Below are 221722 nucleotides of genomic sequence, written 5' to 3'. Positions count from 1 at the left end.
GTAAAATTCGATCTTTATCTTTCAACACTTTTCAATGATCACTTAGTTCATAAATCATACAAATCCTGAGTAACTCACTTTCAAGCGCGTTCGTGAACGACGGAAAAAACGGAATGTTCTTGTTGGTAAAATAGGTAGCGACTTTTCTCCCGAGTAATTTCACAAAATAAATATGGATCAAAATATATTAAAATTGCTTTTGGAAGAAAGGTAACAATTAATAGTTAAACTATTAATAGTTAAAACAAAACTACTAATACTTTTAGTAGTTATAAAAAATTAATAACTAAAACGAAAAAACTTCTATTAATGAAAATATAAATTAGTAATTTATGCTTTTTTTTTTCGCAACCTGTTCTCGCAAGTAGTGAAAACCACTTTTCGTAGTATTATAACGACATCTAATTTCTAAAAATAGAACTACAAAATCACATGTAACAAATACTTTCTATGCATTTAAAAAGATTTAAAAACTAATTTTACAAAAATAATCATTTTAGGTTATGGCTAACACGACTCTTAAATTTCGTGAAAATTTTCGAGACTCTTAGTACGCTATTTAATCCGTGAAATTGTTGGGCGTGAATTGTAAGTCCACCTTAACAAAAAAACTTTTGTTTAACTAAAACAAGATTAGAAAAAAACCATAACAGTGCTTGTTAAAAAAAAAAACTTAAACTTTTGAGTTGGCAGGCGACAGAATCGTGCCAAACAAAACAATCTGCAATACAATTCAACCCAATTCAACAAACAAGAAAAGCGTTGATGATCTTTTTATTCGAACATAGTTCAAAATGCGTGTTTATAAGTGGAAACAGTTCAAAATGCTTGTTTGAAGAAATGGACACAGCTTTGATTGCGTGTTTAAAAAAAATAAACACAACTCGAAACGCGTGTTTAAGAAAATAGGCACAGCTAATAGTGTTTAAGAAAATGGACACAGCAAAAAATGTTCCTTTTTAATGTTTAACTCAAATTTAATAACTAAAGGAATAACTGCGTGATTACTTTTCCTTAGTTATTTAAACACTAAAACCATAATTATAATCATTAAGGGATAAAGTCTCGGACTTAAATGATTGGGATGGCGGGCATATTACAGTTTTCTCTTTTCAGGCGATCTCTTCAGATTCAGAACACTAAACGATATAATGGATTTTAAAAATCTAAATTCTTAAAAAAATATTTTAATACCAATATTATCAATTTATTGGATCCATAACAACCCTGTAAAACAATTGTTGGCAAATTAAGTTCTTTTTTAAAAAAAATAAAGAATTATCTAGATGATTTACGAAAAAGGATATCACATTATGAATTTATTTGTTCATTTTCTTTAGAAAAATAACAATTCTCATACTAGAAAATCGAGGTTTCAGCTGAGTTGAGCATAAAAAGCTCATCGACAAGAAATATTTTTCTATGAGTTTTTTTTTTTTTTTTTTGCATATTTTTTTAATTATTTTATTAATATTGTAGTGCGAAAGGTTTGTATTTGCATCATTCCGTTTTCTTGGAAAAAGCTCTTTGCTTTGTATTTCTGTTTACCTAATCATGACAACTATGATAAAAATACTAAAACAAGATTTACTATTCGCTTTTTTTCAACCTTAGTGACAATATTTTTAAGAAAAGATTTTTTATCCTTTCAGGATTAAAGGTTTGAAGTTGTAATATTTTTGCTTCATTTGGACAAAGGTTTTTAGTGTAAACATTTTTGTGACAATAAAACGAAAATTCCGACACAAGGTTTCAGTGGGGTTACATGCTTTCCGGGATTTGATGTTATAATGTGAGTTTTGATGATGGTGCAGTAGATGATGATTTTGCGCTGCATCATCAGGGCTCACATCGTGTATGATTATCTTCAGCGCGTGAAATGGCCAGCTTGATCACCGGACTTGAATCTTATCGAGCATTTTTGGGATACTTTAGAAAGCTTAGCTGCTTTCAGTCCTCCTCCTCAGATCCTTGCCATGCTGGCAATTGCTTTGCAAGAGCAATGGCTCGCACTTCCAACGGAGATCGCATAATTGAAAGCATCACACATAGCTGTATGTGATATACAAGGCCCAACATCAGGGGGGAAGGTGGGCGCACGATGCGCCCACTTAAAGCTTGGGGGGGGGGATTTTCATACTAAATAAAACGAATAGTTTGGGGGGATTTAGAATTTGCCCAAGAGCTTGGGGGTGGGGGATGAGGGCCACTGGTGATATAATACTACGAAAGGTGATCATACTCCATACTGAAGGTCATTAACGGACTCATCACATTTATTCGTTACATATATATGCTAATTTTTGTAAAACCGTATTTTACAGTGGCGTAAATGACACTCTCACGGTGCGGGGGCGCAAGATCAAGAAATAATACACTATGATAGGGATGCATAATCTGCGGCCCGCTAGTTTTTAATATGCTTCCACGACAGCACCTGGACATAGGAAAAATTATTATTATTATTTTTTTTGGAAAATAAAAAAAATATCGGAATTATGTTTCGCATTTATGTTTTTGAAGCGTCATTTTAAATCCTTGTAGTTCTTCGAATGCTTTTTCGGTGGTAATCGATACGATTTTCCTAAGTTTCAAATAATCCAAATATTTTTAATTCGGCAAAATTTTGATGCGTGAATTTCGAATTACTCGCTTACTCTAGGAACTATTTCTCGAAGTTTAACTCGTAACTAAGTTCTGAGTAATACTCGTTTTTCTAAGAATCGCATTGTTGCTCTAAATATATTTTTTTCTATTATTTTTTTAATACTTATTGTACGCATTTCCACATGCTTATGTAGATCCCGATATTTTTATGCCATTCGTATCGCGCATTTAAACGTGCGTTTTATTTGTGCCTATTTCATTTCAAATCTGACATTTTTATTAAAAAATAATATTTTTTTTAACAGTTTGCTACACTTTATCACGGGGTTTCGAAAAATCTTAGTATTTTTAATAAGGTAATATAACGAATTGCGATTTTCGAATCAGCGATTTTAATCATCCCTTATAACATGCTTTATTTTTAATGATTTTATCGTCAAATTATCAGTTGTTCTTTCTTCTTTTCAAATGCTGTTATTACCACGCGTTTTCTTTTTTAAATTGATATTTTTAAAACAATATTATTATAATACAGGAAATTCGAACGATGATTTTTACTGTTTTCGGACTTGATTTCATAATTTTTTGTATGAGGTTAAAAAAGTGCTTAAAAACCGTTTGGAGATTCATCATTCATAAAATATCTTATAATTCTCTAAAAATAAAAGTCCTAAAGCCAAAAAATATACTTAACTGAATGTTTAATCTTATTTACAGCTATGAGGCGGTTTTTATTTATCAACCCTTATTATTAGACCCCTTACAATTTCTTCCATTAAAAAATTTAATTTGCATTTTTGTTGCTCAATAAAATATTTATCTACTGTTTTCTTACTGTTATTTTATACATTATTTTTGTGTACTATTTGCGCAAGTTTCATTAAAATCTATGAGTAACTTTTCGAGTAGTAGTCATTTTTGTAGTTTTTTTTTTTTAAATTTATGACAACCAGAAGAGGTCTGCATTTTGCAAATAGGTCAAAACAATAATAATATTTGGTTAGAAATTTATATCAATTTGGGGGAAGGGGCGGCAAGATGTTTATTTAGAGAAAGCACATTTTTGAATCTGAGTAGTAATTTAATCAATAGTAAATCCTGATAAACACATTTCAGTTTGGTACTAAAAACAAAAAAAATTCAAAATAAAAAACAATATTTTTAAAAACCACGTTTTTGTAGTAGAGAATAATAATTAAAATAAAATTTGAAAAACGAAAAACGTGGGGTGCATGAAATACATAACAGTAATGTTATATTAGTGTGTGTATGTGTGCTCTTGAGAATATGTGTATGTATATCTGTAATTGTATCTGAATGTAGATGTGGAATATGTTTGTGTATATGCATATGTAAGTAGCTGTGCATGTGTATAGAAAATGTGTATATATATGCTCATATGTTCTGTTATGTATTTCATTCACCCCACGTTTTTTGTTCTTCAAATTTTTTTTTAATTATTATTCTCCACTACAAAAACGTGGTCTTTAAAAATATTGTTTTTATTTTGAATTTTTTTATTTTAAATTATAATTTTTTTAATTTTTATTTTATATTTTTTAAAAATTATTACTTTTTAATTATTATTCTTCACTACAAAAAACGTGGTTTTTAAAAATATATATTTTTATTTAGATTATTTTTCTTAGTCAAGAGTAGTCAAGACTACTACAAGACCACTACTAAAATAATAGAACTTTCATTTTAAATTAGGGATACAAAAATCTTTATAGAAAAACAATACCTTTACGACTTTCATTAGTTTTATGCTGATGACAACCAAAACAATCTGGAAATGAATGAGGAAAAACTGGATCCTACCACGTGATTTTTCAGCCAATAAAAATACTCCGACAATAAAAATCTTTTCACCTGACATGTAATACTAATTTGAAATAATGGAATCGACAAAAGACAATCTCGAAAATGATTTTTTTTTAAATTTTAATTTTATTTTACTTTGTATATATTTTTTCTCTTCATTTTCATGCATTGTCATCCAATTCTGAACTATGCGCCAAATTTGAAGTTTGTGGCTAGTTGGGAAGTTAGTTTAAAATCGATTACAAAATTCCACCCGGACAGACATACACGAAGGCAAGTTTATATAAACGTGGTAAAAAAAAGCCTTTTTTTAAAAAAAAATGTTTAAATTCCCAATTTTTTAACATACTAAAAATATAAAAAGGTAAAGAAATGCCATTCATAAGGTTGTTTTATTTTAAATAATTATTAAACAGATTTATTTAACTTATGTGCACTAGGATTAGTTCCTGAAGATGTAAACAAAATTAGACATTTTAGGTGCATAACAGTTATTTATGAGTGGGAGAGAATGATGATTTAATTATATTCTAAATACCACATTAATATTTTTTTCTAATATTTTAAATTTTCAATAAGTCTTCATGTGCTACTTTTGAAATTTCTTTTTGCATCGTAATTTCTTTAAATCATTTAGATTGACACTAAATGTGAGAAAATCTGATAAAGTTATTCAGATATATATATATGTATATATATTTTTTTTTTGCTCACTAAACATTATTTAACAATTTCTAAAGTATATTGACTGACAGGATTTTCTGAAATAAATATTAATATCCAAAACAGAATGGGAGAAAACATCATACTATAAGTCAAAAGATATAGTTTTCCTTTTATTTAGCATTCTAATTTGTCATAGTGAACTCTTGTTTTTCACCAGTTTTAAATTTATGGAATTAGAAATAAGTACAGTGGAGCATTGTTTATACGACGCTGAAGGGACCACCGAAAAACGTCGTATAAACGATAACGTCGTATAATCGATTTTTACTTCTAAAACTGAAACTATCTCTGTTTTCAGTTAATTTTAATGTTTAACGTGTTGATTTACATAAATTTCTAAATTAGACAAAGCAAAACAAACAAATAACCAAAGAAGAAAAATTACAGTGAGCAATTTGAATGTATGTTACCTTTAATTATATTTTCTTGCTATTAGTCTCTACAATGCTTTGAATAGCGAGTTGAACTTACTGCTTTATGATGCAATTTTAGAATCTAATGGCTGAAGCGCTCTTGTGCAATTTGCAGGAAAAAAGAGAGCTTTTACATTTTTCAAAATAATTAATATCGTTGGGTGCGCTGGACATTGGTCGATGAATAGCAACATTTTTCGTTTTTGCCTCTTTATAACATTGTCTAGATTTTTCAGTCATCTAGTAAAAATTACGGTCATCATCCAAGCATTCTCGTTGGCACCCTTTTCTGTATCATTCATGTTGGCAAATTCCGCTCTTTTTTAAAATACACAAGAAAAAATAAAAAATTAAATAAGCGTGAACAAAATCTAAAAACCGACGTATAACCGATTCTGTGCGTCGTATAAACGATATATTTTTACATTAAAATGAATAGGAATGATTTGGGACCACACTAAAACGTCGTATAAGTGATCGTCGTATAAACGATGCTCCACTGTATATATAATAAAAAATTTACATTAATTTCAGTAATAAATCTGCCTCATCTTTTTATAAATACAGCATAAACTAAGGGTTTAGAAAACTATTTACATAGGTTTCACTAAAAAGTGAAGATTGTTCAGTCAAAATTTAAAATTTTCCTGTTTTATTACTAAGTTTAAGACTATGCTTCACTGAGGAAAGAAGACATAAATCTTGTAATGAACTGTTTAGTAATTTTTTTTAAAAGACTATATATCTTCGACTCAAATTATGTATTGCATAGGTTTAAAAAATTTCAAAATTACTTGGGGTAAACAAAATTTATCTGGAAGTAGTTTTATCGTATTGAGAAATTGCCAAACTGTCTAGTAACAACTCATTTATCTAATTAAATTAAAATCCTTTAGTTGGTAACATAAGTAAAGCAATTGGTCTAATATTTTAGTTTAATACACAGTGATACTTTTCTGAAACATTTTTTTTTAAGTTTAGGGTGCCTCTTTTTTTTTTAGAGGGAAAATTGCTAATTTATTAAACTGAGTCAAAATAAATTTGGAATTTTCCTCACTACATTGCTCAGTTGATAATTATGTCACATTGAGAACTTTAGTGTATCAGATTTAGCTTGGTTATTCATTTTATATAATGCAAATTATCATTGAAAAATAGTAATTTGCCTGACAAAACACTTAATATAATAGAAAATAAAGTGTTCCTATTTAAATGCGCCTTCAATAAAAATGAAACATTTTAAATACACAATACATGATTATTAAGAATACAAAAGTTTATTTAAAATAAATATACAAATTCTTCACTGAACCATATCTCTAGCAACTTGAAAGGCAGATATCAGAGCACTGAGTTGAATTTTTTCACTAGTACCAGCAGCTAAATTATCTCTAAAATTAAAGAAAAAAAGTTTCACTTTATAAAATAATTTTTTTTTGTTTCATTAATAAATTATTTTATCAAGCAAATCAAATAGTTTTAAAAGGTCAATAAAATATACTGTCATCATTAAGTAACGTTACTAGCATGCTTAAGAGATATTTTCCTTATTATGATCTATAATAACCTTTATAGTACATCAAATTCTTTTAATATTGTTCGCTAAACAAGGTGTTCAATAAAGACTGCTTGTAATATATTGCTGTTTTTAGAATCCAAGTAAAAAAGCTATGGCCAAGAGGAGACTTAAATTATTATTTAAATGTTTGATGATTTAACCCCCTTTGCTCATTTTGAGTACTTCAATAATGATTCATCAGAATTCAGAAATATTTCTGATTTATTCCCATTTAAATATTAATTTGCAATGCATGCATTGTATTTTTTACTTCAAAAAATTATGTTGCAGAAAAGAAAAAGATTTTTTGGTCAATACATAAATAAAAGGTTTTGTAATAAAATATTTTTATACAAAAACTATTCAGTTTTAGATTATGAATTTACAAAATCCATCAAAGCAATTTTCAATTCAGCTTTTTTACTAAATGTAATCACAAGTCACAATATAAAAAATTTATTTAACATAATTGATAAATTAAGACAAGATCAAGTTTTATAACAGTTTAATGATTATCCTAAAATACAAGTAAAGATATGAAAGCAATTTAGAGATGAATTTAAAAAAAAAGAGAAAAAAAAAACATTTATATTAATAACACAAACATTTATATTTATACAAAATAATAATACTTACTCAATATCTGCCATTTTTACTAGCAAATGAATTTTCACATTATCTGGTAATTCAACTGAAATATATAGAAAAAAAAGAGTAAGTCTAATAATAATAAAATAAATAAAGTGAAATCTCATTTAACAGATAATCCCCAAATTTGGATACATCATATTACAAATAATTCTTCATTGAAAAGCAACTTTCTAATATAAATAACCAATAAATGCTTTCTCCATATTAAGTCCCTCAGATAGACTCAATCACTAATTAACAGTTCACGAGTCTTTTTTGTACTCCTTAACGTCAAAAACTATAATTATTGCTACTTATTTACTGAAAGCCCCCCTTTTTTACACATATGTGAATAGTTCTTAATGGGAAATTTTATTGAAGCACTCATTGAGACAAAATTTCTAAAGGAAGAGAAGAATTACAAGAACAAATCCGAATTCTGGATAATACCTAATTATTGCATTTACTCAGAGTTCATAACTGGTTAATTTAAACTAATAATTATGTATAAGTTTGCTTTGATCTCTAATCACATTTATTAGTCTACCTGAAAAAATATTTTCAAATGAAAGAGATGCCAAGCATAAATTTTAGTTCTAATATTATTAAATAAAATATACAAGATTTTTTTATGCATAAATGTGATCGATAATTTCTTGAAAATTCTGTACCTTGGATTTCTGGAGCACAATCATCTCTGAGTTAAAAACATTTTATTATAGAAATTTTCAGTTCATAGAAAAGAATTCGATAATGAATATGACGTTATTAATTTGTAATGGTTAATAAGTAAATTCAGAAAGTTTTTTTAATAAAGATAATTGTGGCAAAATTTGCATAAAAATATGGACAGTAGAGATAATTACACATTTTTTTAATATTTTTTATATACAAACAGTAAAACATTTGACATAAATAAAAATTTCGTGAACAAAAACATTAATCCATTTCATAGAAAATGTATAAACGATAAAAATTTATGCAAGATAATTTGATTTCAAATGAAGGCAAAATGTCTAGAATAAAACTCATAACATACTTCACATTCCACTATTTTTATATTATTTCATCATTCAGGATTATATTAAAAAGAGCAAAGCAGTTTAAATAAAACAGAGTATGAATGCACTCATTGAGTCATTAAAAACAATCCTTTTGAAGAGGAAATGAGAAACAATTACTTTGGTAACCTAAGCAAAAAATGCAAATTATGTTATAGCCAAAAGACTTTGACAAAGCGCAGTCAGTTAAAAAACTATAATATGCATCCTTAATTTAAATATCCTAATGCTTTTTTTTTCTTTTTCAAAAGAAATAGAAATACATGATTATTCCATCAAAATTTAAAAATAATGAATCATTTTTGGTTCAAGGTTATCTGTAAGGATTCACTGAATTGAGTTCAAACTTGGCTAAAGAAACATTTAATGCTATTTTTTATGTATGAATAATAATGAACTTAACACACTTTATTTTTAAATAATTGCAAAATGTAAATTTTTTTTGTTTATAATAAAAAGCATTTTATGATTAAAATTAAGCCCTCCTTTAAGATGGTATGTTATGTAACTTTTTTATTATTATCATCATACCAATGACAACAAATGGGTTTCGAAAACAATTTTTGATACTTTCACGTTAACATTAGACTGTATTTTCACATATTATTAATAACTCATTTCAGAAGGCACAATGTTGCAAAGCATTTTTTTTTTAAAACAATTAAGTAAAATTAAAAAGAAGTAAAATTTAAAAAGAATCAGATAATTTAAAAATACTTACTCCTGTGCACATACAAGTGAACTTGAGTCAAAATGTCTTGTAAAGCTAATCCTTTTAAAGTTTTCATATTATTAATGTCTAAACATTCAGTTAAGAATAATGACAAAAAAAGAAAAGAAAAAAAAAGACATGTTAAAAAATGACAGAAAGTAAAGAATCAAGATTAGGCATATGCCACAAATAAAATAAACAAGAATAACTTTTTTTAAGGAGAATATTATTTTCATAATTAAATAGTTACAATTATTTAAAATGTACAGTTACAATTGCAATAGTTACAACTGTAATAGTTACAATTGTAATGCAACAGTTGTAATAGTTATATATAACCCAATAATAAAATGAAATAATGCAAAACAAATACTACTAAAAAGTAATTTTTAAAATAAAAGTTAGCAATAGTCATAATGAATAAGAGAAAAAAGAATTTAAAAGCAAAAAAAACTTAACTAAAAAATAAAAAAAAAACTTTTTTCAGAAGAAAAAAAAATCTAGTTTGGTATGTATATTACTTGTTCGTTTTATAATTTTATGTATGCATCAGGGGCAACCAAAAGTGACCGATGATTTGAAAATACAATTAAAGAAAAACAGGAGATAGAAATGTACAGTTTGTTACTTTCTGCTTAACTAGTTTCAAATTTAGTAACAAAATTTGCCAACAGATTGATTTGCTCGCTGAAAAAGTTATAAAACAATATTCTTTGTTACATATCAGATTATTGTAACTGTAATATTTGCACAAACCTATGCTGAAATTGTCCTAAGATAATCATTCAGTTGCTGCTGATTATTTTGAAGACAATTGAGGAATATATTTATAGAAATATAGTGTTAATGTTGTAAATAACTTACAATGAAACTAACACAAAATTAGAATAAAATAAATTAAATTGAAATAAAATTAACAATTGATAAGAAGGATACTATTAAAGGCAGATACGAAATCATCATTCAGTAACCAGTTGACAATTTTTGTGATATCCGATTTTAGGGGATGTCCAACGCAAGCATAAACATTTTCTTCATTTACAACATCAAATGCTAATGAAGCACACTGTAATAAACAAAAGATAGGAAACATACTTTAATTTTAAAATCAGGTATACAAAATTTGAGCAAAATTGGTTGAATGATTTCAGAGAAATTGAATCTTAAAAAAGTTGTATGTTTATAATTTAACTTATCGAAAACTATAACTGTGTGCAAAGATTTTCAATTCTCTCAAAAGGTTCTTAACATTTGTTGAGATACGCAACATTAAGGGGTCTAAACTTCGGATTGCGGTTCTGGCTATACTATTTGGGCAATATTTCCCAGATTGCAAATATCCCATATATTTTGGGGGTCAGAAATTGAATCCGTGTAAAAAAAAAAGTATGTTAATTCAGAGAAAGTATTTTTTTAAAATTTTGTAACTTAAGATAGTGTCGGCACTAATTAATTGACCATTTTGGGGTCACCTCATTAAGTTTGAGTCTCAGAACTTGTAAGATCTGATCATACGAGGCCTGTCTAAAAAGTATCCGACCTTTGGCCGGAAAAAATATTTCGAATACCTGACGGAGTTGGGACCCTAATCCCCTTCAAAGTAGGCCCCTTGTGCTTGCACACACTTAGCCCACCGATCCTTCCACTGCTGGAAACACCTCTGGAAGTCTTCTTTTGGAATGGTGTTCAGCTCCGTCGTCGCGTTCCGCATTATCTCTTCTCTACTCTCAAAACGGGATCCTTTCAGTGGCGTCTTCAATTTTGGAAACAACCAGAAGTCGCAAGGAGCCAGGTATGGAGAGTAGGGAGGTTGGCGAACGGTTGTAATTCCATGTTTGGCTAAGAAAGTGTGGATCAATTGGGATGAATGTGCAGAGGCGTGCTTTTTGTTCCGGCGACAACAACTTGGGTACGAATTTTGCAGCCACTCGGTTCATGTTCAAATCTTCACGCAAAATTGCATGTGCAGAATCTTTACTCACTCCAACCTCTTCTGCAATCTCCCGCACTGTCAAACGACGATCTGCCATCACCAAATTTCGCAACCTCTCAACATTAGCTGCACTCCGAGCTGTTTGGGGTCTGCCGCAACGCTACTCACTCTCCGCTGATGTGCGGCCATCTTTGAATCGGATGAACCACTCCTTAATTTGTGTTACACCCATCGCTTCTTCTCCAAACACCTGCTGAATCTTACGAATTGTTTGGCTTTGAGAATCACCAAGCTTTTGACAGAATTTGATGCAGTATCTTTGCTCAATTCGTTCAGTCATCTTGCGAGAAAACTAAATCCGACGAACACTACGAACAGCACCTTACTTGGCGACCACCAGCCAGCGAGTTGCACAAGTGAACACGGTGAAAAAATTCAGTTATGTGCATTAAGGTTCCTCCTTCCACTGTACACTAAGGCGCCGCCTTAGAGTCACTGCTTTGCGCAGGAAAAATTAAGGTCGGATACTTTTTAGACAGGCCTCGTATTAGATCAAATGTTTTTCAGAATGGTCAGTTTATTTATTATTAATTTTTTCTTTTTTTTTTTGCACTCTATACATAAATAATATATTAGAGTACACACTTTTAAAATTTAGAAAAATTAAGTCTTAACTCTTTGGTCTCACATTAGGAAAGAAAATTTGGTTGGCAAGATAAAGAACATTTTAATTACCAACTCAACAAATAATGTAATTTAATTACTTATTTAATAAATAATGTAATTTAATTACCTATTTAATAAATAATGTAATTTAAGTACCAATTAAGACTGATTTTTACTTTTAAATGTTAAATACTCAATTACTTGGTTTTTGCTTCTTTTATTAATGGAATTTTTGCTTTAAAATGTATTGTTTGCTGTTTTGGAACTGTGCATTCCTTTAACTTAACGAATTTTAACTGTTATAAATTTCTTAACGCTTTTGCGAAAAACCCTTACAAATGAAATTCGTTGGCTTAGTTAAAAAATGAAGATAAGTGCAGTTTGATTTTGACAAAGTTACTAAGTTGATTTTTACTAACCATCAAAGATAGCACTGAGATAATTAGGATAATTTTTTTTAAATATTAGCATACATTGTACGAAACATCTTAATAACAAATTCATGACAATACCCAAAGATCATGTTAGAGACAAAAATTAAAGCCACTCTCAATTGAGCAATATGATAGTATGATTTTAAATCTCAAAATACTTTAAATTCAGCTTATTTAAAAATGTGGACCAGCTGCTAACAGAGGCAGTTAGCATTTTACAAAATTTGAAAAGAAGTATTTTAAATTATCAATTTAAATCTAATCTTCAATTTAATAAGTGCACTTTTGTCTATTTGAGACTATTTTAACTGCTGTTCTTTCCAATGTAGGTATGCCAATTGAACTTTTTCAATTAAAATAATTACTTTTTTATTTTTTCTATTTAAGATGTTAAGTCTCTAGTTTCAATTGATTTTAAGAATCTGAGTTTGTGTTTGCAAAGGCATGAAAAAATAAGTTTTAATGTTTATGATTTTATTTATTTGTATGTCATTAAAAATATTACTTTTTATAGATATTTATTTTGGAATACCTGAGTTGATATTCTTATTAGTTTAACTGACAGTTTACTTTTTTAGCCTTGAAATCCTTAATTGTTATTTATTTTCTTTGTGTCTTTTTAAATTAACAGTCAGGGTTGATATGGATTTTATAATATTCGTGCAGAAATACTGTAATTTGAAATATAAAAAGCAATTTTCTGCAGCATTATGACTACACCAAGGGGAAAAAAGGTATTTTTTTAAATGCAGCCTCCTTTTCCAAAAGTAAGGCGCTGTTTTCCGTATAACCCGGGACACGAAAACGTCTTCCACCGGCTCGGTGTATGTATAGATACATATATACACAGATAATACAAACCTGTAGAACATTAAGAACTTTTCTCATATCACCTTGTGCCAAATCCATTAAAGCTTTCCTTCCATCCTCAGTTACATTTAATCTGAAAAAAAAAAAAAAAAGACAATTCATAATTAAAACATTTTTAAAACACATACCAACACAAGGTTTACCGACTAAAAATTCATACTTTTCTTGTTCCACTACATGATCGAGCCTTGGCAAAATTTGTTTGTTTGATAAAGGACCAAACCTGAAACGTGTACACCTTGATTGAATGGCTGGTGTGATCTTTGACAAGTAATTGCAAATCAAGCAGAACCTAGTATTTTCAGTGAATTTTTCTATCACTGAAAAAAAATAAGAATACACAATCAGATATACAGATAAGACTACTGTCATTTTTTTAAATTAAAAAAAAAATCAGATCTCTATAAACATTATTAAATGCACCCAGTCATTAAAAACAGAATGATCAATTCGTTTCAAGATTAAATTACTTGACTATTAAAAATATTCAAAAACATTGCATATTTTTGTTACAAAATTGCATATTTTATTATTTCAAACCCTTTTATACCTTGATGGTTTGGCAAAAGGGAAAATTTTATTTCCTTTCCTCTGATAACAGCATAGAAAAATGAAGGTCGAAATATAACTTTTTAAGTGAGTGATGGCAGCTTGGGCTTGCTTTTTAAATCTAAGACAAAAGAGTTTTGATTAAAATTTGTTTGGGATTGATAGGAAATTTTTGAAACATTTTCGGTGCTAAATTAGCATGATCTAATCTATCAGCTTTTTATTTAAAGAGATAATCTGCCAAAAATTACATCTTTAATTTTTAATTCAAGAATCTAATTTTTTTTATAACAATAAAATATTTTTTCCTTTCAAACTTTGGCTTTATGCATATAGAATAATGCAGTTAAAAAAATTATAATAATGCCTTTAATTTAAAAAGTTTCTAATGCCAAAAATATTGTTTTTGAAAATATTTCAGCTGTTTGAATGGAGGTTTTTTGTTTCCTTCAGGAAGTTCTACTATTAATAATCAAAAATACAGAAGAATTCATTCTCTATGGTTATTAAGAATGATTTGAGAGATTAAATAAAAACAGAAGAATACAGATAAAAATAAACAGAAAGCTCAGATGACAAAGCAAACTTTCATATTAATTGCTCAATAGATATTGAAAAGAAATTTTTATGACTTGTCAAACTTTCAAAATTAAAAATCATTATTTTTTTCTTTGTTTTATATCCATGATATTCTCACTTCTGTAAACTATTTAAGTGTCTGGTGCCTTGTTTTAACAACTAAATCGAGAGTTAATAAAGACTGTGAACATTAGCAAAAGAAAATGCTTATGTTTTCACCAGTGATACTAAAAGAGAAAGAAACCAACATAACACCTTGACATGATTATTAGTCAGGGCTTTTATTCAAAAATATTTGCATTAAAACTGTACAAATTTATAAATTCAACCTGCCCCAACTAATCAAATTAACATATCTTTTATGTATTTCAGTTCTATAATATTTTTATAGCGTACTTTTACTATATGAATATATTAAATGATTAATATTATCATTAACACATTTTGTGTAAAATAAAGTTACTTTCACATTTACTATTTTTCTAATATAATTATTTTCTTATTAGCTCTTTTCTAACTAAAATCAAGCTGGCAACACATTAAAGTATTTTAAAGTAAACCGTGGACAAAATTGATACAGAAAAGTTGCCTACAGCTTAGTTTAACTTAAGTGCCACTTTTATAGCAATATGACAAAAAATAAGCGACATTAAGGGATACGTTTTAGACAACTTTGTTAACTAAACTTATCTGTTTAAGTTTGCATCTATTTTGAGAATTAAGAACATTCTCTAAAAATAAGAATGTTTACTCACAGAAAATATATTTTTTTTTCATAAACCATTATGGTTGCAACCTGTACTTGGAAATATGATATTAGAATCAGGAATTACTTAGAAACCTGTATATCTAAACACATTGATAAATATTATATATAAATATTATATATACATATATAGGTAATGTAAGAAATAAATAGGAATTGNAATTTTAACAGTATATATATATATATATATATAAAATGACCCTTAGGAACTCACCTCTCCTTAAGGCATTTTGTGCATCATTTGTCATAGCATCTGCTTCATCAAGAACAATCAATTTAAAACCAGATCTACATTAATTAATACAGGTGTCAGCATAACAGATGTGGTAAGGCAAGCTCATAATTAAATAAAATACACTTTCAAATACAATTTGATACAACAAAAAATAATACAAAATTGCATTTTTAAAAATAATTAAGCAACAGTTTGCAATTATTAAGAGCTAAAATTTTAACATTCATGAACAGAACAACAAATAAACACTGAATGACAGTTATTAACATGTAAACATTACTAAATCTCTCTATTTGAAGCTAACAAAAAAGATCTGTATAAAAAAAAAAGATAAATAAATAGAAAAATAAATAAACAAATAAATAAAGTAATAATAGAGCTTCTAGCTAAAACACAATATTACACAAACAAAAGATTTTTCAAACATGCAATCTATTACATAAAACTATAATTAATAAGAAATTATATACATTATAGGTGAATTTTTTTAATACATTCAAATATCTACTAAAAACTTAAATTTTTTTTTTTACAAAGAGTGATAAGGATATCATCCTTATCACGCTAAGGTGATATTTAAATAAAATTACTCATTTAAAACTTTTTTATTTTATTATTTTTTAACATTATTTTCATGACTTAACTAGTAACAAACTTTTAAAATATGCAATTTTTTATAAATATAAATTTAAGAAAAGAGTAAAGTTTAAATTACACACATATCTATTAAAAATTAATTGTAGGAAGTGAAATGAAAATGGATTCCAATCTAGAAAAGAATGCTTAAATAAAAATTTTAACAATATCAAAGATTAAGAAAAATCAAAATAATTTTAAAAAAATAATAAACATTTTAACCATATAATGTAGTTTTCGTAAATACTTCTTATGAATGACATTTTTTTTTATAAGTTATTTGTTATGCAATTAAAAAAAATTACTTGAATATTGTTCTGGTACTAGCAAAACCAAGAATTTGTTCTCGCACAACACCAATGCCACGATCATCAGAAGCGTTTAACTAAAAGTATAAAACTTTAGGTCATTTAAATCTGCAGGTGATTTAAAAACAGCAATGCAAATTCATATATACATATAAATATGCAGAACAGTTCAAATATTTTAAAAAAATAGATAATTAACATATTTCAATAATTTATATTGATTCGACATAAAAGTTTTCAAAATGATTTAAAAACTCTTTACAGTAAAATGCAGTTTTATTTCAAATATAATTTTTGTTTCTCTTAATATATGGATGGTTAATTATGAAAAGTATAACATTTAGCGAGGAAAAGGATGGTTCTTGGTAACTATTTTGGATGTATTTTTTTATTAATATTCAGTTTACATGATCAATCTAACTTTTAAGTTTTAATGATTTTTTCTAGGATAATTCCTTTAATAGACAATAGCTTTTCTGTTTTGAGTATCATAAAAAGATAAGTCAAAATTTAAACTAATAAATAGGCAATAACACACAAAATATAAATCTTATTTATAGCTCCTTTTTTATTAGGACAAAATAATTTTATGAAGATCTTATAAACACTAATATTGGGAAAAACTTTAAATTCTTATTTCAATAATATATATTCTGATTGTTAGTATTTCATTCAATACAATAGTCAAAATATGGAGGTGTACACCAGAAGTTAAGTAAATAAAAGTTTATTCTAGTATAAGTTATTTTCTTTCAGTATAAATTTTTCTTCTGGTATCAGTCAAATTGTTGTTTGCACTCAATTAACTGTCCGTAACTCTATTTAAAATTAATTTTTAAATTACTAAAAAATAATTTAACTTATATAGATTTTAAATACTAAATAATGCTTAGGTTTCACTAAACAATGGTTTAAAACTAACCTCTAAGACCATGCTTGAAAATTCTGCAGGAGAATATATTTGCTTAGCACAGGCAAGTATTGTGGACGTTTTGCCAGTTCCAGGAGGGCCATAAAATAACAAATGAGGTAATCTATCTTCCTTGATGAATTTATTAACTAAAAAGAATTATAAAAGAACAATATTTAAAACAGTATTTGGAATTAATTTAAATATTGACAAACATATATTCTAATATTTGGCTCTGTCAAATCTTGATATGAGCTGAATAACTAATCATTTGGCGCACCTCTATATCTAATAAAGTAATAAGAATTAAATCTAACAATATAAAGATTTCAAAAAAATACTTTTTAACAATTTATTAAGCATTTCAAGATATATATTTTTTGTACATAGATTATTTTTTCAATTCATTAACTTTCGAGCTTTTAAGCAATCATTCTAAAAATCAAATATTTTTATTATAGGGGAGTGGCTCACCTTTTTACTTTCTTTTTTTAATTTTGATCAATTATTGTCAAAATTTTACCTGGTATTCTTGTAACATTTGAAAACATTTTTAATTAGGTTTTGATTTTGTATTTGTCTCAGAAAAAATTTAATTTTTTTTAGCTACATTGTTATTTGTCCCAAGGTCTATACTTCCTAGTGGGGTACCTTGGGGCAATTAAACAGATGTGAAGAGTTATGTAGAAATTTTCTAAAAATAGTATAACTAAATAAATTTTTGTCTCCTAATTTTGATGGTAAAGTTTTATTTTGTTAGTTATAAGTACTTGCATGCAAATCCAATTAAAAAATTTTATATTCAATAATAATCAATTGTTCAGAATCAAATACCAAACCTACAGAACGTTAGGCGCTTTGCTTTGGTTCTTTAAGTTTTAACAAAATGTCATTTGAATCTATGTATGATTTGTCTTCATTTCTGAGATAAATAAATGTTGAAGATTGATTAACTTTTCTAAAAAATAAAAACTCATATTCATCTCCATCAATGCAACCTACAAAAGCAACAACATATCTCTTACCAGCAAAATCTCTAATATATAATCTTGTTTCACCACTTTTCTGTAGATGAACTTTTTTCTTATCCTTAAATATTTCGTTGTCAATTGTACTAATCGTCTAAGCTGCAAACAACAGCATCACTGTTATCATTACACAGATCACTAATTACTGGTTTTCTTCCAGAAATATTTTTCACTTATTCTGAGAGCATGAAATCCTCATCTTCACTAGTACTGAACTGAAGCTGTTTAGTCACGTTTTTGCCTTTTCTATTTCTATAATGCTTAATCATTTCAGTTGTTAAGCTAATAATAACATTTGCATGTGATGTCATTGATGCTTTCAAAGGGATGATTTCCGTATCGTGATCTTTACATATTAAACTTGTTTCTTTAAAAACTCTCTTTATTAATTAACTAAAGTAAAATTTTTATACATTGTACCCAATATCCCCGTGGCAGAAACACGGCGACACAGCGACATTGTCGCAGAAAGCGACTGAGTTTTTGCAGAAAAATTTTTTTTATTTGGGAAATAAAAATTTTTGGTTTGCCACAAACAAAAGTTCTCAAAATAAATTCTGCAGAAACAGAAGCTGTTTTACCAACAAAAAAAAAAACATTTTCTTCAGAAACAAAAAATTTCTGCAGAAGCAATAATGGTTCTGCAAAATTTTTTTCTTACAGAATTGTTTTAAATATTTTTTTTTCTAGCGTACCGCGGAAGGAGAAAGCGCTCGTAATTCTCCGTTAATCTCCAACACAAACAGTTACTGGATAAAAAGGGGAGAATTTTTTTCCCCTTTATTAAGCTATTTTTGGAAATTTGCCAACTTCGGCCTCTATCGCTGGCGCAGTAATTTGCTTTGTGTTTTTTTATGAGAACAGAGCATTTTATATTTTTTGCACTTATGTGGAAAATTTCATGCGTAAAAAGATTCTTTTTTTAAAAAAATCATGTCTAGCGAAAAGGTTATTTGTTGCAATTGTGAAGCCACAATAGTTAAAACAAATTTGAAAACTGATTTATCAAGGCGGCATTCCGAAAAAGAAATAAGATGGAAGTCGACAACATCTAAAAATGCCTATATGCTTTGAATTAAATCGTCGAAAAAAAAAAAAAAACGCAATCTAACGATAAATGAAATAAAGCCTGAAAGATATCTCACTATCTACGATTTTTTAGCATGCGAATGAAAACCAGATTGGTGAAAAATATTTACTGGTCACTTTCAAACAGGTTTCCATACGCATGCGAAAAAAATCGCATCCAATGAATATGGCTCTAATACCGATGTTTCAGTACTGATAAAGACTATTTCGTTTCGAGATGTTGAATAGACTTGAGCATATTGAGTCGGAAACTGCTTCTGCATACTTCGTGTGGAATCAGTGCTATATATTTACACAATACAGTGCGAAATCACAAGCGCTGTGTATTTTTTTCGTTCTGAACTTAATCTGATCACGAAAAAAGTTTTATTTACCTCCTTTTTTTAAAAAAAAAATCTTTCAATAAGTCAGTACAATATTAATCGAATCTAATTAATTAGATAAAATTAATTAGATGTAGAAAAAATTGAAACAAACATTGCTTTAATTTTTTTGCTTTTAGAATTCGGTTATAGTCAATACTATTTTATTATTTTGATTACTCAACTTCAATATTAATTTTTTCACCTGATTTGTTTCTGTACCTGATATAACTACTATAGTGAAACATTAAATCATACTGTTTTAAACTGATACTTCAAATTCAGTTATCTTGTTTTATAAATTTAATCTTTTTGTCCATTCTTAGCTATTTCTATAAGTTCTATCTTATTACAGGTTCTGGGTAATCTTTATTTATGCTCTAGTAAGCATTTTTGTCTGCAGATCTATACATTTATAACTTTTCGTTATTATCGAAGATTATGCAAATTTATACTTAAACAATTTAAACTTATTAAGAAATGTAAACTTATATTATGAAATTAAAAAAAAAAATCTACACAGTTTTATTCTATGCATGTAGACTTATTTTATAAACACGAATTTCATCTATTATTATAAATTCATTACACATACATTTATAACGATAAAAATATCTTGCAGAAAGATATTGGTTCTAGTTAGGTTTGTCGCAGAAAGTCAGAAAAAATTCTGCCACAGGGCCCAATATGAAGTTATAAGAATGAGTAATATTTAGCATAGTTCTTAAATTAATCTGCGTATGCATGAACGAGTAGAATATATATGTTAAATAATTACTCTTGACCAAAAACTATCCTAACAGTCTAAAGAAAATAATGGATTAAAAATGCTTATGATGTTGTAAAAGACGGTACATTTTTGGTATGCCTGAATTTTTAGAAGAATAAAAGTATGAAATTTAAAAAAAAAAATTTTTATAAATAAATTAAACAACATATTAAATACTTGTTCTGATAATATCTTCATGTGCTATTAGGTCATCCAATTTTTCAGGTCGATACTTTTCAACCCTGCAGGAAAAAAAAATGTACAAAATTTCAGATTTGAAATGATATTAAGATTTAAAATATTTAAATACGCTAAGTATAAAATTATATTATACCATGGTAAATTATGTGTAACCAGCTTTTCGCTCATTTTAAAACAAAATAGCTATTTCCCGCTTATTTGTTTTGTTTCTAAAATTTTAGTTCTTTGTAGTTGAAGTTCTTTGAATGGGGGCTGGCTTTCTTTCTGATTGATGCATTTGAATAATATTTGTATTTTAATGATAAAAAATATTTTTATTGATTTTTCGGACAAAAGTTATTTTATTTAATATGAAAAAATTGTCGTTTTAATTTTTTTTGAATAATTTTATTTGAAATAATTTTGATAAAACTTTATAAATCTAGAAATGGAAGCTACCTCTAGCCTTTGGCTAATTTGGCGAACCGGCAGACGAACCGCCTAATAATTTACGCCAAATTCCACATGCCGCTTGTAAATAAAGAATTTTCTTTATGTTATTTAATTATTTTTACTGAAAAAATACAATTAATCTTTCTTTTTATACACTTATCTAGAAGAACAAATCTAATTAATAGTATTTTTCGATCTTAAAATACTTGAAAAATTTTAATAATCCCCCATGGCAGTATCCCTAAATGCAATGAAATTAAAGAATAACTATTTTTGGAAAATCATGATTGAATCTCATTTAAATTTTTAGGGTGATTTTGGGATTTTTTTTAATAAATCTTGCACGTAAAATTATTTGAGTTACGTTATTGAAATCATGAAATACCAAGTTTTATTGATTTTATAATTTTGATAAATGGAGCTATGCTCTAGCGATTTCTCGCCAAATGAAGTTTAGATCTGACGTCACTTTTACGTAGCATATACATCCAATGAGACTCCCACTCCTAAAGGAGAACGTCGCTCTTCTGTGACGTAGTTATCTATTTCCTCGTGTTCTGATTGGTAGAACATCGTGGAAGCTTCTAGAATTTTCTTATTTTCCTAAAAAGGCGGACATTTCACAAAAATCGTCCTCATTTACTGACTTTGGTCGCCTGTTGTAGCTGTGCTGCTAGTACTTTACTTCAGCTTTAAAAAATTATCTAATATACATTAAAATGGCTACTCCTGCTATTGGTATTGATTTAGGAACAACTTATTCTTGTGTTGGTGTTTTTCAACACGGAAAAGTCGAAATTATTGCAAATGACCAAGGTAATAGAACAACTCCAAGTTACGTCGCTTTTACCGAAACTGAAAGATTGATTGGAGATGCTGCCAAAAATCAAGTTGCTATGAATCCCAGTAACACAGTTTTTGATGCTAAAAGATTAATCGGGCGACGTTTTGATGATTCTGCTGTTCAATCTGATATGAAACATTGGCCTTTTGATGTCGTCAGCGATGGAGGCAAGCCCAAAATTCAAGTAGAATACAAGGGTGAGAATAAGACCTTTTTCCCTGAAGAAATCTCTTCTATGGTTCTAACTAAAATGAAGGAAATTGCTGAAGCATATCTAGGAAAGACTGTAATCAATGCTGTTGTTACCGTTCCTGCCTATTTCAATGATTCTCAGAGGCAAGCCACAAAGGATGCCGGTACTATTGCTGGACTTAATGTTCTTCGAATTATTAATGAACCTACTGCTGCTGCTATCGCTTATGGTCTAGACAAAAAAGGAACTGGTGAGCGAAATGTTCTTATCTTTGATTTGGGTGGTGGCACCTTTGATGTATCTATCCTTACTATTGAAGATGGTATCTTTGAAGTAAAGTCCACTGCTGGGGACACTCATTTGGGTGGTGAAGATTTTGATAATCGCATGGTCAATCACTTTGTCCAAGAATTTAAGAGAAAGCACAAAAAAGACTTAACCTCAAACAAAAGAGCTCTAAGAAGATTGCGAACTGCCTGTGAACGTGCAAAGAGAACCCTGTCTTCTAGTACTCAAGCAAGTATTGAAATTGATTCTCTCTTCGAAGGTGTTGACTTCTACTCCACCATCACAAGGGCCAGATTTGAAGAACTGAATGCTGACCTTTTCCGAAGCACCCTTGAGCCTGTTGAGAAAGCCCTTAGAGATGCAAAACTAGATAAAGCTCAAGTCCATGATATTGTATTGGTTGGAGGGTCCACACGTATTCCCAAGATCCAAAAGCTCCTTCAAGATTTCTTCAATGGTAAAGAATTGAACAAGAGTATTAATCCCGATGAGGCTGTTGCTTATGGAGCTGCTGTTCAAGCTGCTATTTTGAATGGTGACAAGTCTGAACAAGTTCAAGATTTGCTTCTGTTAGATGTAACTCCCCTTTCCCTTGGAATTGAAACTGCTGGAGGTGTCATGACTGTTCTGATTAAGCGAAACACAACAATCCCTACCCGACAGACCCAAACATTCACCACTTACTCTGATAATCAGCCCGGAGTACTTATTCAAGTATATGAAGGTGAACGTGCCATGACAAAGGACAATAACTTATTAGGAAAATTCGAACTCACTGGTATTCCTCCTGCTCCTCGTGGCGTGCCTCAAATTGAAGTAACTTTTGATATTGATGCTAATGGTATCTTGAATGTATCTGCTGTTGATAAAAGCACTGGTAAAGAAAACAAAATCACTATCACCAACGACAAAGGCAGATTATCTAAAGAAGAAATTGAAAGGATGGTTAAAGATGCTGAAAAATACAGAGATGATGACGACAAACAAAAGAGCAGAATTGCTGCTAAGAACTCTCTTGAAAGCTATGCATTCAACATTAAGTCAACAATAGAAGATGAAAAGCTTAAAGACAAAATCTCAGACGACGATAGGAAAAAGGTTTTGGATAAAGTTAATGATACTTTGAAATGGTTAGACAGCAATCAGCTTGCCGAAAAGGAAGAATTCGATGACAGACAAAAAGAACTTGAAAACATTTGCAATCCTATCATCACAAAACTGTACCAATCTGCTGGTGGTGCTCCTGGAGGCATGCCTGGTGGTTTCCCTGGTGCAGGCGCTGGAGCTGGAGCTGCACCTGGCGGAGGCAGTACTGGTGGACCAACAATTGAAGAGGTGGATTAAGATCATTCCGAACTATGCTTTGTGACTATTAATTTATAATGTAGTTTTGTGATAAACTGTTGAAACTGCTTCTAAGAATCAGTTGTGGACTTCATATGTTATGTTCATTCAGGTAAAATTACTTGGACTCATTTAATCATAAAGCATTGTTTTCATTTTCACCTTAACATCTAGTTATATGAATTTCTTTTTCTGTGTAAAAAGTTTTTGTATAATTTCTGTTGAATAAATTTTTTCAATTGCTTAATAATGTAGCATTTCTAGCTTATGACTTCATATTTATTAAAATTTTTCAAAGTTAACAGTAGTTTTAATTTTAGGTGTGCAAATTTAAACTTATAGGACTTAAATATGCTGGGATATTTTGCAGTTTTTTGAAATGTTTGCTTTGCAAATTTGATTTTGTGTATCTTTTTGCTGAAGGAATGGAAGGTTGGCCAGATTAGTACATAAATGGTGTTTTCCTTTTTCAGTTAGTGATTCTTGCTAAGTTTAAAATTTTTCTTGCTTATTAGAAAATGCATTGAGTACCACTTATCAATGGTAAATAATTACGACTTAAAATGTACTATCTTTAGTTCCATAGTCTTTTAGTTATTGAATTAAATTTTGTGATTTTATTTTTTGAAAATTGATTTAGATCAACTGCCTTTTTTATATATATATTTGTTTTAAAGGTTAAGAAATACTGTTTAAAATTATTGATACTTTTATTATTTTCTTTTCTTAGTTTTAAAATTTATTATAAATTTGCTGCATTAATTAATTTTAGTTAACGAAAGTACTTGGTGTGTGTTAAGTTCCAACATTTGAAATTGCAAATAAAATGTTAGTTAAAATTCAAATTTTTGAAAAATAATGGAATTAAAAATCTACATTATATTTTATTCGTGTAAAATGTATATTTCTGAAGCTTGAGGTTATATTAAAAAGAAATTACCCTAATATGTAAAAAATAGAAAGAAAAAGTGTGTTGAATTAAGATATTTTTTCCTGATAGTGTTATTCTTCCCTTTCAAAGTCTATTTGAAGCTGTAGAGTTATTTACAGGTAACTGGTATTTTTTCTCATAACATGTTTGCAGTATCTTTGACATTATCAGGTTTTCCATCAATCTGTTACATTTTTTTTGTCATATTAAAAACCAAAAGAAAAATCTAAATTTTAAATTAAAATTATGGTTTGCTAATTGAAACTGTTTTAATAGTTAATGAACTGGGTTCTGTCCAAGCCCAAATTTACTACAGCTAAGCAGTACATTCACAAATATAATTTTAGTAAAAGCGGTAATTTCTTAAAATACTTTTTCCTAAAAATTTTTTTTTTATCTCGTAAGAAACTGTAAATCCATATTTTTGTGTTTTTTTTAATATTTTTAATTTTCACAAGTTATGAATAAATTTTCATAATATGTATCTAACAGAAAAACCTAGACAGAGCCCTGAAGTATCCTTTAAATTCTCTATTTGATCTAGTCTTTAAATTTCAATCTTGTTAGAAAGCTTCTAAAATATTGATAATATTAATTTTGATTAAACATTTATAACGTTTTTTTAATCATTAAGTTCTTACAATGTACCTATTTGAATAAATAAAAAAATCACAAACCCTGCTTGTTAATGATAGATGATGATTAAAATGTGCTGACTCGTGTTTCTTCCGAAGACATCCGTGAATTAATTTATATTTGACAGTTTTCTCAGTCCAGCTAATTAAATATTTCATATTTCTTTTGCTAAATCTGTAAACATGGCAATTTAGTTGAAAATCAGAATTCTTTAATCAATGTGATATTTGCCCCTTTTTTAATTGACAGGGCTGATTGTGCTCTGGATTTCCGGAATTTTCGCTAACAGTGACCCGCAAGTTTCGAAAAATTTTAAATATATTAAGTAAACTAAGAAATATTGAGATTAAATCCCTTGTTTAAATTTCTTTCAATTTATACTTTTTTTGACTCAAAATTTTCCCGGAATTTTGACTGGCTTAGAATTACCCCTGAATTGACTACAATTAGATCTAATTAATATATTATGACATACGACTCTACTGGATTTCGCCAGCTTCTACTAGTTTAATAAAATTTCTGGATTTAGTCAATTTTTAAAAAATATCCTGAAATTGAGTAAGTTTCTAAAAATCCCTATTGAAATGTCATTTTTGAAAAGTTAAATTTTTTTTCTTTCTAAAATGTATATGTTCAGTTTTCTTTAATTCTGATTTGCCTTTTTTAATTAAATTCTTCAAACTATTTTTGAGTTTTATGCCTTTTACTATTCAAAATTATGAGTTAACGTAATATACATTTCAACTAACTTTTAATGTCAATTGTAACTGGAGAATATCGTAAATTTTCTTTTTTGACGACCATGAAATTCCCTGTGTGTAAAATAATAAGTGCATTGTGCAACAATCTTGAAATAATATAAAATCTGCTGGATTTTTTTCTTATCCATGTTGGCAGCCATGAACATGGAAACTTAAGATCTCTTATTTCAGCAGTACTATTTAAAGCACTAGATACCATATTTGATTCGTATTATTAGATCGAAAAATTTTCTTCCTTTCTTTAGATTTTGTAGTTATTTTTGTGGATAAAATTTTTTTTAGATTATTCAGCCAGCAATTACGTGTCTGAATATATTTTCTTTAAAAAATGCCATTTCTATCTTGTTGGCTATTTACTTGAAATAATTTCATAAAGGCAACCAAAAGATAAAATTATAGCTTGGACCTTGATATAATCAGAAGTTTCAAAAATTATCACACTATAAAAAGTACCAACTCTTGGAAACTTAGGTTTCTGTGGAGCACCACTTAGAAACCTGCTTTATACAAATACAACTTACTGTTTGCAAAAAGTGAGCCAATGTTTAAATTTGCAATATTTCTAAATCTATTTTCTGATGTAGTTGACTGTACTATACGAAAGTTCTACAAAGCTTCCTGGTTCTTACTTTTCCTTTAATAGTCCTTTTTATTTTAAAAGTATAGATATTTATGATATAGTAGCCTTATACATATTTGGAGTCTGGCCACTCAACTGGAATTTCTGCTCCTCGGAACTCTAGGTCAAGAAAACGGTAAGGCAGTGGTGACCTTGGCTCATCAGGAGTTGCATCATAGCTGATTTTAGTCGTACGTAAATTATATCTAATAAACTAGATTTGAAAATTTTGATCTGATTACTGTTGGATCATGAAGAAAAAATAATTAAGTTGAACAGCTAAGAGTTGAGGTTACAACTGTAAAAAAAGTCTAAATAATCTCAAATTTTGTATTTGTCTATTTTACTAGCTTTGCCTAAGAGCCAAAAATATATAAGGGCATGAAAATGTGGCAATTGGTTGATTAGATGTATAATTGCCTTACTAAAAATTCTAAATAAGTGGAAACATCCACAAATGTTTAACATAAATTTTTGAATGTTCAAAAAATTTTTAAAAGAAAAATCATAATTGGGACAATAATTTTAATTAAAAAAATTTTCACTGCATAAAAATCGCTTAAAAAGGCATTTAGTGTGTTACATTACCAAAAAGGAGAATTTTTATGCATGACTTCAAATTTTTAACAACAGGCTGCGTAGCATTTTTAAAAGGTGCTTATTTTCGGCCTTAAAGGTGCTTTTTACATTGGGTGTTTTTAAAAAGTGCTTAATTTTCCCTTTCTCAAAATGAGATTTTTCCTTTACTATGTTGAGTTTTTCTTCGAATTATGCAAAACGACATCATTGTTCTATTCAACGTTTTCATAATTAATTCAACCCCAATCTACTTCGGCGTATAGTCAGTCCGTAGCGTATCAAAACGTCATTTGTTTTACATGATTGTTTGACAATTGTCAAAAACAACGCCAAAAGGTTTTTGTTTTGACATGACTGTTGAAACAAGATAAAACCGTCGATTGTCAAAAACTTTCCAACTCTGCCTAATTATAATTTTTTAAAGTGCTTGAAAATATTTTTTGAGTGCTTAAAAAAGTCCTTAAAAGGTGCTTATTTCTTTGTTGAATAATTTGGCTACGCACCCTGATTAAGTTTTTAAATTTAATGACACTGGAAATTTTTTGCATGATAATAAAATTATTTTTTCTAACTGAACCTGTTTTTCACGTTATTTAAAGACGGATTTTATCATTAAGGTTTGAAATTTCTTTTAAAATCATTTCAACATTCCTATTAAATAGTATTATTTTTTTATTATTTTTATGCGTCTAAATGTATGAAGAAGTAATCTTGTTAATGTTCATGCAAAATTCACAGAGCTGATTGTAGGAAGACTGAATGTCGAGTGTTATTTTTAATGAACTTTTTTTTTTCTTTCGAGAGAGAAGTTTATGTGTAAGTAAGTTATTTAAAAATGTTTTGAGGTTTCAATTTCCCAATTGGTAGTATACGAATTTCTCAAATCATTTAGTCAATGAAATTTTTAGGTCAAATATTAAGTCATTTAGTTTTTAGTCTTTGGAAGATAAAATGTCTAGTGTTATTTTTAATGAACTTTTTTTTTTCTTTCGAGAGAGAAGTTTATGTGTAAGTAAGTTATTTAAAAATGTTTTGAGGTTTCAATTTCCCAATTGGTAGTATACGAATTTCTCAAATCATTTAGTCAATGAAATTTTTAGGTCAAATATTAAGTCATTTAGTTTTTAGTCTTTGGAAGATAAAATGTCTAGTGTTATTTTTAATGAACTTTTTTTTTTCTTTCGAGAGAGAAGTTTATGTGTAAGTAAGTTATTTAAAAATGTTTTGAGGTTTCAATTTCCCAATTGGTAGTATACGAATTTCTCAAATCATTTAGTCAATGAAATTTTTAGGTCAAATATTAAGTCATTTAGTTTTTAGTCTTTGGAAGATAAAATGTCTAGTGTTATTTTTAATGAACTTTTTTTTTTCTTTCGAGAGAGAAGTTTATGTGTAAGTAAGTTATTTAAAAATGTTTTGAGGTTTCAATTTCCCAATTGGTAGTATACGAATTTCTCAAATCATTTAGTCAATGAAATTTTTAGGTCAAATATTAAGTCATTTAGTTTTTAGTCTTTGGAAGATAAAATGTCTAGTGTTATTTTTAATGAACTTTTTTTTTTCTTTCGAGAGAGAAGTTTATGTGTAAGTAAGTTATTTAAAAATGTTTTGAGGTTTCAATTTCCCAATTGGTAGTATACGAATTTCTCAAATCATTTAGTCAATGAAATTTTTAGGTCAAATATTAAGTCATTTAGTTTTTAGTCTTTGGAAGATAAAATGTCTAGTGTTATTTTTAATGAACTTTTTTTTTTCTTTCGAGAGAGAAGTTTATGTGTAAGTAAGTTATTTAAAAATGTTTTGAGGTTTCAATTTCCCAATTGGTAGTATACGAATTTCTCAAATCATTTAGTCAATGAAATTTTTAGGTCAAATATTAAGTCATTTAGTTTTTAGTCTTTGGAAGATAAAATGTCTAGTGTTATTTTTAATGAACTTTTTTTTTTCTTTCGAGAGAGAAGTTTATGTGTAAGTAAGTTATTTAAAAATGTTTTGAGGTTTCAATTTCCCAATTGGTAGTATACGAATTTCTCAAATCATTTAGTCAATGAAATTTTTAGGTCAAATATTAAGTCATTTAGTTTTTAGTCTTTGGAAGATAAAATGTCTAGTGTTATTTTTAATGAACTTTTTTTTTTCTTTCGAGAGAGAAGTTTATGTGTAAGTAAGTTATTTAAAAATGTTTTGAGGTTTCAATTTCCCAATTGGTAGTATACGAATTTCTCAAATCATTTAGTCAATGAAATTTTTAGGTCAAATATTAAGTCATTTAGTTTTTAGTCTTTGGAAGATAAAATGTCTAGTGTTATTTTTAATGAACTTTTTTTTTTCTTTTCGAGAGAGAAATTTATGCGTAAATAAGTTATTTAAAAATATTTTGAGGTTTCAATTTCTCGAACTGGTAGTATACGAATTTCTCAAATCATTTAGTGAATAAATTTTGAGGTCAAATATTTACTCAAATGTTTAGTTTTCAGTCTTTTAAAGTGTGATAACGATTCCCAGCAGATTACCGAAGTCAAGCATCACTGGATACAGTCAGTGTGCGGGCGGGTGACCATTTGGATCAGTCTGCGTAGGGACCGAGGGTGTGCAGTAAACTGTTCTACCGTAAACTGCTCGGCTTCGCGTGCAGGTCGTTGGGCTACCGAATCGGGGGTGCCATCCCCTCTGCAGAGGATCAAAACTGTGATGGCATGTCTTCGAATCATCCTTAGGGATGACCCAGACCGTCGCCAATAGCCCATTGTGCAGCTCTAGTGAGACGTAAATGAACTATAACAACAACAATAAAATGTGAGAAAAGTTTCGGTTTTTAAATTTTTTTAATAAAATTAACGGAAAATGCTGTTCCCAAAGAAACATGTGCAATCATTGTAGTCTACACTTACTAAATTAGCCTAAATTATATTGATTTCAGAAATTAAAGATGGGAAATATCAACTTATGTCAAAGTTTATTAACTTGTAAAAAACGAAACGAAAGGAAAGTCACCATAGCCATGTTAGGGAGGAAGCATTTTTTAAATCATTTAATTGAAGTTTTATTTTTGGAAAATAGTTTTCGAGCCTATTTTTCAATTCCTACTATTAGTTCACTTTCTTTCTATATATATTTATATCAATCGTTAATAAAATACTTTTTATTCATCCACTCAAGATCAAATACATTTTTTTAAACTTGTAGTGGATGACGATGTTACTTTATTTTTTTTTCAAATATTTATTCATTAACTAAATTTTAATATTGTGATTCTCCCTGTGGCAGAATCTTTTCAATCTATCTGCGACAAAACTCTCTAGCACTAATATCTTTCTGCAAGATACTTTTAATAATAACAAAAGCGCTGTGTTTACAAGGAAAAAAAAAACTATAATTTTTTTCATTGAACATGTGATAGTTTTTTATTCTAATATTATGGGTGATATTCTCGCATTTTGTTGGGGGGGGGGGAAGCCCAACTTAATTTCTTTCTCACATTTTGAAAATAATCATCACAATGAAGAAAATAATTAAAAATCATGAAATCCGTAGTAGTAATTGCCGAAATAAAAGATCAACGACGAAATCACGTGAATCTGACTCATCAGATGCGTGTTTCATATCGAGATTAGGTTGTATGTACTAAATAATATCGTACAAAAAATATGGGTTTAAAAACTATGGAGAAATCAATAGCAAGAAAAATCTTTCAGCAAAAACTCTGCCACGAGGGTGATTCTATCATATGTATATTTATATTAATTGTAATTATTTATTAAAAAGTAACTAAAATAAAAATTTTCTTGGTTTGCAAGTAGGAATTTTTTTTTTCTTTTTATGTATTACTCGTTTATTATATGAGTAGATATATTTTTGAAGTTAAAATTTTTTGGTTAGGGTATATTTATTAGCTAAATTCAATGTTTTTTTTTGCAATTAAAGAAATAAAAAATACTAGATAACTTATTTATAACAAGTGGTTTAGATAAGCAGCAATTGATTTTTTTTTGGAGGGAGGGGATATATGAAATAAAGATTTCATATTAAATATCTCCCCCAAAAATCTGTATTTATCAAATTCATAAAACCACTTTGATGAGATACTTTTTTTTAACTCTTTTTTTTTTTAACTGAACTTCCAATGTAACTTCGTAATTTCAATTATAAAAATAGACAAAACACATTTATTATAATTGTTTTAGTTGGAGTTGAACGCTTAGTAACGCAGTTTTTAAAAATATTCTGCGAGTTCCTTAGGATGCTGCTAAAATAATGTGAGCTCCATTTAATTCCATTTTAATCACAATAATGTGTGTAATAAAATTGCTTCACGATCACTAATACTCTCATACAGAGCCGGATTATACCGTTTTTGGGCCCTCCCCTCCTTCCCCCACTCCTCCCCTCTTTTCAAAATATGTGCTAAAATTTTCGACATTTTGCGTAGTTTGGAATTCGACAGCATAATACAAGATTTCGTTGAATCCAAAAATCGCAAAAAAGTAATATATTAGATCATAAGATTCTGCAAAATAATTTATTACCGAAAAATATAATATTTTTATTTGTATCTTCATAATTTTATGCAAAATACACTTGTTGTTTTTAAAGCTAAATTATTTTTGTCAACAAATTTTTTTCTCCCAAGTTTTTCGTAGGCCCTAGGCACGTGCCTATTGTGCCTATAGGTTAATCCGGCCCTGCTCTCATACGGTAGGCCGAAAATGTATCGAAATTGGGGAAGGGCGAACACCCCTGATTTCGGTTTAATTAAAATTAATTCATTCCCCACCTTCTTAGTGCGTCCCAATTTAGACTGCGAAAAGATTGGAATGTAGTACTTCATAATTTTGAAATTTCACAATAAAACTGGTAGTTTTCTAGATGGATTACAAATTCGAGAAGGAAATGACGTTTTCTCCTTTACGATCTTCGAACACGCGCCTATAGAGTGATGAAACATTTCTGGAATAATCGTTATCATGACGACACGTAACTGAAGTGTCTAAGGGAAGGACTTTCATTTCTCGCCAAGTTTTGCTATTTGTTAGTTTTTCTTTTTACCTACACGGGAAAACAGTAAATGAAATTTGTTTTATTCTGTTTTGTGATACAAAATAGAAGAATCGGGATTTTTTTTTTCTTTTTTAGGACAACTAAGCAAGAATTCTCTATCTCATATTGTTAGTCATGTGATTCTTTATTGTCTATAACCCCGTTACCATGGGAACCCACCAAGAGGGTCACTTGCAACCCCTTGGAAATCCAATTACATACAATTTTTTTTAAGCAATCAAATATCATTTGTTTGTATGATATTCAATCCATTCGGATTTATAAACCTAGTACATAAGCTGCATTTTTAAAATCAATGCTATAATTAACTAATATTTTATTTGCTATTAGAAGATATGTATATTAAAAATATAAATAAAGAAAATTAAAAAAATCATAAGTCACGCGAACTCTTTTTTTCCTTTTCTTAATACATTATAATTTTTTTTTTATGTTTATAAATTTAAATGTTGACAAAAATTGTTTACTTAGTATTTTAAATGTAATAATTGAACGAAACTTGAAAAAATATTTTGATGTACACTAGTAAAAATATTTTTAGATGCACTAATATATCTTCAGATGCACTAATATATATTCTTTTTTAGATGCACTATCAGAAAAAAATATATCTTCACAAATTTTGTAATAACTTTCCTAGCTATACCCTGAGAAATTTTTTAATGCATATTTGTTATGTTATTATTAAATATTATATAATTAATTTTTGATGCATATTTATCTAAGAATAAATAAAGAAAATAACTATCCCAGAGTGCGAATTTCGCAGAAAATTTCACTCTCCTCTGTTTTTTGAGGAGTATGAGCCATATCCATTAGATTAACTGTTTTCTTAAAGTCAAATTTTTGTCGCTTATTATTCAGTTCCGGTTCTAATATGAAATTATTTCGTCAGTTGACTCACGAGTTCCCGTGTCTTCTGAGTTGGGTCCAAAATAACAAGGTTTAGTAATTCAAGAGTCGCATAAGATCTAAAATATGTAACGACTTCAGCACTTCTGATAAAATGAAATGTATACTCATTCTTAATCACTGTTTCACATAAGGAGTTTAAAAAGATTTATCTTTTTCAAATCAATCGAATTGTAGAAAAATTTAGTTTACCTATCCGAAACATGATTTTGAAAATAATATGTTTACAAATTATGAAGCAGTATCGTTTAATCATAGTTTCTTATACATTTGAATTATAAAAATTCAATGCAGTTAGTTCGAAGAACATTAATTAATTATTTTATGTTTTTCTAACGGAGGGTATGTTTCAAATAAAAAAAAATTGTGGCTAATGCTACTGATAATTATACTTGGGAATATTTATTAAATACACTTTTTATATTAATAGTAGAAATAAGTTGAAATAAAGACACACTTAGTAAAAACGATCATTTCCATTTTTGTTTTAAATAAATCTAAAAATGAATTAAGTATTTATAAGTTATCCAGACTAATATCTTGTCGCTTACATGGATAACTTCTATGACATAATTAGATATCTATCACAAAAACTAAAAAAAAATAGCAAAGCGATGTTACATATTGTAGGATAAACCAAAATTTGAAAACCCAGATTTTCAAATTTTGAAAAACTTTTTGTTATATTATTTGTTTTTTGTTTTTTATAAAAAGTTTGCTGAAGATAAAAGGATTAAGGTTAATCCTTTTATGTAAACAAAAATCTTATTTTATTTTTTCTATTCGATGAATTGTGATTTGCAGCAATTCAATATAGCTTTTAATGCTTATCTATTTTAGAAATTGAATAATTTCTCAGTAATTTTGTTGGCGTCTAAACAGATTGGTGTGAACTCGGTGCTGTCTTTCGAAAAAGAAGGATACAAATTATTTTTTCCCCATAATATTTCTTAAATTTTAAAGATGTTTGCCCTAAATTAATTTATTATTATTTTACTTTTTATTCTTATTGATTAGATAATACATCGCTTGAAGGACATAGCTGCTCAAATGCTCGTTAAAGAAAGTGTCTTTAAAAAAGTAAACATAGCTTAAAATGCTTATTTGAAAAAATGGACATAACTTAAAATGAGCGTTTAAGCAAAAGGACCGAAAATTTGATTCCTTTCTTTTTAACTGTTTTATGATAAATGTATTTTAAAAGACTTAAATATTGAATCCAAATAGATTTGTATGAATAAATCACTTGGTACCTACTTTTAATCTAAGTTTATAGCACTAGGATTCGGATGCCATGGGCAAATTCTTTGATAATATGCCCCTGAAAATTGGGGTGTACTTCATAAATACAGAAAAATCCAATATTAATTATTTAAAAAAACGAAAATTTTAATCAAAAATCTAAATTCATATTTGATATTAATTTTTATGTAATTTTAGGGGAAATTAATCTTAAAAATACAAAATTACTGTTTATAAAAAAAAAAAACATTTTTAATTTTCTTTTCTTAATTGCAAGGGAAATTTGAATTTAATTCATCAGAAACTTCATTTTTAAATTTAATTTAAAATCATGAGTTTTTACTTCATGAAATATTCTGCCTTAACCATATATTTATTCTTTAAAAACTCTAATCCTAATAAATATAGCAAGGCGTAAAGTTTTAACGTCCTTAGTCTATTTTAGTTTAATGTCCTTAGCCTTATTTGACTGGATGACTGGAGCAGTTGTCCTTTTCATCCTCCGCGTTCAATATAAGAAGTTCACCCACAACGTGTAATTTTATTTTTGATGTTCATTGAGTCGGAAAGAGTTATAAATTATATGAAAACGCACGAGGTTCCACCTTGATTGAAGAAACTTTAATCAAATACTTTCATAGTATGACTTTGAGTATTTAAATAAGAAAAATCATCTACCTGTATAAAGTCTGATCTTATTTTTGATGACTGTGAATGTGATTTTTTATTTTTTAAAAAAAATCTTAAGTTTTAAAGAGCATGAACCAGCAGTAAATAAATAAAATTTAAAAAAAAGTGAAAACGTCATCTGACAATGCGAAATAAATGTCACTATAAAATTCTGATTGTCTCTATTGATAAACAGGATTGCGTTATGACATTGAGACAGAAAAAAGCAATTGTAAATTTATGCGACTCTCGTTTGATTACCAGAAAAAAAACGAGAGAAACTTTTGTTTTGTAATTAGAATTATTTAAATTAAAGTTAAGATAAGATTAGGTTAATTCATAATCAAGCAAATGCAATATTCAGTTTAGTCGAGAAAAATTATAAAAACTGAATAGCTGAAATAACTTTTGAGCAAAAGATTAGATTTTCATGTAACATTCTTGCAAGATGCAATCTTTATGTTCTCGGGGACTTAAATCGCAGATTCGGGACTTCAGGGGGTCAAATCGGAGTCGAGAAACATGTACTAACAGGCATTTTATTAGGCAGTTCAAAGTTCCACAATTAGTTGTTTTACCGTTATGTAAAAAAGTTTATTTTGAAACCAAATAAATAAAAAAGTGGTCTTATCTAATATCGAAACATTTCTTATCGTTTTTATCAGCTAACATTATTTAAAGTTGGAATTATGTCTTTCGTTATCAAAAAGGGTATATTACAATACAATAATCTACTTTATTTATGTCCACCCTTATTTAGGCAGAGTTTCCCGTTGCCTTATCCCATGACTGCATTAAGATAAAAACTTCGAATAACGTCATCACTTTCTAGAATACCACTCCTCAACAGCTATGAGAATTACTCATAATATTTTGTAAAGAGAATTGTAGTTTTAGTTCACTTTCCTGTCACAGATAATTCTAGAATAAAATTTAAATATAAACCACAAATCTTAGATAAGTAATAATATACTTTCTTCTAACTGTTAGTAGCAATTTAGAGAGTGAATAAATAAATACGCTTTCAACTACTAGAATTGATTTAGAGTATATAATGGAATTTTTCAAAAAATTATTTTCTGAAAGGTATAAGAAATTGTGTTAAATTTATTTTCTAAAAATCAAAAATTATAAGGGGTTACAGCAATTAAAATACAGAGTTCTTTAACACACATACGAAATTTAAAACTTTAATCGCAATTTTAATTCTTTAATTGCACCCCTTCTATGCCTCCGAAATTGTTAATCTGATTCCCACATTGTTTTTATGTCATAATGTCTACAATGTACATTATTAGTTTTTTTTTAATATCTTTGTATTTAGCCTTTTTACTTTAAATGGAAAATTACAAATATATGTAAAAAAAAAAAGATATACGTAAAAAAAAAATCGTACTATATACTCGAAAGGTTTTAAACAAACTCTTTGAAAAAGAATAGTTAGAATTGTTTTGAAGGTATTCACCATCTATCCACTGGTGAAGAAGAAGAATTCCTAATCGGATTTAAAGCTATTTTCTCAATTTCTTAAGATGACCCCTTTCATATTGAAATACTTTCTGTAATGCTTTCTTTCTCAATGGTTCGCTTAAAATACACACACTAATTCCAAAGACATTTCAAAATTAAACTTAGATCGTACGAATAATCTAGTATAAATTAGACATCTATTATAAATTCTATTTGAAAATACCTTCAAATTTGTTTACACATTTAACATAGCGTCGATATTTGTTAATTAAATATTAGTATAAATATATCAATTAGTATATCAAAGTGTATAAATATCAAGTGAAAATGATAACCGGTGAAGTTTTTTTTCACTGGATAGATAAATCACGAGATATGATCTATAGTTTTTCTCACACAGAGATTAGGTTCTTCTAGTGGTGGGAGGGCAAATGATCTTGCAAGGTGGGGCTTAGCCTTTTTTCTTGACTACAGATCTGACCTTTACCAATAATTAGCTAAAAATTCAAAATGATTTTAAAGATCTTTCAAAGAATTGAATTCAAATGTATTGTCTCAGCATCTTAAGTTAATTCTAAAAAGTTAATATCTTTAAGTGTCCCTCAATTGTTTTGAATGTTTGTATATTATTGTTAGGAGGAAGGCTTCTTTGACCCCTTACTTGTTAGTTTCACATTTGTTGGTTTTAAGTTTAGATAGTTATTTACTATACATATTAATATATAAAAAATAAAGAGAGCTTATGACCATGAAGGTCGCATGTGCCCAATTTTTCGAGGAGGACAAAATTAAAATGCACAGTCACTCTAGTATTCTAAATCTCTTTTCTAATTTCTCAATTTCACTGATAACAAAAGAAGGAAGAAATTTTTTTTTAGTTTGTTAAACATCTGGAAAAAGATAAACCTCTTTCTAGTTTTGAACTTAAATGAATTTATATAGATAATGATTGATTAAAAAATTTTCTGTTTGTCTGAAATATTAAATTGGATTTATAGAAAATTTTAATTAGTGAAAGGGGGAGGCACACACCCACCGTTCCTATCCTTAGTACCCTATCAAGAGAGCTAGAAAAAATTAAACCCAGAGTTGTGGGAACTGTGATATCGATCCTCCTATCTATTTGAATGTCCAATTTAGAGAGGTGTGTATTTTTCATGATATATCGTTAAAATTATGTTAAAAGACTAACGAATTTAAAATACTAATAAAAGCCATGCTATTTTTAGTTGATATTTAATTCGCTAGATGGCGCCAAACATTTTAAATTACAATGTCGATGTTTTTTTTTCACAAGCCATACTTCTCAGAATTCATAAATTTTTCTGCTTCTATTACTAAATAATTTATTAATATCCATATTTATGAAATTATTTCATGGTTATGATTTTTGTTATCTATAAAGAATTTTTTTTTCTAAATAAGTTATTATATAATGAATTCTTTCTGGATGAATTCATATGAATGTGCATAAGCTATATAGTGGCGCTATCTATTGTTTGAAACTGCTTGCAGAAAAAAGTAGTAGTTTAGTAGCGTCCTCTTTAGTTAATTTTTTATAGCAACTATTAAACATTGAAACTCCTTTAATAATTAAAAGCCAAAGTAATTTTTAATTGTTAAATGCTATAATTGTTTCAACGAAGAAAATATTTAAAATAAAAATTGCTGGTATATAAAATAAGTCTTTGACCAAATTATGGTAACTTTATTACATTTTTCAATTTTTCAGAAAACTATTTAACAATATCATAAAAAATGTAGGAATTTTTCTATGTAAATGTAGGAAATTTTCTTTTCTTTCCTTCTTTTTTACTCTCATGGAATGATACTTTAAAACTTCAGATCAATGGGTGCAACTCTATTAAGAAATAAGAGCGGCCGGTGCGTAATGATGACCACATTACAACCATCATTCCCCTCGTCATGAAATTGTGCAGCCTTAACTTCAGTCCATGACTCCGTTAGGCAATAAAAGCAGCTATTTTAGAAAAGCAATTTGTATCATAAAATTTGTATCATACATTTTATGCTACATTTGTTAATTATTTAATTATAACATTATGGAGGAAGTATGCGGGAAACAAGATTTTAAAAACTCTGAATTTAAGAGTAATTTTCTGTTATTTACAAAGAAAGATGTTTCGAACCAAGTAAAATTTATTACCGACTGAATAAAAATTATAAAAATATTTAACATAGCTAATGTATCAAATTTTCATCTGAAATATCTTTTAATTAAACAGAAAATATATTTCGAATAAAAAAATTAAATTGTAAGTCCTGTATACATTTGACACCATGCATACTAAATGTCACCATGTTAACCATACCTATGTCACCATGTTATAAAAAAGTTTTGCTTTGAGAGTACTTTAATTTTCTTTCATTAAAATAGTTAGTTTTAATTTTTTTTAAAGACTAAATCAAGCTTTTAGGATATCACTTACAAGAAAATGAGAAGCATAAAATCATTTTGTTAAATTGCATATCGGGTAAACCAACCAGTGAAGGAACACTACCGAGTGAAGAAACATTTCACATATATTGATTAAAAATAAGAATTTGAAAGTTTTTCTTTAGATTGATTGGTAACAATAGCTTATTGCCAAACAATAGGAAGTCATCTAGCAATGTTTTGGATTACGTGGTCAAATAGACTTCTCTGGAAATTTTTTTAAATTTGTTATTAACTCTGCAACACCTGGTTTCTTTGAAAAAATTATAAGGTGAGTGCGTGTATTTATATGTTTGAAGTGGAATTAATTGCATGCAATAGTTTTATTTTTGTCACTGTGAAAAGGAGAATTTAAAATATAGTTATTGAAGTTACGTTATATTTTTTTAAAGCATCATAGCATAATAAAGTACTGAGATAAGGGGGTGTTTATTCACTGGATCACCAAACGATGAAAAACCAGTGAAGGAACAAGTGTTCCTTTACTGGTTCTTTTTCTAAGTTAATGAAAATAAGAGATAAACTATAATTTCCTTGTACCTTTAGTGATGTTCCGCATCAAAAGTATGTTAAAAATACGAAAAACAACTTCTAACCAGTGAGGGAACACGCATGTTCCTTTGCTGGACATAGATCTCCCAATGAATGAGCAGTATGTGTTAATATGTTGACACTTTAATTTTCAATTCATGATTACAAAAAAAAGTTAACATTTTCCAAGTATTTATATGTTATAATTTCAAGAATAGGCTTGTTTTTAAATATTTGTAAGGCTTATAAATTCATAATTAGCATTAAAAAATAACCAAAATTAAGTGTTCCTTTACTGGGTGTTCATTCACTGGTAAGAGCTGTTCCTTCACTTGGTCTTCTTACTACTTGTTATTTGAACCTCCAAAACTTTAAAACAATATTATGTAAGTTCTCTACAATTTTTTTTACATAATTTGCAATTAGTAACAAATATGTTGACACTGTCATTTAACTAGAATTAATATGATTTTTTTAAAAGGCAAGTGAAGCTTAAGTGTTCCTTCACTGGTTAGTTTACCCTAAATCATTAAAATGATTAAATTTTTGTACTTCCTTAAAAAATTTTTTTACAGAAAATGTATATATAAATCTTCCAAACTTTTTTTTTTATGAATAAAAAATACCTTTTTTGAGATTTAAAATAAGGGATGGCATTGAAAATTTTGAGAAATTACTGATGATTAGGATCCCGAAGCTATCCTTATACTAATTCTTACCCTTATACTACATGATTTGAAGAGGTTGTACTAAAATTACAATCGCTATACATTAGAAATGAATTCGAGCTCACTTTTTGAGATACTAGCCCAAATAATTTAAATCCGACCCTGAATCGATTAGATTCTCTCCCGTGATTTAATACGATAAATAAAGGCTAAAGTTTTCGAAGAGAAAGGTGAAATGTATTATATTATTAAGATCATTTACTTTTTAATTTTTAGACTGAATAATTTTTTTTAAAAATATTTCTTTATAACTTAACTAAATAGATTTGTGTATATTTGTATTTGAAAGTAGTGAGAAAGTATATGAAACTTTATCATAAGCCGAGTTAGAAGACTTCTTTCAGATAATGAGCCAAAGCCCGTCTCATAATATAAAATTATTTGTTATTATTACTCTCAGAAAATAAAATTATTTGGCTATACATTAATGCGATTGTTCTCTACTAGGCACTCAGTAGGTAATAAGGAAGCTAAAATATTTCATTGCCCAATTTCTAGGTGAAAGTTATTTTATAAGATTATGTCTAAAATAAAATCTTAATTTGATCATCTAAATTTGAGATAAAATACACTCAATTTATAAAATCAAAATGATTGCGAAATTAATAGAACATTTTCTCTCGTTCAATCAAAATTTTGACACATATTTTTATTTTTTCTCCCGCATTCGAGACAATCACACTTATTTAAATGTATTTAATAAATTAGTTATAGATAAAAATTTGACTTATGTAGATAACTCATTATAAATTTTTCAATTTATTAATTAAATTTTTTTTAAATAATTCAATTTAAATTGTTCAAAAATAATTAAGTTTAATTTAAAGCAATTAAATCCATTAATTGTTATTAAACATATAATCATTCGAAAAGTTAATGGTTCTTGGTTATTTTGACTTTTTCTTCCGCATTCGAGAAAATCAAACTTATTTAAAAATGTTTACTAAATTAGTTATAGATAAAAATTTGACCTATTATGTAGAAATAATTTGATATAAATTTTTTAATTTATTACTAATTATTTTTTTAAATAATAAAATTTAAATTGTCAAAAAATAATTAAATTTAATTTGTTTAAAAATAATTAAATTTAATTTGTTTAAAAATAATTAAATTCAATTTAGAATAATTAAATCCAATAATTGTTACTAAACATCTAATCATTATAAAAGTTAATGGTTCATGATACTGCAGGTGTTCATGAGCATTTTCTTTCTAGTTTTAGTGATCGGTTTTCTCATATATTTCTCTAATTTGTAATGCAGGACATACAGTACTTTTTGTTATGGATGGAGCTATTATTCCTGTGTACTTGAAGATCCGTTCCTGCATTCTGGCTCTGTTATTCAGTCTGTCTCAGACTCTATAACGAAAATTACTTAATTATTAAGTTAAATATTAGATACCTTCATTTTTTTAAACAAAATGTAGTCCTAATAAGCACTATAAATCTATTATACTATGCATTATATTGCGTCAGAATGACTTCCCATACCGAAAATTCTCGACAACACTTCTGTGTGCCGCGTCACATTTGTGTACATGAGATAAAGACGGTTAAAAACGGTAATTTATAAGGTTACAGGAAGTGGATGTTATAAAGTGTATGGATAGCTATATAATTCTAACACAACTTATTGCTAAAGCTTTTTATAACTCATTTAGAGAACTGGCTTTTAAATTATTCCTTTCAAAATTAGTTTTGACCGGCGACATGCGTCTTACAAAATTTCTATTTTCCAATGTATAAATGTTGTCAAAAAAAGTAAAGGACCCAGAACAAAAAATGAAGGGAAAAAAAGAAGGTTTAAGATAAAAGGAAAGCGCTATACGTATAACTGATGAACCAGTTAACGCGAGAGCATTAAAAGTTAATGTAAAGTTGTGTTAAGCAGGATGCACCCAGAGCAGAACAGCATGCAGTAATACTTTTATTTTATTACAGAAGTAGAGCCAATGCGACATTTATCGTTGAGTGTTTGCTGGCGTATTCTGAACACCGCCTAAAATTAACGGCTGTGAACAAATGTGATAAAAAATTTCACGAAGGGCGCGCATCAATACCACTTCTGCCAAGACTCAACACAAGTAAATGTTAGTATCTCTCATGAATTCATTGCTGTTCACGAAGCAATCGAAGAGTAACGTCTTCTGATATACGACTTCAAATGCTCTCATGATGTGAATTGATTCACCAGTTACTTCTCTCTCATTACTGCATTTTTTACTTTATCCCACATATCTACTTTTCATTTGCTCATCTCATACGTATATGCGTGCTATGGAATGTTACTGATGTATTGACGTTCTTTTACACATTTTAAATGTTATTTAATTCTTACATGACGTTTTTAAAATCTTCTATTTGGTGGTAAAAATGTTTCAAAAGAAAAGATTGTTAAAAATAAAGACAGTGAAAGACAAAGAAAAAAGCAAAGGCTGATGATCCAAAAATACGCAACAATACGTGAGAAAAAACGATTTCTTTAAAAATCTTTTTTCTCCCATTTCATATTTTTTAAAAACAAAAACTGTCTGTAATCATTTTAAATTTATCTCCAATAATCTCCGTGTAACTTTTCTTAAAGAAAACAATTTTTTATAAACTAGTTTTTTCTCTCCAAATCATTGTGACCAGATGTGATGCACTATAAAAAGAAAAGCTGACACAAAATGCTTACTTTTGTTTAGTGAGTGCATAGCTGCTAAAAGGGCTAACAAAACACCCGTTCTTTGAGGAAAAGAGAGAACAAAGAATAAAGGGAAAAAGCAAAGAAATAAAAAGTGATATTGAAGTTTTTCTTTTTTCTTGTATGATGGCAAGATCGCGAACTTGACCCCTTCTCTATGATAAAGTTATTATATTTTGTTCTTATATTTTATAAATGCAAAATATCTCACATTAACGTAGCTAAATTAATGAACCTATTAATTTCCTTACTTTAAAATTGTTTAAGCGGAAGAGGTGCAAACTCGAGGAGGAAAATTCGGAGCTGAAAACTTTCCTACAATGCTAAAAAATCTCAGGAAACTTTGCAAGTAAACATAAAAATAAAATTTGCACTAGTTTTGTACATGTTTACATGTTTCTTTTTAACAAGATAGTTGAAATCTTTTTCCATTGTGAGCTGAAGTGTAAACAAATAATTCCTAAATTTGAGACCCACTCCAAATGAGAAATAACTTAGCAAATATCTTAATCCAACTATTGTGAATTAGAAATTATATAAGTATTTTTTCTTTTATAAAAAAAGGAATATGTTCAGAGATTGCAACGAATTTGTATAGCGTCTAAGTTGCAGTCTTTTAACTTAGATTAGCAGTTTTTTCGAATGATGAACCAAGTTGGAAATCATGGATAGCATTTAAAGAAATTTTGCACTAATGTTGGTTTTTACAGCTGCTGTAATATTTATGTCGGTGAAGTGAACTAATTTTTGTTTATGCAAAATCTCTATCTTGAAAATATTATTAATGTACCTTTCTTGAAAAAATTTAAAGTTTATTTTAATATTTACGGGTATTTTTGATTCTGTCTCAAAATAATGATTAAATAAAAATTTGTGCTTACAAAAGTTTGGGTCATTTTTATAAACTCAAGCTCGACACATTATTTTAGAATTTATCATAGATAACTATGAGATTCCTGTTAATTTATTTCAGTAGCTCTAAACTATATTATCATTTCAAACAATTAAAAAGAAAGAGCCTTAATTTATGCCCCAAATATCAGAAATATACGAAATCCGGGATCATACGCATCTGGAAAAAATTAAAAAGTGGTAGTAATATTAACTTAATTTTTTTTAATATTATTTGTAGCTACCGGAATATTTTATTTTCCTTAAGTAAATATAGTTCCACAGTGGGCTGATCGTTAAGAAATGGTTCCCCTGCTGTCAGTGTGTGGGTGAGTAACCACTTGGATCAGTCTACGAAGGGACCGAGGGTGTGCAGTATTGGTCCTCGTTGAACTATTCTACAGTAAAGTGTTCGACTTCACGAGCAGGTTGTCGGGTTTCTGAAACAGGAGTGCCATCCCCTCTGCATAGGATCAAAATTGTGATGTCATTGATTCGGATCATCCTCAGGGATGTTTCCCACACCGTTGCCTATAGCCAATTGTGCAGCTCTGGTGTGACGAAAATAAAGTTGTAACAACAATTAAGTAAATATATATAGATCCTAAAATGGCGGACATAAAATTTTAATTCTAAAGAGGAAGATAATATTAAGATATTTTCATCTTCCTTATAACAAAATTGATGATAGTTATTAATCTTTTCTAGGAACGTGCGAACTCGAATATGTTCATAAGGGAAAAATAATCTCATTAAATCAAGCTGGTCAGGAAAATCACCTGGAATTAAAAATAGATGTAATGACGTCAAAATATGAATAAATTAATCATTGCAGAATGAACCTTAAATGAATGAAATAAGGAACTCGCAATATAATTTAATGTCTAAAGAAATTATGCTTTAGTTTTGGTGTAAAGAATTTGTATAATTGATGAAAAGTTACGAGACAATGAAATATAAACAAATTTTTTAAATTAAAAAATCACAGATTAAAAAATAAAACTAAGGGAAAGAAGAAAAAAAAACAAAGGATCAAACTAGTTTCATTCCATTCTAGCTACTAACTAGGTAAAGTAAGTTTCACTGCATTCTAACTATTAACTAGGTAAAGTAAGTTTTACAGGGGAGAAAAGCGAAAGTTCAAAAACTCGATATCATTCATACTGGAATCACGGCGTAGGGATAGCTTTTAGTATTGTCTTTTTCTCCTTTTCCTCGTTTTTGAACATATGTTCTTGAGTCAGTATTAAGTTTAAAATATTTAATAGTGCGAAGCTTTAATGCAGGAAATTAAAGAGGACAAATGTTCAATATATATAACAAAAGTAAAATAGGACTCGTATAATATAGGGTAACTAGAAAAAAAATGACTCCCCCCCCAAAAAAAAAACAATTTAAAAAAAAAAAGGGAGAATAAATATGTTTTATTCCAATTAAGGAGAAAAGATAGATATTCTAAATTTATAAAATCATAAGTCACTAGCCATCACGCTTAATGATGTGACAGAAACATAATGTCACATGACTTTGTCTTTGAATCGCAGACTTAAGCGCTGAAACCATTTTGGGATTTTTCGAATGCACTATGTCTTTAAGATTTTTCTATAGAAAACAGTCACATGAATTGAAGCTAGGAGCATAGGCTGCCAGTTACTGCTCCATCCACAGTGATCCCGATTTCCCAGAGTAATCACGCGGTTCTAAATTTGACGAAAAAATATAAGAAGAAACAATTGCAACATCAGCAGAGTAAATTCGGTTGTTAGTATTTTTTATTTTATAAACGTCGATTAACAGCCGACTCAAGTTTGAGTTTGCATCTACTAATGTTGAACTCCGTAGAATCGTAATTTTGAACCTAATCCAGAAGACAAGGGAACTTCTAGATCAAGTATGGGGAGAAATTTGGCTTCGTGGAGAACTTTTTGATGGAACTAACCCGCATTTGCGTTACATAAAGAGGGGTTATCCTTACCATCAGGCTAAGATCCCATGGTTAGCTTGACGGTCAGGGGACTTTAACATATGATCCATCTATCACTGAGGATATTTTACGTCAGCACTGTGGTTGATGAGAGCCGGGTGCGGAAGTCGTATCAACCAGCCATTACAGGGATTCGAACCGGGATTCACCGGGAAGTGAGCGCTCTGTCCTCCGAGCCACCATGGCCCAGTTGTTAGTATTTTATTTTATAACCGACCTTGAACAGCAGATCCGATTTCTGGGTTTACTACTACTAATGTTCAAATCCGTTACTTTTGTAATTTTGCACCCAATCCAGAAGACAGGGGAACTCCTGGATCAAGTATTAGGAGAAATTTGTCTTCGTGGACGACTTTTTGATGGAACTAACCCGCATATGTTTTACATGGAGAGAAAAACCACGAAAACCTCCCACTGCTAGCCTGACGGCAAGGGGATTCTAACCCATGATCCGTCTACCGTAGCTGTTAGCATTGTTGATTCCCAAAGTTTCAAAGATTTATGTTCAATGGTTTGCGAGTTTACACTTCTTTAATGGGGAGCTTTCCCTGGTCATTATGTAGGGACATAATCACATTTCATACATTAACTATGTGTACGAGTTTGATATATTGAAGGTTACTCAACATATACCAATATTTTGTTATGTTTCACTAAAAACAAATAACGTTTTAACGTATAAACAAGTAACGTAAAAAATTTCGTGAAAACTCCCAACTGAAAACTTAGTACCAAGCATGCTTGGGAACTAAAAACTGGGGGTTCCGCGTTTGGCTGACTACCCGACCGGAACATCTACTCCTGCATCCCAGAGCCCAAGGTCAAGAAAACTGAGATGGGCACAATAAGCCTTGGTCCTCTATGGGCTGTCGTGCCACTAAGTTTAGTTTAGTTTTTTTTTTTTTTTTTTTTTTTTTTTTTTTTTTTTTTNTTTTTTTTTTTTTGGAAAACTTCAAAAGATGGAATGACATCATCACGGAAAAAATTACTTACTTTGACGCTATACAACAACAATTTTTTAAATGAGAAAACTGAAAAAATATATCAAAATGTGAGAGATATAAAACAAAATTTTGCTTGAACACGAATGAAATAAGCAATCGTGTACTTTAAATAGTGTTTTTTTAATAGGTTTTCCGTAACTACGGGTTCGATAACTTCTTAAATTTTTTTCCGATTTGATTGAAAATTCAGTAACATTTTATAACTGCATGTTCTTAAAATTCAGGCCAAATGTTAAAATTATATTATTAGTCGCTATTAAAATTCAGAATTCAGTTATTATAACATTTTAATTGAACGTATCAATATATATTTAAGACGTTGGTAACATTGAGTGATTTAAACTTTTGGTTCTGGTTTAGATTACCTTATCAGTTTATATACTACTATTTTGTATGTAACTTAAAAGCAGAATAACTGAATTCTAGTTGAAATTAATCTTTCAAAATTAAAAAATATTTGCAAGAAAATGATAAAAATATTATAAATATTGAACATTATTTTTAATATTGAACACAAATTATACTATTTCAAGCAATTCGGATCATTCTTTATTGCTGTTTTCCGAATTATATCTATACAGAAATATATACTATTCTATAAAGGAGAAGAATATTCTAAAAACTATTGCAGTTCTACACGTTCTGAAATCACATTTATTCATTGGAATGAAGTAAGCAACGGTGACTTAAATAACTTCACTTTAATTTGCAATGAATTGAAGGGAAAAGAAAGCATTTGACTGTAATACACACATGTGTACCAGTATGCGATCATGAAAAAAGAAGTTATCGATTGCAAGCTTGTTGGTATTAGAAAGGAAGAAATTAATGAGAAATTGTTCTTCAAATGTTGGGCGTGTTTTGTTTCAGAATGATTTACCTATGTTCTGGGTCGTTTTTTCAAGTTCTTATACCTTTTCCTTAGAGAAATTTTGCTTTTTATATGCTGCTGAAAAAAAAAGAAAAAAAAAGAAGCGTCCTACTCTACCAAAGATTCTAATAGAACTAAATGAAAACTTAATAAATAGTAGCCTGAAAATATCCACCCCGTTAGAGGGCGTATTCAAGTGTTGCAATCACGAATTTATGAACTTATCTTCTTCTTACAAATCGTCTGTTAATATTAAAACTATGAAATATTTCATATCAAGATAAAATCACAAAGGAATGTATAGTTTTCACTCTAATACTGGAACATATAAGAAAATACCTTTTTTTATCAAGCGGGAAATCATATATGGTAACACTCTGACCACGAGTTTAGTTAGTTTGTAAAGTTTATCGTTTTCCTTCATTATTTTTGATTGGATTTATGAGGTTTTTTGTAATCGTTTGGTTATTTGTTTTACTTCGATTTTATGAAATGCTTATTTTTTTAAATGTTGAGTTTTAGTGAAGACAAAAGTACATTTTGCAAAGTAAGTTTAGATTCATTTTAAATATTTTAATTTCTTACCATTTTTCGAATGGTTAAATTTACTTTTATGTTTAATAAAATACATATTTTCATAAATTTATATGGACAAATTCAATGGGGTTCAATCCAGCCTGCTCTGACAAAAACACTGAAAAAATATCGAATTTAAAGCAGTAAATTTTCAAAATTAAAAAGACGATAGCAAGTAAATATAAACTCTTAAGGGATAATTTTTTATTATACCGAGTAAGCCGAGACCCATTGTTAATTTTGATTCACGGTGAATAGACATTAGTATTAAGCATATAATCATGTATAAAGTGCATCAGACATGCACCAGAAGGTTTATTAAGGATTTGTATTTTAATGAGATAAAAACAGAATTTATGAAGTATCAGAACTATTATTCTGTACTATTAATGATGTATTACTTAGGTAAAATACAATTCGAGCAACCAAAGGGTAATATTTTTCATTAATATTTACACAAGAATTTGTTTGGGAAATAAAAAAGAAGGAAGGAAACTCTAAATAGTTCTAGCTTTTCTTTTTATAATTATTTTATAAGAAACAAACGTTTAAAAAGATATGAAAGCAAATTAAAGTGTATGTAATGTACATGTAATACTTAATGTAATATCTAAATCCTAATGCAATATGTCATACGTAATGTAATATGCAATGTATTAAGAAAAAAAAAAGAATTTAAACATTTTGCTTCACTTATATTATAATATTTGCACATTGTTAAACAGTTTTCGATTTTTGTACATACTCATGAATTAGTAAATAAATTTAAAATACATACTCATGAATTAAGTCATAAATACATAATCATAAATTAGCAAATAAATTTAAAAGGTTTTTTTTTAAATTTATAAGGAAAATAGCAGCATAAGTATAAATAGTAATATAAGATGCTTTTATTTATTTTTAATCTTATATTTATTTGAATCCTATTCTGTATTTATTTTAACTGCAATTTAATTCCTATATTTTAAGCTTAAAAGTGACAATAAGGGTATGGATAAGAATTGATACCAGGGTGAAGATACTAATAAGATATTAGCGTAATAAATCTTACTCAAATATTAGAGTCACATTGTTGAAAATTTTTCGATTTTTAATTTTGTTATAAAAAAAGCAGAGTTTACTTATGTTACATAAATTTAGTTAAAGAGTTAATATATACATAATCTACATAAATTTAGATAATTTTTCTTCATTTTATAATTTTCTCATACAAATTTATTCTTTTATTTTCTTAAATATTTTTCATTAATTTGGTTTTGGCGATAAATGTGGCAATAAATATTTGTACACTTTGAAATTGATTTTCATAATTGCTATAGATTCAATGAAATTCAATAAATCCATTGGAATTGTGAAATTATTAATTAAAGTGCGATAAAAGAAAAACACATACATATAAAAATAAAAATGAAACGTTGAAGACTGAATTTAAGCTGTACCCCTTGTTTTCTATTTCAAATTTTTTTTCTTCAAAATTTATGATAGAGAATTAATTGATTTCCCCATTAGAGAGTTTTTGTTCCTTAAAATTTTCTCATGACCATTTATATACACTTTCTTTCAATGACCATTTATATACACTTTCTTTCAATGAACTAAAGTAGACTTTAAATTTTAAAATTAATTTAAATTTACTGATTTTTTTATACGAAAAGTTATTATGCTCTTTTCAAACTAATTTAAAATATGTTTTTTTTTTAAAATTATAATATTATTTTAATAAAAAATGCTCATTTTTTAAATTTTGTTGAATTTATGATTACGTTTCAAATAATTTGTAAAAGGAAAAATGCATAGCAATTTATACATTTGTGAAATGAAAATACTCTTAAATTAGCATTTAAAATTTAATAAAAAAAATCTTTACAAAATTATCTTCTTTCACAAAAAATTATTTTCAAATTATTGTTAATAATAATGTTTAAAACTAATTAAAAGATCAGAGAAATTGTGGGCCATATTTGATTCGTCAGCAAGCTGCATGTTGATTTGTCAGATCAGAGTTAAAAAGAAAAAAGGAAAATAAAACAGGGATGACTGACTATCAGGATAAGAAGTGGCGCCAATGGGAATAGTTATCTCGCCAAACCGTTAAGATGTTGATGCAGGGTGGAGAACATCTTGACTTATTCATTTAGAGATAGTGTCGAGCGACTTCGTAGTTTTTTCAATTTTCATTTACGGACACAGAACGTGGTTTTACCCCGTACGCGAAGTGCGAATATGCTACGTTATGTGCCCCAATTTTGGGACCAAATGTGTCCGAGAATCTGTAGGATTTATATTTGTCTTAAATTTTGATAAAATATGGAAAATAGGAAAGAAATTGCGGATTTTACAAAGGACGTATTTTTTAGTGACATTTTTCCTGTTGACAACCTTCTGTAGTGGGTTGCCAATTATCGCGCCAAACCGAGGAAATTTATCTACATCAGCTGTTTCCCGAGCTGTTGTAAGTAACAAAGAGCTTTTTTTCTGTTTTAAAATCTTGTTGAATAGTATCAGATAGTATTCTATGAATTAAAAAATAATTCATTTTATGATAAATGTTTTTTATTAAATGTATCACAATTAATTATGATATATGTATAGTAAAATAAAGTCTCATCATGAACCGGGATAACTTTTTCAGGTTTTTAAAATATGCTTTTTAAAGCCTTGCCAAGTATCAGAGCAAACAATATTAAAAGTTAGTTTTTCATCTATTGCTTAGCTCATAAACATTTCATGTACTAGAAATTATATTTATGTTGCATTGTTTGATAGTTTTTTTATGAATTTATGGATAATTCTTTTTGTGAATAATGTTAATCAGAAACCGAAAAATCTAACAATTAAAAAAATTAAACAAATAAAAAAATTTAAATTACCGTGAAGCAAAATAAATTCCTCAATCTTTCAGAATATTAAATATTTTCAAGTAAGGAAATCATACTACTAAAAAGATAAGATCTACTCAATTGCTTGGTTCAGGAACTTCTCTGGACTCCAAAAAATATCTATGAATTTAAAGATAGTTCTTTTAATAATTAATTTCTAGACTTTAATTAATCCTGAATGAATGTAGTATACTTTAAGGACATTCTTAAATCACTGTACATCGAACTGACATATGATTTTTGACACATTGGTAAGTTTATAAATTAAACGATGGAGAAAATAATTGTCTCATAGTTTGGTTCAGGAACTTGATGAGAAGTTTAAGAAAATCATATTTAAAAAACAAGACGAAGTTAGTCCAGAAGATCTTAAAACTTGTCTTACATTTATTGCAATAATTCATCTTATTATAATTCATCAATCTTTCAAAATCAAAACCTTTTTTTTTTAACGTTAAGATTTTCAGACTATTTTTTATCTTACAAAAGTACATTGAGTATTTTCTAGATCACTGTAAAAAATTTCTGATCAAATTACGGCATAAAGTTTCCACACTTTGGGCGCATCATTCATGAATCCATTTTACCGTAAAATTCATTTTTATCGTAAAATACCGTCATCTTTACAGTAATATTTATATAATTAGAGTTATTCAGTGATTTTGCAGTAATCATTATTGCAAAAATTACCGTATATCAGATTTTTTGTTGCCTAATAGGTTCCGGTAAAAATGGATTTTGCGGTAAAAAGTATCGACACCCTGAGGTGACAGTACTTTATACTAAATTTCTTGCATTGTTATTACAATTGTGACCAAATGAAATTTTTTTCGCTAATTTCCCTATTTTACACTTAATCTTTGTAGAACAATGTGTCGATTTGCATCTTAGTGATTTTAAGAACCTTTGTTTGGAAAATAAAACATTAACAAAAATATAATAAAAAGTTGCCATAAAAAATAAATTTGCTCTATTTACAGCTCACTATAACATGCATTTAAACTGAGCATTTTCATAATATCACTTGCATGCTTTTCATCTAAGCTTTTTATTTATAGGAAAGAAATTTTGAAAACTTTTCTTTAGAGTTAAATTAGGTCTATTTTTCTTATGTGTTTCATCTATGTCTAGTTTCGACTTATGTTGTTACGGCACTTGAAACTTGTGTGATGAAAAAACAATTTTTCTGTATTTTTATCTTAATATCAGTCAGTGAACTCCTTAAAAGCGATTTATGAATGTTTCCTTGTTCTTTTTCAAAGAGATTTGTTAAATTTTTTTTCTCGTCATCGTAATGTAAACAAAATATTCCTAAAAATAAATATTATAACTTTGTATCTTTTCAGCACATGTGACTTATTCTCTGAAATTACTGAAAAATATTAAAAGAAAAAATTCTTAAGATGTTTCTTTTAGTTTGATCGAATTATAGTTAATATTTTTTTTCATTTTTCAAGCGTTTTACTGAAAATCTGGATTTTGCTGGCTGTTATATTTTTGTCTACTGTTTTTCTCCTTAATTTTTCTGCTCATTTAATTTTCAAACAAAATTTTTACTTTGAACTTTTAGTCAGAAATGATAATAATGTTGTTGGAATGCAAATAAACAATTAAAAAAATCAAATAATTTAAAAAATGTTGATGAAAAACTTTGTAAGAAACCTTTTTGGTTTACATTTTTCTGCGTTTATGAGACTAAAGTAGTGTGAATTGCAATATTTTCTTTACCCCTCAAAAAGTATGAAAAGCGATATAATTGAACTCTTTGAGGTCGGATGTCTATTGTGCTTAGCCACCAAAGCTTTTCACCATTCGTCTGCATACAAAGAAGCATACCACAAAAAGACACCACACAAAGAGGCATACTGATCTTTAAGTATCAAACAATACTGTTCATTGAAATCGTTTGAGCTTGGAGTTAAATAAAATTTTAATTTTTTACATATCTTAATTAATTTCATATAATTATAAAATTTACCTGAAACTTGTAAAACCTCTATCTGGAAACAATATTAAAGGCCAGTTTCATGTAAAAACGTCATCCTTAGAAAAACCATGACATGTTACTATGTTGCCCATTTGCACGGGAGCCCTCACATTTTGTCCTCAGACTGCCCCTTATTGTAGCTACAAATGGTGATTTTTTTTAAACAAAAATATTGGTTTGCAGTATTTTTAACTAGCATTGCCATTTGTTAACGAAATTTGTAACTAATTCTGAAACTTGGGGAGAATAAATTAACTTGTTTCCAAAGCAAACTGCATATTATCGCTGAATTTTAGATCGTCAGTAGTTTTTGACATGTTCGGTTGAATTATTATAGCAAACTTATGAGCTTAAACTGCAAACATTCTTAACCAAACGCTTTTATTATCGTACGTATCAGTTAATTATATTTTATTATAACTTATGCCACCCTATTAAGTATAAATATTCATTATCCATAATACAAATATCCATTTTTAAATAATTAAAGTACAAAAATGGAACACCCCTTTCTAGTAATTCAATTTTACACAAGCAAATTTTAGTCTATAAATTATTAATTTAAAAAAAACTATGTATAATTAACAAAACTGCGTCAGTAAAGTGAGTTCAAAATTTTTCAATCCTTTATCGTAACTGAGTATCAATGGCTGACACAAACAGACTTTATTTTAAACAGGAAAACCACGCCTGCATTTGGTGATTCCACTGAGATAATTTTATCATTTCGTCTGTGGTTACGGTGACTGTCCTCTTATTAACGAAACTAAAGATACAATCAGAAAATAGTTTTTTTTTTATGAATTAAAACGGTTTTCCCTTTTCTGAGATATAATTCATGTTGGAATTAGTTAAAAAATTTTGTTTCTATGTTGTGTTTTTATAAATTGAGAAAATAGCTGAAATATGACATTTATATAACTTGATTTCCCATTTCGTTACTATTTTGTTATTATACTGTTTCTCCAAAGTTTTTTTTTTCAACGATTTATTTTCTGATTATAGTTTTAAACTAAACAATAAAGTTTTTTTTTTCGGTGATATATATGATATACGTGTAAGTTGAGACGAAATATTGTGTGATTAAGAACAGAAAAAACACTGGGTAACAAATTTTTTCTTGCACTTTATTTATACAAATACTTTATCTTGCCCAGTTCGTGCATGGGATTTCAAATTTGAATTTTGACTCTAAAGCTACAGTTTTTTTTAAAATTACAATTTTAGTTTATATTTGTGGAAATGTACAAGTTCAAAAACGTTATATATAACAGGAGTCGCGTAAATGTTACGACAAATTTCTAGACTTGCTTAGGTACATCATCAGCATTAAAACTGCATAATGCATCCCCATTATGACCTGTTCAGCAGCACACGAGAAGAAAAAAAAAATCGTAATAGAGAAGCGCTCCTATAGGCTTACGACGACTTTTCCGGCTATGGGCTCCTATGAAGTTTTAATCCTGATGAAGGGCCTTAACTCCCCTAGAAGTTTGTCACGCAATTTATGCAATCCCCCCCCCCCTGTTGCACATTTCGATAAATAAAAAAAGTCTAAAAATGTCATTTAAAAATGATAGCTTTGCGAGAGAAACCGATTGGTAACCGATCGAAACCGATTGGATAAGTGGTACGATAGTATCAAAGATCTGTTTAAAACTTTCACATAACAGAAAACAAGATATAACAGTTCCCCAATGTAATCAGTTTTGAACAGTATCGCGGTTCAACTTGTCATCCAAGATAAAAGATCTAGCAAATTAGGACGACATTTTGGTTTACCAAGCACTAAAATATCTTATTAGTATTGTTAGAATACTTAATGGAGACTTTAATATAATGTCACTATTTTGCACGCGAATGCTTCGAAATTTTTTTTAAGTTGTACAGTACTTTGAGAGTTTCTGCATAGTATTGTATACCGATTTTTTGAAAATTTAAACTGCTTAAGACTTATTTCATGTAGAAATATTTGACAGATAAAGTTTGCGAGAACCGTATTTAAGAAATAGCGTTTATATTACCTTCATAATAAAATAGACAAATTGCACTTTCTTTGTTTGAAAAACTACGGCTTCATTATTTTAGTTTTCTTTAAAGAGCATTTGTAGCAATCTTTTTGTTTAAGAGCTATGATTTACTGTTTCGTTCGGTTTACGGTCTTGTCGTAAACTTTTGAAGTTTTCTGAAGAAAAAAAATGGTATTAGTTTTCTCAAAGAAGAGTCTTTCTATAAGAACACTATGATATTATTTCTAATTTTAAGCTTCTTTGCTTTTGCCGAGAAAAGTTAAGATTGGAATCTGAGAAACATTAAAGTAATTTAAATTATTGGTAAGTGATTGAATTTAATTTGTTATTATTTCAGATCTCAATTTTTTCTATATATTACTGTATACGTTACGCCCATGTATTGTAGGTACATATTATTGTATTTAAAAATCATAAATGTTCTTATTCGTTTTTATCCTTTTCTACTGATTTTATTATTGTATTACAATAAAAACATATTTCTACTGTTTCAATAATTATACAGCAGTTAGCTGTTAGAAATTTCAGATCTGAAAGTTCATGTTGAGCTCTAAAAAAAAAAAAAAAAAAAAAAAAAAAAAAAAAAAAAAGCAGTTCAACATTAAACAGCAATAATGTACAAATTTGTTGTAAAACAATATTTAAAATGTTTATTTGGGCTATGTTTCTTTATAAGTTGTACGTTTAATAGGAACCAATGTGTGATTAAATTTCAATAAAATTAATTTGAATTATATAGTTCAACTTTAGACGGTATTGGGGTTGTTGCGAATTTAAACCATATTATGGTTCAAAGTGAGACAGAATTTCCTTCAAAATATCGTTCACATTTGCTGTACATTTAATATGTTGCCAAAAGGAACTATGCTATAGTACAAATTAATATTTCTTAAATTTAATTANCGTTCCTCCTCCACCACCACCCCGTCCAATTCAACAAGAAGTTACTGCTGTTAAACCACCTTCAAGACCATACGTACCACCTCCACCACCACCACCACGACCTATTCAACAGGAAGTGACTCGCGTTCAACCACCTTCCAGGCCATATGTTCCCCCTCCACCACCACCACGTCCTATTCAGCAAGAAGTAACTCACGAATTACCGTAAAATCACTGAATCACTCTGAAAAAATATTATTCTAAAAATACCGATGGAATATTTTATGGTAAAAATGGTGCACGGTAAATACGGTATACTGATGATGCACCCGAAGTTCCGATACTTCATACTGTAATTCATCCACAACACAGTGATTAGCTAATATTTTTTTTGTTGAATAAGTGCAAATTTATTTAAAAATTACAACAGAATGCAGATTTTTTTTTTTTGCGAGAGTTTTAGCTTCTTGCCGTAATTAAAGTGTTAAAACGTCGTTTTTTTCGTGTGAATACATTTTACGTGTGAGTATTTCAGAAAGTTCTTTGCCAATTCTTAATGAGCTTCTTTTTTTATTTGGTATAGTCGATAAAAATTATGCAAACTAGTAGGATTTTATTTAAAATTGTGTTTTCGGTTACATAATTTTAAACATTTCTGTAATGAAAACTACGCATAATACAGCATTCTGATTATCTAGTAAAATAAGTTGTTTCAAATTCCTTTTAAAATTTCTGAGATTTTTGCGCTGTCATTGAAAATAAATACAAAATGAATGCTACGGCTTTTCAAAAAAATACGGAACAATACATTTAGTTTGAGTACAAATGGCCAAATTTTTTTAATGATAAAAATTGAGTACAAATTGGTAAATTTTTTTTAATGATAAAAAGTATATTTTCAAGTTACTTTGGTATTAAGAGTTAAAAAAAAAAAATTAGCCATGAATTTTCAAAGCATAAAAAGGGAGTTGTAATTGGGACCTCCTAGAGCGGAGCGGATGTTACCACGGCGGGGATGATCGTGTGTTATCTTCAATAGAACATAAGAATACTGGCTTCGGAATTTGTTTTTTTGTTGAAATTAATTGAGGTTGACTGTTTCAACGTTACATGCCTTTTTAATGCACATATTCTTGGAGGAAATATAAAAAAATGAAGCATCTAATAAATTTTTATGGTATATTTCACAACCAAAATTGTTCCTTAAATAGATGATATTTTCTAAAAGTTTTACAGTTCAAGGTTTCTACTTAGAAGAGTCAAATAGTGCTTAGTATAGTCAGTACAAATAATCGGAGGTCGGCTTTAGTGCATTAATTCCTGTGTCGTCCTTTTTTAAGGTCAAATTCCAAAAAAAAAAAAAAAAAAGAATCATGCTCTTATGATATTTTAAATCAAAAATTGTTTTTTAGATTTTATCAATAGCAGCATGTATGAAATTTTCTGTTGATAGTGTAGTTTTTGGCACTGTCCAAAAGAAAAACATTAAATTTAAACATTATTTTTATGAATTTATTTGCTTTCAGCAAATATTTTTGAAATTCTCGCATACTTTTAGAATTTGATAGTTTTTTTTCCTTTTCATTATCATTTCTAAAAGCATCTTTAAAGAATAATAAATTATCTTAACTTCTTCAATGAAAATGATATTTAAGCAGGATTTTTTTTAGAAATAATTTTTCAGTTGATCTCCCGACAATCAAAATCAATATGAAAATATTATTAAAAAATAGTAACTTGAGCGGCAACTTCGCTCTATTACTGTATAATATGTAAAAATATAAAAAATATTTTTTTTATACATATTTAAGAAAGCTTTACAACTGCCATAATAATAGCAGTTATTTTAAACGCAAATTTCTAAATTAAAACAAATAAAAAATTTAAAAATTAAAATAAATACAAATAATGCAATAATTAATCTAATAATAATCCAATAACAATAGTCTAATAATAATAATTTAATAAAGGCTAAGTGAAAGAGTATCTAAGCTTGAAAAATAATTCTTCAGCTTGCAATTTCTTTAAAAAGAGCTAGTAAATTTTTCTTCATCTTCAGTATCCACTGTTTATATTATTATATCATTTATTTTTCAATTGCATCATTTATTTTTTCTTATTGTATCATTTTCTTTTAAAATTTGAAGCAAATTCACGTCGCGCCAATGCTCATGGCATTTAGTTTGTTACATGTTGCCATTTTCAAAGCAATAAAATAAAATATTTTAAAAATGTTCTTTTTGAGTACATTGAAAAAATAAAACATTTTTATTTTTATCTAATTGAGAGAATCACTTTAGAAAGACGTGTGGTGATAAAAATTTATTATTAACAAAGTGACACAATCTATGTTTTTGTTTCAAGTTTTTTTTAATATTTTATTTTGTAACCGGCATTGAACAGCCGACTCAATTCTGAGTTTACGACTATCATTGTTCAATTCCGTAGCCTTATAATTTTCAATCCAACCCAGAAAACAAAAAACTCTTGGATCAAGCATTGGAACAAACTAGCTTTTGTGGTAAACGGCATTTGCATTGCATGGAGAAGGAAACCGCGAAAAGCTGTCTCGATTAGCACGATAGCAATATAAATTTCTCATCGGCAAGGTAATTTTAACCCATGATCCATATAGCACTGAGGATAGTTATACGTCAGCACTTTGGTCAGTGCGAACTGGAAGCAGAATTTGTATCAATCAGCCAAAGTTGGAATTCGAGCCTGACTATTCTCACTGGAAAGTGAGTTCAAACCATTACGACTTAAAAGATTTGACAAAAAAAGAGTATTTTCTCCAATCTAGTCTACTTTAAAAATATAATTTTTAAAAGTTTTATCATTATTTTTTGCCCGTCAGTTTGCTTTTGTCTGAAAGTGGTTGAAATTTATACTAGGGATAAATTTTCACATTTTCGCTTGCACCATTTAGAAAATTATTATAACTTTATATGCATCAGACACAAATTGAGTTTACGAGTTTGTCAGTAAGTGGTCAAATTTATTACTGGTAACTTTCATTCAGCGATAATATGATAAATTTTGTTTGATGAGTTCTGAAAACTACTGAACTTGCATTGTCATTCTTCATAATAGAGTTCCTGTAAGAAAAAAAAATTAGTTATTTGGAATCTAGAAAATTACCTAAAATTATTAGTTCTTGAAAAGTACTTCCTATCCAAGAAATTCCTTGTGGCGAAAATAACGCGATAAATACTGCTTGCAGTGATCAGGAAACGCTTGAAACTTGTTTTTGTCATCAGGCACTGTTGAGCTTCAGATGGTATTCAAGCAATCTAGTTAGATGAAAAGTAACCAGAATTTTTTTTTTAATGATAAATAAAATGACCATAAACTTTGCTTGTGATGGCAAGAAAACGATTGAAGCATTCATTGTCATCAGGCTCGGTGCTCTAGTAGACATTTGAGTGCTCTAGCCAGATGGAAAGTGCTCTAAAGCGTGAGTACAAGATTTCATACTCACAGACATGAAAGAGTCAATAATAATACAAAATGTTATAGCAATAATACAAAATGTTGTAGTAATAATACAAAAAGGAAGAATTTTAAATAATTCATGTTAATTGATTACATAAGAAAATAATCCTTTGAAACAGCTTAAAATTACTTAATACAATAAATTAAGGAATTATGCGTTAACAATAAAATCCAAAATGATAAATAACACAACTATGGCAAATTGCAAAATAAATAAATGTTTTAGAGATATATTCTACTTAAAAAGCGACTTTATATTTTAGGTATACATTAATATTATAATTATGACCTTCTATGTGATTAAAATTTTCATTTACCAGCAAAAATCCCTTCCAAATAAAAAAGTTTATTGTTGCATCTATTAATGTTGTTATGATTGTAAGAGAGGGAGGGGTGGAAAAAAAATATGTTGCGCACAATTTAGTTAAACTGAAACCACTTAAACCTTAAAAATAAAAAAAACATTGAAAGATTATTATTGTTATGCTTTCAAATGTTATTAAAACACATAGTTAAATTTTAGAAATAAAGTTTGAAGTTTGATCTGGTAAATAATACCTTCTTTTTTGAGCTGCAATATTATATTTATGTAATATCGTGATCTAGGATACAATGAAATGTGAAGAGTATGACATCATTTATGGACAGCTCCTTTTTGCAATAAACGTTTATCTTAGTTCTTTTTTTAATCTCTTTTCTAAATGTTGAAAGTAAATTGCAACTACGTACATTCTTTTCTTACTCTTTTTCAGTGTTTTTGAATGTGCAATGCGTTTATTAGAATAGTTAATAATTATCAAAATAAAGAAAAGTTTCAGTGATTAATATTTACTGTTAACGTAAATTAACTTTTGTGTATTATTACTTCATAATCGTGCGTCATTCATTTTTCAGGCGCGTATTTACAAAGATTCCAAACTGGATATTTCAACGAAAGCATGCATTGAGACCTTATTTATAAAAAAGTAGTTTGTTGTGAAATCTGTTTCTAGTCTAAGAAACAAAAATATATAAATCTTAGATAAGTAAAGCACCGACAGTTTACTACGAATTGCTCTCATTATTTTGAAAGCAAATAACATCTGTGGTTGAACTAGTTAGTCATGGTTAAACCAGTTAGTCAATGCTTAAAAAATTCTTAAATCATTTTTAAATGTAATTTATTTTTAACTATTCTAAGAAATAAAATGTGCAAAGCCTAAGTTAAGTAAGTCGATCAGTTGCACCGTGTCAAACTTTTTAATTAATTGTGTCCGCGAAAAATTCAATAAAATGATTTAAGAGAATTATTTTTTAATTTGTTTATTATTTTTATTAGAACAGAAATTTAAAATTACATAAAAATTGTATTTCAATGTATAAATTACTTTGATGTTTAAAGTTAGGTTAAAAATATAGAATTATCCGTTAAATCTGTTTAAATTGATGACATTGGGTAACGATTTTTTTTTCAGTGGCATGAGATTTTTTTTAACGAATCTTGCACTTTTCATGTCGCTAATTTTAAATCCACAACCGGTTTCTCTCTCCAAGCTACAATATTTTATCGACATTTTTGTTGAATATCGAAATATCGTTGTACGCCACTAGGGGCGCCTTCCGTATTATGAACTATTTCTTCATGTGGTTCTGAACAGATCCTAATAAGGGAAGCGCCCAGTCACGTACGATGAGATTTTCATACATGGGTTTTATGCAATTTTAATACTATTAATGTGCTCTAATACGCTTAGACGTTTGACGCAACATTTACACGACCCCTTGTTGTATACAACTTTTTTAAATAAGTACATTTCGTCAAAAAATAGACAAGTAGTTACTAAAGCTAAGTAGTTACGTAAGTTAGTAGTTATGAAATATTTTCTAATAAAATAATTTATAAGTTTTTGATAATCAGTTGGATTAGAAAAATAAAAATTGAAATAACTTTAAATAAATAACTTCAAATTACAAATTACTGCTTTTAAATTCTTACTTGCAATTACATCAATATGACAATACTGCAACTTTTAAAATGACGTTCAGAGACGTAATTCACCGATTGTTGTGTAAAATATATTTCGCAAAATTTAAATGTTGTCTAAAAGCAGCATTATTCTTAACCCTAGCGGGAGTAAAAATTCTTTCAGTTATTCATCGTATTTACTTGAAAATTCTGATACGGGTTTTCATTAAATAAGAAAAGGTTTTTTTTTTTTTTTTGTTTGGCCAAATTTTTCATCATTTTATTCTATTGAAAAATAAATTCTTCGCTCATTAGAAACTTCATCAATTATATTTAAGTTTTCAAAGTTTTTTAGTAAATCGTGAAAAATATAAGAAATTATCGAATCTTTATTAATAGTTTTCATTTAGTTTTACGTAGTTTATTTTATTGATTATTTTAATTTTGGAACAAAACCAACAATAATGTATAAATGCTCATTTATTATATAAATAATGAATTTACTCAAAAATACCAGGAATCTTTTGAGAAAAATTTCGGAGGTATTTCTGTTCAAAATTGGTCATAAAGTATCTTCATCTGCAAACAACATTTTCTGATATTTCAATATGATTCTTAAGCCCACGAAGTTAAACCTTGATTGCTTTAATATTTGCTAATACATAGGGAATAGTTTATGTCTGAATCTTGTAATGAATATAAATTAAATATATCTCTTTTTGATTGAAACTAAGCAAGCGATTGTGCATGTTAAACAGTAGGGGAGAGTGGGGTCAATTGTAACATTTTTTACTTAACTATTTTTAACTAACAAAACATCCAATATATTATTAGTATTAATTGACAGACGAGTAAAGTAGACTATCCTCTACTAGAAAAAAAATAAATACCTGACAGGTGGTCAAATTACAAAGAACTNTGAGGATAGTTATACGTCAGCACTTTGGTCAGTGCGAACTGGAAGCAGAATTTGTATCAATCAGCCAAAGTTGGAATTCGAGCCTGACTATTCTCACTGGAAAGTGAGCTCAAACCATTACGACTTAAAAGATTTGACAAAAAAAGAGTATTTTCTCCAATCTAGTCTACTTAAAAAATATAATTTTTAAAAGTTTTATCATTATTTTTTGCCCGTCAGTTTGCTTTTGTCTGAAAGTGGTTGAAATTTATACTAGGGATAAATTTTCACATTTTCGCTTGCACCATTTAGAAAATTATTATAACTTTATATGCATCAGACACAAATTGAGTTTACGAGTTTGTCAGTAAGTGGTCAAATTTATTACTGGTAACTTTCATTCAGCGATAATATGATAAATTTTGTTTGATGAGTTCTGAAAACTACTGAACTTGCATTGTCATTCATCATAATAGAGTTCCTGAAAGAAAAAAAAATTAGTTATTTGGAATCTAGAAAATTACCTAAAATTATTACTTCCTGAAAAGTACTTCCTACCCAACAAATTCCTTGTGGCGAAAATAGCGCGATAAATACTGCTTGCAGTGATCAGGAAACGCTTGAAAGTTGTTTTTGTCATCAGGCACTGTTGAGCTTCAGATGGTATTCAAGCAATCTAGTTAGATGAAAAGTAACCAGAATTTTGCTTTAATGATAAATAAGATGGCCATAAACTCTGCTTGTGATGGCAAGAAAACGATTGAAGCATTCATTGTCATCAGGCTCGGTGCTCTAGTAGAGATTTGAGTGCTCTAGCCAGATGGAAAGTGCTCTAAAGCTTGAGTACAAGATTTCATCCTCACGGACGTGAAAGAGAGTTAATAATAATATATAATGTTGTAGCAATAATGCAAAAAGTCGCAGTAATAATACAAAAATGGGGAAGTTTAAATAATTCATGTTAATTGATTACATAAGATAATATTCCTTTGAAGCAGCTTAAAATTACTTTATGTTACATTAAAATTAAGAGGGTAGACAGGAATTACGCGTTAACAATAAAATCAAAAATGATACATAAAACATACAATGGCAAATTATGAAATAAATAATTAAAGAAATAACTTAGTTTTAGAGATATGTGCTACTTAAAAAGCGACTTCATATTTTAGGTATACATTAATATTATAATTATGGCCTTCTATAAGATTAAAATTTTCATTTATCAGCAAAAATCCTTTCCAAATAAAAAAGTTTATTCTTGCATCGATTAATGTTGTCATGTTTTTAAGGGAAGGAGGGGTAGTAAAAAGTGTGACATCACTTGATTTAGTTAAACTGAAACCACTTAAACCTTTAAAATAAAGCGAAAACATTGAAACATATTATTGTTATGCTTTCAAATGTTAATAAAACACATAGTTAAATTTTAGAAATAAAGTTTGAAATCAAATCTGGTAAATAATACCTTCTTTTTTGAGCTGCAAGAATATATTAATGTAAATAATATAGTGTGATCGAGGATATAATGAAATGTGAAGCGTATGACATCATTTATGGACAGCTTCTTTTGCAATAAACGTATATGTTAGTTCTTTTTTAAAAAATTTTTCTAAATGTTGAAAGTAAATTTGCATCAACTTTCTTTTCTTACTCTTTTTCAGTGTTTTTGAATGTGTAATGCTTTCATTAGAATAGTTAATAATTATCAAAATAAAGAACAGTTTCAGTGATTAGTATTTACTGTTAACGTAAATGCACTTTTGTGTATTATTACTTCATAATCGTGCGTCATTCTTTTTCAGGCGCGTATTTACAAAGATTCCAAACTGGATATTTCAACGAAAGCATGAATTGAGACCGTATTTATAAAAAAGCTGTTTGTTGTGAAATCTGTTTCTAGTCTAAGAAACAAAAATATATAAATCTTAGATAAATAAAGCACCGACTGTTTACTACGAATTTCTTTTATTATTTTGAAAGCAAATAACATATGTGGTTGAACTAGTTAGTCATGGTTAAACTAGTTAGTCAATGCTTAAAAAATTCTTAAATCATTTTCAAATAAATAAATTTTTAAACTATTCTGAGAAATGAGATGTGCAAAGCCTAAGTTGAGTAAATCGATCAGTTTCACCACGTCAAAAGTTTTTACTTAATTGTGTATGTGAAAAATTCAATAAAATGATTTAAAAGAATTATTTTTTAATTTGCTTATTATTTTCATTAGAACAGAAATTTAAAATTACATATAAATTATATTTCAGCGAATATATTACTTTGATATTTAAAGTTTGGTTAAAAATATAGAACTATCTGTTAAATCTGTTTAAATTGATGACACTGGGTAACGATTTTTTTTTCAGTGGCATGAGATTTATTTTAACGAATCTTGGATTTTTCATGTCGCTAATTTCAAATCTACCATTGGTTTCTCTCTCCAATCTACAATTTTTTATTAGCATTTTCGTTGAATATCGAAATATCGTTGTATGCCACTAGGGACGCTTTCCCTATTATAAACTATTTCTTCATGTGGTTCTAAACAGATCCTAATAAGGGAAACGTCCAGTCGCGTACGATGACATTTTCATACATGGGTTTTATGCGAAACTTTAATGCTATTAATGTGCTCTAATACGCTTAGAAGTTTGTCGCAACATTTACACAACCTCCTGTTGTATACAACTTTTTTAAACATGTACATTTTGTCAAAAATAGACTAGTCGTTACGCAAAGCAAAGTAGTCACATAAAGCAAAGTAGTCACCTTAAGCAAAGTAGTTATGTAAGTTAGTAGTTATGAAATATTTTCTCATAAAAAAATTTATCAGTTTTTGATAATCAGTTGGATTAGAAAAAACTTAATACATCTTGAAATATATTTTTAAAAATCAAGTTTTCAAAGGTTCTTAATAATTTTGAATTAAAAAACTTATATTTAAGTTATTAAGCTGTTATTATGATTATTTCGTTTCATATGTATATTGTAATATGACTTTATTTTGTAAATGTCTCTAAATTACAAATGACTACTTTTAAATTCTTACTTGCAATTACATCAATATGACAATACTGCAACTTTTAAAATGATGTTCAGAGACGTAATTCACCGAACGTTGGGTAAAATAAATTTCGCAAAATTTAAATGTTTAAAAACAGCATTATTTTTATTTATTTTTTACTCTAGCAGGCGTGAAAATTCATTCAGTTATTAATCTTATTTATTTGAAAATTCCGATACAAGTTATCATTAAATATTAAATAATTTTCTTCCTCTTCTTTTTTTTTTGGCCAAATTTTTCACCATTTTATTCCATTGAAAAACAACCTCTACATGTATCAGAAACTACATCAGTGATATAAAAGTTTTCAAGTTTTTTTAGTAAATCTGAAAAATAATAGAAAGTATCGAATTGGCTATTTTTAGAGGTTTCCAAATAAAGCTTTTATTAATAATTTTTATTTTGTTTCATGTAGTTTATTTTATTGATTATTTTAATTTTGGAACAAAACATGGAATAATGTATAAATAATAATTTATTATATAAATAATGAATTTACTCAAAAATACCAAGAATCTTTTGAGAAAAATTACACCGGTTCAAATTGGTCATAAAGCATCTTCATCCGCAACAACGTTTTCTGACATTTAAATATTGATTGCTTTAATATTTGTTAACACTTAGGGAATAGTTTATGTCTAAATCTTGTGATGAATATAAATTAAATATATCTCTTTTTGATTGAAACTAAGCAAGCGATTGTGCATGTTAAACAGAAATAAAATACTCGGAAACTGGAACCAATGGGATTATATTTCTTGCAATCGATGACCGATGAGGTCAGTGTTATCCCAGATCCACGATTTAAACTAAAAAAATTCATAATAGAGATTAGAACATGTATTTCTAAAACAATTTGCGATTTGTTTAACAGAAAACTACAAGAGAGCAACTATAAACCCATTTACCGATTCTTTACTAACCGATTATATGTGCTAACTGACACCTGGGACACTTGCTCCAGATGCAATTGCTAATCCTTGGATTTTTTCTAAATCCTTCTAAAGTTTGACGTGCTTATATGATCTTGAAATGATTTCAAAGTCGGGAAAACTGTTTCATTTGACCAACTTAAAAAATTGCGTTCTCTGTATTTTGTCTACCCTCAACTACCAATTTGGAATTAGGTAGATCAAGCTATACTACCATAGCAAGTCACAGTCAGTTTCTCCAATTTTTGTCGTCTTAGACCTTTCTCTTTATCATGATAAGTAATAATTATTTAGCATAACTGTGGGGTATTTTCAGTATTAGGTATTATTGCTGCGATGATACAGTGGTTAAGGACTGAGCTGTCATTGCGAAGGCGCTGGTTTCTGTCCCAGTGGTGGCTTGTAGTCCACCAAGCTGGTTTGTGATGTAAATGCGGCGGTGCGCAATGGTGACCGCATTTCCACCATCATGACGTTGGTCTCGAAAATGCAAAGCGTAATTTTCAGGATTTCATTGGCCGACAAATGACTGTTACGGGAGTGTTTTAATTTATTATTTTAATAACTTATAAGTTCACAAGAGCTTGGTGAAAAAGAATACCGAAATGGCAAAAATTGCTGTTTGCTGCCTTTTCTCTTTGATCAAGATTATACTGAATACTCGTACATTTATAAATTAAAGCATGTACTACCTAAAAATAATCTCTTTGAGAAAAACAACAACTTAGTTTCACACAAGAGTAAGGCTCGTTCTGACACTTTTTGAAGCAAGCTCTGTTTAATAAGATTCTGCTTTTTTTAGAAATTTTTTTTAAAAATTCTATAACTGTGTATGTCATTTAAAGAAAGCAACCTTTTTTCCTTATTTTTTATTAGTCAAGTTTAGTTTCCATCCTGCATTAATAAATAAAGCATTTCTGCATTTATGAAAAACTTGTAACAGAACTTTTTCTCACAAGAACTATTTTTTATTTAGGAATATCTCACCAAATATGGCTACTTACCTCCGTCCGATCCAAGTACAGGAAATTTACGTAAAGAAAATGAGCTGAGAGAAGCTATCCGTACAATGCAAGAATTTGGACATTTGACACCCACGGGTGTCGTTGATGATGCAACCATGAAGTTAATGCAGCGCAGGCGCTGTGGAATGCCAGATATCATACCTGGTGGTCACTATCGAGTAAAGCGTTACACTATTCAAGGACAAAAATGGCCTAACACTAATCTCAGTTGGAGGTGAGTACTTCATTTGTTTTTATAGTGTTTTCAAATTGGTACTGTTTGACTCATTCTGGCTTCATTGAAAAAATGTCAGCAAGCATCCCTTTATTCATTTGGTTAATTGATAACTTATTTATTTCCTCATTTTCTTAATTCACAAAGAAAAACTATTGCAAACAAAACCGTTGTGAACAGATTTATTAAATTTCTTTAAATAAATCCCGTGAAGATTTTTTTTTCATAACGTTTATCTTACTCTCATTGTTGAGAATTTAATTGTAGGTCACAATACTTGCCGCGAAACTTACGTGATAATTTATTACACTATGACGTTTGTCGAGAACAGGTCAGGATAAAAGACAATCCTGGATAAGGTTAGGCCTCCTGCTCGGGCTGTTCCGTCAATGATTATGTTAATTAAAATATCCTCTGTTTGTTGAACTATTTATTCGATACGTGGAAATTGTAGCATAAGTAACACTGATAAACATTTTTTTGCATCAAATTTTTTTTAACAGATTTTAGATATTTTCGTAACGCTGATTTCAAATCTGCTATCAGTTGCTCGTTCTCTCCAAGGTACAGTTCCTTTTCTAAACGACATTTATAGTCTATTTTTTGTTAAAATGTGTATGTTTAGAAACGTTATGTATAACAGGGGCGAATAAATGGTGAGATAAACTTCTAGGGGAGCTAGGGCATATCATCAAGATTAAATTTGCATGGAAACCCATACAAGGAACTGTCGTCATACGCCGCTAGGACCGCTTCCCTATTATGAACTCTTTCTTAGCGTGCTTCTGTATAGGTCATAACAGAAAAACGTTTCTAGCCTCGAAAGACGACATTTCTGGGCATGATTTTTTAAACAGTTTTAATGTTGATGATGTGCCCCAACTCCCCTAGAAGTTTGTCACAATATTTATGCAACCCCCTGTTATATATAACGTTTGTAAACTTGTAAATTTCGACAAAAAGTCTAAAAATTTCATTTTAAAAACTATCGATAGGTTTCGGGGTAAAAATAATTTTAGATCTAAAATTCTCATACCCTAATTAGGTAAGATCAAGTATTTGTATAAATAAATGTAGCAAAAAATGTGTTCCCCAGTGTAATGATTAAAATCAATCCATAAACAGCTTAAGCTTTTTCAGTCACTTATTTATTATATGGTCAATCACGGAATTTCTTGAAAACATTTCTTTACTACTCAAGAATTTTATGTATGGGGGAATGGCCGACTTCTTCATTTAGGGTAAATCGCTGTAGATTGGAAGCAGAAATTTTTCGAAATAACTGAGACATTTCATCAATAAGTCTGCCGGAACTGTTTCATCTTTTAGTTTTAAATTTTACTTTAATTTTATAAAATTGGTGCAGATCATCACATTATATTTTTTTGTTAAGTAAACCATCCTTTTAATGTGAGAAGCCTGATCAAAAAATATTTGCTGAAGCATATCATTATTATTAGTTTATTGTAGTTTTAACGAATGATTGTAAGAATGAGTAAATAAATGAGGTATGCGACATTCTAAAAAGAGATATTGATTTATTGCCTGAAATTTTTTTTTAATAGTATGCATATAAATGTGAAGAAAAACTTAAGCTTAAAACACTGACCGAATCGCAGTAAAAGCTTGATTAAAATGGTTTAGTGTCATAAGGAAGACATATGAATGCAGATAGACTTTAAAATCCATAAGTTTCTTCATGAAATACATTTTCTTAATCCACTCATTCCTTAATTATTGTATTGCTCTTTATTCTAACGTTTCAATTGTTCCTTGTTTAGTTCATTATTTTATAGGATATCATTCTCATTATCTTCCTGATATTCGGAAATTTTTTCAATTTCTTTTAGTTTACGTCCAATAAATAGTTCGTAAAATGAAAAAAACAAAGCAAAACTCAATCAGCATTCAAAACGGGAACACAAAACTATAAAGTTGTTAATTTTCCAGTTTACAATCAGCTGATTCTGTGTATAAAAACATTTCTTAGATATGAATAGCAGAGTTTATTATTGTTTGTTGTAAATCGTTTGTCACTAATTCTTCTGTAGATTTGGCATTAATTATCTCATTAAATTATGTTATTTTCATCGATTCCCTATTTCATAGTTTCTTACATGCAATAAGTGAACAGTGTTACCATTTTGATTTACAAATATTTTGACTATTATTGGAATTATAGATTTTTTTTCAATATTTTGTATTAATTTAGGTAAAAATAAGTGTAAAATCTTATATTTAGCATTTCATAATTTTCCTGGTTATGAAAAACAGCGGGAAACATCGGTGTCTTATTTTTCTATGTAGAAGGTATAATCTTCTAAGCAAGGTTCACTTCCAAACAACAATTTTTCAAATTTGCAGTTATATAGATCTAAGAGAGATAGTTATTCATCATTGAAATTTCTGTAATTTACAAAATCAATTGTTTTTACATTTTTAAATATGAATGGGAAAAAAATTTTTTTTCTTTTTTCAAATTACTTTTTTTCGGATTTTATATTTTAAACCAAATATAATTCCAATAAACTGATAGATTTTTTTAGCAACTATTAGATTGTTTTTTAATAATTAAAAAATAACAAAACAAATTTTTGCGTGTAATTAGAGCATTAGAAAAAAAAATATTTATAAGGGACACCCGTGTCCCAAAAAGTTAAAGACAGCCAAACTCCACGCGTTCTCTTCAAAACCAGTTCAAACTATCCTTAACTACAAAACCTTTCCTTGAAGTTAATAATAAGCTTCTTCTCAAGTTTAGAAATTTCCTATACGTTCCAATTACTCCACTAACTCCTTAATTTGTGTAAATTTATTTTACTTTAGGGCAATTAATTTTTGTTAAATGCAATTAAGTTTGTAAAATGCAAAAAATAAACTAAATCACTATCTAAAAGGTGACATATGTCTGTTCATCCAATATGTATTTTTCAACTGATAATCACTTTTTTTTCCTTGAACAAAACTGCTTATTAAATACGAATAGGACAATTTATCAATTATTGTTAAATATCGTTCTAGCGTGTTTATTCTTCTGTTGTTTAAGTATCAATTACAAGCAATACAAATATATGAACGTCATACTCATACTCCTAACAAACATCTCATTGATAACTTATTTAATAATTGGCTTATTTTTTTTATCTTGTTTATTTTTTACGCTACTTTCAACAAAAGGCATGTAAGATCAACAAGCTTGTATTGTCCTCAACAATATTACAGAAGGCCACTTCCCAAACAAATGATACTGTTATGCGATATGGAAATAACTTGTGGAAATCATGTCTTGGTCTACTCATTACTGTTTCATTATGCTTTATTAAATGCTGAGAAACGGATGCCGGATATGACGGAGATAAATTATATTTTAACTAATACTCGTGATGAAATATGAAATAAAGTTGTCAATCTGAAAACTTCAAGACTTAATTCACTTATAGACTTAATTTCTCTATTCATGAACTAAATTATAACTTTATCTGTAGTTGCTTTTTACTGTAGGATTTTTTTTTTACATATTTTTACGAATATATAAAATTAAGAATTACCAAAAAATTTTAAATACAAATGAGAATGCATGAAAATAAGAAAGATATCTTTGGTTTGTTAATCGGACCTTGTCTTACAACGAAAATATAAATTTGGTGAGATGATTCTTCACAGCGATAGAAACAAAACAAGAATAACCAATAACATCATTCTTCAACGTAATATAGCTGATCTATTATCCACTGTCTTGTTGAGCATGGTTGACAAAAAAATAACTCGCTTACGACAGACAAAAATAGAAAGAATCTCTTCCCGAGGCTCTGAGAGTATACGTACTATAGAGTACATATACGTACTAATACAATATGTAATTCAAGAGTACCAAATTGAGATCCCATCCGTGTGATAATGGACAGCTGAAGCTGGAAAGGCTCGTCTCATATATGATACTGTGGACTTTGGAGGGAAAATCTCTTTATTACTTATATGCGATCACGAGTCTGAGTAGGTTATTCTCAAATTTAATAGTAAAACTCTACAAATTTAAATTAAATCTTTTATGAAATATCTGATTGGTATATATTATATAATCGGTATATAATATCATAAAGATAATGGCGAAATCAAATTAGTATATGTATTTTTGAGAGATTTTTAAGACTAGATAGGAACTGGCAATGTTTGATCATAAAGAAAATATGGCTAGGATGTGTCAATATATTTAAGGCAATATAGTTGATGCATCAATTAATTGGAATAGTAGAATTTTATTTGAGGTAGTTTTGTAGTTTAATTAAATAACAGGACTCTGAATTATTATAACAGATATAAGAACGATTTAGGTTTTGCTTTCTGGGGTTAAAAACAGATTAACGTACTTATTTTTAATCTTTAATGAATTTATTTTATTTTGTTCGTATAATTGGCGTTGAACGGACTGTCCAAGTCAGATCTGTGGTGAACATTGTTGAACTCCTTACCCTTGTAATTTTGAACACAATCCAGAAGATGCAGAAATTTCTGGATAAAGCAGAATGGTATCAACTAGCCTTTGAGGAAACCTTAATGATTGAAAATAACCCGTTAACTATTTAGAGATGTTTCGCATTGGCGCTGTGATTTTTGATCAGAGAGATTCGAACAGCCGCCGTAGAGTTTTGAATTTCTTTATTTAATACTGTGTAAAAAATTCAGAATAAAATTACTGTATAAAGTACCGACATCTTGGGTGCATCATCCGTAAAATTTATTTTTATTGTAAAAATAGTATAACGCAACTATTACAGCAATACTTAATAAATTAGATTGAATCAATGGTTTTTACTGTAACTGTTACTATAAAAATTAAGGTATGTCAGATTTTTTGTTCCGCAACCTGTTCCAGTAAAAATCGATTTTAGAGTAAAAGTACCAGAACTCTGAGTGCCGATACTTTTTGCAATAATTTTACACGGAATTTTTTACAATGTATGACCTGAATAGATGATTTTTTTTAAAATTAAATATATAAACATGTTTTTTTGACATAGTCTTTTTCATAAATTTTTCACTCCCATTATAGCATGCATTTGAGACTGCATATAATTGTGAATTTTGACTGTTTTATTTCTATACTTGCTTGATTTCGTATGCCTGTTTAGGCAAAGGGGTGCGGTTGTTCTTGTTTTCCAGTGGCGCCATCTATGGCTAAGAATTCGACTTCTGTCACACCCTCTTATACGGCGGACCCATTCATACATCCATTCACGGATGGTAATTTTGATCTGAATCAGTCCCGCAATGGACTGATCGTTAAGACACGGTTCCCAGCAGATCACCGAAGTCAAGCATCACTGGCTGCGGCCAGTGTGCGGGAGGGTGGCCACTTGGATCAGTCTGCGTAGGGACCGAGGGTGTGCGGTATTGGTCCTCGTTAAACTGTTCTGCCGTAAAGTGCTCGACTTCGCGTGCAGGTTGTCGAGTTGTCGAATCGGGGGTGCCATCCCCTCTGCGGAGGATCAAAATTGCGATGGCATGTCTTCGGATCATCCTGAGGGATGTTTCCCAGACAGTCGCCAATAGCCCATTGCGCAGCTCTAGTGCGACGTAAATGAACAAAATCAATTGATCTGAATCAGAGAACAATCGATCTCCAATCCAGTAACCCCAGAGGTATTGATTTGTTATGGGAACATTGTGGACTTTGCGACTCGACAGATTTAACGTGCATCTGTCACCATTTACTACACGGGGAGTCTTCGGCCGGCGGGGCTCGAACCCATGAACTCTCGGACATGGGCCCAGCGCCCTACCGACCTGGCTATCCCGGCCATTTTATTTCTATCACAATGTATAGTGAAAAGTGACTTGTATTCTAAAAAAGTAACACGATGCTGTGCTCTTTATTGCAAATAGACAATACCATCAGCCTTTAACAGCAACTTTGTCTTTTTTTGCCAGTTCCAAACAAAACATTTCTTTTTAACAAGCTCCGGATCCACTCATTTGTGCGCCTTTTTTTTCTTCCAAACGGCTTTCAAGAATATTCTCAACACCCAGTCCCTAGAACACCACATCTTTTCCCTTGAAATGATATTTTTATCTGTTTCAAAGAAGGCGGCATTTTTTTTTTTGAAAAACTTAAAGTGCTTAAAGTGGTCATTATCTTTGGCAGAGTGAAAAAGGGAGGATTCAGATAATCAAAAGGATAGCTCTAATGTTACCTAATTGGCGCGATATTTTCTCTCGGAATCGCTGCCTCAGCTATAGTTATAACAATTTCTCATATTTCTTCATTCTGCAAAAAGAACATTTCACGCTTCTGTTCTTAAACACAAGTGTTATCTGTGGGTTTAAAAATACTTTTAGATATATCACTATATTTATTAGAATACAGGATTGGCATAAATAGAAGAAGGTTGAAATGCGGATACAGTTACGTAGAAAATTGTGAAATTTAAAAAAAAATTTAGTAAAATTATGTTTTTTTTTGCAGAACTGAATTTATACTTAAGTTAATTTATACTTACTAATGAAAATGCATTGTTAAAAATATGTTTGCATGAACTATTTTTGAATTTCAATTCCGGACCAAATTACTGTAAGTACCGCTTACCGTAATTTGGTCCGGATTTACGATTCATTGGATTAGTCAATGGATTTACGGTAGTACCACTTACCGTAAATCCTTTTTACTGTAAAGTTCATTTTTACCGTAAAATATTATACCGTAATTTTTACAGTATTATTTACTCAGTTAGAGTGATTTAGCGATTTTAAGGTATAATTATTACTCCAAAAACTACGGTATTTTACAATTTTTGTTCCGCTACATATACCGGTAAAAATGGATTTTACGGTAAAAAGTACCTGTACTCTGAATTCCGGTATTTTATACCATAATTTAATCCTGAATTTTTCGCAGTGTACTGGATCACTAAATAGTTCAATCATCTAACTATATTCCTTACTGCCTGCATAATACTTCTGGAAATCAAGTTTAATTTATTACATTGTTTCCTATTGTTGACTGTTAATTTAACATGGTGTTTTTTTCTTTAAATACATATTTTGATAATTAAGTTAATCAGCGTCAATAAAGCGACAAAATCAGTCATACTATAGTTTTGATTCTATATTCCAAAATCTACCTCATTGTCGAAACCCAGTCTTTTATTAGTCTGTTTATTTTTTGTGTTCTGACACTAAGGAAAATTTTTAATTACAGAAACGAAGGTATGTGCTAGCTATTTATTATTGTTTGTTTAATATCAGATAACTTAGTATCGTTTGTTTAGTAAGTCTTTGTTGATTTATCTGTGATTTATTCACGCTGCTGAGATTTATTTTCATATATAACATCACAGTATATCCTTTCTCCATTTGTATAATTTAGATCTTTTAATTGTTATCAAAAATTTCAGTAAAATTTGTTAGTTTTCAAAATTTGTTCGTGTTTAAATTTATAATTAAATTAAAAATTTATTTTAAGTTTTTAATTTGAATTTATTTTAAATTCAACGGATTTTACCTAACTTGTATAAGACCATTAATCTTTTTAATAGTTATTCAATGTTAATAAGTTTAGATAAACTCACTTTCATGTTGCTGATATTAGAATAAAGGTAGGATTGTTTTTATCAATTGATTACAATCATACACTTGGAATTGAAAGAATATGATGAAAGTATCTTATCTTGGTAAAATAAATGAAATGCCTGGTGATAAATTTGCTTCCAAGTTTCCTGGATATAAATTTAAAGATAAGAGCTGGAAGGCTGTTATATCTATCATTAAACACTTTAAATGAAGAAAAAAAAAGGTTAGGATGTGCCTTTGTCATTTGATAATATTTTCTTTTTATGGATTATATGCTACAGTCAGTTTTATTCGAAAGATAATGTTATACTTTCGAAAGATAGTGCTGCTTCTATTTAATCGTACTAATTACAACATTTATGGTTTTGAAAATAGGGATATGTTTTTTTTCTTTTCATTTCCTTTTTAATCCCATTTTAGGTACAATTTTTACTTTCTTTATTTTGTTTAGATTTGGTCGAAAAATGTGATTTTCATGTTTATTTTAAGGAAAAAAAATATTTTATCAACATTTGTGAAATAATGAATAAATAATCATTTTGAATTTATCCTTGCGGTAAATGCTATTTGAAAGTTAAGTAATCTTAACTTATCTGAATTACTCTAAAATACTCAATTATTTAACGTAAAAGTAACGAAAAATGAGTGAATAAAATACGATTTAGTTCATCATTTATCTTTTCAAATTTTGAAATAAATTTAAATATATGTGGTTGAAAATTTTTAAATTAAGTAGAGATAATAATAATTCTTTTTATCTCACAGCTATCATTAAAACTTTCTGTTTTACAAAGATATAACGGTTAGATAAAATTTATATTATAAGTAGTAAAACTTACACTAGGTGAAACTTATATTAACAGAATTCCCAAATACTGTCAACTAAATATTTCAATTTTTTTTCTTTTAAAGGTGTTTTTAAAGTTCTTTAATTAAATCTTACCATATGGAAGCATATGGATACCTTACCATTTTCATGACTTTAAAAATGAAGAAAATAAGAATTTAAAACAAAAAACATGGATGCTTTTTTTATTTAATTCATTGTTAATTTTTTAATAACGCAAAAGCATCTTTAAATTTTTTGGCACTAAAGCTTTTTTTTGTTTTTTTATTTGATACATACATATTTATTTGAGTGTACTGGATCCAATACATTTTTCACAATATAGTCTTATCACTCTACTGCATATAATAACACAGTCAGAACCTCAACGATCAACATGAATACTGCTTTACTTTATTTGCATTCCACAACCTCATCGAAGCACCATAGATCAAGCTAAAGATGAATGGGAAAAGGGCCGCAAGAGGCCTCAGGTGCCCAGATGTTTTATGCAGTTTAAGTTTGAGGATCCAATACATTGAAATTAGTTAACAGTATTGAAGATGCTACATTATTGTTAGTTATTAGCAAACAGCATTGAAGTAGAACGAAAATACACTGTACAGAAAGAGTTTCTCAAAATTGAGCAAAAATGCAAATAGCTCCGAAACAAATAATAGTCGAATTTGAAAACTCATATACTCAAAATTGAAACAGCATCCTTTTTGAGAAAAATGCATATGAAGGATGAAAAATGTGAGAGAGATGTCCTTTGGCTGCCAAGGACCTCCAGGATCGTAGTAGGATATGCTATAACCATGATAGTTAAACACCTCAATCCAGGGAGAGTTACAAAGACTTTTACAGTGGCGGCCGCAATGACATCATGATATGCATTCCATTAATTTAAAAGTCGTTAAGATATAGCTAAATAAGCAAAAAGAGATATTAAAATTATCTATCTCCTGACTAAGCAACCATATTTTCTAAATTATAACCCTTTGTGTCATTGAAATTGGAAATTAGTATGTCATGATATATTATTATGGCGGCTCCAACAATTAAGGTTTCCTAATTGTCCCAGGACTCGGGTGAGCAACTCAACTGCCGTGGGTAGAGCATTTTGCTTCAAACCCGGAGATCCACAGTTTGAAACCTGTTGACAAACAAATATTTCTTTTATACATTCCTCCCACCAGTTGCATTTTGTTCAAAAATGAGTATATGCTGTTTCAATTTTCAAGACATGGGTTTTAGAATTCGACTGTTATTTGTTTGTTGTGAGCTATTTTGCACATTTTTGCTCGATTTTTGAGAAACCCTTTTTTTGCTGTGTAATTATTATAGAATTATTACAGCTTAGTTTTAAACCATTCATTTTTAAAAAAAATAAATATCAGGTTGCTCCTATAGCAACCTTATTCGGGAAGAAACTCAAAAACTACTTAATTTGTCTGAGTAACATAAACATCTTCATTCTGATGTTGTGTTCCAAAAGTTTTGGCCGGATAAGATTTTTTTATAATTTTTTAAAAAGAATAATGAATGATTTTGTTCCGTTAAAGGGGGCCGTAAAAATTGCCCAAATCGCGGCGAGCAAATTCGTCAGCACGAAAACAACCCTTCACCTCAACGGTCAGTTGAAGAATACCGTTAGCAATGGCACTTAACCTAAAAAAAATAAAAATAAACTAAAACGAAGTCTGTATAGGGTAAACCGGACAATAGTACTCACATTCCTTAATTTATCCCTATTCTATTAAACAGTATTTAAAATAGTTAACTGTGATTGTTATTGATTGACTGTTATGTTTGGTGTTTGATTTACTTCAAAAAAATTTTACCATCTCCCACGGCCCCTTTAACTTTAGGAAACCAAATAAATCAATAAAAAAAAACCTAATTGATCTTATTTTATAGTAATTTATTTTAAGTGAAATATAAATTTATAGTTCATAATCTTTTCTCGCCAAAGAAACAATTGAAAACTTAGAACAATTTTATTTGCTCTTTAACTTAGAGTCATCATTTAATTTAGGAGGCAAGCATTTGTGTGCACGAATACTAATCTCTTCGTCAGGGAAATATTTATAATATATTTATGCAAAGTCAATTTTTTTCTGCTTGAAGGATGACATTGATGAGCTTTTTTCTTTCTTTTCAACGAACTGTGGCTGATTCATTAAATAACAAATGAGAGCTGCATCTGAATATTTTAGGCCTACAATTGATCGTTTTACACGTTGATAAAGTACGCGGACACGAATAATTATAATTGTCAAATGTCAACCCTAAATTTAATATGAATAAATTAGCTCAGAATTAATAACGTCTCCTAATTGTACTTCCTTTTTTATAACTTTTTTAAGATATGAGGAAATAAACATGAGAAACTATTTATGAATTGGTCGAGACTCAAGTAAAAAAAATTTGTAAGAAATTCGAATCTGCAACTATGTTTGAATTTTTTTTTTTAAAGTTTGGCGGGAAAAGAAAGTGACATATGTTTCTGCTCTGCGAGATTTTCAAGGGTGAGTTTTTATATTTCATTTTTTCCCATTCTAATTTTAGAATCTCTTGGGCAAAAACCTTCTTTATGATATGATTTTTCATCGCCTACATAAAATGAACCTATTTAGAGAAAAACATAATTAGATATTTTGTTAGTCTCAGCCGACAGCAGTATATATTCGCTCTGGCTGCAATACTTGCATTCGGAGATCAGAAAAACTTTATTATTTTTGCAGTTTATAACTACTTTTTTTAACGGAGAGACTTCAAACTACTCTCGAAATGTAGTCATCACTTCTCTACTTTAAGGAAATTATCTTTGCATGAGTAGTTAATTAACACTTATGTTCAAAATGGTTTTGAATAAAAATGTTGGCTTACATTAAACTTGAAGAATTAATTAAAAATAATTATTCATGTTTACATGAGCCAGTTTGTTATTCTAAAACATTTTTTTTTTAATTTTTTAATTTTTATTCAACTTTTTATGTCTTTTTCGACAGCAAATATTTAATTTAAGAAATGCTAGGAAATTATCAAATACTTTGCAATATCTGGATGTGTTTAGTGCTCTTTCATTTCTTCTAAGAAATTAAATCCATCGAAAATATGTCCACGTCCTTTGAAATATCATCAATGTTTCGCGAGTGTACATTTGCTGGTGAAAGTGTGACCAAAGAGATAAATTATATATTATTCGTAATTACTAACTTAAATATTAGTCATACGTGACTCTAAATACGCAATTCTTGTTAAGTCACAGTCATAGGGACATTGCTTCCATTAACAGACCTGCGAAGATTTGTACCCATCAAATTCGAAAAATTAGTTGTGTTAGTACCCTGTTTCTTTACTAAGTTAACATAGAAAGTAGTTGCCAGGAATCGCTACAAACAACTTTTTTTTTTTTGTATCGTGCTGTACACTACACTACTTTTTTTAAAAAAAAAGTAGCTTACTACACTGCGGAACTACAAAAATGTAGTGACTACAGTAGTTTCACTACTTGTAGTGCGTTACTTTCAACCACTGCTTGCATCCTAATATCTATTAAGGGAAAAAAAAGTTCAGTTAAAAAACTGTCTGGAAACGGAGCACTGGAAAAAAGCTCCAGAAAAAAATACTGGAAACAAAGCAGCAGAAAAATAGTCTTTTTGAGATTGCAATTCAAAGCTGAGACAAATTTAATGTAATTATAATTCGAATGTAAAAAAAATTTATATTTAAAATTAAATTATAAGCAAGGATTAATGTAAAGTTTAAAAGAAATTTTTCACAATTGACACTTTTTAACTAAATGATAAGAATCTGTAAAAAAGTTCCGATCCACTTGTTGTATTGTGATGTAATAATTCTACACAAATAATATTTTACTTTCTCAAGAACTGATTTATTTAAAAAAAATAATCTTTTTGGTTGTTACTTTTTAACTTACCTCAAGATTAATCTACTGAAACATTGTTGTAACTTCATACCTATACACATAAATAATAAAAGATACATAATTAAATAATATATGAAAGTTCCTTTCCGTCAATTTCAAATCAATTCTTAAATAGAATTTTCGTTTAAAAAATTTTTTACTACATTTAAATAATACTTTATTAACATTAAATTCGGACTATAAGGCCCAAATCGAATCTATTATTAAATTCATATAATATTAAAACGATGCTTTTTTTCTCGTTTTTTTTAGGCTGTTTTTTTTTCCTTCTTTTTTTTCGTGCACCAACGTATTTTTTTCCTGATTCCTCATATGCTTGATGGTTGGTTGGAATTGCCGCTAAGAAATATTAAAAATTTATGCATCAAATGAAATTAATTAATGTATAATTTATGACGAAAATTTATCGTGGAGGATTTGGAGAAATGACGAAAAAATGAAAAAAAAAGTAAAGATTTTTCTGTATTTTTTGGCATTTTAAAGTGACTTTCTTTATAGTTTTATGTATCAGTTTTTGAAAATCTCATAAAAAAAATTAATTTGAAAATTCTTTTAGCCTATGTCATTTAATGTCATAGGTATTAAGTGTCATACATAGAATATAGCTTTTAATAAATATCATTGAATACCATAGTATAGAATAGCTTTTATTTTAATCTGTGAGAATATGCAGAAACATAGTTTTTTGTCGCAGTCAAGTTCATGTCACAGTTAAGTGAAACTTATAAGTCTACTTTTTTTTAACTACATTTTATTAATGCATAATTAATGAATTTTTTAATGAATTAATGTATTTAGTGAATAATGAAAAATTAATGAATTTAATGAATTAATAAATCTTAATTTTAAAAGAATTTTTCTTTGGGCTTGCGCAGTTTCAAGGTATTTTGTTTTGAAATAATTTTAGAAACAAGTAACCTTTTTAAAACAGATACAATAATGTAACACGATAAGTTAATTTTGAATGAATGTGAAATACTTCCAACTTTTTTTATTTAATGATACCGAATTTCTGCAAAAACAGAGATTTATTGTTAATTATTTAAATGCAGCAAAAAACGAATTCTACTCTGAGAAAAAAATTCTGGTAAAATTGCCGTAATGAATGATAAAGACATTTCTGGTTAAAAAATCCATAATTCTGGTAATAATATCAAAACATACGGTATTTAAACCATTCATATGGTAACGGTTTACTAGAAATTCTGGTTTCGAAATCATAATTCTTATTACCACACATTTAGTAGAAAATTAAAAAACTGAAAATTAAATTTTACCGAAAAAATGGTTTATATGTCATGCTCTAAAGTGTGTCACTAAATAATTACCAAATTTTACGACACTTTACCAAATTTGATAGCATCATATTATAATTATTTTATTGTTAATTTTACTAAAGTCATTACCATAGAATTTTCTAATTAAAGTCATTTTAGGATTTATTTATCTTAATAATAGTTATTTTTAAAGTTTAAATCCTTATTTAAAAAAAAAGAAAATTAAATACTAGAGTAAATAGCTGCTTTTAATCATTTGATTAAAACAATTGTTGCTTGAGCTATTGTTAGTAAAGAAAAAAAAACTTTTAAACATATTTAGCATTTGTAGTTCACTTTTACATAATAATACTTTACATTTAATTTCATAGCATTTTTTTTATTATTGAAAATTACTCTTAACTTTCAGGTGGCATCCTTTAAATAAATTCAGATTCAATTTATTTACTGAAATCCTACAAAATTTGTATGTCAAGTTTTTTTGTTTTGATCTTTTCTGATAAAATTTAGAATAAATAAATAAATAAATAAATAAATCATGATGAAATGACGTAATTGGTCTCCTTCTTTTGGCGAGCACTTTTTTCTCGCATTTTTTATCGTTTAATCTTAACAACAACACAAATATAAATAAAACAAGCCGACAGTTTAATCATACATTTTAATGAAGGCTTTTTTGGCGAGCTTTCAGTCAATCTTGCTAGAAAATCTAAACGTGTTTATTACGGGCTGTTGGCCTTTCTCTGCAAGAGATCCTTTTACGTGTAATAAAATAAAAAATAAATAAAAAGAATTAAAAAAGAGGCTACTACTTATTCTGTGGTTTAAAAAACTTGTAAGGCCTTTTGTGTGACGCCAATTAAATGAATCTATTTGAACTCTTTTAATTCTTTAAAGAAACTTTTTTAAGAAATACCACTCATATATTACTTATTTTGTCATTTAAGGAAGTCTAAAACAGTAATGATAAAAAGAGTTTATTATTTTAAAATTATTTTTGAGAAAGAGTAATTTTGTAGTTAAAAAAAAAAACCTAAGATTTTCTACCCGAACAATTTATAAACAATTAAAGTTTTTTTCATGCGTTAATTAGCCTTGAATCGTTTATTTCTTGTGAGAAAAATTTAAAAAAATATAGTTCGTAGAGAGATGTGTAAGCCAGAAGCTGAATAACTTCCTTGAGTGGAATAAATCGATTGTTGTAATTTTGTAGCTGTGAATGGCAACTAGTTGTTTGCACTATTCCTATTAGACGATACGTATACCAGTACCAGTACCCATACCAATAGAAACGTATTCCTATTTCCTGATATGAAAATTGCCTGATATGACAGTCAACATGTTTCAAAAGCTTCAAAAATAGGTGCTCATTTTCAAGACAGGCCAGATGTAAAGAAACAAATGTTATGAAAATGTAAAGAAACGAATGCGCGAGGACTATACAGTAAGAAAAGATATTGCTTTTTAAACCTATACTGGAACAAGAAAGCGGGCAAAGCCGCTGTTGAGATGGGCTAATTCAGTGGAGTTTTTGCGATTAATGAAAAGAAATGGAGATAAAAGAAAAATCGGAATTCGTTAGAAGGAAATTTTCAGAGGAAGGCATTGGCCCACATTGGGCTGTCTGGTCTACTATGATGATGATGGATTAAGAAATATAAAGATTAATGTTGATGGCAACAGAACATCTTGTTTGTTACTATTTTAAAAACAAATGATTTTTAAATATCAGTGATTATATCTGAAATTTTTGATAAATTTTTAAGGTGAAATTTAAAAAAAAGTCTGTGTTGTGTGTTTTAATTTTTATCAAATTCTTTTAGGAGTTGTATTAATTTCTTTTTAAATTTTTACTTTTACCTTTTCTTGCTGTTTATTACGAACCTTATATTAGTGGTGCTGATTAGTATTGTTTAACGAAAAAAACACAAGAGGAATTTTTATGTAAACTTACTCTTTATTTTCTGCTTTTAAAACATTGAATTACATCTTCTAAATTTAATTAGATTACTCACTCAAATAACAGTTTGATACATCACATAAGACCAGAAGAAGAATACTACATTAATTTTTAGAACGGGCGGTCGCCATAGTGACTCAATCTTCAGACAAAATCCATCTTTTTTGCTTACTTTTTCCTTTTGACTCTATATCGTTTTTTTTTTCCTTCGTTTTTTTTTTTCTTTTTTGTCTTTTTTTGTTTTTTGTTTTTNTTTTTTTTTTTTTTTTTTTTTTTTTCTTTTAAGATGATCAAGGCGTTTTTATCTTATTATGTACAAAAATATTGCATAATTTTTTAACAATCTTGTTACAAAAAATAGTTTTTTGCAGTAATTTGCAGTAAAATGTATAAATTTTATAGACACTTGCTTTGCTATTTGTTTACAATAATAATTAAAACAAATGATTTAGTGACATTATAAAACACGTTAATCATTTTTTTTAATTCAATAAACATAAAAATGAGATTTGCCATCTATTATTGCCAAAATGTGTAAACACAAGTTACATAAATTTTATTATTTTTTTTTTACATTGATTACAGTCTATTTGAGACAAAGCTTCTTGCATAAGCAAAAAAAGAAGAAAAAAAAGAATTTGCTTATTTTAGTTTATAGTTTCAACGCTTACCTATAAATTGTATCTAAAAGTTTATTTATAATCTCTAAGTTTATGTTTTATCTGCCATAAGTTTAGTTTATGTCTTATAGAAATGATTCCAACTTCATTCTTAGAAAGCGGAAACTGACATTTTATTCTTATCCCACCAAGCCAAAATTTTCATTTGAGTCCAGTCCCATCCTATTTATTTATATTTCAAGAAATTAGTATGTAAATTTCAATGTGCCGTATAGACATGAGTTTGGAGAATTGAGTCCAACTTGTCAATTCTATTCGCTTAGCCTATATTTTAATTTGAATCCATACAGTCCGCTTTATTTAATTTCTTTTATTCGCTTATTCTGTTATTTATAACATGCAATAAAGAGTTATTTTGAGGCGGAGATAATTTCATTTATTATAGATGTCACTAGTATTAATGTAAGTACGTACGCCTTTCCTAAGTACAGCATTGGAGAAACGATGAAAGAAACTTCGGAGGAAACGATGAAGCAAATATACTTTGAAACTTGTCCACTAGATGGCAGCATAACATTTTTCGCATGTGTTTCTTAATTTTCGTTTTACTCTTCACTTATAATGCTTTCCTTTTCATCTCTACAACTGAAATAAACAAATATTGTACCTATTTTAAATTAAAAATTTTCGAACCAAATTTTTATAAATGCAGATAACAGAATGCATTCGATTTTAAACCAGACGAGAAAATTGTTATAATACATTTAACTTAAGAAAACTAAATTAAAATTCGGTACAAGGATAGCGATGATCGATTTTGCATGCTTCGAAAAATAATTAATTTGAAATATTACCATACATCAGATAAACAACAGGGGAAGAAATAGGCAATTTGGCGTAAAGTATATTACGCCTAATTGGCACATTACAATAGTTTGCGTAAAATAAATAAATAATAATAAAAAAATGAACAAATGAACTCTTGTAGATAATAAGGCATATATACACATTCCATCAACTAAAATATTAGTAACGCTAGATTTATAAAATATTATTTGTTTTAATAAACTAGTGAAAATTTGATGAGTTTCAAAAGTTAGGAAATCTTAAAATTTAAAAAAATTGCATTTCTTGAAGTTTTTATTTTATTTTAATTTTTTTTAGAATTCCATGTTATTATCTTTATTTCATTCTGAAAATAAATTATTAAATGTAACTTATAAGAATCAATTTGATATAATAAAGTCTCAGTTGATTTTCCAGATGTAATGCTCATTTTCTAAAATTTAATCTTAAAATGTGTTGAGGAAGGTAGGTTGGTACTTTATTTTCGTCGCACTAGAGCTGCACAATGGGCTATTGGCGACTGTTTAGGAAACATCCCGGACGATGATGTGAAGATATACACCATCATAAATTTAGAGAGGCCACTTCTTCAATTTATCTGAAGGGGAAGGAAATTTTCTCCAGATCCCTGTACCCATGGTACTGCTCAGCGACCGACCACAGGACATTCGATTCCACTGATCATACGGGCATATCTATCGTGTGCACTTGGTGGGTCTTTTAGCAGAGTCGAGGAGAAATTTTATTTGAAATCCTTGTAGCACATTTTAAGATAAACTTTAGATAAAATTTCTGGAAAATTAACTGAGCTTATATCAACTCGATTCTTATTAGTTACATTCAATCTTTTGTTTTTACTTTTTCGCGCAAAATCGTAGTTTGTTAAAGTTTTTAAAACTATTTTATTTCATGCTTTTTTTAATCTTTTGATTCGTAAAGTTTTTAAAACAAAATTGCGCTTTATTTTTTTTTTTTGCCTATATTTTCTAACTTTTTTTAATTTAGTGCTGGCAGTTAAACTCGATATGAGGCAAGGTGTATTTGTATTGTGTATAACCAGAGAAGAAAAATTATATAAATATGCTTACTTATTCCATTATAACATAGTTGATAGTTAGAATAGATAGAAACTAAAAATAGAGGTTCTATATAGTATCAGAATAGAAATAAAATTATCAGTTAAATCAATAGCATTAAGTAACACTACAAAAAGAGGATTTAAATTATATTGGATAGAGGATATTGTAACAGTTAACACTTTCCTAGAAATTGGTGCAAATTTTAAATGATAATAGGTCGGAATCGGAGTCAAATTCTCGGGAAAATCAGGAGTCGGAGTTGGATTCGACTCCATAACTTTCTACAACTACCGACTCCACTGCTTCAACCAACACTACAAAATCAAAAACAAAACTGAAAGCCACATACTGACACATTTAATAAAGCTAAATTGTTTCCATTTTATTATTTATTGCTGTTGCCAATGGTTTTACATTATTTGATTTAGCATAGCATTTTTTTAGAAGTTCATTTTATTCAAATAAAGATTAACTCCCATCAGAATCATTTGGCATGATGCTGTTGCTCGAGGTTCATGACAATGATGCTGTTGCACGAGGTTCATGAAAAACCTACCACAGTATAGTTATACAGTATACACCAAAGAACCATTACATTATGACCACCTTGCTAATAACATGTAGGACCACCTTTAGCCCTCAAAACTGCTAGCACCAGCCGTGGCATTGATTCCACAAGGTGTTGATAGGTAGTCTGAGGTATCTGGTACCAAGAGCTCACCAACTGGTCCTGCAATTCCCTCACATTGCGAGGGGGTAGCGTGGCAGCACGAATTTCGTTTTCCAAGTAGGACCACAAATGCTCCATTGGATTAAGGTCAGATGAATTTGGGGGCCAAGACATGACTTGAAAGTCACTGGAATGTTCCTCGACGATTTGACCCTTATGNCTCAAGGAAAACACTTAATTCTTAAAGTCTTTAAAACTATTTTATTTCATGCTTTTTTTTAATCTTAGGATTCGCAAAGTTCTTAAAATAAAATTGCGCTTTATTTATTTTATTTTTTTTTTGCAATATTTTACTTTTTTAAATTTATACTTTTTTAAATTTAGTGCTGGCAGTAAAACTCGATATGAGACAAGATGTATTTGTATTGTGCATAACCGGACAGGAAAAATAATATAAATCTGCTTATTTATTCTATTATAACATAGTTGATAGTTAGAATAGATAGAAACTAAAAATAGAGGTAATATAGTATCAGAATAGCAATCAAATTATCAGTTAAATTAATAGCATTAAGTAACACTACAAAAAGAGGCTAAAATGTGATATTGTAGCAATTAACAGTTTCCTAGAAATCGGTGTAAATTTTAAATGATCATAGGTCGGAATCGGAGTCACACACAAAACTGAAAGGCACATACCGACATATATGATAAAGCTAAATTGTTTCCATTTTATTATTTATTGCCGTTGCCAATGATTCTATATCATTAGATTAAGAATAACATTTTTTTGGAAGTTCATTTTATGTAAATAAAGATAAACTCTCATCAGAATCATTTGGCATGATGCTGTTGCTCGAGGTTCATGACAATCAAAATTTACTTCCAGCAAGCACTTTTTTCCTGTACTTATTCCTTGCGGTAGATCATGAAAAACCTACCGCAGTACAGTTATACCTATATTAGTATATTTTGTACCTATTGAAAACCAGAATCAACCACATAGTAACAATAGTACGAATTATCAAAATTAATTAAGCATCATTGGCATGAATAATATATGGCGATTTGTTTAAGATTCTTAATGAATCAGTACCATTTCCTTATAGAATTTGCTTTTTAGTACTTAACTTATTTTCCTTTATTTCAACTACCGTTGATTTTAAATTATTTTGTTCCATGAAAAAACTTTTGAAAACACGTCTATAAACAAAATAAACACGTGGTTTCTAATGACGTGATAGGCTGGGTACTTGACTTCAAGAAGGAGAAGATCATGAATACTACCACATGTGACCAATGACGTTAGCTGATCATTTATAAGCAAAATGACGTGTTAAAGTTGAGTTTTTCCACATAAGTTAGAATGTTAAGCAACTTGAAGTTAATTAAATACAGCACCGCATGGAACATAGAATTCGTTAAAATATAATTCTTTCCCGTTTACTTCTTTAACTTAGATTTATTATGTGTTTATGTATTTTATTGTAACCATAATACATATTTGTTTTGGGTATCTGGCAAATTCGATGCATAATTAGTTCGTTTATGTCCTACGTAGCTTCGTACCTGTCTTTGTGTTAAATAACAAATGTATAGTGAAAAAATTGAAATCTTTGTGAAAGAATATAGAACGCGTTATCTAAGAGAATTGATATTTCATGGGCTTGTTTTACTCAAAATAGAATGAAAAGAGCAGTTAATAATGTAAATAAATGCCACGTTTCAACAACCAATCATGATCGAGATACCCACACTACGTTAATTGCAGATGTCCCATTCAAAATTTCATGAAAGTTGAATGGTGCCTGAAAAGTAGAACTGTAAATTATAAGCACATGAAGTTTGCAACAATGCAGGGAACCATAAAGTTTTATTTGGGATTTGTATTTTTAAAATTGATCAATTCACTTAAATTTTACCAATTAAGTTACTAATATATCAAATTCAAAATTGCTTATGCTTCTTCATTTTTTAAACCCTTCTATATTTATCAGTATAGAGAGATCTTTCCTGTAATTTCATGCAATAAAAAATTTTTAGTTGGAAAAAAAACCCAGTTTTTTTTTGGTTCTTTCAGTACATTCCCAGTTTTTTTTTCAATTAGTCTGAATGATACCGGGTACTAGTATACTTCCACAAAATTAATTTATTTTCTAAAATATTGATTTTTCACATTAAATATTGTTTATTTTTGAGACTAAAGGTGTGATTTATCATTCAAATAAATATTTAAACAATTTTATTCATATAGCTGTTTAGGAAATAAAGAGAACACTTTATAGCCCCGTCTTGTTCAAATTTCCCCTGCAAGGTGCTGCGTAGATATTAGTCTACTTAGACTTATACAGTGCTAATACATTAAGCAAAAAAAATTCATGAATTTTGCTGTAATAATCGTATTTTCACATACTGACATTCAATCTTAATTTTAAAAATTGACTTCACCGTTTTTATTTAATTAGTTCTAATTATGAATTAGGTCAGGAAAGTAGACACAAAAATGCCTTTTATCTTAATAAATATACCTTTTGACAATTTTGCATTTCTTACTAACAAAATAGTAGATACAACCTGGAAAACATAGTTCCAATAGTTTAATCGAACTTTGAGTCCGTCAATGTTTATTTTATTTTTTGCATGTTTGCTAAATCTTGAAAATTTTTTAGGTGAATCGAAAACTTTTGGCACACAATTTTAACACTCTTTTATTAAAAGACAATTCCATGCACACACACAAAAAAAATTTATTTATATATTTTTTTCAATTTTTTTTAAAAGTGATAGAAAAATTGTGAATTATAATGTAAATTGTTACATAATGAAAAAATGGCATAGTTTTATGTTCTATTTGTAGTCTCTGTTATCTGGGACAGGTCATGGGTAGTGACTATCTCTTTTTTTTTACCGAGTTTTAACCAAATGTACTTTTGTGGACCGCTACTGGACTTTTGGGGCATTGCTGTCTGTGTGTTCTTTCTCTCTTTATGTTTGTTCTTTATATGGTTCTTTGCTTTTGTTGCCGTAGTTGTCTTTTAATTTTGCTTTGACAAAAAATGACACAATTGTACTTTAAATAACAAAATAGACCATTTGGATACAATAAGCCGACTAGAGTAAAATCAAAAGTGATAATCTTTTTTATAAAAAAAAGTCCTATTTTTAAATTTCTATTTCTCATGAATTGTTCTACCGATTTTACTGACTTTTCGTATTTTGTGATTTAAATTTAAGTTTAAAATTATGTGAAAACTTATATACCTTACAATTGAAAAGTTTGCCAGAAAATGTATCAGCATTATTTATGAAAGGAACGTTTCTTACGTGATATTATTTTTTCCTATAAAGAATAGCAATTTCGGAAATAAAATTCTTGGTTTCATAGATTAAGGAGAATTGGACTTAAATGTCTTGAATTTTATACACAAGAAGGGAGATGGTATCTTTAAAAGCTTTCACACTATACTTGTTCCTGTTGTTCTCTAGACTGTCGTGGTGGTTAAGTCTCTAACTGAAACCGTAGCAGTTGAGTGCCACGACCCAATGGAGGGATTTGAAGGGGAAAAAAAAAGAGAAAACGGAACTAGAGAAGGAAGGGGAGGTTTTAGAATCAAAGGAAAGCTGAGATGACTGAGTCACCGGATACTAAGATTTCTTTTCTTTGACCTCTACTGCATAAACAACATTTTACATTTGTTGTTTCTTTAATTCTAGCGCTTAAAAAAACTTTCTCTTGCTGTCTGTATTTCTGTTCATGCCTATTTGGACTCTATGCTGAGAAAAAAAATATGCTGAAAACTACCAGAATATGGTAAAATTAACCGTGTTTCTGACTCGAGGGAAACACTTAATTCTTGCCATAATGATTTTAGTAAAATTAACTATAACAATATGGTTTTATAATGTGTAACAAAATTTAGTAAATGTGGTAAAATTTGGTAATTTTATCATGATACCTTAGAGCATGGCATGAAAACCATTTATTCAACTAAATTTAGTTTTTAGTACTTTTTAGTGAAAAGAAAATTATTCTTTTTTTTTAAATGGAAAATACTTCCCAAAAGCAACCTTTTGTTTATTATCTAGTAATAACAGAGTAATCTGTAAATTAAAAAAATGTTATTTATAATTTTTTTGAAATCAAAAGTACTCTCCAAAAAGCAACCATCTGTTTGTTATCTAATTTAACCGAATGTGATCTGTAAATACACTTCACCTGCATTACAAGTCAAGACAGGAAAAGTACTCTTTTAGTGATAAACTTAACGATTACCAAGTCAAATTACAACAATTATCTCTTGTCTATTACATTTTCAGTTCTATATTTCAAAACCATTAATGACGATAGTTGAAAGAAATTGCACAAAAAAAAAAGCAACGTGTTTCTTTTTTTTGGTACCAAAAATTGGAAAACGGTTGAATCTAACAAAGGGAGCAACACATTTACTTTGTTGAAGAAAACGATAAAGGAGGATAAAAATTTAAAAAGAAAAAGCTAGTGTTCTGAATTTAGATTTTATTCGTAATATTTTCTTAATGCAAATAAATTTCAAAGAAGCAAATGTTTTCTTTTTTCTTTGAAAAATCTAATTAAATAAAACACTAGTTTATTACGCTGGTCAGCGGTTCACAAATGATGTTTCGTGAAAGAGTTTAAGGATTTCCGAGAATTGGGATATTTGTTTCAACCAGAACAAAACCAATTCTTTTGAAACAATTAATTGTTTGATTAGGCCGGGATAGCCTGGTCGGCAGGGCGCTGGACCCATGTCCAAGAGTTCGTGGGTTCGATCCCCGCCGGCCGAAGACTACCCGTGTTGTTAATGGTGACTGATGCACGTTAAATCTGTCGAGTCGCAAAGTCCTCCATGTTCCCATAACAAATTAATACCTCTGGGGGTACTGATCCTGGAGTTTCCTTGTCGTCTGGATTGGTTCAAAAATACAAGGCTACGTAGTTAAACATTAGTAATCGTATACCCAAAAATTGGGTCGGCTGTTCAACGACGGATATAAAATAAAATAAAATTGTTTAATTCGAGTCGCGATGGCTCAGGGGATAGAGAGTTCACTTTCCAATGACGTGAACCGAATTCGAATCCCAGTCGATATGAATTTCGCATCCGGCTTGCACCGACCACAGTGCTGACGTGAAATATCCGGATCCTGGGTTAGAGTCCCCTTGCCATCAGGCTAACCTTGGGAGGTTCTCGTGGTCTTCCTCTCCATGTAACGCAAATGCGGGTTATCTCCATCAAAAAGTCCTCCACGAAGGCAAATTTCTCCCAATACTCCATCCAGGAGTTCCCTTGTCTTCTGGATTGAGTAAAAATTACAAGGCTACGAAGTTGAACGTTAGTAGTCGTAAACCCATAAAATTGGGTCGGCTGTTCAACGATGGTTATAGTATAAGAATTGTTTTATCCAATCAATAATCCATTATTTACTTCATGCTTCGGTTGTCCTTATGAAATTATTTAAAGTAAAATGTCATTTAAAAAGAAATGAATATATTTTCAATAAATACAACTTTTCTAATAACAATATATTGAATAAATAATGAAAAGAACATGCATACGTAAAACTTTCATTATTGTTTCCCATCAAGCGTTTCTGATGAAAATAAAATTACCAAATTCGTTAATAAAGAAATACGTTTCGCTAATAACGTTTACAGCAGTTCGTTTCAGTTTTTATTTCAAAGAANAGCATAAAAATTACTTATAAAATACACTCAGTGTGGTGTTTGGCATGGCATTTCGCTGGCCAGCACTACATAAGTGGGAGAATATGATGCTCTTTTTAAGAATGGAATTTATTCCTTCAACTATATTCTAAAATTTCTCATGTGATATAATATTTTTGAGGATAATGTCGTTCTGAAGATCCACAATTTCTATCTCCAATTCTTCTCGCTTTACTTGAAGATATTCTGAAATGTATGCTGCTATTACGGTTACGTTTATTTGGATGGTAAAAGGATTAACAAAAACGTTATCTAAGTCTTGATGATATTAAAATGTTGAAAGCGCTTTTTAAATTGATCTTTAGGCAATTGGAGGTTGATGACAAATGTTAATAAGTCTATTTCACAGTCACCTATCATTTTTTTCATGTTTGGAAACTGCACAAGAGACTTCATTTTCAAATGTGATATCCACAAAACTAGTTTAGCTCTGAACGAGTTCATAGCCTCTATCATTTTTGTTTCATATTTGTCCTTTCCCTGCAGCTCCAAGTTTGAATTATTTAGTTTTTCCATTATGTCCGTTATGAAAGACAAATCTGCTAGCCAAGGAGGATCTCTTAGTTCTAAAAATGTTTGGTTTTTGGCTTCAAAATGATTTCTTATTTCTCCAATTAAATGTAGAAATCTATCAGGTACTTTGCCTTTACTGAGCCAGCGTACTTCAGTATGTATTTGCATAGCATTTATTGGGAAAATGGAAAACTGAACTATTTTATAGATGGGCACAAGCAGCTGGCGCACCTAGATCGATCGACGGGCGCCAAGGTGACCGCGGGCATAGGGTTGGGGACCCCTGCCTTAGAGCATGGCATGAAAACCATTTATTCAGCTAAATTTAGTTTTTAGTACTTCTGAGTAAAAAAAAAAAATTTTGTTTAAAATTTTTTTGAAATCAAAACTACTTCCCAAAGGACAACCTTTCGTTTATTATCTAGCTAGATAACCGAGTAATCTGTAAATTAAAATAAAATGCTATTTATAATTTTTATGAAATCAAAAGTACTCTCCAAAAAGCAACCATCTGTTTGTTATCTAACTTAACCGAATATGATCTGTAAATACACTTCCCCTGCATTACAAGTCATAAGACAGGAAAAGCACTCTTATAGTGATAAACTTAACGATTACCAAGTTAAGTTACAACAATTATTTCCTGTATATTACATTTTCAGTTCTATATTTCAAAGCCATTAATGACGATTGTTAAGAAAATTGCATAAAAAAAAGTAACGTGTTTCTTCTTTTTGGTACCAAAAATTGGAAAACGGTCGAATCTAACAAAGGGAACAACACATTTACTTTGTTGAAGAAAACGATAAAGGAGGATAATTTTTTTTAAATAAAAGCTAGTGTTCTGAATTCAGATTTTATTCTTAATATTTTTTTAATGCAAATAAACTTTAAAGAAGCAAATGTTTTCTTTTTTCCTTGAAAAATCAAATTAAATGAAGCATTTGTTTATTACGTTGGTCAGCGGCTCCCAAATGCGGTTTCGTGAAAGAGTTTAAGGAGTTTCGAGAATTGGGATATTTATTTCAAAAAGAACAAAACCAATTCTTTTGAAACCATTAATTGTTTGATTAGGCCGGGATAGCCTGGTCGGCAGGGCGCTGAACACATGTCCAAGGACCATGTTCGTGGGTTCGATCCCCACCGGCCAAAGACGTTGTAAATGGTGACTGATGCACGTTAAATCTGTTGAATCGCAAAGTCCTCCATGTTCCCATAACAAATTAATACCTCTGGGGGTACTGATCCAGGAGTTTCCTTGTCTTCTGGATTGGTTCAAAATTACAAGGCTACGGAGTTGAACATTAGTAGTCGTAAACCCAAAAATTGGGTCGGCTGTTTCAACGACGGATATAAAATAAAATAAAATTGTTTGATTCGAGCCGCGATGGCTCAGGGGATAGAGCGTTCACTTTCCAATGAGGTGAACCAAATTCGAATCCCAGTCGATACGAATTCCGCATCACGTGAAATATCCTCAGTGGTAGACGGATCCTGGGTTAGAGTCCCCTTGCCATCAGGCTAACCTTGGGAGGTTCTCGTGGTCTTCCTCTCCATGTAACGCAAATGCGGGTTATCTCCATCAAAAAGTCCTCCACGAAGGCAAATTTCTCCCTTTTTTTAAGAACAATATATTGAATAAAGAATGAAAAGATCATGCAAAACTTTCATTATTATTTCCCATCAAGTTTTTCAAATGAAAATAAAATTACCAAATTCGTTAATAAAGAAATACGTTTCGCTAATAACGTTTACAGCAGTTCGTTTCAGTTTTTATTTCAAAGAAAATCGTATTTTTACGTATTTTATTTTTTTAAGCTGCAAGCATAATTTACACAAGAAAAAAAGTTGACAGGATACAGTTCCGTGACTTATTGTCAGGCATAAGAACTTAAGATAATAAATGATTGAGAGATTTAAAAAAAAAAATCTTATTATTAAGTGCTTTTAAAATTAAGTCTTTTATTGACCTTTAATTTAAAGTCACAATTGTCCTTATTTACTTTATCTGTGAAGTTGGGGTTCCGCCGATAGGAGAATAATTATTTAGGGTCCATTGCCGAAAATAAAAATGGGAACCGCTGATTTAGATAGCCTAGTAATCTGTAAATGTATTTCATCTGCAATTCAACTAATAAGGCAGAAAAAGCACACTTACAGTGCTTAAGGTGAAAAAGTTTACGGTCGTAAGTTAATGGAAATGAATGCAACAAATGTTTTGTATCTATCTACATTCTTAACTTAAAGCTTTTAATGACTTTCACTACAAAAAGCAAATGAAGTAATTGGTTCATTCGTTTTGTACAGAAACTTGGTTACTGCAAATACACTTCTCTCACATTTAGACTTCACACCAAGAAAAAAAAACGAATTTAAAAAGAATAAAAAATTACATCAAAACTAATATCCAAAATTCATTTTATTCAATTTCTTTTTTTAAAATTAAAAAATACCTATAAAAGTGTGCTTCAGTTTTCCTTGCTACCTCAAAGTCTAAGCACAAAAATTTTGTTTTTGACAATAAGGATGGTTCTTGTTTATAGTATGAAATTAAACTCTGAGGTAAAAGTAAGGTCAAAGCTACCAGAATGTGGTAACATCTACCGTTTATCTTGCTTGAAACACCAAAAAGCTCGGTAATTTTTACCGAAGCTCTTTGTTAAGGATTCCAGAAAAATGAACTATAAAATATGGTTTTATAATATGCTTTGAAATTTGGTGAATGTGATAAAATTCGGTACTTTTATCATGATGCCTCAGAGCATGGCATAAGAACTATTTTTTCAGTTAATATTACTTTTCAATCTTGTATTTTTTACTAAATGTCTTTCAATTTAAACTATGATTTCGTCAACCAAAACTTTTGATAAACCGTTACCTTGAGAACGAAAAATTTGTCAAATTAATGGTTTAAATACCGTACATTTCAGTTTTATTAACCAGAATTATTGTTTTTGCTTGTTTTTTTTTCTTACCAGAAATATCATTACCTTACAGCACGGTAATTTCGCCACAAATTTTTTATTCTGTATAGTATGTCCATTTCTATACCTCTAATTGTGCGTTGTTTTCTTTTATTCATAATATTTTTAAAAACCGCGTTTTTGCGGTGGAGAATAATAATTAAAAAACAAAAATTTGAAAATCGGAAAACGTGGAGCGCATGAAATACATAACAGTAACAGTATATGTGCTCATAAGAATATGTGTATGTATATCTGTAATTGTATCTGAATGTGGATGTGGTTGTGCATGTGCATGAGTAAGAAAATATGTATGTGTATATGTACTGTTATGTATTTCATGCGCCCCCAATTTTTCGTTTTTCAAATATTTGTTTTTTAATTATTATTCTCCACTACAAAAACGTGGTTTTTAAAAATATTATTTTTACTTTGATTTTTTTTTTGCACTCACTTCCAAAATCTAAATTTTTTCACTCACTGTACACAAAACTTTTCAACTGACATGTGACACTAATTTGAAATAATCGAATCGACATCAAAAGACAATTGCGAAAATATTAATTCTTCTTTGATTTTACTTTGTATGTCTTTTTTCTCTTCATTTTCATGCATTGTCATCCAATTCCAATGGGCCAAATTTGAAGTCTGTAGCTAGTCGGGAAGTTAGTTTAAAATCGATTACAAAATTCCACCCGAACAGACATACACGAAGGCAAGTTGATATAAACGTGGTAAAAAACGTATCTTCGTTTCTACAAAAATAAGGAGAATATATATATATATTGCAGCACTCAGGTTTTCTTAATGGCGGGGTTGATGGTTAAAACTATTACTAATTTCTTTCTATGAATGTCCTCCCATGATTTTAAAAAAAATCGAGAAACGCCCCTCAATATAATTCTCTCGAAAACAACAACCTTGTTGGATATGAAGCCCTTCTAAGCGGGAGGCGTATTTCGACGTTTCAAGTTTCAAGAAGTAGCTGTATTTAATCAAAGACAGTAACTGTTTCTGACATTTTAAGCAACACTGAGGAAACTTTTTTTAAAAAGAAATGTAGAAGCACTTATCCGGTAGAACTATTCACGTAATTTTAATCGAGCTATTATTTATTTTCCTTCACATCTTTTGAATAGTCTTTGTGACGTCAGTAATAATTATGAATTGTTCGAAAACTTAAACATTGTTTCAAACATTTTTGAGTTTCAGTAAGAAGGTTGGCCCCGGGTCAGGTACTCAACCAGTTCTACAATTTCTGTAAATTAAAATTTTTTGTATACTTCGCTAAATAAAATGGCAAACTTGATGACTTGTATACTTTGCTGACACAAANTTGTAGTGGAGAATAATAATTAAAAAACAAAAATTTGAAAAACGAAAAACGTGGGGGGCATGAAATACATAACAGTAACAGTATATGTGCTCATAAGAATATGTGTATGTATATCTGTAATTGTATCTGAATGTGGATGTGGTTGTGCATGAGTAAGAAAATATGTATGTGTATATGTACTGTTATGTATTTCATGCACCCCACATTTTTCGTTTTTCAAATTGTTGTTTTTTAATTATTATTCTCCACTACAAAAACGTGGTTTTTAAAAATATTATTTTTACTTTGATTTTTTTTTGCACTCACTTCCAAAGTCTAAATTTTTTCACTCACTGTACACAAAACTTTTCAACTGACATGTGACACTAATTTGAAATAATCGAATCGACAACAAAAGACAATTGCGAAAATATTAATTTTTCTTTAATTTTACTTCGTATGTCTTTTTTCTCTTCATTTTCATGCATTATCATCCAATTCTGAACTATGTGCCAAATTTGAAGTCAGTAGCTAGTCGGGAAGTTAGTTTAAAATCGATTACAAAATTCCACCCGAACAGACATACACGAAGGCAAGTTGATATAAACGTGGTAAAAAACGTATCTTCGTTTCAACAAAAATAAGGAGAATATATCTATATATTGCAGCACTCAGGTTTTCTTAATGGTGGGGTTGATGGTTAAAACTATTACTAATTTCTTTCTATGAATGTCCTCCCATGATTTTAAAAAAAAAATCGAGAAACGCCCCTCAATATAATTCTCTCGAAAACAACAACCTTGTTGGATATGAAGCCCTTCTAAGCGGGAGGCGTATTTCGACGTTTCAAGTTTCAAGAAGTAGCTGTATTTAATCAAAGACAGTAACTGTTTCTGACATTTTAAGCAACACTGAGGAAACTTTTTTTAAAAAGAAATGTAGAAGCACTTATCCGGTAGAACTATTCACGTAATTTTAATCGAGCTATTATTTATTTTCCTTCACATCTTTTGTGACGTCAGTAATAATTATGAATTGTTCGAAAACTTAAACATTGTTTCAAACATTTTTGAGTTTCAGTAAGAAGGTTGGCCCCGGGTCAGGTACTCAACCAGTTCTACAATTTCTGTAAATTAAAATTTTTTGTATACTTCGCTAAATAAAATGGCAAACTTGATGACTTGTATACTTTGCTGACACAAAATTTTTTAAATAATTTAACTAAAAATGTTTTAAATTCGCCATGGTTACATACTCATAATTTGGTCTCAACATTTAGTTTCTTAAAGGTCTCCAATTTATTTAAAAATCATATTTGGCATTTTGTTTTTGTGTTGCAACGCACAATATCAGTTTAAAAAAGTGATTAAATTTTTTTTAAAATTTTATTCCTTTTGAACCAGAAATATCCTGCTATATTTCAAAAATCTTAATCACAGAAGAATATTTTTTGATAATATAGATGTTTTGTAAAGTATCCATATTTGTTTTTAAGAATTTTGATGGAGGAAAAAGAAATGAAATGTTTTAAAGTGATTATAAAATGACGACAAATAAATTATTATTAGGATTTGAAGGATAACGGAATTTTTCTTTTTAACTGTGTATACAAATTAGCCTCAATTTAATTTCATTTTTACTTTTATTAATGTATAGAAATAGCACTAATTAATCCGACTTTGTTTGTAATTAAAATTTAAGTAGCCTCAGAGTATGAACAAAAAATCTATATTACATAAACAAAGATATGGCAAAGAATATACATTCTATGGTATAAACACTTTAGTCCTAGAAATGCACCTGTAGGTTTTATAAACTAAATTGTATCTGAAACAAGAAAATTGATAGCGTTTTCTTAAACGTTTCAAATAATTATATAGTAAATCAGCTTATAGTTACACAACAATTAGTTTTAAACACAAAACTTTTATAGGTCTAATCAATAGATATTTTTAAATCACTGGGTAAAAGATGTTACTTTTATAATTTTATGAAAAGTAAATATTGTCAGATTTAATAAAAACTCCAAGTAATCGGATTAAAATGTGTTCGTGATTTAAAGGTTTTTACAAGACTTAAACAAAGAGTAAGTATTTTATTTAACAAGCATTAAGATTTTTATGTTAATTTTTGCTTAGTCCTTTTATTTGAGAAATTTTTGAGTATGTTATAATGTTATATAATAATTATTTTCAAATTTATTGCAATTTAAATATGGAGTTAAGTTAAACCGCATCATCTTGCTTCTTATATTTAATTACACGATACTATAATTCAACTTAAACAGAATCAAGTTTTAATACTTCAAATGTACATTGTATTTTTGAAGTTAAACTAATAAGTTGTTCAAGCTGCGATATTATGGTTCAAAGTACCAATATTATGTTTCATCGTTCAATACACTTTTCAGAGAGTTTATATCCGCTATTCTTCTGTATTCAAGGTTGAATTAAATAACTTATGAGAATAACGCACTTTAAAGACATTTTAGTGAATGGGAGAAAATCAAAATAATGTATTAAAGCATCAAAAGACTGTTCACCAAACATTTTTCTTATGAGAAATACCTTATTTTAAGACAGAACAAATTATTCCTTTAACATGTCCTTAAATCTGGAAAATGTTCGTTACATAACTTAACATATTCTCGAATTACGTTCTTCAATTGAACTGTAATATATTTGTTTCTATTGCTTGATCTCTGAAGCAGTTAGTGATAAAAGAAACTCAGCCGAATCTATGCTAACAGTTTCTGTTCTCTTCATTTTCAGAGAAAAGAGTTCAACTTTGAAGCAAAACAGTACTTTGGACTAATAGTACAAACTTGCTTCCACTTTAAGGTGTTAATAAGTCACATTTCCGTCAACTTGAACAATAGTATCGTGTAATTAAGTTTAGAAAGTACGATAACATGATTCAATAGGCTCCAAAATTTCTGAAAAATGTAGTACAAATCAATGCGCACTAATGTACTGCTCAACGTATTGAAAATAGCGTATGTAGCTACTGCTGTATGCTGACGTATCTATTCATGCAATTTTCACCTAACTACGCGTAATTTGAATCCTAATAAAAATTCTATTTTATGGGCATCTTTGACTAGTTTTGATTTTGACATTTGATTTATCTCCATTTTACTTTTAAAATTTTAGAATCTGTAACGAAAGTCGAAATCCTATTTCTAATTAATCGCCAAAGATTTTAATTCAATTATAGAAACAAGGATTATTAAGAGACAAATAATAAAAGGAATGGGCAATATCTCAACCCCTTCCCCACTGTTATAGAACTCCAATTTTGTTAATTAAAGTCCTTGTAGTTCTGCTTTGTATTATAGAATTAGTTATTAAATTAGGATACTAATTAAAGGATAGTTAGTAAAGAATTTGCTCATATCATAATTTAGTCTTTATTTTTCTGGCGCTCCAGTCCTTTTAATTTCAATATTAGACAGTCTATTTTGCATTTTAGGATAATTATGAGATAATAGTTAAGGAATTTACAATACCAGAACTCATTTCTCACTTGTATGGTTCTTTTGTATCATTAATTAAGGATCCTGTAGTTCTATTTTGTGTTATAGGACCAAATATTATTATGGAATTACGAATAGTAATTAAGTAATTTATAATACCGTCCATAATTCATTCCTCACTTTTTCTTCACTCCCATTCTATTTATTTTCAACTCCAGCTAAATCTATTTTATGTTATAAGACTAAGGATAGTACTTGAATTTACCATGCCATAATTCATTTCTCACTTGTATGGCACTTTTGTATAATTAATTATGGGTCTTGTAGATCTATTTTGTGTTATAGGATCAAATATTATTGCAGAATTAATTTCAATGAAGAAAATTACAATACCATCCGAAGTTTATTCCTCAATTTTATGGCACTCCCATTCTATTTATTTCAATCCCAGCAAATCTATTTTATGTTATAGGACTAAGGATAGTACTTGAATTTACAATGCCATAATTCATTTTTCACTTGTACAGCACTCAGTAGTTTCTATTTTGCATTTTAGGATTAAAGATGTAATGAAAGAATTTACCTTATTCTTCACTTAAAAGGTAGATCAATCTTATCAATTCTAATCCTAGAAGTTCTATTTTATATTGTATAGGATTACGGATAGTAATTAAGAAATTTTGATTACTATACTTTATTCTCCATTTGTACAGTACTTTAATTCATATCTTCCTTACTTACGAGTATATAGCTGTCCAGACATATCATGTTTTTAATACAGAATAGCTAACAATGTGTTTACGATAATAAAGAGGAATTCTAATATTATTTAATTTTATAATAAATATCTGAGAATTTTATAATAAGTGTGGGATAAGTGTTTTTATAGCAGTATTTTTTTAATTAAAAAAAATAAAATTTACTAAATTTAGCTACGGCGTACGAAAATTAAAGACTTTTACAACAGACACTACTATTTGCATTTCATCGCTGAAACTGGGACTTCTTAGGTTATGAGACCAGTAAAAGTTTAAAACAAAAACTTTTATAATCAAAATGAGAAACCAAAAATTGTCAATGTTTTTTGATCGAGCCGTGGTGGCTAAGGGTATAGAGCATTCGCCTTCCAATACAGTAAACCGGGTTCGAATCCCAACGGTTGCTGCTCGATACGAATTCCGCATCCGGACGTAAAGTATCCTCAGTTGCAGACGGATCATAGGTTATAGTCTTTTTGACATCAAGCTTACAGTGGGAAGTTTTTGTGGTTTTCCTCTCCATGTAACGCAAATGCTGGTTAGTTTCATCAAAAGTCCTTCACAAAGGCAAATCTCTCCTAATACTTGATCCAGGAGTTCTCTTGTCTTCTGGATTGGGTTCAAAATTACAAGGATGCGGAGTAGAACATTGGGAGTCGTAAACTCAGAATTGGGTTAGCTGTTCAACACTGGCTATAAATTATAAAATAAGAAATAAGTGAAAATGGTAATGCTGATTGTTGGTCTACATTGGTATTTTCTGATTATTTAGATACTTCTGCTTTGATTCCTAATTATTTTCTTATTTGTATACAAAAAGATTTTAAATTGTAAGTGTTCAAAACTAGTTTCTTTCTCCATTTAGTAAAAAGTTTTGATTTAATGTTATACGTTAAGCTGAGTCATCTCTGTTAAAAATTTTCAATTGAGTTAAAATTCATTTAAGACACGAATCCATAAGTTGGAATATCTTTTCGTCTTCTGGTCTTTTTTTTTTAAAAAATTATATCCTACTTAAATTAAGCTATTGCTTTCAAACCCAAAAAATTTCAAACTATGTTCTATATGTTTACTAAAATAAAATACATAAGTAGAACTTTTTACCTACACAAGGTTAATGGTAACGACATATTTTTATTATTTAAATAACTTCTTAAGTTTAATTTCAAATCTGGAACTTATGACGATTTGCAAAAACACTAGATTATTTGCGTTGTACATTTTTTAGATTTTAATTAAAAGTTTCTACATGAATATATAACTTTTTCAACAGTTTGATGTGCCAGACTTAAAATGATCGCTAATGCTAGTCTAGACGATGAGACAGATAATTTTAAAGATGTGACTGTTTATGATTTTTTATGCCAGAAACTTTTTTTAATTGCAAAAGCATTTGTGCATATAAACAGAAGGTGATTAGTGTAAATTATTCAAGGTTTATAAGCGCATATTTTTAAACGTTTTCCCGTTTTGTTTGAGAGGATTAAAGTATTATGTTCTATTGAATTAATTCAACGTCAATAAATAACTTAAGCTTTAGGTTGATCTTTTGAGCTAAGTTTTTCGCATTTGAGTTAATATTTAATCTCTAGTATACTTTTAATAAAAGAATAATAATTCAAATTAATTTTCAGCAATAAAAGAGGGTTTGATATCTTATTTGAGTTTATTAGTTAAAATGGAATATTTAAAGAAAATTGTTGCTATTTGTTTAGACATTAAATCATACTGTTTATTGACATAATAAAATGTCAAGTTTTATTAAAATATAATTCCCCTTTAATATATCTAATATATTATCTTGACATATTATCTAAATGCCCTTAATATATTTTGACTTATTAAAATACCCATAGAGAAATTAAAATACATCAAGAAGTAATCTCATGCAACACAGTATCTAGATCTGTAATTTTTAAAGGTGCCATTTTTAAGAAATTTTTTTCTAAAGATTGAAACGAGAATTGACAGAGCTTAAAATTTTGTTTTCTGGAAATCAGTTTTCGTTAATTCAAGTAAAGTAAAAAAAAATTTTTTGTTATAATTCAGAATTTTTTTTAAAAAAATTATAGAAAATCATTCGAATTTTTCTGCTAAAATAATTTTTTTATTTCACTCTAAATTAGTTTAAATAATACTTTTTTTTCATGTTAAGTAATATAACAGTAACAATATAAAATTCAATGAACGCAAAATTCATTTTTTTTTAAAACTAATTGAACAATTTTTTATAGAAAAGTCAATACAACTTCTCTTCGACGAATTTCGAAACTCCTGTCATGAAAAATCAAGGCTCCATTTCTTTCAGAAAATTCATTTTAATCATAGAGGTTGACTATAGAATATCATCTGAATAAAATTTCTCGAATTTAATTTGAAATTCCTCTTAATACTTAGTTTGAAATGTTAACATCTAACACCCCTTTTAACGGGAAATGAGCAATATTCAGACGTCCCTACGGCTCATAGAAAGATTAAGTTCTCGCATATACGAATCATATTTCGCAATATACTCCCTATTTCATCTTATCGTAGCAGGTCCAGAGGCAGGAAAAGGAATATAAATTGATTATCGGAGAACCCCTTCTTCCGCTCATTAGCACATAATACCGACTGGAAGTATCTGTCACGTGGTCTAACCCTAGAACTGCCCGTTTCTTCTTAAAAAGGCAGCTGGCTTCTCTTCAACCACTGTTTTTCCTCCAATAATAAAACGAAAGAACTGTGGTCTTCTTGGCTCTTATAACGTTATTTATTCGTCTGCGTTTCCACATCTGTTGGTTGGGAGAACTAAGTTCTGTGGCAGTCTTGAAAATGATAATACGTCTAGAAGGTAGAGTTATTTTTAATTAGTAATTTATTATTTTAAAATATTTTATTAGTTTAAGTATTTTTTTATTTAGTTAGTTCTTAAACCGAATTGAATATTTACATTGTTTTTACTATCTGTTTCATTAGTTTAATTATCTGTTTCATTGTTTACATTGCTTTTATTATCTGTTTCATTAGTTTCTTAAATAATTGGGTATAATATGAAAAAAACACAACTACTTCGATTTAGTAGGAACAACATATGACGCAATGCTAAACGAATGGAATTTAGTTGTTGTTTATTTAGTTATTGTTATTAGTAGTTGTTGTTATTTGTTTTAGTTGTTGTTGTTTATTTAGTTGTATTTAGTTTCAATAACTTTTCTTTATAATGCAATAAAATCTGGCTGGCAGCTGTTTAAACGATCGAACACTTCGTTTGTTTATTTGTGGCTTGAAGTTAGGCTCGCAGAAAATGCCGTTCATGGGTTAAATTTAGTAGGAACAACACAACCTGTGACGTAGGCTATATTATATCCAATTGATTTACTTTTATAACCAGTGATTCACCGGGTGTAATAAGTTCCAAATTTGGGTGGGAGAACTAAATATTCCTAAGTATCATATTTTAAAAGTACAGTTTTGTGTATAAAAGTGTTTATTTCCAGTTTTCAATCTTCAACTAAAAATTTTAGAAAATCATTCGGAAAATCGAAATCGCTTGTAGTTAATCTAAACATTTTTAAAAATTTGAAGTAGGTTTTATTCTAAATTAAACTTACTTTTCTGCATGACTTTTTTTCATAAGTGAATTTTATTTTATGAAGAGAAATTTTTAAATTTAAAAGTAGGTATTATTTTAAAAAAAGAAATTTGTCATCAAAATTACATTTATCATTTCTTTTTATTAAAATTGATTTCAATATACGCCATTTTAAATTGTGGTATTTACTAGTTTTGTAAATAGAAGTTTAAAAATATATTAAAAATTATAAAATATAAAAATTTAAAGTCCTAAATATTTTTACACTTTGAAAATTTTAAAAAGAACATTAATTTTTAAATAAATATTGTTCTAAATGAATGTTCTATTTTTGTATTCTTTAATTTTTTTCTTAAAAATTGATTAAGAGTGCCAGTTTTTGAAATATTTGTATCGAATGAATGTAAATAATCAAAATAATTATAGCTATTTTAAAACAAATATTTGAATTTCAATATTATTTATTACATAATAATTTTCTTAATCTGACGAACTAAAATGACCTCTATAAAACTTTAATCAACCTATTAAAATTAATACATCATTTTACTTTATTATTAAATAAAATCTAATGTTAATTGCACTAAGTTATTATTAATTAATTTGATAAACATGAGAAATTGGTATCTAGTTACAATATCTTAGTATACATACTAGTTATATTGCAAATATAACTTTTCAATAAGTCAACTTCAGCTAGATGTAAGTGTTGTTCATAAAACGTTTTTCGAAACTTGGATATAGAAATTGAACTCTGCACTTTATTTTTTATATTTATATTATATTGCTTTTGATAACGTGTTCTAAGATTGATTGAAAATTTATTATATGTGCGAAGATTTATTATTAGATTTATTGTTAGCACTTTATTACTAAATTTATTACAAGATTTTCTATTAAACTGAGGTTTATTCTTGAAGTTTTTTTCCTTCTGCAATTACAATAATAATCAATTTCGTCATTGGAGTTTGCATATCTACATACAACAATGATTCAATTTGTATTTATGCAATTATGTTGTAATTTTGTAATTATGCATATAACAATGATTTATTCGTATTTCTAACACACTGTAATCAATATAGCTTAAAAATGGATGTAATTTAAATCCAACCAAGTCCGAAAAACTTGCAATGATTTGTCTTCTGAATTTGTTTGCATTCCACAAATACAAATAAAAATTAAGGATCGTTTGCAGCAGCAGATGCAAGTTGGATTAATTTATATTCCAATGAATCACTTTCCCATCAGACAACCATCAGCATTGCATTTTTAACAAGGAACTGATCAAGTTCAAGGTTAATCATCAGACGCAAAATTTATTAATCATAAGAATAACAATAAAAAAAGAATGTCTCCTTCGTCTAATATGGTCTATTTATTTGTGTCTGGCGGTAAANAAAAAATGTCCAAAAATGCAAGAAATGCAAAAAAAAATGCAAATGTCATCAAAATCCGGGCCTTACTTATTAGAATTACAGTTAAACAAATTGCTTTGATCTGTTACCAGAAAGAAAAAAACCGAATCATTAAAGCGCTGCTTAAGTTATAACTCCATGGGGCTTTATAACAGAGGTCTCGAATCCCTGGGGCCGCGAATCGGTTCCCGTCCGCGGGTCAAATGGTAGAGCTGCTCAAGGAACATTAAATTTTTTCCATTTTATTTACTGTGGTGATCGGAAGCTGAAAGACGTCACCTAAAGTCGCACCAATACCACACATTTAATTGTTTTAAATTTTGAAGGCAGACATGTTTAAATATAATTAAATTAAAATTGTAGATTCTAAACAATCTAAAATATAAAGAACTAACGTCCATCTTCCCCATGGCGGGCAGAGGTAAAATTATCAAACATTGAGCAGTCGGCGGCTTTAAAAAGGTTAGGAAGTAGAGCTTTACAAGACATGAAGTGAGATTGTTGATCGACTTGATATTTGTCGAGCGAATAATGGTGCACACATCCAAGCACATTGAAATGTGTATGAAACTTTAATACCTTTCATAATAATTCAGTACCAATTAATTTTCATAAGTAAAGATCAGGGAGTACTAGTTTACATGAAGTAAGATTGTTGATCGCCCTGTTGTTTGTCTAAATCTTTATGTTTTAAATCTTTATTTTTATTTCCTTAAATCTTCATTCGTAAAATAATTTGTAATCAAAAAGTTGTTTGGGTGCGTCTTAAACCATTCAAAAATAATACTTTTAAGAAAAAATTTTTTTTTAATTGAATGATATGATAAAAATAAAATGATTACATAATTAGCTGATTTTCTGAAACATATTTTAATGTTTAATTTTAAGTTTTTGTTGTTGGATAAAATAAGACATATAAAGATACTTTGTGGGTTACGTATAATTTTACAGTAATAAATTAAGTTCTTCTAAATTCAAAAACTCATTTTAACGCATTTCCTTTAAAGTTTTCCAAGACTTTGACATTAGCAACAACATAACATAACATAAGCAACAACTTTTCCTCCATAATACTAATTTTTATTAGTAAATAAATTCTAAGAGTTATTCAAAATTATGAAATGAACTCCAACTTGATATTACATTAGTTTTAAAAATTAAAAAATGAGTTTTAGAATAAAATTTACTTTTTTTTATTATTTTCTAGTTTAAGTAAAAAAAAATTTTTTTCCCTACATTAATGCATATACTTTCCACTTTTTTAAAGGTATCTTAGAAGTGTTTTGAAAAATGACTAAAAACATCAAACTTAAAATAATTTAGAAATCAACATTCAAATCTTTAGGCAAATAGGTACATGTTTAAAATAGGCACTATATATTTTAATTTATAAAGGTAATAAGAACCGAAATAAATGTTCATTGATTTCGTGACATTTATTTTTCTCATAATTGTTGCAATTTATCCTCATAATTTTTAAATTCAAAGAAACAGCTTATAAGAATATCTTAACTGATTGTATCTAAATAATTATTTATAAACCGATATAACAGTGGATAGCTGCTTTATCTAAAAAATAATTTGTTAATTAAGAAATAATATTATTAAATGTTATATAATATCATGTTTTCATAAATCAAATGATTTTTAAAGCAAAAACATTATTATTATTTTTTAAGATAAACTTCGTTACGATATTGCTTTGTGGTCCAGCATCTCTTACGCTCATTTTTATATTGCTTTTAATTTAATCAAAATGTATTAAGTGAATAAATAAAATTATCAGGATCTCCCTGATGACTGAACATCTTTGAAATTAATTACTTATTCTTTTGCTTTTAATTATTAAATTTTTTTTCCTTTAGAGAAAATTGTATTAATTGGAAGATATATAATTATTTGCCATTTGGTAAACTTTAAAAAAAAAGAATTTAAGCTAGATTTTTAAAAAAAAAAATTAGAGAAAAAAAGACATATTGAAGCTTTTACAGAATTAATAAAATAAGGTTTACAATTTCAACGTTGCTAGATCAAACAAATTTGCCTTGCTTTTTTTTTTTTCTTTTTCATTTTATGCTTTTAACACTAGAAAGACTGAAATACCTATATTCCCCAAAAGCAGTCAAAATGACTGCATTATGAAAGAATAAATAATGTATAAAGAAATTTGTTTAAAATTAATTTTTAATATTTTTAATATTATTTTCAGTTATATAACAAGTTATTAGAAAATATTAATAATTAAAAAATTATATGTTGTACAAAAAGTCACAAAATTCTAAGAAATTGTGTCATCATTATATTCCTTGAATTCCTTGGGCAATCGAGTGTTAACTTTCATTCTATGAGATCTGTATTTGTGTACCAAAATAATGAAACATCTCTCTGAGTTATATTTTATTTTGAAAATTAAAATATTTCATTGTTTGATGGTATTTATTTATGGGTATAACAAATCAAACTGATTTGTTCCCCAAAATTTTAATGAGATTCTCTTTATATTTTCTAAAAAGTAAAGATAATTTGCAATGAGTTTGGTTTTTGAAGTCTTTGCCACTATTTAGCCCCAGAATTTTCACTATTCCACTATTTTCATTTTATGTGAGCTGTATTTGTGTACTAAAGTAATGAAACATCTCTCTGAGTTATACCTTATTTTGAAAATTAAAATATTTCATTGTTTGATGGTAGTATTTATTTTTACGTATAACAAATCACACTGATTTGTTCCCCAATATTTTAACGAGATTTTCTTTTTCTTTTCCAAAAAGTAAATATAATTTCCAATGAGTTTGGTTTTTGAAGTATTTACCACTGTTTAGCCCTAGAATTTTGTCGCCAATGAACAATATGTAATTTAAAAATGAATAACTACTTGATTGAAAGGAAAAGCCAGAAGACAAAGAATGTCGATAAACCAAAAGAAGATGATGCGTCCAGATGTATCCGTAATTCGTTCCTCTCTCAATAGGGTTGTGGTATGTCGTTATTAACACAACCTCCTTGAGTGAGGGACGATAATGGTACGAATCTTCAAATGGTCAACCTCCTACGTCATGACCGTCTGAGGATCATCGCACCTTTTTCGAAGAAAATATTTTACAGCTACATCAAGAAACACCTGGTTAGTTATTGGCAAGTAATTGTAAATTATTGCAAAATGTGTAAATGCGAATGAGTTAAGGCAAGCTTCATCATCTAATTTTGTTTAGACTCGTTCTCTCTTAAGGATGATCTTGACAATGGACTTATAATTTACAATAAGGAGTTTCTGCTTTTTCCTCGCCAACAATAAAAACTGATTTTTCAATTTTTTTCCGAATCGTTTCGTAATCTATAATGTAGCCCGTTCAATGAATGCATATCTATTTAAGTTTAGCTTTGTTCGAATGGGAGAAATCTTTTTTAAAATTTAGTACTGATATCTACACAATATAATATAATTTTTGTTTCGACTAATACACGAATAATCGTTTTATATAACCCAGATAGAATGGGTATTATTTTACTGTCATCGCCAATGTAGTAATATTATACAATTTATGCTTCCTTGATCTTAGGCAGACGACCCTCGCCCAAACAAGTTTCCCTCTTTGTTATTTTGTCTTGTAAATAATTTTGTATAATAACCATTGTAATTATTCATGTGCTTAATAGAATCAAACTAAAAAGTAATCTATACGTTTTTTCTGCATATTAAATCTTATTTAATTCTTACAATTAATTCACACTCTCCTTATGTCTAGTTCAAGTATTCAATTCTTTATAAAATACTTTTTTTTTCATCCACTCAAGTTCAAATAAATTTTTTTTTTTTTGAGTTTGTGGTGGATGACATTTTATGTTCATACAATTTTTAAAAATATTAATTCCTTAATTAAGAAATGGAAAGAGCGAAAAACGAAATGAAATTTTCTGATTGGTTAAGCTTCAGTCATTGTTTTAAATTTTACTATAAGCGATTCAGTTTTCACATATTTTAACAATAACGTCAGTGATAATTTCTCTTATAGCTCTATTAAAAAAAAAAAAAAAAAAAAAAAAAAAAAAAAAAAAAAANAAAAAAAAAAAAAAAAAACACTTTATCACGCACATTTAAATATTTAATTATTTTATATTCGTTGTGTGAGATAAATTCAATAAAGAACATACGCGGTAGTACGTGTGGTCCACGTCACCAAATTTATACTTTTATAGTTGTCTGTGATAGAGCCCCTGAATTAGACAGGCCGATTCATCATCTATTTTTGGAGCAAAGAGCTAACATAAGCACAATACTAACATAACGTTAACTTGCGAACTTGTTTGCTCCAATATTGCTTGATAGGTCAGCTCTGATAGTATCATTAATTAAATTTAATTAATTGATTTCAGTTTTACATGGAAGAAAATTTTTTAATCATTTAATAAAAAGCAACTAAAATAAAATTTTGCTTTGTTAACCAAAGTAGGAATTGACTTTAATTTTTTTTTTTTTTTTTTGATATTACTTGTTTTTACTGATATTGCTGACCGCTATGATTTTATTTTTATTTGTTGTACTTTATTGACATGGAAAAGGTCTCTCATGCAGCTCATTTTAACTTTGTATTTATTTTATGACTTGGTGAAAGTATGTGAACACTAAGGAGGAAGAAAGTCTTATGTTCATTTTTTCACAAAAATGACTATCTGAGCCGCTGTGGCTCAGGGGATACAGCGTTCGCTTCCTAATAGGTTAACCCAGGTTCAAATACCAGAGGTGGCTGGTTGATACGAATTCTTCTCCCGGCTAGCATTGACCACAGTGCTGACGTAAAATATCTTAAGTGGTAGACGAATCATGTTTTATAATCCCTTGCTAACCATGAGATTGTTTTCGTGGTTCTCCTCTCCATGTACTGCAAATGTGGATTAGTTCTTCCACGGAGGCTAGCTTGTCCCAATGGATTCAGGAATTCCATTGTCTTCTGGGTTGAGTTCAAAATTACAAGGCTATGGAGTTGATCATTGATAGTCATTAACTCAGACTTCAAGTTCAAGACTTCAGACAGCTGTTTAACACTGATTATAAAATAAAATATGAAAAATAACGATCGATCGCCATCTGTTGCATTTTGAGCATTACTAAGTGCATATATATCGGGAAATATAACTTGCGTATATTACCAATCAATAACGTTACAAATCAATTCTCTCCGAGTATTACACTGTGAAGATGGGCCGTACTGCGAAAAAAACACATCAGCTTTCCTCCAAATCAGATTTTATGGACATAAACAGTTCTTCCCCCGGAGGTTTTCATATATATAAAAAAAGTGGAAAAGCAGTGACTCACAATTTTATTTTGTATGACATATAGCGAAGCGATAAAATCATAATCAACAGTTCTTCCCCCGTGGTTTTCATATCTGAAAAAAATGGAAAAGCAGTGACCCGCAATTTTATTTTGTATGACTTAGAGCGAAGTGATAAAATCATAATCAAAATCATATGTTTATAAAGAAATTTTATTTAAAAAATTATATTTATTTAAATTTCGAATGTGCCGTATAGGGCAGAAATACCTTATGTGACTGTACTGTGCCCAGTTTGTTCAAGGTAAAAAAAAAAAAAAAAAAAAAAAAAAAAAAAAAAAAAANAAAAAAAAAAAAAAATGAAATTACAACAACTTGCTATTTATCTGGTGAAAAAAATAAACCCTTTTAGGGGTTCAAAAGTTGATTAAATATGACGAGAATCATGCAGTGATAAGAGCGCGAAAACTTTGTTTTACCTTAAAAATAAATCAATGAATCAGGTATGAAGTCAAAACTCGCAGTATTATTAAACAGTAGTTTATTATTTGTCTTATTTTGTATTTTTACACTATGTTCATTACATTTAGTGTCAAGAGCAGTATTAGCTCGGCCGACTTACAGATGGTGCGATCACAACTACGAAAAGCGTTTGACGTCTGGAGCGCTGCATCTTCTCTTACTTTCATTGAAGTGGAAGAACCTACTGCAGACATAATAGTTTCTTTCTTGAGGGGATCACATGGAGATGGTTATCCATTTGATGGTGAGGGATCTATCCTTGCTCACGCATTTTTTCCAGGTGAAGGAATCGGAGGAGATGCTCATTTTGATGCTGAGGAAAAGTGGCTACCCACCCAACCAGACGATGAAGATGAAGGTTCGTGTAACTAATTTCTGTCATCATGCAACAGAAGTTGCCATTTGCTTAATTGTTTTCTTCGTTTAGGTGTAAATCTGTTTGCTGTGGCAGCTCATGAGATTGGACATTCCTTGGGATTATCTCACTCATCTACGCCAGGTTCCTTGATGTTTCCTTACTATCAAGTGATGGGCGAACAATTTACCCTGCCAAAAGATGACGCCGATGGAATTCGGCATCTTTACGGTACGGGTTCATCTTGTAAATTATGCAAAAATAAATATACTGTGATACTTGAAAAAGTTTTTTTTTCTCTATTCGTTTATGATAACACATTTATTATTGTAGGTCGGAAAAGCTCCTTTAAACAGCCAACTATGCCCACCTTACCAACAACTACAGAAACTTCTACAACATCAGAGGCAGGAAAATTCCTACCAATGACTACGTCAAAACCCCGAAAAGTACCTGCTGAAGCCAATCCTAAAGCAATAGATGTTTGCAATACATCGATTGATGCTATATCGGTGATTCGAAGAGAAGTGTTTGTTTTTAAAGGCAAAGTAAGATTCATTAGACTAACTGTTAATACCTACATTTGAGCCTCGATTATCTGAGATAATTCGAGTCGGTCCTCCTTCAAATAATCGAAATATTCGTTTTTTTTAATAGTGTTTTATAATATTGAAATTAAATTTTAGTATGATATTTTAAAGCTCCTTTTTTTCAATATTTCATTTTAAAATTTACTTGCTCCATATCCTCATATTACGATAATCCTTCGCTCTTTTCTGAGTAAGCCAATTGTTCAATGCAACTTGCATTTCTGAACCGTTTTCATGTTCACTGGTTTTGTAAGTTGATTTATATTGCTTTGAACCGATTTCATTCACCCTATGATATTGTATCTTTTTCTAGCACAAATAATGTAATATGCTATGTTTCCTTTTAGTAAGAGTGGAAACTTTTCTGCAGTAGTAAAAATTAAAAGACAGGTGAAAGAAAATGGCAATTTTTTAGATTTCTTTAGCAAAACCGAAACAAACAAATTCAAATAAAAGAACTTTAAAATGATCCTTTCTATATACCATGCGATACAAAAGATGTATTTACAAAAGTCTTTTTTCTTCTTTTTTTTGAGGTCTTAATTAAAATTAAGAAGAAAACCAAACATGCAAAGAGGAAAATCAGAGTTGTATTTGGATAAAAGAAGTTTGGGTCGTCGCGATTCTATTGCAAATATTTATGTATTTTTCATTACAGTGTCATATGCTTGATCATTATGGACTGCTTTCTTTACCTTGATCATTACAGACTGCTTCTCATAAATGTAGAACTGTTAGATGTTACGCATCACTGGGGGAGGGGCAAATTCAGATTGGTAATCCTAAAAGAATGTGATATGTCTTGCAAGATCCGTGAATGGATGGATAACCCCAAAGGAGCTTGAGTGATACTGGTGCAGGTTTCTCTGTTACAGGCACTTTCCGTTACAGATAAAACTTCGCATTAGTCAGGTGAAAGGAGTGAGTGCAAAAACTGGCATCAAATTTAAATAAAGCAACAAATAAACATCCCGTTTTGTTACAAACTGTGTAAACGGTCTCATCAGAAACGCCTGCAATGGTAATGTAGGTGTACAGAATATATGAAAGAGAAAGGAAGTACGTTGACGGCAGGTTTTAAACATTTTCTGTCAAAGAATCACATGAATGATGAACCACTTTCAGTTCGACACTCAGCAAATATGACACGATTTCAATAACGCGTGCGAATGATGCTGTTGCGAAATTGTCGAAATATATCAGAGAAATAAGGAATGACAGATAATTCACCATGATTTGCTTCCCTTATGTGCCACGCTTTGAAGACGTGCGACGTTTGTGCACCGATCGACGCCTAAAAAGTTCTATTTTATTTCGGTAGTTTTATGGATATGTTTAGTGGCTCCTTGATTTTTTATTACAAATTAGGTGAATACAGGTAACTTTATGTGTAGAGAAAACTTTCAACCATTTTTTTTTAAAAAATTTTAATGCTTCTATTCACTACTTTTTTTTTAAAACGCATCTTACCTGTATGTTGCACAATAAAAAAGATTAACCAACTTAACATGATAATCGTAAGAATAGTGCTAAGTTTTTACCTGTACAGATAGGGCCAGAATTACATAATTAGACCTTGATCTAGAAAGCGATAAGTAACACTGCCTTTGTGATAGCATTGAAGTCACTGCATATTTCTAGATCTCTTTGTAAAATTGGATTAATTGATTTGTTTATTTAAAGATTAAGAAATATAAATTTATGAAATAAAGGACATTTAAAAGCTAGGAAATAAATAATGTCTATAACGGCATAATAGTCTTTTAGATATCACAGAAAATAATATAGTATAGGGTTATTCAATAAGTTATTTAATGTCAGACTCTCTTAAAATTATGTTCAGAAATGGAATTAAATTTTTTTGTATTTTTATCATCATAACTATTTTACATTAAACTAATATTTCTTAGTTAATTCTATTTTGCTTTTCAAATTTTTTTATAAGAATTAAAGAGAGACCGGGAAATTTCCTGAGCTAAGGTAACCACCTCACCGATATATGAACGTGGCAGGAGTCCTATTTTTTCGGAGGGAAGGGGACATACGGAATCCAAATTCCAGAACAAATTTCTTAAATCTCCTAAATATCTGCAAAAAGGTTAATTGTTTTGATCTCTTTTCTAGTATTTAATACTCTGATGAATTTAAATAGAAGATGATTTATGAATATTTTCATTATTTGTCTGAAATATTGAGCGGGATTTATAGAGATTTCTAATTATTGAAGGGGCTTATACTCACTGTCCCCCCCCCCACCAAAGATGCCCATGAGCCAATAGATTAAAAAGAATTATAAACCGTTATTGAAATGCATGAATTTTACTTAAATATATTTCTCTTGTTAAGTTATGTATTGTGATATAAAATATAAAACTTTTTTGAAAAATTATTTCAGCACTTTTGGCGACTAGACATGAATAAAACTTTGAGAAGTGGTTATCCTGTGGCAATTGATCGTTTTTGGCATGACCTTCCAGCAGATATACAGCAGGTAGATGCATTGTATGAAAGACCCGGTGATACAAAAATAGTATTTTTCTCTGGTGAGTTTAATATTATTTCTTAAGAGAAACATTGTGATTTTCAAAAAGAAAAAAAAATTTTTTTTTTCTTAACACGTTGAATGATGCTATGGGGGTCACCGGTGACCGGCATTGAGTTTGTTCGTAGCGCCACAGGGGTGACCGGCTAAGCCAAGGTTATTAGAAACACATAATTTGAGTAAATTTTTAATGCTCTCAATCTTTTTATATTATCGTTACTTAAATGGTTTGAAGAAATTAATGCAATACATACTGAGAAAATCATTTTGCACAAACTGGCAAGCCATGTAAAATTAGCGTAGCATTCAACAGGTTAAGTAAATTTATACATTGCATCCAAACTTGGTGAATAAACTGAAATCGTTTGTGAAGACGTATAAAATTTAGAAAGAGAAAAATCTTAATTACAAATTTGATTTAGAATTACCCGATAAATATAAATGGTGCGTAGCATTTACACTTCATATAAAGTTATTTCAGTTTTTGAAAATATGAAAATATTTCAGTTTTCAAAAATTTCTTTTGAAACTTTCTTTGAAAAATATGTTAAAAATAGCTTCCAAAGTTTGCATTTCTATATTTCAACAACGTAATTAAAATTTTCAGGCGCATGACATAAATAAAATCGTTTGCTTTAAAAATCCCGTTACTTGAATTAGTTTAATTTTTTAAAATTAAAAATGGTATTTATCAAGTTACTAACTGGGTAATCAACAACTTTACAGCAATATACACAAAATGGAAAGAAAGTGAACACTCTGAATAATTTTTGAACTAATGATCAGATTTTCACGTTCTAACCTTAAATATGCAAATTAATTTACCTCTATGCAAATTAATCTATCGCTACCTCCATATTTTGAGATTTATGTTTATTTAGAGAAAGTACTTTTTTGTGTCAAATTTCGAAACTTATGGCCTTATATTCGGCACTGAATAATTAACATATTTAAGATCAGGTCCTCAAAACATTAAGTATGTGAAAACAGGGTGCGTAGCGTTTTTAAATAGTGCTTATTTTTTATTTACGTTTTTTAAAAGCCCTTAAAGGTGCTTTTTTTATTCGGGGTCTGTAAAAAGTGCTTAATTTTCTATCTTTTAATAGTAGATTTTTTCTTTGCCATATCGATTGTCGTTCTAAATTACAAAAAATGCATGATTTTCATAATTTTCTGTGCAATATTTATCAGAAACTAGTTATTTTATCATGATTATGTAAAGTTTTTGAATTTTATTGATTTTATGTTTATAAATTAAGAAATTTAAATGATAGAAAAAAATAATTTTTATTACTGCTCAAATCGTAATCGTTTCTTTTTTTTTTTTTTTTTTTTTTTTTTTTNTTTTTTTTTTTTTTTTTTTTGGAAAATGCATAAAAATATTTTTGAGTGCTTAAATAGTACTTAAGGTGCTTGTTTTTTGTTGAAAAATCTGGCTACTCACCCTGTTATAATTTGAATTTTTTTAAATTCCACAACTCTAGTTTTGAATTTATAAAAAAATATATCTTTTTATCAAGAATATAATTACAACAACAATGATTTTAATATTTTTTTTCTTCACTATTCAAAATTAGGAATTAAGAATATAATGAAACATAATAAAAATTTGTTTATCCAAGTCCAGTTAATCAACTGAAAATTAAAAATTGTACAGTCAGTTTAAATTTGTAGTTAATTATAATATGTATTTTATATACCTATATTTTATTATGAATATTCCCTCACATTCCTTGCATTCGGGTTTTTTTCTGTGTGATAATTTGCATGTTAATTGTACTGTATCATAATTTTTTCTTGTTCTGCCATAAAGCAAAGGCAAAAATTTCATTGCTGATGATAGTCCGCAAAAATGCTACCGGCTCGTTAATTACTCATTGACAATCAATCTTTACTATCATTTTCAAAATCTTCTTGTTGATATACATAAAAAACTGTGTCATAAGTTTGGGAATCTCTATTTTTGAAGTGTGCACATGTAATCCATAGTTTTGAATTTTCTATTTCGTGTGTTTAATGCGACAATGCCTAATTAGTTAAAAATTAAAAAGAAAGTTCTCATCGAATGAACAAGCCATGATCTTTCCTTTAAAAAAAAAGTAGAATAAAATAAAATAAAATAAATTACAAGGAATTATAGGAGTCGCCAGGAACATATTTCTAATTATATGTTTGTATACTGGATTATATATTTCAAATATCAAGTTAGGTCACTGGTCCTAAGGACCAGTAACTAGGTGACATTACTAGACTAGTACACATTTTCCCTGGTCTCTTTGGGCGTGTCTTAAGATTTTTCTTTAAGTGAAATGAGAAAATACAATACAGAGAATATGTAAAGTTTTTTTTTATTTCCAATGAGTTGCACAATCGGTCTTGCCGATAAGCAGACCTAATGCGTTCTCCACAGGTGGTATCCACTCTTTCAGGACTACCACAATGGGTGAGATACCGTTGGTCATGTTAATTTAGATGTCTAGTTTCTGCCACACTAGATGGCAGCACCGAGACTCTATTTGGATGCTAAAGTGCACTAGGAATTTAATTATTAGAAATGCTCACCAGGCTTCACCAGATCATTTGCTATCCTGTATGGGACTGGAGAAAAAATTTATTTTGGAGGATCCGCAGATAGTGTTTGATTTTCGGTAGGTGAACGGTCTCCTGGACTTGGTCTAGCCTTGTTCTGGGCCAAGAGGAATAAGTACCACCACAGGAATTTAATTTTGCCGGAAATGCCAAGAGCCAATAAGGCATTCCAGGGATCTTTTACATGCCGCATACGACATGGCTGCTGAGGATTTTCTGCATCCCGAAAATCCGGTGTCTGGGACGGGGATCGAACCCGCAGAATGAAATACACTATTTTGTATAAAAACAACAAACTGTAAATAATAAAACCAAAAGAGCATACCATTAATTGTTGGTCCGAAAGACCACTGATAATTATTTTATGGTAGTCACTGACTAAAGGACCATCGCTAATTTCGAATCCTGGTTATTCTTATAATTAATAAATAACATAATTTTTAATCATTACATTATTACTAAAAACTAATTGCGTGAAGTTATGACTCAGTGCATTGTTATCATATTTTAAATGCAAAAGATATAATTGCTTGGCTGTTAAGAATCTTGTAGTAAGCACAAAAATCAATTCATTAGATCGAAAATCAGAGTGTTCACTTTTTCATTTTGCGCACTGTGCATTATTTCCCGGCTGTTTTAATTAATTGCCATAAAGCGACATATTTTTTCATGGGACAAAAAGAATAATGTTTTATAAATAATTACTCCAATTTATTATATTGCATAATTTAGACAAAACTCAATTTCATTCGTTTTATATTCTCTTTATAGGTAAACTTTATTGGCTGTTTCAGGCAAACCGTTTAGAGCCTGGTTATCCCAAACCATTAACAGATCTCGGTTTGCCACCCGATTTAGAAAGAATCGATGCAGCTATTGTATGGGGGCACAATGGCAAAACATATCTTTTCAGTGGGAAAGAATATTGGAAACTAGATGAATCTGAAGGAAGAGTTGAACTTGATTATCCAAGAAAAATATCAGCTTGGAGAGGTGTTCCACAAAATGTTGATGCAGCCTTTCAATGGATTGATGGTAATATGGATTCCATATGTTCACCAGTCCTGCACGACCAATTTAAAGCTTTGTTGCATGTTAAAAGAGCTGTTGATGTATAAAAGATAGATATCGCCGCAATTTATGAAAAAGTTTTTAGACGCAATTTTTGATACATTTTATGCAACAAATTTGTACTTAATACTGAATAAATAAATTTGCCATCTTAATAATAATTAAGACAAAAACTATTACTAATAGTTACCGCAATGCATTGATCAAAATCAATCACGGTAATAAAAATAATTTTCAAACTAGTATAAATTGATATTTAGTATAACTGATTAAATTTAAATTAATTGAGAAACCAACATGATAATAGTCTACGACGAATCACGTAATCACGATAAGAAAAAAAAATTGCAATTTATTTCAAGCATTAATAAAAGAAAAGGTAAAAAAATTAAAATATCATCAACATTAACATTCTTAACCAATGCACTTAAGCATTATAAAAGCAAATTTTATCGCAAAAAAATAATAAAATATTCTAATTTCAGAATTACGTTGCTTAGAACAGAAAGTTTTTAGAGTTTCTAATATAATTTTACCAATACTGATCAACTCATAATAGTTTCAAATCAATGCATGGAAAATTTGTATTGACTGTTACATTAAAAAAAAGTATTAATTAGTTGATATCCTCTCATACCAATATATATTTCTAATTAAGTTCAATATTTTCTTAATCAAATTTTAAAATATGGTATTAATGATCTATGAATGAAAACACAGTGAATATTATAGGGCAAAACTAAGACATTATACTAATGGCCAGTTGTAGTATTTTTAACAATGACCACTTTTTAAAACATGTGGCCACTTTCTCAAATATTTAAAATTTTAAACGATTAAAAAAATTTTGATATTAAAGATGTGAGGCATTTCTTTTGAAGTATTTCTTAAAATATGGTAAACATTTCAAGGTTCATTTCTAGAATGAAAAAAAGAAAAAGATCTAACAAGAAGTACATTAATTTTTGAAGTGATACAAAATTCCTTATTTATAAAAATTAAATAAAATGCATACAGGTTACATTTTTGACGAAAAAGTGGCAATCAGACGGCACTAAGTAGACTATTTTTCAATCGCCATTTGTTGTAATATTTAGTCACCTTTGGGCGACCATACTTGCGAACCTCAGAAATTCAAATAGCCCGAGACTTTTTGTGCCTACAGCATAATATAACGATCAATACAATAAAAAGATTTTTTTACCCCTAAAAAGAAAAGTTATTCTACTGTTTTAAATCAGATTGAGTGACTGATTTAGCATTTTTTTTTAAAACACTACATAAAAACTTTTCTGAAATACTTTCTAACTTGCTTTCCCAGTCAACCAATTTTTTCAAGTTTGTTTTCACAAAGAACAGAATTAAAGCTGGCTTTTTGTTACATAGCTGAAAATTCTCTTACAAGTCACATTACTGTGAGGAATGGTTAATACCACCAACTCTTAACATGACAATTTTATGATGAAAGGGTAAGGCAACAATGCGGTTATTATTGTTTCTAATAACACTTGGACAAGCCAAGTTCACCAACCATTGGCCTTTTGAGAATTCAGTCAAGGTGCGTCTTTCATTTGACAAAAGAGGACCGCCAGGGTGAAAGTATGTCTTAGCTCCAAACCCCACGGATAGATGGCAGCACCACTCATTCGAGATGCCACTTCCACGATTTTGGCATAGATCTGAAGGAAAAATATTTTCCAGTTCTATGTATCCATGGAACTGATCAGCAACCAGCCACAGGACTTTCCATTCCACAGATTTTATAAGCATGAACTCGGTGAATCTTAGAGAAGTCGAAGACCGAACCCCAGTTCCCTCTGGACCGAAGTCTGATTTCCGAACCACAGAGCTATTATGACCAGACAATGCAGTTTTGTACTTAAATTAGGAAAAGACGATTTGATTTTGAGGATTATGCATTCCAATGCATAATATCCATGATTTTTCAGCCTTTGTCCATTAAAAATCATGACTTTCTATGACAAATTTCTACAATAGTCAAAATTCATGACTTACCAAGAGCGCAGATACTCAGTTAGCTAAAAAAAAAAATTTCTTACAGCAATGGTCATCCCGCATTCTGGCCAGGTGACCAACCGATTTAGTTTCTGTTTTTGATAAATTTAACAACACCAAGAAATCTATAGACCGCATAGAGCTCTAAATTAGATCTTTTTTTCCATGATCCCACTAATTGTATTTGCCTCTATTTATGATTAAACTACAGACAAAACAACTGCTTCAAAAAATTTTTAATGTTATTTTTTAAATGCTCAAATAAATTTTTATTTCAGGAAGTACTTATTTTTTCAAAGATCTCAAGTATTGGAAATTCATAGATGCTAAAATGAGAGTTGATAATAAAGGGCCATTTGAAGTAGGAAGTAATTGGTTCAAATGCTCCAAAACAAGTGTTGAAATGACTGAACCAATAACTACGCAAAGAGCTGTCTTAGCTGAAGCAGATACTGTGAATCAGAGTGCAGCATTTCATCAAACTTATTTATGTTACATTATAATATTGACTTGTTTGTTGATTAGAATAAATAGTGAAATATAACATTAAGTTAATCTACATGGAATATTTTTACAGTTTTGAGAAGTGGTGTTAGTGCACATATTTTGTTCAATAATTTGCCATCTTTTATTTAATTTTATAATGTCAGAGCTATTGTTACTACATATCATATTTAATCTTATATATTCGAATTTTGCCATGATTCATGTGAACAACTTCTTACATTTTTATTCTATTTATAACCAGCTTATAGCTAGCTCTGCTCTTGTTTACTTTTTTGTAACATTTTATAAAATAAAAATAAATTTCACAATGCTTTGCATTTTGCAATTATTTTAGATGATTAAGTTTTGATACAAAATCAAGTTAAATAATTTATAAATTTTTTTTTAAACTTTTAAACAGAGATTACTTAATAGCATATTTTACAGAAAAAAATTTAATAGAATAGTAATAGGAAAATGGAGAATTTACAGAAAAAAAAGTGAGATTAATTTGTGATAAACCATGTTTTTATCCTTCAAAAAAAGCAGTTTATAATTAACAAAAATCTAGTCCTACTAGGGACAGAGATGCTTACGCATATTGTAGGATTAGGTTTCAACATTATAAGAATTTCACATTCACCGTATGTCTACATTTAATTTTTTTTAAGGAAAAAAAAGAATTAATGGAACTTAAATAGAAAAATAATCTGTTAAAAGGAATGACACATAAGAAAAAAAACGAATTTTTTACAAGTTAACGAGACAAATTCATTTTCAAATCACCACAAAATGAACTATATAAAAAGGTTGTGTGAATAAAATAGATACTATACATTTTAATTTTTTTTTCAACAGAGTTTATATTGCTAAATGCAGTTAAGATCTACATTCAGACTATTTAAACAGCAGTAGATAGGAAATTTAGTTAAATTTAAAAACCTTTTGCTCAAAAGAAAAAAAATAATAAACTTTTAGGTGGAGACATTTTAATTTTTTAAAAATGCCTCAACTCCTTGCATTTGAAAACCTACTACTTCTATTAAATTAACAAAGTAAAATCACACAGGAAAAGTTGTTTTTGAAACAAATCCTTTTATGCTTCAATTTAACAACGGTACGTAAGAAGCCTCAATTCAAAATTTAATTACTTGATTTAAAATTTTATACAGATTATTTTAGGTAGTGTCACTCTCCGATTTTGTTACTTTTCAGCTCATAGTGAATTAAGATCTAGATATAGGCAAAAGAGAAACAATCTTTTGAATGCAAATTATTATTAACTTTCATAAATTATAGACAAACTTCAATTGAAATTGAAGATCAATTGACAGCTTATCGTTACTTAAATGTTCACGATAGGTATTTTTCTTTGTTTTGGCGAAAAAATACAATTTTTAATATCTTTTCTTTTTGATGTGACAAAATCTAATTTATCCATACCATGTAAGAAAAATAGCTTCAAAATTAAATTTTATTTTTAAAAAAAGCTGAAATAATATTGCCACTAGGTTAAAAAATATTGAAAACTTCATAACTCAAATTATCTTTATATTCACTTTGAAACACAGTGTACATTGCAGACAAAAAAAAAAGTTATTGAAAGACTCCATTTTTCATATCAAATTACCTATAAGCAAAAGAAAATTGAAAAAACTTGCTCACTTTTTAATTTAGTCATGAATATTTTTATTTACATAGCAAAACATCTATAAACTTTTCTAAAAAAAATGCACAATATTTGAGGTATTCCCCCTTACAGTCATGACTTATAAGTAAAAATAATAATTACATCGGCAATAAATTTAAATAATATAAATTAACGCTTTCAAAAGTCAGACAAAAATTTTCAACAGATCTTAAAGAAACAGCATTGTAATCAATGTATAATGTTTCACAATTAAAACAATGAATAACTTTTATATATATAAATTACCTCACTGCACATTTTTAGGAGTATAAAAACATTTTACAGGACAGAACAAATCATGCAGCACTAGTATTTTGATACATTGAAATTAAATCTTGAAGTATTTTGCTGCATATTATTAACAGTATAAAAACATTTTACAAGAAAAAAATTGTGGAATTAATATAACTGTGTGGAATTAATATTTTAATACATTAAAATAAAATACAAAAAAAAAGTTTGAAAATATAATTTATCAGATTTTTTTAATGCATATATGAATTTCTTTACATTTGATAGCATTCAAACATTTTGCAAGCCAAAAAAAAAAATTTTTTTATATTAATACAACATAAAAAAAGAAAAAACTTCGGGGGAAAAATTATATGAATTTCGAAGTAATTCCCTATAAATTCAGGAATATATATGTATATATAAATTTTTTACAAAACTGTAGTAATAATTTAAGTGAAAGGCACAGTTGTGGCCATTGTTTTTCGTCTATTTTTAAACAATGCCTACAAGTTTAAATTAATCATAATAGTAAAAAGAACATTACCAAAAATGTTAAAAATTTTCCTAATATAGAAGTATTGAATTAAATAAATTAAAAATAAGTCCCCCCATCACTATAGTAGTTATCATTTAAACATTTTTAATACAAATAAATACCTAATAATATACATGGGTATCAACATTTACTTAATTTTCACAGTCAATATTTTCTACACATATTCATATATCAATGAGATATACACACTTTGCTAAGATGAAATTTATCAGCATAAAATTCTACCCAATGGTATTTTTGTTACAAGTAAAACTTTAAATAAGTAATTTTATAACTTTTCCATCCATATTTATAATTGACAGGTTTTTTGGCCACTACTTAGAGTGTATTTGCAGTGAATATTTCTGAATTGCTTCTTACTGTGTTAATGCATAAAAGCATTTAAATGCACATGTTGATTTTTATAAACCAATTATTTTAAGATTCAGACACAATGATGCAACAATGAATGAGAAAAGAAATTTATAAAAGTATGATATAATGAAACATTTAACAAATAAATACATGTGTAAACACTGAAAATATTCCAAACGATGCATTATACACAGAATAATCCACCAACAACATTCTGAATTTTAAAACTTAACTCGTAAGTTTCAAATCCATACGATAAAAAAAAAGAGATAAAAATAAAGAATCACTGCCACTCGGTATAAAAAAGAATAGCGCCTAGGTATATAATCCTTACACAATCCGGAATATTTAGGCTAAGTACAAACGATGGAAATCATTAGCACCAAAGTTGGCATTGCATTTTGGACACTTTCGCTGCCTTGTTTCATAACGAGTCTTTAAACAATCAAAGCAAAACACATGGAAGCATTTAGTCAAAACTGCATCTTTCCTTTTTACTTTACAAGATGGGCAAGTCAATTGCTCCTACAAATAAGAGTTTTAAAGAATGAAAAAGAATTAATTTTGGATAGAACATTTTAATTATACACCAATATACCATTTTGTGAATATATTAGAAATTATCGAAAATTTGTCATTTTAACAAATCAAAGTCAAATTTTTTTTTTCTTAGTGTGAAAAAAACAAAACAAAGGCCGTGAGCAGGAAAAACATTCATTTTTCACTTTAGTAGTTATATAAGTTGTACAACTAAACTTAATACATATATCTCAAACTTAATACATATATTTTATATCTCCACTATAACATACTGGGATAAATGTTAAATTTTGATGTCGGTAAATCTATGGTATGCCTTCTACGCTATAGATTATCGAATTGAGACTTGATACAATATTATTCAAAAAAACAATTAAGATTTATTGTAACAGAAGAATCAGTTTTGACTATTTTGTAACAATAAAATGCCTCTGTTTTTACTGCTTATTCAGTTTTATGAATAAAAAAAAAGTAAATTCAAATTATTTAATACTTGATGCTCCATCACTTAAATAAAATTATAAGTATAGAGTGTTTATATAAAAAAGTGAGAATTTTAATACAATATACTTAACTCAAAGATGTCAAAAGTTTTATTACCTTACATTTAAAACTTTAATTAATTATAAAAATTTAAAACCAGTTTAAAACATGACATACATGTAATAAAAGATAGAACTCCTTACTCTAACTATAAAACATTATAATTAAATTGAAAGCTTTAATTGTAATGAATCACATAAAAATATCTTAACATTGAAATATAAATGCATTTTCATAAGTAAAACTAAACACAAAACTTATTTCCATTAATAACAGTATTAAACTAAAAAAATAAATACTATGAAAGTTTTAATTAAATGTTATAAATGATTTCTTAAAAAAAGTCAATTTTAGCAATTAACATTTTATTACAGGACTTGTAGAGGATCAAAAAAAAAAAAAAAAAAAAAAAAAAAAAAAAAACAACATTGTTAAATCAATAATAACCAAACTTCTTTTAAAAAGAGTAAATAACAAACTTAAAAAAAAAGCATAATTTGCTCTATGTATGTACATTTGAGGCAGATTTTATCACAAGAGAATAATAAAATATATTATTCTTAATTTATATTTATAAAATATATTATAATTAATTTTGTCCAGAACAGAAAGTTTTAACAATTTCTAGTATAATTTTATTAATGGAGCACTAAACAACTCATAATAGTTGAAAGATCAATGAACAAAATTTTTTTATAGTATTGTTGCGTAAAAAAAATAACTATCCAGTAATCTAGTTAATATTTCCTCAGACTAATATTTAATTGAAATTTGTAATTGAGTTTTAGACTTCTTTAACCAAATATTATTAAATCAGGGTTTTAATAATTAAAAATAAAAAGACAGTGAATATGCAGTTGAACATTTTTGCTAGAAACTTATTTAGTAGATGATCCTTCAATTTCCCATAAAAATATTTAAACATTGATTGGAATTGATCATTTATAAAATGAAAAGATATGAATCATTTGCTCTATTCCATAAGAGATTTGTTAAGGCATTTGTGGAATATAATAAATAAATGTATGACCCCTGAATTCAAGTCATAAAAGTTGTTAAAGGGTTTTTTTTTTTCTTCATAAAATGACTGGATTCTCAAAAAGTGAGAAACAATAAATACTGTAGTAAGGCTATATGACTGTTGAAATGATGTGCATAATTAAAAGTTAATAAGTTTGAATTATTGGTTCTTTCATTGAGTGTTGGATCAAAAATCCAAATATTTTAAATTGAGGATTTTAAAATTTGTATTCGTAGAAAATGAGAAGCTATGATTATGTACAAAAATCAGAAAATTAGGAGAAAAATTAAGAATATCAGGACAAATATAAATTCTGCAAAAATGAAGTTTTGAAAACTTACCTTGTATTCTCTAACTTCTTCTGCCAGCACTTCATCAGGAGTAGTAGCAAGTTCAAACCTCTTCCCTCTTTCCACTTTTCTTCTTAAACTTATTATTTCCTCCTGTTACACATTTAAATATAGAAAAAGGTTAATAGAGTCACAAAATAGAAAAGAATAAGCAATTTGATAAAAAAAATTTTTTTTTGGTTTAATCTAAAGCATAATGGATAAGGAAGTTTTCTAAAATAAGAATGTAAATTAACTGTACCTGTAATCGTTTAGTTTTAAACGCTTCTTGCTGAACAGCACTAGTTTTTTCAGCTACAGCAGCTTGAGCTTCTTTAAGATGTGATAAGTATTTTTCAAGATGCAACCTTAGATCTGCAGCCGATTGAGCACTTTCAATAGATTTTCGTTTTTGCATTTCAGCAGACTGTTGCCTTAGGCTTAAAAATTAAATCATTAACGAATTAGCTTTAAATTTCTAAGCTCAAATCAGTCAGGAAACTATTTGTCACCTTAATATCAAGTAGAACAAGTTTTAAAGCCAATACCTTTATTACTTCACAGCTTGAATATTCAAAATGGCAGTTTTATACTTTAGGAGCAATAATTTAATTTTACTTTAACGCATAATGATTTATTTTTAAAAATTCAGTTCATATAATCTAGCAATGTAATCCTAACAAAATATTTATAAAACAACTTTAATATTTCATAACTTTAATATTTAAAAAACAAAATTGACTTTTTCATAGCTAAGATGAATTTAGACCGATTTGAAACAGTCAAGAGCAATTGCAGTAACAATCACAAAATTGCATTTAATTTAAAACATATCTTTTCAGAATGCAGTATTTGTTGAAAGAAAAAAATATATCTCCAAATAAGAAAAATTATAATGTAAACTAGATACAATCTGGTATATCAATGAAACATTTAACATCTGCTCTCATTATAACTCGCCAATCAAATTAATTATGTGTTTCTTTTTTTTCTCATACTAAGACATTTACTTCATGATTCACATAACTTTAATACTATCAGAAGTTAAATTTTGAAAATAAAAAAGAATTTTGATAACGATGGCAAGCAGTAATAGCATTTCTAATTTTTCATAACTTAGAAGTGAAAATTAGTTCTGAAGCAAATAAAAAGAAAAATAGTAAAAAGGAGGGGGTGGGCAACTTTCTATGGAGAATTTTGTTCTTTGAAAAATAAATAAAATAGAATAAGATTTATTTTTTATAACTCCAAGTATTTTATATTATATTTGCAAAACTGTTAAGGTATTTTGTTAAGGCTGAAATCTCACCAATATTTTTTAATACTAAGTTTATCTCTCAACCTTAGGCAATAGTCATAACATATTAGTTAATCTGCATTTCTTGTTTCCAAAAATAATATGTAAATTATTTTACAATGCATAAAAAATGGCTGAATGTAATTATTTTTACACAAAAACTTATATCGTTTGAAAAAAGTAAAAACTTATACCTTAATTCCTTCTCTACAGTTGCAACATTTGTTTGAAGTAGTCTTTCTTTTTCTTCTAACTTTCTCACCACTTGGTTTTGGGCATCCACTTGATTTTTTAAGGTGATCACTTGCTCCATAAGCACACTTTTCTCTTCCCTCAGCAATTTATGGATTTGATTGGATTTTATCCTCTATAGAATTAAATATTAGTTGTAGTATTTTTAAAATATATCAAGAATACAGATGTGTGTCAGATAAATACAGAGTGAGTAGGATATTTAATTTTAAGTTATTTTTTAAAAACATGTATTTCATTTGAATTAAAATAAATAATTTATTTCTTAATTTAAACAATTACAGTCGAACCTCGCTATCTCGAATCTCGATTTCACGAATTTTTCGATATCTCGAAGGAAAAAAAATCCCTTCAAATTTCCTATACACTCAATGTTAAAAAAAACTTGATTTCACGAAATTTTTTTTCTAATCCCTCGATAACTTGAATTTTTTTTTTCTATAAATAGTGAAGATTTTTTTTCTAAAATTAAAAAAATATTCCATAAAAATAAAAAAATTTAAGAATGGCTGACAAGGCATGGAATGATGCGTCTTCCTCTACGATAATGAATGTCTTCAAGAAGTCTGGATTTATTTAAGATCACCAAAGTAGTCAAACAATCAATATCGTGAATTCTACTGGAAACTACACCGAAAATGATTGGAACACATTGACTGGACTCATGAAGCTTGATGACATGGAATTTCATGACTTCGTAAACGTAGATGATGCAGTAACAGTGATGCAGTCAGTGGGATGACAATAATATCATCGCTCAAACGAAAGCTTCTTGTGAACTATCAGAAGAAGAGGATGAGGAAATCGAAGATTTAGTGATCACAGTGCTCGAAGATATAGTGATTAGGTTACTAACAAACAATCACTTTCTGCAGTGGACACTGTAAGGAGATTTATAGAGAGGCAGCCGAATATGTCAGAGGAGACATTTAAAGCTATAGCCCACTTAGAAAGTGTTATAGACAAACTTTCTTACACATCTCTACAGCAAACAACAATTGAATCTTTTTTTTAAGTGAAAGCGTAAAAAGTGTTTTTAGAATAAATATGGAATAGTAAATAAGGCATGTAAAGAGCATTTTTCTTTACTCTACCATCAATAACATGCGATTTTCGATATCTCGAATTTTTTCTCCTCTCCCTTCAAGTTCGAGATATCGAGGTTTGACTGTATTAGTTTTTCATAATTTCACAACAGAATGGGTAAATCCTACAAAGTTAAATTGAACTCTATTACTAAATTTATCAATGTATTTATAATAAAATATGCTAATAATTATGGTTATTAATGACTTGATTATTAATCAAATTAATGGAGCACAACTTACTTAAAACTATAAAAAATAAAAAGGAAATGATGATAAATTCAATTTTAAAAACCCAGTGGGTTAGGTTTTATTCTAGGGAAAAGAAAAAAAAACTGCAATTTTTTTAAAACCCTGCACAAATATGACATTAATCTAGTTTGACAAACTGGTAATGATCAAAAACTAGTTACCTCTGACATGAGTTTGAAGTTTGCATCATCTTTTTCCCGCAGTTGCTGCATGAGTCGAAGATTTTGTTCTTGCATATCTTCAAACGCTTGTCCTGTAATGTCCATTTCATTCAATAATGCTTCCTCTTCCTAAAAATGATAAACATTTTCACAATCATCAAATTTTCTTAAGAAAGTAAATAAATAAAACCCTTAGTAAAAAGAAATTTTATTTTAGTTCATTCATGGAAACTGTACAAGTGAAAAATATAGCAATTTAAATAGAATGTAAACTATGTTTATAAACAGTGCTAATATGGAAGTAAACTGCTAGTACTGTAGTGAAAAATGCCTGTAATGTCTACAAAAAGATCAGAATGGAGTCTAAAACATGATACATAAAACATAAGTAAATAAACAAATGCATATTTAGATTGAAGCACATAGAGATCAACATCATGTTGCAATCAGAGTGCACTAAAAATAATACAACCAATGATTTATTTTTAGATTATTAGAGTTAAAAGTTTGATTAGAAAAAAAATATATTAATTTTTTAAAGCTAATTTTTATGATACAAAATTAAATGCAAACATTATTTATTTAAAACAGTTCATTCATAATTGGTTAATTTGTTTTTACACATAATTATATCAGTTAAGGTCACTTTTTATTAACACTAAATTTTATCCATCGATCCCGTTTTCATGACACACAAAAGTGGCATTTCTAGACCAAAAAGAAAAATGACACTGACTAAAATTTAAATTGTTTGCGAAAAATCATGTACTTTCAATATGATTTTCAAGTCAATGACGGTGACGACCAATCCCCATGTACGACCATTTTACTCTGAAAGAGTGGTCGCTCCCGAGAGGTCTCACTCTATATTATTACGCTAAATATTATTATAACATTAATATATACATTACATATTTATTACTACTATATATTACTTTAATTTTGTCTGATTCTGTAACATTTGATGTCAGTTAGCATTAATGACGATGGTAAAATACTGTTTACTTAAACTAAATGTTAGTTCAAATTTTTCTGAAGAAAATTTTTTTTTAAAACTGATAAATTATTTCCATAATTTTATAAACATAATAAATAAGAATATATTAATATGGCAAAAAATTGTAGTATATATTGTACAATTTTTTTTCAGAAAAAATATAGGACTTAGATATGTCAGTCTTAAATTAATTCTTCTTCTTTGATTCTTTTGGATATTTTAGTTAAATTTCAAGTCATATCCCGAAATTTTAAAGATTGAGAAAAATTCCTGACGTTTCCCTATTTAAAGGACACCTTGTAAATATTGCATTATATTTATTTAATACTAACTATTATTTTACAATAATATAAAATTCAATTTGTGCAAAACTCTTTTGGATTAAAATAAAAAATACTTGTTTCTGTGATGCAAGAGTTTTTTGCAAAGTTTGAAGCGAATCTTCTAAAGCCTTGATTTTCTTCAAAGCTTCTTCATCTGCTAATTTACGCCGTTCTTTTCTTTCGTTATCCAAATTTTTACGTATCTGATTTCGTAATTCTTCCACTTCTGCTCTAGCCTTTTTTTCAGCAGCCATCAACTAAAAATATAAATTAAAAAAAACAAATGAATTTATCATTTCAATTTTTAACAATGATGTTTTACTCTTGAATAGTATATTTAATGTCATTACATCCACAAACTGTAACAAACATTGCACGGGTGGTGGGTCAACTTCTACCCACTACTTCTCTAGGAAGATCATTTTACAAATATCTTTAAAAAATTGTAAACTCAAAAATTACCTTAATTTTAAGAGAAACTTAAAATAATATGTTAACTAAAACTGTAATACTACAGATTTGCTGTTGCATGCATTAGATAAACATTTTCATAAAAAATATTAAGATAACAGCATTTTTTAATACACACAGATGTGGTTATTTGCTACCACTTAAAAATATTAATTAAAAATAAAACATTCATTTAAAAAAGGCTTTAGAAATCAATAAAAATTGAAAACTTACTTGAGCTTTATCTCTCTGTTCTTTTGGTGCCCCTTTGTACATATCTAAAAGCAATTTTAATTCTCTTTGGGCTTCTTGTGATTTTCTATGATAAATAACAATAATTATATTTTAATAGCTCTATTATAATTAACTCGTAGAATTTTTATTAAACATATTTTTAATATTTTTTTATTATTATTTTGTATTAATTTGGGTCAAAATAAGAGATANTTCCTGTCATATCCCTAGATTTTCCAGATTGAGCAAATTTCCTGACGTTTCCCTATTTCAAGGACACCGTATAAATATCGCATTAAAATTATTTAATACTACCTATTATTTTACAATAATATAAACTTCAATTTGAGCAAAACTTTTTTGGATTAAAATAAAAAATACTTGTTTTTGTGATGCAAGAGTTTTTTGCAAAGTTTGAAGAGAATCTTCTAAAGCCTTGATTTTCTTCAAAGCTTCTTCATCTGCTAATTTACGCCGTTCTTTTCTTTCGTTATCCAAATTTTTACGAATCTGATTTCGCAATTCTTCCACTTCTGCCCTAGCCTTTTTTTCAGCAGCCATCAACTAAAAATATAAATAAAAAAACAAATGAATTTATCATTTTAATTTTTAACAATGATGTTTTACTCTTGAATACCATATTTAATGTCATTACATCCACAAACAGTAACAAACATTGCACGGTGGTGGGTCAACTTCTACAAACTACTTCCCTAGGAAAATCATTTACAAACATCAGTAAAAAATTGTAAACTCAAAAAATATTTTAATTTTAAGAGAAACTTAAAATAATATGTTAACTAAAACTATAATACTATAGATTTGCTGCTGTATGCATCAGATAAAAAATTTTATAAAAAATATTAAGATAACAGCATTTTTTAATACACACAGAGGTGGTTATTATCTACTACTTAAAAATATTAATTAAAAATAAAATATTCATTTAAAAAAGGCTTTTGAAATCAACAAAAAAAAAAAAAAACTTACTTGAGCTTTATCTCTCTGTTCTTTTGGTGCCCCTTTGTACATATCTAAAAGCAATTTCAATTCTCTTTGGGCCTCTTGTGATTTTCTATGATAAATAACAACAGTTGTTTAATACCTCTATTATTATTTACTCTTAAACTTAGAATTTTCATTAAACATATTTTTAATATTTTTTTATTATTATTTTGTATTAAGTTGGGTCAAAATAGGAGATAAATATTATATTTTGAGTTTTATTAATTTATTGTTATGAAATACAGCAACAAGCAACGACTGTCCTCTTCTGTGTTAAAGGTACAATGTTCCAAACATGGTTTACTCCCAAACAATTAATTTTCAAATTTGCACTTATTTAAATCTAAAAGAAGCAGTTAGGATTAATGCATATTTATTTCATCAAATTCAAATAAGCAATGGAAAAGATTATGCTGACTTAAAAAAAATAATGATAAATACTTGAGGAAAAAAAACTAAGAAAAACAAAGTCTTACAACCTTGTTCATATGCACATAACAAATTACATTAGAGTTAGAGATAATTGAAATTGTGAACTTTTTTTTGGTAAATGAGACTTAACTCCTAATGAGACCTTAAATCAATGAAATTTTCAGAAGGATCCAAAAACTTTGAAATTTGTACCAACTGTTCTTCAAACCAGGCTTCGCCTCACCACATCATCGCATGTCTGGGGCTCACCAAACAGGATTTAGCAGATGATCCATTGACGGTGTTGGATTTTTTGAGGGTGTTTAACATCATGGACCTGGTCTAGCACTGCTGGCCAAAGGGGGTGTGCAACAACAACAACAGACTTTGTTTAAGCATGCAGCAATTTCACACTGTAGCACCACATTAAAGTTCTCTTAAAAATTTCATTAAATAAACTTTTTCATCACATTGATAATGCAGGTAGGTTCATGTCTTTAAAGAGCTTTCAACAGAAAAAAACTAAATGTTTCTAAATGATGAAAAATTGTTTTCCTTTTTTCTTTTTGTTCTTTTCATTTAATGATAAGTCATAAATCTTATTAAAGATTAATTTCAAATCTTACCATTTAAGTTGCGTGGAATATGTGCAGAACAAATAAAAACATGTTAAAAAAAAAAAAAGGTTTGAGTTAAACACTAGCAAAATAAAGCTGTTTTTTACATCTGAAAATAGTACTTAGAATTGGAAAATTAGATCAAAAGTTAATAAGAGTCCTTTTCTTTTCATTAAGTGTACATAATTTAAAAAATAAAATGGGAGAACATAATTAAGCTATATAATAAAGCAAATTATAAATTACATATGCAAAAAATAGATCTGTGTTGAGAAACTTCATAGTTTATTGGATATAATTCCAGGTAAAATGTTACTTATTTTAATTGAATGTTGATTTTTTATTGACTTTTAATCAAATTTTAACTCACTTTAATTGACTTTTAAGGTCTCTAATTATTTCAGCATCTGATTTTCCTTTTTCTTTAATATCTGTTTCTTCGTCTCGGCAACTGTCATCATCTTTTTCTTTTTTAATCACTACTTCTTCTTTGATGGTCACATTTGATGGAGGATTATTAGACAGTCCAGAAGGAGTATCGGTGGGTTCTTCTTTTATATGTTTAACATGTTCGCTAGCATTGGCTAAAGGCTGAATTAAGAATCAAAACAGAATTAAAATATAGCTTAAAAGTTTAGAAATACATTACATCAAAATAAATATTTTCTTCCAAGATTTACATAATCTAAGAATACAAATAATTTATACATTTAAAATATGTAAAATATGGGGGAAAAAATTTCATTAAAAATTAAAATTTCTCACAAATTAAACAGCAGATAAAATATTTTTCAAGTTATCTTCTTAATAATTTTTAAGGATTTATATGGATTAACTTAGAAAATATTTAAAAAATCGTATAAGCTTTCATGTTAAAAGAAAAAAAATTGAATTATTATTTAAAATATTAAAATTTAGTAACTTGCAATAAATATAATTTGAAGTTTTATACAGTACAACAAGTTGGTAAGCTAATAACTTCAATCAAAAACTTAAAAGTTTTTCAATTTTACAATTTTAAAGCATGCATATAAAAATATTAAGTTTTCATTTGGGATTTTTTTAAAAATAATTCTAGCTTTGACCGTAGAAAATTTGTTAGTGATTTAAGGGGGGGGTAAACAAATTTTTAATGTAGCATCCAATTTTATTTACTATTATTAGTACATTTATTCTCTAAAAATCCCCAGAACTTTATTTTGTTCTATAAAAAAAAGTGAAAAATAACTATGTTTCAAAATTTTTTAACAACCTGTTTATTCAATATTAAAATTTAACACTGGGCTACAACTTGGAAAACAAGGAAATAGAGGCTGAAATAAATCTATAAAGAATAATTAAGCTCAGTTTACTTCATAATTTGAAAGTAATAGGACAGTTTAATTAGATGCGTTCAACATTGAATAAACAAACTGAAAGCAATATTTCATAGGTGTCTCACAATTAAAGTTTCCTTTTCCAATGTCTTTAATCCATTAAAACAGACAAATGAGTTACAAGTTATCCAGAGGTGCATATAAAAATTTACTTACACAAAATAAGTGGGAAAATTAAGCTTTGCATGTTTCCAAATTATAGAATAAAATGCAAATTTTTCCCACTTTTAAAATAAAATAACATCATTATAGTATACTCTAAAGATGTTAAGTGAATGCTATGACATTCTAGCTTAGAGATCTACATTACTTTTTCTACCTGCAACTTTGCTAACTCTGCTGTGGCTTCTTTCAATTTTCTCTTGTAACGTTGCACTTCTCCTTTCAGTTGATGATTATGATTTTGAAGACTAGTAATGAGATGGCGCATTTCTCGATTAATTGGGCCTGTAAATAATGATTGTATGACATTGTAATCTATAAAAAATATAATCTATAAAAAAATATTAAATATATTTCATAAATTTTTGAAAATGATAGAATAAAAAAAGCTGTTTAATATGGCAAAGATCACATTTTTTTCCCATCCAAATTTTGTTGCTTAATGTTTAATAATACAGTTCTGACAACCCCAAAAAAATTCACATTTCAAATATCTTGTAATTTTTTTGATACATTTTAAATATATTTAAATATACATTTTAAATATTTTTTATTCAATACTTAATATGCTTTTCACAAATTTTGTGAATGAAAAAAAAAAGTTTTTGTCAACATTAAAGAAAATGTAGTCCAACACTCTATAATAAATCAAAATAAATTTAACAAAAAATAATTAATAAAAAAATAATTGGTATTAATAGATTATATTTCAGGCATTAGCAACTTAACACATTAATGCTGTTGATTACTATTTCTAAGGTCACTTGTTTTGCAATACAATATTTTAGGCATTTACATTCATATTAATATGTGAATGTAAAGAGTTTAAAACACCACCTAAAATTTGAGCTATGCAATTAAGTATTTTATAATCGTATACTTAATGCACATAATTAAAACCATTTTTATGTAAGAAAATTCTGAAAATAAGAGACTTACTAAGAAACACACATAAAATATGCTACATGAGTAATTATCACTATTAACACACCTAGCAGGAAAAGTGAATTAATAGTGCAAAATTGATTGAAAAATTATTCTAGCAATTTTATATACCAACTTGTGAATTAAACATATATTTAAAAAACAAACAGGCAACATAACCAAACATGTAAAAAGTATACAAAAAAATATTAATCTAACAGCATAATAAATTAGTATAAGAAAATTTGTCTATACAAGAGTAACAAATGAACTTATAACAACTTGCATCTAAATAAAATAAACTGATAGCAATAAATAAAAGCAAGCCACTTTCGTATTATTTCTTTTTTTAAATATAAAAAATAAATAAAATATCATCAATTGGAATGGTGCATATATACACCATTGTTCAAATTAATGGCTCAACCATTTAGTTGAACGCTAGTTTTTTTAAATATTATTTTTATGAAATTTGCTAATAAAATAATTACACATTTTCAAAAATTAAATTTGTCAATAACCGTTTTAAGTTAGAAACTAGAGTTATTTAAAAATTTCTCAACAGAAAAAAAAAAAAAAAAACAGAAATTTTATAAAATTAATCCTTTTAATACAGTAGTTCACTCCACTTAAGTGATGCCACTGATCAGTGCACTGAGTCGCTATGCACGTTTGTAAGGTAATGTTCAGATTTTCATATTTAAGTATTACGTAACAATATATTTGGAGATCATGCAAGTATTATAAATACGAATGCAAGTTGGGATAATTCAAAAAATTCCAAGTAATTTAATTCAGTATCATAAATTTTAAAATATGGTTGGACACACAGACTCATATTACAGTTTCTACACTCGTACTTAGACTTGCACTGCAAAGGAAACTTTCTATTTTAGTTTTTCCTACTAATTTACAAACATCTAAGGATAGGATGCTGACAACTTATACTTTGATGTTGGCTAATTACTAGCTTGTACACACGTCATATGTGCATACCTCAGATATATTCAATTGAAAGAGGTTCCGTAATCAAAGCTCTTGAGCAATGGTAGAAAATTATTTTGGATCCTTTTTTGTTAGATTCAGACTGGTATGGAAGATGTTTTGTTTTTTTACTAATAAAATGATGTTACTACTATTTTTATATGATGACACTAGCAATTTAAAACTATTCACAGGTGAAAAAAAGTGCAAAATGCAATAAAATAAAGGAAATTTTTTTTTTATTTTTTCTAATAAATTTATAAAAAAAATTATATCTTTGTATAACTGATGCTTCATGGAAAGTATCGAATTTAATACAAATCAAATATCAATGATGTATCAAATTTAATACAATAAAATCATAACATATAGCATTTCGTTAGGTTTATACATCAGGATCAATTTATCATTTATATTAGATGAATAGACCTGAAAATAGAGCATTTGAAAAATATTCCAACTAACTTCAAAAAATAAAATGAATAAAATTATAATTGAATAGAGAAATAAATAGCATACAAACATTGACTTTCGAATAAGATAGCAAAAGGCGAGAATTAGATAGCAAAAGTGACACTAGATTTTAAATCTTCACTACATAAAGCTTAATTAAAATTGATACATGACCCCTTATAAGTCATGTTGAAAAACCCAAATTGCCTACACACAACCTCTATCTTTTTTCAATCTATGGATTTAAAGTTATTTTGATTAAATTTTAAATATTTCGAGGAGTGCGAGATAGAAAATTTTTGGCAGCACTGCAATTTTCAAACAAACTTATAAACATAATAAATATTGAAAAGAGATCAAAACTAAAACTATTCTTTCACTTTTAAATTTGTAATGAGAAAAAAAAAAAAAGCTAAAAATGTTCATCTAAAATTTAAACTCGGCAAAAGCTTTAAAATAATTATTCAGGATGGGTTTTTTTTTAAACTGAAAAAAGATTAAAAATTAATAAGAAAAGCTTTGAGCCAATAAATTTTTCTTTTAGTTATTTTTAAAAATATTGATTAAATGGACTTAATTTTATAAAATTCTATAAAGATTAGTTCATAAATTAATTTGCATTTATCAGTTTTAACAGTAAGAGCACTTGAATTTGATTACCATTTCGCTGTAGCAGCTGTTTCTTTCTTTGAAAGCAGTTTCGATCGTCTATAAGAGTTAAACTGGAATGATTATCATTTTAGGACAGGATCAAGATTTTAAGTCACCACAGTATGTATGATAACTAACAAATAATAATGATGTAAGTTTACAGTCAATGAAAAACATATTTTGTTCCAAGAATTCTGACCTTTCCTGGCCATTTGCAATATGGTCCATGATCTTACTACTTTAATAATAAAAAAAAATTTAAAAAAATTGCAATAAAAATACTGTAAAAATTTTTAAAAAAAATTCTATAAAAAATCTCTTGATTCATACTTACAGATAATGACGCCCTCCTTGAAGATACAAATGAATTTTTCTTAAAAATAAAAGAAACTAAATTTTCTTATAAATTAAACTAAGCTGTTTTCAAAATAAATTTAAAACTAAATTTGAATTATTATTGAAACCACAGTTTGTTGCCTTTATAAATCTTAATACAAAGTGTGTCCCAAAAGTTGTGAATTATTTTTTGCCAGGCTCAAATTAATCACAGCATATTAGAACGGGTTTATTATGGCGGGTACAGCGTATCAGGTTGGTTAGGTGGGAGGGACAACATCAACATGCATCAAAAATCAACAGCATAAGAATGTCATACTTAGTGCAACCTTATTTTGAGACCACTTCCAGACACATGATTTTAGTTTCTTTAATCAATGTTCAAGAAGATAAAATTCTACACAAACCTTAACAACAACAACACAAAAAAAAGACAGTGATGATACATGGACATATAAGATTGATCCAGAGAAAGAGCAAATGGTACATTCTGTATCCCTGAAACTGAAGAAGTTGAGGAGCAAATGCTACACAGTGTACTATGCGTCTTTTTTCATAAGCTAAGGTTAGCATTGAAAACAGATGATGGATATTCTAGAAAGATTAACACTAAACCTACTGGCATTTTATGAATACATATTCCTACTGATGGCAATCAAATTACCACTTTTCAAATCAATGGTTGTATTCTTTTTCAGTTGATTATAAATAATAAAGAACTTAGCATAGGCAATAAAGTACAGAATAATTATTGTGTTATATTAAAAAACATTTATTTTTTGGGCTTAAGGAATATATATTGTTTAGAAAGAACACTCGAAACTGAAAAATTTTATGTTACTTCAGTAATTTACACAGATATTGTTATTCAAATTAAAACTTATTCGTAATTCCATTTTTTACAGGTGAAAGGTCTCTCTTGTAAACATTTTCCACAATTTTTTTTTTTTTTTTTTTACATGTAGAACAAATATTTATGGTATCATTTTTTTGCAATATCCAATGTGACATATTTTTCATCTTTCAGAAAATGTAGTGGGATCTGCTCTCCATACTTAATGCTTTCTCGTTTCTGTAAATCTCTGTATTCAGTGGCAAGCTCCTCTACCAACAAAAATAAAAATTCTTCTTGCAATATCGCTTCTCCAGTTGTTGGCCAATACAAAATCCATGCATTTATCACAGCTAAATCCAAAATGTTGAATAATTCATACACAGGCGACATTTGAGATTTAGATTTTGTGCTGTACTTTTTATCTATCATGTTCCTCTCAAATGTAGTGTTATTATAAAAAGCAATAGCAATGTATACATTTACCTGTCTTTTCAATTTTTACAAATTCGTGTCCTCAAATTTAATAAGAGAGATTTTTTGTTCAGTTCACTTTTATAAATTGTCAGAGTACATGCATTTGATGTGTAAAGTTATGTTGAAAAACGCTCTATATTGTCTTTCTTTTGTTTCGCAGGTTTTGGTAATTCACTCTTATTCACACGAATAGTTTCTACTAAAGTAATCTTTTTAATCGAAGTTTTGTTGCTAAAGATGCACTCATTAAAACATTAGAGTGTCATATTTCTTCTGCACCCTGTAAATGATTTAGTGAGTTTGAGAATAACAAATCTGTTTAACGATATTGTATGATGCCAACCAGAATTTGATTATGAACGTATTGGATTTGCTGGGCATATATTTCGTAAATCTGCATGTTGCTGTTGTCACAAATAACTGTTCATCAACAGTAATTTTTGTACCTGGTGTGTAGCTGCTTTCGCTTTTCTTTTATACATGTTTCCATACCTTTGAAATAAGATCAAATAGTCTGCAAATTCTGGCTTCATTCGCTTCTTGTGTATAAAAAATAACTTGCATAATTTCAGGGAAACATTTTCTACCCATTATTCATGAAAAAAAAAGCAGGACCCTATTCTTATTCCATAAATGTGTGCATATAAAATTTCAATAAAAATAACTAAATCTGCTTTATTTAGACTCCATTCGGATTCTAAAACTGGATGTACTTCCGTTCACATTTTTAAAGCAATTATAATGCCCTAATCCAGTATCAACGAAAATGCACTCCTCACTTTATAATATTACGTTTTATATATCCCGTTAACCCTGATATTTCTCTGAAAATAGTATGAAGCTTTCATCTCCTGCTCACATTATCAATATTCTCTTCTTCTTTGTCTGTGTTGAATAGTTCAAGGTCCAATTGATCATTTATACTATACTCAGCCTCAGATTTTTCTTCTTCATCTATTTTAGGACATAGTTTGTTAAGATTATTATTATTAATTTTTTTTTCTTTTGACAATTTCTTCTGCACCGATATTTTTATGCTAAATTTTTGAATTTGTGTTTGAATAATTCACTATTAATAAAATACAAAAACTAGCACTTACTATTTATATTTTTTATTAGCCAAAGATTGCAGCTTATTTTAATTTTACAAACAGAACCGATTATGTTGCAAACATATGTAATGCCACAGGCAGAGCGACTACTTAAATTTGTATGGTTGTTATTGTGCTTTGCGGGTTATCAGCAGTAAGGGCTCCGTATCTTGCATGAAACAAACTGAACATGAGCACACAGCATGTCCCTTAACACAACAGAGGAAATTTTTTCGGAAATCTCAAAACTGGTATTAAGTCAGAGATTTCAATGCAGATAACTTTATAAAATTTAATTTATTTTAAAGTGGTCAAAAGACTACTGTAAACAGTAGAGTACACATTATTATCAGGAAAAATAAAAGAGAAACAGATATTAAACAATTAAGTAGTTATATATTAAAGAAAAAGTGGTGCAGTAAGTAAAGAAAAAGGAAAACTGCAAATTTAACACTATTCATTAAAGTCTTAAAAGGGGTCATTTGACCATTCTGGTAGGTTTGGTTTAGTGTTAAGAAAAAAAGGTCATTCATGAGCAAAAAGACATGGTTGCAATTTTGCAAACCATGCAACTAAGCAAATGTCTCCTCACTTCAGTGAGATCCTGGTGAGGTACACCAACGTTTTAGCTTTAGGTACTTTTTGTTTATGAAGAAACTGAAGAAAAAAAAATGCCATTTTGACAACATTGAGACTAAGTGTTGGGGACAACAGCGTTAAAGGAGGCTTACTTCAAAAGGGCGAATCAGATATATATCAGAATCTGTAGCTAATGGGGTAAGTTCTGATAGAGATAACTGAGAAATTATTATTATTTTGTACCAAAATCATCAATAAATATATTTTTTTTCCTAAACAAATATATTTCATGACCTATGGAACACACTTTGTATACATAATGCTAATTATATTTAATACCTGTTTGTTCATTTGCTGCTAAGTTTTGTTCAAATTCTACCCGCAACATTTCATATTCTTTACGAGTTTGAGCCAAAGCATCTTCTAAATGTATAGCTTCATTTCTCAGTTTTCTCTGTGCACTTAACTCTTCACTCTAAAATATGAGTTATAAATGTAAATAATACTTCACTTTAAAATGTGTAGACCTTAAAACAGCTAACGGAATGAAAAGAAAAAAAGCAGAATCAATAACTTGGTTGATTTATAGCCTTATAAAATTTTTAATAAATTCCAATAGAATTTAACTATTTTTATAACTTGGCTCTAATAAAAATAATTTTTCTATAAAAAATTTCAATTAATAATTACTCAGTTCGAAAATAAGTGACTGGTAATTGTCTATTTAGGTTTAAAAAATGATTTATTTGTACAAATTCATATTATATAAATGCATGAATTTTTCTTAAATATAAATGTTTATTTAATAATATAAATTTTTTTAAGATATTTACCTCCAACTGTTCAATATGACGCAGATGAGTATTTTTGCTTGTTGCCATTAGATTTCTAGTTTCTTCCAATAAAGTTTTCAGTTGCATACTTTCGTTATATAAAACAGAAAATTGGGATTGAAGGCACTTATATTCCGTTGTTTCAACAACTACACTCTCAGGGAGGCACTGCAACTATACATGTTAAGAAAAAGAGTTTGTGATAAAATAACTGCATAAGTTACTTTTTATTACATATATACACTAATACGATAATTTCAAAAAGATAAAATAAAAACCTGTAATAAGCATTAATTAATCACAAATTTTTCTTTTTTTTCATCACATTTTGATAATTTTAATTAAATGTGCAAATTAACTGAGAACGTCACAATTGTTTATGATTTGAATAGCATAGAGGCATATCTCAGAAATATCGCCCATGCAGTAGATGGGTATAGCAGTGATTCAAGCAAATTTATCCAATTTTATTTCATATGATTTGAGTTTCACAGAGTTGGGTTTCTGACATGCCACATCAAAAACCTGTCAATAAGTGTCAAATCTGACAAAAACTGTCAAAAATCTGGGGCAAGTTCTTTTTTTTCATTGGGGACATTTTATTATATATTAAATCATGCACAATACTTGCTTTATATACTACTATGATTCTCATTGTAAAAATATAGCCAAAATTAATGAAACTATTGGTTTTTCTAAATATATAGTACTCATAATACCTTAAGATCAATATTATTTGCTATATTATAACTATTCTGTTTATATTGCAGATAACTTATGAGTTCTTAATTATTATCAATCTTAAATTTTGATTTAAATTCTTTAATGCCTCAATTTAGGCAGATTTTTTAAATTAAGTGAAACTAAAGTGCTTGCCAATAATTGTCTGATTTTAATTTTTTTTATTCTTAATATTTGTTGTTATTACTTATGCAAGGGAGCAGAATATGTCCAATTGAGTAATCGATATTTTGAATGAAATTCAGGTAACCCTAGAGAAAAGTTAGGTTCAAAAAATTCCTAAAATTTTTTTTATTCTTCAAAAATGTGTCACTTTGCAAAATTTTTCCTTTTTAAAAAAAATATTATGTCAATTAGTGCATTTATCAGTTTGAATTCCTTAAGTTTATGAGTGCGACCACAAATTTAATTAAAAAAATTATTACTATTTCAATACATTTTGATTTCTATTATTTTAAATACATATGCTTGTTTATTCAAGAATTGTGTCAAATCAAATTGATTTTTTCCTTTTCTTTTGTTATCAAAACTTTTTAACAATGTATAAACGTTACTTTTAAAAATATTTTTAAAAAGTCATTGTACTGAAAAGGGAGAGAAAAAAAACATGCTAAAATATTTTGGAGAAATTTAAATTTATAAAAAAAATTTGCTCTGAGAACAGATTAGATTAATTTATTCAGCAATTGTCAATTTACTCTTCTTTTTTTGTTTGTATAATTATTTAATATTTCTGCGCCAAAAGTAGGGTTTTTCACAGTAATTGTTAAAACAAAAAGAGAGTTTCATGTCTAAATAATACAAGAATGTTATTGATTGATCACTTATATAATTTTATATCTATGTATATTTATAAATACTTCACATTTGCAATAGCTGATAATTATCGCTACAGAAAAATTTTGGGGTTTTGGGAATCGTCAAAAAGGGTTTTTTGCAATAACAGATAAAACCATAGTTAAAACCGGATAAGCCATCAATTGTAAAAAACTTGATAACCCAGGTACCACAAAACATGTTTTAAGTTTACTTCACAGAAAAACTAGTTCAACTATAATACCTTTAATAACTAGGAATACTTTTAAGTTAACATTATCAAAATAAATAAGTTTAAAAATTTACTTATAGCTGTATTACAAAAGGAGATTTTGTTAATAAGAAGAAAGTTTCAAATATCAATTTGAGGAAAATGTTTATTTAATTAATTATAAAGAAAAGGATAACAGAAAACATATTTAAAACTTGTTTTATGAATGAGGAAAATTTATGACTTAATTATAACTGTATGTCTTTAGTTAAATTTAAAACTATGACTGATTCCTTAAAAGCTCTGAAAAATTCTTTAAAAGCTGAAAAAATAACATCTTGCTTTTGCTTATTTGTTTTTAAAAGAACTTTTTCCAAGAAAGCATGGGGAAAAAAGGGGATTTCTATATTTATTTTGTAATAAAAATTATTCAAGTAAATTATTAAACGTACAGTTTAAGTAGTCAGTGTGTCATCTTCTGTTGTTGATAACTTTGGCATACGTGCCAAAGGCATAAAACTATGAAGTTAAATTTAAAGTTCTTTAGTTAATGTGCTGACTAAAAAAATAAAAAAGTTTTCCTACAATAATTTCTTTAATTATTTAAAAAAATATGTTTGAACCTAACTTCTAACATGAAATCCACAATAACTTGGTATAATTTCACCACAATCGGTCAACTGATTTATTAAGGAACATAAAAACTGAGTTAAAAAATGTAGTTTTGAATTTCGACGAAAGAAAATAAATGAAATGGTTACAGTAAAGTTTTTAAAGCAAAACTTTTGTAACTGCAACCAAGATTTCTCTACGATACATTTTCCTTGTATAATTTCACTATCCACAATTCAAGAAAAAAATACTAATAGTACACAAGTAAAAATAAATATAATACTTACATCCATCTTTAATTTTTCAACAAGTTTTAGAGCCTCTTTATGTTCAGTATTTAAAGTTTCTAGCTCAACCAGACGGTTATTTGAAAGCTCTTTCTGTTCTTCTAATTCTTTTTGCAAATCTTCAAGCTTAAATAAATAAGTAAAATAAAATGCGGAAAAAGAAGTTAAAAAAGGATAGTAAAGCTAAAGAAGATTTTAAACTCTTCAGATTTTAATCCAATACTCTTCCCATTGCACAATTTTTTCAAGAAATAAGTTAAACTTACATTCTGATGCATTAATTTTTAAACAGCACACTTTTTTGTAACTTACACAGGTACCAAACAAAACAGATAACTATACCAAGATACTTTTTGAGACTATAAACTTGACACAAATGAAAATAAGGAGCTTACTGCATAACTGCCAACTTGTTAAAAACAAAAATAGGAACACAAAGCATGATAAGACAGTTAGGGAAAAATTCTGACACAAAGTAAAAAACTAAAAATTTTATGTGCATAAAATTGATACCAAGATATCAATTTATATTTCATACCTGTTTCATATTTAAGATAATTTTTTGAATCAACTAAATCATGAAAAAACTTACTTTTTAAAACAATCGCGATATGGGACTTTAAAATCGCAAGAACATGAATCACGATATTGGATTTTAAAATAGTGCGAATATGAATTGTGATATTGGACTTTCAAATCTTAAGAAAACAACATTGAGATATTGAATTTTTAGTTTTAGATTTTAAAATCATAAAAATATGAATTGCGATATTGGAGTTAAAAAATGCAAAAAAATTGCGACATTGAATTTTTAAATCCGAATAACAATGCATAATTTTTCAATTGCGTAAATACGAACAGCAAAACATAGTTTTTAAATCACGTATTAATATGAAAATCAATGTTTGATATATCATATGAATCGCATTATTGGGCTTTAAAAACCCTAGAATATGAATCGCGACATTGGATTTTAAACTTGCGTGAATACGAATCGCCATATTGGGGTTTAAAAACATGTAAATACAAATTGCGATATTGGATTTTTAAATCCCGTGAATACGAATTACAACTTTAACTTTTCTATCAGGAATATAAGAAAAATGATGTTTGATATTAAAAGTGCGTGAATAAGAATCACGGTATTACCAGATTGGGTGCAGTTCCAAATATTTAAAATCTGCCGAACTAGAAGAATCTAATGGGTGGAAGAATCATATATATGTAAATGTCTGGTTAACCCGATTTAGCAAAAGTTTTGAAATTTTATCGGATTATAAGTAGTGATGTAACGAATAGTGATGGGGCCGAATACCGAATATTCGGTGGCTGAATACTTACTTTTTAAAAATTTCTCTTTTGATTGTAATTAAAGTAATTTTCAAATTTTAAATTAAAAATGAAATAAATATTAACAAAATTGCTTTTTTAATCTTTGTATATTTAAAAAAATTTTAACAACTTGATTTATTTTTTGTAATAATTTAAATATCTTGATGCCAATAACAAGGCAATATGGCTTTTATAAATCTAAATAATTAATAATAGCATATTTTAGTTATAGTTATACTTGTAATTTATATGCTATTTTATTTAAAATAAGAACTCATTACTACTGTTAAATGTATTCTTAACTTTCTTTTTTGTCAGAAAAATTATTAAAACTCAGAAAATTAAGAACTTTTTAAAAAGTTTCACTTTTGAAATTTTAATTTTGTAATTAAATAATTTTCAAATTTTAAATTAAAAATGAAATAAATATTAACAAATTTGCTTTTTTAAACTTTCTATATTTTAAAAAAAATTTAACAACTTGATGTATTTTTTGTAATATTTTAAATATCTTGATGCCAACAATAAGGCTTTCACAAATCTAAATAATTAATAATAGCAGCATAATTAATACTTCATTATTCGGCCAAATAACTTCAGTATTCGGCTAGGACGAATATTCGGCAAAAGGGCCGAATACCGAATAGTGGCCGAATATTCGTTACATCCCTAATTATAAGTTTTGATTCTTGGAATAAACTGTCTTGGTCAGCTATGTTACTGTGATTAAGGTAAAAGTTATTATTAAATCTAACTAAGATGAGCAAATAGTGAAAAAAAAAACAAGAACTAATCTATCAATATAAAACAAAGTAAAAAAAAAATTTAAAAAAAGAAAAGAAAAAATTAAAGATTGATGGAGTACTTTTGGTTTTTGGGACCCCTTTCATCGAAAGAAGGCAAATCTCCTGAGAAGAGAAAAAAATTCATTTTGGAAAAGCAAAAAACAAAAAAAATTCACTCCAAAGATATTCCTATAAATGAAGCAAAAAATTATAGTAATTATAGCAAAAATTCTCCTTTGCATTTCATACCCCTAGCATATAAATTCTACAATCAAAATGAGATTTTATGTGTCTTATTTTATATGATTACTCCTACTTTTGCTTTAAGTAAACAAATATTTTAAAAAGGACTTTTGGAAATTTATAACTAATTAAATATAATTGATTAATATGCTTGTTAGGATCAAATGTTCAAGAATTGGATAAAAACAGATCATGTGATAATCAAGAGAACAAGAGATAAAAGCAATCGTTTGAGCTTTTGCTGATGAAATTCTAAAATTTGTTTAATGTTCTTAACAAATTTATTAAGATATGATTCTATAATATGCAACTGCAAAACATGAAAAATAAGTTTCCCCTAATTGGAAATTCCTCGAAAATTTTAATTTAACAAAAAAAAAATTAAGCAAGTTGATAGTTTTGGATAAGCAATATAAAATAGCACAGCTCCTAAAATTAATTTTTATTTAACCTAAAGAAAGCAGATTTAGAAACAAAGAAAATATTTTAATGAAGAAAAAAAATATTGGCAACTGCTTGATAATACTGGTTGCAGAGAAAAAAAAGGATAAATAAATTCTAAACTCCTATTCTGTTGAGGAATGCAATTTCTTCTGCCCAGTTGTAATAAAAAATTTAGCTTTAAATGTAAAACCGACCTTTTGCACCGACACAAGATGAGTTGCCATAGTAAAGAGGTATCTTGAGTCCTTTGTAGTCAACAATGTGTCAATAAATTATTAATTGTTCCCTTACCAAAATTAATTAAAAAAATAATTATAAATCTTGTGACAAGTTAAAGATACTAATAGATTTTAGTTGAAAAATATTAATTCCTTTTTTTAAGAGAAAAACGTTAGAAATTAATATAACCTTATAATTTAAGCATTCAGATTCGTCAAATAAAAAGAATTTTTTTCTTAAATATCAGTAAAAAATAGTTAAGTTTACAATTAATTTTAGAATTATAAAGTTATATTGGACACTTTAATACACTTTTGGACAGTAAATTTCAGATGTTCTATCTATATACAGTTTAAGACAGCCATAAACTCAACCCTGAATTACATCTTTAATAATAAATAAATATTATTATTAAATATGTTTGTTTTGTTAAGCATATTCTAGCTATAATTCAAAAAACAATATACTTATACAAAATGTCTTATTATTTGTGAAATATTTACTAAAGCTTACTTAAAAAATTATTCTTTTCTATTACACAGTTTACAGCTTTTATTACCACAACTGGCTACTACTATTTGTTGAAATAAATTGAGAAAGAAAAATATACACACACACACACACATATATATATATATATATATAGAGAGAGAGAGAGAGAGAGAGTTTTGTCATTTATATCATAAAAACAATTATTTAACAATCAAAAACTCGTCAGGTTTTGATTTATAATACCAAAATTTATTGCAAGGAAAAAAATGAAATTAATATATAACATACTTTTGCTTGAGTTACAGTGCTAACAGGAGTTCTTCCATCATTATCTGCATTATAGGATTTAAGTTTTGTTATGCTTTCTGATAGATGCATATCCAGCTTTTCTTCTCTTTGCTTTGTTTTTGATAAATCATATTCCAAATCTTCAATATGATTCTTAAGCTCAGCATTTGCTATTTCTAGAGTAGCTAGTTTGTCATTAATTTCAGCAAACTATAGATAAAAGAAAATAAACTTTTGAAATGCCCTAATACAAAAATATATGCTTATTTAAATATAAAATTCAGTAAAAGAAAGCAGTATAATTTCAGTATTTTTCTTTTTTTTCTTCTTTTTAACAATTAGTCAACATTACAAGAAAATTTTTGAAATCCAATTTAAAATATTTAAAGTCTTTTAAAAATTTTATATAAAAATATTTGCGTTAAGTTCACTCACTTTTAAACTCATTTGATGATGTTTTTCATGTAAACCAGTTACCAGCAGGTGCAAGTTTTTATTTTCATTCTGCAAATCCACATTAGTTTGGCGAACTACATCATCTAAACTTGGAATAGTTTCTAGAAAGAAAAAAAAAAGAAAAAAGATAAGAGATTTAAAACATGATTGATTGAAGATGAACACAATATTTTCATATAATTATAACTTCAGTAATTATACTAAAAAGAATTTAAAAAATACACAAGAATTAACATACATAATACATTTACAGATTATATTATTAGTTTGATTTCACAACTTGCAAACAATCAGAAAAAAACTCAAACAGTTTATTTTTAAATTATGATAATAAATAAAATAAAAAAATGAAAAGATTATTCAAGTGGAATTTATTCTAAGTAGAAATTTCACACAGAAAATAGATTTCGATACTAAAGATTTTCGAAATAAAAAAATTGGCTTAAATAATGATCAAATTGCAATAGAGCTTAAATGAAGTTACAATAAGTATAATGTTCCTTTATCATTTTAAATAATTATCTGAAGCAAAATGAAATTGTATACCTCAACAAAAAGCTCCGAAATATATGCAGGCACCTTTTCATATTATAATGTAAATAAAACATATGTGGCGGATTATTTCTTATAATATTCTCTCACACACATTTGAGAATATCTTAACTAAGAAAACTTATCAATTTTATAGTATAAAAAAACTTAATTTTACATTATCGAATAAAATATTTATAAACACTCAACTAAAGTAATTTCATAATATTGATTGTACTGTCTTCAAATCAGTAATGGCAAGTTTCTTTCACAGTAGAAAAAACAAAAGAAAGAACCATAGGAAAAACCTCTGTGGAAGAATTAGGTTTTTTTCAACCCAATCGGAAAGGGGAAAAAAAAGATATTCTTTTCAATATAGTTAATAATTTTCAGATATTCTTTTCAAAGAATAATTCAGACAAATGCCAAATAAATATTTTAATTAAGTTATTAAAATTTTTTTTAGAATTAAATATTTTTTTTTTCTTAAATTATTACAATTTAAAGCTAGTGGATAAGAAAATATTTATGACTGAAAGAGCAAATTTATTTGAAAAAAATTAAACATTTTATAATGGAAAAGTTTACCTCAAGAGTAAACATAATTATGTGACCTTTTTTTTGTAGTTTTGTTTACACAATTTAATAAAGCAATAACAAAGAAAATTATAACGTAAAGAGAGAAAAATATATAGTTTGAAAGCAATTTCATTTTCTTTTTACCTTGAGAAGAAGGGTCACCCTTCAGAGCCAGCATAATTTTATGGTTTCTTTGAACAATTCGATCAAAGGCTTGGAGTACTTTAGCAACAGCTCTAGTAGATACTTGCACACGTTGAGCTAATTTTTCGTCCAGTTCTTCTTTATCCCACTGTCCCAAAAGGGCCAAAAAAGATGTAGTAGCTTCTTCCTCATCTAGAAAGAAGAAAAAAATCCATTTTAGTTAATGACACATTAATAATCAAGTTTTTATATTGTTCTTTTAGAAATATATTTTCCTTTTGCAAATTAGTTATTTTGAAAATCCTATCTTTAAATACTTTTATTTCAAAGTAAATTTGAAATGAAATATGGAAATTGTTTGCTATCATGACAAGTTAATGCATGGAATTTAAGTAACAGAAATATATTGATTAATTAAAAATAATAAATGATGTTAACATATTATTTTATCATTTAACCCAGACAATCAATCTTAACCTTAACTTTATATAATTATTAAATCTTTTTAAGTAAAATATCAATATACTATCCAAAAAAAATCATAAAACTATTTATTATTGTTAGAAATCTTGCATCTTATGAATTTAAGAAAGAGTACATAATGAGAAAAAAATTTCAAAATCCTAGGCTTACTTCTCATTAATTATTCTTTGCAAATATTTCCTTTAATGGACTACAGAGATTTGGGACTTTTAAAATATCAGACGAACAGAAAATACAAGAATTTTAAGACTTTTTTTTTTAACAGTCCAATTAATCTTACAGAATATTAAATGCAAATACAAACCACAGGAAGTAAAAAAAAAATAATTTAATTCTAAAATTTAAGCAAGCCGCTCAAATATTAAGAACATATGTTTAATAAATGTATATATAAACATCTTGGAAAAAAATTAAAATGTACTTACTTTGGGTTTCTGATTCATCAGATGTTTCAGCATCAAACCTTTGCAACAATATTCTAAGATCTTCATTTAGCTAAGTAATAAAGTGTCAATTAAAATAATATTTTAATCAAATATATTTCTTGACAATTTGACACTAATTATTTACTATGTCAACAATATGATATTCCAAAACATAAATTATTGCTAGGGATACTAAAATTGATACCTGATTCCAATATCTGTTAACAACGCATAGTACAGCTTCATCACTCGTTTGTCGCTTTTCAAGCTGTTCTATTCTAGATCGTAAATCAGCCTCCTGCCGTTGTCTTTGTTCGAGTCGTTCAGTTAGTTTTCTATTTTGGAATTGCAGGACCTTCATATCCATTTCCTCCTGATTTTTTTAATTAAAAAATGAGAAATTTAATATTTTCTTCAGTATTTCAAATGAAAAATGTATTGCTAAAGATTAATTAAGGCAGTTTTTAATTGTAAAAAAAAGATATTTATTCTTACAATTATTTATAAAATTATTATTCACAATTATTTATTAATTTTTCACAATTCATCTATATTAATTGATCGCCAATGTTATCACACATAGTTAATTGAGACATTAAAAGCATTAAGACATAAAAAAACAAACACAATCTTAAAATCATAGTCATAATCTTTAATCATAATTCTTCAGTCATAAATACTTACAAAAATAATAATGGATAAAATTAAATTTTTTTCCTTCTAAAAATTTAAATATAGAAAATAAATTTGCTACAAGCAAATTTCAGTTATAAGCAATTAATTCAATTACAAGCAATTTCAATTATAAGCAATAGAAGGGTATATAGCAAATTTCAGTTACACTGTTCAAATTTTTTCTTTTCTTTTTCAGTTCAAAAAATAGTTAAGAGCAATATTTATAGAAAAAAAAAATTATAATTTAATGGTGAATGAAACTAGTATAGTTATTTTTAAAAATAAAATGAATGAAGTGCATATTTTCAGACAAGAGTAATATAAAGTGAATTTATGAAATATCCGCTAGCTTTTATTTCCTTTTCCTGAAATTTTATTATTCTCTATTGCACACCTGTGTAACTTGAATAGTTAAAATAGAATATTTGAAAGATTTTTCTGCCTCTAAAAAGGCATAAATAAATTTAAATAATCTTTATTGAAAGTATAAAACCAAATAATTTTTTAAAATAGTTAAAATAATTATAGTAATATGCTTATAATAAAATTTCATTTGAATAATATCAATTAAAGAAATGATGAACATTTGATATTTTGTGCATGCAGTACTCTATTTTAATCAATATATGTCACTTGAGGCAATATATATCAATTGTTCGCTTTGTTAAATGAGTCCTACTAACACCTTTCAATTATCTTAGCTTCTTGACAATAAACAATTATTACATTAAAAATGCATGTATTATTCTAATTTTATTAATAAAAGCCATTTTTAATAATATATTTTATCAAATCAAATTTTATGAATTAATTAACAATATGAATTAATAGTAAAGTATTTACACTTAATTTATAATAAATTTTTTGTACTATTCCATAGTCCATATTGCATTAAATGTATTAACACAATATTAATTAGATTAACATGATAGTTTAAAAGCAAAATTTAGTATCAAGAAGTGCAAAGAGGACCACAAGCAACCCACAACTAATTGCTTTATAACTAGTTTCCTTTTCTATGCATTTACCAAGTACTTTCTGACTTGTCTTCTTGACAGATGAAACAATAGTTTCACTGTTTTTTAACAGTGGAGATTTAATTATATTAAAAAGATTCATCAGCTTATGCACTACAATATTTTTTTTGTAAGGAGTTTTTGATTATTAATAACTTTTATGGTTTTCACTATGGACCATATAATTTTAAGTAACTGAAATATTTCTTGCATGGTTCCTTTTTTCTCTTGTAAAACTATAATATTAAAAGAAAGAGTTTGTGTGCTTATGAAAATACTTTCTAAATCTATTGTTATAATGATAAGCTGCAGCTGTAAAAGGTATGATGAAAATGGAATCTGGATTTATGACTGCACTAACCTAATCAATTTTAAAGTAAACGACCCCTTTGTTGTTAATATTATTGATGTGAATAGAAAGTTTCATTTCTATTTCTAACAGATATAACTTCAGATGAAAATAAAAAAGAATGCTTTCTCAGAAAATCCCATATTAACATTAGCGGTTGTCATTTCCCCTTTGCTCTCACAGGTTATTCGTACTAAGAAATTTGTATCCAGATTCTCAAACAGAAAAATTAAAATGCACAGATTCTGGTTGATATAATAAATAATCTTATCCATCATGTTTTATCTATAATTTTTTTTATATAGACTATGACATGGAAAAAAAAGATAGAATTTAAAACAAATTTGTAGAATTGAATTATAAGATTTAAATTATAAGATTTAAATTTAATCCTTAAAAGAATCGGGGGAAAAAATGCCTAAAACTAAATCTGAGTTATGAAATTTTGGGATTTTTCAATTGATTAATTTTTAATTTCAATGTAATAATCTGTTTATACACAAGAAACCAAAATGATTGTGACAGAATCATTTTGGTCAGATGTGAGGATTTGTAAACAAAGCGAGCAGGCACTGGAAATGACATACATAAAAATAGAAAACTGAATGAACAAAACGTAGATTTTTTGTCATATTTTAAGTCATACATATCAAAATTAAGTTATAGCTATGAGTTATAGATAGGGTTGGGGTTTTGGACAGGACACGCGGGTTTTACTGTCTTAAACTGTCCTAAACTGGATAAAACTGTCTTAAAGTGTCCAAAACCTTGAACTTTGGCAAAAAGTAAAAATTCTATAGGTGTAACCATTGTACACATAATAATTACATGTATCAATAAATATTTGATATTTTTATACAATTCACTTTAACCTATTAAAGGAAAATAATATAATATAATAGGAAAAGGTTTATAATTATTGAAGCTCTACAATTCATTGAACAACAAAAATTAATACCTAATCTTTTAAATATAAAGATGCTTTTAATACTGATAAATAATGTTTTTGCATAAGGATAAATAATGCAATATTAAAAAATAATAATTTTTTTAAAAAAATACTACATTTGTTTAAAAATTAACCTTTTATTTTTCACAATATTTTTTTTTTAAAAATGTTATAATTTCCTCATCACAAAATTATAAAAAAGACATCTAAAAATGTTTTTAAATATAAATATACTAGTTTAAATTGGAAATACAAAATAATTGAAAAATGTATTAACAGTTTTGAAGGGCATAACATCAGTTTCAGTTACTGACACTGGTGATGTATCACCACTATGCTAAAAGAATCAAACATCAATGAAATAAAAGTATTCTTGAATAGTACTATAAATAAATAAACCTGTTTAAGATTAACCAAGCACTTAGTCCCTAATAGCTTAAGCTGTATGGCAAGGTCAAACTTCAGTTATGTACTATTGAATGAAAGGACCAATTGATATTGATTACTGAGTAATCTTTCTTTGTTTAATGTTTAAATTGAAGAGTCAAGCAATATTAATAATACATTATACATTTAAAAACAAATATTCTCTAGTAGATTTAATTATCAATATGTTATTAGTTCTATGTTTATTTTTCCTTTTAAATAATGTTCAGATAAAATTGTGACATAATTTGAGTAAAAGGGTTTTGGACAGTTTAAGACAGTTTTGGACAGGACAGTTTAAACTGTGGATTAATTCATTTAGTCCTAAACCCTGCCAATGCTGGTTATAGATATTGAAGAGCATAAAGAATAGTTAAAAATTGCAATGAAAACATTTATTAATCCATTAAAATTTGAATTGAACAAATATATTAATAAAATTTTGCAAACATTAAAGAAAATAGAAAGCTTAAAATACTTTTAATGAAATAATCTGTTTCTTGTCCAGAAATCAAAATAATTGTGAGTCTGTCAACATAGTGGGCAGATAACAAGTTTATGCTTCAATCATTAAAGATGCGATTCATTCATATATTTCACCTATCAGACATACTATATGGACAATTTTGATGGTCCAACCCATCATATTTTTTAGTGAAATAAGGTAGCCTAATGTTTTGGGTTACTCGAAAGTTCATATTAAAATTCACTCCTTTTCATATAAACTTTATTAGTTGCAACTAAACATTGAGTTAATGATCTAATTTTGTTATACCCACTTTAGGGTGGGTTTTACCCAGTAAAACCCGCACGGATTTTATTGGGCAGGTAGGTTTTTTGAATCCCTGGTCAAACTGAATAAGGTATAAATAGAAGATGCTTTCATATCATGACTGCCATTTGCCATTTTAAACTTTCAATAAAAAAATAGAAAAAACATGTAGAGGTTTGCATAAGGCTTGCTACTAGTTATACCCTTCAAATAGGTCCCTTGTTTTTGTTGTTGTTTTTTTTAAACTGCTGCCCAGAAGTTGCCAAACTTGACCATTATTCTATAGCACATCATGTTATAGAAATCTTCTTGGCAAAATTGCAATTGTAAAAACAGGAAATGTATCTAGATCTTAATTGAATTAAATTAGAAAGTAATTATGCAAAATTTGTATGAAATTACATTTCCCAGCATTCGCAAAACACGTGGCTATAAATTAAACTTGAAAAACGAAAAGGTAATTGAAATTCATCAAACATGCTTACGATTACATATATACAATTTACAGAACTTAGATTCAACTATTTCAGACAAACTGATTCAATTGTTTGTTTAGTCTAGATAGTATATCTAATGATATTTGACAAGATTTTAAGAGATGACAGTTATCTTTTTAAAAAAAAACTTTTTGAAATAGAACTAAAAAAGTCCAATATATAAAAATTTTTTTTATTTATAATAAAAAATTGAGATAAATCTAGTCTAGAATTCCAAATTCATATGATTGGCTAATTATATAATATAATTATCTTGTTTGTAACATTTTATTTAAGTTATTAAATGTTACTTTTTTAAAAAAGTTTAAAACAGAGATTTATAAACAACATTTTTAATAAAATTTTGATTAAAATTTTCTGCAAATAAAAACTGTGTAAAAGTTTTTTCGCTGATGATAAAGATATGACTATCTTCAATTGAATATAAATCACTGTTTTGACATTTTTTCTTGAACTCAATTATATCATTTATTTGTGTATTGATGTAATGTAAATGTCACACCAATATCATAAGACTAATAAGAAGCATTAAAATTGAAAATAGCAGGATACAATAATTGGGAAAGTTATAAAATGTGATATCTCTTATTGAAAAAACAAAAGACATACACATGACTATCTCAATTAAATAGAAATTACTGTTTTGATATTTTCTTTTAGACTCAATTATATCATATATAATTATGTATTGATGTAATGTAAATTTCCCATCAATATCATGAGACTAATAAGAAGCATTAGAATGAACAAATAGCAATATACATTAATTGTAAAAGTAACAAAAGGTGATATCTCTTGCTGAAAAACACAAGACATACATATAATCAAAATGTGCATAGTTTCATAGCCATATTTACTAAAAATTTTCCCCTTAATATAATCAGAAATATAAGTAAATGTTTTTGACATTTTAAGATTTAAACAAAATGCCAAAATATTTACTAGTTCACAATATAGAAACCTGACTAAGTCAAGATTATATTACTATAAAAACTGTATTCAAAAGGTTGAAAATATCTACTAGATAAAGAGTGTTAAAATGCATACAAACCTGAGTTGAAACAGAACCAATTCTGCATGGCTCAAAATGAACCCTTTTAGCAGAATTTTGAGCTGAATTATCTTGCGGTGCAGGCCTCTTAGTAGACATATTTCAATCTTTAAAATCTAAATGAGAAGCAAAAAAAAAAAAAAAAAAAATTTTTTTTTAAATTAAAAAATAAATTTANAAAAAAAAGAACAATAAACTAAATTATAAAAATGACTATTTTTGCATACAAAAAAAATATGGTTATGATTTAAAGTAAACTCAAGACACAAACAATTAATAATCCCATTCAAAATAATAAACCCAGGAATATTACTTTTTACAATGTCATTATGAATGGGTCAACAAAAAAAAAACTTTTAAATTAATAGGTATTAATTAAAGCTAATGTTACACAATCAGGAAACAAAAACATAAGCGTTAGTTTCAGTGTTTTTATTAATTTTCAAAAGCATATGAGTCTTAAGCATTACAAGTTATTCTCTAGCCGCTTGTCACATAGATGACGTGCCAACTTTATTTTAGAATAGTAATTTATATAATAATAAAAGAATGAAAAATTCATAATATCTAAGGCATTAAAAAAGTGATTTCAGCTTTTAAAAGAAAATGAAAAAATTAATTCAATAATGTAATTAAATGATTAAAAAAAACTCTTGAACTACAATACTTGATTACCTTCTAGACAAGAAAAAGAAATCTACATTTATGATCGGTCAAACTAAAGAGTTTCTATTTTCTTTTTCTAGCAGACATTAAAAATGCAGCTTTAATTGTCATTTTTTATAATTAATTACAAAATATATGGTAAATAAATCAACTTGTTCTCTGAACACAACCAAACATTAAACAGGAGCCATTTAATTTCCGCGAATTACGAAACGTGAACGAATCTGTCTGCATTTATTATAAATTTCTAAATATTCTTGATAAATAAAGAAACTTTCACTCTAGCTATAAATAAATGCAAAAAGGCACATAAAAATATCAAAATGTGGGAAATCTTTCTCAAAAAGAAAAATTATATTTCAATTATTTTAATGTTAGTAACTATATACTTCTACTTTAATATACTGTGCAAGAAATAAATAAACAAATTTGTCACCTGACTTGGCTTGCAGTGAGCTGCTGGACTTTTCAAATTACTAAAAACCTTATTGGGTGTTTCAAATTATAAAATATTGGTTAGTATAACATCACTAAGAATGACTTACAATAAGAAGTGTTTTTCTCATTAATTTAGTCCTGTTTTTATTTTAATATCTTGCATAAAATGTCCATGAAAATGCACTAAAATCTTCTGATAATGAATTTCTTAATCATTTTTAACAAACCCCGACGGAGTTATTTCCTTTACAAATATTTAAAAAATTCATGAACCATAAAAAAGATAATTTGGTAACTTTTCCCTTCAAAAAATACATAAAAATAAGTTGACATAATTTGCATTTAATTAAAATTTTAAGGAGTTGGAATTGACCTGTGATCCGATAAATGCTGCCTGATGTTGTTAATATTTTCCAGTATTGAAGCTACTTATTTTTTATTTAGATTATATTTGCATATCCTGTATAGAATATTTTTCTTAAAAAAGTCTAGTAACAGAATTTTCAATGTCAATCTGCCGCAACATCATCGCAAGTTGAAACTTATCTGACACGAGTTATGCCAAACCCATCATTAAAAATCGAATTTGTTTTCATTGAAAATGAATTAGAAAATCAGAACTTATTACATATACATTACATAACAATACTATACGCGATACGATTTCACTCTATAAGATAAACTACCCTCTTTAAGAAATACTTCCTGGAAGAATCCCAGTAATTCAGACTGAATAATAAAATATATTATGCTTAAAAATCGCATTTCTGAATTCAAGTTTAAGCTGATTTGCATAATTCTTCATTTTCCTTAAGGAGAGTTTTACAATAAGCTTGTTGAAAATTGTATATGACTTTGAGAGACTGTGATTGAAAGTTTTTTAACCATGTCGATTTACGTTCATGAAAAATGTGAGCATCCAATTATATTCTAGACGAGTTACACAAGTGTTTAATTTCTTTTTGAATCATATTTGAAAGCGCAACAAACTTGTTTTTATTGTTATATTGTATTTATATTCATTTCCAACTAAAAATATCATGATTATAATTGTTCTTTTTATAAGACAAATCTTTTATATGTTACAAAACAAAACTGACTATAAAGTTGCATTTAAAAATGTATAAAATAATATAAATCATGTTTTGAAAATTTATTTTTAATTTTGCACAAATCAAAGATTTTAATGCAATATATACATATATTTTTTTGTTTTTAGAAAATATTCAAAGCAATCATGTCTTCTCTGACTGAAGTTTCATGTTCGAAAAGTTTTGGAGGCTACCAAAAAGTTTTTCGTCATTATAGTCAAGAACTTAAATGCGAATTGAACTTCGCTATCTATCTTCCCCCTCAAGCCAGTGAAAAGAAATGTCCTGTTTTATATTTCTTATCAGGTGATTTTCTGTTTTTTTCATAACACACGAATTTACTGAAAGCTTTATTTTCTTTCTCCTTCTTTTTTTTAATAAAAAAAGTCTTAAAATGAATTTTAAAATTATCTACTTAATAGGATTTGCATTTGACCAGTACCATAGCCCAGGGATGGCGAACCAATGGCACGCGTGCCATTTGTGGCACGCCACATAATATTTTAGGCACGCCACCGATCACGAAGTTCACTGTGAAGCGATTTACCAATTAAATTAAAATTCACAAAAACAAACATAAAAAAATAAACAATTATTAACAAAAAAATTACAATTAATGCCAAAAAAGCAATTAATTACCATAAAATACAAGCTAACAGTAAATAACTAGCAAAAAAAATAACAGACCTGCTTAAAATAACATCTTACAACCTAATATAAGTTATTTGTCATGTAATCTGCAACACAGGAAGTCACACTGATGTTACTTTAAGTTGAATTACACGTATAACTGAGACATTGCGAAATGTATTCTTTTTCATAGTAAAATAAAGAGTTTTGTGTTGATAGTATTTAGTGTTATTATTTTCCCAATAATCACGACGCAAAATTATTGGACAGCACGTCTATGACCAAATTTAAAAAAATTTAGAAAAAATGGCACGTTGGTGCATAAAGGTTCGCCACCCCTGTCATAGCCTCTTGTGTTACTAAACTTAGCATACATTACAACTGTGTTTCCTGAAATTTTAAGTACTTTTTTTTTAAAAGTTTATTTATTTATCCAATTCAGCTTCATAACTATTAATTTGTAAATTGCGAAGACTAGAAGCTTTGAATTGTCATTATTTCTACTCTTTCTTTTCTTCCTTTTTTAACATGAGATATATCTAATGATTTTTTTTTTCACTATAAGCTATAAAATATGAGTTATCCTGAATTCAATATTTGTTTTGTAAGAAAATAATTTATCTTTTGAATGAGAAAAAAGTTATAATGATTGCTCTTTTTGTTAAGCTAATAAAAATTACTCAGATAATGTGATTAGTCATAGTTAAAGGATCACTCCTTTTCCTATGGATTCCTTCATTTTACATTATGTATTAATATAAATAAAGACAATTTAATCTCGTTTAAATTAGTAAATTAAATAATCCTATAAAGCTTAATAGTAAAAGCATAGTTCATGTATTATGTAAAACAAAAAAATTCCTCAGGCCAGGATAACCTGGTTGTTAGGGCATTATGCCCATGTTCAAGAGGTCATTAGTTCTATCCCCATCAGCTGAAGTCTCACCCTGTGTAGTAATTGTATGTGTTAAATCTGTCAGGTCACAAGTGCTCCACGTTTCCTTCACATATCATACCTTTGGGAGTACTGAATTGGAGATTGATCGATCTCTGATTCAGGTCAAAATTATGATCTGTGGATGAATGAATGGATGTATGAATTGGTACTCCCTGTAATGTCATACAACAACAACATAAAAATTCCTCAAAAGTATTATATTAAACAATATGGAAAGTATTTACACAAACTATATTGAGATTAGACTGATTTTTTTTAACAATGCTTTTGTATGTTTTCATTAGGACTAACCTGTACGGAACAAAATTTTATGATTAAGTCTGGCTTTCAGACGCATGCTGCAAAGTATGGTATCATAGTAGTTGGACCAGATACCAGCCCTCGTAAGTATTCAGAAATTTAAGCTCAATCTTTATTGTATATCAGCTATATTGTACAAATAAATATTCTTTCAAAAATATCTTCAAGAAAATATTCATTATTAAAATGTGGTTATCTAAATATATTTAATGTAAAAACACAGCCATTGTAAATAATACTATAGTTTGTGTGTGCGTAATATCATATTATATTTGACATAAATAATTTTTAGTATTCAGTAATTCTAGCTGGAAATGATTTGCACAGAATTTCCCACTGTTTAGTTTATGCAAAATTGGTGGGACTATCATAATTATTTATGTTAACTAGATTTCATCTTATCCAATTCATTATGAAAACAGTTTGTTACATATATGTACTACATTTACGAATTTAAACAATGCTATTATGTACCAAATAAATTAAAATAAGCTTAAAAATTTTAATAACTTTATTTAACTATTTTATTTATTTACCCATCTGCTACTCCTAACAATGGTGGATAATAGAAATAACATAACTCAAAATAAATAATTGACAATTTATTCACATTCCTCTTATCAGTGTTGTGTCTAGTTTTCTTTCATCAGGGCTGATTGTGCTCCGGAAAAAAACCGGATATCCGGAATTTTCGCCAACTGTGATCCGGAAGTTTCCGGAGATCGAAGGTCCAGATGTTTAAAAAAATCATGGGTCACAGAAGTTTCCGCAAATCAAATTTTCAAAGGTGAAACTTAAAAACACAGTTTATTTTATTTGTTTGTAAGGGAGAGCCAGAGAGATACTTTATAAGCTTATAATCATGAACTCAAGAAAGAAAAACATATTTGTAAATTTTAATTACTTCTCCAGGTCATCATAGCTTTGTGTAAATGGTATAGGTATGTGTAAAATTTTAAATATATTTTAAGTAAACTAAGAAATATTGAGAAAAAGGAAAAAAAACCTTGTTTAAATTTTTTTCCAATTTTTCAATTTAAACTGTCTTTTTTTTAAAAATTTTTTTAACTAAATTTTCCGGAATTTTGACTTGGGCTCACAATCACCCCTGTTTCATGTTAAGCAATAATCAGCTTGAAAATTTCATGTTAAGCATGTAAAATACAATAAGGATTGATTGCTGACTCACGGAAGCTTGTGTTTCATGTAAAGCAATATTTCACGCTAAGTGATTTCATGTTTATAAGGTTTGACTATGTATATATATATATATGCAGTGAAATTGTGGTTAAGCTGATATTCTTGACACCAAAAAAATTTTCTGTTTGGAAAGGGTACCCTAATAAAGAAGTTTAACACTATAAATTTTTTTTAGAATATTTTTAAGGATATAGAAATAATTAAATAATCTACATTAACTATCTACAAGGATATTTATTTAAACTTTAAAAAAATATTTTTTTCTATGCAAAAAAAAATATATGAAAAAGTTTGATATAATTACATAATTCTAGATGTAGCTACAGATAAATGAATATAATTTTCCTATTTACATAGATATTTAAGTTAGTCATATGATACCAAATAAGAGCTTTTAGTCCTCAGTCGGTTTCAATTATTAGGTGTACACCCCCTAACACCTACCTATCACTTGATAAGAAACGTGTTTAATACCTCCTTGAAAGTAAACCACCCATAATGCACAAAAGAGTAAAAAGCACTGCATATCTGTAAGACACAAGGACCTATGGCGTTGATTATTCACAATTGATCATCTATCAAGTGACTGAATAAATGTTTCATTTACATGAGCAACTCAAAGATTATATTTTCTGTTCTCTTTTTTTACCCCAACTGTGTTAAATACAGTCTTCAAATTGGTAAGAAAATTAAAGAAATTTTCAGTGGCGAAGAAGCGTGACGTCATTTCAAATTGAGGTTTCTCATAACTTGTGTTGTCCTGATGAAAAGATAATAAAGAAACAAATCGAGATATAAATTTTTTTTTGTGTGATACTTAGCATAACAGATTTAACATGAGACAATCACTTCATTCTTCTCCTCTGAAAAAATGTTTCCTTGTCGGCTGTGTGGGAAAGAACACACCTCTTTTGTCCATCAAAACATTCCTCGTACTTGTAGGATTTTTACCAACAAAATTTTCGATTCCTTTTTTTTTTTTTTTTTTTTTTTTTTTTTTTTTTTTGTAATTTAGACAAAAAAAGCTTCTTATGGCTGACTGAATTTCCCAGAAACCTCATTTGCACATTTGTACATATTCTGCGCTCCCGCAGAAAAGTTCGCCTTGTGCAATAATTGAGTCTGAACTACAAGTTTGTTTTCCAAAATAATAATGTTAAAAAAGTGACTTCAGTGACTTTTATTCAATATATATCATTTATAATTAAAAAGAATTATTTATGAATATATGTTCACATTTATAATTCAGGCTATCCTGTTGTATGGCTAAAAATAGCTTTTATTTTAACTCTGATTTTAAACTAAAACAATCGCTTTTTATTTAGGAGGCTGTAATATTGAGGGTGAAGATAATGATTATGATTTTGGTACTGGAGCAGGATTTTATGTTGATGCTACCGAAGAAAAATTTAAAACTAACTACCGAATGTATTCATATGTTACTAAAGAGGTATAAATAGTGCTTAAATTTAGATTGTTTTTGTCTTAATGGGTTTTTTTCTTCTTTTTTTAGTGTTTAGATATGAACCTGGATACAAAACAATATTTTTAGTAGAATACAAAAAATTAAAATGCTATCAATTATACATATTCCAAATGTGTACAAATAATGCTTATAGCTGAATAACCCAATAGTAAATATTTGTTTTTGTTAGATATATTTTAAATGTTAATTTCTATTCACAGATTCTTTTTAATACAGATTCAGTTAATATTGAAACGCTTTGTTAATGTAGTCAATATAAATACTATGAAATTGAACTGTATTTAAATGTTTAATAAGAAATAAAACTTATATAATTTATTTATTTTTCTTTTTTATTAAATAATTTTTTGTAATTATAAATTTTTACTTGGTGTTTTATCTTAATTTTTATTATTATTATTGTCTTGTATCATTATTAAACCATCTAAAAAAATGTCTTAAAAGAAGTTAAATATAAGTATTTTTATCTTTTTCCCATAGCTTCCAACCATAATTGAAAAAGAATTTCCAACTACTGGAAAAATTTCAATTTCTGGACACAGGTAATTATTTCTATTATGCATATAATTTGTATGTTATTTATAAATAATAAGCATCAAAGCAACTTTCAAATTTTGGTGTTTTTACGTATAAGAGTTACCATTATAAATTTAAGTCATTTTTTTATTTTTGTGGATCTGCTAAAATGATGATTAAGCATAGGTATAATTTTTAAAGTATTTTGAAGAAAAGAAATAGGATATAGAGGTTTTATAAGTGAGTAACTTTAATTTGTTTCATATTGTACCTTTTTAGAGTCATTAAGTTATAATTTTGTGTAAATGCATGGTTATATTTTTATGAATCTTGCAGCACAGATGTAACAAAACTTGTTTAGAATTTTAAAATATTAATAATTTTGCCTGCATATATTGCTATATTTTTACGAAATTTTTTCCAGCAGCAGTCTGGTAAAAAAAATTGTTTTCTAGGAAATAATATTTGATGTAGATTTATGAAATTAATGTTTTATGTTTTAAAAATGACTTTAATACAAGTGAGCTTTGAGTTTTATAGAGTTGCAATATTTGATTCCATTTTCGGTATGTAACAAAAGTGGTGCCATTAAAAATGGAGCAAAAGTGATTAATGTGAAAAAAGTCACGAAACAATGGGTGCAGACACTTAGCAAATCAGTTCCTTTAAAATTTATCGCAATTTCTTATAATGATATGTAACTAAATAAATGACCGAATAAAGATGGAAAATCAGAATCTTATAAAACCTTACATTAAAAAAAAAAAAAATCAAAATCTATTAGTCTCATGAGGAAAATTATCAATTAGCATAGTACAAGCTAATAAATAAAGTTAGACGAGATTTTTAATTTTTTTAAACAAAGAAAGAAATGCAGGGAAAAAAGAAATATGTCATAAACAAAAGCTGTATGAAATTTATGTTTAATCAGATTTTATTGCATTCAATAGAAATATTTGTTTGAAAATAGTTAAATATGCTTGTTAACATACTGTTATATACTAGGGCTTCTTCGTGATTTTACAGCTAAGGACTTCTATAACCTGTATGTTGAATGAGCAATAATTACGATGAGTAAAAAAATAGATTTTTTTATATCTGCTGTTCATACACGGATAATTTAAAATAATTCTGTTTCCCTCTGTCTTGCAGCTTATTAACTTTTTGTGATGCATGTATGCATAGTAATACAAAACAAGTATGGCAAACCTTAAAGAATGATAAAACATAATGTAAGAATAATTTTTTCTCCAACAGAACATGGGATCACAACAGGAAAAGGTATTTACTATAGAAAATAATACTTCTTTGTTCTTAAAAGCAAAAAATAGAGGAATTTAAGTCAGGTTTAATGAAGTTTTGACCTAGACATTATTTTTTAATAAATTGGATACTCAGAACCGAATAATAGAGGTATATTACTAATAAAATATATAATGCTGATAAATATATTTTTACTAATTTTGTGTATTGAAATAAAAATATTAATAGATTATGAAACCTGAGCCATACTACTTGATTAAATACTTCATTACCTTCAAAAATATACTAAATGGAAATGACATATTTCAAGTGCTCAAAAATGGATGCCGATTTTCAAGACTTGCAAAACATGAATGAGATTAAACTAAAGTGATTTCTTTTTCAAATTCAATACAGTGATTTCTTTTCAGTGAGCAATTCTGTTATCTGGTGTTTTTGTTAGTTTACTCACAAAAAACTCTGTGTCACAGAAAGCCTATATGTTGAGAGCTTTATGGTGATGCATAATATGCTATCAAACCCTAAATTAGGTTGTTAAAAATGATTTTTTTTTTAAATTAAAATAACTATAAAAATAGTATAATAATATTAAAATACAATTTCAATTTTCTTTTTAACAGTATGGGAGGTCATGGAGCTTTGACTATTGCCTTGAAAAATCCAGAAAAATTTAAAAGTGTTTCTGCCTTTTCTCCAATTTCCAATCCTTCTGAAGGCCCTTGGGGTATAAAAGCTCTTACAGGCTATCTTGGACCAGACAAATCTAACTGGGCTCAGTATGATGCAACTTTGTTGGCAAAATCGTACAGTGGGCCAGAAATACAAATTTTAATTGATCAGGTAAGACTAAAAGAGTTTCAAAATTATTAAAAATTGTGTTTAGATAAATTATTAGAAATTAACTTTGTTAAAAAAAAAAAAAAAAATTCTTTTTTTGTGATCTTCCTCAGATTTTCGGTATGGAAAAATTATAATCTCAAATATTTTTTATTCACTTTACATTTGTGTTATAAAAGTTCTCAGTGGAATTATTTTTATTCTTTATCTTTGCTCAATTCATTTCCAAGAATTGCAAAGGGCAAAATGCTGACATTTTTTTACGTTTCAGGGTTCTGAAGATACTTATTTAAAAGAAGAGTTAAAGCCTCAAAATTTCATGGCTGCAGTTGAAGGGACTTCAATAAAAGCAAAATTGCGTATGCAAGAGGCAAGTTTACCATTTTTTTTATTTATAAATTTAAAAAAAATTTGAATAGTAGATTCACAACACACTGTAGTAGACACACTAATTTTCCTAAACTATAATTAAGATATCTTTTTAATTTTTCTGAATTTTTTTTTTTTTTAGAAATTAAATAAGTAAAACTTGGACACTAATTGTCAGCTATGTAAGAAGCCTGTTTAATCTTCATTATAATTACCTCCTGTGGTTGATACCTATTACTTACTTGCTTAGGAACAGAAAAGCAAATTTTGAAAAAGATGTAAAAGATCGAAAAAGGATTTGAAATCTGAGACTTTTCTGGAAAAAGACATTTGGAAAACAAAATTGCTCAAAAAAGATTGTTTTCATTTTAATTCAAGAAGCACAACCTGTGAGTAAATACAGCTTTTAAGGGGTCCCTGCTTTTTTGATCAAAAATTATATTTAAAAAAATTTACATAACTAGTATAAATAGCATTTTTTAAACTAATACTTCTTTAAAAATTGAAAGAACACTGAAATTAAAATTTTGAAATGTAGAACTCCTAGTTCGACATTCAAGCTGTATGATTTTTTTAGGAAAACTTTCTTCTACAAAAACATATTCAAATTAATTGTAATTAAAGAACTTGAATAGAGAAGTAAATAATTTACAAGCTTTTAAAAAATTATAATTTAAGTATATAATAATTTAAATTTAATTGTGTACCTATAATTTAAGTGTGTGTGGCGTAACTACCACTACAAAAGTTTAACATCATTCACTAGTATATAAAGCATGCTAACTTGATTCTATCGAGAGGTACCTTTTGATGGATGAAGGTTGGTATTGTCGATTAACTCCGCCCCCACACTGGCGACCTCCGGACGTGATTTGAACACACAATAACGCCCACTTCGCAAAATTCCTAACACTAACGCCTACTTCAATGAATAGTCCACATTGAAAGTTGACTAGCTATTTGTGACAGCATCATCACCCTCCTGTGCTGTTGCTACTCAGTCTCGTCTCGAACATACAATGTCAAATACTCTCAACTCCTGCATACACTCAACTGCTAATGGCAACACAAGAGCAACTACTACTGTGAAGTTAATACACCTCTCACATTCAGCACTCAAAATACCGGTGACCGCTCTCCCGGTTTGTCACAAGTACAGCAACTAGTGGTATCTATACAACGAATTCTATCCCTAATAGAATTCTGGTGGGGGAGTACTGTGGCGTAACTACCACTACAAAAGTTTAACATCATTCACTAGTATATAAAGCATGCTAACTTGATTCTATCGAGAGGTACCTTTTGATAGATGAAGGTTGGTATTGTCGATTAACTTCGCCCCCACATGTGCAAAATTAAATTTTTTTTTTAAATTCAAAGATATTATACTTTGTTGTTTTTTTTTTAATTTTACAGACCATGTAGTTTTTATTATACTATGGAATAATTTAATTTACATAAATTGTTTTAAAAACTACATTCATTGTAAATATTTTTTCTTGGAAATATACTTTCAAGTTTTACCAGTTTAATTTAGCTTTAATGTTTTTATATTTAAAAATAGACTTTATTGCATTTCTGGACATAAAAAAAACAAGAAAAAAGAGGAAAAAGTTTTTAAAAAAAATTTTTTTTTTTTTGGCATATTAAGCATAAATTATTTTATAGTTAAAATTTTTTTCTTCAAGTTACTGAAAATATTTTTTAAATTAAAGTTCAAATTATTGAAGTTTTACTGTATTTTCACATTGAATTTTTTGTGAAAACTACGTTTTAAAGACTAAAGGTGTGAATAATTTTATGTCCTTTGAGTAGAGATTTTCTATAGTTTGTTATGGGGGATGTCTGAAGACCACAATATGCCATAGCACGCCATCCTCATTGGAGGATGTCATTGATATAACAGTTGATGAGACGAATTATTTCTGCTTATTATATGATTTTGTAATAAAGGGAGAAAACTCTTGGTTGGAGTCATTCGTCTTTATTTATAAGTTAAAGGTGTGCCTATTTTAAGTAAACATAGATTTCTCATTCTTCTATGCACTCCAGTGATCTTTCCCCTTCGACTTTTTTCTTTTTAAGAAAATGTTTAACACCAATTTGGTTAACCAAAAATCCGTTTAGTGCAGTATAACCGATTCAATCTATTGGGCCATAAAACTCTACATTCCAGCTCCCTAGTTTTCATTCTTCTAAAATACTTTGTTTGATTAAGTTACTAAATTTTCAATAACCTATTAGTGACTCAAAGTAGTAAAATGTGCCTTTTTAAAATAAAAATAATAAACCTATGATGCATTTAACATAAGTGATTGTCCTATTATTATAAATTTAATAATTATTATACATACTTTCTACTTCATTTCTGCTAATTAACAATTAATACTATTAAAAATTAATTTATATATAGTTTAAATTACTTTTGTTTTTATTTTGAAAAAATTGTTTTTCCCCCATGATTTTGTAGAACTTTTCTATATTTTCAAATAAAATCAATTTGTTTAACTTTTTGCTTTGTTTTTTAGGGTTATGATCACAGCTATTTCTTTGTGGGAACTTTTCTTGAAGATCATTTTCAATATCATGCTAAATATTTACACTAATGAAGAGAATCTTAATTATTTCAAGTGCAACAAATTAAGATCAGATTAGCAATTTTATAAAATAAATATATTTTTATATAAAAGTTTTTGTCAAATCTTTTTAAAATTGAAGAAAAAAATAGTGCTCTAATTTTTATTTTGTGCTAGTTTTCCTTTTCATATTTTATTCATCAAGTAACTTGCTTCAAAAATACAAATTTAATAATGATAATAATTAATTCATTAAAAGACATATATTAGTAAATTACAATAAAAAAGAAAAGTAATTTAAAACTGAGTGTAGATAATGTTGAAATGATTAGATTTATTTAAAAAGAATTTTTAAACTGATATATATGTAAGTTTGTATTAAGTGGTTCCTCATATTTCAAAAAGAGAAAAAAATACAAAATTAAAGCCAGGGAGACTATAGTTGAGGCTTTAAAAGTACCAATTATAATGAATTTTTTTTAAAATCTTTTCTGACAGCATTTATTGACACATGACACAACTTAATTCTATTTTACATACCAATTTAAAATATTTTTGTACAATTTCATAGTTTTACCTAAGTGTAGTTTCTTTCATTTTTAAACTATCAGAACAAAACTATACACTGTTTTTAAAATAAAATAGATTTAATGTGGTCTCTAGTGTGTAACACTTGATATATATAACACATGCATTATTAAATTTAGTATAGCAAACTAATAAATTTGAGAAATATATTAAACTAGCTAGTTTTTTTCCTTTCATTCAAGCTAGCTAACTTTTTTTTTGCAGACATGCAGAAAAGTTTTGAAAATAATGAAATATTTTTAATGCAGATTATAAAAATAAAAAAAAGCAGCTCATATTTATAAAAAAAATAGTACTTAAAAAATACTTAGAATATTCTCTTTTTTTTTTGATTAATATCATTACTTTTCTACATTTTAAAAATTGGATTGTGGCTGTTTACTATGTGAAATGGTACAATGAAATGTTGGAAAGCAAGTCTGGATAATTTAACTTTATTTAGACTTTTACGAAACAAATCATAAATACGATTTTATTGTAAGCCATATTAGCTATAAATAAATTTCAAAAATTTTTAAACAATTTTAAATTTTTAACTTAAAATTCAAATTTTTAGTTAATAATTTGCTGTTAGAGAAAAATTTCTCAACAACTATGGAGAAGAAGAATTTTTTTTAGATATGTGTTGTGTTTTATTATTAAAAAATAATGCTTAAAAATTTATAAACCAATTATCCTGCTATAGATGAAATTTACTAGTACAATACGATATTTAGTGTGCTTCCATTTCTGAAACATATTTTAATGCTAGTTAAATAAAATGCAAAATAGATTGTAATATCATAGTACTTTATTAATGATTTTTAAAGGCAGTGTAAATTATTATGTCAATGTAATACATACATTTATATTATGCATGAAGGAAATGTAAAAAATTATAATTATAAATAATTTCAGTTAGAAACAAAATCATAAATCAATAATAAAGTTCAAATTCTGTTATTTTGTTAATATGTATGTAAAAAAAATTCATTTTTTTTTAAGCTGATAAAAAATTTTAATACATAAAAAACTATAAGTGACTTAATGCCTCCTCATTTTGGATTTTTTCTATATATATTTCTTTGTCTTCAACTAACTTTTGATGATAAGGTATCATTTAACAAAACATGTCTTATTATTAAAAATTAATGCTTAAAAATTTATTTAAAAAAAAACTAATTAAAAAAGTAACAAAATAAAAAATCTTTTTTATTGCAACTATACTAATAATGAAATTTTTTTTTGATAACAATTGGATGAATCTTCAAATGTTTTGGTATCATTTTCTAATTGCCTCGATTTTTTACAGTTTTAATTATCACTTTTTACCTGTCAAATCTTAAACCATGGAGTAATAAATAAAAGATTCAATCAATAATAGTAATTATCATTTCAAAAGATGCAAATTATTTTAGAAGCACTTTGTAAAAAATCTTAGAAGCTGTAAAAAAAATATTTATTTTAGATTTTTATTAAAACAATTAGTGAAAAACTAAACTCTATGGAACCTTCCTAGAACATATATGTAAATTACTTTTTTTTTCATCACTGAGATTCTAGAACATTTTAGTTCTCTCCTGCATTATGAAACCCTTGCCACTGACTGTTTACATTTTTTAAATATAACAGAAATAAATAAGAATAAAAACACACATTTTATTAATAGTTAGGATTGAAAAATATTCTCAATTCTTTTGTACTTCAATCTTAAATATATTTTATTTAAAATAAATATAATTTCCTAAAGCACAATAGTATACTTGTTATTCATTAAAAATACAACATAAAAATATTGATACCATAAGAAAATATTTTGATTTAAACAAGAGATTTTACAAGAAATCAATTATAACATTAAATTAAAAACATGCATGTTAAAAAAATAAATGAAAACACATTTATAGGTAAGAAACCTAGTCAATTTATGTAAGAAGCAACAATGATTTTTTCTTGGCAATTATGCAATAAAAAAAAACTTTTCTAACTAAAAATTTAAATAGAAGTCAGTTATATTATCAAAATACCATTACATCAAATGATGATAATTTGAATAAAATTATATCAAGCCAATATGGCTTATAAATAATACAATTGCTTAAATTACAAGATATATTTTAAGCATCATAATCAAACATTCTGTCAATTACATTCCCATCATTACTGAAATTTTCAATTGAAGATTTAAATTTCTTCAGTTGGTTATATCTTTGCATGAGTAAAGATTTTGCAAATTCATACAGTGCAATATCTAGTTTGTTCAGGTCTTTGATCTTTTGTAAATCATTTTCATTAATTTCAGAAAGAGTCAAGCTGCTATGAGTTTCATTCAATTGCTGAAATGGTTGAAGGAACTTAAGATGAAAAGTATTTTCAAATAAATATTGTGTTATCTTTTGAAATTCACATAAACCAAAAAAGGCCATGCGTTGTAAGTTTTGTTTGGCACTGGCAAGCATTATGACATTTCTTTGTCTTTCTGTCATCACAGATTGATTATAACATCCAACTAAAGTCAAGTCGGCTAACATTCTCGTTTGGCGATTCACAGCCAAATTGGATTTGCAGTTCATAAAATTTTCTAATGTAACATCACTCCAGTCTTTGCCTTCAAAGCATGGAGGTAGTTCTTCCTTAGTTGGAGTTCGTCCACTACAAAGATGTTTTGCAGTTTTCCAAGTCGCTCCTCTTTGCACATGCTTATATTCGCTTAAAAAACGAGAAATTGGGTCTCGTAACAAAGAAATATAAAAGTACCTGTAAAGAAAAATATATATATTTAATAAAATAGTACTAATTTCATTTTTCATTCATAGATAATAAAATCAAAACTAAGGCTTGTTGAGACAGCAAGGCTTATAAATGGCAAGCAAAGGAACAATTTTAATTAACATGAACAATAATTGAGAATGCTTTAAAATCAGTTGCAACAAAAACTTTCAAACAGCTATAATTCATAAAAACACTTTAGTAAAGAAGTGAACTAATCTCAAAAGTTGTCGACTTTTTTGGAAGAATTTTCTTAAAATGCCCTAAGTTGATATATAAAAGCCAAATTTTACCTAATTTTTTTTAACACATTGATACAAGATAATAAATTCATATACACTGATGTAAATTAAAATTGTTTTTTTTTCCTTATAAAATTTACATGGTTTTATACTGGAGTAATGATCTGTTAAAAAACTCATATCGTGGTTATTAAATTTGGTATTAATGAGTTAATTTCTCTGCTGCTGGGATACATTTTCCTTAAATAACATATACAGGGTTGCTACAGAAAAAAATGCTCAGAATAGTTGCTTTTAGTAGCTTAAAAATAGTTGCCTAAATAAGAACAAAAATATGACTAAAATTTCATTAAATGACTTGTCATATACCATGATTTATTTAGTCAAGTTGGAGGCAAATATGATAATTTTTATATAAACCTTAGTGTCCAAGCACTAAATTCTTATATCAAAAAAAATTAGTATATTTGTAGAAATTATATACTTTTAATTACTAGAATTGATTAAAAAAAACATAATTTTTCTAAAAAAATTTCCTTTTTATCAATAATTGATTTAACAAATGACTCAAATTTGCAATTCAAAATTTTTCCATTTTTTATTTTTTAAGAAAAAAGAATTCTGTGTGTTGAGAAGCTCCAGTGCAGTGGACTGCAGGTTTTCAACCCAATTTATGCTAAAAAAACACCTCCAGGAGTACAGAAAAGTTTCCTTTTCCTGAAAATAGTTGCTTTTTTTCCCCTTCTCCTTTTTAAATCCTCTTCAGGCAAAAAAGTTGCCATAGTCGCCTCATGCCAAAAATAGTTACATTTTAGTCACCTGTGGCAACACTGCACATAAGATGGAAGCTATGTATAACTGTATAGAGCTATTTGTTGCTAGGAAAATATAACCACATCTCTACTTTTATTAATAGAAGAAAATTAAAAATCAATATATAAAAAACTACTTTCTATTAAATCAGTTGTCTAAATAACATCTTTTTTCCCCATACTTTACAGTATTATATATTTTCCAAATTTCGTTCCTAAAAACAAAAAATGTAATGTTTCCTCCATTTTTTTTCTTAAATTTTAGACTTTTGCTTCATTTTTATTAAAAATGATTAGAGATCCTTAGAATTAGGAATTTTGTATATTTAGGGGCTTCAATTAAAGATAAATCTAAAGATGTTTAAATTGATCCTTATGTTAATAATCATAACTTTGATTTATAGGAGGTTTATATATGTAGAACTCCTAGAGATGTGGCAACTACCGCTTTCCCATCTCGTCTACATGATACAATAGAAAATAATATTTGCAAGTTGCAATATTAAAATTATTCCTGTGACATATTAATCACCAATCCTTGGCATCTTTGGGTCAGCAACCTATCAGAAACTCCATTTGGTGCCTTGGCGTGACAGATCATGATACAGAAATATCCCCTAGTTTTTTAATATTTACTATGGACGGGCCCAGGGCAAATACTCCAATTATCCCACACTTATGGCAACTCTGTAGCAATACGTGTAAAAAATGGGTTGTTATAAACACATTTTCTATACAAGGCACAATTTTCATATACATTAACCATAAGAGAGAGTATCTTTTAATAATTTCTCATACCTTCGTTTTGAAGACTCTTTCTCAGTTTGATCCATAGCACTGTCAACACAATTAGTCAGTTCAGTCCAATCTGCATGAAGACCGCATTTCCAGCCAGTGGAATACCGACTAAACAGCCATAATCTGTCTTCTGAATGAGGTCTAGAACATTTACACTTTTTTTTCCCTTTCAAACAAGAACATGGCCTTTCTAATGCCAAGTTTCTTACTAAATGTCTACCAAAAGCTGTGCCACCTGTTTTTTGAATATGAAGAAACACAATTACGTCTGAACCTTTTATGTCAAACTCGAAGTCTGGTTCATTTAGCATGTCCTCAAATGAAAGTTTACTTTTGGAATTGTAAACATCTGATTTCGCAAGCGAAGGGTGTGATAAAAACGAAAGAGGTTTACCCATATTATCAACCACATTTCTGAGGCTAAATCTATTCCATTGACTAGGTTGAGTTTGTGAATAAGTCCAACTATTAAATGCACATACTTGTTCAGAACACAGATAGCCGAATATAAAAATGCCTAATATGGTACCGCTGATACACAGTGTAAGAATGTATCGAAAACGAAAATAATTAAACACAGATTCCATGTTATAAAATACGATCGAGCATTAAGGTACTCGATCGAGAACTGTTGACAGACTTACATTACAAAATTGTGATAACGAAAGTGAAAGAAATTCTCTTTCAAAATTATATAATATTTTCTTTTTTACCCTGATAAATTTACTAGTCGAGCAACATTATTAAGTGTGATATTTATATAAGGTAATTATTTAAAAAATAACAAACAACGGCTAGTTTGTTATGTTAGCGTGAGCAAATCGCTTTTTACTGCTTATTTTTGTTAAAATTTGGCTCTGTCTCACAGTGAATGTTTTCGTTAAACGTGATTGGTCCGTATTTTGGATTGAAACGGTTGCCTTGACAGTTACAGTTAAAACGAATTAAATGTAGTATTTGTTTTCTGTGGTATTCGATCGCTTATTCGCGATCGCAACACTCGAATTATGTAGGACAAAAAGTCACAACTTATAAAATTTTAAATGCAAACTCATTGTAAAAATTAAACTAACATTCCACAATATGTCAAGTCGAGCCCAATTATTTATAGGAAGGCTTCCTATTGATATTCGTGAACGCGACGTAGAACAAGTGTTTGAAAAATATGGTCGATTATTAAGATGTGATGTAAAATACGGTAAAGGTCTAGTTGATCGATTTATTTATTCTTTTTTCTTAATTTTATTTCATTTTGATAAATTTTATTTCATTTCCATTGATAACACGTTGTTATTGCTGTATAATTAATACCTTTTACATCTAATAATGTTACTATTAACATTTGATATAGTATTATTCTAGAAGCATATATGAATATTCGCATTTGTAGTGATGCTTATATATAATTAATTTTACGATAATAAGTTAAGCTTATTTATAGAATAATTGTTGCGCATCTCGTTTGAAAATAGGTATTAACCTCAAACAATATCACCCCTTTTGTTATATAATATCTTTTGTGACCGTTATAATAATACCCTAGGTGTTAAGTTGTTTTAAGACTATTGCAAATTAAGGATGATTATTTTTCTTTTCATTGGCAAAGCGTTAAAAAAATCTGTCATTTTAATTTGTTAAAAAAATTTAAGGTTACCATTTTCTTATTCAGCACTGACTTAATCATCAATATAAAAATTTATATAAAACATACATTTAGAAATTAGATTATGATGGATGCATTTAACGTAGAATAATTAAACCATATCCAATAGAAATGATTCCTAAATTTGTTAAAATTATGTATCTTATTTTATAATTCTTTAGGATTTTAACTTTTTATTCCAGTTTGATTTTATGAAAGAAATATTTGACATAAAATGATAAAAGAAATTATTAAATAAATTACATCTCTTAAAATGTGAATTAAACCAGTAGGAAATTCAATTATGAAACATTCAACAACCATAAAACTATTAAAGGATTAACAACAAAAGCTTCTCAAAAGTTTGAATTTAGAAATAAATAAATTTGGAGCAGCTCCAAAAACTGCCATGTAACAGGTCCATTTGTTACTTTACTTTTGGATTTTCATATTAAACCTGACTGTTAAGATAAATTGAGATACATTTGATTCATAACACTAAATTTCTAAGCAATAAACATTTAGGATAAATCTGAAATTGGAAGCACAATATAAGTACAGTTATACCTCGAAGAACGACCATCTCGTTGTGACCTCCTCTATTTACGACAATTTTTGGAAGGCGCATAATTTTTTACATAAGCTATGTATTGAAGAAAACCTTTAAGAGAGACCATCAAAATCTTTTCCACCGACTGGGCAAACCTCCGTACCAAATGCAGAAAAAGTCAAATAAGGAAACACAAAAAAGATATTAAAACAAATAAGTAGATTGAAAATATTTGTGAGTGGCTCTTATTTAGCAAGCTCTTATAACGATCTCTGATAAGGATTAACCGCTTCATGTTATGCTTAGTGAGCACTAAAAACTATAATATCAATTTAAAGTGGAAAAGATAAGTTAGAAGAAAAATTTATTTCAGAAAAAACTAAGCAATTCTAGCAAACAAACCTCTTATTTTTTAAAGTAAATTGTCATGGTACGAAGTTAAATGCAAACTTGAGCAAGAAGCATATTTGCTTATTTATTTAAAGTATTTCTATCATTCATAATTGATAAATTTGTTTTAGCACATAATTATTTCAATAGGGGTCATTTTTATAGATGCTAAATTTTCAGATCCGGTTTTCATGAAACCGATACAAGTGGCATTTCCGCACTAAGAAAATGATATTGAGTAGTGAGAGTAAACCTCTAAGAACGACCAACCTCTATGTGCAACCATTTTACTGTGGAACACAAAGTGGTCGCTTCAGAAGCGTTTAGATTTAGTTAGATGATGGAGCAAATGATCTAAACATATAATAATAATTCCAAAATTGAAAGCTAAGATCGGAAATGTTTCAAATAACAATTTTTAGCAAGCTATAGTCATGGTGGATTGTGGTGAAATAAAAAAGAATATTTAAATTAATTAACAGTTGCACATATTTGAAACATTCTACTATTATTGGCTAATTTTGAAAATGACATGTTTTGTCATTTATGTCAGCATTTTGACATTTATATCGGTAGATGTGTAAACAATTATCGATTTAAAATGGCTGTAAAAACAGGGTTGATAATTTTGCTGTCAAAAATGTGTTTTGCCAAGTGCTAGAATAAATAAAGTTTCACGTAATCCATAGACATGGCTTTAGTTAAAAGGACATAATTTTTTTGCAGTTTTGCTTATCTAAATCTCTTAGTCTAATCTAATCTAATTATCTAATATATTTATATTTAAAAACTATTTTTTTTAAATAGATGTCTTTTTTATCATCCTGTAATGCAGAAATTAAAACATTTTTTTAAAAAAATATTGTGAAAATAAAAGGTTAATTTTTGAACAAATTTAGTATTTTTTTTTTAAGAAAAATTATTATTTTTTAAAATTGCCATATTTATCCTTATGCATAAATATTATTTATCAGTATTAAAAGCATATTTATATTTAAAGGATTAGGTATTCACTTTTGTTGTTCAATGAATTGTGGAGCTTCAAAAATTATAAACCTTTTCCTATTATATTATATTATTTTCTTTTAATAAGTTATAGTAAATTGTATAAAAAATATCAAATATTTATTGATACATGTAATTATCATGTGTACAATGGTTACATCTATAGAATTTTTACCTTTTACCAAAGTTCAAGGTTTTGGACAGTTTAGGACAGTTTTACCCAGTTTAAGACAGTAAAACCCACATGTCCTGTCCAAAACCAGTTTAGGACATCTAAAACCCCGACCCTGCTTAGATATATTTTTGCTTATTAGTGACAAGAGTAAATCTATCTTATTTCAATAACTATTTATAAAATGGGAAAAATAAATCATATTTATTAGATGACAATGTGACATTACTATAAAAATTGAAAGGTAACAGAAATAACTCAATACCAATTATACCTCTAATGCAATGAATCATACAGGTTTGTGTGCTGAGTTCTGCGGAGGAATAAAAAAGTGCACAGTTTTGCACACTTAACACCATAAAAACTTATGAAAATTAGTAATATTATGAAGTAATACTCTCATTATCAAAATAAGAGGAAAATTTGTAGTTTATAAAAAAAGTAAAGGTATGTTAAAAGACAATCTCTGTGTTTTCTTTTGAAAAAGAGTAACAAGAAATGATTAATTGATAAATAACATGAAATCTTTTTTCTATAATTTAATCCAAAATTATGCGAAAATAAACTTTTAAAGGTGCATTTTTTTAAGTAGAAAATATTTGTTTCAGAAATAGTTTTAAAATCACTTGAAAATTTATTAATTTATGAAATAATTAAGAGTTAACTGTATTATTGTGCATTTGATTTTCTTAACTGCACTAAAATGTGATCAGCAACCAGATGCTCATTTAATATACAAAATTTTGCACACTTATAAATATCTAAGATCAAAACAAAGCCATTGTAAATTGATGTAATTTTTTTTTTCTTCTTCTCTAGTTACTTTTGTTATGTAATATGAATAAATAAACCCTTTTAAAGTTAAATATTAGTGTAAAAAAGAATGAAAAAGTAATGAATTACTGACGCTAAATATTTAGAATGAAGTAAAAAAAATTATAGCAATAAGTTCTAAATTGATGTTTTTTAAGAATCTTGACCGATGAGAAATTTAACCTTTATTTCTGTGATAATTAACCATATTTACACTTCTCCTCATGAATAGTATTTTGATTGGTAAACTACCAGAAATTTGTTTTGATTCTTACAGATTCAATAGGTTTCTTATTTTTTACACTCTGTGCCCTATGGAATATTTTGCCATAGTCTGTGTTTCTTATACAACCTCAGGGTTCGTACAGACTCCTTATACTCCTTGGAAATAAAAAACAGTCTCCAAGGAGTACTTGGAACTACTTATATTTCCAATTTAGTCCTTAGAAACTCCTTAGATTATTGCATTGCATAGATGAACTTACTAAGTCTGCTGATGAATTTGCTGTCCAAGCAGGGAATCGAAATGATATGACTTAGCTGTCAAAATCTAATAGTTTAAGAAGAACTTTAAAAAGAAAAGAAAAAATAATAATGAATTGCAAGAGTTAGAAGAAAAAAATAACAGCAAATAATTTAAATTGTACATGTTACAAGCTAACTTAATGATTTACTGTGATTTTTCTTTTGTATAAAATGCCATAGATTTTCTTATATATTCAAATTTAAAAATATAAGATTGGTAGGTTTTTATGTTAATCTAATATCTGTACTATGTAACAAGATTTAGTAAAATATTTGAAACTGGAAAATGTATTTATGTGTGAAAGTGATAACTTTATTTATTTTTCTTTGATGAAGTTTAACAAAGTCAAAATTTATTTCAAAAAGGCTAGAGAAAATATCTTATGCAAAATATACATTTTTGCAAGTACTTTATAATAACTGCTTTTTAATTTAAAAAAAAATACTGTCTAGTTATCTTTTACACAAAGTTTTTAAATTTTGGAGTCCTTGGATTTCTTCTGCTGATCTCTGTATGAACCTGCTATGCCACTGTATTTTAAAATGTTTTCTGTAAATGTTAAGAAAAGCCACACAAATGAAAGAAAAGTAAAAAAAAAAGGGGGGGAGGGGTGAAGTGTTTATTTTTAGAGGGTTTAATTTTCATTTTGAGATATTGGCAACTCTTAATTATTTACTGATTAATGTTTTAAGATTTTTTTTCCCTATTGGACAAAGAATTAATATTCATTTAACTCTATTTAGGAATGTATGGATCTACTGGTCGAAGAGGTGCTGGAAGTAAGTTTTAAAATATTTCTTTATTATTACAAGAAATATTTGATTTAATGTTTTATTCATGTGTAATATATTCATATGTAATGATTTAAGGTCTAATTTTCAATCTCACTAAAATATGGTGCATAGCGGTTTTAAAAAGTGCTTAAATGTGCTTATTCTCGATTTCGTTTTTTAAAGGTGCTTTTTTATTGGATGTTTTTAAAAAGTGCTTAATTTTCCCTTTTCAAAATTGAGTTTTTTTTCTTTTCTTTACCATGTCGATTATCGCCACATATTATGCAAAAGCGTGGTTTTCACATTGTTCTATTAATTTTTTCACAATTCATTCCAACATAATGCATTATGAAAGCGCCAATCATTTTACATGTTTGACAAAATACTTATGGGTCTGCATGTACGTCTACTGAGTTTGCTTCAGTGCGATTCTTACTCTCATGTGCAACTCTGCTGCATTGTGCGTGATATTCTCAATTTCAAACTTCATCCCCCCCCCCCTCCCCCTGTAATCAAACCAAAAAATCTCTCAATCTTTTTATGGTGGCTAATATAATCAACAAAACAAAAAGTTTATTGTCAGAAACTAGTTATTTTATCATGGTCATGTAAATTCTTTGAAAATTATTTTGCATTTTGTTAATGTATATAGCGCTTAAAAATATTTTTGAGTGTTTAAAAGGTGCTTATTTTTGTTGAGGATTTGGCTACACACCCTGATAAAAAAAGTTGACATCTTCTCGATTGGCGATGTCAACAAAGTTTTCTGGAATGTTTCCATATTTTGACCAGTCGTGCCAATTATAATCTCCAAGGCACCAAATGGATTTTAAATGTAGAATTTTATTTATTTATTTATTTTAAATTTTCTAAAATGGCCATGAATTATACAATTCAGAATGGTCCTTTTTTTGGGATTTTTTTTATTTATTTATTTTTTCTGGTCATAGCCCAGAAGTCGCCAGGATTTGGCGATTATTCATAATTTTAGGGCTTATTGTTTAGAACTTGAATATTTATAATTTATTATGATGTTGATTTATAGATTTTACTATTTTTATTTTGAGTTTTCAGTTTTTGAATTTAGTTGTATAGCCGAACTATCCTTGTGGCAGAATCACGGCAACATTGTCGCAGAACGTTACAGAGTTCTTGCAGGAAGATATTTCTTTTGGGAAGAAAAAATTTTAGTTTTCATTTCTTAATCGAAATGCGCATTTAAATAATAACTTATTGTGGCATTAAATTTACGCCGATAGTATCGTAAATCCGTAGAGTGGTTCGATTATATTTTCGGCAATTATTGATTTTCACGTGGTTTTTAATTATCCCAATATATTTCAGACGATATGGGAAATTCGAATCTTTCATTTGAGTATTTACTTTTTAAGACACCGCTACTATCTATTTTTTTGGCAATTATTGCTTTTGACTTCCATATAGTTTATAAAATCCGATACTATTTATTACAACAATCAAATCTTGAAACGAACCGCTAACTTGAGTAACCCCTTTTGAAGAGTCCAATTCGAGTGACGTCGTCAATTTGTTTTTCGGTAATTACAGCTAGGATTTCATGATTTTTAATTATTTTTTTTAATGTGATGATTTTCAGAATGCGATATTGGAAAGAATAAGTGCGGTTTTCTCCCCAACAAAACGCAATATTATCGCCCATAATATTAGAATAAAAAAATATTACACATTAAATGAAGATAATTCTATGTTTTTTGTTTTGTTTTTGTGAACACAGCATTTTTTGTTAATTTAAATCGGTACATAGTTCATAGTTGCAATATTATTGAAACAGTAGGATATGAGTGCTAGAAAGTTTAGTCGCAGAAGGCCTGAAAAAATTCTGCCAAAGGGCGAACTATAATCAAAATATAAAAGCATATTTTTCATCATATGTATGTTTTTGTAATTATTTTAGCACAAAATATACTTAAAATTTTTTTTATTTTGTTTCAAGGAACTGGAATGGCTTATGCTTTTGTTGATTATGATGATAGACGAGATGCCGAAGTAAGAGCATTTCAAACAAATTTGATTTTTTTTTCTTCTTGTTAATGAAATTTACAATGCAATGTAATTATGTCTTTGATAAATACATAAAATTTAAACTCATTTTAGCTTTTAAGGATAAAATGTGTGAATTAATTTTGTCTATTTTTAATTTTAAATTTAGAGATTGCCTAATTTAATATTTGGTAAAGCTTTTTGATTTTTATTAACACTTTAATTTTTAATATTGAAAAATACATGCTTTATTCTTTATTGAATTCAGAATTTTGTTAGTATTTTAAGAATAAGTATTATTGAATATTCAAAAATGTACTTTTTGTATAAATTGTGTTAATATTCTACCAAATTTACTTAAGATTGGCATGCATGCTTTTTACTAGACAAAATAGCAAAAACAGATATTTATCACAAAAATGTTTTTTTTTCTCGCAGTTAAATAGAATTATTGCAACGGTAATTTGTTAATTTGCTCTTTAAAACTAATTCAGCCAAAACTGAATAAATTATATTTTATTTTTTAAATTTCAGTAAGTACTGAATTTTAAGAGATTCAACCTAATGCAGTAATTTAAAAAATGCAATAAAGTAGCTTAAAATATTAAAAGCTTAATATGCAAATGTTTTGCATTTTTATCTGTACATATAATAAATTTGCAATAATTTATTACTTCAAAAATTATTTACAAATCTAACTAAAATTTCATTTTCATTATTGCAATTTAGAGTTTGTTATTTCAACATTGCATTAACAACAAAAAAAAACTTTAATTTTATGATTATTGTACACTTTTTTTTAGTTTAAATATTTTTAAATTCAATTAACAGGGCAAAAAACATTGAAAATTTATTTTTCGATAAGTGAGAATTTAAATATGTTCTTATGTCTGAATTTAGATCTGTTAAAGAATTGTGCATCAATTTTTAATCTGTTTCAGCTAACTTTTTTAGCTAGGTTTATCGTTATCTTGACAAAAGTACATTTTTGCAGAAAGACTGGCCAACCTTTAATTTGAATGAAAATATTGAAAAACAAAATTCTAACTTCAATGGCAACCCATCCCTTTTTAGTTTATGTAAAATAATTCTATATTTGATGCATATGTGTTTTCAAAATAAAATTTATTTATTCGTCAATCGGTTTATACTACTAAACAGTAAACTTGTAATGACAAAATTAAAATTTTGATTGGGAAATTTTTTATTTTATTATTTTTTATTGCTTATGAAAATTTTCTCAAAATGTGTTCTTAGTTCTAAGCGATTGTTAGCTAAATATAATTAATATTAAGAAAAATAATTTGAATTGCTATTTCTTGTAAATTGTTATAACAATAGTTATGTAATGTTATTTTGTATTTTTCTGTTGAGATTAGTTTCTTACATTTCTAATAAATTTTAATCAATGTTTAATATGTTGTAGAAAAATAATAAACTGAATAACTTAATTTCACAAAATATAATTTTTTTTTTTATCCTGTTTCATAATTATTCATTTTAACTGTTCTGAGAATCCTCTTGGACAGAATCCAGTTCCTAACTGCTTCCACTTCTATGAACATGCCTGTTCCTTGTGCCACAACAATGTTTCCATAGAAAAGAGCCTATAAGCCATTAAAGAACATCTTGCCGATCATAAAAAATGGTCCTTCCGATACGGATCCAAAAATTCTAGCCTCCCATTCCTAATGCTCTTCAGGTTACCAAAGGTCTTGTGTGCATTCTAAATCCAAATGCCTTATCTCTGTTCCGGCAAGACCAAAAGTATTGCCTTTGCCAATGCCTTGTAGTCCTTTCCGTATTATTCCCTTAGTCAACTATATGCCTAAGCATCTTCAACTGAAGCCAGAATAGGTATTACATTTTGTTTTTACATTTTAAAGCAGCAAGGTTTAACTTTGTGGCTAATTTGAGTTACTTATTATTATTATTTTTTCGAATCAGCAAAGTAGTAACAGAAGTTTCTATTCATCAAAGAAACATTGGGTTTTAACATTAGCATATTTATCAATTTATAATTGTGTAATTGCCTTTTAATTTTTTATGTCTATTCGCTACTTAGTAGTATATGTTTTTGTTTTCTTAATTGGATATATTTAACAAAATCAATAGTTTTTATTGTTCACCAATAGTTAAAACCCTTGTGTAAAATATTTTTTGCAAACTTGGTTTTCAAATTATTTGAAAGAAGTTTAATTTTAAATTTGTTATTTTTAAAAGAAGCTTGCATCTTGTCCAAACTACTTTTTTTTAAAAATTAAACGTATTTTATATCTTGGAAGAACTCACTTTAACTTTTGTTGCCTTGTACAGTTGTTATGGGCTGTGTGTATTATTTGTCTGTTTAACAGAGCATCAATAGTAATGGTAAAGTTTTTCACTTACTTGAAAATATCAGTTACCTCATATTTCCTTAAATTCACAGATTTATTTTAGGGATATCAAGAAAAATATATTAGTGTGTTAAAGATTAAAATGTATTGATCAATGAGAAAGTTAAAAGTTTGATTTTTAAAATTATATTAATCTTTAAAACAATGAGCAAAATTTCTTCTCTTTTCCAATCTTTTACAGAGATCTTAAATCATTGGTCTTTTATCTATATATGTGCACTGATAGGATCCTTAAAATAATGAGATCATGCTTTAGTGAATTAGTATAAAACACAGATACAGTTTCACAATTGCATATTTGCACTTTATGCAATTTTGTAAGCAAAAGAAAAATTGTTTATTTGTTTTAAGATAGTTTCAAACTTGACATATTTTAATTCTTTTTAAAAACACATTATCATTAATTAGTAATGGTGGTAGTTACTGTATATATCGTTTTATAAGTTGATCCTTTATTTTTGATTTGCATTAAATTCTATGAAACTACAAAATTTTCTCAAGTTAAAAATATCTCAGGTTATTCTTTCTGATGATGATGCATTTGTCCTCAAATAATATTGTAAAATCCTTTTAAAAGTGTAGAATTTCAATTTCATTGGATGAGAATGGGGTCTATTTTTTATGGGACCCAGGAATTTAAATTTGTAACTTCATGGTATGTTTTGATTGTATTATATTTTTTGAAATGTCCTTGAATGAATTATTGAAACTTTTTTTTCCTGAACGTAATTTAAATTATTGTTTCTGAAAAACCAAATAAAAATAAGATGAGAAAAAATGCGAATTTCTCAAATTTTAGTATATTTACAGTTGAAAGGGGTAAATCGATACAGGGTTATTCATGTCTAGGTATTTATATTCTATATATTATTTATAATGCATCTATATTTCACGATCAATGAATGTCCAACATTATTTAAGTAGATCCTCTGATTTTCGTCAAATTTTGAGGGTTTGAAAAGTTGATTTTTACGTCTAAATGTGTGGTAAATGTTTTAAATCAGATTTAATAATGTATATTAAAATATATTTGAAACAGAAATGAGGAAAAAAACATAAACATGAGGGGGAGATTCAAAATTGCCCACTTTTTTAAAAAAAAAATTTTTATACAATCTCCCTAGAGCTATCAGTGTTTCATCTTTCCGATTGTTGACGGGGCACGATTACTTACAGGTGCACTTGCACCATGTTGGTCTTTCTGACTCTCCTAACTGCACTCTATGTACAAATAGGGCCCATATGAATGGCGGGCATCTATGGAACTGCTCTGCCCTCCAGGAGGCCGTTTCAAGACGCTCTCCGACGCTGGACATATTTCTTTGTTATATTGGACTGCAAGACTTCTCATGCTCGAGAGAGCAAATGATGGACGTAATTAAAAATAATAATAATAAATATTTTTTATACATATTTTTAATTTTTTTAAATACATTTTGAAAAACCTAAAAAGAAATTATTTATTTAAAGTTTTGAATATTGTCACAAGTTTTGCTGCCTTAGTAACATCCAAACAATTTTTTATTTTACTGTGCACTGTGCTGAGAGCGTTTGTTCTAATCCTACAGTTCGACATGCAACTGAATGCAGCTGTTTGTTATAACAGGAACATTTCATCAATAGCTATAACCACCAAGATAATAGGGAATGTTTGTGTACTTAAGTTCTCTTAATTCTTCAGAAGAAAGTTTAATGTTAGCAGCTTCAGAAGTGGAATGTGCTGTTGTAAAAGTGTTTGAAATCCATATAAATTTTCACCCAAAAAAAGGCTCCACGGGCTAGTTGGAAACCACTGCTCTTAACTGAATGGTTTTTAGAGTCATATGTGTTTCAAACTGCCTTCTTTTTCATTTTATAGATAGAGTATTTAGTTAAGTGTTATGTTTGAACTTGCTTATGCTGGGAAATAAGTCTCCTATTTTGAAAGGTCCTGCAAAGCAACAATATTTTCATTATATTAGTTTTTATGCCATACTGTAAGCATTTGCTTAAAATGAAAAATTAGCGTTAGACATTTGTCAAATTAAAATAATAATTTGTTTCAAGCCTAAATTGCTTTTTACAAAAATTATTAAAGTGCTGAATTGAATCATTTAATTTTTTTATATTTATAACATCTTAGAGGCTTATATTCTAGAGCAAAACTTCAGCCCATGTGTGTTGTCAGCAATATTCTTCAAATGTCCTCCGTGGCATTATTTACTTTATCAAATATACATGCAAAGGTTTATGCACTATACTAAATTAAAAATAAAGCATATTGAAACAAATCCACCTTTTAAAGGCTCTGAAACATGTCCAACTTTTGAATAAATGTCCATTTAATAAATTTAATCATGGATTTATATTGTATAAATTTTTTTCTTTTCAAAAAAAAAATGTTTTGATATACTTTTTTGTTATGAATTCACACAATGATCTGTCTTGGGAGTAAGTTCGTATTTATGTAAAGTTATATGATTTGTTTAGAAGTTATTCATGTGTATTACCCTTCAAACTTTAAGCATTCAAATTGTAAAAATGTTTTATTGTAGTTTTTATCTTAGAAAAAAATTATTTAAGGCTCAGTTGTCCAGTTATTAAGTAGTCTCAGTATTTAACTTTTTTTTTACGCTGTTATTTTTATTCTAATCACTTTTTTATACTTTTCCCCAATTTTTTAGGATGCTATTAAGTATGAAAATGGCCGAGAAATCAGAGGTCAGAGCATAGTTGTGGAATGGGCTCGTGGGCCTTCATACCGTTCAGGGGTAAGGATTTGTTTCATTAGTTTAGTGTAAATATACATTAATTAAGCATTTCATTTTTGAGTATCCTTATATTGATAAATGTAGGCTAAGGGTAATGCACCTGAAAAATCTTAATGGCTCGTGATGAATGTTATATCCAATTTAAATTAGTAATGTAACGATTATTTGGCCACTATTTGGTATTCGGCCATTTTGCCGAATATTCAGCAACCTTATTATTTGGAAGATTATTTATCAACCAAGTTTTTTTTTTTTGGAGGGGGAGTTTTGATTGGTTTAATAATAAAGGAGAATCTGAATTTTTTTTCTCTTTACGATACATTATTAGAAATAGTTTTTGCACATATTTGTGAAATTCTGAAACTTGTTAATTCATGTTCTGAAATATGCTTGCGAAAGTGAAATTTGAAGAGTTGAAACTAGATTATTTTATACTGAACCGTGTGTTTTGTAATACTGATTTTTTTTTCTTTTTTTAATTCTATTAAGGCAAGTCGATTTCAACTTTTTTTCAACACTTTATATTTTAAAATGTGAGATTTTTTTTGTTTCCATTTTGTTTGTTTTTCTGTTGTAACTAAAGCGAAGCATGTTAATGAAGCTGTTTATTTTTGTTTTTTAAAAGCCTTTAAATGCACTTTTTTCATTGGGTGTTTTTAAAAAGTGCTTAATTTTCCCTTTTCCAAAATGAGATAATTTTTATTTACCATGTTGATATTTGCCTCAAATTATGCAAAAAGTCATTGTTCTATTTCAATCCTAATCTACTGTAACGTGTGAAAGCGTCTGTAATTTTACATGTTGGATGAAATACTTGCGGCTATATAAAATAATGCAGCTGGATTCAGTGGGAATGATTTTTGGCCTCTCCTGTGCAATTCTGCTGCATTTTGCAAGAGATTTTCAATTTCGGACTTCATTTTCTGCCTTCTGAAATTAAACAAAGAAAAATTCTAATTTTCGCTGATTATGAGGACCAACTAATCATTATCAGATTTTTTTTCCCCTTGTAGCGATACATTTATTTATTTCTCTTGTTAATTTCATCTTTGGTGATGCGTCATCGTCTTCGTCAGTGGCAAGCTAATGGCCTTCTTATGGTATTCTACTTATAGATCAGTACCATAATCTCTGAACTTAACTTGGGGATCATTCACTAATTATGTATTTTCATGTGGGTCCCTAGAACAGTCAAGAATCCCAAAACTTCATCACCTGAAAATTTCCATCTCCCTTTTAATCATTAAATGTAAGAATTAATGGAGAATTTTAAGTGTAATATTTTAACCTGAGGGTAAACTTTTATTGTACTTCATTACTTTTTTTTAACTATTGTATTACTTTTAAAATTTTCAGTACTCTTAAGTTGTTTTATGAGATAATATTTAGAGGCACGATTTTAAAAAAGTATGAAGTGAGGGGCTTTTAATATTTTAAATGCAGCAAAAAAATCTCATGTTTAGTATCATTCCAAAAAACTTCAATTCATCTTTTATGATTTTATTTATAAGCAATTGAGAAAAAAATTCAATTACCTCAGATTTGTTAAATATAATGAATGTAGAGTCGATGTAATAATTTAATTCTAACAAAAATTTTTAGTTTCAATACTCATTGTATTTACATTTCAAAAAGATTTTTAAAAATCATTTCATTAAAGAAATACTGAACCAAGTAACGAATAATAAACATATTTTTAAAGGTCATTTGCATTTCTAATGTGAATTTTTTGGAGTTTTCTTAGTTTGCTTAATTCTTTACATATCTTTATAAATTTTATATGATCGATAATATTAGAAATTAATGTTTTATTGAATATGCTTTTGTAAATAACTTAGACAGTCAATAGCCTTCTAAAATAATATTTAATTATAATTTTGAATGAATTTTTTTACATAATTAAAGTAATTATTAATTTAAAAATAGAATTGTTTTTATGGTGACTAATATAATCAGGAAACGATTTCTTTGTCAGAAACTAGTTATTTTATCATGATCACATAAAGTCTTCGGAAATTATTTTGTTAATGTATTTATGAAGAACTTTCAACAATAGGAGTAAGAAAAAATTTTTATTAGTGCGCATATGAAAAAAAATTTCACCTGAAAAAAAAATTTTTTTTTTTAGTGCTTAAAAGGCACTTCTTTTTGTTGAAAAATTTGACTACGGAGCCTGTAGTGATATAGAAAACTGCGATTCTGGACGTCACAGTTATATTTAAAAACTAATAACTTTTTCTTTTCTTTTGAATTTATTAACATGTTTTTCATTGTTTTTATTATGGCAGCATTTTTTAAAAAGCGTTTCTAATGAATGTTATTCTTTTATGGTAACTTTTTTCTAAAAGTACGGAAACACAAGAAAGTTAAAATAAGACTAGGTGTCTACCATCTTGGAAAATTCAAGAAAATTTGAATTTTTCTTTAGAAAATCTGGAAAAATTTGCATAAAGTAAATCTATCTCAAAAGATTTTTCCTTTTTTTATCGTTCAAAGGAAGAAGAAAAATGTTTTCAAATTGGCCTCAAATGCAAGTTTTCGTAAATGTTTTATGGATAAGTTTTTTTCTAGAAAATATTATTTTTTGCCTTAAAGTTTTCTTTTAAGAATTAAGAGGATTTTTTTTCCCTTTATTTACAACTTTTTTTTTTTAATAACTAAGTTTTTTTTCCTTAAAAATTTAAACTATCCTAATATTTAATTATCTTTATTATCAGTGTTCTCCCTAAGCGTTTTTAGAAAGGTGGCCTGCCCTGCCTGCTCTTTGATCCTAATAAATGCACCCTTTTTTATATAAGTAAGCCGCCATCCCTTAAAAACACAGCCTTTTTATTCATATTCCATTTTGAAAAAAATTTATTCACTGTTAAAATAATATTTACACCCATTTAAAATTATCTGTGTTAATAGGTTTATTTCTGATTACTATTACAAATCTTTTTAGTATCTCTTTTTTCAGGGTGGGATATTAATAAATTTTTTAATTGATTTTAAAATTATTTTTTAAATAAGTACCTTTTTTTTTAAAAAAAAAATTTTAAAAAAATAAAACTTTCAATGCTTATTTTCTTATAATTTTCACTTTAAATTATTAGATTGAAGCTTTAAAGTTGTTTATCATTTAACTTTTTTTTTTGTTTACTCTTTTTTAAAGAAAATTTATGCAACTAGAATGTTTTTTAGCATGCCATTCATTATTTTTATAAACTATTAACATTTTTCTTATTTTGATAATGAGACAGAATTACTTTTTGAAATATGCTCATAAAATAGTATAAGAGTGTAATTTAAAAATTGTTGAGGCTAAAATTCAGTTATTAGTACATATTATTACACTTCTTTAATAAATTTTTACAGTGTTAAGTTCTTTCAGAATTCAAAGTGTTCTTTTCAGAGGGAAACACCCTGCCCTTTTTTATTCCTAGGGAGAATTCTGTATTATCTTAAACATTTCTATTAATCTTTTTTTTTTCCCTTTACCCCATACTAATAATACAGCTTAGTTTTGATTATTTTTCAATAATGACTAAACTTCTATATAAAAAATATATGTATGTGTATATATATATATTTTAAATTGCTATTTGGCCCTTGAGTATTTAGTCGAATCACTATTTTTTACTTCTCTAATTTAAATGCTACGAGAGAAAATATAAGGTTAAGTGTTTATGCATAGAAACTCCCTATGAATTGGCTGGAGCTTATCTGTTTGTCTTTTCATTCTCAATGTGTTCACTTACCCATATTTTAGGATCTTCACTGTAAAAATTGGAATTCCAATACTTTTCCACCTGACTGTCTGTACCGTCAAATACAACTAATAACACCTAATTGCTGCTTGGGGAAAAATTGTCTATCCTTGGCTCTGTTATGTAAACGAAAGTCATTCAATGATTTAAAATGTTGCCTAACTACCCTTGTGATATTCAAAAAGCATACTATGTCGCATATGTTCATTCTCTATGTTTAGATAGCCTTTTTAGCATAAATTGCTAAACTAAAGCTTAAGCTTTGATGATTTACAAGTAAGCTAGTTTTTTTTTTTAAACTAAAGGGTCTTTGATTTGACATTAAAGTTCACAATAAGCGGATAAATAACAAATGAACATCCAGAGTTCTCGCTAGGAATTAAAAAGGGCTGGGCAAAATGCAAGTAGTAAAATATTTATATTTATGCAAGTAGTAAAATTGAATGAATTTTAATTGTTTTATAGAATTGTGAATTTAAAATATGGCTGCTCTTATTACCTAAAAAGAACAAAAGGCATTTACAAGTTGGCATTAATGATTATATTATCTAAACCAGAGGTGGCAAACGTTTATACACCAACGTGCCATTTTTTCTAAAAAATTGTTTAATGAGGTCATAGACGTGCCGTCAAATAATTTTGACTCCGTGATTATTGGGAAAATAATAATACTAAATACTATCAACTCAAAACTCTTTATTTACATTGAAAATAAATACATTGTGCCATGTCTCAGTTATACGCGTGAAGTAACTTCAGTGTGATTTCTGTTGTTGCAGATTAGATGACAAATAACTTATATTAGGTTGTAAGATGTTAGTTCAAGCAGGATTCATAGAACTGCCCTTTATTATTTTTCATAGAACTGCCCTTTATTATGCCTTCCTAATAGTTTCATAGAAAATAGTTTTCAACTATATTATATAGTTGAAAACTATTTTCTTAAATTTTAATTGAGTAGGAGAAATTTTAATTCATTGAAGTTAATTTATTTTGCTCTAGCTATGATAATTAGATGTTTGTAACCTTTTTTTTTGTTTATGGTTGAGTTGAGGCTCAATGTTTTTAATAATTTTTTAAAAATAAACTAGCAATTCTAAACTACTTTTATAGGGTGGTGGTGGCGGAGGATCTGGATATCAAAGGAATTCTAATTATAGAGTAAGTATTAAAAAATTAATAATTCTATTATTTTCTACATTAATATTTTTTTCTGCTAAAATTGCCATTTTAGTAATTATTGTTCAGTTGCTTTGTTCAAAATATGTGTGTTGATATGTTTAATTATAGTACCTTTTGTGTCAGTTATTATAAAAGTGTTGTTACATTGTAGGAATGTACTAAAGAGTGCTTACTGTGTCCCTGTGTCCTGCATTAGCTACTAATATCGTATAAATAAATTAATGTCACACTGTTAATAATTCTTCATATTTTTGTCAAACCATATCCTTTTTAAAATTATATTTCTAAATCTTTATGTTAAATATAGATTCATGTAGTGTATAGCATTCTCTTTAGAACGACTATTTATAGCTATTAATACTTATTAATAACTAAAGTAACTAGTTTTACTTCTAATTTTATATATTTAGTGTTATTTCAATGCCCATCAAAACCTCAAATCCATCATAACACTGTAATAATTTTTTCTTCATTCTCTTTTACATAAAATATCTTATAGAATATTTATTAAACATTTTTGCATTTTCAAACAAGATAAAAATAAAAAAAAGCTTTAATTGAAAATTATTATTTTGTAATTTATAGACAAATATAGCACATGGTCTATTCGCTTTGATGAAGAACAGCTATAATGATCCCCTAAATTTATTAGATAAAAAAGGTTGTGAAATATTGGTTGATTATCAATAATGTTATATTGTTTCATCCAGAATATTCTTAATTTTAAAAGGAATAAATTAAAAATATCTGTAAATATTTTAATGAAACAATAAGTTTATAAATTTTATTTTTTCTTTGAACTTTTTATTCACTAATTTTATAAAAAGTTAATAACGCTTAGGAATTTTATTTTCCAATTAAATTGTGGCTTTCGCCACAATTTAATTAAGTCAAGTTTTCTTAAAATCAGGCACGCTTGATATTGTGGAAATGCTCTAACTAAAGTTTTTTTTTTTTTTAAATTTAATTCTGTTAGATACATTTTTTTTAATTTATTTATTTTAAAAAAATTAATGGGATCAGAAGTGATGGTCTTGTATTTCTAGAATATTTTGTGCCTGGCACTTTGTTTAGGGTTGTACTACTTCTGTACTAATTAAAAGTGTATATTTACTTGTGTTTGATTTTTGGCTCTAAGTTCAAAGATTGTGTAATTTTCTTTGAAGAAGCGCAAAGCTTTCTTACATAGTTTTTGACCATCAACACTAAGATGTATATTTCTGTAACTATATGCTATGGAGACATACCTAAACAAAAAAAAAAAGCAAGATATGTGTGGTGTTGTTCTGCAGAAGAAAAATTAAATCGTGTGAAACAATAATTTTATGCAAGTTTACAGGTCATTAACTATCTCTACCAAAAGTTTCACTGGGAAATTTGTTAGAAAAGAACTCGCAATTATAACAAAATCAATTAACAGATTTATTATATATTTGATTACCTATTATATATTTGTGTGTAGCCCTAAACTTGAGGCTCATTTCAGAGTGGTTAAATGCAGAAATAATAAGCAGTAAGCTGGAAATTGTTTGAAATTTGTGGTTTTAGGTCAATATCTAATGTTGGCCTTTTTATCCAAAGTGAGCTTTAACTGTCACATTGAATTTACTAGGTGGGAGGGGCTAAAAGCAAGAAGAAAAAAAACTGATACATTTCTTCAAAGGCAGTTAAAGTGCATGCAGTCTTTCATGTATCTAGACCAAACTTAAGTTGATAAGAGTAATTATTTAAGAATTTTTATTCATAAAAAGTACAGTTTGTACTTATTTGTTGTATATCTAACATTATTGTATAGAGAAACATACTTTTTCGATTGTATAGTTTTTTACGCATATATTATAACTGAAAAGGTTCGATGTATCGATTTAACTTACTGGATTTTGCATTAACAAATATGTTTAAAGTAATTTTTTATTAAGATATGAAATATTCTCATACATAGTATGTTAAAACCAAAATACATGCTCATAATTTACAAAGATCAATCTTGATTTTTCTTAATTATTTTAATTGAAGATAGATAAAAAAAAAATTATTATCTTTGTTTTTAAATAAAATTAGAGTATATTATGTACTTAATAACTACAAATCTCAATTAATTACAATTCTATAAAGCTCAAAGATGGACATACTTTAGTTTTGTTTCTACAAACGCATACTTTCCTTGGTGTCTTAACACAGCGTGACACTGAGTCTTTCTTTATCACTTCAGTTCTTGTGATCAAACCAAAACTAGACTACAGTCTATCTGTTTTTGTACCATTTATTGTGCTTTATTCATGTTCAGCTTTATTGCCTATGTTTCTGTAGTATCTTTATCAAGCTCAGCTCAAAAATTATAGTTACTTTTAAATAGAGTAATAAAATAAAAGGAATAAAGCTTACACCTTTTCTGACCAAGGTGACTCCAAACGTATCATCATCTGAGCTTAAAGTAAAATTTTTATGTCAGATATAACAAATTACAATTACAAATTTACTTAATCCTTAAAAACTGAAAAAAATAGAATAAAAAATTAGCCCTATAATTTCAAACCACCATTTACATTGTCTTATTAACATCATTTATTGAAATAAGACTATGTTAGATACATAAAACATTTCGTTTTTACTTTGATTTTTAAAAATTCAGATTTTTTTCCTACCTTGTAATTTTTATATACTCTTTCAGGCTCCGTACAACAGATATCAGGTATGTCTTTGTATTCAAAATTTATGTTTAATTTATATTTGCTTTAATATTCATCTAAATATCAGCTGTAATCTTTTTCTAATGTTACTTTATTTATTGGAATTTTTTATTCCTTCCTTTTCAGAGAGAAAGCTATGGCCGTTCATCAGGATCTCGACAGGTGATTTCAGTTTTTTTTCTCCATTTATTTTCAAATATTAAGCATTTTTTAATGAGTAATAAAAATATCATTATTACTCATCAGTCACTTTTACTACCACATGTATTTTGACATCTACGACACTGGGAATTTAGCAATATTAATGTTGAAATCTTTTCTTTATAAATTTAGTTTTTTAAAGAGACAGAAAATATGCAAAGAAACCTATTTACTTTTTTCTCTCATTCCAGAAGATTGATGAGCTTATTCATCTCATTAGAAACTACTCAAAAAACTTGTAAAGTTACTTTAACACAAGGACTGTAACTACTCATAAGCAGTGACAGTACTTGTTTTCGGGGGTGCAAAATTTTCAAAGCTAAATGTTTTCTCATAATGCAGTTTTTTGGTTTGAAATTTCCCCGAAAATTATATATATTTATATTTTTCAAAATATTCTTAAACAAAGAAAAAAATTCATTTGATTTGACAGCATATTTAAAATGATTGAATTAAAAATTTATATTAATAGTAATAATTTATAAAACTAAATTTATGGGGTCCCATGTGGAAACTTAAGGAATTTGAACTAATTGACATACAGTTAGTTTTATATTTAACATAACAGAAAAGTCTTTTTTTTTTTTAACATAACAGAAAGTACTTTTCTCTTTTAACACAGCAGAAAATATTCTTTTCTCTTGTAACATAACAGAGAATATTCTTTCACTTTTGTCCATCAAGGTAATCCTCATTCTTTTTTCTTGTAAGATTTCCTACAGAAATTTCTGTAAAGCGATACGTTTTTTATAATAACATTTTGTAGGATTTTTTTTTAAAAAAAAAAGATAAAATTTACCCTTAGCTGTCTGAATTTCTCCCAAACCTCGCAATCATCATATTCTGCACCCCTGCTAGTTTTTACACAAGATTCAATGTACTTTTTGCAAATCTGTTAGCAAATCAATTATTTTATGTTTTTCCTCTGAGCTCTAATTTAAAATGGTCTGTTTCAAAATAACAGGCCCCTTTAGAGCAATTAATATCCATTTTTAATATTGTGTTGCAATTATTTTTAGAATAGTGAAGAATGTTATCGCTGTAGAAGAACAGGCCATTGGGCCAGAGATTGTCCAGAGGCATCCTCTTCATCATACTATCCTCGTTCTTCAAGAAATCGTTCTAGGAGTCGTTCTAGATCAAGATCAAGGCGCCAAAGGTGACTGATTCTCTTGATTAGTGTTTTTTTTTTCTGTATGAAGTATGTAAATATCAAATATTGTTCAATTAATATGACATCACTGAAGTATATTTTTATGAAAGATTTTGAATTACTTAGTTGTTGAAAAAAAATTATAAATATGTGAGAAAAGAGCACCATTAGTAGAAAAAGTTTTAGGAATAGTAATAAATCATTAGATTTGTTGAAATGAGATTCAAAAATGATTTAGGTTTAACAAGACCTTAACACAGAAGGTTTTAATGAAGAGTTTATTTTTAAAAAAAAAGTGTTGACTGTAGTTTTAAAGACGCTGGTTTATTTGTTTTCAAAGTAAATCTAAAACATAATTTTATTTTTCTTTTGTTTATAACAAACTATTTTTCAAATTTTTAAGAAGACTTCCTAATCTTTTAAAAACTAGAAAAGCTTTTATTTTTTCTTCGCTTTCTAAATTTATTAAAAGATAATTTAACAGTCCTGCAATTTAGTTTTTTAATTGTCGCGAAAATGTAACTTCACCTTTGCCTTTTCATTTTAAAATAGAACTAGTAATACCTTCGTGTTAATCAAAATTTAGTTACTTAAACTCGAACTTATTTAAGTTTGTTTATTTGTATGTAATTCCTCACGTGCCCTGTAATAGGGCGGGTCGAGGCAAATCTTTACCTTTATTTGTATGTAAAATCATTTTTATAACATAAACTTCAAAAAAATTTAATTACATATTTTAAAAACTCCAATGTTTTTCAAATTAAAATTATGATATTTCATAATTTTTTTAACCTTATCTATTGTGCAGTTATTTGATTTCAAATCTGTCTTTCAGTCTATATATATTTGTAATATGAATAAAATTTTTTAAATTGATACTTATTCACTCTACACGACAGCACTAGCCAGCATAATCAAGTTGCCTGTCTACAAGTGCGAACATATGTGCCTTTTTTGCTCCCACTTTCTCTAAAATAAAACTTACTTAATTTATTTAAAAATAAACTAGCTTTATTTTACAAAATGGAATCCCTTTTAATTGTCTAATTGTATAAAAAATTAATAATATGTATGTTTATATATATATATATCAGTATTTTTGATTTGGGCCAAAAATATTGCATTTGAAGACAGACTTGCCCTCTTTTGATAAACAACATTGAAATTTCAAAAAGTTTTGTTAAGCAAGAAACATTACACAAATTGAATAAAGTAGTTAAGGTATATTTTTCCTGGCTGATTTGTTGCTTTAGAATTTTTAGAACTCAAGAAAATTTATTGATGAAGCAAAGGAAAAAATATTAAATTTATCAATCATGAAATTTTATGAGGGTGAATTTATGTGCTATCTACTTATTTCTTCTTTTGGATAGGATTTTTTGCTATTTCAAATCATATGCAATGAAAGTTTTTATTTTCCTATCAAATTTTTTTGATTAATATCTCAGTGCATAATATTTAACATAATTCTTGATAATTAAAGAGTAAATAGAAAATATTTTTTTATTTTATTTGTTTATTCATTTTTTTTAAATCTAATTTTTGGCTGCAATATTTACTATTATTTTAAAAAATAACATATTAAATATTCCAATGAGGTCTTTGCTAGGATTGAATCTAAACTAATAAAAGTTCAATAACTAATGAAATTTTCAAACTACAACATTAGGACCATGCTCTGATTTGTATTTTATTTTATTAATTCTGTATATTAAGTAAGCAATTTTAATAAATAATTCAGCTATTTCTACTATGTAACATTAAGCTAAATCAAAACAGTGTAACATTAAGCTAAAACAAAACATATTATTTATCTTTTAATGGGTGATCCCATGGCTAACTTTGTATCAATTGAAGAAAGCATATAAATAAAGAAACTAATATATTGAACTAATAGAACAGATTTATTTATTGCATTTTTTTTTTGCTCATAAATTATATAATTTGGTTGCATAAAAAATAAATTGAAAATTTTTTTATTAATGTTATAGTGCTCAATTGCAGATATTAGTTGCTATACCTATGAACTTTTGAGGATTATTTTCTAGTGGTTTGAGTCTTATTTCAGTAGTTTGTGTCAAGCTCTGACTTTTATCATTACATCCTAGCAAGCTACCAGAATAGTGCATGAAAATAATAATATGCTTTTTTATTTGATTGCACATTTTTATTTTAAGGAGTGTGTCTGGGAGTCGCTCAAGAAGCCGTGATCGTGCTAGGAGAAGTTCATCAGACTATCGTCAAAAAAGTCGAAGCACAAGTAGAGAGAAGAGAACTAAGCCCAGATCAGCAAGTCGATCTGCTTCTCGCTCAAGATCAAGGTAATAAATTGTGATTCTGAAAAATCATTTATCTGTTTTTACATAAATTCTTATTTGAAAATAATGATAAAGAAATGCATTGCTTATACTATTAAATTGTTTACAAATGAAACATATACTGCTTCATAATTTTAAAATAAGATAAGTTAGAAATATGTGCTTGGTTAATAAGAATAAACACAGAACTTGCAAAGTTATCAAACATCATCGTCTTACTTAGTTTATATAATTGATTTGCTATTATGCTTTAACAATTTTTGGAATGAAAAACTGCAAAATAAATTATATCACAGAATATAATTTATTCTTTTTGACTAATTTTTTAAATATGTTTTTTTACATGTAGTTGAAACATATTCATAAAATTTACATAAGTAGTATTTAATAGAAATTTACAGATCTAAATTTCTGTTTGATTCTCTTTAGATCTCTCTGAATAATTATCTTAAATCTCAAAAATTTAATTATAAATTTATAGTTCTAATACTGTATATATGTGCCTATGCAGATCTGTTGAAGAAAGTCGTAGAAAAACTGAAAAACCCAAGAGGGGTTCTCAGCATTCACAGAGTAAATCTGCCTCCCGAAGTCGATCACCGAGTAAGAGTGCCAGCCGCTCGCCTAGCTATGCAAGAAAAGGCAAATCTCCTGAAAAAAATTCTGATAATTATGACTATGTAAGTTGCTAATTTTCCCTCAGTCTGTGTTAAAATTGTGTGTATGTATGTTTCTTATAAATGATATTTTTTAGAAAATTTACAGTATAGTTTTCATTACATCATAGGAATGGGAAATCGTGATTTTTTACACAGATTTTTATTTTATTAGAAGTATAAAATTACTTTTTGGGTAAAGTGTAACCAAATTTGCTACAAAACATTCTTTTGGCTAAACATGTCAAATATTTGGCAACTTCCACTTCATTCAAAGCTTCAACGTTTGTAATTTTTTCATATGATTCCATAAGATTGGTTTACCTGTTGAAGTAGGAAAATAATTAAGTGTTGTAATCGTAAGACATTAAAGATTTAAAAAATTAATTTTTAAGAATATAAATAATTTTAATTAAAAGAAATAATTTTTTTTTTAACTAATCAGTTTTTTAATTTATTTACAACTTTTTATGAATTGATATGTTTTTAATGCCAGTAGTGTTGCATTTATTGAATATTTTTGATAACAATTTTATAAATACATAAAATGCTTAAAGTTACCTCAAAAATTTAATTTCTTTCCTCTCATTGGCAATAAAAAAACTAATCTATAAGCTGCTCAGGAAAGATAAATTAAAAGTAAATTGTTCATATATATTGAATCTGTGAGTGCTGCCACTCCACAGGAAAAACCTGGATAATGTAGGAAATTTAAAAATCGCTTAAAATAACAGTGAAAATGCAGGAAATTTTATTTCTTGTTTTTGTCTTTTAAAAAATTTATCACTCTAAGTGCAATCCATGGGCTGTTTAAGGATATTTCAGCTATACCAAACTATTTCATTTACTATACCATAATTAAGGTCATATTTTTTTATTTATTGAATTAAAACTGATTTCTTAATATTCACTAATTAAAACATTGATAAAATATGTGAATAATTATTATTTATTGAAAACAATATTATATTAAAGTACTTAATATTTTGTACTTAAAATTTAATTATTACAAATTTATCAATGAAGTCAGTTCTTTTTATTCAAGCTCAACGCTATAATGAATTTTTGAAGACCAACACTAAATTTGTCATTTAACTACTAAAACAAGAATAAATTAGTATTTAGATTAGGAAACAAAACAAAAACAATTCTTAATTACTCTTGACAGAAAGTCTGTCTTGGTTATTAATGTAAACAAACTACATATATAATAATTTTCTAACATACGCTTGAATTTAACTAATCCTAAAAGTAAATGAGTTTAAATGAGATGTATTTATTAAACAGCTAAATACTTTACATACACCTAATGGTAATGTATAATTTAAAAGTTTCATGTGATTTTTTATTTCTATTTACTTTTTATTTTTTTTTATTGATAATCAAAATATTTACCTACATTACCTTATCTTATTATCTCCCTTGAATAAATCTGTAATATAATTTTTAAAGAAATCACAACCATGAGAATGTATTTATAAATTATACTGTATAAAAAATATTTTTGTCTTAAATCAGTGACTTATTTTTAGAAAAAACGCTTGAGTGATATAAATCATTGCTGATTGTGATTCCTCTTTGCTATTTTTTGGTACATGCCTGTTTACTGAACTTTTTTTTTTTTTTTTTAACTAATAGGATGACAAACAGACTGATGATAGAGAGTTTGAGCAAGAACGTAGCACAAGTAGAAGTCCCCATAAAAGCCACAGCCGTAGTGCAAGTAAAGATAATGATGAGCGATATGCGGATGATAGTGACCGCAGTGTGAGCAGAAGCAAATCTCGTTAAATCATTCTTTATCTTAATCCTTTCATATGTCATTTCACTGTGTGTTCTATACTAAATGATGTCATTCTTTACTGATATTTTTATCTTAGGACTGATAGCTTGTTATGGTGTTATTAGCAAGTAATCATGTAATGTGGAGTTATTACTATATGAATAAAGTAATTACTGTATGAATAAAATAATTGAGTCATTTTTATTTACCTCTTCTATTTGTGTATTGTTTTGTTGCCAATTATAGAGTGGACCACATTTGACCTAGTACGTAGTAGCTGACCCTGTCGAAAAGAATTTATTTCATTCTTTTAGTGTCATAGTTTTACACTAAGCAAAGAATATTTTCCTAGTGTTTTTACATCAAAAAATATTTTCATCTTCAAAAGCAAAATGAAGAATTGTACTATTTTGTAGATGGTTTGCTAAATAAAATATTGTTTATTTGAATTTTTAAAAATATTTAAAGTATGAAATGAAGTATATTTACAGTACATAAAATATTCTAGTAATTCATAAAATATCTTGTCCCCATGAGTACAGTAGGTTAGTATAAAGAGATTAGACATCAGGGACCAAATTTTTCTTCAACATCGTGTAATGGTTTATTAGTAAAAATTGTAAAATATTTATTTAATTAAAGTAAACATTTTAGTGCAAAAATGAAAATTTAAAGTGAAATCTTCTTATATATAAACTAATTTGAAAAGATTTGGCAATTGAACTTCATTCGTCTGTGGGAGAAAAATTCAACACAATAAAAAAAATATTATTATGAATTTGCCAATTTTTTAATGTACCTGTTATTAATTCATCAAAATATGACATTAACAACAATATTATATCAACAATCTCATTTTAAGTAAGCATCTGAAATATTAATTCCTTCAGGACCATGAACAGACAGTTCTGACTTCATGGCCTACTGTAATGCCCAGAGATTGGACCTGATCTCAATACGGTACTCGTGTGTATATATAGGTAGGTACTCTTAAGTATGTGTGAACTCGCAGCCATCAGGCATAAGAAAACAATTCTTTCTCATTCAACTGGTGGTCTTGAAGAAGTTAAATATTATTAACAGGAAAATATTGAGCATTGATGAGTAAATTCAATGCACTATTAATAAAGCAATATTATCAAAATTATTAAGTACAGTTGGTACAAGTGTATGCCCTTCAATATGTTATTTTAAAACTTTTTTTATGAACTGATATCTATAAACTATTTTCTTATGCAAAATGATTAAGGTGAACGTGTTTTAATGAAAATAAGCGTAACTGATGCAATGAAGAAGAATAAGCTTACTTAAATTAAATTCAATATTACTGAGGTCTTAACATACATAATCGATTTTTTCCCTCCTATAGCGAAATTTTTTTTTGTTTCCATATTTGAGTGGTGTTTAATCAGTAATTTTTTATATTTCTGATTAGATATTTTCAAGTTTGGTCTAGTATGTAAGGTTTAAAATTTTGCGCCTCGAGCACTATAATTTCAGAGAACTGATTCCCGTTTTTAAAATATATATATTTTTAATTATTTGGCATAAAATAAACTTCAAATTTTTTTTATATACTTCAATCTGAAAAAATTTAGCAATCATACCAAACAATATTAAACGTGCTGCAGTGTTCATAGGGAGAACCACACAAAACGAAGTTCATTGTATCACAATTTTATTTTCTGAAAAAAACATTTAGAATGAAATTTTATAGCTCTATGAATATTTATAACATTATATAAAATACTTAATGCTTGTTCTTAATTGAAAATTTTGTGTTCAACAAGGTTTCGCATCCAGTAAATTTGAAAATCTTTTAAAAGATGGAATGTATAATGTCTCTGAAAACATTAGTTCTTAAATATTTTACTAATTGCAATTAGAAAATATTTCGCAAAAAGAAATTAACATTTTAAAACTGAACTTATTAAATAGTTATGAGTTTTAAAGTATATGATTACAAGAGTTTTTTTTACTCTACTATATAGTTTAAAATACAATGTATTCATAACATCTAATCATAAGCTAATCTTTTTTATGTTGATAATCTTAAAGGAGAAATGCGAAGAAAAAAAAGCTTTATTTTGACAGACAGTATTTTGGACATAAGTTTAGCATGCGATGTAAACCATAATTTGAAAAATCGTTTTGAATTTTTTAAATCTGTTATTCGAATAAGACATTCATGTATAATCATAATTTCAAAAAATAATTTATGACCATTCAGGGTTGCATAAAACCAAAAGCTTTATGTTGTGAAATGTTGACATATAGAACAAAATATCTATCTAGCCCAAAAATACCACAACATTGACAAACACTATTCCGAGAAATAAATTGAGAATTTAAAAAAAATAATGCATGTTACTGATAAAAAGAATTAAATGTCCTTGAAATAAAAGTAAAATTTGAAACAAAACGAAAAGAAAGTGCTAATATTAATTAAAATGAAATAGAGTTATATGACATCTTTGCGTCTAGAGGATCGTCCCAATCGATCGGTATCTGTTTGCTCCAACTTAAATTGCCTAAGCAAAAAGAAAAGAAGTGAAAAAAATTATTTTTTGAGGAGGCGGGGTTGCCTGGGGTTCATTATGAGTTTCTCCTTTTCTGTGTTATTATATTTCGGAGCAAATACTGACAAATCTTCCTGTGTGTAAAGAGAACTACAATGTATAAGTGATTGCAAAAACTAAATGGTCTATACTTGCAATAATAATAAATTTAGCTTCATATCATTGTAACACCTTTAGATATTCACGAATCTTAGAATTTTATAAAAAATATTGCCAATTTTTTTCTTAAAGAGCTACTGAGAAAATTAGTAGTATATAAGATGCACAAATAATTCTAGTATATCATTAATTTTAAAAATATGTCGTTGCCGAGTGGAAGGATTAAAACAGATCTTAGGCATGGAAGGAGGGTACAAAATGTATTTATTAACTATTAGACGGAGAACAGCTATAAAAGTGGACACGAAAAGTTGTGTTCCTCGATATAAGTTAGGGAAAATCTAGCAAAGTAAATCCGTAAAATGCTTCGTTTTAGGGAATAAGGGAAATTTTAGTAATTGTTATTAGTTTATTAAATAGGTCTCGCAATTCCCACTAAGAGTAAAGGGGGAAATGTCTTTTAATTAATGCATACTTGAGCCAAAAATAGATTTAAAAGACAGGATGTGAACTTAAAAGTTTGAGAAAGTGTTTCGATTAGAATATTAAAATGAAAGAAAAGGAATAACATAAAAAGATCAATTGAAGCTTTTTATGTTAAATATATATTGTTACATTTTAAAATCAGTGGTAATGGACACACTTAAAAGAAGGACTTCATATTTATTCATTTTTCTCTGATAATGGTCTTATTTATTCTAAATTTTCGCAAAATAGTTAAAACTTCAAGGAAAAATCCCTGGATCTAGATTTATTCAAAACAAACAAGCTCTGATCAAATATTGAATCCTTGTCCGACTTTAACTAGATCTAGTTAAATTAGGATTTTAAAATATTTACTTAATATGTAGTTTTTTTTTAATCCAAAGAAATAATTGAAAACATAAAATAAATTTAGAATTATTTCAGAAATTCTAATTTCAATTAAAAAGTTATTAAAACATTCTCGCAACAACCCGTTACGAGCAATCGATTTGATGCTGAATTGGTCACCAAGGTCTGATTACAAGGTCTTCATAGTCACAGCTCAGTGACCTAACCTCAGTGTGTTATTATTGTTCATTAAATTGAAATAACAATAAAATTTATTATCCTATTGTTGACCATTTCGTTTTATTTTTGTTAAGTTTAATAACAGATATTGATACATTTTTAAAAAATAACTAAGCAAAAAATAAATCATTCATTATTTTTTTCTTTTTATATTTTTTATTTAAATTTCATCATTGCTTTCCTTTTTACTTTAAATTAGTTATCATTTAAACTAGTTAAAAATAATGTGCTTAAAATTACTTAATTATAATAAAAACATTTTTGAATTTCATGTATAATATTTATTTATTTCTATCATAAAATATTATAACATTAATACAAGATTCTGAAAAGTGAAAGAAACTTTTTAAACATATAACTTCATATCAAGGCAGTATCATAACAAGGTTGTGCAGTTGTCTAAACCCGTTTTCAACTAATGTCCGATCCGCAGTAATCGTGGCCCTAGTAAAGTTAAATGGATTAAGCTAATGGTAAACTAAAAGAGTGCATTACATTATAAACACTCTGAGTAAAATAATAATGGATGGTGTGCTCTCTCAAGAACATCTAACAGTTATTCAGTTGCAAAAATAAATTGGAAGTTCTAATCCGGAAATCTTGGGACGAATTTCAAACCTTAGCGCCATCTGTGCTTAGTTTCATACGGATATTTATGGAGCTTTAGTGTAACATCCAGAATTAAAGCTCGAGTGACGTTGGAAGGTGTGATTATATGACGTTCTATTTACGTAGCGAAAATATTTTCTACTTTCCTTTCAATTATTCAACTCCGTAATATCAGGAGCTTATAACTAGCTATCTGATTGCACTTGTTGTGCTAGGAGTAAATACTTTGTTTTCGTGAAAATAACGTATTCTTCACACCGGTAAAATTGATTTGAACTAATTGCGTGTTAGTTCTGCCATTCCATTAATTGGGTAAATTTATGTTTCGATGTTTATCGCGTAGGCTACTAAATATTGAAAAAATAATTTCATCATTTAGTCAATTGCTCTCTGATTTACATTCTTGTGCAACTATGGTTAATAATGAGTAAGTGTGTTATTTATTTTTTTGTAACTTTTGGTAATTAAATAACTTTTTTAAAGTTATGATGTATAAAATTAAAAAAATTCGATGCTTGAAAAATAATATTAATATTGGTGAACTGTATAAATGCATCGTTAAAAAATGAAGTTCAACAAAAATGACAGCATTTTTAATGTTATACAATTTGTCATCTATTTTAATATAAGACATTACCTACTAATTAATATGAGTTACTCACAAAATATGATGTATTTAGAGGCATAATCATAAGTAAAACAATAAATTTTTAATAACTGAATTTATTTTTTTGGAAAGTAATCTTACTTATCTTGTATTAAAAGCATGAAATAGATTGTATGACAGTAAAAAAATAAAGTACCAAAAAGATAAGTTTCTACATGTAAAGCTGTATTGATTATATGATTGTTTTACTATTTAACATACAAAGAAAATCAATTTGTTGTGCAGAAAAAGTAGTAGGTTCTGAGATGATCTCTGTTATAAGATTTTGAAATTAGTGTTATTTCAGCAATACAATGAACCAGTGTTTTCATTACAGAAAAAAAAATGGGAGAGAATTTCTCACCCTTTCTCAAAAACAGGGTGAGATTTCTAAATATTAAAAAAAAGGGGGGAAAAAAAAGGAACACGAATATACTTAAAATTTTTTTTTCTTTAATTTGATACATTTTTAACATTTTCTAATTTCTAAACCATTCAATATTTTCATTGCATATGGAAAATGTTCCATATCTACTTTTTCATCAGCTATTCTCATTAGGTTGCTCAAATGCTCATCAGTCAATCTGTTGCAATTTTTCATTTTAATTCGGTTTTGGGTGCTAAATGACCTTGTAACAGATGAACTATTCGGATTCATTAATTAAATTTGTAGCATTGTGCACACTCTTTCCTATCTTCTACATCGGCCAGCATAGGCTTTTGAATGATTTCTGTTATAGAATAGTGAAGTTCGCTGAAGTTATTTCCATGTTCATACTTCTTGTTAGGTCTTCCAGCATAGTTTTCACAGACTTCAAATTTTACAAATTGCTGTAAATTGTCAATGAGGGAGTTTGGTAATTCATTAACAGCTAAAAATAGAGCTAACTTTATACAACGTATTATACAGGACTCATTTTTTTTCCTCAACACTCGCTGTAGCTGTTTTCATGCCTTTTTCAAAACGGCGTAAGGCGAAATTTTTTACAAAATTTGAGAGATTCCCGCATTTTAAAATTGATTAATAGAGTGCACGAACTTCTCGCGTTAATCATTTTTTAATGCGAGAAAAGAAACAAATATGCGAAATTCTCGCGTTCTCGCGCTGTAGTGAAAACACTGAATGAACTTAGGAATTAGATTTAATTGTGGTCTCAATAGTTATTTTAAATAAGCAATTTAATTTTGTCAGGATCATGATCATAAACATATATAACTGTGTTTCTCAATTTATGGCCCTCAATATCCTATATGCAACGGACCAAGATCACACAGATGTTATATCAATTCAATAACCACTTATTACGTCTCACATTACTGCATATATGTATGTATTGTTTGGTATGCATAAATTCATACTGTCTGGGCTTGCTTCTTTTTCTTAATCTTTCCATGAGCCCCAAAGAGATTAAAGTATGTCCCAATGTGTTTTTTATTAATAATATTAGGCTGATTTAATTATGGTGAGAGTTTATTTATTACGAACCCAAGGTTTTCATCATAGAAAAAAAATGGGGGAGAATTTCTCACCCTTTCTCAAAAACAGGGTGAGATTTCAGAAAGTTAAGTGGGATTTCTAAAAACTAAAAAAACACAAATAGACTTGAAAAAAAAATCATTTCATTTATTATAATACATTTTTAATGTCTTCTATTTTTTAAAGCATTGAATATTCTTGCTGCATCATCCTAGAAGATTTTGCCTTTACTAGGTATTTGTCCATCTTACATTAGTGCATTAAAAATTTGAACGTCTTACATGAAAAAACCTTACCAACAGTAAACACGTGGTTGCCGAGAAATGTGTTCTGAAAGGGGTTCCGTGGTTCGGTTGTGTTCTGTTGTTCGAAAAGGTTCTGAACAATACTGGTAATTAGGGAAGATAGATAACGGGGCAAATGTTGAAAATAATAAAAGATCCAGGAAGAAAAGTGAAGCGGATTTCATTCTAAATGGCGTAATTCGAAGCTTCTTCCAAAATGCGAGAAATTCGCGAATTTTGAAATTGATTTATAGAATGTGCGAATTTCTCGCAGTAATTTTTTAATGCGAGAAAAGAAAAAAATATGCGAGATTCTCGCGCTGTAGTGAAAACACTGGAACCGCAAGAACATTAGTTATTATCTTAATTCCTGCTACATACATTATCTATAATTCTGCTCCTATGTATATCTGTAAGATAAACAATAAAATTAAAATTTCTGGGTTCAGAAACTTATTTTATTTAAAAGAAAATTTTGTTGTGGTTTTTATAAATTAATAATCAAAACTCTTTTTCCCCTTTAATTTATAAGATGTAGTGTGATTTTTTGTTATGACACATTGAACTCTTTGATAAAAGAAAGGAAATAAGATTTGATAGAGAACAGTTTAATAATTTTTAAATGTTTTATACTTAACTTTAACTAGTACTTTGCAATTTAACACTATTTTTTACTTGATACAAAATATTTTCCAGAGTGTGAATCTTTTTAGTAAACTGATTTTACCCTAGTATTATCTTCATCTTGATTATCCATGTCAGTCTGCCAAGAACTCTTCATTATTCTTATCTGCTTGAGTCATTACTGATAAGTTCTTCAAGAATTTTATTTATAGGGTTATTTAAAAAACTTATCACCAGAAAGCATATACATGCATGTCAAAAACTTAATTATGACTAATATGTGTTCTAACGAAATTTGATTCAACATGAATTTAAACAGTAAAGAAGTGTTTTATTTTAGAATTTAAAATATAAATGGCGAATAGAATTTTTAATAAATATTTTATGTAGAAAATTCTTTAAAATAAATATTTTGTATAGTATTATAAATATGTCAAATATTATTTTTTTTAAATTTTTTTTTTAATTTGAGTACTTCTGTCTTTAAACTTTAAGAATTAGTTCATACATAAAATTGCTCTTTTAATGTCAGGAGAAATTAAAGGTGTTTAAACCATTCAAGGTTCTAAAAATAAAGAGTAATCTGTTTAAGGTTAAATATTCTTAGAAGATAATAATAGGAGCTTAGTTTATTAATTGTTAAAATTTTAAAATGTATTTTGACATATTTTCAGTAAAAAAAAAAAAAAATTTGAATGCAAAGGTACTTAAAATAAATATAAGGTTAATTTTTAAGCGCTCTGCATAAATTTTTAGAGTATTTTTCGTCTTTATCAGAAATGAAGCTTTAAAGATCAAATTGCTGAGCAAAATTGCATGATTTTATTTCAAATTGCAATCCAAAATGCAAAATATTGCAAAAACTAATTTTTAGATTTAGGGATGTATTAAAACTATTACGATGGTTTAATTATAATAATCAAAGTTACATTATTTATGAATTGAAATAGACAAGTTGTCAATAGAATAATTTAAATTGAAAGAATAATGATTTTTTTCCAGCTGAAAGTATTATTAAAAAAATCGAGAGCATTTGGCATTCTAACAGGATAACACTCTGAACATAGGACTTCATTGTGTGTGCATTCTTATTAATATTAAGTCATAAATTTTTTTTGTAAATAAATAATTGAACATTATGTAAATCAAAATTAATTTTTGGCAATTTTTTAAATAAAATACTATAAATTTATGAATTACTTAAGCTTACTTAATGCATTACACATTAAAAGTGATACATTACTAAGTTGTGTTATTTAACATGTGTCAATTGAAATTATTAAAAATGTGAGTGATTTTGTTTCCATTATTCGTCCGAAATGAATATTCTGTGTTGAGCAGTATAGGCTAGATACCAAATATTTGTATGTTGCATCTCTAATTTAGTAGCAGCAATTGTAGAGCAGAATCTTGTATCTATTTACAATTTAAAATCTTCTTGAAAAGGTTTTTAGCAATTTTTTCAATAACAGGACCCTATTTGCACAAATTCACAAAAGCAGGACCCTTGTTGAAATAATGTGACTTAACGCTTATTTTATATTCACAAATTATGAATAGTGCTTTCACAATTTTATGAAAACAGGACCTTTCACAAAATGTCTGGACAGACTCCTGGAAAGAGTAACCAGGAAATATAGGCAGTAAAGAGTTTGCAGTGCACTCTAGTGTAGAAAACTCCATCCATTCTATTTTGAAAAACTTCTGGTCAGCACCAGAGATAGTAGACAAATGATAAATTTGTGCCAATCTCTATTTAATGTGGTAAGCATTTTGCTATTTTAAAAATTTGAGAGAAAGAAACAATGAAGTGGTTACGAATTTCTGCCTGACTATCATTAAGGTGCTGTTATCATTCACAATAATTGAATATGTGTAACTTGTGTGACAGGCAATAGCTGGGCAAAAGCTTATTTTAAATCTTAATATTGTCTAAATTAACAGTTCCATTACGTCTGTTTTATTGTTTACATTTATTAAATTTGATTGTTATTAAATGTATCCTTTTTATTCAATGCACTTTACTCTGAATCACTTTAATTTCTGATTCTTAATGGAGTCAGTATTTTGTTAAATTCATTTTCTCATTTTAAGTAGCATTCTAATTTCAAAAAATAATTTATTCATGCTTGAAGTCTAATATTTTAATATTTGTAAGCAATTCTAATATTAGTGTCTTGTTTCTAATATTTGTAAGCATTATCTAAACATTGAAGAACAAAGAAATTAAGAACAAAGCAAATTTTAAGTTCAATGTAAAAAACAAATTGGCAAAGGGGCGAGACATAATTAACAAAATTAAAATAATCCTTGCTATGATTAAACACCATAAATGTTTTTTCTCTTAATCAAAATTTTAAACACTCTTTTTTCATAAGCCCCTCACACCACTACAGATGGCTCAACCAATCTGAGGTAATGCATATTATGTGCTAGAGTGGGCATTCTCCTCGCTGCAATAGCCTTGGAAACTTTTAATCTTGGGATTCCAGAAAGAATATTTTTTAAAAAAATTTATTCAACGTAATTTTGTTAAAAAAAATCTCATTTTTTTTCAGGTTATAAATTTTTTTTATCTCCAAAGTAAATTAGCATTTTTAAATTTGTCATTTTAAACATTAAATTTTTTGTTCTGATAAAGATTGCATGTGTATCAGTTCCAGAAGTTTCTAACTACTTATCTCTCTATTACTTTAATTACATTTTCTGTTTGCTTGAAAGATAAGCTTGATAAAATTATTTTCGATTTGATAAGATAAATCTTCAAATTTTAGATAAGATTACTCCTCAGACAGTTGGTTTTATTTAACATACTGTTTTATTTAGAGATAGGAAATAAATTGCAGGTATTAGGATTTCAATGTCCCTAGAGACTTTCGCTTAATTTTTAAATTATTATTATTATTTTTTTTTGTTGGTATTTCTTTTTTTCCTTCCCCTTTTATTTTTGTACCAAGCATAATTTCTAGCATTATATCAATTTGTTGCATTGAAAACCTATCCGATATTCTATTTATTATCATTGTAATATTTTTTTTTTCTTTTTAATGTTGGGTTTGACGCATTATAAGCTCATTTTAACAACCTTTGGCTGTTTTGCTTTTTATTTTGTACAATTAACCCAGATATCAGGAATTAGTATATCAATTTATTGTTAAGAGAGTATGTTATGGAATTAAGTATAAACATATCTTTTTCTGATGGATTTGGATTTTTGACTATCAAAATTTAGGAGAAGCTGCAATCTGGAAAATATGGTCCCAGTAATTAGAACATGATAGCAGTCGAATATTCGCTCTTTTTAATATTAATGTCAATTTGTGCGTTTTTCGCTAATCTCTGAAACTTGTTAAGCGATACAAAATATTTTTTTACACTTATAAGACTCGATTATCTAAAGGTATTTCCACGCAAAAAATAATTTTTAAAAATTGCGTATTTCATTTATCAGTGGTCGAAAGAATTTGGAATCATAAGGTATGAAATTTTTCTATCATTGTAAATTGAGTAATTTCAAATGACAATATATAAAATGTGAACGAACTCCGTATAAAACCGAGGTATGAAATTTCCAAAATGTCGTATTTTTAAATGTTCACATCTCGTGAACTATTCGGCATATTTTGTTCACATTTTGTATTTATCATTTAAAATTATGTAGTATATAATGATAAAACCTTGCATATCTAGCTAACTTTTTTGCATGGATTTATCTTTGGATAAACGTGTTTTAATATTGTGTGCGAAAATGTTTTGATTAGCTTAAAATTTCAGACAAATATAGCCAGGGATCGAAAAACCGCCCGTCCTTGCCGGTCAAAAATTCCCCGTGGACAATGAATTTCTCGAATCCGACGTCCGCGCGGACGGCCATTTTCCTGTTAATGTTCGTGATATATTTTTAATTTTTGTTGGAATATATCTAAAATTTTAATGGGTGTCATTAAAATTTAAGATACATAACATCGTTAAACACCAGAAAACTTCAGCCCTTCTAGCCCAAGCTAAGACCTAATGCAGCAAAATGACCCACCGCAATACAGCAACACGCTGCGCATGATGGAATTGGTGTTTTTTCTGTCTGGGTTACAAAAAAGCACATTGCGCACGGTCTTAAACAAGAAGCGTTAAAAGCAAATATGAACATCTACCTAAATGGAAAACCCCTTTAAATTTCTGTGCAGAAACCTCTGTCGTATGACGTTTGCCAGTTCCACAATCATTGGCTTGATTGTGGAACTGGCAAACGTCATATTTGATTCATTTAAAAAAGGCAGTACTTTCGGATAAATTGACATTCCAGATAGCTTGACCTGTGTCATTTAAATTATTTCATAAAAGAAAAAAATTATTTCATAAAAGAAATACTAGTTTACCATTAGTAATCTAATATTTTTTTATTACTGTATTTCACAAATTANACTACTAATTCATTGTGCAATTTATATAAATGTTTGCAATAAATAGGAGAAAATTATATTTTTATTTATTTAGAAGCTACTTGTTAGTTTCAAAGGAGGACGGGTACATTGTTGGACAAGCCGTCCTCGGGAACGGGTAAAATTTCTCAGTTTTTTCGAGCCCTGGATATAGCGAAAAACGCAGAAATGGAAACAAGCATTTTAAGGGGTTCAAGTTCTCAGGGTGCTCCATTGATTCCTTTAGACTAGAGACTTAAAAAACTATAGTTCTCAGAACATTCGAATTTCTGAGTTCTCTTTGCTACATAAAAGCTGGTCCTTATTTAAAACAATATAGATTTATTTATATTCTTCTGTGACAGCACTTCATCCTCGCATATTCTGTCTCTTGCGTTAGTAAGTTGACAAGTGTCCTGACTAACTAAAAAATGGTAGCAGCCTTTAACCCTTAACCTTTCCAGTTATTTTTATTTAAAAAATTATTTCTGTTTGAGAATTTCTGCGAAGCATTTCTTTTCTAATATTAATTTGGAAAACAAATAGGAAAAGCAATCATTCGAAAAATGTATCGTTTATCATTTGAAAAATGTTTTAATCGCTCATTTTAGTTTTTTTTATAGTATTTTTTTTATTCAATAAGCATTTTAAGATATATATTAGATATATTTTATATTTTAAGATATAAGATACAAAAAATTATATAAATAAATAAAAGTAAATGAATATTTTTTTATTTATTTATTTAAAAAAAACGGAGAATACTTTTATTCCTAATTTCTTTACTTTTTTATCCTATATTTAAATTATCCTGAGTCTTCTATATTCAGCTATATATCAACTCTATGGTGTAACTGTATTGTATTAACAATTTCAATTTTTAAAGTAAAAAGTTTTTCCCATACACTTTTTGGAAATAATTCAAAACTTCAACAATCTGACTTTCTATTTTGAACGTTTACCAGTACGTACTTCAAAATCAATTTCTACATGAAGCAGCTTGATAATAATGCAATGTATTGTTTATTTTTCATAATTAAAAAAGAGAAAAATATATAAATTATTCAAGTAAAAAAACTCAAAATGTTCATTTACTGTTAATTGATTTTAATTGATAGTAAACATGTACTAGTTCTTTAAAATCAATTTTTAAATAAAGCTCGTTTTTGCGATTATTTCATCTTATTATGACACTAAAAATGTAGTGCTTTCATGTTTTCTTCGCTTTAAATAAAAATACAATTTATTGTATTGTAATAATTTAATTCTCTTACTGATGCGGAATGACGTAATATCCTTTTTTTTTCTGTTTATCCTGAATTCTCATGCAATCGAAAGGTATCCTGCCCCTCCTCCCATGAGCATAATCGACCGGACCATAGCGATTTATTCCTTCTCCGGTTTCTGCGACTAGATAGTCATTCTCTCCGTACTGAGTTGTCCGGGAACGTCTGCGCAATATCGTCAAGCGTAGTGTAGTGGGGTGATATATTTGAATAACATTGTTTTTCCGATTTCTATGCACTTCCTGATTTGTTTGTCATGTGTGCTTGCAGTAACCCTGGTCCTACTTTCCAAGTAAAGAAGATGCGGGATCAAGCTTACAGAATTTGCCGAGATTACCTGAGTGGTTCGTGGAAAAGTATTTCCAGCTCTGATATGGTATTTCGATCTATAAGGTGAGTCCTGTTTTTCTTTATTTTTATGTTGATTATGAAGTGTCTGGGGGAATATTTGATGCATCATTGATAAATAGCTGATTCTGCGTCTAGTTTTATTTATTTAATGCAAACGTTCTTTTTTGTTATCTTTTCGAGTCGGATATTTCCAGGGAATCTTGTGCTACCTCTGTTTTCATAAATAGTAGTTATATTTTGAAAATGCATTTGCCAGTGTACATTTAAAAAATGTATTTTTAGATTTAGTGTAAAAATTTTTAAAATTTAATTAAAATTAAATGACATTCATAAAGTTCATTTTATCCTCTCTCAATTTTTTTTAATACCTTGATATTCTTTTTTCCTACGACATTATTTAACAAAATTCTATTCTCTAACTTATACTATTCACATGACTATCAGTACGTGATTATTAGAAACATGATTAAAAAGTTATATATTTTCATTTATTTACAAAGCAATTTAACTCTATAAGAAACTAAAGTTAAATTTCTTATAGAGTTAAATTGCTTTGTTTGTACTTGTATTACTTGTATGTTTGTACTTGTATTAAAAGTTTTGGCTTTAAATAGGATTGTATAAAACCAACCCAAATACTGAACTAAAATCAATTTAACCAGGTAACGTCGTGGGCGAACAAAATTTTCGGAACAAAATAATGTTTATGTATTTCATAAACGCTGTGTTTACTAACTAGGTAACTATTTAAAAAATAAATTAATAATAAAAAAATATGTGAAAATGAAAAGCTACAAATCCTTGAGAGGAAGCGATAATTTTTTATGGATCAGTGTGTGTATAGACTTAAAAAATGTCCGATCTTTATTTTATACTTTGTTTTTAGCATTAAGAAACATTTGACGAATTTTTTGCTCTACATCGGAAATTTCTTGTGCATCTACATTTTACAATTCTACTATACAAGTCTGAGTAAAAATATTGTTTATAATGATTTAACAGGCAAATATATTCGTAAATAATTTTTTAAAATTAATTATTTATGCAAAATTTACTATGGGTTAAGGTATTTTAATTTTAGTTAAAGTAAAAAAAAAAATTGCAAGTGAAGATTGATAATGATATCCAAATTCTTAACTTCTGAAAGACCATTTTTTTTTTCTCTCTTCAAGACTTTTTTAACGAGCAAACCATGATACGATTTCGATTATCTATAATATTCCCTTCCTCTTTGGGAATGGATATAATTTTTTACTAATGCTGTAGCTGCAAACCTCTAATCTAATGTATTCAGATTATAAGTTAGCTTGTAACATCCTTTACTATTTTACTAGGTCAATTTTTATCTTATTTTTTCCATAATTATATGCGCTTCTGTGTCCATTTTAAGTTATTATTAGAGCGTTTAAAAATGCTGCTCCCGTTTTTCTGTTTTTAGTCGGAAAATGAGGTAATAAGTGTTTTCTAGAATAATGGACCAAAAAATTTATTTTCTGATTTACATTTACTAGAAGTTAATTTCGTTAAAATAAATAAAGCCGTTGAGTCTTACACAATTTATTCTTATTTTATTTCACGCATTGAGTATTTAGCTTGCATTAATATAAATTTCTTATTTTTGTTTTGTGATTTGTGGCTAACGGGATCAGTTTGCTAGCAGGATTGGCATGATTTAAATCACGATTTAAAATCACTTTATTTTTAAAAAAAATATTGATTTAAATAAGCTGTTATTTTAAAAGAAAATCCTTGATTTAAAAGAATTGATTTTTTTAAATAAATCATTCAGTCGAAAATATTTTTATAAACATTTTCTTCAGGGTGTGATTTTTTTAAATAAGAAATAATGATAGGGTGAGTTATTATATTTCAAAATAACCTAGTAATTAAATGAAATTAGTGACTACAAGGGAATATCGTTAAAATGTTAAATTATAATTTTCCATTAGCTGCGTATAAAATAATTTGCGCATAACAAATATATTTCATTTATACTCATTTCGTTTTATGTTTATTCGAATAAGCTAAGAATTATTTAAATGCTTTTAAAACATTAAAGACGCTGTTAGTTTTCACTTGTATTAAAGAATCTACCTAGAGAAACATAATTTTTTTCTTCTAATGTGTCCTGATCTAAACTAATTTATTCTTCATTGAATACCTAACTGGCAAATTGCTTCCTTGTTTTTAAAATTTTGCGATGTTTAGCTTGAGCAAAAATAACTGTGATTTTATTTATTCAGTGATTAATTTGAATAATTGAATAATATGTTTTGAACATTTTAGTTAGAAAAATCAACTATTATAGCTATATTATTGTTTTTAAGTCATGTGAATATACACTGGTTATCATAAATTAAGGAAAAATCACAAAAATAGCGATAACTCTTTCAAAAGTAAGCCAAAACGTGCAAAATTTGCATATGTTGTCCACTAAGAGTAGCNGGTTGTCGTTTGCTTGATGTCGGGAATGTACCAAGGCATCTTATGGGCCTTATTTGTGGCTTCAAAAATTACGTGTGACCCTCTGTCATCCAAAATATTTTGTATTAAGGCGATTTTTTTTTGTTAAGTTGGTAAATTATGATTAAATTTGCTTGATGGCGTTCACTCATAAATATAAAAATATTCTGTTAGTTAATGCTAATATAGGTCCTATTTTCAACAAGGGCTTGTCAAAATTGTGACTGTCAGTAATTGATGTGTTGATAAAAGAAAACAAAAACATGTTTACTTGACTATTATTACTTTTTAACGATGTTTTTATGCAATGAGAGTCATAAAAGATATCAGTCTCTTTATAATAATGATATATTTATTCTGTACTATTATTGCTTGTTTTTCTTCTCTAAGGAACCTAGTTATCATAAAAAACGTGTACAGTTTAAATTTTTTTGTGTACCTTGTTTAACAAAATATTATGGTTAATATATTTTTTTTTTTTTGAATATGTTTAAGATAGATTGATTGATCTTAAATAATCTCTTGATAAATCTATCTTTTTGCTTAAGCTAGTTATTTTACTGTTTAAAAATAATAGTAGACTCAGTTCACTTCCAAATAGTTATATAATAAATAACGAAGCAGGATTTCCTACTTATTAAAAATATTTGTTTCTAATAATAAATTGAATTATTACGCGATGGAAAGTAAATAATATATATCTTATAATTTCTTATACTGGTTGCCGTGATTGAAAGTTTGAAACCACTATTTTCTTAAATTCGATTACTGGATATTTTCTCTTCTCTTAAGGGTTAGGGGTGGAAATAATTGTTTAGCTGATTAATTTTCTTTCTGATTTTTTTTTAATTCTTAGATAATTTATCGTCTTATTTATTTATTGTTTGCAGATTTGTTATTTTTTCATTTTGGTATAACATTTAACGAACCAGTTTACTCAATTCGAGTATTATATTACCTTGTATACAATACCGAGTATATAATATTACCTTGAATGTTATACCAATTTAATTTTTGAAACTTTAGTTTTTGATGAACACTACACTGATACTTAATCTACATATATTCATCAGTGTATTTAGTTCCTAGTTTTGTATTTTGATATGGCTGTCATATGTTTTATCTAAATAAAAAATAATAATAACAATACAACAAAAGTTGAAATTTATGAGAATTATATTCCATGTTAGTGACGGTCTATATTGTTATTTCCCGTTTTTTTAAAAAATAATTTTTTCAATTTTTATTTTATTTTTATATAAGAATCCTTCTAAAGGTATCAATCTCAGTATTTATTTTGTAAATAGTTAACGCAAAAACTTTGACATTTTATGTAAACTAATAAGCACAGTCAGGCTTTAATAAATTTTAAATGGCCTCATCTGCAGTCGCAATAAAAAAATTTTTTTTACCTTTCAAATCAAATCATTTGTCGTATTAGTAAAATTTTGTTTATTTCATCTTATTATCTCCTATGCATATAAGTTATAAGTTATATACATATATGCATATAAGTTAATCTCCTAGGTTTCATTTTAAATTTAAATAATTATATAAATTTAAAAATTGAAGTTTTATTCATAAAAATAAAATAAAATTCAGTGATTATTTAGATTTTAATATGAGTTTTGTAGTTGTTCGCTCAATTTTTTGAGCATCGTTCATATTACAAGTATATACAATCTAATTCATAAAAGGCTGAACAAAATTCTATAATTTTTTTTGTTATATTTCATACAATAAAGATTTGAACTAATTATTCTTTGTTCATTGGCTGTGTTCGTATTTATTGATAATACTGCTAACGTATTTTGAAGTATTCTGTAAAAACTTGCGAATTTTCTTTGTGGCCTTCTCACTATTGTAGACTGTTATTTTAAACATTAGGCTTAACCTAACATGCGTACAGCAAAATTAGTATACGCCGAAGAGCCATTACATTATGACCACCTTCCATCTATAACAATGGGCTCGCCCAGGTTTTCATGGTTTCTCGTCTAGGAACAATGTTTTCATGGGGCACATTAGGACCCATAATCCTCATAGAACAATCCCTGACGTCTGTAAGCTACTTGAACATAGTTGCGAACCAGGTTCANAGTTATCGCGATTTTTGTGAATTTTCCTTAATTTATGATAACCAGTGTATTTTATGACATGATTTGGCTGGTAAATATATTTAAAAAAAATATATACATATACATTTACCAGTGGTTTAAATAAAAATCCGATATTTTTTTTAAATTAAAAAAAAAAAAAACATGAATTTTGCAAACCCTGGTTGTCGTTTGCTTGATGTCGGGAATGTACCAAGGCATCTTACGGGCCTTATTTGTGGCTTCAAAAACTACGTGTGACCCGCTTTCATCCAAAATATTTTGTATTAAGGCGATTTTTTTTGTTAAGTTGGTAAAGTATGATTAACTTTGTTTGAGGGTGTTCACTCATAAATATAAAAATATTCTGTTAGTTAATGCTAATATAGGTCTTATTTTCAACAAGGGCTTGTCAAAATTGTGACTGTCAGTGATTGATATGTTGATAAAAAAAACATGTTTACTTGACTCTTATTACTTTTTAACGATGTTTTTATGCAATGAGAGTCATAAAAGATATCAGTCTCTTTACAATAATGATATATTTATTCTGTACTATTATTGCTTGTTTTTCCTCTCTAAGGAACCTAGTTATCATAAAAAGTGTGTACAGTTTAAATTTTTTTGCGTATCTTGTTTCAAAAAATATTATGGTTAATATTTTTCTTTTTTTAAAATTTGTTTAAGACAGATATATAATCAATCAATCTACCTTTTTGCTTAGGCACGTTATCTTACTGTTTAAAAATTACTGTTGATGCAGTGTACTTCCAAATAGTTATATAATAAATAACGAAGCAAGATTTCCTTCTTATTAAAAATACTATTTGTTTCTAATAATAGATTTAATTATTACCCGATGGAAAGTAAATAATATATGTCTTATAATTTCTTATACTGGTTGCCATGATTGAAAGTTTTGAAACCTCTATTTTCTTAAATTCTATTACTGGATATTTTCTCCTCTCTTAAGGGTTAGTGGTGGAAATAATTGTTTAACTGATTAATTTTCTTTCTGATTTTTTTTTAATTCTTAGATAATTTATCATATTATTTATTTATTATTTGCAGATTTGTTATTTTTTCATTTTGGTATAACATTTAACTAACCTTGGAAATTCGGATAAAATTTTTGGGATTCAGTGTTAAGTTTTATTTTTGCTAAAAGAGTTTACTCAATTCGAGTATTATATTACCTTGTATACAATACCGAGTATACAATATTACCTTGAATGTTACACCAATTTAATTTTTGAAACTTTAGTTTTTGATGAACATTACACTGTGATACTTAATCTACATACATTCATCAGTGTATTTAATTCCTAGTTTTGTATTTTGACATGGCTGTCATATGTTTTATCTAAATAAGAAATAATAATAACAATACAACAAAAGTTGAAATTTATGAGAATTAAATTTCATGTTAGCGACGTTCTATATTGTTATTTCCCGTTTTTTTTAAAATTATTTTTTAAATTTTTATTTTATTTTTCTATAAGAATCCTTCTAAAGCTATCAATCTCAGTATTTATTTTGTAAATAGTTAACGCAAAGACTTGGACATTTTATATAAACTAATAAGCACAGTCAGGCTTTAATAAATTTTAAATATCCTCATCTGCAGTCGCGATAAAAAA

At 27.8% G+C, this 221722-nt stretch overlaps 8 protein-coding genes across 18 annotated transcripts in view; 5 read left to right on the top strand and 3 right to left on the bottom strand.

Annotated features, from left to right (window-relative positions):
- Window positions 1-6828: 6828 nt before the first annotated feature.
- LOC107440488 (replication factor C subunit RfC3) lies at window positions 6829-21259 on the bottom strand. The gene is made up of 11 exons (XM_043042654.2): window positions 21000-21259; window positions 20843-20907; window positions 17430-17566; window positions 16505-16584; window positions 15543-15616; window positions 13595-13754; window positions 13426-13507; window positions 10468-10597; window positions 9541-9618; window positions 7765-7819; window positions 6829-6961 (listed from the first exon to the last, which is right to left on the bottom strand). The coding sequence occupies exons 1-11, from the start codon at window positions 21032-21034 to the stop codon at window positions 6874-6876; spliced, it is 984 nt and encodes a 327-aa protein (XP_042898588.1). The 5' UTR covers window positions 21035-21259; the 3' UTR covers window positions 6829-6873.
- A 76-nt stretch (window positions 21260-21335) lies between these two features.
- On the top strand, window positions 21336-24217 carry LOC107440487 (Heat shock protein 70 cognate 4). The gene has a single exon (XM_016053425.3). It carries the CDS (start codon window positions 22018-22020, stop codon window positions 23965-23967), a length of 1950 nt encoding a protein of 649 aa, XP_015908911.1. The 5' UTR covers window positions 21336-22017; the 3' UTR covers window positions 23968-24217.
- Window positions 24218-50653: 26436 nt separating this feature from the next.
- Window positions 50654-122271, top strand: LOC107440486 (matrix metalloproteinase-17). The gene is made up of 8 exons (XM_016053424.3): window positions 50654-51032; window positions 67669-67931; window positions 112359-112648; window positions 112718-112876; window positions 112979-113193; window positions 115631-115778; window positions 119138-119401; window positions 121732-122271. The coding sequence occupies exons 1-8, from the start codon at window positions 50814-50816 to the stop codon at window positions 121995-121997; spliced, it is 1824 nt and encodes a 607-aa protein (XP_015908910.2). The 5' UTR covers window positions 50654-50813; the 3' UTR covers window positions 121998-122271.
- Window positions 122272-123604: 1333 nt separating this feature from the next.
- Window positions 123605-158699, bottom strand: LOC107440485 (E3 ubiquitin-protein ligase Bre1). Of its 8 annotated transcripts, none has more exons than XM_043042661.2 (20): window positions 158487-158697; window positions 157812-157927; window positions 152282-152449; window positions 152077-152146; window positions 151169-151360; window positions 149894-150015; window positions 149459-149668; window positions 145656-145781; window positions 142989-143162; window positions 142495-142630; window positions 138850-138897; window positions 135986-136113; window positions 134661-134881; window positions 133248-133332; window positions 132639-132821; window positions 130254-130382; window positions 128698-128870; window positions 127469-127646; window positions 127219-127320; window positions 123605-125298 (listed from the first exon to the last, which is right to left on the bottom strand). In XM_043042661.2, exons 2-20 carry the CDS (start codon window positions 157908-157910, stop codon window positions 125122-125124), a joined length of 2721 nt encoding a protein of 906 aa, XP_042898595.1. In that variant the 5' UTR covers window positions 157911-157927; window positions 158487-158697; the 3' UTR covers window positions 123605-125121. The 8 variants fall into 8 exon arrangements, with proteins under 8 accessions (XP_042898595.1, XP_042898593.1, XP_042898590.1 ...); XM_043042659.2 differs by lacking the exons at window positions 132639-132821; window positions 133248-133332 and adding exons at window positions 131648-131830; window positions 132258-132342; XM_043042656.2 differs by having other exon boundaries at window positions 135977-136113; window positions 158487-158686.
- Window positions 158700-158855: 156 nt separating this feature from the next.
- LOC107440484 (S-formylglutathione hydrolase) lies at window positions 158856-170254 on the top strand. Its single transcript, XM_016053414.3, has 8 exons — window positions 158856-158992; window positions 160135-160312; window positions 161879-161977; window positions 164420-164544; window positions 165061-165122; window positions 166980-167199; window positions 167468-167566; window positions 170094-170254. Exons 2-8 carry the CDS (start codon window positions 160153-160155, stop codon window positions 170169-170171), a joined length of 843 nt encoding a protein of 280 aa, XP_015908900.2. The 5' UTR covers window positions 158856-158992; window positions 160135-160152; the 3' UTR covers window positions 170172-170254.
- A 1245-nt stretch (window positions 170255-171499) lies between these two features.
- LOC107440482 (heparan-sulfate 6-O-sulfotransferase 3-B) lies at window positions 171500-176202 on the bottom strand. The gene is made up of 2 exons (XM_016053408.4): window positions 175330-176202; window positions 171500-173465 (listed from the first exon to the last, which is right to left on the bottom strand). The coding sequence occupies exons 1-2, from the start codon at window positions 175914-175916 to the stop codon at window positions 172826-172828; spliced, it is 1227 nt and encodes a 408-aa protein (XP_015908894.1). The 5' UTR covers window positions 175917-176202; the 3' UTR covers window positions 171500-172825.
- A 45-nt stretch (window positions 176203-176247) lies between these two features.
- Window positions 176248-202284, top strand: LOC107440483 (probable splicing factor, arginine/serine-rich 6). 4 transcript variants are annotated; one of them, XM_016053409.3, is made up of 11 exons: window positions 176248-176533; window positions 181171-181206; window positions 183173-183225; window positions 188279-188365; window positions 193228-193275; window positions 195968-195988; window positions 196113-196148; window positions 197207-197346; window positions 199518-199661; window positions 200170-200338; window positions 201953-202284. In XM_016053409.3, the coding sequence occupies exons 1-11, from the start codon at window positions 176413-176415 to the stop codon at window positions 202103-202105; spliced, it is 1008 nt and encodes a 335-aa protein (XP_015908895.1). In that variant the 5' UTR covers window positions 176248-176412; the 3' UTR covers window positions 202106-202284. The 4 variants fall into 4 exon arrangements, with proteins under 4 accessions (XP_015908895.1, XP_015908898.1, XP_015908896.1 ...); XM_016053410.3 differs by having other exon boundaries at window positions 176253-176527; XM_016053412.3 differs by lacking the exon at window positions 195968-195988.
- Window positions 202285-206518: 4234 nt separating this feature from the next.
- The window catches only part of LOC107440480 (choline/ethanolamine kinase), a 44524-nt gene continuing 29320 nt past the window's right edge, over window positions 206519-221722 (top strand). Inside the window, exons 1-2 of the mRNA XM_071177534.1 lie at window positions 206519-206864; window positions 215443-215565. Coding sequence (XP_071033635.1) covers window positions 206758-206864; window positions 215443-215565 — 230 coding nt within the window. The 5' untranslated portion in view covers window positions 206519-206757. The remainder of the gene's footprint in view (window positions 206865-215442; window positions 215566-221722) is intronic.

The sequence above is a fragment of the Parasteatoda tepidariorum genome, chromosome 2 (assembly GCF_043381705.1).
Source record: "Parasteatoda tepidariorum isolate YZ-2023 chromosome 2, CAS_Ptep_4.0, whole genome shotgun sequence".
Lineage (NCBI taxonomy): Eukaryota > Metazoa > Arthropoda > Arachnida > Araneae > Theridiidae > Parasteatoda > Parasteatoda tepidariorum.
Note: the sequence above shows the minus strand (reverse complement) of the source record. Positions and strands in the feature narration are given on the sequence as shown.

Coding starts and splice junctions, on each gene's coding strand:
- LOC107440488 (XM_043042654.2), bottom strand. CDS start 21,034: ATGAGCGAAAAGCTGGTTACACATAATTTACCATG. Junction 10,598..13,425: donor AAGTTCTTAATGTTCTACAG/GTTTGTATTATC, acceptor TGTTTATTACAG/TGTGCTTCATTAGCATTTGA. Junction 6,962..7,764: donor GTAAAAATGGCAGATATTGA/GTAAGTATTATT, acceptor CTTTAATTTTAG/AGATAATTTAGCTGCTGGTA.
- LOC107440487 (XM_016053425.3), top strand. CDS start 22,018: ATGGCTACTCCTGCTATTGGTATTGATTTAGGAACAACTTATTCTTGT.
- LOC107440486 (XM_016053424.3), top strand. CDS start 50,814: ATGTGCCCCAATTTTGGGACCAAATGTGTCCGAGAATCTGTAGGATTT. Junction 51,033..67,668: donor CAGCTGTTTCCCGAGCTGTT/GTAAGTAACAAA, acceptor TTTTTTATTTAG/GAATATCTCACCAAATATGG. Junction 112,649..112,717: donor ACCAGACGATGAAGATGAAG/GTTCGTGTAACT, acceptor TTCTTCGTTTAG/GTGTAAATCTGTTTGCTGTG.
- LOC107440485 (XM_043042656.2), bottom strand. CDS start 157,910: ATGTCTACTAAGAGGCCTGCACCGCAAGATAATTCAGCTCAAAATTCT. Junction 151,361..152,076: donor TGATGAATCAGAAACCCAAA/GTAAGTACATTT, acceptor TCTTCTTTCTAG/ATGAGGAAGAAGCTACTACA. Junction 142,631..142,988: donor GTCATATTGAACAGTTGGAG/GTAAATATCTTA, acceptor CTCATATTTTAG/AGTGAAGAGTTAAGTGCACA.
- LOC107440484 (XM_016053414.3), top strand. CDS start 160,153: ATGTCTTCTCTGACTGAAGTTTCATGTTCGAAAAGTTTTGGAGGCTAC. Junction 164,545..165,060: donor ATTCATATGTTACTAAAGAG/GTATAAATAGTG, acceptor TTTTTCCCATAG/CTTCCAACCATAATTGAAAA. Junction 167,200..167,467: donor TACAAATTTTAATTGATCAG/GTAAGACTAAAA, acceptor TTTACGTTTCAG/GGTTCTGAAGATACTTATTT.
- LOC107440482 (XM_016053408.4), bottom strand. CDS start 175,916: ATGGAATCTGTGTTTAATTATTTTCGTTTTCGATACATTCTTACACTG. Junction 173,466..175,329: donor AAAGAGTCTTCAAAACGAAG/GTATGAGAAATT, acceptor TTTTCTTTACAG/GTACTTTTATATTTCTTTGT.
- LOC107440483 (XM_016053409.3), top strand. CDS start 176,413: ATGTCAAGTCGAGCCCAATTATTTATAGGAAGGCTTCCTATTGATATT. Junction 195,989..196,112: donor CTCCGTACAACAGATATCAG/GTATGTCTTTGT, acceptor CTTCCTTTTCAG/AGAGAAAGCTATGGCCGTTC. Junction 199,662..200,169: donor GCTTCTCGCTCAAGATCAAG/GTAATAAATTGT, acceptor GTGCCTATGCAG/ATCTGTTGAAGAAAGTCGTA.